The sequence below is a fragment of the Acinonyx jubatus genome, chromosome A2, assembly GCF_027475565.1.
Source record: "Acinonyx jubatus isolate Ajub_Pintada_27869175 chromosome A2, VMU_Ajub_asm_v1.0, whole genome shotgun sequence".
Taxonomy (NCBI): Eukaryota; Metazoa; Chordata; class Mammalia; order Carnivora; family Felidae; genus Acinonyx; species Acinonyx jubatus.
In genome coordinates, this window is record NC_069383.1 from 65061477 (window position 1) to 65349834 (window position 288358).

The window sequence follows — 288358 nt, forward strand, 5'->3', positions numbered from 1 at the left end:
TATACATATGTCTATCTAGGTTAGAATTTATTTTTTTTTAAGTTTATTTATCTATTTTGAGAGAGAAAGAGAGTGTATGGGGGGGAGTGACAGAGAGAGAGAAAGAGAATCTCAAGCAGGCTCCATGCTGTTAGCACAGAGCGCGACCTGGGGCTTGATCTCACGACCCTGGTTCATGACCCAAGCCAAAATCAAGAGTTGGACGTACAACCAACCGAGCCATCTGGGCACCCCAAGCAGATTCTTAAATGGAGTGATCACAAAGAGATGAATTAAAAATGTAAGTTTTTCTAGAAGACAATATTTTTGAGGTGAGAAAATTTATAGGTTTCTATAAAAATAAAAGCACCATAAGAAAGTAAAAAAGGGGTGTGTGTGTAAAGCAGTATGACTCATTAGTGTATTCAGCATGTTTTGTACGCAATTCTTAGGTATCACCCCTAACTCTCTCTCTCTTCCCCTTTCTTCCTTCTCCCTTCTTTTTACTCTTGGTTTTCTTCTATTTCCAGTCCAGTTTAATGGCTGAGACCCTACTGCGGTGAGCTCAATCCATTCAGTCACCTGTTTGGTTAAAATACTTTCCCCTTCAACTCAAAAATGATATGCATTCATTAGTGTACCACCTGTGCCTTTCAGCATTTACATATTACCTTTATATTTCCAAGGAGCTTTACAATCACATTTAATAGATTCACCTCTCAGTTTGCAGCAGTATTGACCTCACTTTGCAGATGGGGGAACAGTCATCAAGCAGGTAGGTAGGTGACTTGCCCGTTCCTGGATTGCAGCGCCTCCAATGCAGTCACCAGTGTGATGCTGAGCTCAGTAAGCCAATGTCTTTTAGTCTAGTGGCATCATCCCTGGGAGGAGGTTAATAGTCTTTTGAACCTTTAAGATGTCAGCTAAGACGCATAAGAAACTGGCCTTTTACTATTTGCCTTCTGAATCTTTATTTTCCAAAAGTTTTCATCTTTTGGCTCTTATGTAAGAAAACTATCAACAGTATTCTAAATGAAAGTGAAGTGAAAGTAAAATGTTAAATCTAAGGGAGATATGCCCAACACTTTTCTGGGATTTTTGGTAAGAATGAAAATTTGAAATACCTACCATACTCTCGAGAAACTTAAGTGGGCCTTATAAGTAGATTATTAAGAACATAGAAGTGCAGCATTGACTCAAAGACTCATTATATCTAAGGCTCAACGCCTGTAATTTCCAGACTAGAGAAATTCGATTTTGTTGTTGAAGTACCAGCCACCATTTCCAAATCAGAGCGAAATCAGAATTAATGGTAGTAATGGTAGTATTTATTTTACTTTGCTTATTTTTTAACTAATTTTACATGCACCTCTTGTCCTGTTACATATTTATGTTTCAGACATTCTAGAAATTTCAGCCCCCAGTCTTGAAAGGAGGAGAAAAAAACATAGTTAAAACAAACTCATTTGATTGCATGAGTCCTCTTTTGTGACTAACTTAATGGCTTCCATTCTTAGAAGTGCCTAATGAATTATGAAGGTGTTTCTCTTGAGCACTGTAAACAACATATTTTACTAAGGGAGACCTTATGTTCCACCCACACCCTAGACATCAATTATACCTCTGTGAGCCTGACTGGAAGTGGCTTCCAGAATCAAGTAAGGTAAGATATCCAGTAGGAATGTGAAGGAAGATTTTAGTCTTTTCTCTGAAGGCAGTATCTATCATAGTTTGTGGGGTTTTTTGGCTATGCAGTACTGATGGTAGTTTGACCCCAGTGTAAGAATGCTTCTCTGCCACCATTTTACAGAAACCCAGAAGCCACATTCTGCTCTCTGAATAATGAGGCCTTTGTTTGCCAAAGCAGCATAGCCCAACATTTCAGAGACTTTAACCTTTTTCTCATTGGTGATTACATTTGCGATCCATGCTAGTGGGATTATGGAGACGTTCTCTAAATCCCCACTAAGAAAAAGAGAACCTCTTAATTTTCTCCTATACTTGGATGACAAGCCAATTTTTCCTTTCTCATTTACAGGTTTTAAAAATAAGCCTCCTGACTAGGTATTATCTTGAAAATCTTTGTGAATTAATAAATCTAATCCAGGCATCTAAGACCTACTCCAGTTCTTCAGGGGAGCATATTCATTCAGAAACTATGGGCAGAATGATAATTCTATTAGAGGAGACAAAGAAGCAAAATCATAAAATGATTTTTACTAGGAATGAATGGCTCAACTTATGCATACATGTATATATACACAGCACACACAGAGACACACAAACACAGTGATGAAAGACTTCCCTGTTTTCAGGGTAGATCCAGGTTTTCTGTGAGCAGAAGCTTATATTGTTTAGGAGACTCTGCAGAAAAAAATTACAAGTCTACAAATAGAGACAAGATATGAATGTAAACACTACTTTGTTTGAGATTATAAATCCCAACAAATTAAAATATAAACTGGCAATATCACAAACATTGCAACATTCAAAATATAATGTATTGTTATTAATATTAATTAGCTGTCTAACACATCTGCACTCCTTGGCTGTATGCCCTCTGTCTCTTCATATGCATCAATTTTTAAATATTTTCTGTAGACACAATTGAAAGTTGACTCAGTCAAGTGTGGTTTATTAAAAAAAAATATTAAGTTTTGTGGATGTGGTTTCTAGTGGTCCTTACAGAGGAGTTTGTTTGTCTTGACCATTCCCTACTGCCCCATTCCCCAACACAACCCCATTCTTGCCACCACTGGGTTGATCCTTCCAGGCCACTTCACATGGAGCCTTAGCACAGTGATTTCTCTTGCTCACATCCCTCTCCTTGGGATCCAAGGTGGATCCCAACTGTGACCCTTCAGGATCCACAAAGACAGATAATTGGTAGGGACAGGTGGAGAAGGAGATACTGGATGGCAGCCTTAAGATCATCACCAGGGTGCAGAAAGTGACACCTAGGGTAGGGTAGCATTCTGTATCTTTGGCACAGAGCTTGGGCTTTTGGTTTCTGCTGTCCCCTGCACCACTCCCACATCTCCACCCCTCCACCCCGCCATATCTCTGGAGTAGTTTACCCTAGCCCTAGAGGAGGCCATTCCCCAGTGAAGGTTCTTGGAACTTAAGCTTCATTAACTTCACAGAAAATTCTCCTCTAGTAAAATTATTGGTAACTGTGTATGCTGTCAAGTATTAAAACCTGTACTTTTTTTTTTTTTTTTGACCATAGCATATTAAACCTTATACCTACTGGGACTCATAGCTCTTGCTTTTTGTGGCTATTCCAATACAACACAAAATACGTTCTTTATCTAAGGCATTTTGACATAATGAACACTTGCTAGATAATTTCTTTTTGAGAATTTTCCCTATTTCTGGAGTTGTTATAATTATCGATGAAATCAGTAATGTGAACTGTGAATCAAAAGTGATTTCCCAAGGAACTAGTAGGTTTTTGATCTGGGATTAAAATTTCTCATAGTAAAGGGGAGAATGAAACAGTTTATCAATAATAGAGTAGGAAATAAATTACAAGGCAAACCAAGAATCAAGTTAGCAAGAAGTAAGATTTCCCTGAGAGAATAGCCTTCATTTCTACAAATGTGTGGGATTTGAGGGGAGGCAACAATCATTAGCTGGGAGTCATGAAGTCATATTTTGTGACCTTCCTTTTGCAGATAGGGCTTATCTGTCTATAAAATCATTCCCTACCCTCCTCTTCATCCTACTGCGAGCAGAAAATAGGTCATTCAAAATGGGGGATTATTATTAGAAAGATGAGGTAGATGGTCCTCAACAAACCCGATATCTGTATTCATACTCTCATATAATCCACTCTCCTTGAGTGTAGGCTGGACGGGTGACCTCTTTCTAACAGAATATAGCAAAGATGATGCAATATTATGTACATAAATGGATTATATAGGATTCTGACTTCCATCTTGCTAACAAATTCTGTATCCTACTGGCTTTTATGAAGCAAGCTGCCATGTTGTGAGCTTCTCTATAGAGAGGCACACTGACAGCCAGCAAAAAGAGGAAACCATTAGTCTGACAACCAGTAAATAACTGAATCCTGCCAACAACCATGTGACCTTCGAAATAGATCTTTCCTCATTTGACATTTCAGATGAGATCTCAGCCCTGACCAGCATCTTGATGGCAGCATTGTGGGACACCTTGAAACAGACCCAGCAAAACTGAGCCTAGATAAAACAACAACAACAACAACAATAACAAAAACACAAAAAACTTTGAGAAAATAAATGTGTGCTTTTCACTTAAGCTGCCAGGTTTGTGGCAGTTACACAACAATAGATAACTAATGCATTACAAGTCTTCATCATACAAACATGTTAAGTAGAATGAAATGTTCACATTGAGTCTGGTTTGCTATTTAATTCTCTGAAACTATTGTTTTAAAACCAAATTTCTTCTCTGAAGGCTTTACTTTCCAATTATTCTATTCTCTTTTACCTGTCTTTACGAATGTTTGTAAATTTCAGCTCTGTTCATATTCTCTGTATCTAGGCATGTAACTCACTATTGTCTTCTTTATAGTATCATTTGCCATCATTCTGGTCACTACTCATGTTCAACATGGATAGTCTCAACCTTGATTCATTCATCTACAAAGATCATTTCTACACTCCACCCTAGTGATCCTCTACGGTGGCTGCCTCTTGTCAAACAAAAACATTTTAATTCAGATTATAGTATTAAAGTGATTAAGAGTTTAAAAATCTAGATGGCCTAGTATTTAATCCATGCTCTGACACTTTTCTTACTATGTGCTATTTTGTAAGTTACTTAAATTCTTCCATCTTCCATTACCCAACCATAAGATGAGAACAATAACTACGTGATTAGACTATTGATGGAGTACAAGGAAAATCCAATCCACTTATGGTCTTTAGTACACTGCCTGGATATGATCCATTAGCAATGTCACTTTCTGAGTTTGGTGTCTGATGGGAATATCCTTTCTGTCAATGGCACCTACTGAACTTGTTTTTCTTTCTTTTTTTTCCCAAAAGTTTTTATAGGTTATTCATTTTGAGAGACAGAGAGAGAGAGAAAGAGAGAGAGGAGGAGGAGGAGGAGAAGGAGGAGGAGGAGGAGGAGGAGAGGAGGAGAGGAGGAGAGGAAGAGAGGAGGAGAGGAGGAGAGGAGAGAGAATTCCAAGCAGGCTCTACTCTGTTAGTATGGAGCCTGACATGGGGCTTGAACCAACAAGCTATGCGATCATGACCTGAACTGAAATCAAGAGCTGCAGGCTCAACCAACTGAGCCACCCAGGTGCCCCTGAACTTGTTTTTCTATTTTTCTCAACATAAATTTCTTTGACTGCTTCTTATTTTTGAAATCCATCAGCCTGCTCTGAATTTTACTTTCTTCTCACTAGTTACTTAGCTATTATAACTGTATTCTCACCAAATTTTAAATCATATCATCTGCTTTGTTAAATCCTAGGCCTAATGTCAGCATTGGCAGAGAAAAGAACACCCCCCTGACTGGTACTTCTAAATAGATATGACTTCCAATCTCAACTGAACCTTCAAAACCCTTCATTATTCTCTTTTTTTTCAAAAGTGCATTAGTCCCAAATGTAGAATAAGCCCAATAACACACAAGAAAAACCCTCAAAAATATATAACCGTGGTTCATTGCACATTTACTTACATGATACAAGTTGTTTCTTGTTGCTGACACATCATGCCACCTATGTACTTACTTTTTACCCTTCCCACAGCCTACTTTATTTTAAAAAGGGGGGGCTGGGCAGCTGGGTGGCTCAGTTAAGCCTCTGACTCTTGCTTTCAGCTCACGTCATGATCTCACGGTTTCATGAGTTCAAGCCTCGCATGCTGACAGTGTGGAGCCTGCTTGGGATTCTCTGTCTCCTTCTCTCTCTCTGCCTCTCCCCTACTTGTGCTGTCTCTATCTCCTTCAAAATAAATGAATAAACTTAAGAAAATGCAGTGATCTTGCAGATTGGAGCTATTATAACCTGGCACGTTTCTTATGCTAAAAAGACAAATTGAGGAAACTTTGGAAATGGACTGATTATATGAATTTGTGTAACAGAGGCATTGGGAAGTAGTGTCCACCCCCTTAATAGTCTTATCCTTGCACTGCTTGTTTGCTGTTTCAGTTGCAAACTTTTAAGTGACCTTAAACAAATCCAAGTAACCATTCCCACCAACGTTTAATCCTGGATCTATCTCTGTGCCTCCCACTGGAGAGTATGGTGTGGAGCAAATAAGAGAGACATGGACCCTGCCTCAGGAAGTTAGCAGTAGAGCAGAAAAGAATATCATGTGTTAAACTTATTACTTTCTCAGGTGTGTTTCCAAAGCTATCTCACTTTCTGTGATCAAGATCTCATTCTCTGTATCTCCCAAGACTATTTCTCCATAAATTAATCCCCCTCTTTTATTGCCAGTCCCTTTCTTTTCTCTGGCTCCTTCCAAATTACTTATAAGCATAGGAAATTTTTCCTCAAGCAAGCATCTACCTTGCTCTTGGGGATATTATTTTAGTCTTTATTTATCACTCAATAAAATATCTACCTTGCATATAATTTCAGGTTGTTTATATCCTGTAGGTTTAAGAAGTTTGGTTTCGCAATGCTGCTGTTGTTTTCATTTCTCTGCCGAATATGTATGGCTATTAGGAACTTTCTAATCTTCAAATCTAGTAATTTGACATTGTGAAATGAATCTATAAGATCTCTTTATTGCTTTTGTGTAGCAACCTGGCCCTGCTTAGAAATATTCCTTCTCCTTACTCTCAAGGTACTACTCTTCTTTGTTATCCTTTTACTTCTCTCATCAGTGATGTTTATTCTCCTAGGTTTCCTCCTCTACTCGCCCTTAATTATATGTACACATCAAACACCCAACAAAGGATTTTTAAAGGTCTTATTTTACATGAAGTCACAAACTGGCCTGTAACCACATTTAAAATTTGTGTTATTTTTGATACAGCTTGGCCTTTCAACCTCTTTTGAAAGTTTTTTTCTTCTCAAAACAATAAACATTTATTATCTCACATTTTCTGTGGCTCAGGAATTTGGGAATTGAGTGCTTCTGGCTCAGGCTTGCTCCTGAGGTTAAAGTCATGTAGATGTATAGACCATGGCTGCAGTCATGCGAAGGCTTGACTGGTGTTGGAGGATCCCCTTCCAAGATGGCTCATTCCAGTGGCTTTGGGCAGGAGGTCTCAGTTCTTGCCACAGGGAGCTCTTCCTATGACATGACAGCAGATTTCCTCCAGAGCAAATGAGAGAAAGAGCAAAGAGGAAATCTCAATGACTTTTATGACATTTTATGACCTATTCTCAGAAGTCATACACTTCTCTTGAAATCTGAAATCTCTGCCAATTCCATGATCCCATTGATGCAATGCAGTGACCACCCAGAGCTGAGCAGCAGCTGGGCCATGAATGCACCTCATCACACTCCCTCACCTCACCCACTTCACCCCCTCGTGCTGCCCAGTGAAAACCTGAGTTGAACAGCCCTTTTCTATGTTCTCCCTGACATGTGACCTCAGCCCTACACTTCTTTTTAGAGGATTCACAAAAATTAAATAATAAATACAAAATTCCTCTGTCCCAAAATAAGTGTTTAATTAAAACTCTTCTCAGATATTCTTGTCAGAAGGAGAAGCCTCATTCTTTTGCCTCACACAAACAAGAATTCAGGCCTCTACCAGTATCCATCATGATCAGTTACCAGTCTTTAAAAAGAACATTTAAACAGTATATACATGTAAATAAGGTTTTATATTACAGTGTGGGTCAAACTCCACATAGATGTTTACTTCAAAATTCATATTTCAGTCACAAATATGAAATTAGAACCCATGAAACCTGGGACCTGTATTCTGTATGGGGAAAGTATTCCTTGGTTTCAGTATTGATCAAACTTTTACTTCCTCTTTCTATAAACTTTATTTTTAATTGTTACCAACATGCTCATTTTAACCCTGAGTTTAGGACAGGACAGATAATATGCTGCTTTTGAAAAATAAAATTTGTCAACTGGACAAATATTTCTGAAAATCCCTAAATTTTACCTTATTCAAGTAAAGTGTATTCTTTAAGAAAAGTTAATTTTAACAAACGAATTGCTGCCTGAGGCCACACTGAGGTAGCAGCTATCATGGTGGTTAAAGGCACACACCCTGGCGGCACATTGCATGGATTCACACCAGCAACTTGACTTTGGACCTAGGGCAGGTTAGTTAGCCACTCAGTGCTGCTGCTCCCTTAAGCAAAAATGGAGATTGCGGTAACATCTATTTTTATAGTTATTTTCAGGATTAAATTATCTAATATTTTCAAAGTGCTTAAAGTTCTATATAAAGTTCTATATAAGTAAATATTTGTTAAACTTTTTAAAAGTTTTCAAATATCCGGGGTACCTGGGTAGCTCAGTCAGTTAAGCATCTCACTTCAGCTCAGGTCATGATCTTGTGGTTCATGGGTTCAAGCCTGCATTGGGCTCTGTGCGGACAGCTCAGAGGCTGGAGCATGCTTCAGAATCTGTGTCTCCCTTTCTCTCTGCCCGTCCCGTGCTCACACTCTGCCCCCCCCCCCCCACAAATAAATAAAAAATTAAAAAAATTAAGTTTCGAGATATCCTATTCATGCATTTAATATTGACAGTGCATTCAAGAACCAAAGTAAGTTATAAAATTTAATTTCCTTGTTTTTCAAGTCTACAGGCATCAAAATAACAGTTTAATTATATCTCCATGTTATTTCTCTATGAAGATATGGTGCCCCTCAAAAGAGAGATCTTATCCCCAAAGATCTATTTTAATTGTTATAGCATGATATCTCCAAATACAAAACTCCACATTTTAAGAAGATAATATTTTTAATTAATGTTAATAATAGCCAAAATAATTTCTACTTAAATTTACATATTTTGGTGAGACATTACTGTAGTACATAGTCATTAATTTTTTATTAAAGTTCTAAAACTTTGATTTAATACCAAGTTTACATCTATTTTTTTTGGTCAAAGAAGAAATTATATTTTCTCTCAGGACTTAACAACTTCCACCTTGATTTGCAGGGAAATTAAAGTAGAAAGCAAATGACTAATAAGTGAATAGAAATCATATTAATAAATTTAACTCATTATCAATTTAAATATACTTTGCTATGTTTGAGGTCAGCCTTAGTTTAATTTTACAATACTTAATTTTAACTATTCAGCTCATTAAATTTTCTATACATATGTACATTGCATTTACACTAGATTTATAAACTTTTGGTGGCTTGTGAGTTTTATAGCTTACTAGTTACAACCTGAAATAGAGTAGGACATCTTCAAATATATATTTTGTTCACAGATCAATACAGATTTTTGGGCCTTGCATATTGCATGAAGTATTTTGTGATGCTAATATCCTTATCTACTTTTTTGTGATTATTTTTGAACAACTTTTCATTTCTCAGATCGTACTACGAAGAGGAAATGGGCTCTTTCTCTTGAAGAGAACTCCCATCTGATATCTGTCTTGCAGAAAAGAAGCTGTTTTAAACCAAATCCATTGAGATCCAGTGATAAGATCCTCTTACGTGTCACTGGGGCCTGTTCTACAGAATGTAATATTAAAGGTTAGGTTTCATTCTGCTTGAGTGGATTTTCTCAACCAGGAAAACATGAGCAAAGACAGCCTGTAGAGATTTGACATGACAACCATTCTCATTTTATTGAAGTACAGCATAGACTGCAGATGTCCATTTATAGCTTATTTGAAAATCTTTAACATTCTTTGAAGCTTTTAGAAGTATATTTTCCAGGGGAAAACGTTTTTAAGCTACAAGAAGCTTCTCGCCATTTTTGTAACTGCAGACATAACTGCACATTATCCTATTTCTTATTTCAGTAGGAAGTCATCAAATGCATGGCATCTATACCTTACTGATGACCAAAACAAACTCCAAGTCTTAATGCTTTGCTAATGAACATGTATTTCATTAGAGACATAATTAGTTGAGAGAATCAAATATTTACAGAATGGGTAACGTACTCTTCATTTTCATAATTATTATTTCATTTAAACTTCCTAAGACTTTCCTTTCCAAAGATTCCATTTCTTTTTTTTTTAATTTTAGTTTTTATTTTTTAAAATTTACATCCAAATTAATTAGCATATAGTGAAACAATGATTTCAGGGTAGATTCCTTGATGCCCCTTACCCATTTAGCCCATCCCCCTTCCCACAACCCCCCTGTGCAACATATGAAACAAAACCTTTTTGGGGGCCCAGTTTTAATATATTCTGAGAATTTCGGGAATGTAACTGCTGAGTACATCAGAAGTTGTGCTTGATTTTTTGGTGCTATCCCATGGACAGGTCAACCATTTTGACAAATCCCATCACCAGTAGCAGTGCTGTTTCTGTTATTTAAATTGTACCAGTACACATTTGTGGGTAGTGTGATAATACGGATATACATACATGTACACACATACATATTCACCCCATATTTTAAAATGTCCTTTACAGAGTATTGAAAATATTCAGATGAATGTCTTTTTTTTTTAATTTTAACTTGCTTTATTTTTTTATTTTTTAAAATTTACATCCGAATTAGTTAGCATATAGTGCAACAATGATTTCAGGAGTAGATTCCTTAGTGCCCCTTACCTGTTTAGACCACCCCCCCCACAACCCCTCCCATAACCCTCAGTTTGTTCTCCATATTTATGAGTCTCTTCTGTTTTGTCCCCCTCCCTTTTTTTATATTATTTTTATTTCCCTTCCCTTATGTTCATCTGTTTTGTCTCTTAAAGTCCTCATATGAGTGAAGTCATATGATTTTAGTAGTTTGCTGAAGTTACTGTTCCTTATTTTTAACCCTCTCCTATGGTATAATAAAAGTGTTAAATACAGCTCAGACTGTCCTATCATTTAATATAGTAAGGAGGTTTTTAAAATCATGATCAATACTGTATGTTCAATCGAAAAGGAGAATTCAGACAAAGGAATAATAAAGAAAGGAAATAATTCTATTTCATTCTTGTAAAATGAATTACTTTTGTTCAGTTTCTATACATGTATTTTCCTAATAAAATTTAGTTTTTTTAGCTCAGTTAGGAAAAAAAGACCAACAAACCATGATGAGGTGTTATTTTTGTGTGCACACAATATAATAGCAGGAATTTTGCTGAATGCTTTATATAAATTTCCCAGTATCTTCACAACCGCCCTATGATGCAGACACCACTATGATTGTCATCCCAAAGGGAATTTCCAACTATGCAAAATATCTGCAAATATAATTTTGGTTCCTTCTTCTTCTTCTTCTTCTTTTTTTTTCTTTTTGGCCAAAGGAAACAAAATTGCCAACTCTCATCAGAGGGTGCTTCCCAAAAGCATTGGGAAAGAATCAAAAAAGATGGCTTAAGGAAAAAAAAATTAAAATATTTAAACAAATATTAATTGAGCAATTATTTATTGTTAGTTCTGAACACTGGAAATAAACCTGAGAGCAGACTAGAGCAGTGCTTTTCAAAATTTAGCATGCATAAAATTAAATAGCAACCATGTTCAAACACAGATTCCTGCGTCTCATACAGAAATTCTGCACCAATGAGTCTGGAGCATGGACCAAGTGATACTGATATTGTTGGCCTCTGGACCACACTCTCAGTAACATTGGGCTACTATCCCTGTTCTCTGGGTGCTTACCCATTCTGGTGGACTTTTAAGTATCAATAATAATACAATTTTAATTGCTACTTCACTATATTACATGTTACCGTTATTTAGTCCTTACAGTGACCATAAGACTGTAAGACAATGATTCATTTATTATCATTATCACTATAAATATGAAGGAAGTCTTAAGTAACTGAAGTGTCACCCCCCCCCAGTTCAAATAGCTGGAGGCAGCAGATCCAGAATTTAAACGTAGTTTTTTCTCTCAAGCAAAGATCATGTTGCATTATCATGATCTTTGTACCATTGTATATTGCTCAAACTTTGTCATGTCAGAAGCCAAAAAAAAAAAACCTTTTATATATATATATATACATACACACATATGTATATATATTGCACATGGTTAATGTTTAGAGAAAGTTTTATTCTGTATTTGTGATTTAAATCCAATTTCGTCTTTAACTTCGAACATAAATCTGATTTGTAACTTTACTCAATAGGAAGTTGTAGATTTTCAGGAATTAAAAAAAAGTCACTATTATTCTCAGCTGGAGAATGATTTGAAATGTTTCCTTTAGAATGAAAGGCAATCGTTTCAGGTGGGAACAGCTGTTTTTAATCTTTTGTAAGCCAGTACCTATTCTATTATGGGTTGAACGTTCCATAAATGTTGACTGGGCAAGCAAATCAAATTAGAGCATATGAGCTTCCCATGGACCACAACCTTCTCTCAAATGTCCTTTAGCAGAAAGTATTTATCTAAATTAACTGTTAAAATAATTGTGACATGATATGGATTTCAAACATATGTTGCTAATATACTGCTTTCTTAACACAAGCTCTTTTTGTTTCTTTAAGAATATACTAGTTAATTCATAGGTAGTATAAGTAACATGAGGCACAGCAGTTGCCAAAGTAACTTTTTTTCATGAATAACATAGTAAACAGGCTCATAAAATCCATATAAATTGTCACTTCTCAAGTTTATGGCTGCCCTGGGGATAAGGCAATTAAAACTCGAGTTTTAAGGAAAAATTATCAAGATCCTTCCAACTTAGTATATACCTAACTAAAAGAAACTTATTTTTTATGGATTTTTTGTTTGTATATTTCTGATGAATTTATCCTATTTTCAATGCATTATTATACAAGGAAATTAAGAATCTGCTGTTTGAATAACAATTTGTCCAGTATCCTAAGCATCTATTACTTAAGAGTTTCTAAGTGTTTCTGGATTGGAAATTAAAGCCTCTTCTATACTAATTTTGTAACAAAAGGATGATGATATCCGTTGGGCATGGATTCATTATTTCCTAATTTTTTTGTACTTCCTAGGAAATCCAAGAAAAAGAGTATGAGTAGGCTTTCACTAAGATATCATATTTATGAATTGCAATCACTTCATTTTATTGGTGAAATAGTAAACAAAAAAAGTCTGTAGGGAGCACCTGGGTGTCTTAGTTAAGTGACTGATTCTTGATTTCCGCTCAGGTCATGATCTAATTGTTCCTTGAGTTTGAAAGTGTGGAGCCTGCTTGGGATTCTCTGTCTCCCTCTCTCTCTGACCCTCCTCTGCTCACACACTCTTCCCCTCTCAAAATATATAAATAAACTTAAAAAAAAAGTCTCTAAAGATACTCTAACAAACTGACCTAAATACTTAAAATATCTAAAATTCGCCTTTCCCAGTTTTCAACTTTTAGTATTCATTGTCTTCTTCTTTTTGTCTTATTCTCTATAAAGAAATGCAAGGGAGCCATCCTTTTTAGATTTTAATAGGTCTACCTGCCACTGAACCACTAGGGACTTCCGCATCATGGAATCAATGCATGAAAAAATAAGCGTTTACCGAACGAAAACGTACTTGAATGTCAAAAATATCCAAGACTTTTCGAAACCAGTTTTCCTGATTAATTTTCTCTCTCTAGTGAGATAGTCTATGCCAACATTTTTCATTGTAGAATCTAGTCAAAACTATAGCCATTTATAGATGTTGTCTTTATAATTCAAACAGAGCCCTTCCAGAATAGTAGTTTCTGCTTTTACTGATCTGTGATAGATCATTTACCTGAAATAATCATAACTATTTTATTTGAAGAAAAATATTTACGACTATTCATTAAAGCTTATGTAAAAATGCCAATGACATGCCATCTCTTTTCATAAATAAGAATTTTAATCATGTTAGATTTTGCATTATGCTGTGTGTCTCATAATCAGTCATCATTAGATGATTTGAGGAAACACAGAACCATGAAAATAATAGTAGCAACTCTTTTCCCAAACTTGTGTTCCATTGTAGCGTTAGTGCCTCTGCTTTTCCTACTTTAAAACAGTAAATTTGAATCTCTGTGTTTGAAAAAACCAAACTCTTTGTGACCTCTTACAAATATGCAAACATGCAATAATATTCTGACCTGTCCTTCAGTGACTGGAGCTTTGGACAAAGGCACTTAGTCCCATTCAAGTGCCTACTTTTTCATTCATTAGATGCTTTGCCATCCAAGAGAGCTCATCTCCAGGACTGATCTAGGACTTAATGAATTCAAAGAAAAAAACAGTACTTCTGGCATGATTTATACACATGTCTTCAGAACATTACCCCTTTAGTTCTGCTTTCATAACTATAAGTTGTTTCTTTGATTAGTTTCTTGAAGTTCCCAGGGTCTCTTTAATAAGAAAATCAAAGAAAAAAATTGGTTGTTCCTAGAGCTTTAACTTTGTTTCCCTCTTTAACCTAATTTCTTTCCAACCTTCCTTCTGCATTAACCTGTCATTATTTACATGTACAGTGATAGATGTACTTTGTCAAAGGATCTCTGTCAAGTAGCTTGCACACTTCAGAAACCCCAGAAACTGTTCATTTATTTGGTGATCTTGTTTTCTGCATATAATGTCCCCTTTAAAAATCATGTGTCAGTACTTTCAGAATCCTACAGTCACAAACTACTATCTATTGGCTATTTTGATATGTTAACATTAGCATATCAAAAAGTGAGCCATTTTAATGTTTTAGGTTGTCAATAGTCAATTTAATTTCAGTTATTGTGAAGTTAATGTTTGCTTGATGTTGGCACCTCTATTTAAATAGTTACTTGATGATCACATATAGGCATTGCCACTTACATACTCAGGAGCTTTCTAGGTTAGAAGTTCATTTCTCTTGGAAGATAGTTAAGCATTTCATTAGAGATTTGGGTATGCCATACATTTATGTGCTTGGAGGGTGTTTATATATGAGGGTGGTTACCAAAGAAAAGTTAAGGAACCATAATTAATGTTTGTAATTACTTTTATTCTCTTTAAATGTTTATTTATTTTGAGAGAGAGAGACAGAGAGAACATAAGTCAGGGAGGGGCAGAGAAAGGGGAGAGACAGAATCTAACGCAGGCTCCCCGCTGTCAGCACAGAGCCCAGTGCAGGGCTGGAACTCACAAACTGTGAGATAAAGACCTGAGCCAAAATCAGGAGTAGAGTGCTTAATGGATTGAACCACCCAGGTGCCTTGTTTTAAATAACTTTTAGCAATTCGTTTCCCATTCCTCCACTTAATAAATAGCATCCCAGTTTTCTTCTGATGAATTAACCCTCCTCCACTGCATGCTGTTAAAATGGGATTATAAATTCTGGCACCTGCCATCTTACCAGGGTATCTGAGGTTTCCTACTACATCTTTCCATTCAACAGCTCAGTAGCCAAACTAAAAGAACTAAGCTTAGCCAATGTGATTCTGTCACCTACAACTTTGGATCTTGAACTGGGTGCTTCAAAGATGGAAGAAATAGATGAAATTAATTCATTCTAATTGGGTTATCCTAGAATGTCACTCAGTTCCTGTTACTGAGATATTATTCCTGATTTTCTATTTTCTAAACCCAACTCTCTAGACTTCTCTTCAAGTCTATCCTGTATCCTTCTTATCAGTTAACCTTTTTTTTTTAAATTTTGCCAGAGATGTCTGTTGCTTACCAACAAAAACACCTAACATGTAACTTGTGCCATTTTCCAACATCATCTTATTAATAGGAGTCATATATAAATGAAGCAAAAGGAAGTGAAGGCTCACATTAATTCATATTTAAATCTGATTTTCTAAAGAAACATATCTCTTACCTCTCAGTATTGGGAAATTTAAAACTTGTGACTGATCAAAATTAACATGGACATGAAGTTATTTTCTATACAGCACAGAATGTGGCACAAAAATAGGGGTCTAGTAAAGCCTTGTTGAGTTCACAAAAACTGCTAGTGTTTTAAACAATGGGAAAATTTATTAATTTATTAATTATTAATTAATAATAATTATTAATATTATTAATTAATAATAATTAATAATTAATTATTATTTATTATTTATTAATTTATTAATTTTAAAAGTATTAATTAATTGCACTGACATTACTCACACCAAGAGTTACATCTCTGTTTTTGAACTATCTCAGAGAAATTGCTTATAGATAGATTACTGTTTTGGGGAAATATGAATAAGTTACTAGCTTTTGTGGAATTTGTGGTGTGCATTTGAATTTTCTGAATTTGATATCACCAACCAATGACAATAATAAAAAGCACTGATTAAATTTCTGCTAATGTTCAGTATAGTCATAGTGGAATATTTTAGGACAAGTTCTTTTCTTTTTTATTTTTTTTAATTTTTTTTTCTTAAGGACAGGTTCTACAGAGAATAGTTTTTGCCAATGTAAAACAATTTAGATATTAATTGAAAAATTTAATTTTAGACTTTTGATGAATTTAAACACCATCACTTCACAACATTTTCATGATTTTATTTCAGTTAATAATAGATAAAAGATGCAATAAAAGAGATTCACCAAAAATTCCAAATTATTTTAAGAAGTATTTGAATTGTTTAAAGGAATAGGAAATAAGATAACAGATGAGAGAATAAGTTCTATTAAAGGTAAAATTAATTCCCAATATCACAAATTTGTTGACACTTGGTTCTATTTAAGGGGAAAAAAATGTTCTTTTTGTAATCTAATTTTTGTTATCAAAAGCTGTTTTGTTTAAACAACTTAAAATAAATACACTGCATAATGGGTTGGTCTTATGTTTTATACTCAATATCCAGTCACTCTGAAATGCAGTTAAATTTATTTTCTAACTACATCAAATGATTTTCAATATAAACTGTATTCTATAATTTATTTTTCTTTCCAAGCAATCTCTGAAATGAGTGTTCTGCAGTTCCCCACATGCATATAGTAATTAGTTGTCTGGTTGGCAGTGGCTAGTGCCACAGCTCACTGGGCAGTATAATGGTACTATCATGTAGCTTTGTCACTTTACATAAATGCCACATCCTTCCTCAGTGCATAGGCAAACAGCAGCTCAGTAATGAAAAGCAGACCTCCAGATTTCCTTTAGGTCAGTGAGGAAGGGGAGAAATTAAACTGTGGTTCTGAAGCACATTCAGCCATAGGCCTAATACATAAAATAAATAGGTGATTCAACAAATATTATTACATTACTGATTTTGACTTTAAAACTGAGACCAGCTTGTATGGGACTAGCACCCTATACGTAGTGGCTGCTCAAAAAGTATTCAACACAAATGGCAATACTCTAGACCAAAATTTCATAAAGTAGCTATTCTAATTAATTTAGTAAACCTGAATGACTTCTATGGACACAGTGTATTATATAATAGCCTGAATAATGCTTGATCCCTCCCATCTACATTCCATATTCATTCAAGGAGTGAAATTACAATCAACTATGAAGTAGCGTTGAATGGTCAGTCAGTGGAAATTTTTACACTGTGAGCACTAAGCCCCGTATGAGAATCATTTTTGTGGACAGCAAAGACAATAAGAGCTTTAGAGATACGACATAATAGGGACATATGTTTTGGGCATTCAATTATCTCAGAGTGTCGTAAAACCAAGTAATGGGAGAAGGAAATAATTTCACTTCTGAACAGCAGAATCATGCTAGATCAATCTCCACTGACCCTGAAAACGGGTTGAGAAGTAACCAATTTGTGGACTATGATATGATAAGGTCATTTGACAGCCATCCAGTAAGGAGGAAATGTAGACAAGTGGAAAATTAATGGGATTGTCCAAAGGCAACATGGAGTTTGGATAAATGTCTTCATTTCACCTTAAGCAAAGGTAAAAATAAGATTAGTAACACCCATCCTGTGGAAATATTTTTAGAAAAGAAAAATACCAAGGGGAAGAGTTCTGCTTGAAAATTATTTATTCCTAGAAGCATAGTAAAATTTATAAGATTATTTGATGTCTTTAATAAACCTTAAGAAGAAATACCTTCTAGAAAATAAATGTGGAATTAAGAAAGTAAGACTCCAGAATTCAAGGATAAGAAAATTGATACTCAAAGTAATTATCTCAAGAAGAGAGGATTGAGCAAATGAATATGAAACTATAAAGTAAATTAAATGCAATCAAAATTTTACAACTTACAATAGAGACAGAAGAGAATAGATTTGGCATCATGGAAAACTGAATGATTGACAGGAAAGATCAACTTAATAATTTCAGGTTACTAGGAAAATATAATCAAATAAAAAATGTGTGACCATATAATATATGTGGAGAAGAGAAACCATGGGTAATTAAGTTCATTTAATGTCATCTTTTGGCTGAATATTATGAAAGTATTAAAATAATTTTAGAACATGAACATCGTAAACTGCATATATAGTACTTGGGCATAAAATACATGTTCATACAAGTGAACAAGTGAAAAGTGAAGTTCAAGTGAAAAAAATAACAAACCACCATGTTTATATGTTTATAATAATTATCTCCCTGTTATAAAGAGAGACTGATTTTAGTGTCTCATTTAAAATCTCTGTCTTTTCTAAAGGTTCTATAAATGTGTAATATTTTTACAATGAGAAAAATTGGTTTGTAAAAGTATATTGAATATATGGGGACAATGACTAAAAGTTCTAACAATAGAAATTATCAAAAGAGACTCCTTCTAGGGAGGAGGACTTAGAGCAGGGGCACATGATGTATGTTTTGTAAAAGCTTTCTTAAAAGCTGCAGTTTTGACATTTTGATGAAACATTTTTAAAAAGTGTATGCAGCCAGGGAATGGACATTTGGATAAGAGTTAGGTAGTATTACTCCTGAGAATAATAGACTAAAAATAAAGATAAATTCCTTTTCATTCTTTAATTAAGGAATCCACTAATTTTCCCAATGTATTCATGCTTTTTCCCTTATTTACTATCGTACTGAAATGGATTTTTGTGTTAATCGTGTTAAATGTTCTTACATGTTTTGTCATGCAGACTGGATGCCAGAGACTATTATTTCCAAGATAAAGGTCCTGTGCCTAAGATGAGTACCTTTTCACTTTTGAGCCCAGGTCTTCTTACCTGGCTATTTTTCTTTCTCACCTCCATTTCCAAGGATTCTCTCACCATCTTTATCCCAAGAATCCCATCTGCTGGCAATCCAACATGAATTTGTACTCATCTTTATCACACTGTGATGCACAATTTTTATCACACTGTGATGCACAATCTTTTGCTAGCATGCCAGCCCACCACTATCCCAACTCCAAACACTTTGAGTGAGATCTTACTAAGCCCGATAGCCATGGTCTTTGTCTGCCATGGTTCTGTCAAGTGCTTTTGAATCCTGCTTCAAGCAGAGAATATTCTTAAATTTCTCTAATGATCTGAGTTTACATTTAGTAAATTATTCAAACGATGGTGGCTAATTGATGCCCCAGAAGGGGAGTCATAATTTACTGACGGATCACACAATATCATCATATACATATACAAATATCGTAACTTCCTGGTTACTAATTATAGTTCATTTGAAAAAAGTGCTTGTCATTTATTCCTGATTACAATATGCAAAATAGCAATTATGCATATTATTAACATGTCAGATCTTTAAAATAAATTGTATTTGATTACAGTAGCATCTCTGGTCTTCTGCATTGTCTTGTGTTGTTTTTTTTTTTCCATTTTACATGATTATTTATTCATGTAGTAGAGTCTGTTCCTGATTTTCATGGTTGTGGCTAGTGGTCATTTGATTTTAGCTCTTTTAAAAATGTTTACACAGAAAAAAAAAAGAATAAATGAGGCTAGTGACAGTTGTTTTGTTTCACTATTTTGTCTAGTGAATACAAACAGTTTCAGTCAAAGCTCCTCTTTTCCATTTCACATGGTTCACAGACATAACATATAGTGTCATTGCAGGAGGTTAGATTTCGGAAGTAGGCAAGGAGCCAGATCACAGAAGAGCCTCTGAGACAGAGTAGGCATTTGGAAAGTGGTAAATGACCATGAGATCTGTAAGACTGAAGACCTAGAGTTTAGTCAGTGCATTAGTTTCCTAGGGCAATGATAATAAAGTATCACAAACTTGGTGCCTTAAAGCAACAAATATTTATTATCTTATAGTTCTGGAAGCTAGAAGTCTGGTATCAAGGTGTCAGCAGGGCCATGCTCTTTCTGAAAGCCCTAGAGATGCTGACATCAATCCTGTGCATTCCTTGGCTAGCCGTTGTATTATTCCAATGTCTACTTCTATCTTCCCATGGCATTCTGCCTGTGCAGCTCTAGATCTCTTCTCTTCTTATGAGGACACCAATAATATTGGGTTAGGTAACACCTTAATCCAACAAGATTTAATCTTCAATTGATTACATCTGTAAATACTCTATTTCCAAATAAGGTCACATTCAAAGGTAGTGGGAGTTAGGACATCCACATATTATTTTGGGATATACTTCAAGTCACAACACTTAAGAAATCATTGCCTTAATCAAAGTAAGGGAAGCTGAGCCAGCTATAGAAGTAATTGAGGATATTGGCAGAGAAGAATGTGAGAGATATTTAAGTGACAAATTACCAGGAATTAGTAACACACTTGATGAGAGGATGAGATCCATTTTCCATCACATTTTTGAGAAGACAGTGCTGTGATGACGATGACATGATTAACTGAGAGTGGCAGTATAGGAGGAGAGAATGATTTCAAATTGAAGAAGAGGTAATGATCAAAGATGTACTCATAACAAGTTGAATTGCAAAATTCTCTCTGCTCAGGGAATCAGTTCATGATGATGTGTTGAGAAGAATCAACCCTGGGAGTGTCAAATCCTCCTCTTTGGCTACTGCTGCATAGCTAGGCTGACCAGCTGCAGGTGAATAGTTTATGGCTTCCTATATCACTCCTAGGCTGGAATAAAGGGCAGGATATCTGTCGTTGCTAAGAGGCAGAATCTGCTATTCAGATCCATAAAGGAATCAAAAACCCATTGGGTGAGTTTTGACCACTAGAAAGAAGAAAAATTAGGAACCAGCACTCTGATTCTTTCCTTCTTCTTTTCTTTTCTAGGACTGCCCTATATCATGATTTCTTCTTAGAGCCTGTTGATAGAAATTCCCACATGTTGCATGGATGCACATGATGAGGAATCCACTGTGTTTTCCATGGTTATTTGTAAACCTAGTAGTCAACATAGTGATGCATCACTTTCCATCATTTTACATGTTTTCCTCTCTCACTTCCTTTAATTCTCATTCTGGCTGCTCTGGGATTGCATTTGCCAAATGAAGCCTCACTGTTTAAATTCTTGCCTTAGGAACCACTTTCTGGGGAACCCAGTCTAAAATAGATTTATTTCAAACATCATCTAAGCCAATAATTGGCAAACTTCCTTTTGGGTTGGTGGAGCTTTGGGATCCCATTCAACTTCAAGCTAATTTATATGTATCTGTTTCATTGATGTATCTTGAAGATTATGCAAAACACTAATAAAATTAATGATTTTTTAATACACTTTTTAAAGTACTTTTTAAATAGCTAATACATATCCAGTAATATAGTGGGAGGTAAACAATCAACGATGACTAAGAGTGAGAAAACCCCAGCTCACAGAGAGTTTATATTTTGATGGGAGAAGCAGACAGTAAACTTGCAAACAAAATAAGAATTAAGATAATATCAGGCAGTAATATGTGCCAAAAGAATACAGTAGGGTACTGTTATAGGTATTATTGTGGTACTTAGATTGTGCAGTCAGGGAAGGCCACACTGAGAAAGTAACATTTGAACTGAGACTAGGGTGAGAAGAAACTTCCAGTCACTAGAACAGTCTAGACAGATTGATAATCAAGTGCAAAAACTCTAAGGCAGCAACAAACTTGATTTTCTTGAGGAACAGATAGGTAGCCAATAGCTGGAGCTTCATCAGGGAGTGGGGGGTAATATTAGATGGAATAACAAGTTAAGTCAGTGTTCAAGATATGTAGGCAATACTGGTTTTAGGGGCACCTGCATGGCTCAGTCGGTTGAGCATCTGATTTCGGCTCAGGTCATGATCTCATAGCTCACTGTTTTGAGACTCACATCAGGCTCTGTGCTGACAGCTCAGAGCCTGGAGCCTGCTTTGGATTCTTTGTCTCCTTCTTTCTCTGCCTCTCCTCTCTGTCTCTCTCTCTCTCTCAAAAATAAATAAACATTTAAAAAAATTTAAAAAAACCACAATACTAGTTTTAAAATTTTATTAGAAATGCACTGAGAGGAAGCCCTTGGAAGATTTATGTTGGAAAGTGACACAATCTAACTCCAGTTTCAAAATACATCATTCTGACTCACTTATGGAAAATAGATTAAAAAGGGGCAAGAGTGCAAGGAGGGAGACCATTTAAAAGATCAGTTAATAGTCCAGGTGAGAGATGCTGGTGGCTTAGGCTAGAATTATGGCATTAGGAATAGAGACAATAAGAAAGGGAGAGATATGGGTAATATATGTTGCAGGCAGAGCTGAAAAATCCTTTCTTGTGGATGAGACATTCAGGGTAGGGAAAAGGATGACTTAAGCAGCTTGACAGCTGGTGGGTGCCAAATACGAACATGCAGAAGGTGAGGAAGTAATAAAGACATCTTTCTGTCTCTATTACCTTCTTAAAAATTGCTATCTTTTTGTCTTCTGTTATTGTGTAAATATTTACCACTAACTTAGCAGCTCAAAAGAACACCTATTTATCACCTCACAGATTCTGTGTGTCAGCAGTCTTGGGCACAGCTTAGCTGGTTTCTCTGGGTTCTCTGCAATCAAGATGTCAGCTGGACTGCATTCTCATCTGGAGACTTGTCTGGGGAAGAACCCAGTTCCCAGTTTACTTAGGTTGTTGACAGGATCCATTTCCTGTATTTGGGAAGTGAAAACTCCAGCTTCTGGCCTTCAGCTGGGAGTTAACTTAGCTCCTAGAAGTCTCTCAGAGAATGCTTATAGTTGCTAGAATCATCTGCAGTCCTTAGCTTTGTTGGATTTCCCAACATGGCTGCTAACTTCAATAAGCCAGCAAGGATAGCATCTAGGGCAACTCAAGAAGAATGGAACAACACATACAATTGCTTTTATTATATTCTTTTTTAAAATTTTATTTATTTTGAGAGAGAGAAAGCAAGTGGGAGAGGGGCAGAGAGAGAGGGAGAGACAGAATCCCAAACAGGCTCCGCACTGTCAGCTCAGAGCCCGATACAGGGTTCAAACTCACAAACCATGAGACCATGACCTGAGCTGAAATCAAGAATTGGATGCTTAATCCACTGAGCTGCCCAAGTTCTCCGCCTTTACCATATTTTTTGGCTGGAAGCAAGTCACAGTCCTGCCAATGCTCAAGGAGAAGAGAGATCAAAATCCTGAATGCCAGGATATGGGCTCCTTATATTCTGTCCACAAGAGTGTCTATTAGATCCTTAAAACTGAACTGTCCAATTGAATAAGTAAGTTTTGAAAGCAATAGAAAGATTGACTCTGGAAACATAAAAAATAATCTAAATTAACCTCTTGATTTTGTCTAGAAATACTTGAGGCATAAATACTAATTTTCATAAATTCTAACCACTAGTTAGTACCAAAACTTGGTCTCAAATGAACTTTAGCAAATTGCCTTTCAAGAGCAAAACAGAACATTAGTGTACTAAAAGTTGACAGACAGCATCACTAACCCTTTCATGCTGAGATTATGTTTTTCGTGGCATAAAATAAGCAGCAAAATGACAACAAATAGCTAATAATACTTCAAAATGTTGCCCAGGTAACAAGAAAGCTAGAGGTCAATCAGTACTGTCAGTTCATTTCCCACATGTTAAATTCTTTAAACGTTAATTTCACTTTGCTCATCCCATGGAGATGGCCAGTATGAAACCAAGCCAACTGTTTCCATAGAGTGTTTGTGCAAGATTGCCCAGAGAAACATGGCCTGTGCTGTAGGCGAATTGATGAGAGTATTTGCCCATGTGGTATACAGATATCATTAAGAAAAGGAATTTTAAGAACTCAGAATTCACTCCACAGAGTGAGTCAAGGAGTGACAGAGTAGGGCAGAGAGACATCCACTCCCTGATGCCATCTTGATTGGTGTTGTAATCTTATATTTAAGAGTATTGGTTACATAACTTTTAAAATAGTTGGCAAATATTTAAAGAATAAAGCACTTGAAAATTGTAAAAAATAAGCAAAATTGGTAAAGATTTTAAAAATTAGAAATAACTTCAGTTTTAAGGAAGATCATTAGTTTTACTTGTCAGTAATGTGCAAAAATCATTAGGCTGGTGAGAGGGAGGTGGTGGATATGGCAATTTCACCTGGATTCTGAGAACTCAGCTCCAGATAGACAGGTATGAGTTGACACGGGTTTGGGCAAGTTTGATAGGGGCAAAAATGGAAAGAAAAGAATAAATACCACTGATACTTCACAGAATAATTGGCAAGACTTATGACAAAGTATAAGAGATAAGGAGTAACTCTGACATATAAAAAGCTGTATTTGTTCATCTAGAGACAGTATAAGTATATTTGGGTAAAAATTGGTTGAAGTTAGTATAGCACTGGGCAACTGAACCAATATATATTTTATGTCCATTTTTGTGTTGCTAAAATAAAATCAAGTTACCATAAGAACTGAAATTCTGTGTCACAGTTCTTAAGTACAGTCTATGAGAAGACACTGTGTAAAAAAGAGAACCAAATCATCCCTCAACTAACATTATTCCAATATTTGGGTGCATTAAAAATGATATTTCTTCTGGGAGAACCTGGGTTTTTCAGTAGGTTAGGCATCAGACTCGATTTCGGCTCTGGTTATGATCTCAGGGTCCTGAGATCAAGCCCCATGTCGGGCTCTGCACTGAGCACAGGAACTGTTTCAGATTTTCTCTCCCTCTCCCTCTGCCCCCTTACCCTTGCTCATGTTCTCTCCATCCCTTCCTACCTCCCTCTCTCTCCAAAAAAAAAAAAAAAAAAGGGTATTTCTTCTGAAGCAAATTAAGTTGTGGGTGACCATTTTTTATTTCCTGTATAATAAAAACCAAATCAATTAAAATTCATTAAATTTGATATTAGACTCTATACATTTTAGTCATAGTTTTCTCATTCTAGTTTATAGTTTTTATACTAATTATTCTATATATTGGGGCACACTGTAGTCTGAGCTGCATGGAAGTAAAAGAATCCATGCATGAGGGTTGATGGTAACTTAATATTGAAGACACACAAAACTTGAGGCATGTTGATTACTGGTGGCAAAAGTAGATGTGACAAGGAACATTAGTAGGTCAGAAATATATGGCAACATTATGGTGTCTTTAATATGCTCTAATATACTTCAGAGAAACAACTGTACATCTTAGTTTATTATATTCTAGATGAATTCAACTCCTTCATCAGGAATTTACACAAGGATGGTCCATTAGCTTCATATCAAAAAGGAACAGGGGGGCCTGGGTGGCTCAGTTAGTTGAGTGTCCAACTCTTGGGTCATTGTCCCAGGATTATGGGATTGAACCTTGCATCGGGCTCCATGCTGAGCATGGAGCCTGCTTGGGATTCATGCCCTCTCTCTCTCTCTCCTCCTCTGCCTCTGTCTCCACGTGTGCATTCTCTCTGCCTCTCTCCAAAATAAATAAAAATTTAAAAAAAGGAAAAAATCCCAAAAATCCTATGAATTAGGTAATTTCTATTGCCTAGTTTTAACAGAAGAATTACCTGAGAGATTAAGCTATGTAAATTTGCAGAGATAGAGGGATGTTGGTGACACTGAACATGAGTAATTTGGCTCCAGAGCTTTTGCTTTTAATCACCGGAGAATATTACTTCTCTAATCTTGATCTACTCTCAAGATTATATAATACATATTTAGTGTAAATCGGAGTGCATATATGTATTATTGTTGTGCTTTGTATAGAGTGGAAAATATCTTCCATTTAGACCCTAATTCAAATCCCGGCACCAACTCTCAAGACTGTCTGACTTGGAACAAGTTGCTAATGTCTCTGATAATTTTCCAAATCTATAATATATGAATAGAACCACAACTTTCAGAGAGCTGATGCAATGTTTAAATGTGATAAAGCATATAAAGTGTTTAGTATATGTTTGAATTAAGACTATTGGCAATTAAGAATTACTATTTACCCATCTGGAAAGATTCATGTGTCCAAAGACTGATATTGCCCTTTAATTACCTAATGCATCTTATATAAGTCCACTTACAAGTGTAAGCACTGACAGTTGGCTTTTCTTTTTGTAATGCAAGTGCCTGACTTAAGCTTTGATTGCTGAGGCATCCACTTCAAAGGCACTATCTCCAATAAACAGATCACCAGCCACAGGACTAGATAAAGAGCCAGGCTGCACATGGCCATACACATGTGTGCTCCCTCCCCTCACCCTCCACCAGGCTCCTTTGCCTTATAGATCTTAGCTGATTCTGAAAACTATTTGAGCCACTTGTTTTTTCTCTTCCCACCTTAAATTCCTGCTCTTCTGTTTTAGATTTACTAAAATAGAGTGAATCCATGAAACCCTAGGCCCTACTTTGGACCCCAATAAAAGCAGAGTGCCAGGCCCGCACTCTTTCCTCTACCTGAGACCTCACTGTGTGACCAGGTGTGCCATGGAATTCCTGGGACCTGTAAATAATAAACTTTCTTTTTTTTAATTTTCCTGATGGTTATTGCTGAAAATATCTCACAATTATAATAAGAACTACAAGGGCCAGTCCAGCTACAACATTGGTTCTTGGCAACCTGAAACTGGTACACATCTTCAGTGTCGGTAATATCCCAGGACCAATGCTCCTGCTATCAAACACTCACATGTACGATGCATTTCATTTTCTACTAGCATGATATATCTCTGGTGAGAAATATGACCAGCAAATACTCACTTAATTGTTGAAGATGAATAATTGTGAAATATACTACTCGGTGATGAAAAAGAATGATATCTTGCCATTTGCAACAATGTGGATGTAACTAGAATATATTATGCTAGGTGAAGTAAGTCAGAGAAAGACTACCTCTTGATTTAATTCATATGTGGAATTGAAGAAACACAACAGATGAACATAGGGGGAGGGAAGGAAAAATAAGGTAAAAACAGGGAGGCAAACCATAAAAAAATTCTTAAATATAGAGAACAAACTGAGGGTTACTGGAAGGGTGTTGCATGGGGGGATGGGTTGAATGGGTGATGGGCATGAAGGAGGGCACTTGTTGGGATGAGCACTGGGAGTTATACGTGAGTGATGAATCACTAGATTCTACTCCTGAAGCCAAGACTACACTATATATTAACTAACTTGAGAATTAAATAAATACATATAAATAAATAAGGCAGGATTAAAGCAAAAAAAAAAAAAAACAAAGAAAAAGCCAACTAATTTACACAATGCAAAATTATTCTTCATATATACCCTTTCTATTCCCAAATACTTCATGAAAATACGTTTTTAAAACAAAATCATAAACTTCCTGGGTTTTAAGATAGACTGAGTTCATTTTTAAATGTACTTACCATTTCAAATTTATTGACATCTATTAATTCAATTAGCCACTGAGAACATATTTATAGAGGACTTTCTAAAATGTCAGCTACTCTGCCCAGTAGGCACTAGGGTTACTGTACTCAGGATACAGTAGTAAACAGCTTATTTGGCCCAGTGCTCTCTTATAAAGGATATTCTATTGGAAAGCTATACATTATATAAATTAATAAATAATAATTTTATTAAATTTGTGATCTGGGGCGCCTGGGTGGCTCAGTCGGTTAAGCGGCCGACTTCGGCTCAGGTCACGATCTCGCGGTCGGTGAGTTCGAGCCCCACGTCGGGCTCTGTGCTGACAGCTCAGAACGTGGAGCCTGTTTCAGATTCTGTGTCTCCCTCTCTCTGACCCTCCCCTGTTCATGCTCTGTCTCTCCCTGTCTCAAAAATAAATAAAACGTTAAAAAAATTAAAATAAAAATTTGTGATGTTATACCAAGGAAATTATGAAATACAATGGAAGTGTGTTTTGGAGGAAAATACCTCAGTTTGTTAGGTTGGGAAAGGCTTTCCTGAGGATTTTATATTTGAGTTGGGCTTGAAGTATTGAGTAAGAGTTGACAACATGAAGAGTGAGGGAAGACTTTTCTATAATGTTTCAAAGGTATTATGTGACCTACATCAAATGGTGTAATTGTAGGAAGAGATCTTTATGACCCCAGATAACTTGAGAAAATTTTAAACTGTGTATCAGGAACTTTGGAAAATTTCTACCAAATATAATGTGGAGTTTGTGGTGTTCTATGGGTGAACTGAAAGCTTTTCTGGTACGAAGTGGTAGGAAACCAAGTATAACACTTGGAGTTGAGGTAAAGGTTAAATTCAGGGCAAATGCATGGCAGTGTATATTTTTATCTATTCAATTGGTGCTGGGCTTCCACAGTTGACTTGTGACTTCCAATTGTCATGGAGAGCATTTTAAGCATGTAATAACAGCCTTGGGAAATTAGCTCTTAAAAAAGGCAATTGAAGAAAAGGTAACTATTCTACCCAACTTCAGGCTGCCACAGCAAGCAGGTAGAATTAATTTTTAGAAATATATGTAAAACTTTCCAAAAGATTGCTTCTGTCTATTGTTCTTTTCTATTCTCTAAATACTCCTGAGTATCTAATTCAGCAAAACTAAAGTAAATTTAATATGTTTTCTTGTCCCCTTATTTGGGCGTGAAAAAAAATTGAACAAGCACCTTTGTGATCTCTGATAAAACATGCCTCAACTCTAATCCTGGTCAGACACACATCTTCTCTAAAGATGAGCAAACAGAGAAAATCAATAAATATAATAAAAGATGATGGGCTTATGGTTGATTCTTCTTTTTCCTTTTCTGTTTTGTTTTTAAATCTACAGTTAACATGTGTTTCTGTTTTAGAAGAGCAAAAATGCTGTATTTGTTAAAACTTCCCTTTATATTTTTAATATATTTATTTTAATGTTAAAAAATTATCAAAACTCACTAACATAGACAGATTTTTTTTCTCTAAAAATTATTATTGAGTGTGTAGCAAGTTCTGATATATACCAGTAACTCTCAGGAGAGGGTAATTTGGGATTCCTGATGGTGTCACATCACACTTCCACATACAATTGGCTGGCCATCCGTAACAATAAGAAAGGCCGGAAATTTAGTTTAAAATATACCTAGTTAAAAATCAGGTTTCCTCCTTCCAGGACAGAAGAGGATATTGAGAAGAAAGTTAGCAGCTTGCCACACACCAACGAATATATCCCTCTCTCTCCTCTATAATATCACAGAGCCTAATAGGAATTTTCATATATATATCTTATTTACTGTAAGATCATACAATTAGAAAAATTAATATTTCCTGAGCACCCTCTACATGTCAGACACTTGTAACTCAGTTAAAATGTGTATTATTTTGTGGGATACATAGTATTCACATTTTGCATAAAACCAAACAGGTGAATGTGTAATTGAAGGCCATTTTTGCCTCTTCCAAAGTCTAACAATTTAATCTTTGTGGTATACTACTACCTAAAGAGATTGATTATTGCTACTGTTCTAGAATAGGTAGGGGCTGGCAGTGGATAAGAGTAAAATAATGTTGATGCATTCCTCTGCTTTTCAGAAGAATATGGGATTTATCAGACCTAAGAAGTCTCATTTCCAGCTTTTTTTTTTTTTTGGTGGGGGGGTTGTTATCCAGTTGAAGAGGTGACTCAGAAGCAAGCAGGATCTATGAGGAGTGAGGATTAGAAAATTACTGAGGACAATTTTTGAAATTTTATCATAACAATTAATATACTAGTAGAGAGGACTGCCTGCCAGAATAGTTTCTCTTAATTTGAGTTGAATAATCTGGTTAAACTTTCACTTAGTTAAAATGATGCAGAAAGACTCAGATTGCACAACTAACCTGGTACTTGGGAGAATAGGCCTTTTTAGGCTGCACCCTCCTATTCATACAGTGAGTAAAATACAATGTTTATTCTTTGTCTTACTGTATGGAATTCAATTTTGGGTTAATGCCTACTCATATCTTAGAAAACAATCAAAATAAAAATGAAAGCTTTATTCTCCCTGGATCAGGTATCAATCAGCCTGTGCTCTATCTAGGGAGGCTTTATGTTCTCCCCACTCTCTCCTTAAGAGGCAGCTCTTAAATTCTTCACAGTTGACTGCAGATCCAGCAGATATCTGCCATTTGGCCCCTAACACTTGAAGTACTAGCTTTTCCATTCTGGCCTTCACTTTTCAATAACATACAAATAAAGTGACCACTATATTTCTATCTGCCTCTTCTCTAAAGGGTAAAAATATGTTCCAACTAGACTGAATCACATGTATTCATCATACCTTTCAGTGCCTGTGGGTATGGGGAAAAACTAAATTCATTGTTCACTTAAAGTAAACTTCCTTTCTTATTTTTCATAACTTCTTGTGAGACTAAATTAAGTAGTCAATTTAAGCAAAAATTTTTAACTTTTTACTCCTATTAGTATGACTTCTACTTTACATGAGGCTTAAGGCAACTGTTTCTCAGTATCACTTTTGCCCCTTAAGTGCACACAACTCTGGGGTTATGCGAAGAGGAAGGCAGAGTCCCCATCCTGGAGGTCAAAACAAGCTAACAGGTTATTTTCCACATGAGCAGCAATACATGGTTAAAAAAAGAGATAGAATCAGGGACAAATAGCTGAACCATTAAAAAAGTACAATAGATGAGAATTAGTAAATAATTGAGGAAGTAAGAAGGATTGAAAAATCGGGTGGCTCTCGTTTATTGGTGGTGTTATAAAACAGAATTCAACTGAGTGTATGTTAAAGATCTTATTAGCTTATTCAGTGATTCATGAATCAGGCGGCATCCCACCTAGCAAATAGAAAGGAACTCTGAAGAGCTTTCCCAGGCAGAATGGGGCAGGACAAAGAAGTTTCTAGCTAAGAATGGAAGTCTTTCAGGCAAGGTCACCTTCCTTTGGGGGATGGCAGAGGTCAGTCTATAAGGCTGATTATTAACTCACTCATGGTGACCAGGTAATTCCTGATTGGCTGGTTTAAGATTCCAGCTGGGAGAAGTTGAAACTGTAGTTTTGTTAGGTGTTAAGTCTTGGTTTGTTGATATGGGCTTAGCACAAGTGAGTCCATTATGGGCCTGTTTTCTCTGTTGTAACAGTGGGAATGACTTACGTCTAAATATTATGTTTGCATGTGGTTAAGTACATGAGATCTATAGTGCTGAGTCATCTGATAAAGATTGTCTGGCCTAACTAAAGACTTATGATTCTTGATCTATTATCATAGTGATTGAATCAAAACCCAAATACACTGACTGAATTGAAATATACAGACTGTATCATGAGTGGTTTATTTTGTTCATAAGCAGACATGTCAGTTTTTAATTTTTTTTGTTTTTAATGTTTGTTTATTTTTGAGACAGAGACAGAGCATGAACAGGGGAGGGTCAAAGAGGGAGGGAGACACAGAATCCAAAGTAGGCTCCAGGCTCTGAGCTGTCAGCACAGAGCCCGACATGGGGCTCGAACTCACGAACCATGAGATTATGACCTGAGCCGAAGACGGACGCTCAACCGACTGAGCCACCCAGGCGCCCCAGTCAGTTTTTCAAATATCATTGGAATTCTCCCTCAGACTCCTTTAGTATATATTACAAAAGACATTTAGTAAGAAATACGTTTTACCTAGAAAAGGGTTTTGAGAGAATCCCACATATCCAGTACAGATGAAAAGTATTTGAGGGAGATAAGCAGGCAGTTGGCCTCAAGTGTGATAATGTATTTAACGGGTTCAGAGACCACATAGGCTATCAAAGCTACTTAGGAATTCACTGATTTTTTTCCCCATCAGAAAATTTACTTGTTCTGGGAGTATTCATGGAGATCACCTCTGGTAATTGCTTCAAACAACCAAAAGTTGCTGTGAGAACTGTTCTTAGAGTCTTTCTAGTTCCCTGTACTTACAAATACACTTAAGGGCACTTAATGAATAACCTTTTACTGATGTACCACCCTTTCATTACCACCTGAGCTTAGAAGCAAAGACATAAAGGTGAGAATTATTTCCTTACTGGTTTAGCCCAACCCTTCAATAGCAGTGGCACTTTGTAGATGGCATCTATCAGTGGGAGGAAAATTATACCTTAGGTCATTTTAGGCAGAACAGACCATAAAATGAAACACTATAAAATCTTTGGGTTTATAATAGTACCATGTCATAAATTCTCCCTGTGGAGAGACAGCACTGGTGCCTGCTTTACATTTATAGTGTACATAGTGAAACAATATGCTAAGAATATTCTAATTGAGGAATTATTTTTTTCTATATGATTAAAGAATTCACTTAAATGTTCATGCACATGGATTTTTGATCTCACCATGGGAGTCTTAATAGAGTAAATACACTACTCACATACACAAACACACACACATTTCAATAATATATATCCTATTTAAATATAAAAACAAAACAATACAACAAAACCTTTCCCAGTTTACAGAATCCAAGTTATCTTTTTCTTTAAAAAGAATGTTTATTTTTGAGATTGAGACAACATGAATGGGGGAGGGGCACAGAGAGAGGGAGAGAGAGAGAGAGAGAGAGAGAGAGAATCCAAAGCAGGCTCCAGGCTCTGAGCTGTCAGCACAGAACCCAATGCAGGGTTTGAACTCATGAACTGCAAGATCATGACCTGAGTCAAAGTCAGACGCTCAAACTGAGCAACCAGGCACCCCCAAGTCATCTTTGTTTTGAGTGAAGAACTAAGAAAACTTATGCTAACTTCACAATAAAAAGTTTTCTTCCTTCCTTTTTTTTTTTTTTTTTTTTTGGTAATTCCACCTGAATAGGAAGGAAGTTGATGTCGCAAAAGGCACTGGGAAGGGGGCTGTTTTACAATCTCATAAATATAGAACATAAGTGATAGACACATATGGAAGCAGAGGCTGAGGTCAGGGACCCTGAAAGGTAAACTTTGGGTAATTCAACTTTACAGAGGACCTTTGACTTTTATAGAATGTGGAATTTGAGCTCATAAATAATTTATCAACATGTAGAAGGCTAGCTGCTATATACATTGTGTATAATACCCTGTGCAACAGTCAGGAAATTTGAAACATATCCTTCAAAATACCCAATTTACACTACTTCAGAGATGTTAAACTACAGAGGTTAATTAAATGTTACTGATAAATATTTCCTATCTTAGGAATCTAAGTGGCAGAGTAAGGGAAATAGAAAGTTAAAGTCATTGTTAATATTTGCAAACATATCCATCAGCCTGTATTAGACTTGTGCTGCCTATGTCCCTGGAAATGCCATATAATCCTATAAGACTGCTCAAAAAGACCTCATATAAAGCTTGGTCCTGTTTCCCCATACAGATTAGTTTCTCTTTTCTGTTTGTTCTCAAAACATATTGTGTATTTGTATACATGACTTTCTCTTCTAGCAGCTCAAAGTAGAGAATAACTCACATATTTTTTTTTTTATTTGTATGCCTGGTACTTTACATGGTCCTTCAATAACATCTGTAGTTAGAATGAACGCATTAAATTCCATCAATATAAACATGTGAACTTAGTCTACAAGAAGCAAAATATTCAAACTGAAGAATTACGGTTAGTTTCATAACCATATCTGATTGAATATTTAAAATAGGAGAGAAAAGCAAAACAAATGTACTGCCATGATTTTCCTCTTCTTTGGTGATCTCTTGTCTCTTATACATCCATTCTCCATGCATCCTTCTCCAGGGAAAGAATGCACTCTCTTTTTTTTTGAGAAAGACAATGATTTTTATCAGTAGTGTAAGTTTCAAGTACTTTTGCCATTTTCAAAGTACGATTGTGTTCTGTATACCTCTAAGTATCTGAATGGATCATTGGTAAAGTGGGGCTTCCCCCTAGTATATCCAGAATCCTGAGAAAAATATTTCTTGCATTGTTTATATAAACATTTTGATTCAAAATGTATTTAAAAAATTCATGGGCCTATATTACATATTTGTTAATTGTTCCATCAGTGCACACAAAAAAGATTCTTTGGAGGGTCCAGGTGCAGGCTCTCTGTGCACAGATCCAGGAGCCATGTCCTCATGTCCTTTCCTTTTAAATGTGTCATAGCTGGCTAATTTCCTATCTCCCACCATGAAGAAAAGGTAGTAACACTGTTGTTACTCACAATGACATACTCTCCAGAACCTGTTTGTATTGAAACAATATAGATCTTCTTGCTACCACAGTTCCCTAATACCATTTATTTAGTGATGGTTACATCATTACTTACAACCCTGCACCATCCATCATGCTGACCATGGAAGTGGCTTCCAATGACTCTCTCAGGGAATGTTACTGTGTTGTTTCGAAGATGACCAAAAATACAAGTGTTACCCAGAGCTTGCAGGAAATTGTAAGCGAAACATTTGTTTTGTGATCAAGTTAAATTCAGTGTATGGAATTTTATTGCATAAGGGTAGAATAACATGTCTTCCCACCATCAAATCTTGATGCTGTAATCATGTCATTCTTAAAATGTGTTTTTTTTTTCCATATACCACTACCAGCTAAGAGTATAGGAAAGGAGTCTGCGTGTCAGAGTGAGAAGAGTGGCCCTATCCACACAAGGAATGTCCTTCCCTTATCTGGCACAGTTTAAGAATGACCCAGGAGAGCACAAAGTCACCATATAAATTGGAGGCAAGAGAGGTTATTGACCAAAAGGTTCCACTGGCATTAGGGAACAATGGTCTGGAAAGTCATTGGAAGAAATAAAGGGGACAGCCCTGGAATACTGACAAAAACCTGGTGCAAAGCCTGGTGAGGGACAGGTGCCAGTCTTGGTCTGGGGTTGGGGAGAGCACAGGTAAAAGGTGCCTATGACCACCTCTACCACACTTGGATACTATAGACCCAAGGTGTCATTATTCTTAAAACAAACACATGGGCAGTTCCAATGCATGACCCATATGACCAAGGTTCTATGGTGGCAGTTCAGAGTCCTGAACTCTTTGTTTGATAAGAGTGATAGTCACCTCAAATAAGCATGTCAGCTCCAGTGTCACAACCTACTCTGAAGTGATCCCATTAGAGGAATATTTACCTAGCCAGAGGGAGCAATTCACATGCCAAGCTGCCTTCCTGGAGTCAGGACCTTGTGACCTGGCCAGAGCACCCTCTGGAATGATTATATATAGTTGCAAATCCTAGATCTCTTCAGGCTATTTGAATGACCCTAGTGTTTTGTGGGTATAGAGGGTCAGAAATACTTCATAAGATAAAAATAGAGACCAAGGACTTTGTAGGTTTCAGTCTGGGTTTGGAGTATTCCACCCAGTCTGGAATAACTGGGTTGCCCCCAGCACTGTGTTTCAGAGACAGTGGAATAGGAAGTAGAAGAATTTTAAGAAGTCAGTCCAAAGAGTGGAGGCCACCTGAAGAATGAGGTTCTTCTTACTGGGGTCTAAGTGCATTGTTGTCTATAAATTTTGTATCACCTCCAATTTCTTCCTTTTTTCAAATTCTATCCCCATGCTTTCACCTTTCCATAATCCCTTTTTCTGTTGTATAACATTTGAAAATCCTTCTCTGAACCCCTATACCCCTCCCTGCCACATACACACATCATATACATCCTTTCTTTCTGTCTAATGTTCTAGTCTATTTCTAGAGACTCTGCCTCCCACTTCTGGCTTTTCATTCTTCAAATTAGTCTAAAAAAAGATGAGGAAAAAAGGAAAGCATATTTCATATCTGCCTGTACCTAATTTGTTAGTCCAAGAGAAAAATGGCCAAGACAATGAGAAACAGGGCATTTGAACTGGTTCTTATTCAGACTATAGGAAAGGGGAAAAAATAAATGTTCTTTAAAGCTAGCTTTTCTTTCTTTTTTGTTCATGCATGTGTGTGTTTGTTAGAAAGAGATAAGGCATGAAAAAAGAATGACATACAGAAAAAAAGAATTATAGAATGTGGATCATTAAAATACCAAGGAAATAACTTGTTAGAATCTCAGGGAATAATTTTCTTGTAAAATGAAATGACAACAACAACAACCAAACAAACACAAGAACATGCCTTTTAAAAAATGCATTTAGATTACAAAATCCCTAGTATTTAATTGAAAACAAATACAATTTCTTGATTCCAAAAATACATGATCAGTATTAAATAAAAATGTAAATCAATATGAAAATGTTAATCATATAATATTATAGGTACATAAATAGGGATATAAGAATACAGGTCCTCTAAAGAAGTTTAAGCAATAGAAGAACAAGACAGCTGATAATCAAGAGAAGGCCAGAGTAGAAAAGCTTACTCTGACTTAAAATATTAGAATCTCACTTTAAAATTGGATTTAGAGGTAGTAAACCATCAGAGATTGCAAGAAACAGTCTTGATTTGATCCAGTTTCCAGCAATGAGATAGCTGACTAATGGCCACTGCAATCTGAATTAATTAACATCAATTTGTTTTTAATAAAAAGCTTCTGAAGCCCATTTTGATAATGAATACTGTCTAGAGGAAAATCAAACAGTGCTGTCTGATATATGTGGAGCCACAGCTGTACATATTTGACCCCTATTTTACACAGTTGCGCCTCATTGATTTCTTCTGTTAAACTCCTGGAGTGAACACTGAACAATGGCGGGAGCACTCATATATCTTCCACAGAGACCCAGTCTATGAACTGTAACCCTGCAACAGGGCCAGAGCATTTCTGCTCTTACAACACTGGCTGCCTGTCCTGATGACATATAACCCATATGCTGTCCTTACAAAAAAAAATTAACTTCAAAAGTGTGACCATGGAAACAGTCTTTATGGGTACAAACAAAAATAAAAGACTTGAGAGTAACTTAACATGTAACTGAGCTTTAAATTAGTTGGCTTCAAATTTAAATCCACAAAGTGGGCTTATAATACAAAGAATTCCTGTACTTAAATAGAAAGCAAAATAGGGCAAGAAACCATTAAACACACTTGGATGTATATTATCATGAATATGAAGTACGAAAGGCTACTTCCATTAAAGAAACAACTTATGTTTCACTATCTCCATTAAAGTTTTCCATCTACTTATGTTATTTATCTTAATGATAATAGTAGTGATATAAATGAGTGATTTAAATAGATTCTATTTCATCTCATACTACTGTTTTCATATTTATTAAAAAGTAATTGCTTCAAGAACTGCTTGCAAACATTTTGCATATGCTTTCTAACTGGGATGATAATTATGAGACATAACATGCTTGTGTTCTTTCTTTCTCTGCTTTCAATAAAAAAGCAGAGTGGAGGGATAAGAGCAAACAAACAAATGAACAAACAGACATGAGTAGGAGGCCAGAGGGCTTGGCTTGGAAATTCTGAGACTAAAAGCATGAATTAGTATAGTCACTGTTGGGAGAATGATGTGTCCTTAGCTGAGAATGAATGCCATGGGAGTAGAACAACCTGGAGTTTCAAAAAGTCACCTCAATACTTCTGCATGTTTATGCAAATAGTGCACCTCACTTGTCTAGGAACCAGGTAGCCAGAGTGTCCAGGCACTGGTCTTATTTGTGACAAGTAGGATGATTACATTATAATCTTTTGCACTGTCTATATTCATTTTGTTTCTGCAATTTCTAGCATCTCATTTGAGAAAAGTCCCACTTATTGTAACATGGGTCCATTTGCATGAAGAATTTTTAAAATGTACTACTATTTTAATCAAAACTGTTGACATATATTAGAGTGATAGAGAAATGCCAAATATCATATAAAGTAAATTCCTGGAGAGTCGGGTGTGTGACTCATTGTCTATCTTTCCATAGCACTTTGGTCCTGGTTAGGTCTCCATAAACATTTGTTAAATAAATAAGTGAATGAGTGCATGCGATTTACACTGAAAAATAGTTAATTAACTACTAAATTTAAAAATGGGCATCACATTTATCTTATTTATTTATCTTTAAAGCTAAATGTAATACAAACAATTTGGAATGGCCTCCTTAATCCTGCTTGCTGTCACTTTCCCCAAAATGAAGCCTTTTTTTAAAAACTTTAGTGGCATGTCAAAATGCTAGTGTATCTTTAGCAAATAAAAAGGCATTAGTATGCATTTTAATTGAGGCATTATTAAATAGCTATTAACTATTTAATAATTTCAAAGGTAATCATCCTTTATAAACAACAAGGAATTATACAAAAGATTGTAAATAAAAGGACTTCTTCAGACCTACATTCTTGTCCTAGTTCTCTTATTAACTGACTCTGTGAACCTGAGAAAATTAATCTGCATTCCAAATTCCTTAACAGTCAAATGAAGGAAGTTATTCATACTCTAGTGTTCACAGGTTCAAGTAACATAGAAGGAAATACTTCAAAGCACATTGAGAAGCACCCAACATAAGTACAGAAATAAGCAGTCATATACAGTTGAAGGAAATGTAAAATATTTTACTTTGTGGACAAGATTAATTGGCAAAACATCAACAGCCTTAGAAATATATTATTCGACAAACAATTCTACTTCTAGGCATTTACTCTTAGGAAGAAAGTTAAGGCATCTTATATATATAATATAGTATATAGTATAAATAACACTAACCATGATGAAATTTAAAAACATTAATTGGAAACATTTCTCTTTTTTTTTAAATTTTATTTATTTATTTTGAGAGAGAGAGTGCATGAGTACATGCATGCGAGGGGCAGAGAGAGAAGGAAGAGAGAGAATCCCAAGCAAGCCTTGTGCTCAGTGCAGAGCCTGACACGGGGCTGGATCTCATGACTATGAGATCATGACCTGAGCTGATACCAAGAGTCGGGTACTGAAATGAGTGAGCCACTCAGGTGCCCCTGGAAACATTCCTAAAAGTCTATCAATGAGGGACTGGCTAAATATAAATACTTGCCCACATATATATGATGAAATTCTATGTACTCGTTGACAAACAGGTGCTCAGAAAACTTCTTACAAAACAAAAAAAAAAAAGTAGAATTGAAAGCATTGTGTATTCATGGGACTACTTACATAAATTTTTTTTTAATGTTTGTTTTTGAAAGGCAGGGAGACAGAGCACAAGTAGGGGAGGGGCAGAAAGAGAGGGAGACACAGAAACCAAAGCAGGCTCCAGGGTCTGAGCTGTCAGCACAGAGCCCAACACGGGGCTGGAACTCACCAGCCAAGCAGTGAGATCATGACCTGAGCTGAAGTCAGATGCTTAACCAACTGAGCCACCCAGGCACCCCTAAAATGATTCTAATATTGACTGACCACTTAGTATATCCCTTGTGGTGTGTTAACACATTTTTGATCTTACTTAAACCTTATGATTCTATGAGGCAAACATTTTACCCTTGAATTACAGAGGAGGGAACTGAGGATTAAAGAGCTGACAGAATATGTTCAAATTCACATAATAAATAACAGAGCTGAGACTTGAACTTGATGGATTTAACTCCAGAGCTTGGGGTTTTAAACCAAGCTTTATTGGCTATACCCTATTCCTGAGCTAAATATAGCAAACAAAAGAGAGGCTATTTTGTTTATAGGTTGTTTTTGGTTTTGGGCCCTTAAAGGTATTTGTCCACACATTTTTTAAATGGTATTTGTTGCCTACATATATAGATATAAAAATTCAATTCTTTGTTTCTCTTAAAATTGGGAAGATCTGTGAACACTTATCCTTCCTTATCATCTGCCTCTGAATATTAGTAGCAGTTTTTCCCCTTAAATAGTGCTGTCATTCGACCACTTGCCATAATTAGTTTTAGACACACTTTAAGGTTCTATGCCTGGAAATTTTAGCCATTTGGTTTTAGATCTCTCTCTGTAAGTATTGACAAAAATCTAGAAAGATGTGCATATCAAAATAAGTGGTAAAACTATGGAAGAATTTATGTTTTCTTTGCTCTTTTGTGTTAGTGTGCATGCTTTTAAATTTTTTATAGTGAATATGAACCAGTTAATAAAATAAAGAACACATTGTTTAAAGTGTAAAGCTTTCAACTAATGGAAGAATTTGTTTTATGTGTAAAGTAGCTTTGGGTCAATCATGATTCCAACTGTTCATGGTGTACAACTGTTCAGTCCCCTGGACTAATCTTCCTAAATTACAGCTTTCAAAAAATAATTTTCCTACTAAAAATATTTCAGTGGTTTTTACGTTACTTTTGAAACCTTCTCTCTCGTTGCCTGCAAATAGAACATGCAGAACATGGCGGGTGCTTTACTGTTTCTACACCTTGTAACTTGACCTTGACAGTATCACTGAGTTCATCTCACAGTATGCATTCCACTTACCATTTAACTATGCATCCTGCTGAATAAGGACCAACTCATTAAGATAAATACCCACTTTGAGATAAAGTTTCTTTGCTATTTTTAAATTTTGTTTCAAATTTTATTTTTAAAGAGAGAGAGAGAGAACGAGAGCATGCATGAACAGGAGAAAGGGTCAGAGGGAAAGAGAGAGAATCTTAAGTGGGCTCTATCCCCCGACCCTGCAATCACAAGCTGAGCCAAAATCATGAGTGTAACGTTCCACCGACTGCGCACCCAAGGTGCCCCAACTTTCTTTGCTATTTTAATCTATCAGTATACATTCCATCTTCCTCACATGAATATGCACATTATTCAATACCTACAGCAACCATTTAATATAATATCTATGTAATGTTTTACTTAATGTATGAAATTTTCTGTACGTATATAGTTATTTAACCGAATAAAATTGTAAGTACCTTGAGAGCAGAACCTGTGATTTTACATCTTATAAAAAACAAAGGACATTGTTTTCAGAAGAAAAAAAAAAGTGGTCACAATTACATGTTATAATTAAGTCAACTTATAAAGAGTGACCAAAAGTATCTAATGCTTTGGACAGTTAAGAGGTGACTTTATCAAGGCAAATGCAGATGAACTCAGGGCAATATGAGGTTTGACCATTAGGTATTCTGGTTGGTAGCCAAAAAAGCCAGATCTTTGATGCACAAATGAGAGCCCTTCTACTCTGAATAGCCACTTTAGACTTGCAAAAGTTGATTCTAAAGATACTACCCTTGTCACTTTTTCTGAATCACTCCTTTAACCACTACTTTTCAAATTGTTCTAAAAGTGAAGGCTTAATTGTAACAATCAAGGAACCAAACAAAAACATGTGTTTTCTGGTGAACTCTAAAATTTACACCTATCAGTCAGGGACCCAGTAGTAGCACACTCCCAGTGGGTGATTGAAGAGTGTAATTAAGAGATTACTTACAATGTTTTGAAAAGGGTTGAGGGAAACTGATAAAGATGATGCAGAACACCAGCCCTTGTCTATGGGAGTTACACTGGGGAGCAATTAGCAACTCTAAGGGGCTAAGACAGGGAGGTTTTTGGCTAATGATAGTCCAGCAGGATGAAGAGGGCTGACTGAAAGATGCTTTGGTTTTCAATAGAAGGACTTAGCAAAGCTTTTTTCTTTACTGTCTGAATCTCCTACCGGTGCCTCCCATTGGCACAGCATAACTGACAGCTAGAAGGCAAAGAAGCAAGTGGATGGCAGCTTCCTGGGACACAGGGCAGGGTGAAGAGGAAAAGGTGGATCTGAGGAGGCAAGTGCAAAATATTCAGTACATTATAAAAATTCAAGAGTCTAATTTCTAGAAGCCTAATTACTTTTAGAGCCAAACCTCATGAATAAAAGAAGTAATAAAGTAGAGAGAATATTTTGTATCAAAGGCAAGGAATTCGAGTAACAGGCACACATTTAGCTCACATGCAAATCTTTCTAGGCCAGAACACATTCAAACCATGAAATTTTCCAAAGTAATTATTCTAAATGACATTACACATTGATATGTTTAACAACAAATAACCCTTAATATTTTTGCTGTTTTATTCACGTATGAAATAAGAGAATTTATTGTGCTTGATGTAATAGCAATTTTATGAGTTATTTCTAAGATAATAGAAAGGGATATTCCCTTCAAAATCATTGAAAAATTCTACCATCCAACATTCTAAACTTTAAAATGTATAGAGGTATTGTGTCTACAAAACATTCAACTCACTAAAAGAAGGCAAACCTATCAACCCCCAACATTCCAGAAAGAATGTTTCAAGTTAGTCTAAATAAGGTTATAGATGACCTTTTATTTAAAGCCAATAATGAACTAGTTAACTACTGGTCTGGCAAACATAAATACCCAATCCCCTGCTATAGACATCAGAAGGGGAGTCCCAGATGTTCTTCTCCTAGGCATACACCAAGAATCCACCTGCTAATAGCACGGGAGTGGAGAGAAACTCAAAGCTCTAGTGTCAGCTTCTCAAGCAACCACAGATAATCAAGGCATCTGCAGTGCTCACTATGGGTAAATGGTGAGAACATATAATGTATTTGTTGTCAGAACCTACACAGTGGAAGGGTAATCCTTGCTAAAGTGAAAGCAAGAAACAAGAGAGGAAATTATATCCAATGTTATTTTACTACTTGTGGGCTAAGAAACCTGCAGGTTTGTCGTCTGATTGTACTCAGTCCAACTGAAAGAGATGCTCCTTTCTTTCAGTACAGATCTCTTTGAATATCCTAATTACCTCTTCTAGAAACAGGAAAACATTATTTGGGAATAGAATGTTCCGCTGTAAATAAGATAGGATAGATTTCAGTTGGAAAGCATTGAAAAATCTGATCTAATCCGTAGATGATAAATGATACATTGGACTGGGCTAGAAAAATTAAAATTGTCTTATCACTTAGGTGAATCTAATTATATTTCTGTTGCCAGTATACTTTTTTAACCTCAAACTCACCCCTTGAATAAAACAGATGATAGTTCTATGTTAAATAGACAACAAGCAATACAATTTACAACTTTTTCATATAAATTTTGTAGAAATGCTTTGGGCTTTAACTAGAGCCTTCTGGTATATAAACCAAAAATGAATTTTAACAATTTATGTTCCCAGTGCTTCCTTCACTCCAGTATTTCCCACTTCTCATCCCCCAGTTTGTCATTCAAGCCTGTCTATTTCAAGGACGTTTGTGTGGAGCTAACAGGGCTCAGCACTCACGTTATTAAAACCCTGCTTGGTTTTACTTTTCACAACGTAGCCTCTCCTGGCTGTTGCTGTCACTCATTAGAGCCCCAATGTGCTGAATGAGGCAACACTTTGTAAACAAGGTACAGAGGGTCAAATGCTATGTTACCAGTCAGGAAAGCAAAGAGACAGCAGAAAACCAAAGAGACATACTGCAGGGAACAATATATATGTCATAAAGTTTGGGTTTGTGTGGGGTTTAAATGGAGTTGTTTAACATTCAAATCCCTAGAGTTTTCACTAGCTGCATTTGCCAGCAAGAGCACAGTTCATTCACACGCACGGGCTGCCTTCTCCAGATTCCCCTTGGTTTTGCAAGCACCTAATAGAGCAGGCCCAGCACCGTGCAGTCAACAAATCACAAAGCATGCCTGCATTCTGCTATGTATCAAAGTCTCTTAATATGCCAACAAAGTTCTCCAAGGTCAGGAATGCAGTTTATCAACCTTTTATATATCTTATAGTAGCAATAAATTTATTCTAGTGTGGGACCTATGAATATTTCAAATGCTCTGTGAGAAAAACTGTTTGGCTTAACATAGTCTGTGTGCCCCAGAGTTGGGGCTCAAGACAGAGTCATTGTTCTCTACACAACACTTTTATTCTTATTCAGCTCCAGTTAATACAAACCTTTTCACCAGGGTTCTTCCAATAATTGACTGCTCTTTAATAAACAAAAGTTTCAATTAAAAAAAAGTTTAATATTTTTGTACACTGAATTTTTCTTTTATTCATTTCTGATTATGTGCTATATTAAGCTTTTAAAGAAACAAGATTCTTTTTTTTTTTTTCGTCAAACACCCATGGAAAAGTACTTTTGTGCTTTGAGTTTCTATTTGTTTTTTCTCCTTCTTCCCTACTAATGAAGGAGGTCATGTTACAATTCAGGATTTCAAAAATTGTAATACAGAAAAGTAGAGTATTTCATCTATTTCTCAGATTAGATGATATTAATGTTTCATCTATTTTTCAGATTAGATGAGGTTAATTTTCAGGTACCCTCAAAAGTTCTTGCACAATGTCTTCATGTTATGAGAGGTCTATTCTCAGATCCATGTTTGGAGTTTTTTTCTTCCTTCCTTCCTTACTTCCTTGATCTTGGGATATTATTTCCTTTTTTTCCCCCAAGTTTACTTATTTTGAAAGAGAGAGAGAGAGAGAGAGAGAGAGAATGAATGAGCAGGGGAGGGACAAAGAGACAGGGAGAGAGAGAATCCCAAGCAGGCACCGTGCTAACACCAGAGAGCCCAATGCAGGGGTCAAACTCATGAACCATGAGATCCTGACCTGAATAGAAATCAAGTCAGTCGCTTAACTGACGGAGCCACCCAGGCGCCCCTTGGGGTATTATTTCTGTATGACTTCTATGAGATTCATTTTTTCCTCTCTTCATACTTGGAACTCTCTGGCAGAATTACATATGAGTAAGGATAATGTAAACTATATCGCTGTATTCAATCGTATCCTCTCAATGTATGGAAGATTCTTAAACTGGTCTCTCATGCACTCGAAAATGTGACATTAAAAATTAGCAAAACATTTTTATTTATTATTTATTTTTCCATAAAATACTATTTTATTATACATTTTTTAAATTTACATCCAAGTTAGTTAAGAGTCTCTTATGTTCATCCCCCTCCCTGTTTTTATATTATTTTTACTTCCCTTCCCTTATGTTCATCTGTTTGTATCTTAAAGTCCTCACATGAGTGAAGTCATATGATAGTTGTCTTTTTCTAATTTTGCTTAGGATAATACTCTCTAGTTCCATCCACGTAGTTGCAAATGGCAAGATTTCATTCTTTTTGATTGCCGAGTAATACTCCATTTTGTGTGTGTGTGTGTGTGTGTGTGTGTGTGTGTGTGTGTGTATAAATGGATATATATTCATATATATATATGTGAATGGATAAAGAAGATGAATATATATATATATTCATGGACTTTTGGGCTCTTTCCATACTTTGGCTATTGTTGATAGTGCTGCTATAAACATGGGGATGCATGTGCCCCTTTGAAGCAGCATACCTGTATCCCTTGGATAAATACCTAGTAGTGCAATTGCTGGGTCGTAGTTCTATTTTTAATTTTTTGAGGAACCTCCATACTGTTTTCCAGAGTGGCTGCACCAGTTTGCATTCCCACCAGTAGCGCAAAAGAGATCCTCTTTCTCCGCATCCTCACCAACATCTGTTGTTGCCTGAGTTGTTCATGTTAGCCATTCTGACAGGTATAAGGTGGTATCTCATGGTGGTTTTGATTTATATTTCCCTGATAATGAGTGATGTTGAGCATTTTTTCACGTGTCAGTTGGCCATCTAGATGTCTTCTTTGGAGAAGTGCCTATTCATGTCTTTTGCCCATTTCTTCCCTGGATTATTTGTTTTTTGGGTGTTGACTTGGATAAGTTCTTTATAGATTTTGGATACTAACCCTTTATCTGTTATATCATTTGCAAATATCTGCTCCCATTCTGTCAGTTGCCTTTTAGTTTTACTGATTGTTTCCTTTGCTGTGCAGAAGCTTTTTATTTTGATGTACTCTCAATACTTCATTTTTGTTTTTGTTTCCCTTGCCTCCAGAGACATGTCGCATAACAAGTTGCTGCAGCCAAGCTCAGAGAGGTTTTTGCTTGCTTTCTCCTTGAGGATCTTCATGGCTTCCTGTCTTACATTTAGATCTTTCATCCATTTTGAGTTTATTTTTGTGTATAGTGTAAGAAAGTGGTCCAGGTTCATTTTTCTGCATGTCACTGTCCAGTTATCCCAACACCACTTGCTGAAGAGACTGTCTTTATTCCATTGGATATTCTTTCCTGCTTTGTCAAAGATTAGTTGGCCATAAATTTGAGGGTCCATTTCTGGGTTTTCTATTCTGTTTCATTGATCTGAGTGTCTGTTTTTGTGCCAGTACCATACTGTCTTGATGATTACAACTTTGTAATACAGCTTGAAGTCTGGCATTGTGATTGCTCATGCTTTGGTTTTCTTTTTCAAGATTGCTTCAGCTATTCAGGGTCTTTTCTGGTTCCATACAATTTTTAGGATTGTTTGTCCTAGCTCTGTGAAGAATGCTAGTGTTATTTTGATAGGCATTGCATTGAATATGTAGATTGCTTTGGGTAGTATTGGCATTTTAACAATATTTGTTCTTCCCATCCATCCAGGAGCATGGAATATTTTTCCATTTTGTGTGTGTGTGTGTGTGTGTGTGTGTGTGTGTCTTCTTCAATTTCTTTCATAAGTTTTGTATAGTTTTCAGTGTATACATTTTTACTTCTTTGCTTAGTTTTATTCCTAGGTATTTTATGGGTTTTGGTGTAATGGTAAATGGGATCAATTCCTTGATTTCTCTTTCTGTTGCTTCATTATTGGTGTATAGGAATGCAACCGGTTTCTGTGCCTTGATTTTGTAACCTGCAACTTTGCTGAATTCATGGACCAGTTCTAGCAGTTTTTGGTGGAATATTTTGGGTTTTCTGTATACAGTATCATGTCATTTTCAAAGAGTGAAAGTTTGACCTCCTCCTGGATGATGTGGATGTCTTTTATTTTTTTGTGTTGTCTGATTGCTGAGGCTAAGACTTCCAATATTATGTTGAATAACAGTGGCGAGAGTGGACATCCCTATCTTGTTTCTGACCTTTGGGGGTAAGCTCTCAGTTTTTCCCCATTGAGGATGATATTAGCATTGGGTCTTTCATATATGGCTTTTATGATCTTGAGGTACGATCCTTCTATCCCTACTTTCTTGAGGGTTTTATCAAGAAAGGATGCTGTATTTTGTCAAATACTTTCTCTGCATTTGTTGAGAGGATCATATGGTTCTTGTCCTTTTATTGATGTGGTAAATCACATTGATTGTTTTGCAGATATTGAACCAGCCCTGCATCCTGGGTATAAATCCCACTTGGTCATGGTGAATAATTGTTTTAATGTATTGTCAGATCCAGTTGGCTTGTTGAGGATTTTTGCATCCATGTTCATCAGGGAAAATGGTCTGTAGTCCTCCTTTTTCATGGGGTCTTTGTCTGGTTTTGGAATCAAGGTAATTCTTGCTTCATAGAGTTTAGAAGTTTCCCTTCCATTTCTATTTTTTGGAACAGCTTCAAGAGAATAGGTGATAATTCTTCCTTAAATGTTTGGTACAATTCTCCTGGAAAGCCATCTGGCTCTGGACTCTTGTGTTTTGAGAGATTTTGATTACTAATTCAATTTCTTTACTGCTTATGGGTCTGTTCAAATTTTCTATTTCTTCCTGTTTCAGTTTGGTAGTTTATATGTTTCTAGGAATTTTTCCATTTCTTCCACATTGCCCATGGTGTATAATTTCTGATAATATGCTCTTCTTATTGTTTTTATTTCTGCTTTGTTGGTTGTGGTCTCTCTCATTCTTGATTTTATTTATTTGGGTCTTTTCCTTTTTGATCAAACTGGCTAGTTAGTGGCTTATCAATTTTGTTAATTCTTTCAAAGAACCAGCTTCTGGTTTCATTGATCTGTTCCACTTTTGGTTTCGATAGTATTGATTTCTGCTCTAATCTTTATTGCTTCCTGTTATTTGCTGTTCTTTTTCCAGTTCTTTAAGGTATAAGGTTAGGTTATGTATCTGAGACCTTTCTTCCTTCTTTAGGAAGACCTGGGCTGCTATATAGTTTCCTCTTATGAACACCTTTGCTACATCCCAGGGGTTTTGGGCTGTGGTGTTATCATTTTCATTGGCTTCCATGGCAAAACATTTTTAAAATTGATCAATAATACAGATTGCAATTGATCTATAATATAGTGAAGTACAAAGAAATATATTCAATAAATTGGTACAACACAAACTTACTTGTTACACTGTACTCTTAAAGTAAAACATCTGGGGACACCTGGGTGGCTGAGCTGTTTAAGCATCCACTTAGGCTCAGGTAATTATCTTAAGGTTCCTGAGTTACAGCCCCACATGGAGCTCTCTGCTGTCAGCAGGGAGTCTGCTTCAGAGTCTTTGTCTTTCTCTCTGCACCTCCCCAGCTTGCTCTCTTTCTCAAAAGTAAATGAACATTTAAAAAAGAAAATAACTTTAATTTTTGCCTATACTTAAACTTCACATAAGTGGAATAGCAGAGTATGTGTTCTGAAATATGGTGATTTATAAAAATATATATTTGGTTTTCTTATGTGGTCCATAGCTCACAGATCCTAAAAGCTGTGGAATTTCCCATGATAAGGGCAATAAAGGTGTATTTTGTTATGTTAATGAGGGAAAATTTTGAATCCACCCAAGGGTGGGGGCTGGTTGCAGGACTAATGTGTTCTTGTGATCAAAGCATGGGAACTTTTCATTCTATCCCCTGACCTCTGGGAAGGGAAAGGAGATGGAGATTGAATCAGCCAATGGACAGTGACTTAGTTGACTTGACTATGCAATGAAGCTTACATAAAAACTCAAAGGACTGGGTTCAGAGAACTTCCAGGTTGTTGAACATGAGGATATTGGAAGAATGGTGCACCTGGATAGGGCATGGTCACGCCTTGACCTTTTCCCATGCTTTGCTTTATATGTCTTCATCTGACTGTTGATTCATATCCTTTAATAAACTGGCACAATAAACATAAGTAAGTGTTTCCCTGAGTTCTGTAAGCAGCTCTAGCAAATTAATTAAACCTAAGGAGGAGATCATTGTAACCTCCAATCTGTAGCCAGTCAGTTAGAAGCAGCACAGGTAACAGTCTGGGTTTGCAACTGTCTTTTGAAGTGAGGGATGGAGAGCAGTCTTGTAGGAATAAACCCTTAACCAGTGAAACCTGATACTGTCTCCAGATATATCCTGTCCAAATTATGTTGAGTTCTTGGACACCCTGCTGCTAAGAATTGTTTGGTGTTGTGTGTGCGGGGACCCTATGCATGTTAGAATTTGGGTCTTGGGACCTTAAAATATGTTCTTCTCCATCTGGGTTCTTCAGTAAATATTCTCTGTGATAATTATCCACGTTGTGTAGCAGTACTTTGTTCATTTTCATTGCTTTACTATATTCCAGTGAGTTAACATTTAGTGATGGCTTGCAATGGTGATAGATATTTGGACTGTTTACAGCTTCTGGGTATTACAGATAATACTGTTAGGAACATTTTTGTATATGTCTCATCCTGCACTTGTGCACAAATTTCTGTTGGGTACATACATACATAATGGCATGGCTAGGTCTTAAGGAATTCCTATGCTCAACTTGAAAGTTTTTCTGGAAAAGACGAGTTTATCTCACACTACCTGTTATGGCCTGCTTGATATCATCTTCCACAACGTCCATCATTTGTGCTCACTTTGTTTTAACACTAGTTATTTTGGTGGATATGTAAGTGGTATCTCAATTGCTTTCAATCTTCATTTCCCTGATGATGCTAAGGTAAACACCTGGTCATATGTGTCTTTGACATTTGGATATACAATACAGTTTAATACCAATACAAATCTGTTCTCAAATTTTCTTTTTCTTGTCTTTAAAAATTAACATGTAGGGTTTGTTTTTTAAAATAGTTTGTGAATTTGGATATGTGTCAAATATCTTCTCTTAATTCTGTGAGTAGCCTTTCCATTCTTTGTGACATCTTGTTGACTAAAATGTAGAGATTTGAATGTAGTCTAATTTGAGAAATTTTTCCTTCATGAACAGTATAGTTTTTCTTCTCTTAAGCAATTAATTTCTATGCTATGGAAATGAAAATAATTTTCTATGTTAGCTCCTGGTTGTCTCTCAAACCTTTGTGATTTCCCAATCTGCCTTTGTTGTTCTGCTGGCTTCCAGTAGTTGAGGATGTGCCAAGATCCAAAGGTGTACCAAAGGAGAGGATTGCAGTTAGTGCCTAGATATAGATGGATTCAAAGACCAACCCTCAGGCACCAGCTAGGAAAACTGCAGGTAAGTCCCTTCTAGGGGCCAACAGAGATGGGCATTTTTAACTGTTCTCTCTGTGCTGAACCCTGGTGTATAGCCATGAGGAGGGGACATGCCCCTGTGCCCATTTAAAAACTGCACCTTTGTTTGCTACAGTCCTGTGGAATTTATGAAGTGCAGAACCTGTTGACTACCAGTGCTAGGTGATTTTGAATGCAAACTCTGTTGGCCATCAGTCTCAAAAGCTGGAATACCAGAAGTGTGTACAGATTGCTTTTGGGGAGATACTGGTAACCTGGTCTTATTATTGTAGTGAGCCAGAAGGAGATGGCTGAGGAAATGTCCACAGGCTTCTCCAGTCTCTGGGGGAGGATCACCACCAGCCTTTAGAAGTGTGCTAAATTAGAAGCTGAACCCTAAAGTGTCAGCTTATAAAGAGGCAGGTAGATCAATCACCTCCAGGGAAAAACTTTGAAATGGGTGTTTTTCCCTGTTTCTTCTCTGTGCTGAGTTCTGGGGGGATCATCAGGGCAAGGGCCACTTCTTTGTTTGCTATAGCCTTGTGAGTCTCATGGACACAAGCCCCATTGGCTTTCAGAGCTAGGTGTTCTAGGGCTCCATTCCTTGGGTGGGAGTCTTAAAACTTGTCACACCAGATGTGCAGTGCAAAATTTTTGCTCCTTGGGGAGAAGCTAGGAGTTGAAGTTTCCCTCCTCACTAGGCACTGTGCCTGCGGTAGGCTTTATGACGAGAGTACTTCAGTTTTTTGGACCCATTTGGATGTGGGTATTTTCTCATTTTACTGATGTGTAGGGGTTTCTTAGCTAGTTTCTGGACTTCTTTCACAGGAAATTACTCCGTGTATAGCTATACAATCATTGCATCTGTGGGAAGAGGGAAATTCAGGAACCTCCTCTGTCGTCATCTTGGCAGACCTCTCAGCACATAATTACTTTTTGTAAATCATTCTTATATACTTGAAAAAAGTGGGCATTTTACATTTGTTGGGTACAGTCTTGTGTTTATATTAGGTCAACTTTGCTAAAGATTTTGCTCACATTCATATATACTGATTTTTTTGTTGTTTTATTGATTTTTCTATTACTTACTAAGAGACGTTTTACCATCACCCACAATAATGGTGTATTGGTCTCTCTTTTACATTCCTTCAATTTTGTTTTATACATTTTGAAACTATATTTTAGGTGCATATACATTTGATATCTAATAAGGAAATAAGTATGTTTTTTTACTTTCCCTATACTTAAAATAGGACTTTTAATAATACCCATATCATAAGGCCATTGTGGACATTAAATGAGTTAATATATTTGAAGTTCTTTGGAGATTTCCTGGTGTATTAAGTATCATATTTGCATTTCCCATATTTTTTCATTTATTAAAAATGTTTTTTTAGCTTAAAAGTAGTCACTTGGAAACAATTGGAATATTTTTTTAATCAGCAAAAAAAAAAAAATAAATAAAAATAAAGCTTAGAAAACAAAGGCATAAAACCAGTTGACACAAATAAGGCTAAGTATGTCAGAAATGAAAATTAATATAATTAAACTTTACTCCCCTGGATAAATGGGAAAAAAGTATAAAGATGAAAAGATACATAAAACCTCTAACATAGTGCCTCAAAGACATGCTTAAAAACATTACTGGTAAAGATGGTTGGCTATTGACCAAACTGATTTTTCCTTCCTGAGAGCACACTTCCTAGCCTTTTTTGTAGTAAGGTTAGACCAAGATCCTGTGTTCTGGGCCACAGAATGAGAGCAGAAATGTCTTGCCCCTTTAAGGTCTGCTGTATAAAACCTTCTTAAGGGCAAAGCTTTATACCTTTTCTTCTTCTGCCAGCCAGACATCAGTGTTCACAGGAAACATGGCTGCCATGTGGTGAAGGACACAAGGCAAAATTTGAAGGAGCTCGAATCTCTTAATCACTGCCTATCAGAAGAGCTGTCCCCCAATTAACAATTAATCTTACAAACAGTAGGAAACATTTACTAGGAGAACACTAGCAAACAAACAAAAAACAAATTTCAATGTCAATAATTATTTGATATAAAAAGCATTGAGTAAAAAAATTCCATGCATTATTTCATATTCATAATGTGTACCATCCACAATGTGCATGTAACAATTATGAACTTTTACTAAGTAACAAAATTAATACTGGGCCAAGAACATCATAAAACACAATTATAGAAATACGAGAGAAAATACAAAACCAAAATTGTTACAGGACAGTTTAATGACTGAGTCAGACTTTGATTGAACAGGTAAAGTAGCATTAATAAAAAACAATTATATACTAAACTGAAAAGAAAATCTCATTAAAGTAGCAAATATACAGATTAAATCTGATAATCATCATCCAGTACAAGATGAAATATTAAGAGCCAAACCAAATGTTTATTGATTTATTATTAATCAACAATGCAATTAAACCTATAGTTACCTATTATTTATAAAACGTAAATATGATTTCATTAAATTTAGCAACTTTTACTGATGAAAATCTAAGAGTTCACAAGTAAAGAAATTTGTCTTTCATATAATCAAAAGCATCTTAATTCAGTAAATGTGCATAGTGTTAAAATATGAAACAGATGCAATTATAAATGTGAGGTAAAGTCATCATTTTTATTTAACATTTCCCTATATTTTCATACCAGCATCTATTATACATGAAACAAGAAAATATGTTTTAGAAATAAAGTGAAAAAAATTATTATGTCTGCTAATATGTTTACATGTATAGACAACATAAAAGAATTTATAAAATCTGCTTAAACTTAATGAGAAAAAGATAATGTTCCTGGAACAAATAAAGAAGCAAGAATAAATAGCTTTCCTATATACTTTAAATTGTCATAAGATGTCTATTCAGTTGCAACAAAACAAATGCATACCAAGAAAAAAAAATAGGGGGATTTATGTAATGACAGGATTTACTGAAAATTCAAAAGAAGATTGTAATGAATCTTTCCTGATAATTTTTCCTGGATGGACAGAGTAAATGTGTTTTTCTCCACTTTTCAACTATTTTCAATTTTAGAGAAATTACTCTCAAATATGTTTTCGGTATTTGGGCAAGGATGTATTGGCCTTAATTAGGAAATGAGGAAAGTAAAAATTAGTTTTAAGAAAGAGAGATATAAAGGAGAATAAATTTCATTAGTTTTTAAAAACAACATGGGCACAAAACAAGTTTCAAAGACTAAATAGATATGAAGCAAAGTGCTACTAGAAACAAAATATAAGGATATAGGAATATATAGGAAATATAAGGATAAAGGAATTTCCAACACATATCACTGAAAATTTTGGTTATTTAAATAAAATATAAAGAAAGTTTAAGTAAAATATATAGACCAATAATCATTAATTTCAATATGAAGAATTACTCTAAACATAAATGGAATGGAATACAGCAGAAATAAAAAGTTAATATACCTAACTATAAAATATTTTTAAAATATCATAAAATAGTAATTTAGGTAAACACATATAACAAGACAGAAAAGACACAAATAGTATTGCAGATATATGCCTGTTATCCTTAAAATACAAAGTCATCTTAAGAATAAATTAAAAAAGAAAAAACTTCTTAGACCATTATTGTAAGTGGCAATGAACTATAAGATAATTTATGAAAGAATAAAAGATCAATAACAAGAAAATATAATGTTTCAAAAATTATAAAAACTGAATTAAAGTAATAAAATCTTCCTTTTCACTACCAAGTTTGTAAAACTATTGAAAGAAATAATGATAACCAAATTTTGTAAATGTGTGGAGAACCAAAATGTGCATATACTCCTTTTGGGAGTTTGTTATGATAAAACATTGCCAGACAGCAATCTATAATATCTATCAAAAGCCTTAAAGATACATATATACTTTCACCTAGTAAGTAAGTTTATATCTATGAATCTTCAGAGTAGTAAAAATATCAAAACAAAGTAAGGTCCAAAATGCCAGGAATTATATCTTTAATTATATGGAAGTTTTATGTTCTTTTTAGCTTTCAAATTCTCAACAAGAAACATGCATTTTTTTAAAATTAGGTATAATCAATATAAGTAAATATCTTGTTAATTTTGTAATTATGTGAAACCATGCAATAAAGAAAATAGAGATCATACATATTTTTGAGCACCTACTAATGAGGATGTTAATAACTTGCTCAAAAAACTGTTGTGAGGGAAAAAAGAAAGAAAGGAAAAGGAAAAAGCAAGTTAGTCTGGGGAAATATTTTTAATAAATAAAATGATAAATGGATAGTATAGAAAATATATTTTTTAATGTTTACTTTTGAGAGAGAGAGAGAGAGAAAGAGCGTGAGCAGGAGAGGGTCAGAGAGAAAGGGAGACATGGGATCTGAAGCAGGCTCCAGGCTCTGAGCTGTCAGCAAAGAGCCTGATGAGGGGTTGAACCCACGGACCACAAGAGTGTGATCTGAGCTGAAGTCGGATGCTTAACCAACTGAACTACCTAGGTGCACCTAGAAAATGTTTAAATAATTTTTAAAATCTGGTGTGAAAAATTTTTAATAAAAATAGACAAATGATATGAGCTATTCATCTAAGGGTGAGCAAATTTAAAAAATATTAAAATAATAAAATGATGCTCACTATCAATCATAATGATGAAAAGATGTGAATTCTACTTTATACTCATAAAATTGGTAAAAATTAAAGTCTAAAACCAATATTAGAAAATGTTTATGGCAATGGGAACTCTCATACACTACCAGCCACGTGTAAAATATGCAGTAATATTGAAATGGTGCAGGGGCACCTGGGTGGCTCGGTCCGTTAAGTTTCTGACTTCAGTTCAGCTCATGATCTCACAGTTCCTGAGTTTGAGCCCTGCATCCGGCTCTCTGATGTCAGCTCAGAGCCCCTTCAGATCCTCAATCTCACTCTCTGCCCCTCCCCCACTTGCTCGCGCGCGCGCGCGCGCGCGCGCGCGCGCGCTCTCTCTCTCTCTCTCTGTCTCAAAAATAAATGTTAAAAAAAAAGGGTGCATTTCATAGAGTCTAAAAATTGTAGCCAAGAAAAATGTAGGCTCATATACATCTATTCAAGTATGTCACTCCAGCTTCTTTAATTTTTTATATAATGTTCTCCAACTGGAAATCCCCAATGTCTTTTAAGAATAAAATGAGAAAATTGTGTTATAGTCTATAGTTGGACTCTATAGAGAATGGTGAATGAAAATCGAGAACTGGAGAAGAATGTATAAATTAAAGAAAAAGACTCACATGATGTTAAAAACATTTGAAGCACTGCTATCTACGTAGACATTTCTATCAGCTATTATCTATCATTTATCATAGAAGTAAAAAGTAAAAGTAATACACACTTCTGGGAAGTATATAAATAAGAAATAAATGCCAAGCAGGATGGTGGTCACATTTGGGCAAGAAGTAGGGGCCCACAGTAGGAATTGAGGAGTAAGCTGGATTCACCAACTCTAATTTTAACATGTTATTTCCTTTAAAAAGTGAATTGAAGAAAATCCTATAAAATGTTGCAGTTTGACAAAGCTGGGTGTAGATTTACAAATCTCAAATTTTAGATTCTCTGTAATTTTCTGTACTCTTTTTATAAGGGAAAGTAAAAAATAAATGTTCATCTGAACTTTGTTTTTTTTTCCCTAGAGAGAGCGAGCGAGCGAGCGAGCCAGGGAGAGGGCAGAGGGAGAGAAAGCAGGCTCCACGCCCAGTGCAGGGCCCAACGTGGGCCCTCACAACCGTGAGATCATGACCTGAGCTAAAATCTAGAGTGGGGTACTTAACTAACGGAGCTACCCAGGCATCCCAGGTGAGCTACCTTGATTAGAATATAATAATATAATACTTAACCACGTCACACAGCATGGCTTCTGGAGACAAGCGTAAAGTAAAATCACAGTGTTCTATGGGATTATGGAGAAATTTTGATCTCATCTAATTTGATGATCTGGGTATTAATAATAGATATTAAAGGAACATTTTGTGAAGGGTTTGACTCTTAAGGAGACCATGAGATCTCTCAAGACAAGCATTCATCCAGCTGGTTAGGCTTCTGTTTATTAACTGTGGACTGACCATGTGTAGAAGACATAAATGTAGGTTGAAAAAGGGATAATATGTTGATTTACTATAGTTCAAACTCTCCCTTCAGATTCTAAGTGTGATAAATATGGTTTTACTTCTTGTGTTTGAGGTACTGTAATAGCAATGTGTATGTTTCATCTCATTTAATACTCACGTCATTCTATGAAGTACATGTTAGTGTTATCTTTATTTTATAAAACTTTTGTTTACAGAAAGTAAGAGCATGTCTTAGGTTATACTGCTACTAAATAATCTAAACAATATTTGAAACCAAAAAGTCTGACTCTGAAGTCTATTGTTCTTAACAGAATTCCATACATGAGATGACAGTGGAAAAATTGCAAGCATTAGGATTAGACTCTGATATATGATCATATGATTTAATCCTTATTTGTTACAACTTCGTCAGGTGTCAAAATCTGGGATTTTTCCTTTTTATTATTATCTGTTCAAATTATTACTATTGTAGGCCAAAAAGAGAGCAGTGGATCTCATTTTTGCTAATGCTATTACATAGTTGACATATGAAAACCATAAACTATTTACAACAGAGCTGAGGGAAATGAGGAATAATGGAATCTGAGTATAAAGTGAAGCTGCAAAATGAAAGTAATTCAGTGCCAAAATCCCAGTAATGGGTCAGCTAAACCATTAACATAAGACAATGTTCACCACTCTAATAGGATAATGCACAGTCTCCTGAAAACTGACGTGGGAAATGCTTTCCAAAATAAGAACACAGAGACAAAAACCCACACTCTATTACTACAGATGTGTGTGGCCGCCTTGGACTTAATAGTTCCATTTTGCCCACTGACCTAACACCACAGTGCAAAGAGTAAGACATTAACAAAGTGAAATGGCTCATTAAGCACTCACACAGTCCCTTGGCAGTGCTAAAATCTTGCCATTTACTGTGTCATTGCCAAGTGTTCTTTTATCAGCAAGGAGGGCCATAGAGAACAGGTCCAGTGGAAAGGAGTGTGTAGACAGTCCTGCGCCATTAACTCCACCAGCTAAATCAGTCCATCATATAAATGTGGCCCTATCTAAACACTCCAATTCATAACAGAATATATTTCTCCTCTATCTAGAAAGGAAGAAAGTTAAAACAAAACAAAAGCCTAAGGAGTAAACACCATAATCCTTGGTACATCAATGCTCTTCTTCTTCTTCTCTTTCTTCTTCTTCTTCTTCTTTTTTTTTTACAAATAAAGTAAAAATCTAACATGGGAGAATTCTAAGAAAGATTCAGCCATGACTTTGTGGGCTAAGGAAAAATCTCATTAGCTGAAAAGCATGAGAAAGTATCTGTAAGAGAAGGACAAGCTTAATCAAACATGATCCAAAAAACATATCTTCCTAGAAAATTAGATATGCTGGATCCATATCTTAAAGGGTTTGTATTAGAAAGGAAAATGGCTTTTTTTTTTCAAAAATTGACATTTCCAGAAAATCTGTAAAAATAGTGATGGTGAACAAAATTGCATTAACAAATGACACTTAAAATTTTGCATTCTTAAAATAGTCTTCGTAAATTGCTCAGACTATTATATATTACATTACCTTCATTTCAAAAATCATAATAAGCTCAAATAGTTATATAGTTTACCATGTACCAGGCACCACCCTATATGCCTTAGAATATTTAAGAAGATAAAACTAAGGCAGAGAGGTAAGCAACTTGTTCAAAGTTAAGTAGTTACAAGAAACGCTGCCAGAATTAAATCAAATCTTATCTACTATTTTAGAGATTAGTAAATATTTTCTATAAAGGGTTATAGTGATTATTTTAGGCTTTCAAGTCATAAAGTTCTCTGTCGCAACTACTTAATTCTGCCCATCCTTATAGCATGAAAGCTGGCAGACATTATATAAACAAATTGTCATGGCTGTGTTCCAATAAAACTTTATTTACAAACACCGGCCATACTGCAGATGAAATGCATTATGCAAAGGACCTTTGTACTTCCTAGTGATATCTCCTCAAACTGAGATTCAGAAGACATTGTTATTATAATTCTCAACAGAAAATATTTCTAAATTGTGTATTATTAAAAACATACTCACCTCAGACTTCTTTCTTATTTCTCATTTACTATTGAGAGGCTGTCTGTATGTTTTTGCTGGGACACAGGCAGCTGTAAGCCCTTGAATGTAGAATTTATCTCACTTGGAATCTTATCATCTTTGATATCCAGCTCCAATTCTTAGGCTCATACCAAGCCAGATTAATCAGTTCAACCCTGGAATAACAATCTAACATTCCATTCTCCTTCATATTCTGTTGCAGTCTTTTTCTCATTATTATCTTCCTCTTAAAAAACAGAACAGGGGCACCTGGGTGGCTCGGTTTGTTAAGCGTCCAACTTCGGCTCAGGTTATGATCTCCCGATTTGTGAGTTCGAGGCCCGCGTTGGGCTCTGTGCTGAGAGCTCGGAGCCTGGAGCCTGCTTCAGATTCTGTGTCTCCTTCTCTCTCTGCCCTTCCCCACTTGTGCTGTGTCTCTCTCTTTCAAAAATGAATAAATGTTAAAGAAAAAAAAACAGAACAGAGCAACAACAGCAATAGCATCCTTATGGTAACTATATATAATCTTTTAAATGCTTTATCTTATTGGAATAATGCAGCAATTTAAATAAATAATGGTAACTGCTATGTTAGGGGCGATTTTCCCAGTCATCACTGTCAAAATAAGAATAATCACTTCAGTGTCACTAGATTTATCTCAATTACTTACAATGTTTTTACATAATCAGCAAATCCCTCAAAAACTTCCCTGACATAACTTGCTTTTTTTATTTGAAGTATTTTCTGTGAGATATATCAAGGGACTCAATGTTCTCCTGATCATGACGGGGGAATATAATGTTTAGTTGCAAATTTTTAATAGGACCTTTCCAGGCTGTAGAAGAGCCTGGGAATTAGTGTTCCTTATATTTATATTGTATCCTGTGGGTAAAGAATGAAATCCCAATTGTTCCTTAGTGGGGTCTCTAGTAGCTTGAGGAATGAACCTTTCCTGGTGTAATCAGAGCCACTCAGAAACAGAATTTCTGAATTCCTAAAATGTTAAATTTCTTTCATTTCAAGAAAAGAGGAGATGCTGTTTATTGCATAAAGTTTTTTTAAAGACCATCATATTAATTATAGATTTATCTCTCTCCAACAAATTATCTTAAAACTCATTTTGTGTTATACTAAAGAGTGTTTGGAGAACTTTGCTGTCTATATCCAAGGCATATGTTAGGTAAATGACATCTAAGTGATTATATGTATATTATCAGTGATGGCTGAGACAAATGCTCTAAAGTAGATTACTGAAAAGACACATTTGTGTTCTTTGAATTTTACCAATTCTTTTTTTAAATCATCACCTCATTCAAAAATAGAATGTACATAAAGTACAATCATGACAATTAAAATAGATTAATAAAACCTAACATATCATTGCCCACCTTTTTGCAGTGGAACATTGCCAAGGTACTTAAATGATTCTGACTGTCCTTTTTTGGATGCATCTCTCTCTCTGTCTCTCCCTCTCTCTCTCTCTCACCCTGCCAGAAGCAACCACTAAACTGAATTCTCTTTATTACTCTCTTGCTTCTTTTTATAGTAGTGGTACTGAATCTTGGTTATACAGTGAAATTACCTGGGGAGCTTTAAAATAATTGTGCTTGGGATCCACCCTGAGAGCCTTTGATTTTATTGGTTTAGAGTACAGCCTTCATATTCTGTGGCTGATAGGATAATATCATTTTTCCAAAAAGTCTTAGTTCATGAGAGCTTTATGTAAGGGATAGACAAACATTGTAAATTCTCTGACTTGACTCTCCTCAACTTCCATTATGAAAAGATAATACCAAGGCCACGATGCATTCAGTCCCCGTCTCCTTCTTCATACAAGACTGCATGGTGAGTCTGGATTCCTATATATCTTTTTAACCTCTCTTTTCTCTTCTAAATCCTTAGTCACTCTTGTTATTTAGGTGTTTGTTTGTTTGTTTTTAAATCAATATTGAACATGGCCATATGGGGAATAGAAAAACTGTTGGGGAGAATAGATTATCTATGGAGGAAAGAAGAAGCAAATGAGCTTGTCAAATAAAATGAGACCCATTCATGAAGGATCCTGTAAAGCCATGCTCAAAGGACTGGATGGATGTAAGCAGAAGACAATCCTTGAAGGAGTGTCAATGAAGTCCAGCTAAAGAACACCAGGAATACACCTGTAGTTGACAAGCTAGATGCGTTGTTGCAATGGGGGAGTGGGAAATAAAAGCCATGGGGACCTGTGGTCATCTCAGTAAGAGGTGATAGGAAAAGCCTATAATAGGGTTGGGCTTTGGTTAGGCAATTTTGAGGGTTTATGGAAGTAAAAGTTCACTCTAGACTGGGTACTGTCAGAAAGAGGGGGCAGCTCTATGATTGAGTATCTCAATAAGACTTATCATAAGGAAAGTAGACTAGAGCCAAGTACAAAGCTGTCATTTGTGATTGACCAGAGTGATCAGATTAATTATTTAACCTGCAGAAACGTGGAAAATGGTTTGGACTCAGGGGCAACTAAAAACAGAGACAAGGGGAGACATTTTTCAAACAGGGATTAAAATCTCTTTGAGGGCCAGAGCTATAGTACTGTTTAACATAATATAGACTCTAATTTCAGGGTTTGCCTCAGAGACAATTGATGTTTTAATGTGATATAGTAACAAGATCATTCATTAATCTATTCACAGTATTCAATAAAGTTTTCATTAAATACTGGCAATGTCAAGAATTTATGTATTCTGAGGAATTAAAATAGAAAGCTGACCTTTTGAAATTGGGTTATTAAATATTTCTCATTTAACCATGTTTCACACTCCAGCTAAGTGTCTTAAATAAAACATGGTTTATGTGTGTATTTATCTGTAGAATGGTAAATGAAATGTTCACTTAATGCCCTAGCAATTCAGTAGCACGGGGATATTTTTAGAAGTTCATGTAAGAACCTAAGACATTTTAAAATAGGAAAAAGGACATTCAGTCTAATAGAGCTGCTTTTCATCAGAGATATTAAATGTATTTTTCACACGGCAAGTTAAGTGAACTGTTATACTGGGCCATTTTGATACTATCTCACCATTGTAAAATAAAAAAACCTAAACTTATTGCCTAGGTTAAAACAGTCAAGCTTTACATTTTATGCTTAATAGAATTTGGAAACTTGATTGTCACAGTTCATTTGTTGCAGAAGATTTTAAGAGCAAAGCATCGACTCCCACACTCTTAATATTTTTGTGTCATTGAACCATTTAAACAAGTCAGATTCGATGCATTGGATAAAACATTAAGTTTAATATATACAGAAAAATTCCTTAAGTGTGGGAGTGTAAGGGTGAGTTAAGATCAGCAGATTCTAAATGACCCTCTTGAGAAACCTCTAAAACTCCACATATTGGCTATAAACAGCATTTTTAGTTTTATATAGCAATTGGGAAACACCTTGCAATCAAATTAAGGATTTATTTTTTTCCTGTCCATTCCGAAGTTTTGGCAGTGTGCTAGTGTAAACTATTTGGTGTAATTTTTTTTTCCTTTTTATGCTCACATTCATCAACAATGTTAAATTGTGAATCTTTGTACAATTTATCAAATAAAGATTTGCAATGTTAAGGTGGTAAAAATTTTTTAAAAAACAACAACATCATTTGGGACTTCTAGAAGCAGCACTGTTTTTTGGGGTGATATTTTTGCCAAATTCAGTTGTTAAAAGAGTCAGTTATTTAGTAAATTCTGATCTAAAAAGAAAATAATATAAAAATAATACATTTCTCCCGTATGGTCTTTTTATTTCCCTTTGATCTTTTGTTCATCTCTCTTAATCACTGTGTCTCACTGCTTCTCTCTTTTGTTTTTCTCAGTTTTTATCTATTACTTTATCTTTCAAATTCTTTCAGATTTTCTGTCTTGTCCCTAATTTACGACTTTCCCTGTGTGACTCCTTCCACCATGTTCCCTACGAAAATTTTCAAATCCATTCACACCGTCAGGAGCTATTCCATGTTCTTCACCTAGGACATCTCATTTAAGATGTTTTAGAGTATTCTTGGTTATTTTACATTGCAAAGAAATTTCTCAGTTCTAGTAGGAAAATGGCAGTTACCTAATTTGGAATTATGTCCACACATTCTCCTTTAGAAAACTGTCAATGCCTCAGACTTACAAGATTACTAGGAAACAAAATTGTGCAAAATTTAGTTTACATGCAGGTGGTGGAATGCAGAGCTCAAATCCCTAGGGCCTGCTCTGGGGCCCATTCCAGGACAAAATATCAAGCAGAAACTGGCAAACAGGAGAAGGCAGACCCCACTGAGCACTAGGGGAATGCAGACAGACATTACCCCTAGAGAGAGAGCAGCAGGGGAAATACTAAGACCACATCTCAAAGGTGGAGAAATGAAAAGGAAGGTGAAAGGGGTTGTGTAAGAGACTCAAGATTTCAGTCTTGGGAAGGCTTTGCTTTAGAGGTTCATGGAAAGGTGAAAACACATAAAAAATTAAAAGATAATTATCTCCATAGTAATTAATTGATTCAGACAATGATGTTAAAGCCACAGGGTTAAAGGGTTAGTTAGACAGTCTCAAAGTATTTCCCCATTGGTTCAATGTTAATTAAAAAGGGAAAAAGTGCCTTTACAGTGTTGCATCTGGGTAGACACCACATTAATCAAGTGACCAACGTTTTCATGACCAATAATGGGACAAAATGAGGCTGATCTGATTCCCTAAGGACACAATGACACTTTTATGGTATTCTTGCCAAAAATGCTTGATCTGAATCTAATCCTGATAAAATAATCAGACAAAACAAACTGAGGAACATTTTCTGAAACATTTGGCTTGTTCTTTTAAAAATAAGTCAAGATAAGGAAACATTTGCAGAGAAAGGAAGACTGAAGAGATACAAAAATAAATGCAATTCATGGTCTTGGATTGGACCCTGGGTCAGAAAGAGAAAGAAAAATCCCTAAGTTACCTATGACAACATTTGTGTAAATGGATTATATTAAATAATACATTATCAGTGTTAAATCTGTTGAATTTAATTATTGTATTGGGTTCAGTAAAGTCTGGTAAGGTAAAAATAACAATAACATATTTCTTCCATATGCTCTTTTAATCTCCCTCCTTGTTCTAAGTTTTAGAGAGGGACTATGATACCTGCCAGTTACTTCAGTTGATTCACAAAATAATAATATTAACAGTTTGCCATCTAGGTGAAGGGTGTATGGCTCTTCAGTGTACTTCTTATAAGTTTTGTGAATTTGCATTTTTGAAAACTGAAAGTTAAAGAAGAGCACCATAGTGCTGCCATATGAATATGTGTGCTCATTATATCTATTGCAATTGGGGAAAAAATTGAACCTCTTCTTGTAAGTAAGACCTAAATATTTTTGTATATGTCTTGTTTGTGCTTATTTGAGTAAGAGCTTTAGCAATGCTTACATCTAGAAGTGAAATATAGGCAAATAAATATATACATGATGGAATGAAAGATGATAGATAATTGTTTGCATAGCATTGTTATATTTGTTTCACTAAGCATGTATCACTTTTAACTTAAAAAGTATTAGCAAAAAATTAGAATAAAAGTCAAAACACAATGATAATTAAAAATCATCCTAGAAGCAACTGAACTAAGTGATGAAATTTGAATGATGGGAATAATGCAGAGAGATTTCTTCAAGAATGCAAAGGAAAATGTGATAAAAAATGAAAATGATGAGAGAAACATTGAAAAAAACAAAGAATTAAAAAAATAAAAATGCTGTCTATGTTACTCAGAAAAGGACACAACTGAATAAAATACAAACTAATCAAAGATAAGACATAAGAGAACTTTCTTGAACGTATAGATTTAAAAGGTTCGTTACATCCTAGAGTGAATCAATAAAAAGAAATACATGTAGACATATCCTGGAACTTTTGTTCTTAACCTCATCTATATAATCTTGCCCTTAGAGAAAGACACAAAAATGTCACATAATGAGCTATCACATGAATGGATTTTTTTTTCCCCATATTTTGTCTGGCTTTCCTGAAATCAAAAGAGGAGGAATTATCTTCTCCAACAAGCCTTGTGAATAGACTGCACTGAAAATAGCTCAGACCAGGAAGATTCTATTCCAACTATCCTTACCTCAGGAATACATTTTTAAGGTAATAATCCTGAGAACCAGGAAGTTGTCCTTGTCTGTGATATTTGTTCTTCATTGTGTAGTGTGACTTAGGCCTATTTTCTATTGTTCTATCTTTGTAAAGACAGATCACAACTGATCATATAGTTGCAGATTTCTTGAGGTACCCCCTAGCCCTATAGTTCCAGGAGTGTTTAATCTTTCATCATGTATCTCTTACTCCAAAACTTTATACAGTGTTGGGACGTTTTGAGACAAAATAAACAAATGGCTCGACCGTATTTACTAATATAAATAATATAAGATTGACAAGGGCACCCGGGTGGCTCAGTCAGTTAAACATCTGACTCTTGATTTCAGATCAGGTCATGATCACCATTCAGGAGTTTGAGTGTGGCATTGCACTGACAGCACGAAGCCTGCTTGGGATTCTCTCTCTCACCTTCTCTCTCTGCGCCTCCCTCACTCGCCTTCTCTCTCTGTCTCACAAAATAAACTTTAAAAATATATATATAAAAGATTGACAAAATCCCTCATTTACCATTGTTAAGGATTTTTTTTTTAATGTCAGCTTTCCATAAGCTCAAAAAGAAAAAAAAAAGGAAAAAAAAAACCTACTAGGTTCAAATTGTGAGTCTAAAAGGATCTCTTATGCTCAAATTGCAGAGCAATGGAGACTGGCCTGAAAATATAGGGGTGAGGGTATCTTACCAACCCTCTCCCTCTTTTACTTTTTAACAAAGAATTTGGTCAGGAAAAAAAATTAAGTCGTGTATGTATATCCTTTTCATTCCTTTATCATTTTCTGCTTGGGATTCTTATCAGAGAATGTGATTTATCTCTGTTCACTGTGCAGCAGTTTCCAATGATTCAGTGAAAATGGACAGTAAGAATCAAGCAGCTGAGAAGAATGGGACACCATTTCATTTATTCCCCTCACTAGATTTATTTTCCCCAAATCTTCTCTGGAGCCATAAGGGCCTTTGGCAGAAACACAAAACTCTTAGGAGACCCATAGTGCTTTTCTAAATCTCCTCCATGGTATTCATAAACAATTTTCATATGTGAGCATAGACTATTTACCGTCTGTTGTTTTCCAGTTCTCAAGTTAAAATTTAATTACTACCACAACGTAAGTTTGCATTTTTCAGTTCTCTCCCTCTATTCTTTCTGGTGTTTTACACAGAGTCCTAGTACCTTAAGAAGATGAACACTCAGATCTAATAAAGAGAAACCACCAATTAACATAAATATTTTTCAGAATAGTTTATAAAAATTGTTTCATTGGGATATAATCAATATACATTAAAATGCAGGTATATAAAGTGCATACATTTTTACCTATGTATAATCTGGGAAAGTCACTGTAATCAAGATAAGGAACAGAGCATTTGCAAAGGTTTATGGTTCATTACAACCACTCCTTCATAATTTACCTCACCTCTCTGTTCCTGGGTGACTGCTGGTCTGTCACTAGAGGTAAAGATGCATTTTACAGTTTTATATAAGTATAATCATAAACTGTGTCTACTTTTTGTGTCCTTTCACTAAGCTTAATTATTTTTGGATTCACACACATTGTTGCATACATCCATATTTTACTTCTTTTTATTGTTGGGTGGTATTGTTGGGTGGGATGAAAGTACACAATTTTTTAATCCATTTGCCTCATTATGCAATTAGGTTTTCTAATTGTTGGCTGTTACAAATTGAACTGCTATGAATATGTGGTCTTTGTATACACATAGTTTCATTTCTCTTAGGCATATATCTAGAAGTGGAATGGTTTGATCATATGGCAAGTTTAACGTGGAACTTTTTCAGAAATGGTCAACCTGTTTTCAAAAAGATAATTCTATTTTATATTCTCACCAGCAGCCTATGAAAGGCCCAGTTGCTCCAACAATCCATATGGTAAGTCTATTACTTTTATCTATTCCAATAGGCTTATAGAGGTGTCTCACTGGGCATGAATTTGCATTTCCTAATAACTAATGATACTGACTTTTTTTTTCATCTACTACTTAGCTATCCATAAATCTTTTTTTTTTTTCTTGGCAAAGTGTCTGTTCAAACCTTGCTCATTTTTATACAAAATATTAGGTCATTTTCTCATTGAATCATGAGAACACTTTAAATTGCAAAGAACTTTTGTATTATAGATATAAATGCTATACCTGATATATAATTTGCAAATACTTAATTTTGGTGTGTGACCTGTCTTGTCATTCTCTTAACTGAGTCTTTTAAGTATTTAATCTTTAGAGAAATAATTTTAATTTTGCTGAAGTCCAATTTATCATTCTTTTTTTTTCCTTTTGTGGATCATGCTCTTCGTAATGTATTCAAAAATATCTTGGCTGTTTTCTTTCATTTCTGAAAATTCTACTTTGTTTCACTGATCAATTCACCTATCTTGATCCTGACGTCACATTGTCTTGATAACTATGTTTTAAAAATTATTCTTAAAATCATGAAATGTTATATGCCCAACTTAGGTGTTTTTTTTTCCAAAGAATTTTGGATATTATAAGTCCATTATATTTCCAAATGAATTTTAGAAGGAGCTTATTATTTTCAACAATAACAGGCTGCTGGCTTTTGATATGTATTGTGTTTATATTTAAATTTGGAGAAAATTAGTATCTTACCAGTGTATCTTACCGTGTGCTTTGACACATGAACATAGTCTGTCTCTCCATTTGGTTAGATATTCTTTCCTCTCAGTAACGGCTTGTAATTTTCAGCGTATGGGTCTTGCACATATTTTTTCAGCTTCATTCCTAAATATTCAAGTGCTTTAAATTCAAATTGTGATTATTTATTGCTAGTATCTAGAGATGTAATTCATCTTTGCCTGTTTATCTTGCATTGGTCAACCTTGATAAGAAGGTCAAGAGTGTTCAAAATTTCAATGTATTCTCTACAGACAATCATGTTATCTGTGAATAAAGGCATTTTGTTCCTTTCCAATCAGCATGCTTTCCATGTCTTTTTCTTGTTTTATTGAACCAGCTCAAATCTTCGGAAGAATGATAAATAGAAATGGTAAGAGTGGATACTTTTAACTTGTTCTGATCATAAGAGGAAATATTTCATCTTTCACCCATTAAGTAGATGTTAACTGTCTTTTTTTTCACATATGGACTTTATCAAATTGAGCATGTTCCCTCTGATTCTTACTTTATTATGATTATTCATTAAAAATGGAAGTTGGATTTTGTCAAATTCTTTTTCTGTGTCTTTGAGAATAATCAAGGGGGCACCTGGGTGGCTCAGTCGGTTAAGCTTCTGACTTCAGCTCAAGCTCAGGTCGTGATCTCATTGTCCGTGAGTCCAAGGCCTGTGTTGGGCTCTGGGCTGGCAGCTCAAAGCCTGGAGCCTGCTTTAGATTCTGTGTCTCCCTCTCTCTCTTCCCCTCCCCCACTCATGTTCTCTCAAAAATGAATAAATGTTAAAAATAATTTTTAAAAGTATAGTTATAATTTTTCTTTTTAAGTTGTTAATATAGTGAATTCAATTTATTTTATCATTTATTACACTGTTTTTTAAATGTCAATACAGCCTTGCATTTACAGGATAAGCCTTATTTGATTCTGATGTGTTAATCTTTATATATATATATTATACTTAATTTGGTTAAATTTTGTTTAGAAATTTTTTGTCTATATTCATGACAGAAGCAGCTCGATAGTATTTATTCTTGTAGTGTCTGGATTTTTTTTCTTTTAAATAAGGACAATGTTTGCCTCAGAAATGGTCTAAAAAGCATTTCTTCCTCTTCAATATTCTGTACATGTTTGATAGAACTTGTACTATCTCTTATGGATAGAATTCAGTAAAGAAGGCATTTGAGCTTGGCATTCTATTTGTGAGAATGTTTTTCACAACCACTTCAATTCCTTTAATAGCTTATCTGTTTCTTGTTGAGTGAGCTTTGGTGGTTTGTGTCTTTCAATAAATCTGTCCATTTCATCTAAGATATCAAAGTTATTTGCTTATAAATGTTAATAATATTTTCCTACTATACTGTTAACATTTGTGGAATCTGTAGGGATGCCACCTCTATCATTCCTCATATTATGATTTTTTTTTTCTGAAAAGTCTGGCTATAATTTAAGTTTATCCATCTTCTCAAAGAACTAGTTCTTAGTTTCATTGACTTTTTCTGTTATTCTTCTGTCGTCTTGTTCTCTGATTTCCTCTTTAGTCTTTCTTATTTCCTTCCATCTGATTATTTTGTGCAGTGACTGAAGGTTTATGTCCTCCTTCCCCAAATTCATACATTGATCAAAATCCTAACCCCAAACTTAATGGTCTTAGAAGGTGAGGCCTTTGAGAGATGATTGGGTGGTGAAGGTGGAGCCCTCATGAATGGGGATAGTCCTCCTGTAAAAGGGAACCCAGAGAGCTCTCTCCCTTCTTTCTGTCATGTGAAGATAAATGAGGAGCTAGCTGTTTGCAACCCAGAAGAGGGTTCTCACCAGAACCCCACCATGCTGTCATTTTGATCTCAGATTTTGGGTCTCCAGAATGGTGAGAAATAAATTTCTGTTTATCAACAACTCAGTTTGTGGCACTTTGTTATGGCAGCCTGAACTAAGATACTTTGTGTTTTACTTTATTTTCTTTTTCTACTTTATTAAGGTGGAGGATGATGTCATTGGCTTGATACCTTTCTTCTTTTCGAATATAGTTCATTTAGTATTACAATTTTCTATTCAGTATTGCTTTAGCAGAATGACACAACTTATGACAAATGATACTTTTATTTTCATTCATTTAACAATATTTTTAAATTTCTCTTTCGATTTAATCTTTGGCCCACAGATTAGTCAGATAATGCATTCTGGTTCTTAAATATTTAAAGATTGTCCAGACATCTTTTTTTAAATTTATTTTTAATTTCATGTATTCAGAGAATACATTTTGTATTTTTAAAATTTATTGAGGATTATATTTTGGCCCAGAATATGGTGTGTTAACAGTTTGAGTAGTTTCAAAAGCATGACTACTCTGCTTTAACTTGTACGAATGTTCTATAAATATTAATTTGGTCAGATTTGTTGTTTGTCTTTTATATTCTGATTTTCTGCCTCCTTGTTTTATCAATTGTTTACTTGTTTATTAATTATTTGTATGCTTGTTTTATCACCTACTCTCATGAAAAATTATACTACCGAGAATAAACTCAGGAATAGAAAATAACAAAGCACACGATGAAAAGAATCTGAAGATACAACATTTGAGAGGACTTATGCCCCAAATACTAGATAATAGAACAGTCTGAAGTGATTTAAGAGTAAGTATGCCTGAAACTTTCAATGAGACAATAAGAGAAGTTGAAATTGTAAGAAAAAAGAGGAAAAAAAAATTAATGGTAACAAGTCATCTATAAACAAGAAATACAGCCCTGGTTGGTGGAAGTATGCTAAGTCACTGTTGAGAATAAAATTAGTGAACTGGAAGAAAGATCTAAAGAAATGGCCCAGAAGGAAAAAATTAGAAAATATAAAAGAAAAGGCAGGAAACACAGAAGATAGAGAAAAGTTACAACATCAACATAATGAGATTTTTAGAAAGAGAAAATAGAAAAAAAAAGGGGGGGGGGGCAAAACAATTTCTCAATCAGAAATACAGAATGGAACCAAAGGAAGGTAATTTGGAATATCATACCTAAACTCACCTAGATACCAGGTAATAAAACCACAGAACATTAAAGCAAAAGGGGAGATACTTAAAAGCTGCAAATTTGACTTTGACATATATATATTTTTTAATTACTGGCAATTAGACTTTCAGTAGACTTTTTATCTGTAGAGACCAGATGAAAAGAAATTAATATCTTCCAAGTGTGAAATTAAAAAATTAAAATATTTTAAGTATATAATTCTATATAGAGCTAAACTATCATTTAAGGGTGAGAGTGTGTAAATATATATACATATGGATATATATATACATATCCATATGTATACATATGGATATGTATATAAGTTCTTTATCACTGAGAACACATATTGTCTATTCACTTGAAAGTATTAAGACATTCTATTTGCTTTCCCATTTTATATCAGACACTCATTTGCTTTTTGCTTCCTGTGTTTTATCTTCTATTCATATGTATGCCTAGGCTCTGAGCCTCTTCCTTCCTTTCTTTTTTTTTTAATGTTTATTTTGAGAGAGAGCATGCAAGCAGGGGAGGGGGAGAGAGAATCCCAAGCAAGCTCTGTACTGTCAGTACAGAGCCCCACGTGGGGCTCGAATTCACAAACCTTGAGATCCTGACCTGAACTAAAATCAAGGGTTGGTTGCCCAACCGAGTCACCCAGGTGCCCCTGAGCCTCTTCCTTTCTAGTTATGTCCTATAGTTGAGAGTGAGCCAGGTCTTTGTGGGAATATTTTTATACCATTGTATCAACACTGCTCCATTGAAGTTTTATATTCCTATACACTCCCTCAGCAAGAAGCCATCATATACTGATAGTAAAACTTTTTAAATCTCGGTATCACCATGCTGTGCTTCCTTACCCCTGTTCCATTCTCCCGTGTCTCTTCAGTTCATATGGTAGTAACTAAAGGTACTGCTAGTGATTACATTCTACCTCCCAATACTCCCCCTTATAGCTCCACCTCATCTGCTGTACTACAGGATTGAGTGGGGAGGCACAGAGGCATTGCCCAGTCAGGGAATGTCCCACCCATCCTTCTCAATCTTATCATTGTCATTAGAGTTCACTTTAAGAGCAGTTCATGGCTGAATGTTTCTTTTAGCTGTATCTCTATCCTTACTAGTTTTGTGGAGCTCTGTGTCAGTTTCCTATTTTATCTCAGTTTCCCTGTTGGGTAGATATTCTTCATGATCAGTGGTTTAGATTTATATATATTTTTTCCTCTTTGAATATTGTTTGATTATTTTCATTGTATTCTCACTTTGTTGACTTTAATGAGGCTCAGGGGCAATGAGAGTAGATTAAATATCTATCATCATTCAAAGCTACAGTCTTAACATTTTGAGGCTGTATTTGATACACTTTTGTACCCGAATTAATTTTCAAAGGGCATTATCATCTCATCCAGTATTCTCAAATATAAAGTAACAGTTAAAAGATACGTTAATAGCTAGGTTTGTTCAGTGCTGTGTGCCAGTCACAGTATTAACTATCTTACGTGCATTATCTCATTTAATCTTTAAAAATTCTAATAGCATCATTATACTCATTTCACATCCACATAGAGGTGAAGTTGATGTAATGATTTAGTGGAAATCTCACACTTAGCAGATTGACTACCTGTATTTAGAACTTTAATGATGTTACTGCTTAGATTGTATTCCAACCTCAATCTGGTATTATCTTTTGCATGATGCAGGAAAGTATATCTATAATTGCCTTAAGTTAGACAGACATTCTCAAATGTCAAATAAAACTAAATTGACTTTAAAAAATTAAAAAAAGACTTTTTGAGGACTAGGATACAAATATTGCAAAATCAACCATCCCCATATTAACTCAGTATCCCCCATAGCTCTATCCCTGCCTCCTTTAAACAATTCACCATTAATGAGAATAACCAAATCATAAATGAGTGAGTCTTCATTTATATTTCATCCCTCTGGAGTTCAGAGAGAAAATCCCTAGCACAAATCTTCTGTTTACAAGGATAGAAACATTATAGCATAAATTTGCTTCTTTAGGTAAGTTGAAAATTGAGAAAGAATTAAGCTAGGTGTCTTCCAACAATGGAAGACAAGTACTTTACATTCTTACTATAGTAAAATCTCATTAATTCAAAATAATAAAGATTTCATAATGATTTGCATATGGGCTTTATTAAAGTTCAGCTTTACAGGACTTCAAGCTGTATTACAAAGCTGTAATCATCAAGACAAAATCATCTGGGACAAAAACAGACACTGAGATCAATGCAACAGAATAGAGAACCCAGAAATGGACCCACAAATGTATGGCCAACTAATCTTTGACAAAGCAGGGAAGAATATCCAATGGAATAAAGACAGTCTCTTAGCAAGTGGTGCTGAGAAAACTAGACAGCAACATGCAGAAAAATGAACCTGGACCACTTTCTTACACCAGACACAAAAATAAACTCAAAATGGATGAAAGGCCTCAATGTAAAACAGGAAACCATCAAAATCCTCGAGGAGAAAGCAAGCAAAAACCTCTCTGACCTTGGCTGCAGCAACTTCTTACTCAACACTGCTTCAGAGGCAAGGGAAACAAAAGCAAAAAATGAACTATTGGGACCTCATCAAAATAAAAAGCTTATGCACAGTGAAGGAAACAATCAGCAAAATTAAAAGGCAACAGACAGAATGGGAGAAGATATTTGTAATCGACATATCACATAAAGGGTTAGTATCCAAACTCTATAAAGAACTTATCCAACTCAACACCCAAAAAACAAATAATCCAGTGAAGAAATGGGCAAAAGACATGAATAGACACTTCTCCAAAGAAGACATCTAAATGGCCACCGGACACATGAAAAAATGCTCAACATCACTCATCATCAGGGAAATACAAATCAAAACCACCATGAGATACCACCTTATACCTGTGAGAATGGCTAACATTAACTCAGGCAACAACAGATGTTGGCGAGGATGCGGAGAAAGAGGTTCTCTTTTGCACGGCTGGTGGGAATGCAAACTGGTTCAGCCTCTCTAGAAAACAGGATAGAGGTTCTTCAAAAAATTAAAAATAGAACTACCCTACGACCCAACAATTGCACTACTAGGTATTTATCCAACGGATACAGGTACGTGGTTTTGAAGGGGCACATGTACCCCAATGTTTATAGCAGCACTATCAACAATAGCCAAAGTATGGAAAGAGCCCAACTATTCATCAATGGATGAATGGATAAAGATGATGTATGTGTGTATGTATGTATGTATATATGAAAATAAGAATATATATATATGTATATACACACATATGTGTGTGTGCATATATATATATATATATATATATGAAAACACACAAAGACATTACAGAGTAATAGAGGTTCTGATACATATATATATATATATATATATATATAGAGAGAGAGAGAGAGAGAGAGAGAGAGAGAGAGAGAGTATTACTGGGCAATCAAAAAGAATGAACTCTTGCCATTTGCCCCTATGTGGATGGAACTGGAGGGTATTATGCTAAGCGAAATTAGAGAAAGACAACTATCATATGACTTCACTCATATGAGGACTTTAAGAGACAAAACAGATGAACATAAGGGAGGGGAACAAAACATAAGAGACTCCTAAATATGGAGAAGAAACAGAGGGTTACTGGGGGGTTGTGGGAGAGGGAAGGGCTAAATGGTAAGGGGCATTAAGGAATCTACTCCTAAAATCATTGTTGCACTATATGCTAACTAACTTGGATGTAAATTTAAAAAAAAATAAAAAAAACTTAAAACATATAAAAAATAAAGTTCACCTTCGTTTTTAAATTATGAGAATTGCTAAATAAATTAACTTTTCAAGTAAGCTTGTAACACTTCACAATGCTCAACTTACTATACTATTTTCAAGCACTTCAATATCATGTGTTTTATCTTATCTTTAATATTTTACTTTTTGAGAGAGAGAGAGAGAGAGAGCAAGAGCGAGCACAGGGGAGGGGCAGAGAGAGATGAAGACACAGAATCTGAAGCAGGCTCCAGGCTCCGAGCTGTCCACACAGAGCCTGACAGGGGGCTTGAACTCGCCAACTGTGAAATCGTGACCTGAGCCAAAGTTATCAGATGCCTAACCCACTGAGAGCCACTCAGGTGCCCCCCCCCCTTTTTAGAGAGAGAGAGAAAGTGAGAGAGAAAGAGAGAGAGAGAGAGAGAGAAAGCAGGGGAGAGGTATGGGGGAAGAGAGAGGGAGATTCCTGAGGTGTCCAACAGACACAGGGCTCCATCCCATGACCCTGGGATCATGAACTGAGCTGAAATCAAGAGTCAGACACTCAACTGCCTCAGCCACCCAGGCTCCCCTCATTATCATGTTTTAAAGTAAAATAGTACTGAATGAATTTTCTGGTCATTATAGCTTCTATGTCAGAACTTCTACTACTCTGTAATGTCTTTGTGTCTCTTCATTTGCTTAAATCCCTCTGTGTATGCAGTAGGGAAACAAAAACCCTGTCTCCTAGGAAATACGTAATCCAAGGTTTTTATTGACTCAGGAAAATTTAATTACGAGCATTTTATATTCTACAATGAGTTTAACATGCAATAATTATTGTCTCTCTGCAAGAAAACAGTGCTCATATTATGAAGATTTTATTTAATGATGAATTCTGTTTCAACGCAGCATAGTATGGTGTGTTTTTGATGCTTACATGGCCTCAACTGATACATATATGAGGAACAGAGTTCTGGATATAGGTATTTCTGCAAGAAGGGAGGAAGCTAGCAAGAAGCAGGAGGATTATGTTGTAAACATCCACTTGGTAGTCTGAAACATACATTCTGGAGCCAATAACCCAGTCAGGGACTTCTATGTAGATATAAATCACTATAAATCAGAACATTTGTTTACTAGGTACATCTGTGTTATTTACAAGCTATAGCCCCTTGGGTAAATCACTTCCATCAGTTGTGTTTTTAGCTTTCTCATTTTATCTAACAAACAAAAGCGTCAAAATAAAAATACAATTTTAATTTTCTAAAATTTTGTTAATTTGTCACTTTTTAAAAGTGAAAATGTTGATGTTTTAATTCAGAAGCCGGGAAAGAAGAATAATGTCACCACAGAATTCAAACTTTTATATTCAGAAAGGTTTGGGGCAATTATTGACTTCTATAATCTGTAGCCTGCCTGGTGGTGCAACTTGTATTCAATCTCAACTTGATAAGCAAAATGCATGTTCGGTCATTCTGCTTAGTTAGATTTTTCTAATCTGTCAAAGGACCACTTCATTACTAATGATTTGTGTCCCTACTAAAGCGCATTCATGCTTAGAATATTGCTATAGTGTATTGACAAAGGATTTTATTGCTGCCAGTGTGCTAATTGAAACTCTTTATATCACAGTTAAGTAAAACAAAATTGAATAAATCCAGGATAGTAATCTGACCAATAAAACATAACACAAAGTTAGGAGATTATCTGCATAATAAAGAAAAAGAAAATGTTCAATGAATAATTTCACAATTATCCACACTATTTTGTATGGAATATACAATTACTAAGATTCATATTCAGATAAAAAATATAAAAATTATGTATTTCAGGATCCTAAATTAAAATATTTCTAACAGACTGAGTTGGAAGTAGTATATATACATTCATTTAAGACATGTTAATTGAGCATATATAATTTTGGAGGATGTAGCTACAAGCAAAATGTACAAAGTTCTTATTCTCATGGAACTGATAGGATAATGAGGAGTACTATTATATAAACAAATAATTAAAATACAGCTTCATGGGGACAGTGAGTGGGGGGTACTTTGGGAGCATAGAAAGGAGCATTTAAGCAGATCTGGTAGGAAAATAAGAGCACAGGGAATCAATTGGTCAACAGGTCAAAAACTGATCTTAAAGGGATATCTGAAGGAAGAATGTTAATTAAATAGAGGACAAGGAAGTGGGGAGAATGTTGAAAGAAAAGAAAGGTCCAGATAAGACAGATGAAGTATAGCTAGTATAGTAAAAAACTCTAAATAATGTTAAAATTAATATAAATGCTAATATTTGTCCCTGACTACATCCCAGAGGACCGCAGGAAGCTTATAATACATAGGATCAATACAAGTGACCCATTGAAATAAGGTTAAACAAATAAGAGTAAGAACTGAGGCTGGTTAAAAATGGTTACACACAAAAACAAAGGGGTAGCTATTGCATGCTTTTGCACACAAAAGCAAAGGGGTAGCAATAAGCTATTGCATGTTGAAATCTGGTTAAAAATGGTTACACATAAAAACAAAGGGGTAGCTAATGCATGCTTTTGCACACAAAAGCAAAGGGGTAGCAATAAGCTATTGCATGTTGAAATCTGAATTAGCTTGAGTTTCCTAGTTCCTAAGCTAAAAGGGAAAAAATGACTTCACTGTTTAATAACAAGGAACTAGGGGCACCTGGCTGGCTCAGTCAGTGGAACATATGACTCTTGATTCTGAGATTGTGAGTTTGAGCCCCACATAAGGTTTATGGATTACTTCAAATAATAATGATAATAATAATAATAATAATAATAATAATAATAATAATAACAATAACGACTACTCTGCCCCAAGCATTGAATGCCAAATTGCATATAAAAATACAAAGCAGAACTGAAATATTGTATTTCTATTAGGGGGTAGGGAAAAATAGAGTGGTCCATTTCCAGACTGAATCAGTGACAAATAAGCAGAGATGATTTTGCTGTCCATTTCTTATATTATTGTGATTATAGTAAAGTGCACAGTAGGTGCTTATGTTTCTGGAAATTTTTCTACTTTGAACTAGAATAATCCACTTGTATAAACTTCTAGTTGGAGAGATGGGATACAGGACTACTGTTAGGTAATACAAAATAACTTATATTTTTCCTAAACTAATATCCATTTTAAATCATACACGAGTAAATTACCTTAATGGATGACGAGTCTACAAGAGAAAATGGCTGTTTGGAGCGGACCATTATGAAAATAAATAGAAGAGCTAAGGAGGCAGCAGCACAGCAGGGGTGAAAATCACCCTCCCCTAGCTTGGTGCAAATTAATGCATAGTAAATGATACTTGTCAGTTACCATTTTTTAAAATGTTTATTTCTAAGTTAAATAAACATTGTGATCTGAACTATGATGTAGACTACAAGTGTTGAGAGATCAGGAGCTGTATCTACATCAGTTTGAATACAGAACCCTAACCCCACAGCAGGATTTCAGAGAGTCCTCAAGTTCCATGTGTACTGGTCCTCTCCCATGTGCTCACCCCTGTATGGAACTCTCTGCCAAGGAGCTCACTCAAAATAGGCAATTCATAATTCAATTTGATAGCCACCTTCCATCAAGTGACGATTAGTACGAATCCTCATATGAGGTACATATTTCTTTCCTTGGTGTTGAGCAGAACTCCAAGGCTTTCTAGTCACCCTTCCCACTCAGACTTTTAATCTCCTGCACCTCTGCACATCTAATCCATCTCGCTCAACCACCTCTGTTGTGCCTGCCACCACCACTCTCACTTCCCAAACTCTTGGTCGAATTCTTTGCTTCACTTCCCTCCAATCCATTGACTCCACCACTCTTTATTAGATAGTGTGGTCCAGAGGTGAATTTCCCTGCCCAATTCACTATCCCACTTTCTGAGGTCACTACCTCAGTTCTTCTCTTTGCAAACCTCCACTGCCCCTTTCTCCTTTTCCACAATTAATGGATAATCTTGCTTCCTATTTCCCCAAGAAAAAATAAGTAATTGGATGAGAACCCAATCATCTTTTCATGTCCAAATCTAATAACTCTCTGCATCTGAACTTAATCTTCCTTCTGCTATGATGGGCATCTATGCCAAGGATAGATCCGCCACTTGTGTACTTGATCCATTCACATCTTCATTCAAGGATTTTGCTCCAATACATATATGCTACCCCTAATCTTCAGCATCTATATATTCTTCTCTACTAAGGAATTCCCATTAAAATATAAATATGCTATAAGAATTTGCAACTTAAAAATAATTCTCATCCATTTTGCCTAACTTTTTGTCACTAGAATTTAATCCATGGGTCTCATATTAATCAACTACCTATAGCATTTGCATCATTTGTTTTACTTTACGCAGACTTCTCTCATTTTAATCTTTAGTCCTCACTCTCTCCTAGCTTTTTTCTTGGTGTTCATTCTTTCTCAGGCAAACAGCTAGTTACTCTTCCTTGCAGACCTCCTTCAGACATTGTAATTTTGAAAAGCCCCAGGAAACAGTCCTTAAGTTTTCTCTTTTCTCCATCCCCATTCTCCCCTGAAGGATTATCATTGAGCCTCATGGCTTTGAATATCATTGTATTTCCCAATTTATATTTCCAGACGTGACCACTCACTTGACCAACTGCCTACTTGAAATATTTGAGACCTGATAAATACCTTAAAGTGAAATAGCAAAATATTAACTCTTAGTTGAACTCCTACCTAAATCGAGGTCTTCCTCAAAATTCCCCCACCAAATGTATTGCCAAGCCAAAAACATAGGAGATGTTTTTCATTTATCCATTCTTATTGGACAACTCTGTTAACCATAACATTAAGAAATATTCTCAAAGGTTTTTTTTTTTTTTTTTTGCATCTCGTGTCCATGAAATATAGCCAGATCAATGCTAAACCATCTTGCATACCTAGAAAACTGATTTGAGGATTAACACAACAATCTGCACAACCAGAACTCAGCAGATACATGGGGCAGAGAAGTGAACTGGGGGTAAGAGAAGCCGTGGAGGTCAGGGAGCTGTTTTTGTTTGCAGAGAGAGGATGGAAATGGAGGGAGAGTATGGGAAAACCCCCTCCAAAGCAGCTGGAGAGAAAGTGGAAAAGTGGAAACAGCTGCAGGGACTGACAAAAAGGGAGAAAGGAAAAAGAAGAGGGTTTAAATTCCATTAAGACTCTATGAACAGGGGGAGCACAGAGTCTGAAACTCCACAGCTCAATATATGGTGGTCTCTGGTGGTAAGGATGAATCCCCAGGAGCAGGGAGTGAAGTCTGGAGGTCTTCAGGCCACATTGGGGAGGCAGTTCCCCTGCTAAGAGAATATTTGGTAGAGGCTGTGCAGCCATCCCACAGACAAAGGTCCTAACAGACCCAGAGAACAACCACATTGGCTGCTGTTGGAACAGGGACCTTAAAGGGGAAGCCTGGTGCCAGATGTGTGTTGTCACTACAATCGCTGAAATACGTGTGAAATTTTTCTGGGGTGGGCTGGCACCCAGTCGCAGTCTCTTGGCATAAACAGTGGCACAGTCCAGCAAACATTCCTGGGTGTGGCCAGCACCTGACTATTACTCCATTACTCAGTGAGAACCTCCCCCAGGAGGTCTGAGTGGGTCAAAACCGCAATCCCTCAGAAGTGATGGGTTGGGAAACAGAGCTGCATCTGAGATATAACTCAGTAGGGAGGTGTAGCCTGGCAACCTGACGGCTTGGTCACGGACAGTGTAAAAGCAGGGAATGGATGGAGGCCAGAGAAGAAGTATGGGTGCTCAGATAACAGAGTACTAAGTAGCTAGGTGACGCCATTTTCACTTCTCCCACGCATACATGTACACACCTACAAGCACCACAACAATCCACCCCAGTAAGATAAGCAGCGCCATCTAGTGGAGAATGGAGCCATTACACTAAACCCCACCCAACTGGGTCAATCTCGCTCTTTAGGAAAACCACAAGTCTCTCCACCTCCTTAATTTATGGACTATAAAATGCATCATAGTTTGACTTCTAGGGGAAAATGATGTAATTTTAATCATATTTCAGTCTGTTTGCTCATCCATATATTCAATTTTTTCTTTTCTTTTTCTTCAATACAGAAAGAAAAAAATTATTTTCAATTTTTATTAAAAATATTTTAAAGTTTTTTCTACTATATTGTTTATGTTTTTGTAAATTTTTCAAATTCTATTTTATTTCCATCATTTCATTTTATTCTGTCACTATATTCATTTTTTCAAATTTTCAAATGTTTTCTTTTTTCTTCCTTTCCCCCCTTTTTCCCCCTCTAATATATCAATCTCCTTTTAACACCCAGACCAAAACACACCTTGGATGTAGTATCATTTATTTGATTTGTGTGTGTGTGTGGGGGGGGGTTGTCTCTAAATTTTTTAATTTTAATTTAACTTATTCATCCCTTTTCTTCCTTCAAAATGACAAAATGAAGTAATTCACCACAAAAGAAAGAGCAGGAAAAAACAAAAGCCAGGAACGTAATCAACACAGATACAGGAAAGATGTCTGAACCAGAATTTAGAAACATGATAATAAGAACACTAGCTGGGGTTGAAAATAGATTAGAATCCCTTTCTGTGGAAATAAAAGAAGTAAAGGTAGTCAGAATGAAATAGGAAATGCTATAACTGAGCTGCAATATCAAATGGATGCTGAGGCAGCAAGAATGGATGAGGTAGAGCAGGGATCAGCAATATAGATGACAAACATGGAGAATAATGAAGCAGAAAAAGAGAGGGAGACTAAGGCAAAAGAGCATGGATGAGGGAAATCAGTGACTAATTAAAAAGGAACAATGTCAGAATCATATGGGGTCCCATAAGATGAAAAGAGAGAAAAAAGTATAGAAGGGTTATGTGAGCAAAACATACCAGAAAAGATTCCTAACCTGGGGAAAGACAAAGACATCAAAATCCAGGAAGCACAGAGGACCCCACTACAGTCAACAAAAAAAGGCCATCAACAAGGCATATCATAGTCAAATTCACAAAATATGCAGGCAAGGAAAGAATCATAAAAACAGCAAGGCAAAAAAAGTCCTTAACCAACAAGGGAAGACAGATCAGGTTTGCAGCAGACCTATCTACAGAAACTTGACAGGCCAGAAAGAAGTGGCAAGATATAGTCAATGTGCTGAAATGGAAAAATATGTAGACAAGAATTTTTACCCAGCAAGGCTGTCATTCAAAATAAAAGGGGAGATAAAAACTTTCCCAGAAAAAAAAATTAAAGGAGTTTGTGACCACTAAACAAGCCATGCAAGACATTTGAAGGGGGACTCTCAGAGGGGAGAAAGATGGGGAAAAAAAAAAGAACCAAAAGCATCAAGGACTAGAAAGGACCAGAGATTATCACCAGAAACTCCAACTCTACAAGCAACATAATAGCAATAAATTCATATCTTTCAGTACTCATCTAAATGTCAATGGACTAAATCCTCTAATCAAAAGACACAGGGTAACAGAATGAATGAGAAAACAAGATCCATCTATATACTGTTTACAAGAGACCCACTTTAGACTTAAAGACACGTTCAGATTGAAGGTAAACTGATGGAGAACCATCTATCATGCTAATGGTCTACCAAAGAAAGCCAGAGTAGCCATACTTACATCAGACAATCTAGACTTTAAAATAAAGACTATAACAAGAAATGAAGAAGGGCATTATATCATAATCAAGGGGTCTATCCACCAAGAAGACTTAACAATTGTAAGCATTTAAGCTCCAGCTGTGATAGCACCCAAACATATAAATCAATTAATCACAAACATAAGGAAACTCATTGATAATAATATCATAATAGTAGGGGACTTCAACACCCCACTTACAGCCATGGGCAGATCATCTAAACAGAAAATCAATAGGGAAACAATGGTTTTGAATGACACACTACACCAGATGGACTTAACAGATATATTCAGAACATTTCATCCTAAAGCAGCAGAATATACATCCTTCTCCAGTGCACATGGAACATTCTCCAGAATAGATCACATACTGGGACACAAATCAGCCCTCAACAAGTACAAAAAAATCGAGATCATACCATGCATATTTTCAGACCACAACGTTATGAAACTCAAAATCAACCACAAGAGGGGCGCCTGGGTGGCGCAGTCGGTTAAGCGTCCGACTTCAGCCAGGTCACGATCTCGCGGTCTGTGAGTTCGAGCCCCGCGTCAGGCTCTGGGCTGATGGCTCGGAGCCTGGAGCCTGTTTCCGATTCTGTGTGTCTCTCTCTCTCTCTGCCCCTCCCCCATTCATGCTCTGTCTCTCTCTGTCCCCCAAAAAAAAATAAATAAACGTTGAAAAAAAACTAAAAAAAAAAATCAACCACAAGAAAAAAATGTGGAGAGATACCAAATACTTAGAGACTAAGGAACGTCCTACTAAAGAATGAATGGGTTAACCAAGAAGTTAAAGAGGGAATAAAAAAGTACTTGGAAGCCAATGAAAATGATAATGTGATAGTCCAAAACCTCTGGGATGCAGCAAGGTGGTCATAAGAGGAAAGTATATAGCATACAGGCCTTCCTAAAGAAGAAAGAAAGGTCTCAGATATACAACCTAACCTTACACCATATATAGCTGGAAAAAGAACAGTAAATAAAACCCAATACCAGCAGAAGGCAGGAAATAATAAAGATTAGAGCAGAAATGAATGCTATCAAAACCAAAAGAACAGTAGAACAGATCAATGAAACCAGAAGCTGGTTCTTTGAAAGAATTAACACAATTGATAAACCCCTAGCCAGTTTTATCAAAAAGAAAAAGGGAAGAAGCCAAATAAATAAAATCAAGAATGAAAGAGGTAAGACCACAACCAACATAGCAGAAATACAAACAATATAAGAGAATATAATGATCACTTATATGCCAATAAAATGGGCATCTGGAAGAAATGGACAAATTACTAGAAACCTATAAACTACCAAACTGAAACAGGAAGAAATAGAAAATTTGAATAGACCCAGAACCAGGGAAGAAATTGAATTAGTAATCAACAACCTCCCCCAAAATAAGAGTACAGGGTCAAATAGCTTTCCAGGGAAATTCTACCAAAGATTTAAAGAAGAGTTATCACCTATTCTCTTGAAGGTGTTCCAAAAAACAGAAATGGAAGGAAAACTTCCAAACTCTTTTTATGAAGCCAGCATTGCCTTGATTCCAAAACCAGACAAAGACCCCACGAAATAGAACTATAGACCAATTTCCTTGATTAACATGGATGCAAAAGTCCCTCACAAGTTATTAGCCAACTAGATCCAACAATACATTAAAAAAATTATTCACCACGACCAAGTGGGATTTATATCTGTGACGCAGGGCTGGTTCAACATCTGCAAAGCAATTAACGCGATTCAACACATCAATAAAAGGACAAGAACCATATGATCCTCTCAATAGATGCAGAGAGAGCATTTGACAGAATACAGCATCCTTTCTTGATAAACACCCTGAAGAAAGTATGGAAAGAAGGAGCATACCTTGAGATCATAAAAGCCTTATATGAATGACCCAATGCTAATATCCTCAATGGGGAAAAACTGAGAGCTTTCCCCCAAAGGTCAGGAACAAGACAGGAATGTCCACTCTAACCACTGTTATTCAACATAGTATTGGTCGTCTTAGCCTCTGCAATCAGACAACATAAAGAAATAAAAGGCATCCAAATCGGCCAGGAGGAGGTCAAACTTTCACTCTTTGTAGATGACATGATACTCTATATGGAACCCTAATGATTTGACCAAAAAACTACTAGAACTGATCCATGAATTCAGCAAAATTGCAAGATATAAAATCAATGCACAGAAATCAGTTGCATTCTTATACACCAATAACAAAGCAACAGAAAGAGAAATCAAGGAATCAGGCCCATTGACAATTACACCGAAAACCATAAAATACCTAGGTATAAATCTAACCATAGAGGTGAAAAATATATACACTGAAAAGTATAGAAAGCTTATGAAAGAAATTGAAGAAGACACAAAAAAATGGAAAAATATTTCATGCTCCTGGATAGGAAGAACGAATATTGTTAAAATATTGATACTACCCAAAACAATCTACATATTCTTCACAGAGCTAGCATAATCCGAAAACTTGTATGGAACCAGAAAAGACTCCAAATAGCCAAAGCAATCTTGAAAAGGAAAACCAAAGCTGGAGGCATCACAATCCCGGACTTCAAGCTGTATTACAAAGCTGTAATCATCATGACAGTATGATACTGGCACAAAAACAGACAGATCAATGTGACAGAGTAGACAACCTAGAAATGGACTCACAAATGTATGGCCAACTAATCTTTGACAAAGCAGGGAAGAATATCCAATGGAATAAAGACAGTCTCTTAGCAAGTGGTGCTGAGAAAACTGAACAGCAAGATGCAGAAAAATGAACCTGGACCACTTTCTTACACCAGACACAAAAATAAACTCAAAATGGATGAAAGGCCTCAGTGTAAGACAGGAAACCATCAAAATCCCCGAGGAGAAAGCAAGCAAAAACCTCTCTGACCTTGGCTGCAGCAACTTCTTACTCAACACTGCTCCAGAGGCAAGGGAAACAAAAGCAAAAAATGAACTATTAGGACCTCATCAAAATAAAAAGCTTATGCATGGCGAAAGAAATAATCAGCAAAATTAAAAGGCAACAGACAGAATGGGAGAAGATATTTGCAGTCGACATATCAGATATAGGGTTAGTATCCAAACTCTATAAAGAACTTATCCAACTCAACACCCAAAAAACAAATAATCCAATGAAGAAATGGGCAAAAGACATGAATAGACACTTCTCCAAAGAAGACATCTAAATGGCCAACGGACACATGAATAAATGTTCAACATCACTCATCATCAAGGAAATTCAAATCAAAACCACAATGAGATACCACCTTATATCTGTGAGAATGGCTAACATTAACAACTCAGGCAACAACAGATGTTGGTGAGGATGTGGAGAAAGAGGATCTCTTTTGCACTGCTGGTGGGCATGGAAACTGGTGCAGCTACTCTGGAAAACAGTATGGAAGTTCCTCAAAAAATTAAAAATAGAACTACCCTACGACCCAGCAATTGCACTACTAGGTATTTAGCCAAGGGATACAGGTATGCGTATACAGGTATGTTTCAAATGGACACATGTACCCCAATGTTATAGCAACACTATCAACAATAGCCAAAGTATGGAAAGAGCCCAAATGTCCATCAATGGATGAATAGATAAAGAGATGTATTATATAAATACAATGGAGTATTACTTGGCAATCAAGACGAATGAAATCTTGCCATTTGCAACTACATGGATGGAACTAGAGGGTATTATCCTAAGAGAAATTAGAGAAAGACAACTATCATATGACTTCACTCTTATGAGGACTTTGAGACAAAACAGATGAACATAAGGGAAGGGAAGTAAAAATAATATAAAAACAGAGAGGGGGGCAAAACATAAGAGACTCCTAAATATGGTGAAGAAACAGAGGGTTACTGGAAGGGGTGTAGGAGGAGGAAGGGCTAAATGGGCAAGAGGCGTTAAGGAATCTAGTCCTGGAATCATTGTTGCTCTATATGCTAACTTGGATGTAAATTTTAAAAAATTAAGAAAAAATAAATATTTTCTACCAAAACACTTTTTACTTGGTGACTACTGCCAACGTCCAAGTCATTACTGTATTGTACCTGGACTACTATGTTATCCATTCGTTTTCTGCTTTTAGAATCTATTCTCAACAGATATTTTTTCCAAATATATTATAAAGAATATAAGAGACAAGAACAGAGGATGAAAAAAGGAAGCCTTGTGCACTCATTGTCACTCACCTTAATTAAAAGGAAAAATCCTATTTCAGCAGATTCTTTATGAAGGGAATAGAACATTGTAATTATGACTATCCAACAATATAATTTTCACTTATATCCATTCCCAAGAGAATAAAAACTGGGTTCATATACTCTTTTAAATTATTAGATATATATTTATGTGTCCATAACATGATGGTATTATGCATACTTTAAAGTTTTATATAAACTATATTATACTATACCCCTTGTAAACATGCATTTTTTTTTTCTTATGGCTTAAAAATATATCTTGGACATTTACCTATGGTGCTATTATAGTTCTCTCTTAATTATATTATCCTCTGTATAATATTCTATTAAATGGATATACTACAACTTGTTTTTTTAATTCTCTTGAAGGAGACATAGGATGTATATTTTTGTTTTTGGTATTTAAGAGTGCTGCTGGGGTGCCTGGGAGATTCAGTTTGTTAAGCGGCCAACTTTGGCTCAGATCATGGTGTCACAGTTTGTGAATTTGAGCCCTGCATCAGGCTCTGTGCTGGCAGCTCAGAGGCTGGAACCTGCTTGAGATTCTGTAGCTCCCTCTCTCTCTGCCCCTCCCCCACTCCTGCTTTTTCTCTCTCTCTCTCTCAAACTTAAATAAGCATTAAAAAAAAATGAGTGCTGCAGCATACATTCTTGGAAACATCTATTTGTCACAAACGTAAAAGTTTTTAGATATTACTAACTGTTCTAAAAAATGCTTTTATCAGTCTCTACTCCCACCAGCAGAGCATGAGACTTTTTCTTGCTTCAAATTTATATATTTATATGCCGGTATGATGTGCATATGTTAGCACCCCAGTGTATTATGATTATGATTGTCGTCAAGATTAAAAACAGATTAAAAGACAATGTTTGTGCATTTAAAGTAGAAGCTATGAGAATGAAAGAGATGTAAATACTGGGTACAAATGCAAAGGCACACCATATAATCAAGTATGAGCCCACCATAAAATCAAGAGAAAAGAGAACTTATGAAAATTTTCATAACCCTAACAACATTGTACATTGTATATGAATCGAGGGAGATTTCAGTGCCAGAGCAAGTAGAGAAAAGTCAGTAACAAGAAAAGAAGTGATAGACAGTTACGTGTTTTTCTGTTGTCTTTGCTGATATTTTAAAATTTACATTCCCTAATTACTAGTGAGGTTAATCCATATTGTAATTAGGTTTTTAAATTTTTCTTCTTCTGTAGAAAACACTTTTCATGTCTCTTGCCCATTTTTTAACTGTGGTGTTCAATTATTTGTTATTAATTGAAAAGATCCTTATAAAATAAAAACACTGACAGTCTTCATTTTGTAAATATTATACATAATTTCCCAAGTTGTTTCTCCATATTTGCTTTTTTTTTTATAAACTTCATACTGGAAATGTTTTTGTAGTCAAATCTACAGTCTTCATACTTTCTTTTAACATTATGTTTAGAAAATCCTCCCATGGGGAAAGATAAGACCAATGTGCACATATATTTTCTTCTACTAGTTATTTGCTTGCATGTTTCCCTGAGTATTATTTATCCACACTGAAACTAGGCAAATTAAAGAGGCAACAATTATTATCTCACAGTGTCTGTGGGTGAGGAATTCAGGCACCATTTAGCTGGGTTCTCTGGTTCAGAGTCTCTCACATCTTTGCAATGAAGGTGACCATGGCTGTGGTCATCGCAAATCCCACCTTTGCTCACTCATTCATTCAGCACATTTTTTTTTAGCACCTATACTCTTAAATATATACATTTGAACCAGATGGATGTTGACTATGCCCCATGAAGTTCATAAAACTTGTCTTCTTATAAATCTGTTAATCTGATATTGTCACTCTACTTTATTCATTGAATACTTAGAGCCAGCATTTTTTTTTCTTTCAAAATGTCTATGGCTATTTTATAAATTTATTTTTCTATAGGAAATTTATAATGTTAATGCATATCCCCTCAACTCACCAAAATTGGATTTTAATTGGAACTGAGGTTTACTAACTGTTTAATAGGGAGATAATTTACATAGTTTGCACTATCAAGTAACACAGAATGTCTCCTGAATGAGTTATCTTTTATGTATCTTAGGCATATGTTGAAATGCTTTTAATTTTTAATTTTATTTTTAATAAAAATTATATATTTAAAGTATACAAAATGTTTTGATACACCTTTACATAGTGAAATGATAACTGCAGTCAAGCTAATTAACATCTCTTTATAATATAACAAATACCTGCTGAATTTCATTTCTAATTACTTCAGTATTTTTTAGTAGAGTGTTGATATTTTTTCTTAATTTTTTTTTAATGTTTTTATCTATTATTGAGAGACAGAGAGACACAGAGCGTGAGCAGGGGAGGGTTAGAGAGAGGGGGAGACACAGAATCTGAAGGAAGCTCCAGGTTCTGAGCTGTCAGCACAGAGCCCGACGCAGGGCTCGAACTCACCAACCGTGAGATCATGACCTGAGCTGAAGTCGGTGGCCTAACCAACTGAGCCACCCAGGTGCCTCTAGAGTGTTGATATTGTACACAGCACTTTATATCATAACTATTCTGGTCAATAATAAGGATTATTTTTTTATAATTTTAATCAGATTATATTTTAATCAGACTTCTACTGACCTTTAATATTTACTAATTAGAAGAGTTATTGAAATAATACTTCTAAAATTAGGTATTTAGAAACTTAGAATATCAATTACAATAAATGATTATTTTGATTCCATTTCTTCTATTGCTATACATTGTCTGATTATTTTCTTTCTTTTTTTATTTATTTTGAGAGAGAGTGAGAGAGAGCAGGGGAGGGGTAAAAAGGGAGGGGGGGAGAGGGAGAGGGAGAGGGAGAGGGAGAGGGAGAGGGAGAGGGAGAGGGAGAGGGAGAGGGAGAGGGAGGGAGGGAGGGAGAGAGAGAGAGAGAGAGAGAGAGAGAGAGAATCCCAAGCAGGCACCATGCTGACCCTGACTTGGGGCTTGAATCCATGATCCATGAGATCATGACCTGAGCCAAATCAAGAGTTGGATACTTAACCACCTGAGCCACCAAGGAGCCCCAGTCTATCTTCTTAATTATTGTGGCCTCCATAACACACAGAACAATATCAAGTGACAACACAGTTTGTATATTTGTGTTTTTTCTAAAATTGACATTATCTCCTATAGTTTTTATTATTACAATTGTTGTTGATAGGGGTCTAATAGATATTTAAAAACTCATTAAAATATTTCTTGAAATGCTTAATTTTCAAATAATTAAAAAAATATCTTTAGAGATAATTATCCTGTTTTTATCTATAGATTTTTTGACATAGCAAATTAATAGATTTCCCAATATCCAATATCCAACCTTCATATCTTAGAAATTAAACCCCACTTGTAATGAAATGTTATGTTTTAGCATAGTTCTAAATTAGTGTTTTCTATTTTATTTTTAGTTTTTTCACGTTTATTTTTAAGTGATATTAGCTATGATTTTCACTGTCTAGTATTATATGCTAACTTTGTTGAGTATTGCTGTCTTAAAACATGAATTTGAAAAAAAATCTTATTTTCTAGAAGCTTTCAAACATTCAAAATATAATAGAAGTTAGCTGCTTCTTTAACTTTTGAAAGAAAACTGACATTGTTTTGGAAGTAGTTCTTTGGTAGAATTTTCAAGGTCTTCTGTATTATGAATCCTCAGGTGTTCTACTTCACAAGCTAATTTTATTCATTTATATTTCAAACAAAATCACGTTTTTCTAGATTTTTAAACATGCTAATATATAGGCCTGATGTTTATTATAGCATGTTTTAAAAATTTTTTCAAAAATCTGTTTATCTTTTTTCCATTGTTTTTCTTTTAAATACCTTCCTTATTTTCAATATTATTTCTTTACAATTTCTTTTTGTCTCAATTACACCTAAAAGATATATGTGGATGCTGTTACTCTTTTCAAAGAAAACATTAAGTATCTTCATTAGTAAATACTTAGGTGTCCCTGGTTCCTAATTACTTAGCTTCTGCTATTCAGACTCTTAATTCCTACTTTTTTGCTATTTTCTTTTCTTTGACATTATATTTCTAATTTCTTGAGTCAACTACACAGTTTATTGTTTTTCCTTTTACTTGCAAAACTGTGGGAAAACTTAAGGCACACCACATTTTCCGCCAAGTACAGTATCAGCTGAACACTATAAAATAAAATGTAATGTTTGTACAGTAATTATTTTCTAAATAGACTGTAATCACACTTTTTGTTTCCTTTTTAACCTAGGATTTAGGGAAATGTTTTTTATTTTTTAAGTTTTAAAATTTAAAATGTTAATTTCTAGTTTTATAGTTTGGTGGTCATAAAGTGGGACCTCTGCATTTTCTACTCCCAAAATTTGTTGAGAATTTCTTTGTGGTCTGAAAAATAATACGATTTTGTAAATGTTCCACAGACACTGGAGAATAAAGAACATCCTCAGTTTATAGATTATAAATTTGAGTATATATATTATATATGTATTGTATATAATATATATATAACATAATATATATATTACATATAATACATATATAATATTATATATATGTTAATATAGTCAATATTACATCAATAATATTAATTGTGTCATTCTGATCTTCTGAATAAGGTTTAAATATTTTGTGTGTTTGTGGCAGTTTTACATGCCAGGAAATTTGGCAGTGCATTTAAAAAGATTAAAAGCAACATAAAATATACCAGCTCTAACAGCTATATCTTTACCATTACACATGAGCAAAAATTACCATTTTGAGGAATATCCCATATTGACAAAATGGGATTATAATAATTGCAAAGATTTATTGAGTGTGTACTATGTGGCAAGCATAGCTTGTTGCAATTCACGTGCACTGAACCATTCATAGCACACCTGTAAGCTAAGTACTACTGTTGGTTCTGTTTTGAAGATGAAAAAAAAAATGAAGCACAGAGGTTAAGCATGGTTGTCTACATATATGAAATAATATAGTGATCATATCACTTATTGTTTTTCGCTAAAATAGTGAGCTGCATAGAAAATAAATGGAGAAATGAGGTATGTTACTCTACTTTTTTTTTTTAAGTTTAAAAAACTTAAAAAGTTTTGAGAGAGACAGAGACAGCTTGAGCAGGGGAGAGGTAGAGAGAAAGAGAGAGAAAATCCCAAGGAGGCTCCGTGCTGTCAGTGCAGAGCCCGATGGGGCCTTAACTCACAAAACAATGAGATCATGACTTGAGCCAAAATCAAGAATAGGTTGCTTAACCGACTGAGCCACCCAGGCACCCTGTTATTTTAATTTTTTGAAAACTGGGGAAATAAGATTCATTCATTCACTATTTAATGTACCAGACATTTACTGAAAACTCATTATGTGCCAAAAATTAGGCCCTAGAAATACAAAATTAACATAAAAGCATTCCCACCATCAGAAACCATATAGAAAGGATGTAAAAGAGAAACTGCTGCTTTGACTCACTAGGGTTGTTGGGAATGGAAATTGCAATGAGAAGGCAGGAATGCAATATGATTTCCTCCTTCATCTCCACTCCTTTGTAAATTTCCAGACAAAGTACACTTCTCTTTTTCCCTCCCCCTCTTCTCTTCTCCCTTTCTTCCCCCAACTCTGTTCCAACACCTTCCAGACTATCTTTCAAATAATTGTCAGGTAGGTGATGGGTCATATGTAAACTGAACCAAGGAAAGTTTTGTTTTGCTGTTGTTTACTAAATATCAGATAGTTAAAGGTAAATGAAGGATTTGCACCTCCCTGCAACAACTTAACTACTGGGGATCCTGCCACAAACATCCAAACACTTCATCAGCAGCATACACACATTTATAAACTAACTTTCTAAATCTACCCAGTCTCTTTCCACAGACACTCAGGGAGGTGTACTTCCAGATTGGCGCTTGATCTGGGGCAGGATCAGGCAACACGGGTCAGGTAACAGTTCTCCACAAAGTGAAGGGCACTGAACCAAGTAGGGACCAAACAAAATTTAAGTGCTGCTCTGATGATCCTGGCCATCAGGTGATTCAAAGTTGATGGCACCTATACAGTGTTGCCCAGTAAACATACCTGTTGGATGCCACTCATTTTGCTAAAGAAAATTAATTCTAACACCTGTACACCAACTTAAACAAACCAAGTCATTCCCCAAAAACTCTGTACAGATTTCAAGAGTAATATTTCAAATGTTTCTATAACCATGTTTGCATTATGGATTCTAAAACTTTTTCAAATGCTGAGTTCCCCTAAGGTATGGATTAAAGTTGTCTTCCACATATAAATTTCATGTTTATAATGGCACATGTTAATGTCAATTATCATATAGATGGTCTACCTGGAAGGAAAACAGTTTAATCAATTTCATACCACACTCAGATTCAGTTGCCTACTATAATTGTTCAAGCAGTGTGACTGGAAAATAGACAAACTTTCTTCAGGGGTTCAAAGGATTCTATCATCACTTTCAGGTAAGAGGAGGAGAGGAAGTATCAGGCTTCTCTGCCTTAATGATTAGCAACTATAGCTTATCAGGAAAACTGATTTGTTTTAAGTGGATTAGGAAAAAAATGTTGGAAACTCTAACTACTCTGTACTGAAACTTACACAATACAAAATTCAGACTACAACATTATGAATGAAAGTGAATGGCAGGAAAATACAAATAACTTATCTGTATGTGGAAGTGTATACAGAAAAATGTTCTACTAAATCCAAAGGAACATGTCCCAATTCAACATCTTTTAGTAATATTCCAAAGATGTGCATGACCACTCACTCCAATGCCAGTCTTCAGGAGGGAAATGGTGATAGCAAAAAATTCAAAGTATAAAGGGAGAATAATCTTGTATAATTTCACATAATTTCAGCTTTTTCCTTTCTCTTTTACTTTTTTCTTTTTTTTTTAACGTTTATTTATTTTTGAGATAGAGAGAGACAGAGCATGAACGGGGGAGGGCCACAGAGAGAGGGAGACACAGAATCTGAAACAGGCTCCAGGCTCTGAGCTGTCAGCTCAGAGACCAACGCGGGGCTCGAACCCACGGACCGTGAGATCATGACCTGAGCCGAAGTCGGACGCCTAACCGACCGAGCTACCCAGGCGCCCCCTTTTACTTTTGAAATCTTATAATTATAAACATATATAATCATGTAACCATATTGACAAGGGTTTTCTTGGACCCTTAGGAAGGGCTCATGTAATTGAGGGGTCCTGACATTTAAGATTTATATTTTCATGGTAAATCTACATATGCCTAAATAAAGCAAGTGTTTGCAACATTTTCTAGGTATTAGCTATGTTGTCTGTAGTCTGTGATAAAAACTTTACTGCTAATTTGTTTAAATATTGTTAGTATACATAGAACATATATTTATAAGGCAAAAGTAATTGTTTAGCTATAATTATTTATTATACGTATACTTGAGAGTACGACTTTGCACATGCACAGAATATGAAGTGTGCATTTTCTTTCCTCTAAGTTTCTTTACTTAGAAGGTGGTATTCTATAGGTATTATGCAGTTAGTATCCAAAGAGTATGCAATAAATATCGACAGAAAACTAAATAGAAAAAGTAACTGGAGGGAGATTTTTCTAAAGAAATTTCTGTAACATGTATAACAAGCTACTGTTCATAGCAGGTTTTTAATAGATTTTCTGCTTTATTGAACTCATTGGTTCCATTTGACCAGTGTACATGCTATTCACTTAGCTGTATTCAGAACTGTGTGTGGAACTTTGTGAATAGTGCTAGCTCCATTTTTTTTTTTTTTTTTAACAAACTGGAAAAGCTCTTTTTTCTTTGGATGATTGACTTTTTTTTATACTTCCTCAAAAGCTAAGTATAGCTGAAGAAAATGGTTTCTATTCTTTGGGGAAGTAATTACCACATTTTAAACATCTCCAAACTAAATAAAAACCTATAAGAAGGTTTTGTTATGATGCTCACCTTTCTCAGGAGTGAAGAATTTCACTAGAGGTTCCTCATTCAGAATACAAAATTATGAATGCAAAAGAATGGCAGGAAAATAGCAATAATGTATCTATATGTGGACATGTACACACAAAAATATGTCCTACTATATCCCAAAGAAACATGATTGTCTCATTAGGCTGGAATCCAGAATTTTGAAAGCAGAGTTGGGAGAGTCAGTTCCTTCTGAGGCAGTGAAGGAGAATTAGTTATATGCCTCTCTCTTAGCTTCTGGTAGCTTCAGGTGTTTCTTGATTTATAAGAATTAAGTGCTTTATGGGGAGCCTGGGTGGCTCAGTCAGGTGTCTAACTTTTGATTTTGGCTCAGGTCATGATCTCATGGTTTGTGAGTTTGGGCCCTGCGTCGGGCTCTGCACTGATAGCACGCAGCCAGCCTGGGATTCTCTCTCTCTCTCTCTCTCTCTGCTCCTCCCCCACTTGTTTTATCTCTCTCAAAAATAAATAAACAAAAAAAAATTAAGTGCTTTATACCGGATCAGGGCCCATCTAATGACTTCATTGTAACTTGAACATGTGTAAACACCCTATTTCTAATTAAGGTCATAATTACAGGTTCTGGGAGTTTTTTGGGAAAGACACAATTCAACCCATAACAGCATGGCTTCTTTAACCAACAGCATGTGGGTGGAAGGACTGGTATGCCGCTTGCAAGCCTAGCTAAGTAAAAGGCCTTATATCTCCGTCATTGCCATGAGAAGCGCATAGGTTTCTGTTCAAAGGAAGAGAATAAGAGAAGGAGAATGAGGTAGAACTGAGACATGTCAGCCACCACAACCTCAAACAGAGCTACACAATCACACCCAGACTAGAGCAACTGAATCACAGCTATTTTGCTGACATAAGAAGAAAATTGAATGTTGTTTTTAAGCTACTTACTGGGTTTAAGCGCTGTTTGTGATGCTGCAATTTGTAGCAATAGCTAACTGATGCAGCTAGGATCTAAATTGTTCCTTTCCTGAGTTTATTAACTGAGTTGATGTCAGAAGAATTAATGCATATTGTTTCAATATAATAAATGCTTATTTTCCCTACTTGCCTATATCTTTGGGGGACTTTTCTTATTAAATGGAATTTGCAAAAAGTAAAACCAAGGACAAGAAAAGTATGGAGAGAGATTTTTTCAGTTGTATTTACAAAGAGAAAGAAGTGAGGCACATGGTTTATTGCATTCACAAGTGTTATGTTCTGCTGTAGTCTCAATATGCATCTTCACCCAAACTCTGAACCTAGTCATACTAAACAAGAAGCATAGGGGCGCCTGGCTGGCGCAGTCGGTTAAGCGTCCGACTTCAGCCAGGTCACGATCTCGCGGTCCATGAGTTCGAGCCCCGCGTCAGGCTCTGGGCTGATGGCTGAGAACCTGGAGCCTGTTTCCGATTCTGTGTCTCCCTCTCTCTCTGCCCCTCCCCCGTTCATGCTCTGTCTCTCTCTGTCCCCCCAAAAATAAATAAACGTTGAAAAATAAATTAAAAAAAAATAAACAAGAAGCATAAATATCTAGCTAGTAGATAGCAAAGCTATCCACTCGTGTTCTACTAGGTAGAATATGTAATTCTGATTTGTATGGTAGTTTTGACTTTTAGGGATATGGGACTTCTATATAGAGCCATCATTCAGATGGAAGAGTTGGTTTGTCATTGCTAGGGCAGCCCTGCCTTGTTGAGTCCTCCTGGTCAGGATATTCTTACATGAATTTCTATAAAACATATACAAATATTTATTATAAGCTAAGAAGCCAAACATAACTGCATGTGTACTCTATCTACTAGCAGGAAATAACCATAAAGGGTAAGTTAATTACCGAAGATTTTCTCTTATCGTTAGAGATTACTGGAGGTATAAGTGCTAATACATGAAATAATAGATTAGTTTAAATATGGAATGCACTGAGTCTAAATGAAAAATTATCTTTATATTACTACCAATAAAAACTTCAATCTATTTATTATTGTCGGTCTCTGCTATTAAAATCAGGAACATGGAAAAACAAACACCCATTATTATTTTTTGTGCTTTAGCATTACTTCACATTATCAAATTTAACTTGGTGCTATATAGTAACTAAAACTCAGTATTTAACTCCTGTCTCCATAGCGAAGAAGGTATAATACTCTTTGAGCCTTTTGCATATGTTTTAAATCTCACATGTCACATGACATATTAAATTCAATGTTTTGAATTGATCTATGTGATATTGTGATTTATGATTAATATAAATAATTGGTCATTTAGATGAGAAAAATATATTTATCATATATATTTGGTCTTCGTCCACAGGTCCTCAGTCCCTTGGAATTTCCTGATCATAAGAGCAGTGGGAGCATCTTTTGTTATACTATTTGATCTCTGGGCTTGTTACTAGCACCTGTATTGGAGAGAAGTCTTATGGGAATTGTGGGAATGAACCCTCTACTGTGGAGCCTGATCCTATCTGTGGGTAGATACTATCAGAATTGAGTTGAATTCTTATTGGTAGGGGGAAAGCCTACACACACACACACACACACACACACACACACACACACACATATTGGAATTTGGTCCAGGTACCCATTTTCTTTCTTGAATTCTCTCTTATACACAGATACACAAATCAATGCCTAGTTGACTTTCTATATACTATTATGAGTTAATAGCATATAATTTTACTGTATAACACTCAAGCCAAAAACCTTGCAGTCTCAAATCTTTCTTCTCTCATGCAATCTCTTGACTATTTATCCAATCTAATCAGTAACTTATTTGTATTATTTCTCAAATACACATATATTATCACTTGTATTAATTATTTCTCAAATACACATATATCATCACTCTATTAATTTTTATATGATTTTATTTTTCCTAATAAAAGAACTGATTCTTTAGAAGAGAACCAATGACGTTTAATTTTTTTTAAATGTTTATTTTTGAAAGAGAGAGAGCAGAGCATGAGAGGGGTAGGGGCAGAGAGAGAGAGAGGGACATAGAATCCAAAGCAGGCTCCAGGCTCTGAGCTGTAAGCACAGAGCCTGACACAGGGCTTGAACTCAAGAATTCTGAAATCATGACCTTATTAAAGCTGGACACTTAACTGACTGAGCCACCCAGGTGCCCCAAGAACTGATGACCTATATAATTAGACACATATCTGCTTTTTATCTCAAGTTTCCATAATTCTTCAGGAATCAGGGAACATTAAAAAGTTTCACTCTTGTCTAGCTTAGCCACAGTGGACCTGGGAAAGGGCAGTCAAATTATCATTGAAATCAAAAGCTTTTAAACCTGAATCACTATATTGTACACATGAAACTAATACTCAACTATATGTTAACTAACTAGAATTTAAATAAAAGCTTAAAAAGAAAAAGACACACGAGGAACAATTAGGATCAAGGAAAAGATGATGGTTGGTAATAGCCATTACATAGAAAATCTATTTTATGAGAAATATCCATATTGGATATGCTATTTTTAAAAAGATTAATCAGTGTATAACTAAAACAGAACAGAAAACAATGCCACTTAGTTTTCTCAAACATATGCCATATATCTTGATTGTTTCTATACTAAACTTATTATAATTGACATTCAAAACTATCAGCAAATTAAAGAACAAACACTTTTCCAAAACATTTTATGAAACAAACTTAGATGCAAATGGCAGTATGTTTAGTTAAGTTTGAGTCCCATAAAAATTGATTTTAAAACATCCCTCAGGCTCTATCCTAGTATATAGGCACTCAGCCTGGCAAAATCTTTACAAAATTCGATACAAATCAGCAAATTAAAAAATTAAGAAGCAAATAACTTGGTTTCATATGGTTCAGTACTTTTTTTTTCATATCTCAAGCAAAAAATAAAAGCTGAGCTTAAAATTTGGCAGGCACTCAGTCTTTAATCTAGAACATTTACTGTATTTAAAACATAAATTAAATGTCTTGCATCTGGATACATTATGAGGAACTGGATGGAATCCTAATATAACTTCTCTGGGAACAAATGAATTCCCCAACCAACTAAATCAGCCAAATGATTTTTTTCATACATTTATCTTTGTTAATAAGGCAAAACATGCATTTTCCAAGTGTGGTAAATGACTTTTGCTACACATTTTTTCTCTTTTCCTTCTTACTCTTGCCTATACAACACAGGAATAAACACTGAGGTACTTACAGGAAAAGCTTGTTTTAAATTTTTAATGTTTATTTATTTTTGAGAGAGAGAGACACGGTGTGAGTGGGGGAGGGGAAGAAAGAGAAGGAGACACAGAATCTGAAGCAGGTTCCAGACTCTGAGGTGTCAGCACAGAGCCTGACACGAGGCTCGAATTCACCAACCTTGAGATCAAGAGCTGAGCCGAAGTCAGACACTTAACCGACTGAGCCACCAAGGCGCCCCCAGGAAAAGCTTTATCTTTATCTTATAAGTGATTTAATGGTGTATTCATAAAGACAATCTCAGCATCTATCCTAGAACCTAGGACACCAACCTACCTCTCTGGCAGATAACACTAATTAGCTTACAAAGATGGACTAGAAAGAGGAAGAAGTAAGGTACAGTAAGCAAGTTCAAGTTCAATATTTTATCAACTAACTATAATGCAACAGTATCTTTTATTCTTTTATATATCTTTGGAATTGGAATGGAATTTGCTTTTCAAAACATTTAACATTATCATTTATTTTGTCCATCTAATTAAACTATGGGGCTATCAGCACCCTCTGAAAAAATAGCCAAGAAAATAAAAATATAAAAAACACCAAGGATACCATTCCTTTCTAATAAGATTCACAATTCAAATTAAATTTAAGAGCACCTGGTGGCTTAGTCAGTTAGGTGTTTGACTCTTTGTTTTGGCTCGGGTCATGATTTCATGGGTTTTTGGGTTCTGCACTCACAGCACAGAGCCTGCTTGGGATTGTCTCTGTCTCTGTCTCTCTCTCTCTGCACCTCCCCTGTTCTCTCACTCTCTCTCTCTCTCAAAATAAATAAATTTTAAAAATGAATAAAATAAAATACTATAGAAAAATATTTAGATAAATGGCTACATTTAAGTAATGATTATAGAAATGTAAATAGTCTTGCTGTCACATAATTTGATAAAACATATTTCAATAATATGCAGTATTTATATACACGATTCCATTCTCTTGTTGCACATATAGAGCTGTAGAGATGTCCATTGAAGGCATATATGTAACAGAGGAAAATTGCAATCTAAAGCACAACCATATAGGACTAATTCAGAAAGTTATAAAATTACATAATAAGCTGTCTTTAAATATGGAAAACATGGAAAACTCTTTTCCCAAACTTCTGTAGTACTTGGCACTTTTTCTTCCAAATGAAATTGTATATAGTGCTCAGTTCTCTAATAAAAAAGTAAGGCAGCTAAGAATACTACTGAGTTTCTCCTTACTACCAGAAGCATCCTATGAGGTATTTCTATGGAATTTAGAGGCACCCTGGAACTCTTGGAGAATCACTGTTCCAGAACATGGCTTAATACATTTTAACGTTTGTTTAAAACATGTGGCTAAGTAACAAATAAACCACCAGTTAAAAGAGATGTAAACATATTACCAGGTGTAGAAAAACAGAATGAATACATACACTAAAAAAATTAATAGTAGTTATGTCTTAGAGCTGACTTTTCTTTTTTTCTCAGCAAATATTTACATTCAATTCTTTTTCAAGTTGTCAATTGCACAGATAGGTCTTCCCAGAGAAGCCTATTTAAAAACATACACATGCCGGGGCGCCTGGTGGCTCAGTCAGTTAAGCGTCCAACTTCAGCTCAGGTCATGATCTCACAGCTGATGGATTAGAGCCCCACATCAGGCTCTGTGCTGATAGCTCAGAGCCTGAAGCCTGCTTTGGATTCTGTATCTCCCTCTCTCTCTCTGTCTGCCCCTTCCCCACTCACACTCTGTCTCTCCATCTCTTAAAACATAAACATTAAAAATTTTTTTAAAAAAAGTACACATGTCAATATACCTGACCTTGTATAACCTTCTCTATTTTCTTATTTTCTCCGTAGTACATTCTATCTTACCATATGATTTACTAATTTTTTAATTTACTTTTTATTCTTTTTATCCATACCAGTACAAGGTAAAAACCCCAAAGAGCAATATATTTTGTTCATGGTATATTATGCTACTTCAGCAGTGCATTGCACATAGTAAGTTCTCAATAAATCAATAATTAAAATTATATTTGAACTTTGTATATTTTCTTCTATAAGAGCTTTATATAAAAAAAAGTTTTTTTTTTCCTTTAAAATATCTTTAGAGAGAAGACAAGATGGTGGAACAGCATGGAAGTTTTTTTTTGTCTTGTGTCCATGAAATACAGCCAGAGCAACGCTAAACCATCCTGCACACCTAGAAAGCTGATCTGAAGATTAACAGAACAATCTGTACAACCTGAACCACAGAACTCAGCAGGTACACAGCACAGAGAGGTGAACTGTGGGAGAGAGAAGCCATGGAGGGCAGGGAGCTGGAGAAAAGCAGCTGGAGAGAAAGTGGTAAAGTGGAAACAGCCACAGGGACTGAACAAAAACAGGAGAAAGGAGAAAGTAGAGAGCTTAAATTCCATTAAGAATCTATAAACAGAGGGAGCACAGAGTCTGAAACTCCACAACTTGATGCCTGGCAGAGCTCTGGTGGGAAGGGGGAATCCCCAGGAGAATAATGAAGTCTGGCTGTCTTTGAGCCACAAGGGGAGAGGCGGTTCCCCTGCTGGGAGGACATTCAGTAGAAGCAGTGTGGCCTCCCCACAAGCAAAGATACCAGCAGACCCTGGACAATGGCCACAGCCACTGGTGTTGGAGCAAGGACATTAAGGGTGAAGCCTGGTGCCAGATGTGTGTTGTGACTTTCCACAATCCCTGAAACGCTGCTGCTACATGATCACGTAAATTTTCTCTGGGGGGGATGGCATGGAGCTGCAGTCTCTAGGCATCAGCAGCCACATGGTCCTGCAAACATCCCTGAGTGCAGCCAGCACCTGGCCATTATTTGCTGAGACCTTCCCTGAGGAGGTCTGAGCAGGTCAAAAACACAATCCCTCAGAAGTGAGGGGTCGGAAACACAGATGCATCTGAGATAAAACTCAGGAGGGAGGTGCCGCCTGACACCCTGATGGCTTAGTCATGGACAGTGTAAAAGTGGGGAGGAACGGAAGCCGGTGATAAAGGACGGTGCTCAACTGCTAATCAGGGATAATAGAGTACCGATACTAGAGACTGGGTAGCTGAGTGATGCCGTTTGCACCCCTCCCACGGATGTGCATACACACCTACAAGCTCCACAACAATCCACCCAGTAAGCTAAACAGCACCATCTACTGAAGAATGGAGCCATTACACTAAGTCCCACCCAACTGAGCCAACCTCTCTCTTCAGGAACACCATGAGTCACTACACCTGCTTAGTTTACAGACTGTAAAGTACTTCAGAGTTTGACTTATAGGGAAAACAATGTAATTTCAATCACATTTCAGTCTCTTCCCTGGTCCATCTATTCATATTTTTTCTTTTCCATTTCTTATCTTTTTCTTGAATACAGAAAGAATACAGAAAGAGAAAAAAATTATTTTTATTTTCAATTTTTATTAAAAATATTGTTTATTTTCTTCTATAATTTTTATTTTTATAAAGTTTTGAAATTCTGTTTAACTTTCATCATTTAATTTTATTATATTTCATTGTATTCATCTTTTCAAATTTTCAAACGTCTTCTTTTTTCCTCCTTTTTTCTTTTTGTTTTTTCCCACTTTTTTTCTCTAACCTGTCAAGCTCTTTTCAACACCCAGACCAAAACACACCTAGCATCTAGCATCATTTATTTTATTCGTGTGTGTGTGTGCGTTTAACTTTTTAATTAATTTTTTTGCCTTATTAATTCCTTTTCTTCCTTCAAATTGATGAAAAGAAGGAATTTATCCCAAAAGAAAGAGCAGGAAGAAACAACAGCCAGGGACTTAATCAACACAGATACAAACAAAATGTCTGAACAAGAATTTAGAATCACTCTAAGAATACTAGCTAGCATTAAAAGTAGATTAGAATCCCTTTCCAAGGAAATGAAAGAAATAAAAGCTAGTCAGGATGAAATAAAAAATACTGTAACTGAGCTGTAATCTTGTATGGTTGCCACAGCGGCAAGGATGGATGAGGCAGACCAGCAAATCACCTATACTGAGGACAAACTTATGGAGAATATGAAGCAGAAAAAAAAAGAAAGACTAAGGCAAAAGAGCATGAATTAAGAAGTAGAGATATCAGTGACTCATAAAAAAGAAATATTAGACTGATAGGGGTCCCATAAGATGAAGAGAGAGAAAAAGGGGTAAAAGGGTCATGTGAGCAAATCATAGTGGAAAAATTTCCTAACCCGGGGAGGGACACAGACATCAAAATCCAGGAAGCACAGAGGACTCCCATTAGATTCAACAAAAACTGACCATCCACAAGGCATATCATAGTCAAATTCACAAAATACTCAGGCAGGGAGAGAATCATGAAAGTAGCAAGGGATAAACATTCCTTAACCTACAAGGGAAGATGGATCAGGTTTGCAGCAGACCTATCCACAGAAACTTGGCAGGCCAGAAGGAAATGGCAAGATATAGTCAATGTGCTGAATTGGAGAAATATGCAGCCAAGAATTATTTATCTAGCAAGTCTGTCATTCAAAATAGAAAGAGAAATAAAATGTTTCCCAAACAAAAATTAAAGGAGTTTGTGACCACTAAACTAGCCCTGCTAGAAATTTTAAGAGGGACTCTCAGAGGGTTTGAGAAAAGGTGGAAAAAAAAAGAACCAAAAGCAACGAGGACTAGAAAGGACCAGAGAACACCACCAGAGAAATTCCAACTCTACAAACAACATAATAGCAATAAATTCATATCTTTCAGTACTCATCTAAATGTCAATGGACTAAATGCTCTAATCAAAAGACACAGGGTAACAGAATGAATGAGAAAACAAGATCCATCTATATACTGTTTACAAGAGACCCACTTTAGACTTAAAGACACGTTCAGATTGAAGGTAAACTGATGGAGAACCATCTATCATGCTAATGGTCTACCAAAGAAAGCCAGAGTAGCCATACTTACATCAGACAATCTAGACTTTAAAATAAAGACTATAACAAGAAATGAAGAAGGGCATTATATCATAATCAATGGGGTCTATCCACCAAGAAGACTTAACAATTGTAAGCATTTAAGCTCCAGCTGTGATAGCACCCAAACATATAAATCAATTAATCACAAACATAAAGAAACTCATTGATAATAATATCATAATGGTAGGGGACTTCAACACCCCACTTACAGCCATGGGCAGATCATCTAAACAGAAAATCAATAGGGAAACAATGGTTTTGAATGACACACTACACCAGATGGACTTAACAGATATATTCAGAACATTTCATCCTAAAGCAGCAGAATATACATCCTTCTCCAGTGCACATGGAACATTCTCCAGAACAGATCACATACTGGGACACAAATCAGCCCTCAACAAGTACAAAAAAATCGAGATCATACCATGCATATTTTCAGACCACAACGTTATGAAACTCAAAATCAACCACAAGAAAAAAATGTGGAGAGATACCAAATACTTAGAGACTAAGGAACGTCCTACTAAAGAATGAATGGGTTAACCAAGAAGTTAAAGAGGGAATAAAAAAGTACTTGGAAGCCAATGAAAATGATAATGTGATAGTCCAAAACCTCTGGGATGCAGCAAGGTGGTCATAAGAGGAAAGTATGTAGCATACAGGCCTTCCTAAAGAAGAAAGAAAGGTCTCAGATATACAACCTAACCTTACACCATATATAGCTGGAAAAAGAACAGTAAATAAAACCCAACACCAGCAGAAGTCAGGAAATAATAAAGATTAGAGCAGAAATGAATGCTATCGAAACCAAAAGAACAGTAGAACAGATCAATGAAACTAGAAGCTGGTTCTTTGAAAGAATTAACACAATTGAGAAACCATGAGCCAGTTTTATCAAAAAGAAAAAGGAAAGGACCCACATAAATTAAATCAAGAATGAAAGAGGAGAGACCACAACCAACATGGCAGAAATACAAACAATAGGAGAATATAATTATCACTTATACACCAATAAAATGGGCAACCTGGAAGAAATGGACAAATTACTAGAAACATATAAACTACCAAAACTGAAACAGGAAGAAATAGAAAATTTGAACAGACCCAGAACCAGGGAAGAAATTGAATTAGTAATCAAAAACCTCCCCCAAAACAATAGTCCAGGGTCAAATGGCTTTCCAGGGGAATTCTACCAGACATTTAAAGAAGAGTTAACACCTCTTCTCTTGAAGCTGTTCCGAAAAATAGAAATGGAAGGAAAACTTCCAAATTCTTTCTATGAAGCCAGCATTACCTTGATTCCAAAACCAGACAGAGACCCCACGAAAAAGGAGAACTATAGACCAATTTCCCTGATGAACATGGATGTAAAAATCCTCAACCAGATGTTAGCCAACAGGATCCAACAGTATATTAAAAAAATTATTCACCACGACCAAGTGGGATTTATATCTGTGATGCAGGGCTGGTTCAATATCTGCAAAATAATCATTGTGACACATCTCATCAATAAAAGAAAGGACAAGAACCACATGATCCTCTCAATAGATGCAGAGAGAGTATTTGACAAAATACAGCATCCTTTCTTGATAAACACCCTTAAGAAAGTATGGATATAAGGAGGATACCTCGAGATCATAAAAGCCATATATGAATGACCCAACACTAGTATCATCCTCAATGGGGAAAAACTGAGAGCTTTCCCCTTAAGGTCAGGAACAAGAAAGGGATATACACTCTCACAACTGTTATTCAACTAGATTTGGAAGTCTTAGCCTCAGCAATCAGACAACACAAAGAAATAATACGCATCCAAATCGGCCAAGAGGAGTTCGGACTTTTACTCTTTGCAAATGACATGATACTCTATATGGAAAACCCAAAAGATTTCACTAAAAACTGCTAGAATTGGTCCATGAATTCAGCAAAGTTGCATGATACAAAAACATTGCACAGAAATCGGCTGCATTCCTATATACCAACAATGAAGCGACAGAAAGAGAAATCAAGGAGTCAATCCCATTTACAGTTGCACAAAAAATCATAAAACACCTAGGAATAAATCTAACCACAATGTGAAAATTCTATACACTGAAAAGTATAGAAAGCTTATGAAAAAAATTGAAGAAGACACACACACACAAATGGAAAAATATTCCATGCTCCTGGATAGAAAGAACAAATATTGCCAAAATGTCAATACTACCCAAAGCAATCTACATATTCAATGAAATGCCTATCAAAATAACACTAGCATTCTTCACAGAGTTAGGACAAACAATCCTAAAATTTTTATGGAACAAGAAAAGACCCTGAATAGCCAAAGCAATCCTTAACAAAAAACCCAAAGCAAGAGCCATCACAATGCCAGATTTCAAGCTGTATTACAAAGTTGTAATCATCAAGACAGTATGGTGCTGGCACAAAAATAGACACTCAGATCAATGAAACAGAATAGAAAATCCAGAAATGGATCCACAAATGTATGGCCAACTAATCCTTGACAAAGCAGGAAAGAATATCCAATGGAATAAAGACAGTCTCTTCAGCAAGTGGTATTGGGATAACTGGACAGCAACATCCGGAAAATCAATGTGGGCCACTTTTTACACCATATACTAAACCAAACTCAGAATGGATGAAAGACCTAAATGTAAAACAGGAAGCCATCAAAATCCTCGAGGAGAAAGCAGGCAAAAACCTATTTGACCTTGGTCCCAGCAACTTCTTACTCAACACATCTCCATAAGCAAGGGAAACAAAAGCAAAAATGAAGTATTGAGAGTACATAAAAATAAATTGCTTCTGCACAGCAAAGGAAACAGTAATAAAAACTAAAAGTCAGCCGATGGAATGGGAGAAAATATTTGTAAATGACATACCTCATAAAGGATTAGTATCCAAAATCTGTAAAGAACATATCAAACTCAGCACCTGTAAAACAAATAATCCAGTGAAGAAATGGGAAAAAGACATGAATAGACACTTCTCCAAAGAAGACACCCAGATAGCCAACTGACTCATGAAAAAATGCTCAACATCACTCATCATCAGGGAAATACAAATCAAAACCACCATGATAAACCACCTTACACCTGTCAGAACAGTTAACATTAACAACTCAGGTAACAAAAGCTGTTGGCAAGGATGTGGAGAAAGAGGATCTCTTTTGCACTGCTGGTTGGCATGGAAACTGGTGCAGCTACTCTGGAAAGCAGTATGGAAGTTCCTCAAAAAATTAAAAATAGAACTATCCTATGATCCAGCAATTGTACTACTAGGTACTTAGCCAAGGGATATAGGTATGCTGTTTTGAAGAGGCACATGCATCCCAATGTTTATAGCAACACTATCAACAATAGCCAACGTATGGAAAGAGGCTAAATGTCCACCAATGGATGAATGGGTAAAGAAGATTTGGCATATATATACAATGGAGTATCACTCAGCAATCAAAAAGAATAAAATCTTGCCATTTGCAACTATGTAGATGGAACTAGAGGGTATTATGCTAAGCAAAACTAGTCAGAGAAAGAGAACTATGATATGACTTCACTCATATGAGGGCTTTAAGGTACAAAACAGATGAACATAAGCCAAGGGAAGCAAAACTAATATAGAAACAGGGAGGGGGACAAAACAGAAGAGACTCATAAATATGGAGAACAAACTGAGGGTTACGCGACGGGTTGTGGGAGGCGGGATGGGCTAAATAGGTAAGGGGCATTAAGGAATCTACTCCTGAAATCATTGTTGCACTATATGCTAACTAACTTGGATGTAAATTTAAAAAAAAATGAAATAAATTGGTTAAAAAGTAAATAAATATATAAACATTAAGACAAAGGAAAAAAATACCTTTGGAATTCATAGGAATTCACACTTGGTAAGTGTGAAGAAACCTGGTTAACTAGGAAGCTAAGATAATAGCAAATAAAACCAAAGATCATAATCATATCACAGAATAGCTTCAGAGTGATTGGAGTAGTTTTTATAAAAGAAATCTAGAACTTATAATTTGATTACAACTATACTCTTGGATAAAAATTATTATAAATATTTTCTTAGATTTTAGGAATTATAGAATAGTATCGTTTAACTATAGAAGTAATAAGATGCTCAGCCATGCATATCAAAGTCATTTTGAAGCAGTATTAAAAATTTTCCTAATGATAAAGAAGAACACGTTTAAAGCCAGCCATAGAGAAAATTATTATTTATAATTGGAGTGGCCATATGCCTGAATTTCTTAAAGTCCCAAAGACATAAATCTGTTAGAAAAACATTAGCATCTCTGTTAATAGTTAATAGTTATTAAAAAGAAGACTGTGTGTAGAAATGTAACCATTTCAGATTAGGACAAAAGAGTTTGCAAAAGATCATCACTTCTCAAACAGGAGAAAATAACCAGTAAATATTTCTAAACCATTCAGAGCTATAGTTCAAAACAATCTAAATGAACTAAACTTCAAAGAAGCACAAACCTAAAGAGAGACAAGACCAGTGATCTCTTTTTTCCCTGGGGAGGCATGGTGGAAACAGAAGTAACCCTGGCAGGAGATATGACAGGAGTGAGGAAAACCAACAAAGAAACATTTATTTTTTGTAACTTCTTTATTTTGATATGTTTTCAAATTCATAGAAACATCACAAGAATAGTACAAAGAGATTCTATATCCTCCTTTCTCAGATTGATTTTCTGTTTATATTTTGCCCCATTTGCTTCATCATCTGCTTTCTATGTATCGATCCATTGGTCTATCAATGCATATACTTTACGGAGCTATTTCAGCACAAGTTGTAGACATTTGTCTTACAGGTTTTAGTGTGTATTTGTGAATAATATGAACACTGTCTTAATCAAAAATTTTGAAACATTAACATTGATAAAATTTTTTATTACCTAATCCATAATACATATTCTAATTTTGTCAAATTATCCCACTAATGTCCCTTACAGCTTTTTTCATCCCTAGTCCATGATATGCATTGCCTTTAGTTGTCATGTTCCTGTATTCCTCTTCAATCCAGAATAATTTCTCTGCCTCTCTTTGTGTTTCTTAGCTTGATATGTTGTTAAGAGTACAGACCAGGTTTTTGTTTATTTTGCATAATGTCTCTCTATTTGGTATTGTCTGATAATTTCTTCATGATTAGGATCAGGTTAAATAATTCTTCAGAATACATCATATCAGAAGGCACATGATGTCACTTTGACTCAATATTGGTGATGTTGGTATTATTCATTAGTTACCCACCAAACTTCAGAAGCTGTAGACCAAAATGACAGACTGAATCCTGGAAGAGTCCAAAGGCAGAGACCAAAGTTATCCCTTCCCACTTTTGTTCTCCACTGTTGTTTTTTGTTTTTTCATGGAGATGTAATGGTACACAGGGCAGGGATGTAAAGCAGAGTGATCTCTCTGGAATCTGGTGGTGATTATGTTTCAAATCCTTTAGAAGGGAAGTAACTGATAATATCTTTAAATTATTTGAAGCCAGTGGCGAGCTGACATTAAGTAAAGGTATGACCTAACAGACATGAAGCTCAATTCTGGATTAAGTTGTAAAAATAAGATCATACAGGAGGCCTTACAGAAGTTCTTTTATGAGAATAAATATTATCTACCACAGTCTCTTCCATTATTTCCAGGATAGAATAACAAATTTTGAGATATCCAAAGAAACAAAGAAATAGCATCAATAACAAAGAAAAATACTGAGCAATAAACCTTTAAAATAACTTTTGTGATTAGTTTACATATATAAGAGGAAAAGTTGAACTTAAAGCGGAAAGGACAAAGAATTTCAGCAGAGAAATTAAAATCCTAATAAAACAAACAAAAGGAAATTTTATGTTTTTGTTTTTATTTTATTTTTTTGGTTTTTCAAAACTTGTTATTTTTCTATTTTTTTAATTTATATTAAAAATTTTTTTAATGCTTATTCATTTTTGAGAGAGAGACAGAGACAGAGAGTAAACGGAAGAAGGGCAGAGGAAGTGAGACACAGAATTGTTCCAGGCTCTGAACAGAGCCCCACACAGCATTCAACACACAAACTGTGAGACCATAACCTGAGCAAAAGTCGGACATTTAACTGACTGAGCCACCCAGATACCCCATAAATGGTTATTTATTTTGAGAGAGAGAGTGAAAGAGCAGAGGAGGTGCAGAGAGAGAGAAGGAGAGAGAAAGAATCCCAAGCAGGTTTCACAGTGTCAGTGCAGAGCCCAAGGTGGGGTTCAAACCCACGAACTAGAGATCATGATCTCAGCTGAAACCAAGAGTCGGACACTTCACCAACTGAATCACTCAGGTGTCCCCAGATGTTTTAATCTGCAGTAACCCCTACACCCAATGTGGGGCTCAAACTCACAACCCCAATATCAAGAGTCACATGCTCTAGTGACTGAGTCAGCCGAGCACCCCACAAATGGAAATTCTAGTACTGAATAATGCAATATCTGAAATAAAGAATGAATTGGACGGATATTATAGCAGACTGGACACAGCAGAAAAAAGAAAAACTTTAGATAATGAAATGTATCCAGTCTGAACACAGAAGGAAAAAAAAAGTTAGAATAAAAGTAGATAAAATACTGAAGACCTATGGGAAAATATCAAATGGTCTAATGTACATGTATTGGAAATCCAGCAATGAAATGAAGATGGTATAATTGTAAATAATTTTATAAAATTGTTAAAATGCACCAACATACACATTTAGGAATCTCAGAAAACCCCAAGAAAGACACAACAACCAGAAATATGACAGACTAGTGGCTGAAAATCAGAGTTAAAGAGAAAACTCTTAAAAACACCCAGAATGACAAAAAAAAGATCCTAGATAAAAGACCATAAGTGTAGAAATAAACGAAGAGGTCAAGTAAGGGTAAATATATGAATAAATACAAAAGACAATTTTTTAACCAAAAGTATTTCAAAGACTAATAATGATGTTAAAAATAACGTATAAAGTATGTGTGTGTGTGTGTGTGTGTGTGTGTATATATATATATATAAATATATTTAGAAATCTCTGTTAGAAAAATATGAATGTATATATCTAGATCCTATATAGATTGATGTTTTATATATGTTCTATATTTACACTTATAATCTAAAATAGCTACCTACATTATACAGAAATAAAATATATGAACTATAACAGCAAAATACCACAGATGTAAATGAGGGGTAAAGTGAATAATACAATTTTCTTCCATAATTCCCAAGTTGTAAACATTAAAAACTCTGTTAACGTTAAAAAATAATACCAGATATATGTGGTGAATAAATAATCTCCTAAATGGTAAATAATAATAACATTGAGGGATTTAGCAAAAAATCCACTGGAGTAGATAAAATGGAATAAGAGGGTTGGAAAGGAGGAGGACAATAACAAAAACCAGAAGAAATGAGAGAGGACCAATAGAAAAGTGTATACCATTTCATTATGGAATTAAAGTTGCTAAAAGTTCACTGTATCAAAGGATAAATATCCAATTTGTTATAAATTCTATTGCAAATTCAGTTAAAGTATTCAAATATATGATAAAATTATTTGATTTTGTGGTGACTATATGAATTCAAACATTGTCGGGGCACAGAAACTTGGCAAAACAATGTTCTAACCAAATTAAGAACCTATGGAGGAGGAATAAACTGGGAATTGCTTGTGGCCCAGGTACCATTCATTTTTATGACTGAATAAGCTGCACTAATGTACCTATTGAAACAGAATCTTTATTTGGCAGCATTTATAATATTTTTAATGTATATTTAAAGTAATCAAACTATGAAATTTGTAATCTAGCTAATATTGACTAACATTAGCCTTTTAATACAGTTTATTTGCTGATTATAGTACTTTAGAAATTTTGGGACTTTACTGTGCTTAGATAAAAAAGTATCTTACAATGATATTAAACTTTTTTGTAAGTGAAATATCTAAATTTTGGTGTCTCTTAATTCAAAATATGTTTGAAATATTTATTAAAATATTTACTCAATGAAGTGCTACAAAACAGCATTTAGAGTAGTATTTATTTAATATATAAACAGGAAGATATTAAAATGTATCCTTAATGTAAGCAAGGAGAACAGAAGAAACTACATGACGAAAAAGTAATTGGTATGAAAGAATGAAAGATTTTCTTTTGAATTCTTTTTTTTTAATTATTTTTAACGTTTATTTATTTTTGAGACAGAGAGAGACAGAGCATGAACAGGGGAGGGTCAGAGAGAGAGGGAGACACAGAATCTGAAACAGGCTCCAGGCTCTGAGCTGTCGGCACAGAGCCTGACGTGGGGCTGAAACTCATGGACCCTGAGATCATGACATGAGTCGAAGTTGGATGCTTAACCAACTGAGCCACCCAGGCACCCCTCTTTTGAATTCTTTAATTGTACTTCATAATATTGTAATTAATGGGAAGACTCTTTCAATGAAGCTTTAATTTTTAATTGGGCAAAGTTGTGTTCTGATACATATTTGAATAAAATAAGGCCTGTGATTTTGTATACATATATTTGTTAAGGATTTAAAATAATTATTATAGAGATAATTTATGTGATTAGTTTTTTCTTATAAAACAATACTTAAAATATAGAATATTTGTGGTAGATATTTACATATTTCAATATTGTAAAAAATACCACTGTGAATTTTATCCATTTAATGGATTTGTTGTTGAATTTGCCATATTCCTTATCACTTGTAGAGTGATTCCTTTCTCAATTAAAGCTATTATGATATACAGAAAAGACAGTTGAAAGAGTAAGTGTTTTTAAATGTATTAACCCAAAGTACAACCTTAAGGAAGATATGTAGGCAATTCCCTAAAAATTCTATATGGAAAAAAATATATATTATATTGGAAAATATGCAATTATAGGGAATTGATAAAAAGGCATAAATATGTATTTTTGTATAAGCTCTTTTAAATGCTCAGATATTCAACATAACATTTTTGAACATTGTTTTAATTTACACAGGTATATGGTATCTTAAAAAAATTGATTTTAGTTTTTAAAAATGAATAGACATGTTTATGTTTACACAATTATGACAAAACCAACATTTAGGTCACTAAGTATTTTAAAATTGTATTAATATTCTTAAATTTGTATCACCATCTCTCACTCTCATTTTAGTCCCAGAATGGATGATAAATATAAGGTTAACCTTAATTAAGATATGTGAATATTTTACAGAAGAGACTCACTTAAGGTAAGAAAAAATACTATCAACCAAACTTGCTTTCAGGTTAGAAAATTGAACTCTAGTCAGATATATGGAGACAATTAATGCACACTTCACATCTTTGAACTCAACGCTTTCACCTATGAAATGATAAGATACATTGATTCTTAAGGAGTGTTAGAGACAATAGGTATAAAATGAACTCACTTGCGCTAAACCCCAGATCAGTAAACCAAGACTTAATGCCTAACCTAATTGCAATTTCAACCTCTCTCAAGAATATGACCTTCAGCTACTCAACCTGGAGTTACCTGGCTAGTACTAGTGAGGTAATCTGGTAATCTGCCTGATAGAGCCCTCATGTTTCCCTTAGAAAGGTGACTTTGACTGAAACAAGGAATTGTTTGATAATAAATTTAATTTTTGCCCTTCCTCTTTACAGACTATTCATTTTACACAGATCAGTGGAGGTCCTTTCTTTTTGCTAGTTGGGGTGCTGCCTGATTCATGAATCACTGAATAAAGCCAATTTGATCTCTAAATTTACTCAGTTGAATTTTTGTTGTTTAAAAGGAGTCATTCAGTTTAACAGTATGTCATTCAGTGATCTACAGAGCAGTTAACAGCCAACAACCACAAATAGTTAACAAGCTATACCACAAAATATATAGTTTCTTTCCTATGGTAATGTCAAGTAGAAACCATTCTTTAGAAATAAAAGGTCATAATTTTTTTTTACCCTAAAATGAAGCACCAAATGAAAATAGAGTATACAAAGGACCTCTGGATCAGTGTTTCCAAAATCACATTAAATTGTAAATCAGAATTTTTTAACTCAAACTTCAAGAATGAGATTGAAATATAATTGGCTACAATATAAGATATAGATAATTTGATAGGAAAATGAACATTTGGAGAAGAAAAAAAATTCTTAATAGTCATAGGTGATAGGAAACATTACTGTAGAAATTACTCATGGATGAAAAATTGGATGAAGGTATACAAGGGCATACTGCAAAACAATTGCTGAAACCATTAAAGGGAGTTAGCTGCAAACGAAAGCCTTATATACATATATACACTTAGGCATATATCTGCAGGATACAAAGCTAAGTAGCATTCAAAATGCTAGAAAATCTCCTAAGAGTCTACTAAGACCAAGTGTTACATCCAATATTGTACTCTTCCGGCTCCTGTGAATAACTTCCCAATACCATCTTTGATTACAAGCAACTAATGTGATCACCATATGTGTCTCATTATCTGATACAATCTATCCCATTGTGGTAGCTAACCAAATTACTTTTCAAAACTTACTGAAGAAATTTAGTGCACAAATCATATTCTGTATCTGATACTTGAGCTCCTTTTCAGCCAAGATTCTATTAAAGTAGAAATGGGAGGCTTTCCTTCTCCTTTAATAATTGAATTAAGCTTAGAATCTAATTGAAGTCATGGATGGCTTTGTAATAGCTATCTTAAAACTAAAAAAAAATTATTATATATTTTAAAGGATAAAAAATATTACATATTTTTAAAGGATAAAAAAAGGATAAAAATAAAAATATAGAAGAGAGGTTTGGCATCAAGTGGAAGAGAACTTCCAATTAGCTACTGTGTTTTTCTCAAATCTTTGCAATAACTGAATCAGAAAATGTTCCCGATACTATGACTTTTTGTGATTCTAAATTAAGAGGATCAGTAAATAATTAGGAACAATGTGATCAATAATAAGGCTAATAGATGACAAATGCAGTACTGGGAAGCTTAATGCAGACTAATGAACTGAGGGAAAAATTTTAAAGTACTCCTTTTTAATGGTTCAGAATTATACTAAACTAATCCAAATTTGTACTTTGGGGAAAAGACAAGGTAACATGAATGTAAGGAGTATAAAATCAAAGTGTGAAAGCATAACAAGACACCTAGAGAAAGGTCAGCCACAGAATCTTGGAAAACTCTTGACTGATTTTTTTCTTTTCTTTAAAGCAAGCCCTTCATGTCATTCAGGAGCCCCTCAATTAAACTGTGGTCTCTGTGACTAATATAAATCTTAGTGTCCAGATTGACCTTATACCATTCATATTTTATCACTAAGAGAAATAAAATGAAGCTTTTGACTATGCTGTCATCCAGTCATTTTTGTGGTTTACAATTAGCCACCAAGTTCCTGAATTTGTTGTTGCAGGAGATTGGTGTTTTTAGTCTGAAAAGCTATGGATCATAACTACAGTATATACATATGCTTTCTTCCAAATTCTAGGTAAAAATGATCTAAGACTCTTTGCCACTTCCTAATTGTTAGTAAGAACTGGAAGAAGTCCAGAGTTTCATCTCACAGTGTTATGGAATAATAAATTAATTGCCACACACACAAAAAAACCCAATCAAATAAACACATACAAAACAAGACTATGGCATTATCAAGTGAGCAAATTATCTCAGTCTGAATACTAAATTATGTTATGTTATATTATAAAGCTGTAGCGATGAATACAGTATGGTACCAGCACAAAAACAGACACATAGATCAATGGAACAGAATATAAAACCCAGAAATGGACCCAGAACTATATAGTGAACTAATCTTCAATAAAGCAGGGAAAAATGTCCAATGGAAAAGAGTCTCTTCAACTAATGGTGTTGGGAAAACTGGATAGCAACATGCAGAAGAATGAAACTGGATACTTTTTTTACATTATACATAAAAATAAATTCAAAATGGATAAAAGACCTAAATGTGAGACAGGAAACTATCCAAATCCTACAGGAGAAAATGGACAGTAACCTCACTGACATCAGCTGTGGTAATTTCTTACTAGGTGTTTTTCTTGAGGCAAGGGGAACAAGAGCAAAAATAAACTACTGGGACTTCATCAAGATAAAAAGCTTCTGCAGAGGAAAGGAAACAATCAACAAAACTAAAAGGGAAGTGGTATAATGGGAGAAGGTGTTTGTAATGACATATCTGATAAAGGGTTAGTATCTATAATCTATAAAGAATTTATAAAACTCAGCACCCAAAAAACAAGTAATTCAGTTAAAAAATGGGCAGACAACATGAATAGACATTTTTCCAAGGAAGACATCCAGATGGCCAACAGGCACATGAAATGATGCTTAATGATGCTCAACATCACTCATCCTCAGAAATATCAAAATTACAATGAAATATCATGTCATACCTGTCAAAATGGCCCAAACTAACAACATAGGGATGAACAGGTGTTGGTGAGGATGTGGAGAAAGGGCAACACTCTTACACTGTTGGTGGTAATGCGAACTGGTGCAGCCACTCTGGAAAACAGTATGAAGATTCACCAAAAAGCTAAAAATAGAACTACCCTACCATCCAGCAATTGCACTACAAGGTATTTCCCCAAAAGATAACAAAAATACTGATTCAAAGAGATATATGCACCTCAATGTTTATAATAGCATTATCAACAGGATCCAAATTATGCAGAGTCCAAATGCTCATCAAATGATGAATGGATAAAGAAGGTGTGGTATATATATATATACAATGGGATATTACTCAGCCATAGAAAGAGTGAAATCTTGCCATTTCCAATGGCATGGATGGACTTGGATAATATTATGCTAAGCTAATTAAGTCAGAGAAAGACAAATACCATTTGATTTCACTCACGTATAGAATTTAAGAAACAAAACAGAGGAACATGGGGTGCAGTTGAAAAGAGAGGCAAATCAGAAAATAGACTTAACTATAGAGAACAAACTGAGCACTGGAGGGGGGCTAAATGAGTGATGGCTATTAAGGAGGGCACTTGTTATGATGAGCACTGAGTGTTGTATGTTAAGTGATGAATCACTAAATTCTACACCTGAGACTAATATTTCACTGTATGTTAACTCACTAGAATTTAAATAAAAACTTGGAAAAAGGGGCACCTGGGTGGCTCAGTCAGTTAAGCGTCCGACTTCAGCTCAGGTCGTGATTTCACAGTCAGTGAGTTTGAGTCTTGCTTCCGGCTCTGTGCTGAGAGTTCAGAGCCTGGGGCCTGCTTCAGATTCTGTGTCTCCCTCTCTCTCTGCTCCTCCCCCACTCATGCTCTGTCTCTCTTTGTCTCTCAAAAATGAATAAATGTTAAAAAAAAATTAAAAATAAACTTGGAAAAAATAAAGATAAGTAAAATAAAGTCATTGAGACTGGAAGGGGTAGGGAGGGAGACCAAGGGAACATAATTGAGGGGCCACTGAGAAGAAGAGACAGGGACCAAAACATGAACAAAAGTTCAACATTTGGGGCAGGATATTAGGGTAGCCTCCATAATAAATAGTGACTTTTGAGCAGAGACCTGGAAGGAGTAGAGATGATCAGGTAAATGACCAAGGGAAGAACAAAAGTCATAATGTGGACTTACTGCTTGTTTTGTTTTAGAAAACAAAGAAACCAGTATGCCTTTAGTAAAGTGAGAAAGGGGTTCAGTGGTAAACATTTTGGAAAAGAGGAAAAGAGGTCATGAATAAAATTTCTTGGATTTTATTCTAATTATGATCTCAAGCCATTTGAACTTTTGTGTTGAGCAGAGGAATGTCATAGTATGATCTACATGCAAAACAGTTTCTTTGCTGCTCAGAGAGTAGACTGAATGAGAAGCAAGAATGTCATCAAGATCAGTTATACGATTGCTGTCATCAGGCATGAGGTAAGGGACACAAAATGAAGTTCTTTAGTAATTATCTATTTAATTCAATAGTCACCACTATTCTCTCTCTAAAGGAGGTAGCCTAGTTATTCCCACTTTTCATAAGAGGAATTATGGTTTATTCAAGGTCACACAACTAGGAAATTACAGATTTGATATAAACAGTTTTTAAGCACTTCGTTAGAATGCTTCCCATAAACACACAAAACAATACAAACATAAGGGGGGGGTGTAGTTGAAGAGAAGGTAATTGCTAAATAACAATGAAATGAAGAATTGAATTAGAATATAGAATAGGATCATTTACTGGGACCATCTGATTTTATATTATCAAATACATTTTTAATATGAGTTGTGAATGTCTGCTGAGGAACGCCAAGTAAGTTGACCAATGATAGTGTGTCTTTAAGATATGTCTTCTCACCTTCAAAAAAAGATGAAAAAACTGACAGTCTTTAACTGTATTGTTGCTTTCTTTAGGAAATACTGTATGTCAGGAAGGCAAGAGAGACAGAGCATATGACTCATAGCATTCAGTATTCATTTCAGAGTGTAGGCTTAGTTTTGCATGTGGGTCCTTGCTGCCTGTTGAGACTATTGGTCCATGTAATAAGAAATGTTACTACAAAAAAAAAGTTATTATGAGTATAATTTTCCTATTTAAAGCACATCAATTAAATCTGATTATATCCTTAGGGTAAGAGATGTATTGTGGTTTCCCTTCTAATTGCCCTTACATTGAACACTGATGTGAGGTTTCTTTTGTGGTTAACCTTTGTCAACAGTATTACTGGATTGACTTTCCTTTCACACAGCACTTGCTGTTATGCCATCTTTTATTTCTATAAATATCTTTGGTTTCCCTGTCAACAATGAAAGTAACACTACATCTTTTCCCATAAAGGAAGATACATTTTTAAAAAGTTCAGCATTCTTTTGTTCCAATTGATGCTCAGAATGTTTATATCTTTTCTTTTCTCTTAGATTCCCAAATGGATAGTACTAATCCATTCTGAATTGAGCAAAAAACGGAATGAATTTAATTTCATGAATTAAAAATTACATGTGCATGTGGGGGATTTTATGGGAGTAATTTACTTTTATTTGATAACTAAGAAAATAGAGTATTAATGTTAAGTGGTTTCTGTGTATTTATGGTTATAAACTTTGGAATTAGACCCAGCTCTATGATCCATATCAGGATTTGGCATATTACAGGCATGTGGCCAAATCCAGCCTGCTGCTTGTCTTTGTAAATAAAATTTCATTGTAACTCAGCAATACTCATTAGTATATACACTTAAGCTGAGTAGTTGTGATAGAGGTCGTATGGCCCACCAAGTAGAATGTACTATCTCACTTTTATAGAAAAAAAGATATGCCCATAATTTGGCTATTGTTGATAGCGCTGGTATAAACTTTAGAGTACATGTTCCCCTTCAAATCAGCACACCTATATCCTTTGGATAAATAGTAGTGCAATTGCTGGGTCGTAGGGTAGTTCTGTTTTTAATTTTTTGAGAAACTTCCACACTGCTTTCCAGAGTGGCTGCACCTTTGCATTCCCACCAGCAGTGCAAAAGTGTTCCTCTTTCTCCGTGTCTTTGCCAACATCTGCTTTTCCTGAGTTGTTAATTTTAGCCATTCTGACAGGTGTGAGATGGTATCTCATTGTGGTTTTGATTTGTGTTTCTCTGATGATGAGTGATGTTGAGCATCTTTTCATCTGTCTGTTTGCCATCTGGATGTCTTTTTTGGAAAAGTGTTTAGTCATGTCTTCTCCCCATTTCTTCACTGAACTATTATTATTTTTGGGTTTTTTTGGTGTTGAATTTGATAAGCTCTTTGTAGATTTTGGATACCAACCCTTTATCTGGTATGTCACTGGCAAATATCTTCTCCCATTCCATCAGTTCCCTTTTAGTTTTGTTGATTATTTCCTTTGCTGTGCAAAAGGTTTTTATCTTGATGAGGTCCCAATAGTTCATTTTTGCTTTTATTGCCCTTGCCCCCATGTCAAGTAAGAAGTTGCTGCAGCTGAGGTCAAAGAGATTGCTGTGTGTGTGTGTGTGTGTGTGTGTGTGTGTGTGTGTGTGTGTGTGTGTGTGTTCCTGTAGGATTTTAATGGTATCCTGTCTTCCATTTAGAGGCCAGATGTCCATCTACTGATGAATGGATAAAGTAGATGTGGTAGATATATACATATATATACGTACATACACACACATACACTACAGCATATTATCTAAGTGAAATAAGTCAGAGAGAGACAAATATGATTCCACTCATATGTGGGATTTGAGAAATAGATGAACAAAGGGAAAGGGAAGGAAAAATAAGATAAAAACACATAGTGAGGCAACCATAAGAGACTCTCAATATACAGAATAAACTGAGGTTTGCTGGAGGGGAGTGGGGTGAGGAGGGTGGGTTAAATGGGTGAAGGACATTAAGGAGGGCACTTTGGGGGATGAGCTCTGGGTATCATATGTAAGAGATAAATCACTGGGTTCTACTCCTGAAGCCATGACAATACTGTATGTTAAGTAACTTGAATTTAACTAATAAAAATAAATAAATAAAATGTAAAAGAATCCTAAAAAGAAAGAAAAAAGAAATGTTATGTTGACCCATAATCTACATAATCTCTTTCAAGAATACTTACATTACAGAGTTGTTCTGATGAACTAATATTGCTATGTAGAAAGGTATGTGAAGAAATGAGTGCTTTCCTGGAACACCATTAGCACTCAATTATTAGTAAGGTTGATATCAAAAGGCATGTGACAGAGGATTCTGCTAAAAAGTCCCAAGCAATCAGACCCAATGATCTTGGGTCTTCTTTGAGGACCCATAACCCTCACCATCTGTTCTAGCTGAATCTCTTGCATCACCCTTCCAAGAGTGGATGGATCATAAACTACTCAAAATAACAACATGATATATGCTCTATTAGTCATGAGCTAGAAATATTATTTTATATTTAAATGGATAACATTTTTCTAATAGTTGGGAACTACTGGGCTACTGTATCCATGTGGTGGTGTTCTAATTAATCTTTGATTTGTATTTTGTTTAAGTGTTACTCTGTCAATCTCACTGATTTAGTGATATCTGCAATTTTGCACCAAAATTATCCTGACATTCTGTTACTAAGGATAACCTACCTGTATATTAAAATACAAACTTGAAAGATGTATCAATAAAATTATTCCAATTAGCAAGAGATTTATCATCAGGCAAACTTTTCAAGCATATTTAAAACATGCATTAATTTATTTAAGGGTAATAAACATGTAATTCATCTGTACCTATGTGGCATGAGGTAAGCCCTGACAAACATAAAGAATGTTCAGCCCAAGTGATCTTTTGAATTATTGAGGATCAGGAAAACATTCTAATCAATGTATTTTATAATCAATTATCAAGAGATAATATGCTTCTGTCAATGCGTTTGTGCATGTTTGTCTTCTTGTTTACAATATTAGATTAGTTCTTGTTGGTTTCTGTAACATTAGAAAGGAAGACTTTTCCTGACTAAATGCTTTCTGTATAGTTAAAGAGCTGACATGGTCTGGCATGATGACTGTTTTCTTTCCATTGCCTTTGGTTTTGCAAACTGTCACATTTTTTAAGGCAAATGTAGGCAAATTTTTTCTGTAAAAGATGGGCAAAAAGTAAATATTTTAGTATTTAGCCTTTCCATGTTGTCTACCAACATTATATTATATATATATATATATATATATTATTTTTTCTTTTTTACTCCCCTTTGCAAGTACAGAAATTATTCTTATCTCAGGGGCTATATAAAAAAGGCCCAAAGGCTACCATTTGGTTTGCTGACCTCTTGCTTTAATGACCCATCCTTGTTCTAGTGAAGAGGGTCAGTAAATGCAGCAAGATCACATGAGCAGTCAATCTAGTGTTTTGGTACAGACTCCCTGGCTCTTTGAATGCTCACTTTTCTGCATTGGTTGTTATATTGCCATGTAATATCAGAGCAACAATATACCAAATCTTGTGAACTGAGCCTCAAAATAAGTAACCGGGTCTATACCGTTATGTCAAGTGATTATGTCATGTGATTTGAGGGACATCAGGTGGACATCCTGTATAAAATAACATTAGAAATATATAATAGTTTATCAATCAACAAATGAATTACTTTTATGCATGGCTTATTCCTTATGCAATATAATAATCCAAATGTGAAATTCAAAATAGTGTAACTCGAATAAGCTTAACAAATGCCTTCCAATGAGGCCAAAAGTGGAGAAAAGAGTCCTACGAAACTGAATTTAAAAAATGGAGACATTTTCCCAAAACATATTTGGAGCACTGAGGGAAGATGTCTTTCTAACCTGAGAAATGCTGATCTAACTAAGTTTGGGGGCTTCTAAGAACCCTAGAGATTTGATGGAATTCCTTCATTTTTCAATAGGGCTGTAGTCACAGGAAGAGGAAGAAACTGAACAGACAGCGAACAGAAGGCAAATATTATAAGAAAATCAACTTTGCTGAAGACAGACATGGAAACAATTTGTTGGACTACAAATAAAATAGCTATATCTTCTTTTGAGGCATAAAAACCAAAGGTACTGAATCAATACCCAAAATGGTGACCGAATTGGAACTCGTGAAATTTCATTATAGAGAAATTGTCTTTTGTAAGTTCTACATTCTACTTTTCATTACTTAATGTGATTCTAGGCCCAAATCAATCCTAATTTGAGTTCTATACAAAGAAGACTTACAGGATGTCTGAGGCTACTATGAAGTGTTATTTCCTAAGCTTTACAACCCTGAAAATAGGGTGGCAATAACAATGACATGAGTAAGAATTATTTCAACCTATTTTATATCCTCACCATCTCTTTTGGTCAGTGTTTTCAAACTGACATGAGTTTTGTTATAAAGAGAAGTGAGAGCCAGGTGTTCAGGCCAAAAAGAAGGCTACGTTGGTCAGGCAAGTAGGGAATTGGTTTGACTTTGCTCCAAGCAGGCAATTAAGGGATGATGAATTAGAATCCCCTCAAAGTGGGAACCCTATTGCTCTCAGACATGTCATGCCCTCTGAAGTGTAAAATGCCTGATCATAAATAATAACGTCACTAATTGTGTAAAAAAAAAAAAAACCTGAAACAAATACTGCTGCTATATGTAAGTGGCATCATTGATTGAAAAACATGAATTCATCTCAAGTTTTTTTTTTTTTTTGCTATGGTCATAAACACATAGTTTTATTCTTTAAAATACAAGTGTAAGGACAAAACATGATACTAGGACAGTATCTGTTACTTTACCTAAGGACTTGTAATAGATTCCAAACATCTTTGTCATCTGAGATACAGATCAAAGTAACTGACAATCAAATTGTCTGCTTTGATGTTTGAGTTAAAAATCTTAAAAAACCTAGTTGAAGTTTGTACAAGTATGATATGAACATAAGTTATTATGAGATTTGATATCCATTATGGTTGTAGTAGCCATACCTATACATGCATCTATCTATCTATCTGTGTGTTTACATATACAATTATACTGCAGTATGCAAGTCATAGATACTGACTAAACCAATGAATGAGTGATTAATATTTGCAATAGACACAAACGTTTAAAAATTACTAACTTTGTTCAAGTTTCTAGAATTAATGAAAATAACTTATATGACATATCAGCCACATTTTTGTTAAATGATAATGTGAACTTAATGAAAACATGTTCATTAAATTTTTATTTTTACTGACATAATATAACCTTTGAAATTAGTTCTTTACTGAATTTATAGAGCAATTATATTCACAAATGATATATTTTTAACTACCTACACTGATAATAATCAATAGAAATTCTGGAAAGCTTGCATCTACCTCATCAAAACTCTAGTAATTATTTTTAAAGACATTTCTCCAGCTTTACTGAGAAGTATTAACATATAATATTGTGTAAGTTTAATGTCATTATGAGGATTAAAGTAGATATATAAAATCTGAACAATCTTCAAAGTATAATTGTATATACTGTTATATAAACAAGGCATAATGATACTCTGATGACAGGTTGAGAATGAAAAATCATGTATGTCAAATACCTACTACAGTACCTGATACAGAGAAAGTGTTCTCTAAATGGTATCTATGATGACTTAAGAGCCATCTCTTATAGTCTGGGATTAATTCATTTAGAAAATATGAGTTACAATAAACAGATGTTGGGTATTTGCACTATTTCAGGAAGTATGCTTACAGTTAGAGGAGAAATAAAACTACTATTGCCTTCAAGGAACACATAATGCAACTACATTATAGCATTTACATATGTGTATATATATAACATACTTAACTATCTATGTATTAAATATATTAAATGTGTTAATTATAATACATATAAATATATGTATTATTCTATTTATATATAATTATATGTGTATACATATGAAATCACTATAATACTGCACCATGACTAAAGTGCAATAATAAAATGTTTTGAGATAGGAAAAAGGTTACTTACTGTCTTTGGAAGTTTAAGTATTATCCCTTTAGCTCATAAAAAAATGTGGAATTCTGTAAATTAGTTTTAGTTAATAGTATTTGATGGCTAGGATTTTATATTTTTGCTATTCCAATTTTCTTCCTAGTATTAGAATGATTCATGTATTTTGGCAATGTTTTCGTGTAATAGTACATACACACACATCTGTATATAAAGAGAAGGTAATCTATTGGCAAAACATATTGAAACTGTCTTTTGTTTGATTTGCATTTCTTTTAGGCTTATAACATAATTCAGTTTTATGTGTTCATTTTTAAAGGCTTATTAAAATGGACAAAAAATAAACACTTCATAACTTCATTTTTACCATAAAATATATGTTCCCTCTTGGTCTATTAAAAATTTTAACACATTAATGGCTAGTTTTCTTCTGCCTCTTTTTATTGAAGTGCAAACATACTTAGGGAATATTGTACATTGGAACTAATACTGATAAAAAATAAAACCCAGATACGTTATTCAAGGAATGTAGAAGATTCAAGTTGATTAACAGAATAACACTGAATCTTTTCTTCTTAAGAAACCAAGTTTATTTATCAAATGTTCACTTTGTAGAATTAGAGGTGTGTTCTCTCTCATTTTATATTCTGAACCATTTTTGTTATAGGATATAAATGGTGGAAATGTGACAGCTGTACTGAGGATGACAATAGGGTAAAGGACAAGGAAAAAGCCTTCTGTAATTTAATTTTAAATGGTATCATCATTTATTTTCAGTTGGCATTCAATTTCCAATACATTCACTTTAAAATGCATTACTGTTTAGTTTTGAATGTTATGGTAATTTTGGAGTTGACTTAGCTTTTCTCAGAGTCACAGATATGAGGCATATTAATGCACATGAGTTCCACATGACAAATGATGCTTGAAGTTTCCATGTCTGCTAATTCATTTTTGATTATAACATGGATGTATTCTGAAATATAAATGGCATTTGCCTAGCCAAACGGTCATCTGATTTGAACATACGATGTGATGCTTCACTGATGTTTGAACTTTGGAGTCATTTCAAATTCATTGATAATAGTGCTTATAAAGGCCATGTTCCCTGACTCAGAATGAAATAAACTAAGACTGTATCAGCTGCTTCTCAGGGACAATGTTCCCTTAATCTATCTCATTTAGAGAAAGCATCTGGAATTAATTTAGCAACCTTTGCAATCAGAGGATGTTTCACATTGCTTACATTTTCAAAACCAAGTTTAAAATGTTCAGATTGCACTATATCAAGGAATTCCAGCTACATGTGTTGTCTTGGATCTTAGTTTTAGACAAATAATGACAGATATATAGTGTCTATTAGGGAAAAAATTGAAGTCATTTAAAGTAAACTCAAATTTCAAAAGTGAGTTCAATTTTTATCATTAGTCATCTAAAGCAACTTGAAATTGAGAAAATAAATGGTAAGAAAAAGTTGTACCACTATGTTCAACTGATTTTTATACCACCAATTATTTTCATATATTGAAACCTTTCCTATAAATTTTGAAAACTGTGTCTAATAAAAAAGGTAAAAATATCTGAGTTTCCTGAATTATATTCCTTGAAGTTCTCACTGAATTCTAATTTATCTTATTGTTCTAAATTCCTTCTTGAGTGTTAGAGTGACATCAAACACCATCACACTATGAATTCACTAAGATCCAGTAATGCATTTGAAATAGGCTGCCCTATGGTAACTAGTCTTTCGACATCTGAAAAACAATAAAACTGTCAATTTACTTTTTATTATTTACATGATTCTAAACAATCAGAGACGCACTATTCCTCATTGAAACCATCTTTTGCTGTATAATCTCTAAATGGCTGCTGAATTACAGATTAATTTTAATAATATCTTTAAGCTTCACATTTTAAGGTTCAGCATTTTATTACAATATATTGAAGAAACTACATCCAATGAGGAAGTTAATTGGAAGAAATCCTAGTGATACAGTCAACTATCACACTCAAGGGAAGTTCAAAATGTTTCAAAAATGCTTGAGCCTTTTTTTTGGGGGGGGTGGTGTAGATTTTCTATTTTTTGGCCTTGTCATACTATCTATCTTACACTGAAACATTAGATTTGAAATAAACACTGAAAGCCTAATGGTTGTGTGGAACAAGAACTTGAATTGCTTCAATTCTATCAACCAGACCATTTGAAATGTTTGTGTTAAATCTCCCGGAATTTGCCGAGAAATTCTTTTTCAAAATTATCCTTATATTTAAGACTTTTATAACTATTTGTATATTATATATTGCATCATGAAAAATTTGAAATTATGAAAATTTATGAAAATAAATCATGAAATTTATGAAAATATCCTCAAGTAATAATACAGGTTGATAAATCTGGTTAAAACGATTATTGAATGGAATATTCAAAAACTTTACATTTTGACAATGTCCTGGACAAACTGGAAGAAATTAAGTCTCTTAAATAGAAATGTTAAATGTTGGAGGGACCAAGAGGGCGGAAATGCACGTAAGTTTTTTTTGCATCTCATGTCCATGAAATACAGCCAGATCAACACTAAACCATCCTGCACACCTAGAAAACTGATTTGAGGATTATCACAACAATCTGCACACCTGAACCACAGAACTCAGCAGGTATGTAGCACAGAGAGGTGAACTGGGGGAGAGAAAAGCCCCAGAGTGCAGGGAGCTGGAGAAAAGCAGCTGGAGAGAAAGTGGAAAGCAGCTGGAGAGAAAATGGAAAAGTGGAAACAGCCGCAGGGACTGAATAAACAAGGAAGAAAGGAAAGGGTTTAAGTTCCATTAAGACTCTATAAGCAGGGAGAGTGCAGAGTCTGAAACTCCACAGCTCGATACCTGGCAGTGCTGTGGTGGGAAGGGCGAATCTCCAAGAGCAAAGTGAAGTCTAGGGATCTTTGGGCCACATGGGGAGAGGCGGTTCCCCTGCTGGGAGGACATTCGGTAGAGGCAGTGTGGGCTCCCCATCAAAGGTCCCAGCAGACCCCAGAGAACAACCACATTCTCTGGTGCTGGAACAAGGACATTAAGGGGGAAGCCTGGTGCCAGATGTGTGTTGTCACTTACCATAATCCCTGAAATGCTGCCTCTGCAGGGTCGCACGAACTTTTTCTGGGGCAGGCTTGCATCCAGCCGCAGTTTCTGGGCATCAGCAGCAGCATGGTCCTGCGAACATTTCTGAGTGTGGCCAGCACCCAGCCATTACTCCATTACTTGGTGAGACACTCCCCAAGGAGGTCTGAGTGGGTTAAAGTCACAGTCTCTCAGAGGTGAGGGGTTGAGAAACACAGTCACATCTGAGATAAAACTCAGGAGGGAGGTGCCGCCTGGCAACCTGACAGCTTGGTCCGGCCAGTGGAAAAGCGGGCAGTGGATGGAAGCCGGAGAAAAAAGACTGTGCTCAATTGCTGATCAGGGAGAACTGAGTTGGTAGTAGAAGCTGAGTAGCTGGGTAATACTATTTGCACCCCTCCCACGCATGCGCATACACACTACAAGCGCCACAACAATCCACCCAGTGGGCTAAGCAGCGCCATCTAGTGGAAAACGGAGCTGTTACACTAAGCCCCACCCAACTGGGCCAACCCCTATTCAGGAACACAAATCTCTACACCTGCTTAGTTTACGGTCTGTAAAGTGCTTCAGAGTTTGACTTCTAGAGGAAAACGATATAATTTCAAGCATATTTTGGTCTGTACCCTGGTCTATCCAATTTTTTTTGTTTCTTTTCTTTTTCTTGAATAAAAAAGAAAAAAATTATTTTTATTTTCAATTTTTATTAAAAATATTATTTTTTAACTTTTTTCTATATTTTTTACTTTTTTGTAATTTTTAAAAGTTCTATTTAACTTCCATCATTTCATTTTATTCTATTTCATTCTAATCATTTTTTCAAATTTTCAAACTTTATCTTTTTTTTTTTTTTCTATCCCATTTTTTCTCTAACCTATCAAGCTCCTTTCAACAACCAGAGCAAAACACACCTAGGATCTGCATTACTTATTTGATTTTTTGTGTGTGTTGTTTTTAATTGTATAATTTTAAATTTTTTTTTACCTTAATTCCTTTTCTTCCTTCAAAATGACAAAATGAAGGAATTCACCACAAAACAAAGAGCAGGAAGAAACGACAGCAAAGGTCTTAATCAACACAGATACCAGCAAGATGTCTGAATCAGAATTTAGAATCACGATAATAAGAATACTAGCTAGGGGGTACCTGGGTGACTCAGTCGGTTAAGCGTCCGACTTCATTTCAGGTCATGATCTCACAGTTCGTGGGTTCGACACCCGTGTCGGGCTCTGTGCTGGCAGCTCAGAGCCTGGAGCCTGTTTCGGATTCTGTGTCTCCCTCTCTCTCTGCCCCTCCCCTGTTCACACTCTGTCTCTGTCTCAAAAATAAACGTTAAAAAAAAGTTTTAAAAAATACTACTAGCTGGGATTGAAAATAGATTAGAATCCCTTTCTGTGGAGATAAAAGAAGTAAAAGAAAGTCAGGATGAAATAAAAAAATGCTATAACTGAGCTACAATCTTGAATGGTTGTCGTAGTCAAGAATGGATGAGGCAGAGTGGGAATCAACAATACAGATGACAAACTAATGGAGAATAATGAAGCAGAAAAAAAGAGAGAGACTAAGGTAACATAGCATGATTTAAAAATTAGAGAAATCAGTGACTCATTAAAAAGAAACAACAGAATGTTAGGGGTCCCAGAGGATGAAGAGAGAGAAAAAAGGATAGAAGGGTCATGTGAGCAAATCATAGTGGAAAACTGTGCTAACCTGGGGAAAGACACAGACATCAAAATCGAGGAAGCACACAGGATTCCCATTAAATTCAATAAAAACTGACCATCCACAAGGTATATCATAGTCAAATTCACAAAATACTCAGTCAGGGAAAGAATCATGAAAGCAGCAAGGGATAAAAAGTCCTTAACCTACAAGGGAAGATGGATCAGGTTTGCAGCATACCTATCCATAGAAACTTGGCAGGCCAGAAAAGAGTGGTAGGATATAGTCAATGTGCTGAATCAGAAAAAAATATGCAGCCAAGAATTCTTTATCCAAAAAGGCTGTCATTCAAAATAGAAGGAGACATAAAATTTTCCAGACAAATAAAAATTAAGGGAGTTTGTGACCACTAAGCCAACCCTGCAAGAAACTTTAAGGAAGACTCTGTGACTCTCTGAGGGAATAAAATATGGAAAAAAACAAAAACAAACAAAAAAGTAACAAAGATTAGGAAGGACCAGAGAATACCACCAGAAACTTCAACTCTACAATCAACATAATGGCAATAAATTCACATCTTTCAGTACTCACTCTAAATGTCAATGGACTAATTGCTGCAATCAAAAGACACAGGGTAACAGAATGGATAAGAAAACAAGACTCATCTGTATGCTATTTACAAGATACCCACTTTACACCTAAAGACACCTTCAGATGGAAAGTAAGGGGACTATTATGCTAATGGTCTACCAAAGAAAGTTGGAGTAGCCATACTTATATCAGACGATCTAGACTTTAAAATAAAGACTGTAACAAGACACGCAGAAGGGCATTTCATCATAATTCAGGGGTCTATCCACCAAGAAGACTTAACAATTGTAAACATTTATGCTCCAAATGTAGAAGAACCCAAATATATAAATCAATTAATCACAAACAAAAGAAACTCATTGACACCATAATAGTAGGGGACTTCAACACCCCACTTACAGCAATGGGAAGACCATCTAAACAGAAAATCAACAAGGAAACAATGGCTTTGAATGACACACTGGACCAAATGGACTTAACAGATATATTCAGAACATTTCATCCTAAAGCAGTGAAACACACACACATTCTTCTCCAGTGCACATGGAACGTTCTCCAGAATAGATCACATAATGGGACACAAATCAGCCCTCAACAAGTACAAAAAGATCAAGATCATTCCATGCATATTTTCAGATGACAATGTTATGAAACTTGAAATCAACTACAAAAAAAAATGTGGAAATATAACAAATACTTGGGGACTAAAGGACATCCTACTAAAGAATGAATGGGCTAACCAAGAAGTTAAAGAGGGAATAAAAAAGTACTTGGAAGCCAATGAAAATGCTAACACCACAGCCCAAAACCTTTGGGATGCAGCAAAGGCAGTCATAAGAGGGAAGTTTATAGAAATGCAAGCCTTCCTAAAGAAAGAAGAAAGATCTCAGATACACAACCTAACCTTACACCTTAAATAGCTGGAAAAAGAACAGCGAATAAAACCCAACACCAGCAGAAGTCAGGAAATAATAAAGATCAGAGCAGAAATCAATGCTATTGAAACCACCAACCAACCAACCAACTAAACAACAACAACAACAAAATACCAGTATAACAGATCAATGACACCAGAAGTTGGTTCTTGGAAATAATTAACAAAATTGATAAACCCCTAGCCAGTTTGATCAAAAAGAAAAAGGAAAGGACCAAAATAAATAAATTGAAGAATGAAAGAGGAGACAACACAACCAACACAGCAGAAATACAAACAATAAGAAGAGAATGTTATGAGCAATTATAGGCCAAAAAAAAAAAAAATAGGCAATCTGGAAGAAAGGGACAAATTCCCAGAAACATATAAACTACCAAAACTGAAATAGGAAGAAATAGAAAATTTGAACAGAACCATAAGCAGTAAAGAAATTGAATTAGTAATCAAAAATCTCCCAAAACACAAGAGTCCAGGGTCAGATGGCTTTCCAGGGGAATTCTACCAAACATTTAAGGAAGAGTTAACCCCTATTCTCTTGAAGGTGTTCCAAAAAATAGAAATGGAAGGAAAACTTCCAAACTCTTTCTATGAAGCAAGAAATACCTTGATTCCAAAACCAGACAGAGACCCCATGAGAAAGGAAAACTATAGACCAATTTCCCTGATGAACATGGATGCAAAAATCCTCAACAAGATATTAGCCAACCGGATCCAACAATATATTAAAACAATTATTCACCACAACCAAGTGGGATTTATACCCAGGATGCAGGGCTGGTTCAATATCCACAAAACAATCAGTGTGATCCACCACATCAATAAAAGAAAGGACAAGAACCACATGATCCTCTTAATAGATGCAGAGAAAGCATTTGACAAAATACAGCATCATTTTTTGATAAAAACCTTCAAGAAAGTAGGGATAGAAGGGTCATACCTCGAGATCATAAAAGCCATATATGAAAGACCCAACACTAATATCATCCTCAATAGGGAAAAACTGAGAGCTTTCCACCTAAGGTCAGGAACAAGACAGGGAAGTCCACTCACAACTGTTATTCAACTAGTATTGGAAGTCTTAGCCTCAGCAATCAGACAACACAAAGAAACAAAAGGCATCCAAATGGCCAGGAGGAATTTAGACTTTCACTCTTTGCAGATGACATGATACTCTATATGGAAAACCCAAAAGATTCCACCAAAAAACTGCTAGAACTGATCCATGAATTCAACAAAGTTGCAGGATTTAAAATCAATGCACTGAAATCAGTGCATACACCAATAATGAAGTAATAGAAAGAGAAATCAAGGAATTGATCCCATTTACAATTACACCAAAACCAATAAAATATCTAGGAATAAATCTAATGAAAATGTGAAAAATCTATATGCTGAAAACTATAGAAAGCTTATGAAAGAAATTGAAGAAGACACACACACACACAAATGGAAAAATATTCCATGCCCCTGGATAGGAAGAACAAATATTGTTAAAATGTCAATGCTACCAGAAGCAATATACAAATTCAATGTAGTAACTATCAAAATAACACCAGCATTCTTCACAGAGCTAGGGCAAACAATCCTAAAATTTGTATGGAACCAGAAAAGACCCTGAATAGCCAAAGCAATCTTGAAAAAGAAAACCAAAGCATGAGCCATCACAATCCGGACTTCAAGACATTACAAAGTTGTAATCACTAAGACAGTATGGTACTGGCACAAAAATAGACACTCAGATCAATGAAACAGAATAGAAAACCCAGAAATGGACCCACAAATGTATGGCCAACTAATCTTTGAGAAAGCAGGAAAGAATATCCAATGGAATAAAGACAGTCTCTTCAGCAAATGGTGCTGAGAAAACTGGACAGTGACATGCAGAAGAATGAACCTGGACCACTTTCTTACACCAGACACAGAAACTCAAAATGGATGAAAGACCTAGGACAGGAAGCCATCAAAATCCTTGAGGAGAAAGCAGGCAAACCTCTTTGACCTTGGCCTCAGCAACTCCTTACTCAACATGTCTCCAGAGGCAAGGGAAAACCAAAGCAAAAATGAACTATTTGGACCTCATCAAAATAAATAGCTTCTCTGCACAGAGAAGGAAACAATCAGCAAAACTAAAAGTCAACCAACAGAATGGGAGAAAATATTTGCAAACAACATATGAGATAAAGGGTTAGTATCCAAAATCTATAAAGAACTTATCCAACTCAACACCCAAAAAACAAATAAGCCAGTGAAGAAATGGGCAAAAGACATAAATAGACACTTCTCCAAAGAAGACACCCAGATGGCCACCAGACACATGAAAACATGCTCAACATCACTCATCATCCGGGAAATTCAAATCAAAACCACCATGAGATACCACCTTATACCTGTGAGAATGGCTAACATTAACAACTCAGGCAACCAATAGATGTTGGCGAGGATGAGGAGGAAGAGGATCTCTTTTGCACTTCTGGTGGGAATGCAAACTGGTGTAGCCACTCTGGAGAAAAGTGTGGAAGTTCCTCAAAAAAAAAAAAGTAGAACTACCCTATGACCCAGCAATTGCACTACTAGGTATTTATCCAAGGGATACAGGTATGCTGTTTCGAAGGGGCACATGCATCCCAATGTTTATAGCAGCACTATCAACAATAGCCAAAGTATGGAAAGAGCCCAAATGTCCACCCACAGATAAATAAAGAAGATGTGGCATACACACACACACACACACACACACACACACACACACACAATGGAATATTACTTGGCAATGAAAAAGAATGAAACCTTGTCATTTGCAACTATGTGGATGGAACTAGAGGGTATTATCCTAAGGGAAAATAGGGAAAATAGTCAGAGAAAGACAAATATCATGAGTTCACTCGTATCAGGACTTTAAGGTACAAAACAGATGAACATAAGGGAAGTGAAGCAAAAATAATATAGAACAGGGAGGGGGACGAGACATAAGAGACTCTTAAATATGGAGAAGAAACAGAGGGTTACCAGAGGGGTTGTGGGGGAGGGGTGGGCTAAATGCATAAGGGGCATTAAGGAATCTACTCCTGAAATCATTGTTACACTATATGTTAACTAACTTGGATTTAAATTAAACAAAAATGAAATATAGAAATGTTAAATGTTGAATGTTACTTTTCATCCTTTGGCAGACCAAATTTAAGTATGATTTTCTTTTTTGGTGGGAAAATATATGTATGGTATTAAAATTATTAATATATTCATTTTTCTTTTTATACTGTAATGTTTATTTTATTTTTATTGACATGGTTATGTATAAAGTAAAACATAAGAAGATTAATTGTGTTTCTTTTCTACCCATTAAGGCTCATTTAATTGGATGATTATAACTAAAAATAACTTTGTTCTATACTGCTAAAAAATTATTCTCTACATGAAAACATGCCTGGTAACTATTGATAGGAAATGTAACAAAGCCAGAGAAAAGAAAAAAAATAATTCAGCAACTTGCTTAAAAGAATTAAATACTATCCTGCCTATTGTTTGTTTGTTTGTTTGTTTGTTTCAAATGTGTTACAAAATCTGTATGAATATTCTCTGCAAATGAAAATAGTAAGGGAAAGAGTTAAGATCTCTTAGCAACTATTCTGTAATTGGTTCAAAGATAATTATCATAACCTTTAAAGCCTATTATTAGTTTTGCATCTTTAAAAAAATTAATGTTTATTTATTTGAGAGAGAGAGAGAGTGAACATGAGTGGAGGAGGGCAGAGATAGAGGCACAGAATCTGAAGAAGGCCCCAGGCTCTGAGCTGTCCATATGGATCCTGACACAGGGTTCAAACTCTTGAACCATGAGATCATGACTGGAGCTAAAGTCAGATACTTAACTGACTGAGCCCATCCAGATGCCCCTAGATTTTCATTTCTAATAAATCAACATTTACTTAATCTTAACACTGTGAATTTTAAGTCCCCTCACCCCCATCCTGGGCTAGGTGATAATGAAGTGGAAAGAGTATTATGTGGTAAAAAATATGTATATTTTGCAATTGGAAAGATGACAATTCAAATCCATATTTCAAATAAGTGGAAGTAAGGTAAGTGTAAGGTACATCTAAACTTAAAGTAGAAGTTGTTATTTTTATGTATAATATGCGATGGGATAATGTATATAAAAGAGAGCACAGGAATAAATCTGAATTCTTCTGTTTTTTCAAGAATTAATATATTTGGATAAATGTATTTTTATTAAAAATTTATATAAAATTTATGTAAAATTTATATAAAATTTATATAAAAATATTTTATTTTATTTTTTTCATGGAGTTCATATTTAATGTGGAATATGGAAATAAAAGAAACAAAAATGAAACAAAACACAAACAGATGTTTGAAAAGAGACATCAGTTGTACTAGAAGGCAAGGCTTTAAATTCATTTTTGGTTTCCAGCATCACATGACTGGCTTCAAGCAAATGAATTTCCAATGTTTTTGGTTCACCGGAAGTTCTCTATTACAGAGATCTTTGTTTCTGATACTATTTATTTTATCATTAAACACTTCTTGGCTCAGCAGCCACAGCCATACTGCCTTTCAGATTGGAATGTGGGGCTTGCTGACCACTGTTATGATAATAGGTCTTCCTCCTTCTACCCAGAGAAGACTGAGAAGCAACCAAAGGACTCTCCTGGCAGTTTGATTTAATTCTACCTCTTGATGCTCATTCTCATTAAGATAAGGGAACTGGGTCCTTTTCCTGCCGGCATTCCTCACCACATGTGTAAGAGCATTCAACCACTGGATCTCAGGGAATCTTCTCATATCCCCCCTCTTCTGCTGCATGAGATTATTATCCGATATTAAAAATTTTAAATATGTACTTATTCAATCATTGTGTGTTTCAAGGTAGAATACTTTATTAAAAGGCGATATATGGGATAGATTTGATCTTCAGTGAAATTTTAATGCCATTTCTCTTGATAAGTTAAAAACAACATCTAAATATTCTCAACAACACCAACAACAGCAGAAAACAAATTTCTGCATTCCAGTACAGGAAAACACCTATTTCTGGAAATGCGTAGTTTTCATATGCTTACACTTTAAGAAATCACTTAAGAAATGAAAAATAATAACCAAAATTCACTTCTAAATGCAGTCTGTTAGGATACAACAAAGTTCTGATGATATCAATCTAGGTATTAATATGGTAGCTCCCTAAATGAAATATTTTTCAAAAATGCTAGTAAGCTCCCTTGATCAAATATCAAACTCCCTCTATATAGCAGGAATTGCAAGATGTAATGATACTCACATTAAGAAGATATCATTGTAACACTCAAGAATCTTCAATTTGATGAAAGGTACATTTTAAAAAGAATGATCATCATCAACAAGAAAAACAAGAAAGGCAAGAACAACTTAAGTCCCCACTGTAGATCATTCAGTAAAAGTCATGGCAATGACTATGAGAGATTAGTATATTATTAAATTTGTATTCCAAATAAATATTTATATTCATTGATTGGATGGATACATATTAATCTTCAAAAAGTAAAATTGATTAAAAGAGCTATAACTGTGTATTCAATCAAAAGGAAGAGGGAAGAGACTAGTTATTTTTATAGAAAGAAACTTTAAGATTAAAGAAGTTGACAGCAGTGGCTTATTGGAATTTCTTTTTCTTTTCTTTTCTTTTTAGAGAGAGACAGTGAGTGACAATGATGGGGGAGAGGGGCAGAGGGAGAAAGAGAGAGAATATCAAGTAGGCTCCATGCTCAATGCAGAGCCCAATGTAGGGCTCGATCCCATGACATTGGCATCATGACCTAGGCCAAAATGAAAGGTCTGACGCTCAATCGACTGAGCTACCCAGGTGTCCCTGGAATTGTATTTCAAAGATAATTCTGATATGGAAAAGTAAGACTAACTAATCTTTTAACTATATAGCATAGTAAAAATAGTCATTCACAGTCTATATTTCTATACGTGGAATAAGATTTGATGTGACAGCCTATGTGTTTTGGTTTTGTTAGATATAATAAGTATGGAATATTTGAAAATTAGCAACATTTGTTAATAAAAAGTAGGAAAGATAAGCTGACTGTACAACAAATTCAATCAAAATATATTGGGTTTTTAAGCTAAGAAAGCTTTGCAAAAGTTGGAAGTAGTTTCAGATTTAATATTAAAAATTTTGTCTTTGAATGTCATTCGGGTTAGAAGATATATTAGTACCAAATACATTCCAAGCACACATTTCCTTGAAAACTAGACTATAAAATAAATTTAATGTAGCTAACACTGCCGTGCTTGATTTATGAGTGGATGCTAAAAAGTTGTTTCCCTGTAGGGAAAATTATTCCAAGCTTTGCAAGTTTCTTATCTATTTTGCAATTAGGTTAATTTCTTTTTGAAATTCTCCAACTTTGCCCCTTTGTCACACACACAAAAATCATGAAATGTGGGCAATAAATAAACAAGCTTGTTTTTGTCAAGAAAAGTTCAGAGTTTGAGATTTTCAATCTATCCACAAATGAGTGCTTCTAAATGTGCTATGATACATAGAATGTGAAAATAAGTAAATATGAGTGTTTTCTATGACACTTTCTGGCATATTCCATTATTTCATGTAATTTGACTGATACGTAAACTTTTTAATATTGTCATTTTTGAATGTTTATATTAAAAGAAATATAAATACAGCAGGTTTCTTATACCATTTTTAGGGGGACAAAACCAGACTGCACAGTATTGTTTGATGCTAGATTTCAAAACAAACATAAATATGTATTTTGAATAGGAGACTTAATCTATTTACCTTAATCTATTTACCTTAATCTATTTACCAGTCTCCCCATATTTTATGAGAATTTTTGTGGTTAAATTGGTACTACAACCCCTTTTAATCATTTCCATCTCTCTTCAGAATCTCAGACATAACTGTTCCTAACTCTGTGCCTTTAAGGGACCCAGGGTCTACTTTCAAAACAATTTGTGGAATGACTTATCTATGAAAAATTATAGGTACAACCACATGTTGATTGCCATTTCCCTTCATTTCTCTACCTTTGACTTATATGTTTTTTGGGAGTATAGGTAATTTTTTTTTTTTTACCCTTGGATAAGTGTGTGAAGGCAAACAATTTTGTAGAGGATACATCTATCTATCTATCTATCTATCTATCTATCTATTTTTTTTTTTTTACTTTTGCTGCTGCTGTTTGTTTTCTTTAGTGTGTGCCCAACTTTATTTTCTATTCTTTTCTGATAAGAAAACCTTCATTCATAGAGGAAAGAACCACTCTCCAATTACATTTGTTTGTGGGGATGCTGATTCTATAGCTACAGATGTGGACACAAAACCTCTCCAAGGGCTTTGGATTTATCTGGAAGTTGGGTGAAAGAGAATCATGTTTTCCTGAGGGATCACTGAGTCCAAGGAGCAAGAAATCTTAGAGTCCTCAGTGCCCTTCTTAACCCAATATGAAGAACTGGTAAAGCTAACAAAAAGAATGAGAAAATCCAGTAATGATGGAGAGAGTGAGAGAATAACATCCTTTCACATTTCTGTTCAGTTTAACATTATCCGAGCTGAATTTGAGTTTCTGGTTTCTGTCACTTCAAAGAACAACAATAAAAATAGTTCAACATAGCTATTTCTTGGTAATATTGAACCTATATACATGTTTTGCAATTGAATGTAATATATGTGTAAATATCATAAATTTACCTCTTCATCTCCTTACCTCCATAAACAATCATTTTTTTTTTCATCTAATCCAATTTATGGTTTACTTCTGAAACTATGACATACAGGACCTAGTAGAGGCTTTTATCTAATCAGTCCCAATTCTCACCTGATAACAACAACCCAACGTGTGACTTCAAGCGTGGTCTGACCACTGTAATTCAGTAGTAAGTTACATATTAGGTACAAAGAGAAAGCTGGAGAGAAAATGCCACTCAAAATATTTATATCGAAAGCATTAGAGCATATCTATTCTCCATTAGCTATTATAAAGAAAGCACTTTGATGGAAGAAGATTTAAGTCTTCTTTGAGGTGATCTCTCTTAACATTTTAGATAATAAAGCACTCTGTTTGCAAGTACCACACACTCTGAAAATCATGTTACTGGCTGCATTACAAAATTCAATTAGTTACTTTATTCTAAAAATAAAATTAGTTTCTACTGAATGAGCCTTCATATGTGCTAGCATCTTCAAGCACGTGCTTTTATGAATGCATACTGAATTACATAATTAAAGCATGCTACTTAATGCACATTTAGTTGAAATTCTGCACATTAAAATGATATAAAATTATTAGGAGAACAGAAAAATACACCTTGCTTTTGATTATAAAGATGATTTCCTCATGCAGGCATATTAAATTTAGTGTTGCTGATAACTATTTCAAATATTTTTTCCTTTTGTGATTTCAGCACACAATGTATGTTTCACTGAAATATATTGAAGCTTTCCCTCTCTGCTGTGTAACCTTGGCCCAACTTCTAACACGATGTTCCTCTAGTGCCTAGTTTTGGATGATGCTTAGAGTTGGCATCCGATAAATTTCTCTTCGATTGGCTGATAAATAATATATCATGCCTTTAAAATGTCAAAATACCAAGAGTAGTAAAATTATTTTTGTAATTTTATATTTAACTTGTAGAATGTATTTAATTTTGTTTATTACTGTATGATGATTCTAATACCAAAGTCCTCACTCTAATCAGTTTGGCTCTGATTTTGGTTTTGGTTATGAACAACAACCCTTTGAATATACAGTCATCAGTGTACTTTAAAACTGTAGAGCCTGTAGTCTCTATCCTAATATCAGTGGATATAAAGCTGATTTTTTAGAGTATATATTAGTACAGATCATTATAAACACCTTGGAAAGGCACAATCATGGCAATGGTTTCTGGTGCTACAGTTGGTGACCTGCACAGAAGTTAGGGTTGAAATCCAGCCTGTAATCATGATAACTAGCATAGCTTTGTCAGTTTGGAGAATTGTTGTCTCTTTCTAATTTGCAAAATATTGTATTAATGGATAGCGGTGCATCTGAGCAAAGTGATTTTAAATTAAGGTGGATCCCCAGTAGTAAGGAGCTGGCAGGGTAGTGATAAAGCATACTTTGACAAGGATTCTTTTGAAATTAGGAACCTGCAGATGGAATATCTTGTTTTATAGTAGAAGGGTAGGGGCAGGGGAGGAGGAAGGAACACCTTGTGAGTGAAAGAGCCAGTAACTGGACATTCTGTCAAGGAGGTTACTAACACTGGTTTGCAGTGGTGTAAGCCATGTAATGTTTGACATTTCACATCTAACCCTCCATTGTCCTTCTACTCAGACTCTGTGCTGAAGGAATGGCAGTAGGTACAGGTGAAGGGTGTGTGTAGCTAGGAAAATGGAACAAACTGACCTCCACCTCCCCTCCCCCACTGCAAGCTTCAGGCCTTAGGTGGAATCTGACTGTGGACATGGTGGGGTTGGGAGTAAAGAGGGATGATGGGCGTGGAGAAGTTTTGAATGACAAGAATAAGTATATCTTAGATTAGATTGGACTTTTTAAAACCTGAAAAAGTGAGAGTACTTTTAATTCCTGTAAATCGTAAAGAAAGCTCTGGGATCCAGCCAAGATTTTTACCCAGGGGTAGGAAAGAACAAGCCCTCAGAATGTGTTCAAAAGGAATAAATGTGAGAACAAATAAATTTAATTTTTGTTCACACTTCACTTTGTGCAATAAATACATTGGATCCACTGGCATAATTTCCATAAGTTGCTGCTTCTTTTTCCTAAAACAGAATCCTCTTGTATTGGTTTGTGCTGAAGAAACAATTTTCCTTTTCCTGAATAAACATGAATTCGTTTTTGCGGTGCACCATTTAACTCTCCAACTATTAAATGTATCAGATAATGGTTAAAAACACTTAAAATGTTTTCACCTTGTTTCCTTGATATTCTATCAATTAGAATTTTCTAGCAACAGGCCAGCCCTGTTGTGCATATATATTATGAGTCAATTTCCTCAGAATGATGCTGTGACCTCAAATTATTTTTAGTACAATTAAAATGATGTTCAAACTATATTCAGAATTATTTTGGTGTCAAGTGAGTTTTACTGTATATTAAAAGAGAAAATGCATGTAACTTACATGGTTATGATGAAAAGACCGTGGTGTGTCGAATGATTTTTGGCCTATATCCAGATATGAGAAAGTACCTACATTGCCTAAACACTATCCCTGGTTTAGTGTTTGTTGTTTAATGCCTTTGGTCTAAAGAGCTGACAGAGGAAATATTAAAAATATGATGTGTACAGGGAATATATCTGAATTATGTAGGGTAAATTAGTTTAAGCAGATGGCACCACACTATCCATTAATACCAAAGCCTTAGCTTGCTTTTCTTGTTTCTGCCTTTTGGAACTGTTTTTGGTCTTAGAAATTTTTATGTAAAACCTCCTCCATTAGATTCCATTAACCAGTTTGTTTCTTTGCCTAATCATGTCATTAAGTCTGCTGCCATATTGCTAGATACAGAATCTTTTCACCATACTGCTCATTCAAATTTCATAACATTAAGGTTGTAGGCATGTCAATGTAATTATAGTTCTGGGTCCGGTTCATACACAATTTTTGATATTGGAATTCAACTTATTTTTGCTAAATAAATATCAGTTATTTTTCTTTGTTTAGGGCTTATTTTCAATGGCTGTTATTCAATATGCATGTGCTCTATTCCTCCATTACTATATTCTAACTCAGAAAATGAAACATTCAGGAATACTTTGGAACACTAGATCAAGCATCATCAAAGTTCTTAATTATGTTTTGAAATGATTCCAAATGGTAGTATTCATCTAAGAATAAACCAAGCATTACAGTAAAAGAGGTGTGAAATAGCCATATAAACACTCCTAATACTAGTTCATTTTTCAGTTTACTAAGAACATCATTAACAAGAAAGTGGCAGGTTATTTTTTTCTTTACAGTTTAAAATAGTTACTGGAATAGTCTAACATCTATATAAAATGGCAAAAATCAAAGAAACTGGGAACCAAATGCATCTGTATATATCTGTGCATTAAAAAGTCATCAAACCTAATTTCAGCCAATGAATGCATGACTAAGTGGTAATAGGTGTTCTTCATTAATTACAAATTTAAAATTTTGGGGGAAAAAAGAAAAAAGGAAAGATCTCAGGAATAATAGGCAACTTACAAGGCAGATATCCACCACCATACTAACAAATAAATCATGCAAAGGTAACATTGTCATGTAATGTTTTCACATTTGGGTGTATTCATTAGTTTCATCAGAGAGTTTCTCAAATGTCTTGTTTTAAGGTCTAGATATTTAGGTTAATTGTCAATAATTTTTATTATGGAACAAGTTAAGTTTATATAATATTTTTATACTTTGATTAAAGAGGGTACTCACTCACTAAACCAAGCATCCTTATGATTTTTTTTTACTAAGGTCCTCAAGCTTGATATTTGAAGATATAAGCTAAAATACAAGATGAAAGTTGGCTTGGGTTTGGATAGGTGTTTTGTTTTGTTTCGTTTTGTTTGCTTTTTTTTAATTCATGCCAAGAAAAAAGTTCAAGTCACAGTTTAGATATTAATCCTGGCTGATTTTTAGTTGTGATTTGTCAATAATAAAAACAGTTAATATTCCTCTAGTCAATAATTTAATAATTTAAAAAGGTACCTGTTAGAAGCAATTCAAATTAGAAGGAACACAATTAAGATGCAAAAACACAAATATTTAAATAGTCTCACAGAATATGTTCCAAATAACATTAACTTAACAATTAAATAAAAAGCCCTAAAGAAATAAAACCACCATGAATAAAAATTATCTATTGGAAAAATAAAAGAAACAACCTGTAGAAAAAGACGCACAAAGATAACATATACTAAGTTAACAAAACATTCATTGGATATATATTTAAAGAAGCAAATAATAGGATGGGGTTTCCCTTTCACCTAGTTTATATAAAGTTGGAAAAGAACATCATTTCCATTGTAAAAGTAGGAAAATAAACTGTAGAAACTACAGAATCATAATTTTTTATTCCATCAAAGAACTGAGACTAAATCCCAGAATGGAGAAGTCCAAGCAGGAGAGAGAATACATAGAGACTATGTAGCTCCAGCAGGTAAGAGGGGATTAGAATTTTATCACATTGTTGAAGGATGGATATGGGCTAGCGCAATATATAAAATTCTTGGATGCCTCAGACACAAGGTGATTTTCACCCATGTGGAGGCTGTTTTCCACAGACCTCCACTGAATTCTCACAAAAAGCATGTACATGCCCAGGAGATGGGAGAAAGCTTCTGTGTGTGGTACAATCATAGAGGAAGTCTACCATTATAGGAAAGCCGGGAAGCTCCATCTCTCTTGCCTGGAAACTTACCTCATAATAAATAAAAACTTTAAGATATTTGGAGAAGAATAGCAAGTTCTATCACTCTCAGGGCACAGGTAGACACCCCTTATTTCTGTGGGAAGGGAAATGCAAAGAAACCTTTTTCTCTAGGGAAATGTCAGCAGAGTTCTCCACAGTCTCCTTCCTATAGCAGTAGCCTTAGAATCCTTAGCACCATAGAAGGCAAATCTCTCCCACACAAGACCCACTACAGATACAATGTAGAGATGTGCTATCATGAGGAAGAGGTGTAGGAATCCTGAGAAAGCCTCATCCATGAAGCCCTGGCGTATGGGGCTCCTCTAAGACTGATACTGGATCAGAGCAAAAGAGAACTGCTTCTGTCGCCTGTCCAGCAGTCTAACAAGCAGTCAGTAGCAAGAGATGACATTCTTCCCTGGGGAAAGAGCAAGAGCTTTTCTCTCCAGGAGGAGACGCTCCATGTTGCAGTTGTACCAAGATGTCTGAAGGCTGAGGGTGGAGCAGAAACATTAAGAAAAACCCTCTGGTAGCTTAGTTCCCACCTTAAGCAGGAGGATTCATTTGAACAATGTGAATACTGTTGTGTTCTGAAGGTGACAAAAGCAACAACAAAACCCAAACTCTTCTCAACTCCTGATCAGATGACTCAATGCTTCAAACTAACATTCTGACAAAAGAAGATTTGGCTCATTTCCAGGCATAAATATAAATTATCTCACTATCTGCTGTTCTCATACGATATCAAATATTCAGTAAGAAATTATGTTATACATAATAAAGAAAAAAAAAACCTCTCCTATTTGATAAGGGTTTTTTTTCCCTTAATCAGAAAAGGATGTTGAACATTGTTGAATGAATTTTTCATTACGTCTAATGAGATGATCATATGGCTTTTCTTTTAGTTTGTTATATAGTTAATTTCCTTGATTCATTTTCAAATGTTCAGAGAACTTTGAATTTCTAAAATAAAGTCCACACAGTAATGAAGTATAACTATATTTACATATTGTGGGATTCAATCTGGTAAACTTTTGTTTATAATTTTTGCCTCTAAATTCATGAGGGATGTTGCTTTTTACATTTCTTTATTTCTGATGTCTTTGAAAACAGGACTTTACTGACCTCATAGAATGGATTCAGGACTGGTGCTTCCCTTGCTATTTTTTGGAAAGATTTATGGATTATTGGTATTATTTCTTCATTACATGTTTGAATTAAATTGTTACCCATAAAACCATTTGATCCTGAACTGCTTTTTTGTTTAGTTTAGTTTTTAGTTTTTGTATTTTGTGAAAGGTTTTAAATACAAATTCAACTTTTAAAATAAATATTGACTATTTTAATATTCTATATTTTCTTGAGCAAAATTTGCCAGTTTTTATCTTTTAAGCAATTTCCTCATTCCTTTGAAATTGCCAAATTGTTGCATAAATTAGATCATAATATAATTATACCTTTAAAATCTGTAATCAGCTAGCTTTCCCATAATTGATACAGATATTTTGGGTCTTCTCTATTATTTTATCCCTCTTGATAAAGCTTAACAATTTGACATATTATTAAAAAACCAGCTCTTCATTTTCTTTTTTTCTGTTTATTTTGTTGACTTCCATATTGATATTTATTGTTTATTCTCTTCTTTCTTTGGATTTAATTTGCCTTTCTATTTATAGCTTTTACAGGTGGAAATGGAAGTCATTGATTTGAAACTTTGCATTTTTAATATAAGCATTTTGTTTTAATTTCATCTCTACTGCTTTCACAGAACTGCACAAGTATTTACATGCTGTGTTTTCAATTTCATTAAAGGCAAATTACATATTAATTCTCATTCAAATTCTTCTTTCACCTGTTAGTTATTTTTTTTTTTACCTGTTAGTTATTTAGAAGTAGTTTATTTGGCTTCCAAATATTTGGATATTTTGCAGAGGTTTTTCTGTTATTTTCCAATTTAATTCCATCATGTTCAATGATAACAGTTTGTGTAATATGAATCCTGTTGAATTGAGACTCTTTTTATGACTCTGATTATCCATGGTTTATTTTTTAAATATTAAATTAAATAATAAATTTAAAGTAAATTTATTTTTAAATAAAAATGTTTTATGCACTGGAATAAAATGTATTTTCTATCATTAACTATCATTAATTAGAGTGATATATACATGTCTAGTAGGTCAATTTGCCTGATGATATTGTACAAGTCTTTTATATTATTGGTTATTTTCTGTACTTGTTTCATTGTCATTAAGAGAGGAATGCTACAATACAGTTGCATTTCTGTTTATTTGTCTTTGCCATTCTATCTGTTTTTATCTTTTATTTTGAGGGTTTGTTCTTTGTGAAGAATCTTTTATGATTGCTAGGACTTCTTAATAACTTGGCTTATTTAGCGTCATGAAGTGATTTTTCTATCCTTGGAAATATTCTGTGCTGTCAACTTCTCTGATGTTAACACAGACACTCCAGCTTTCATTAGACTTATGTTGACATGGTAAAACTTGATGCTGGTATCAATATTTTCATATGAGGAATGTGAGTAGCATAAAACCTCACCAATGTGCTAGACCAGGTGAGCAATGAACTGAGCTTCAAACTCAGCTAAGTCTAGCTCTAAAGCCTGGACTCTTTCCATAAAACCATTGTATTATTAGGAGATGACAAATCAAGTCCCAAGGAAACTTCCTATTTTTTGTAACATGACTTTTTTTTCCTTTTAAAAACAGCTTTTTGTGTCCTCATTGATGACATAAGTTAAATACTAAATACCTGCTTTGACTTACCTCATTAGTAGTTCAGTTAGACTTAGATAAGCCAATGCACATGTTGGCAATTTACTTGGCAAACTGTTTTATGTACATCTTGTTTTTAAAAAGTTTTTTTTTTAATTGCTTTTCTAGCATGGAAATTATGTGACCTGTAGCTGGTACTTTACTTTGATGAATTAATGAATGCATACACCACATAACAAACTTAAATGTTTTTGTTTTTATAGGTAAAAATATGGCAAGGTAGATGCTCTGTATATTATACCCAGCCCTTTCATTTATCTTTCCATATTCTTGGGAACGTAAAAAGGGGCAACTTCTTTGGGATTTCCCGAGGATAAGCCAAGTGACCATATATTCCATGCATTACTTGACCTGACAGGGCAGACGGGGGTCTGTGAGGCTGACGCAGTAGGTTTCTAGCTTGCACACAAACGGCCTATTTAGATTCACTGTTGGTCTGAACAAATCCCAAGTGCTTTTGCTAACGTGAGCTGGAGAGACTTGCCACAGGTGGTGGCCACGACTAATGTGCACCTGCACTACTACCCGAGTATCCCGATCTCTTAATTAGTTTTGTCTCTTTTATGGTTCAGTAATTAAACAAATTGTTATAAGTGACTAAAAAATAGAAGCCAAGAAGCCCATTTCCACAGCTGGCAGCCTGACACATTAGAAGTTTAATTGCTAAAATGCTCTGTCAGGGGCCAAATTCTTTATTATTTGTTGCCTAACAATTACAAGCGAGTGGGTGGGTAGAAGTGGCACTTTGGGTGCTATAGGAATTTTTTTATGACTGCTTTCCCCCCCAAAAAATATATTCTTCATAGTGGCCGAGTTACTTGGGAATGGATTAGAATAACATCTTTCTAAGGAGAAATGAATCTTTAAACCATTGATACTTACTGCTACAAAAGAGGTTTAAATCACAAGAATTAGTCTGCATACTTTCACCAGAGATTTCTCAAATTAAAAAAAAATAAGGATTGCATTTTAGTTTCTGTCAAGTCCCTGGAGAACAGAGAATCTTCCTACGAGCTTCTTCTCTCTACTATGAATGAAAATCTCCCTATGCTGTCTCTTTGACCCTACCTAGTGACTTTAAAATTAACACACAGCCACATCCTTGGGACACACACATGCCCATCTCTGCACAAAGTATTATAGCTTCTTTCCACTTTTAGATGGTGTTTCTAGCGCCATTTAATTTTTATTCTTGGTTCCCCATACCTTAACCTTACATAAAGAGTCATCCTTTTGTTTGCTTTTATTTGCTTAAAAGTAAGATATTGGGTTTTTTTTAAGTTTATTTTGAGAGAGAGAGAGAGAGAGAGGCAGGGAGAGTGGGAGAGAGAGAATCCCAAGCAGGCTCTGCATTGCCAGTGCAGAGCCCGATGTAGGGTTCAAACTCTTGAACTGCAAGATCATTACCAGACTCTTAACCGACATAGCCACCCACCCAGGCAAACCCAAAGTAATATATTGTTAATAGGACTTCAGTTGAGTTTGTTTTAAGTTATATATTTTTCTGAGTATTAAAGTAATACATCTTTAGTTTTAAAAATTGGGGAAAATATAATTGAAAAAATAAACATTATTCAAAATCCCACATTGGCATATTGGATTACTTTCCATCAAATATTCACTCTGCTCCTCCTTAGGGGAGAGTATCGCTCCTGCCTCACTGAATTTGGGCTTGGCCACGGATTTCCTGTGGCCTCTGGAATGTGGTAAGGAGTAACATGTTGAATGCGGGTAGAAATGTCAGTTCAGAGTAAAAGTTTTCAGAAGCCTTCTCTCATTTCCTGATGTCTGCTACAGACAGCCTTTCTCCTTCAGCTAGGGTTCCAGAAGGAGACATGAAAAACAGACTTGCACAGAAGACTGGATCCAACCCGGGCCAGAATTACCCAAGTTCCAGCTGGCCCTTTTTGAATCTGAAATAAATGTTTCTTATAAGTCTTTGAGAGTTTGAGGTTGCCTGTTAAACAGCAAAGTTGACATATATATACACCTCTCAATGGGGATTTTTATCTACGTGTATGTATACAGGTATGTGCACACACACACAATTGACCCTTGAACTACATGGGTTTGAATTGTGCAGTTCCACTTATATGTGGATCATTTTTTGATAAATACAGTAAGGGTCCTTTTGGGGAGTCAAAAGTTACATGCAAATTTTCAACTGCATGGGAGTCAGCACGTCTAACCCCCATAAAAAATCATCTGAACATTCATTCTGGTATATGTTTTTCCAGAGATTCATTGTTGCCTTGTCTTTCTCAGTATGTGTGTGTATATAATATATGCATGTTTAAGGGTATATACGGGTTAAATAAATACACTCTGTGTGTTTGTGGGGTACCTATGTACACAGTAAATCACATACACAAACAGATTTAAAACAGATCTCTTAGAAGGTGATGAACCCATTTTAGTTTGCCTGGGACTAATCTAGTTTTAGCACTGAAATTTCCCTGTCCTGGAATACTTCTTAGTCTCAGGCAAAAGGAGATTATTATCACTCTACTTCTTACTTTACTTTCTTTTTTTAAAATTCATTATTCTACTTTAATGGGTCTTGAACAAAAACTTTCCAACCTCATTGCGTGTTCTTAATCTGTAGTAATTTAATACCCTATCACACGCATACATAAAACACTCAATTTAACCAATCATCTCATGTTTGATGTTTCAATTATTTTTGTCATTTTTCTTGTAAGTTTAAGAACATTTTTTAATAATCTTTGATTCAGTTGTGCGTTATTCTTTTCTTGTTTTATCATAATTACTTATGACATATGGGATGCCTGGGTGGCTTAGTGAGTTAAGTGTCCAACTTTGGCTCAGGCCATGATCTCCTGGTTTGCAAATTCTAGCCCTGTGTCAGGCTTCCTACTGTCAGTGTGGAGCCCACTTCAGATCCTCTATTCTCCTCTCTCTCTGCCACTACCCTGCTTGTGCTCTTTCTCTCTCAAAAATAAATAAACATTAAAAAATAATTACTCATGACATAGAATTTTATCATTTGAGAGACTTATTTTATGAACTCAACAGCTTAATGTTAAAATATTTTAGTAGAAGAAGATAAAATGTTTTGAAGCAATAGAATAGATATAATTTATATCACAACACAATTTTAATCAAAGCATATGTATAGGAAATATAATCCATTTAATAGTTGCTTCAATAGACATTAAGCCACATGTTCCTTTTATTCAATATGTAAGTCTTAGTACCTGTGTTCATTTGACTTTCATAAAAAGTGCATAAACTATGCACACCTGAAAAATAAATGCACACTTTTAACAATATGGGACATATAAAGTATGATACTAATATGAAGTATTACATGGTTTTGAGGAAGTAAACAAATAATATAGTTTAGTGTGGCCAAGCAAAGCTTCACCAAGAAGATAAGATATGAAGTAGGGACACTAGATATGATATGTGGAACTTACTATCTATTTTTATAATTATTTATATAGTACAGAATGATATCAGGACTCTATATATGTGATAAAACTGGAATTGTGCAGTTAAAGGCTGGAGTCTGTAAAGGAGAAATTCATTGGGATGAAGCAAGAGTGGAGGCTTTCTGAGAGAGAAGGCATCTGAGCTGGGTCATGAAGCCTTTTTCAGATCTGATGTATAAGTCATTTATATCTCTCATATCTACAAACACAGCAATACATTAACAAATAAAATTGATGATGTTTCTGAGACAGGTTTAGAATGTGTTTAAGAAGAAAATATTCCACGCAAGTATCCTGATAAATAATATTACTTTAAAAATATACTTATGGGATGCCTGAGTGACTCAGTCAGTTAAGAGTCCAACTCCTGATTTCAGCTCAGGTCATGATCTCGCAGTTCGTGGGATTGAGCCACGCAGCACAGAGCCTGTTTGGAATTCTCTCCCTCCCTTTCTCTGTGCCCCTCCCCTGTTTGCACTCTTTCTCTCTCTCTCAAAAAAAATAAATAAACTTTTACAAAAAGACTTGTAAAAAGCCTTGTCAAAAATAGGGTTAAGAGGTTTATATTCAAATCATATAATTCCATCTTTGAACCTCTTCGTGAAACTTCTAAAAATTCATGTTATGTTTTAGACATGTTATCTTCTTCCTGATGTCAGTAAAAGTATTTACATGTTTTGATGTACAGTAGTAAAATGGCAATTGTAAGTAATATTCCTGGAACAGTGTTATGAAAACATGGTATTCCCTTTCATGGCATGACAAACTACACAAAATCCAGTAGTAAACATTACCTTGCCAATTCTTAGAAAAAGGTGACATTAAAAATAAAATGCTACACTGCATGGAAAACAAAGCAAAATAATACTCCTTTGTATCTTTATCCAAAGCAATTGTCATAGACAGGTGGGTATTGATCATAACAAGAAGGAAATCACTCCCAAACATACAATTTAAGTAAACCAAGGAGCTAGTGGTATTAACACTTAAAGATGTCACATGTGTTTCAAGAAGAAAAAGTAGCTTGTATAGGATATTTTCTGGATCAAGTTGGAGATTTATTAGTCATCCTCCAATACCTTGAGACCAATTCAATTTGTCAGAGCTCAATATCATTGCTATTTCCCTCAGAATCTTGGGTTTTAAATCAAGGCCAACATTGCAAGTAACCTTGGAGGGAAAACAAAATTTATAGTATTGCTGTAAGGCCCATGTCTCAAAGGGATTTATATCATTTGAATAATCCATTCTTATTTTTTTCCCCTAGAGGTGTGAAGAGGACAGTTACAAGTATGTTTAACATTATAAGTAATGATATTACATGAGCAGCAAGAGTATTCAACAGAAGAGTTGAAGGTTTTATGCTTATTAAATTTTGGGCTTAAATAAAGGCAAAAATATGTGCCTATATGTAAGTTACTTATGTAATTACTGAAGGAGCTGTTTAAATTTGTTTATCTACTCAAATAATGAGAAGACCATTATTCAAGGAGTATCTTAAAAACAAACCAAAAATACACATAGGGAAGCCAAAGACATGTGAGGTGGCTTATAAATGTAATTGCAAATCCTCTTCTAGTTATTCTGAAAGATATAATACATTAAAGATATATTAATTTATTTCCGTTAGGGAGTTTATGCACTGGAAGAAGTTCAGTCTCTTTTTTTTAAGTTTATTGATTTGTTTTCAGAGAGGGAGAGAACCAGCAGAGGAGGGGCAGAGAGAGAGGGGAACAGAGTATCCAAAGCGGGCTCTGTGCTCACATCAGAGAGCCCAAGGCGGGGCTCGAACTCACAAACTGAGAGATAATGACCTGAGCTGAAATCAGACACTTAACCAGCTGAGTCACCCAGGTGCTCCTAGGCAGTGCAAGAAGTTTAGTCTTAAGGTCATCCTCACATATTTGGAGAATTAGGTAGATTAGGGGCATTACACACATAACAGAGAAAAAGTATTCAGTCATTTGTCTTAGTTCTCCAGATTAAGTGAATTATGATAAATTCTGAATTTTCTATTTTACTGTGTAACTGTAAGGATTTTTAAAATATTTTCTTTATGTTTTTTCAAAGATACAGTAGGCAATCAGCTATGCTTAAAATATGTAGTGGTCAGCTTAATAATGTCCCTTCCCATTTTCTCTCTTTCCTGAACTCATTTTCCCTTTCCTTCAATCCTGCCTCCTGGAGTTTACATACTATTTTAATCAGTTCAGGCTGCCAAAGCAAAATACCATAGACTAGGTCACATAGACAACAAATTTATTTTCTCACATTACTGGAGGCTGGAAGTTGGAGATCCAGGCCAGCCTGGCCAAGTTCTGGCCTTGCTTGCAAAGTTGTGTCTGCACATGGTGGAGAGACATCTGGTGTCCTTCCTCTTCTGATAAAGGTACCAGTTCTACCTGATCAGGATACCACCCTGATAACCTCATTTAACTGTAATCACCTTCTTAAAGATCCTCTCTCAGTCACATTGGGAGTTAGGGCTCCCACATATGAAATTTGGACTGACAGAAGTCAGTCCACAGCACCTTCCTTGATTATATTATGACAGAAACTTTGGCCACGGACTCTATTTCCTTGGAATCAAAGCTAAGATTGGATTCCTTCAGAATACACTTGAGTACTTTTATATGGCGTGTACTGGTCATAATAATTTTGTAATATTTTGACATGTATATCCACATACATGAAAAAAATGGCTCTTTAATGAATCATTACAGTTAGCACACATATTTTTTTCCTCATCCATTTCTGTGATGCCATTTCTCTTACCATTGCCAAATTATAGTGTTTGCTCTATGCACAAGCTTTTTCAAAGTAATTATCTAAGCTTTTCTTAGATTTGTTTCTCTGTTTTTCCCTTTTGTTTTCTCTGATTCTCCCTTAACCCACTCCCGTCAGAAGTTCAGTCCAACACTATACCAGTGTTGCGCTCCTTCTTCATGATACTTTATTTCTCAGGATGTCTGCCATCAATTCCTTATTTTCTGTACAAGCATGCATTTACAGGTGTAGGCCACCTCAGCTAACCATGAACCTGGGCTCACCTTAGTTAATTATTTGATCAACAGCACAGGATAAGTGGCATTCCAAGACTTCTGACACTGTATTTTGAGAAGCCTTGCAGCTTCTGCCTGGATCTCTTGGGTCACTATTTCTCAAGGTACTGTCTTTTGGAACAAGTCTCAGCAGTCAGTGGCGTTTAAGCCAGATGGGATGGTGACAAGTAAGTGATTCATTTGACAGCCTTTATTAGTTTCCTGTTAGGCAACAAATTGTCACAAACTTAGTATCTTAAAAATGACAACAGAAATTGTTGTCTTTCAGATCTCGAAATCAGAATTCTAAAATGTACCTCAGTGAGCTAAAATCAAATGTTGGCAGGGCTACATTTTTTTCCTGGAGACTTTAGGGGAAAATCAACTTTCTTGTTTCCTCCAGTTTCTAGAAGTCACTTGCATTCCTTGACTGGTGGTTCTCTTCCTCAATGTTCAAAGCCAGTAATGATGGTTGAGTCTTTCTCACATCACTTCCCTTCATAGTGAATCTTCTGCTTTACTCTTCTACGTTTAAGGACCCCTGTGATTGCACTGCTATCAGTAGGATAATTCAGGAAATTTTCCTTTTCTTAAGGCCAGCTGATTAGCAACCATAATTCCATATGCTACCTTGATTTTCCTTTACCAGATAACATAGCTTATTCACAGGTTATAGGAATTAGAATGTGAACATCTTTGGGAGGTCGCTCATCTACCTCCCACACAACCCAAGTTGAGTATCCAGCTGACAGTAAGCATCAACTGCTAGCCAGCCATGTGAATGATCCTTCAGGATGTTTAGACCAGTCAGCTTTCAGATGACTAAAGCTTCTATTTATACCTAATTATAAATTATTTATACCTAATTATAAATCTCAGGCAACTGCCTGAGAGACCCCAAGTGGGAATCATCCAAAAGACAAGTTAACACATACAACCAGCGAGATAATACTAACTTTATGTTTTAAGCACTGAATTTTAAGATAGCTTGCTATATATACCACAGTAAATAATGGAAACCTCCTCTTGCTTACTCAATGGTCAATTTTCTTACTCCTTGTTTTTACTGAATTATCAATCAGCATCATTTGACATAGTGGATAATTTCTTTTTTCTTGGTTTACTTTCTTTGCTTGACTTCTGGTACGTCACATACTTCTTGGATTTCTTTTCATTTTTCAGTTGATTTTCTCAGAGTCTTTGCTAATCTTCTTATTCTACCTACCTCATATTGTTGGAGAGACCCAAAATCGCATCTTATTCATCTTCTCTACCCATTTCTTGGTAATTCCAATCTCATTGATTTAGGCAACCACACACCAACCTTCATGTTTATACCTCTAGTCCAGAATTCTCTGCAAGACTATACTGATAAATTCAATGGACAATATCTCTCTCTCCTTGGATATCTAATTGCTATCTTAAACTTTAAGTCTCTGAAACTACCTTCAAATCTGTCCTTTGCAGAGCCTTTCTCAGCTTAATTGCTAGCAACTCCATTCTTCTACTTGCTCAAGGCATGTACCTTGCAATCATCCTTTTTTTCTCACATCTCATACTCAAAACAACATTTCAGACAGAGCTATAAAAGATAGATAGGTAAATGCTTATATATCATTTCTTCACACTTCTGCCTCTGAATGACACATGCCAATTCTACCCAATGTCAATTGATTAGAGATAATCATTTTTACCTACAAAATGTTGTCAAATGTGGAGAACAAATGAGCTATTTGGGAACTACCACTGTCTGTACCATAGTTCTTTTTAGATCTATATAAAGAACTATGATATACAAATTTTACATATTGTTTTACCTACTTTTACTTCAAACTCTAAGTTTGGAGGGTAGGTGCTATTGTCCCCCAGGAGTATTTAAGAGAATAAAGTTCAAGGTCTTATACTAGTAAGTTTTAGAATGCACACATATATCCCTGCACTCTGATCTATGTTGCAGTCCTTTATTATATGGTATAGAGGAGCATGGTTGTGTAGGAATACTGTATGATAGGTATTATTCTTTAGAATTAGTAGCAGTTCAGTGACTCACTTTTAAGTGTTCCTGGTAAGGAAATCCAAATAGTGAAACCAATCACTTTAAAGGACAAATAAATGAAAACTATTTGCATGGATTGACCTACATCATATGCCCTCTCATGTTCTAGTATTATACTTAAAAAAATCATTCTTGGGGTGCCTGGGTGGCTCAGTCGGTTGAGCGTCCGACTTCGGCTCAGGTCATGATCTCACGGTCCGTGAGTTCGAGCCCCGTGTCAGGCTCTGTGCTGACAGCTCAGAGCCTGGAGCCTGTTTCAGATTCTGTGTCTCCCTCTCTCTGACCCTCCCCCGTTCATGCTCTGTCTCTCTCTGTCTCAAAAATAAATACATGTTAAAAAAAATTAAAAAAAATCATTCTTAGCTACAAAATGGCAAAAATATGAAAGATGCTTATGCAATAAATATTTACAACTAAATATTTTTAATTTAAAAAAAATTCCAAAAAAATAGTTCTGGGTAGGGTGAATCCCTGTAATAATGTGTTTACAGAATATACAACAGATATTATGAGGCCCCAAGTACATAAATTTGCAAGGTAATTTTTTTTAATTAATCAAAAGTACTTAATCAAAATGGTACTTCATTACTTCTGACTCTTGAAGTTAACTCCTCTATGACATTTTCCCTTCCCATATAAAAGCCCTGGTCTTATAAGATTTCTAGTAGGCTTATGGGTATCTTATAGTTTTTGCCCCCTCTTCTATTGTCTGTAACAGACATAAGCCTGGAGTCAGAAACAAAACCAGCAAGTGGCCCTCTGCAATTTACTATTCCCAGAGAGGTCGGTAATGTATATTTGAGCCCACTCCTAAAAATGAAAATGTCCACTGCACTATAGTCTCCCACCACTATGCCCACATGTACATCTGTGATGACACCTGTTATGTAAATCATAGAATTTGCATTTGGCTTATGTCACACATACGTCAGTGTAGGTGTTGCATATTATTATTCTTTCAAAGAGTGACCATTTTGTGAATATCTTACCACTAAATACCAGAACTTAGCATGATGCTTGGTACATAATAGGTACTCAGTAAAAATATGTTGACTGAATATATAAAGGAATGAAGACATGAAGTCTAATTTCAGCATATTGAAAAAGACACATCACTCATAAAACAGAATTATCAGAACAGTGTAATCTTCCAAGATAAACCACCTTTTAACTATATGATTATAAACAATAACTTGACATACTTGCATAATACTTCACACAATAATGATGTGAGTATTAAGTAAATGATGCATCCCAATCACCCAGCTTCTGCCTGACACACTGTAAGAATTCAATACACATTGAAAATAAACAATAGAAGGCACCAACAAATTTTTTCTTAAATAAAGTGTGGGTTTTAGAGATTCCTTTGGAAAGGATCACAGGAACAAAAAAGGAGAATTGTTTTGGAAATCAAGGTTGTTTGACAACAGTGTTCAATACCATAGAGAGGGTAACAAATGAATGAAGTTGACACATAAAGAAAATTAGAAATGACTTGACCTTTTATAATCTCCCTATTGATCTCACTGCCATTAGTGACATCTCTTCCCTTCATCCATATCATTGCCAGAGTTAGATTTCTGAAATGAAAATCTTCATATATCAGTACAATGCTGACATTTTCCAGTAGTTCTTGTAACCTACAGATTGGAGTCCAGTCTCCTTAATACTGTGTATAAGCCCGTTATCAGAACCCTGCCAGCCATTTCAATAACATATCTTACCATATGCCTCTGTTAGTTGGGTGGGTGACAGCAGAATCAAATCTCTAGTTGTTCTCTGCCTGTATCAAGTGATTTCATGCTCTGTGCTTTGGTTTATAAGTGTCTGGAATCCCTTTAAGTGCCTCTTCTAACTAACAGACTCTTTTTTCATTAACAATCTTATTTAGAGATCACTGACTCTTTGCATAATTTCCCGACTCTCCAGAAAATTTATTTACACCCTTCACTTTCCAGTCGTTCAAATTATTTCTTCTGTGGCAGGAGTCCTGTTACAATTATTTGTTTACTTATGTTCCACTGTACTTCAGTGTAAGCCACCTCTAGGCAAGCAGTGCCTATTTCTTGTTTACCTAGGATGCAAAATGACTGACCAAAAAGGTGATGTTCAGTGATACACTGAACTAAAAGCTAATGCATGGCCTTTTACTTATAATGCTTAAATTATTTAACTACTCACTAATGTTTGCTATTGATGGACGCAGGAGGGTTGGAGTCAAAATGGCGAGGTTTGAGTGTCTTGACTGTATAAGATCAAGTTTCTTAAGTGTTTTGGTCTCTATCACCTCATTTACTACATGCAGATATTTTCCCCTCACAGTATTGTTTTATTGATAACTTCCTTAAACAATGTATCACATTGCCTACACAGTAGGTGCTTAATAGATGTTAGTGTTCCGATCCTACCTTGTGCTTTGCCACTGTAGTCACACACTGGTTTTTCTTTGTATTTCCAAAACTCCCTTAATACAAAAGGGATTGGATGATACAGAATAGAAAACCAGCTGGTAATTTTTTCCTTAAAAAAAAAAGTTAAACACTACCAAATCTTCTATATTGAGCCCCAAATCAGAGAACTCAGCATTTCTAAGATCTTTGCAAACCAGAACATCAGCACTGTGGGCCAATCAGCCTATTCTGTGTGTGCAGGCATTTGTTTTGGAAAGACTCACAATGGGATAATTACCTATTCACTTTAAAAGCCTTGGCTGTAGCTACCACTGAATCAATGTAAGTTAATGTAGCAGATCAATTTTTTTTTTTTAGTTTTCTTCTAAAACAGTGAAAGATAATGAGTAATAGAAGATGAAAGCACAAACATACACACACATATCTAAAGGAAAATACTTTAGCTTCTCACACTAAATATGCAGCAAATGATGCAAAACACAAAATACACTTTGCACAGTATTTCTCCCAGACACCAAATTTAGAAATAAATCCAAGCTATGACTAAGACTATGAATTTAGCTAGATTTTAATGCTAGAATAAGAAACTAACAGTCTGGGAAATTTTCCAACCTTAGCAAACAACTATAAGTAGCTTTCTTTTCTCTCTAAGCTTTTATTTCAGACTACCTCAGGAGCATGTTACCTTCTTCAATCATCCAGAGAGTCATGGCATTAAACTCCTTGAATTAAAAACATTAGAGACTCTTGAGAAGTCACAGACAATGGATCACCAGAGATCAAGAGAAGAAGATATTTTCCATTGGAGTCTATCATTAACAGTAACATTAAAACACATAATCATTGTCTTAATGTTTAACATAAAATAAAATGTAATATTACCTTGTAAAATTCATTTTGGCATAATGATAGTATGGATTAAGTTATTATCTGTCAGTCTTGGTGAAAATAAGTGAAAAGAATGATAGGCAGATTCGCACCCCCACTAATGTATTAAAACAAAAATAAAAACCTTAAAATAATCTGCAGTTAGGAAACATTTGCATTTATTTATGCCAATTCATGATTTATTGATTTTATCAATAAATTATTCAGGTCACTTATGGATGAAAGAATTGCCCTGTTACACAGCTATGAAAACAAAGAAGCCTGAATGAAAAAAAAAGTCAGTTCCCACAAGTTTAGTTGCCTTGTGAAATACCAAGCATACATACATGTGATAAAAGTACAATCATAAATATTGGGGCGCCTGGGTGGCTCAGTTGGTTGAGTGTCCTACTTCAGCCCAGGTCATGATCTCACGTCTGTGAGTTCAAGCCCCTCATCCGGCTCTGTGCTGACAGCTCAGAGCCTGGAGCCTGCTTTGGATTCTCTGTCTCTCCCTATCTCTGCTTCTCACCTGCTTATACGCTCTCTCTCTCTCTCAAAAATAAATAAACATAAAAATTTTTTTAAAGTACAATCATAAATATAACATTAATGATGGGCATGAAACTTTTTTTCCTAAAGACAATATATCTGAATTGTAATCAATAACAGCATCTAATAGCAAATTCCTTCAGATTTGTACATCCAAAATATAAATAATAATATGTTGAAAACAATCTAGTAGGCACATACCACCACAAAAAAAAAAAAAAAAAATCAAGGCAAACTCTCTAATAGTTCCAAACCATTAGAAAGGGTATAGGACTACATGATTTACTAGATTTTATAGATATATGATGATGGTTAACTGGCTCTGAGAAATTTCTTTAAATCTCTCAGAAACATACGCTACATAAATATTAGAGTATCCCACAAGAATATAGAGAAATTATATAATGTACACTCACATTAACTTGATTAGATAATTGTTCGCTTTCCCCCATCTTTGTATCTCCAATTTTTGATAAATTCTTATGTAAATTATTGACATTATGAAATTTCACTATGAAATATTCTATCCTTTGTAAATAAATAAGCACATTTTAGTACTTAAAAGTAGTATCCTAATACACACTTTGTATTCAAGTTCCCAAATTTTCACACTAATGTTTCTTCACTCGTTGTCTTAGTTCAGGCTGCTACAACAAACTACTGTAGACTGGGTGGCTTACTAACAACAGAAGTTTCTTTCTCATAGTTCTGGAGGCTTGGAATTCCAAGATCAAGACACTGGCAGAATCATCGTTTGATGACGGTGAGACCTACCTCCTGGTTCATAGATGGCCCTTCAGCTGTCTTCTTGCTGTGTCCTTACATGGCAGAAAGGGGTTGTGAGAGATGTCTGGGGTCCCCTTCTGTAAGGCACTTGTCCCATTCATAAGGGTTCTGCCTTCTGACCTAATCAATTCCCAAAGGCCTTACCTCCTAATACCATAAAATGGGGGTTAGAACTTCAATATACGAATTCAGGGGTGAAACAAACATTTAGTCTCAAACACCTGTGTTCACTATAAAGTGGAAGTTTGATAAAGCCTTTATTTGACTCGGTCTTGCACTGTTGGTGGGAATGCAAACAGGTGAAGACATTGTGGAAAACATTATGGGGGCTCCTCAAAAAGTTAAAAATAGAACTACCATATAATCCAGCAATTGCACCACTGGATATTTATCCAAGGAATACAAAAACACTAATTCAAGGGGATACATACACCCCTATGATTATTGCACTATTATTTACAATAGTCAAGCTATAGAAGCAATCCATCAACAGATAAATGGATACATACGTGGTATGTACAAATATATGCTATAGAATGTTATTCAGTCACAAAAAAGAATGAAATGTTGCCATTTACAATGACATGGATGGAGCTAAAGAGTATTATGCTAAGTGAAATAAGTCAGTCAGAGAAAAACAAATGTCGTATGATTTCACTCATTATGTAGAATTTAAGAATCAAAACAAACAAGCAAAGGGAAAATAGACATTGAGAGAGAGAGAAAAATCAAGAAACAGACTCTTAACTATAGAGAACAAACTGATCGTTACCAGAGGGGAGGTGGGTAGGAGGATAGGGGAAATAGGTGATGGGGATTAAGGAGTGCACTTGCTGTGATGAGTTTAGGGTGATTAAAATACAAACTTAAAGAAAGAGAGGGGGGAGTCACTATTTGATTCATGTGAAGCATTTTTGGCAAGAATACCTTACAGGTGGTGTGTATTTCCTATTACATCACATGGACAAGTGCACAACGTTTTGGTTTCTGATTCCTAGTACTTCTGAAGTAAACCACCAAGTAAGGGTAGAGATCACTTTATCCTTTGTAAACGTACATTCTTTCTCTCTTGAAACCAGAAATACTGGTTAGTGTGGTATTTTTGTATCTTAAGAAAATTTTGTTCCCATCAAATTTTCATCTAGTAACCATAAAATGATGATGTTTTCTAAAAGCTTTTTTCCATTCACATTTATTGCACTGTACTCTTCTGCAAAGAAGAGCTTTCCCACATCAAGTAAAGCTATTTGGTTACCGTGTAATATAGGATCTCCTTTCACTTATTTTTCTCAATTAACAAGATTATTTTCTATAAAATTGTGATGTCACAGCTACTTTAAATGGTGAAAACATGTTTTTGTTGGTTTGATTATAAGCGGCTTTCTCTTTTTTATTATGACCTCACGGAGTTTTATATATTTAATTTTTTCAAATATTCAAGGTGTTGTAGTTGTTCTATTTAAAAACTTATTGAAGTAGATAGTATGCAAATAGGAAAATGTGCATACCAGAAGTACATAGCTTGATAAGTTTTCACAAAGCACAACACACCTAATACCCCAATCAAAAAGAGAACCTGAGGAGCATCTCAGAAACCTCCCTCATATCCCTCTCCAAGTAAGTCCCCAAATATCTACCATCATCTTTCCTTTTATTAATGTTATTTATTTTTGAGAGAGGAGAGATGGAGCATGAGCGGGAGAGGGGGAGAGAGAGGGAGACCCAGAATCTGAAGCAGGGTCCAGGCTCTGAGCTGTCAGTACAGAGCCCGATGTGGGGCTCAAACTCAAGAACTGTGAGATCATGACCTGACCTGAAGTTGGACACTTAACTGACTGAGCCACCCAGGCACTCCTCTACCATCATCTTTAGAACCACAGAATAGCATTGTCTGTTTTAGAACTTTTTGAATATTGAATTTTACATTATGCATTATTTTGTGTTTGGGTCTCTTCACCACGTTATACATATGAGATTTATCCATACTGTTGCATATAGTTGTGATGTGATTCATTCTTACTGCCGTAGCCTCCTATTGCACATTTGTCTGTCCATTCTATTTTTTGGGGGGAATATAGATTTAGATTATTTCAAATAATGTTACTATGAATATTTTTGTACATATCTTTCATTTGATAGATATATACTTTTCTGTTGGATATATATATATATATATATTATTTATATGTTACAGATACATACTTCCATATGTGTGCAAATTTTATACACATACATACCAACACTGCAGTCAACAATATATGAGGGGTCTAATGCTAAATCCCTGCCAACTTGATATTTTTCTCTGCTTTTTTTATTTCAGCCATTCCAGTGAATGATCAATGGGATTACACTGTGGTTTAATTTGTATTTCCCAGATGGCTAATAAAAATAGAACATCTTTTCATATGTCCATTGGTCTCTTGGATATTCTTTTAGTTTTGTGTATAATATTTGTTATTTCTCCCAGACTATTGTTAGATTGCCTGACTTTCTTTTGACTTACAGGATTTTGTAGGAGTTATCCTGAATAAGAGCTCTTACTTAGTAAGATATATGTATTGAGAATACCCTCCCTCCAAAACACACATTCGCATTACCTTTTCACTATTTATGGTGTCATACCTTAAAATAATCCATTCCTTATAGTTAGTCTTGTTTGTAGTGTGTTAAAAATATTTTTCTACTCCAAGGCCATGAAGATGTTTTCCTATACTTTCTTCCAAAGCTCTATCATTTTACCATTCACATTTAGTTGTGAAATATCTGGAGATGATTTGTCCTTTTATACACCACTGGGCTTGCTTTACTAATAATTTGGTTTATAATTTTCTACTTTCATTTTGGCCAATTTTATTTTTTTCATTGCTCTTGGGTAAGCATCTAGAGTGGACTCAGTAGGTCAACATCAACTCTATAAAAATCTGACAAACTATTTTCCAAAGTGATTGTGCAATGTGTGTTCCCAACAGAAACATAGGAAAGCTTCTGTTGCTACAAACGTTCACCAACGTTTTGCATTTTAAGGCTTATTAATTTTAGAGATTCTAGTAGATATGCAATAGGATCTTATTGTTGGCTTTAATTGGCATTTCTTTAATAACTAATAATGTTGAATATCTTTTCATGTACTTGCCACCTGTATACATTATCTGCTGACATGTCTACTTAAGTCATGGATCTATTTAAAAAATTTTTAATGTTTATTTATTTTCGAGAGAGAGAGCAGTGGCAGGGAGGGGCAGAGAGAGAGACACACACAGAATCCCGAAGCAGGTTCCAGGCTCTGAGCTGTCAGCACAGAACCTGACGTGGGGCTTGAACCCATGAACCATGGTATCATGACCTGAGCCAAAGTCAGACACTCAAACAACTGAGCCACCCAAGTACCTCACCATTGATCCATTATTTTATGAAGTTGTTTTTGCTTTTGTGATGGAGCTTTAGCATTAGTTTACATTTTCTGGGTGTAACTCTTTTATTATATATGTTTATCGCTATTATTCTGCAGATTTCCTTTTCAGAAAAACTTAAATTTGATGAAATATAAGTTATCAGTGTTTCTTTTTATAATCAATTGTCTTTTTTATCCTACTTAAAACAATTGCTTGGCACAAAGTCATTAAGATTGTTAGCTTTCTGATGCCTTTGAATTTATAATTTTTGTAATTGTATAGATTTTTAGTTGTTTTTAGATGCAGCATTGACCTGCTGCCAACACTATCTCTTACCCAGAACTAGACTTTTTTGTTTGATGTTCAATTATCCCATTACGTATTAAGTGGGAAGGTTTGTTAAAGGAACAAGTTCTCTATCAATTTCATTATTTACAGTTAAGTAATTTTTATGTGATATCTGAGAATATCTAATCAACAATTAGGAAGACATCTGAATGTGACTTGGACAACTAAAATGGGCCTTGATCTCTCAAACGAAGATGCCCTTATTAACAGTCTAAAATGGGATTTAAGACTTAAGTTATTCTTCACATGTTTCCTATAAAATATATAAAGAAAAATTTTGAAAAATTGAAGAAATGATATATTTTACTACTAAGATAATAAAATGTAGCCATGCCAGAAGATATGCCAATAATTTCTACCCAGATGCCTGATAGTCACCATGTGAACTACAGAACCAAATATCTAATCAAACTCTAGCATTATTTTCTAAAGATTCAAAAAAGTTGTTATTCTCACCTAACAGTGAGGTATTTCAGAATTCTTCATGGTCTCTATGATAAAGAGAAGGGAAAGATTTTTTTATACTTCCTATTATTTTTTTAAAGTTTGTTTGTTTATCTCTACACCCAACATGGGGCTCAAACCCACAACTCTGAAACCAAGAGTTGCATGCAAGCCATTCCAGCTAAGCCATCCAGGTGCTTCTTACTACTTTTGACCCAACCATTTGTGTTCTGTATCTCCACTAGTCTCCTCTAAAACTTGGGAAACCACAGCTAATTGCTGTATGTCAAGATTTACAGCAGTTTAGCAATAAATAAGCAATTTTAAAAATATAGTGAACACTGGTCATGTACATTTTAATTTAAGTTCATTGTAACAAAAAGCTTGAGAGAATAATAGGGCAAATAATTTGATATATATAAAGTATTCAAAATTGATTTTTTTAAACTATCTGGAATGATTTTATTTTAAAATCAGGAAATTTCAAGATTACAGCATCTAAATAAGGTCTACCTGATAATAATTATTAATTTCTTAAATCTTAATTAGGTGTACATCTAAATGGACAGTTCATTTAATTTCTGTATAATTTAGATATTCACAAAAATTTTGAAGAAATTATAGCTTGTTCTTGTGTACACTTCTGTACAATCCTTTCAGAGAAATATTCTCAAGGCTTGTAATTACTCCCTATCATATAGCTAATGGTCCTGTGAAAAATCAGGTTAACATTTTGGTAATGTTCCTAGTTCTACCTGTGCTGTAGACCCATCAAGAAAAGAATTCTTAGCATTTATGAATATATGGACATTTTATATCAGTCAGGATTAGGCTCAGGTACATATAACATAATAGATTGGATCAACACATTAGAATTTATTCTCTCACATTAAAATAAAAACAAAACAAAACAAACACCACGAAAGCAAAAAAAGAACAGAGATTACAACAACAAAAAAATACAGGAAGTCCTGGGATAATACAAAAGCTTTGTGAAGTTAGTTATCTCTTCTCTCTGCTAGGCTGCCTTCCAGGCAAGGTCACAGCATAGTCTACTAATAATGTTAGGGCCATCATGTTCCCTTCCTCCAGGGAAGGCAAAGGAAAAAGGAGGAAGAGCAAAGGGGGTTCACTAAACAGTGGGGTAAACAATTTTAATCAGCCTTCCTGTAAATTCCACATAACATTTCTGCTTACAAATTCTTGGCCTAGTCTCAAGGTCACACCAAGGTGCAAAGGACGTTGGGAAATACAGACTAGGAGGTGTGCCCAAGTGAAAATTGGGGCTGTGTTACAAAGCAAATGGAGAAAGTTGATTTGGGGTATAAAATTATGAGTCAGCCATAACCTGCCCTTTGCCTTCCCTCATTCACGTGTATCCTGTTTTTTATAACAGACCACACTTTACCTAATATAACCCCATGTTCTCTTTTTAAGTTATGACTAGACCCTCTTCTGGACTTGTGCAACCTTCCAGATTGGGTTCATATGTCTCTTCTCATGGTCTTGTAACCCACAAACTGCATGACAACACCTGTGGTTTGAAATCACTCATTTCACATTGATGGACAAGGAACAACATAGCTCATTAAAACTCTGTTCTATATGAGGGGAAAGTAAAAAATATTTAGCTGTCCCTGTTTCCTGGACAAGAATAAATAAATGTAAGTTACCTGGTTAGCTCCTAGCTTTGCACTCTAAAAATCCATTTCTTTGCAAATCATCCTCCACTGCCATATCAGAACTGGAGTGTGGATTATAACTTTAGCAGTTCATCTTCTCTTGGTGCAGAGTTTCTTGGGTTAGGATTGCAGTTTCATTGACAATAAAGTTTGCTAAAAAAAATTAGTAAACTTGGTGTATTATTCTTGTTAATATGTGTTTCAAAAACTATAAATAAACACTTTGTCAGCTATAATTTGTAAACTTAAGGTTTCAGATCTTTAGTTACTGGTTTCAGTGTGCTTCCTATCCATCTTTTATAAGTTCATGAACAATGGCACAAAGTCTTCTGAAATAATAGGCTCTGGTGGGAAGAGTATATATATATGTATATTATATAATTATATATAATAATATATATATAAGTATATATATTATATACTTATATAATATATAAATAATAAAACTTTATAAATATGCATATTTTTAAAATAGTAGGTGTCTTTTAGTGGAAGTGATTGTGATTTCTGGTCTACTATATAGCCAGAAAAGAAAATCCTCAATTTTATTGGCAATATTCTTTGTGTATAAATTGAAAACCCAGATATAGTAATTCAAATATAGTAAATAATATTGAGTTGAGAGTTTGTATTTAGCTAAAGATATATCTCCAATGTCTGTCTTCCACTGTTATTCTTACACTAGCTAATTCGTGCAAATTGATCTACATTGATCAGAAAATATACACACACTTATTTATCTACTCATCAGTCTTTTCTCTTGGACTCTGGATTATGCTAAATCTAACCCCTGACCCAGTACTAAAAGTGTCTAATACATGCTTGTGATTAATGAGGTTTATTTTTTAAGAACTTAACATATGTAAATTAGGTCTTTTTTTTTAATGGGATAAATTGAAACGTCAGATTACTTATGTCAGAGCCAAGTAACTTTTCCAGTATGCTATCATGAGTTTGGTATTTTATGCATTGATATGTATGTATTGGCTTTTGGTTGCTTTGGATGCAATAGAATGGCTTTTTTTTTCTTCCTTTCTTTTCATCTTCTTCTTTTTTGTTTTTAAGGAATAAAACCCACAGGTCTCTAAAGGTTTGAGGACATCCATTAGCCTTTATCTGCCAGTTAATTACTCTTCATATTAAACTGCTGGTCTTTCTGGGATGCTTAATCAAACTGAACCAAATCATGTGGGGTTTGTTCATGTGTAATCATAAGATCACATAAGGTCGAATGACTGGTGGAAGGTAATTTTCAAATAGATTCGACTATCATAAATGGTTTCATGGGAAAATTGTCAATAGCCTATGCCTTCGAAGTTCCAAAAGTTCAATTAAAATTTCCAGGAAATATACAGATTATCTTTTTATGTTTCCCTTTAATATATTTCTAAGGAACTTGTAAGGGGAAGAACCATTTTTTTTTCTTAAGTTTCTAACATGATAAACAAACAAAATATCACACATACAAACAAAAGAGCCCCAAGACAAAATAAAAAAATAAAGCTGGGTAAAACATCTAAAAATGTAACTCAATGAATTTCCACTTAAAAGTTTTATTTTGTATAGAATGCCTTTCTTCTCCTTGTCTGTGTTATATAAATATCATCACCCATTAACAGGCATGGTGGTCAATAGATTAGGATTAAAACACTGAATTTAAATAAATCATATGAAAGGCTACTTAATTTGTGATATACTTCATGCAATTTCTTAACTCAGGTTATATTAAATATTACATGCTTCATCATTGATCTATTTTTCAATGCCTCAATTCCAATGTGTCTAGTTAAGTTCATATTATTGAAAATGCTATTGAAATGAAGAGAATATTTTAATGATGTGCTTCTTTGAGTCTGTAATTATGAAAGTAAAAATAATTTGAAGTTTAAATTTTGTGTGGGAAATCAACAACATAATATAAAAAGTCCTTGGGGCACTTGGGTGGCTCAGTCAGGTAAACGTCTGACTTGATTTCAGCTCAGGTCATGATCTCATGGTTTGTTAGTTTGAGCCCCACATTGGGCTCTGTGCTGACAGCTGGAGTCTACTTGGGATTCTGTCTCCCTCTCTCTCTGCCCCTCCCCAACTTGCTCTGTATCTCTCTCTCTCAAAATAAGTAACAATAAACCAAAAAAAAAAATCCTAATAAATTAAAATTTAAAACAAAAGTACACATTCTCAGTTACATATTACTGATGGCATAGGTTTATTTTCTGGAACTTCTACAATTTAGCATTAGGCTTTTCAACTGTATCTGGTAATCTGACTTAACTTTAAATATTTTTTGCTGTCATTTGAGCAAAACAACATCTTTAAAAAACTAGCTTCATTTCCTTTAATTACACTAAATTAGAAATTTAGACTCTCTGTGTTTTCATTTCTTTTTATTTATACCCAGAGTTGTATTTATTTATTTATTTATTTATTCATTCATTTATTTTTATGTGTACCTATTCAAGCATAGAAAAAACTGGAGCAAGGAGTAACATAAGGGCATCATATTGGTAACATGATCAACTAGAGGAAGCATTGCTACTCAGATACACATATGGCACCTACATGTTCCTTCTTGCTTCCTACTGTTTCTTAGTTGTGATATTTTCAAAATCAGGTTTTCTGAGTTTTAACAGCTGTGTTATATCCATAAAATTCATTCGGTATGTGTGTGTGTCTATGTGATGAGAGCCCATTTTATACATTTCATTTTTATTTTTTAGAGAGAGAGCGTGCAAATGGGTCAGGGGAGGGAAAGAATCTTAAGCAGGGACCATGCTCAGCACAGAGCCCAACACCAGACTCGATGTCACAACCCTGGGATTATGACCTGAGCCAAATTCAAGAGTCAGACTTAATTGACTGAGCCACCAAGGCAGGCACCCTGAGAGGAGAGACCATTTTAAATTAGCACACTAAGTTGACTATATGATTGATTTTTATACTTGCTTGTTGTTCATCAGTACTTTCCACAGAAACAGCAGCAGACTTTTGAAAATTTTTAAATGTTCTATAATGCTTATTAAATAAAACAGAAGATTTTTAAAATAAATAAAATACCCTTACAAAAATTTTTTATGTTATTTTATTTTGGGGAGAGAGAGAGAGGCAGAGAGAGAGAAGGAGACACAGAATCTGAAGCAGGCTCCAGGCTCTGAGCTGTCAGCACAGAGCCTGATGTGGGTCTCAAACCCACCAACTGTGAGATCATGACCTGAGCCAAAGTCGGAGGCTTAACTGACTGAGCCACCCTGGTGCCCCAATAAATAAAATACCTTAAAGTAAAATCAGATGAATACAAACCAAAAAAGGTATTATAGGAATGACTGTAATGTATATCTCAGTTTAGATGATTTTATCATATCTATAACAGATATTAGAATTTGGGAGAAATTAAAGATTAATATTTGAAAGACAAATACATAAAACATTGAAACATTTATTGCTTTTTCATTCATGCATCAATTTAATAAGCATTTGTTTGGAGTATATTATGAATGCTGTTAGGAACTGGGGATTCCTTGTGACCTTACAAGAACTCTGCCTTCAATGGTACCTGCTATCAAGTTGGGAGACAGGTTAAAAAAATAATAAAAATTATACATATATATATATATATTTAAAAATTGTGTCATAATAATATAATGACATAGTGGTACCTGGGTGGCTCAGTTGCTTAAGCTCCCCACTTTGGCTCAGGTCATGATCTTGTGGTTCATGAGTTCCAACCCTGAATTGGGCTTTCTTCTGTTGGCACAGAGCCCACATCAGATCCTCTGTTCCCCTCTCTCTATTCCACCCCTGCTCTCTCTCTCTCTCTCAAAAATAAATAAGCATTAAAATATTTAAATGATAATAATAATATAATGACATAAAAATGATTATGTCTTCTTATTAGTGGTGCAAAGGACAGAAAAATAGTCCTGTAATAGAGACTAATGAATTGGTTATTTGAAGAGATCTGCATTTGGCATGGATGGCTAGACTCTGATACTCTTGCCACACATAGTCAATGTCTGGGGCTGCCCAGGAACAAGTGGTCTCAGCTTGAAAGCTGAAACAGATCTTGAAAGCACTGAAGCTGAAGACTGTCAGCTAATTTCATTTCTTGCAGCCAAATGGCAATTTCTTTCCTGAAGAGAGATCTGAGTGGCGTATTTCCATGACTGCTACAAATTAAAAGTTGGATATGAAAACCTTAGAACTACTTAAATGCTGAGTAGGATGGGAACAGAAAAGTGTCACTGGGATTGGGTAAAATGGAAGTATTTTATGATTTAAGAGTGATATAAAAAGGGTGTTGTGTAAGATTTTTTAAGTCTAGAATGGATTAAAAAACATATGAGAATTGATGAGGAAAAATTGGAAATAACATGGTATAAAATGGAGAAAAGAAATTGTATAGGAGTTAAACTGGTTTATTCGTTTAAGAAAAGGCATTTTCAACTTAATAAACTTTTTTATTTTTATGTTATAAGAGATAATAAATAATTTGTGTCAATGGCACTAACTCAGTAGAGATGAAATTGATAAAGAAGCAAGAAATAAGGTAAGTCATTATAAATACAAAATCCACTCAGATAAGAGATAATTAGGCCAAGGACTGAGTTGAAGACAATGGAATTCAATAAAAGTAGGGATATTTCTTTTACTATAATGGGAGAAAGAGAAGTCGGGTACTTTTGCAAGTGAAAAAGTGGATTTGTTAGCGGAAAGATAAGAGAGTTTCAGATTTATGGCTTCCCTGTCTCCCCATGATGATGGAGAAGACTCAAAATGGAAAGTGGAAAAGCAGCTTAAGAGTAGAGAATAGTTGTTTTTTTCAGGCAGCATAAAGTGAAACACATAAAAACTCTGAACACAACATACAGTTTGGATTTTGCAAGGAGTGTAAATGAGAGGTGAAAGAGGCAAGGAAATTTTCAAGGGTGACTAAAATGACGAATAATAGATTATGATGAATATTTTTGTGAAAGAATTTTAGTTGTATATGCAGTGCAATAAGCTATATGGAAAGATAGGAGATGGTTGATGTAAAGGGTAAAATGTTTAAAATAGAGATTTCAGGGACGATTTACTTTCTGGTATAAAATTAGAAATGGCTAAGTGGTGTGGACAAAAATTCAACTAGAATTAAAAACACCAAGGAAGGAAGAAGTCATGGAACTGATGAGTCACCTTTCAAGATGACAGGCGTAGGCATTAAAATACAGATTGTTGTACAGGAGCTAAAATCTTTAAGAAATGAAGTAGAATGGCTAGAAGATTAGAATGGTAAAGGTCATAGACTGTCAGGAGGAATAGATGGCACCCATATACTTTGAGGAACACGATTGATTTCTTTTATTTCCTTCCCCTCTCCATCCTCTGGAAAGAGGTGAAGAAATGAAATGCAAAGTCTAGTGGAGAACCAAAAGGTCATGAACCTCATCTTACATTTGCTTACCACTCAATGTCAGGTTCATGAGGTCACTGGTATTTGGACAAACTTCAAAAAATGACAGTGATAAAAACAAAGAGAAACAAAAATTGTTTAGATCCAGTCTTTATAAGAAAAAGGATACTAGTATGTTTTGTTGAGCTATCAAATAACCAGTTCGAGGTTATTTAGTCTCCATACTTAATTTCATACAAGAAGAAAAAAACGAAGCTTTTGTACAAATTTAATAATCCTTCAGCTCACACAACTTGCTACGGTGTTCAAAAACAAAATTCAACCCAGTAAATTTAAAGATGTAATTGACTTTATTCAACTCTTAATAAATCAGGCATATCCCATCTAACAAGGAGGAAGGCGCTCTGAGGAGCTATACAAAATGGAAAAAATTCCATAGTTAGAAGGGGGTGAGACAAAGAAGTTCAAAGAGTGGATTAGTTTAGGCAAGATGAACTTTCCTTTAGGGGAAGGCAGGGAGGTCTTATCATAGCTAGTGCTGATCAAGAAATTACAGACTGACTGCTTAAAACTCACTCCTGGGTGAGGCGGAAACTGTAATTAGGTGTTAAGTCTTGGTGGGGTTTAGCAAAAGTGCCTCTAATTTAGGCTTGTTTCTTTCTAATACCAGCAAAGGCTGGATTAACTCTAGGTTATATACTTCCCTCTAGTTGGTTTTATGCTACAATCAGAAGGATTTTCAGGAGACAGAACATGTACTAGATTAATTTTAGGCCATACTGTAAAGTGTATGCTCTCATAAATATATGAAAGGCAGGAAGTAATTCTCTTTTGGTATAAAGAGTACTTAGGATTCTTGTCCACAAGGATTCTTGACAATGAGTAATAGCGATAAGTCTAGCATGAATCCTTTCATTTGAACAAAAGCAATTCTTTCAGTTCTAAAATTCCATGGCATTTACACAATTTGATGCTAGTAAAACAACAGTATCACCAAAATGTCATTAATATAACCTCAAGGAGAGTATCCTTGCAAGTGAGTGTTTAGCAGTTTTGTTTCTGCCCGAAAAGGTTCTTTGCCTTGATGAAAGAAACTGAGAAGAAAACACAATGTTCTTCTTATTTGTGGTTTAGAGACTGATCACAGAAGGGCTACATCTATAAATAATCTCTTATGAGAGTCCCAGAAGTCCTGCCACAAGTCCACTGTCACAGTTTATTGGCTAATCAGCAAAGAATTGAAATCTTGATTGGCTTTATTTGTCGGCTGATTGAAACACTGAGATAGGAAGTAGTGGACAGATTAATTAATTTGTGCTGGGGAATCCAAAGTTAATCTAAAGAACGCTGTCACTTTGATTGATGGCTGTGTGAGAGAAGAAGTCTTTAAAAACCACAATGAATCGTCACTCGGTGGGCACATAAATTCAAGGTTTTGTCTATTTAACTGATTGAATTCTACTGAACTACACAGAATACTAATGTTTCTGTGTGCATAACAATTACCATGTTTGAAAGGTGGCCTACACATGACAGAGAAGAATGAACAAAGGATATTAATAAAAACAAACACTTGAGTTTTAAAAACACTACATCATGTTTAAGAAATATGAATTTCTACTTTCCTAGCAAATTATTTACTAACATACATTATTTGTGAGATGTTTTAACCTGATTGTCAAAATAAATGATCTATAAATCTATAGTATATTCTGACTATAAACCTATAATTGTAGGATAGTATTTTTGTCTTAAAAGAACCAGAGTAGGTTTTCATGTTTACACAACCTTTGAGAAAAGCAATGATATTCTTTGAGGCTTCCATTTGGACACATATTAGGTTACCTATTCAGTTTTCTTCCTGTTTCTGCTGTTGTTTTAGTTTGATATTTTATCTGCTTCATTTTGGATAGTTTGCTTTGCTATGTTGTCAATTTCAATATATTTTTCTCTTGTACTATCTCATCTGCAAGCAATCCCACCCAATGTATTTTTCAGCTCAAGTATTTTAGTTTTCACTTCTGGCAGTTTGATGTGTGTCTTTTTGTTTTCAATCTTTCATGTCTTTACATAATATCTCTTTGAAAATATGGGATACAGTTATAATAACTAATGTCCTTTTTTGCTAATTCTAACATCTATATTAGTTCTAGACAGGCTTAAATTAATTGTTTCTTCTCCTCATTATGTTACATTTTCCTGTATCTTTGGGCTATGCTTCTATGGATACCAGGCACTGTATATACAACAGGTATATAGTTGTTATATAGTTATATAGTTATATATAGTTATAGTCATATAGTTATATAGTTATATATAGTTATATACTTATAGTATATTTTACTTAGTTTAGCTACATGAATATTCCCTTTGTTTTGAGATGCATAAAGTTTACTTGTAAAAAGAGTAGTTCATTTGTTAGGTAAGACTAGAGCATCATTTAATGTAGGTCTAATAACTCCCCACTCCTGAAGTAAGTTCCTTTAGTACTTTAGCCAGTTCTCTGAGTTTTGACATGTTCTAGTTTGGCTGGTAGAAACAAATATTATTCCAGTTCTGATGTAAACGTTGAGTGCTCTTTCTTATTATCCTTTCAGATGATTCTTTCCACAGCTTCAGACAGTTTTCTTCCGTGCATGCTTTGATCACTACTATGCTGAATACTACATTTGGAGTCTGCAGATCTCTAGGATTCTCTTTCCATGTAGCTCTTTTCTACCTGCTATTTGCTTACTTTGTCTTAGAGATTTTAGTCACTTCGGTCCTTCATTTTCTGTCTCTCAGGGATTCCTATTCTTTGTTGTTTGATGTCTAGTGCCTGGGATACCATCATTTTACATCTCACCTGTTTATTGAATTTTGCTTCAGATGAAAAGTTAAATCCAGTCCGTCTTATTTCATCTGGACTGAAAGCAGAAGTCTCTAGTATTTTAATGTATCTGAAAAGTAGGTTTTGATTTAGCTTCCAGCTGATGATAAAAATATCATGTAACAAAAGTTGTGAACTATTGATACAGCAGGAGGTAAGTCAGGAAACAGCAGTAAAAAAATTAAGTGAAACTGGTATCTTTCTCAAAAAGACACATTTGCACAAAATGCCTTGAGCCAGGACAAAGAGACAAATATAAATCCTGATAAAGACATATGACTTTTAAAAATTTTTGATGATATATAGCATGTAAATTGTCAAATACTAGTGTTTTTATTAATTTATCTTTGACACAGAATTCGGTTTACGAGAGACAGGAGGGTACACTGAAGAGAAAGCCACTCTCTTCCCTTATCACAACTAGCAAACAGAATCATTGGCAAACCTATAGATAGTGAAATAGCAAATTTTATCAGAAAATGCAAACAGCTCTGCACTGTTAAATGCAATGTGTAAAGTAAGGAGTGGTAGACCATTAGACTGATGTCGTAGTCAGGTCAGGACTAAAGACATTTTGTGCTAAGAGTTTAGGATTTAGCTTGTACACATGAGGAGAATCCAATAAGGGTGTTCAGTTTGTGTCCTTACTTTTTGGCATTTTACTGAAATATGCATACAAAAGAGTACGCAAAATGTACACCTCAATATAATTTCACAAACTAAACTAGCATATGTAACCTCCACACACATCAAGAAATCAGAACAGTGTCAGCACCCAGCAGCACCCCTTAGGCAACCTCCAGTCATTAACAGAGCAGACAATTCACAAAGTTACCTAATAAACTCCCCAGGGGAAATATGTCTACTTGGAGCCCTGGAGTATTGAAACAAGTAGTTATTTTCTTTCTTGCAGTTTCTTTAACAAAGAGGGAAAAGAGAAATGTCACTGAAGTAGAAATAAATTCATGACACAGCGAGTGAAAACTCAGAGACAACTCAAATTTATACCTTTGTGCACTCTAAATTATTTCATGCAAAAGGTTTCACTCCAGTCCTTAGAGACGTTTAAAAAAACAAACTGCAAAAACAAGGAAGGTAATAAAGACTTCTACATTATTGTGCTATAAATACTGAAAATATGTTTCCAAATGTGACAAGAAATATTAGGAGCGATTGCAGATGCATAAATGGAGCAAGTGTAATACTCTTTCCTCAGAGGCACCGATAAAAAAAGACTATTATAAAGCACTACAAAATAATTTCTTTATCCAAAAGCTCTGAAGCAGTTATTAAACCAGCTGTTTTCAAAAGTACACAAATCTGCTAAGTTGCAGTTGGGTAACTGTTAAATGTTAAAGCAGTGAATGATCAGCATGGAGCAGATGGTCTGGGAATGGGTGAGAAAATGGCAATGTTAATACCACCAGACTGAGATGTTCATTTGTGCTGTGGTATGCGCAGACTGGGTGAATAATGAAGGATCTGTAATAATTGTGCAAATCCCAACATTATTAAATCGATTCAGCTGGGGTTTCTTAATATATGTGAAGCACTTGATGTACTTGGAGAAATACCTCCTCTTTGGCTAAAGCTGTTCTCATTAACTCATACTGCTTTATTTGCGGTGACCTCGGTGTTCCTGTTAAGTAATGAGTGGAATAAGAATTAGATATCCACTTTCAATATAAGTATTAGAAAGGAGGGAAAATGTTAAGAAAAGTGTCAAAGTATGAGCATTGCACGAGATTGGCCAACGGCGTTAATTTACCTATCAAGTTCAGTTAGTGTTTGTTTTAGACTATTTAAGAGTTTATAATTAGACTTGCACTTTGGGGGTTTGAGAAAGTTGCCTTTTCGTAGTCAATGTTTATTTACCTGTAAGGGAAAAATTCATATTAACATATCTTCTGTTTTTTAGTTTCACTTGGGTGTTTCCAGATTTTTACCACAATATCACCTCAGAGGATTGTGGGAAAGAGTTTCTGGGAAGCACAGCCATCTTTAGCAGCTTTTCCCAACTTGGGATCTACTAATAATTGTTTTGGGGACTATCATTTACAGTGTAGAATGTTTAAGAACATCTCTGCCCTTGGCCCACTAGGTACCAGTAGCAGCCTTTCCCTTCAAATTGTGACAACTAAAAATGTATACAGACATTAGCAAATGTCCCGTGGGGGACAAAATTGATCCCATCTCCCATTCCTCAGAGAACCATTGGTTTATAGGAAAGCCAAAGGAGAATGTGACTTAATACCTCTGGTGGAAAAACAAAACAAAACAAAACAAAAACAAAACAAAACAAAAACAAGAAAAGAAAAGAAAAGAAAATGAAAATGCCATGAAAATGCCAACAAAGAATTGAAAATTTTAGTTGAACTGGGATTAAAGTAAAAATTTGGTACATAGACTCCCATGACAAGACTAAAATCTTCAGTTCTAAGATGAGCGTGAGCTGTGTGGTGTTTCTAACTATTGCAAATGAAACAAAATTCAAAAATAAGTGAGAGAAAAGAATGTGCAAGCTAGGGCTTTGAAAATATTTTTTGAATATCAATGTCTACCAAGACATTGTTAAAAATAAAGAAATTTGAAGTCAATTAGATTTGAGATATGCTACATATTATATCTCCACACCGAAAAGTTATTTTGCCCCAAAACATATTAGAGACACTAAAATGCCTTGCAATTAACAAAACAAGACAAAAACTCCAATATTTACCTTTGGAATATATGCATGTGTATTTGAATGTATCATATGTAACTTCTCACAGAAATTGTATTCTCCAGACTCATTTTAAGCAAAGGGAAGTCACAAACTCTATAGGATCTCTATCCTAAAAGTCATACCACTGATCAGATACCCCATCATATGTTTGTCTAGAGACTACCTTCTGCTATTTTTTCTGTCATTGTAAGAAATTGGAAAGTGTAGATAATGTGTTAGGATTGGGAGGTGGGGAGTCAGAGCTAAGGTAGTAAAGAGTAGGGTTGACTAGTCAGATTCATTGACACCAGCAAGAACTAATATACCATACAGAGTTAATTTTAACAGTGGAGACCAAAGAACTACCATAAACATTAAACAAAAATCAAGTTTATGGCAATTAAGAATAGGTAAAAATAAATTTGCATGTAAGTAGGTCAATTATTCCAATGCTAATAGTTAACAGGGCAGCCACTGTGATCTTAACATGAACATGTTAACTGATGAACTGATTATTTATTAAAATATTCCACTTAGTCTAAGTACTGTGCTTTATTTCTGTCATGTTATATCTTTCATGGTTTTCAGATATTATAAAAATCGATTCACACAAATCCTAAGCAAAAAAGGTAAGGAATTCGTTAATCATGCAAAGATTTCTGGATTTCATGAAATCTAGTAAAGTGATTTTGGAGAACTAATACAATCAATGCAAAGTAATCAACATGTGATGATTCTAGCGGAGTTAACATGGTTAAGGACTAAAGAAGAGAAGTATAAATGATAAGAAGAAAAGAGATCTTTTAAAAGAGAATGATATTCATATCAAAAGACATAGAGCTTTTCAGCATTTTGATGAAAGAAGTACTGGAAATTATTGCAAAAATGATCCCCCTCATCTTTAGACTGTTAACTCCAATTATAGTACTATCTATCAGTTAATTAGAAAAATCATCCCCCCAAATTAATATACTAGTTCTTTTTAATCCTAAAAATTAGCTTATATTTATAACTACAACCCAAAATATGATAAATAATAGTTAAATAACATTTTTATAATTTTTAGTTTTATATTTCAAGACAAACAGTTGGACCAATCAAACATTCTCAATATGTATGATGAAGTTTTGATCCCACTTTTGGAAATCTCTCTGAAAGTGACATTTTCTATACCAAGTGTTCTTCAAAAAAGAGAAACATGAACTTCAGTAGCTACAAGGGACTCTATCTGGCAAAATCCATATGATTGTTCTGACATGCAGTTCTACATTTATAAAATCACTATGTTCTGTTTAATTATATTTTTAAAGAAATATAAACTATAAATATAACTATAAAAATAAACATAAATAATGAATACCTTAGATAAGTTTCAGAGAATAAAAAAAGTCTCATTTTAGAAACGCCCATTGTTAATATATATTTTTAATGCTTTAAGTGTTAAAAATCTAAAAAAAACAAAAAGAAACGCACCTCATTCCCTCACTATGTCAGATGTATGATATGATTTTTTTTTTTAACTAGAAAGCCAAAAATACTGTTTTCACACTGGAAAGTTTTGAAAGAGATAAATAGGCAAAATGGAGAAAACAACTACTATTTTTATATCCAAAACATAAAATGTTCAAGATTTTATCAGTATTCCTCTCATCTTCCACATATCTTTATCAATTTAAACTATTTTTGAGACATGTGACCAGGACATGGAAGCCTTTTGTAATCATTTTAATGTCACTGCTGCATATACCATACTTTGGTAAATATTCTCTTTCCATATTTAAGTTGTATAAGTAGACTTATAAAATAAAACTCTTATTTTTATTGTTTTACATAATTCTGAATTTGAATTTTAAATTATTCTTTAAGGACAGATTTGTGGAAATGAAAAAATTGGTATTTTGAATTGCCAGTGTATTTTTTAAAATCTAGGACAATACTTAACAAAACTGTTTAAGACTAAAGACAGAACATGATTAAAGGATACAATAGGAATACTGAATAAATAGAAACATATAACTTATAGTATTGAATTTTTAATCAAAATTACAGGCTTCATTTTGAACCTTGAAGATTACACACATGTTTTTCTCTGAAGTCTCCCAAGATTCTACTAAAATGACAACAGTATGATAAAGCACACATAGATCCTCAAAGACAAAGAGATGACAACTGGTGACAAAAATGATTTTGTGGAACATGGAAAGTGAAAGTCAAAGTTTTGCTGTTTCACAGAGTATGTGTGAGTGAGAGAGGGAGCTGTGTTGGGGTCTTGTGGGGGATAATTTAAAACAACCTGGTTTCTGTAATATAGTCTCAGAAATTCAAGGCATAAAGTCCTTTGGAAGGCAAAGGTTTATGGTAGAGCTAAAACTGAGGGAATGTTTATGGAACAGTTAGATCCCAAGATCTTTTTCATCTGCCCAAGTAGCCATCTCTCTGCTCTTCCCTAAATTTTATAGACAGCCAGAGGTTTTTGTTTTTTGTTTTTTTTGTTTTGTTTTGTTTTGTTTTTGATAAAAATTTATTTGTAAACCTTTGCAGTCCTTGGGTTACCACTCAGTTAAAATTTTTGTTGTTTTTTTTAATATATGAAATTTATTGTCAAATTGGTTTCCATACAACACCCAGTGCTCATCCCAAAAGATGCCCTCTTCAATACCCATCACCTACACTACCCTCCTTCCCACCCCCCATCAACCCTCAGTTTGTTCTCAGTTTTTAAAAGCCAGAGGTTTTCACTCAAGAAGTTTATCCAAGAGCCTTTGTACTCAGTAAAATCAGAAACAGGTTAGAGAGAGAAGAAACTCTTCTGCAAACAAGGGAATAACTTTGAGTCCAAACATGTTGATAGCTAAACTTAAAATCATGAGATTCCTTTTGTGGAAAACGGACTATAAAAGGAGTAACAGAAATACAGTGAACAAGACTTCTACCCAGTAGCTTGGTTCAAAGACCAAGATTTCTCTCTCTCTCTCTCTCTTTTTTTAAAAATTTATTTAATGGTTATTTTTGAGAGAGCGAGACAGAGACAGAGACAGAGCATAAGCAGAGGAAGGGCAGAGAGGGAGACAGAATCCAAAGATGGCTCCAGGCTCCAAGCTGTCAGCACAGAGCCTGATGAGGGGCTCGAACTCATGAACCATGAGATCATACCTGAGCTGAAGTTGGACATTCAACCGACTGAGCCACTTAGGCAGCCCTAAAGACCAAGATTTCTAATAATATTTTCAATATGCTATTAAATATAAATGGACATCCAAGGATCACCAGATATCTGATAAAATCCTTTAACATGAAAGATAAAAACAAAAGTAACAAATAGAATGAAGGAAATCAGAGGAAAAAGAAATCTCAAAAGCCAAAGAAACATAAGGGAAAGTCTTATTTATAATATCATAGATAAGAGAAGATGTTGCATTATATAGCAAAAGAAAATACTACTGAGGAAAAAATAATATTAAAGCAATTTAGGTCAATAATATGTTCCTAGAAACCAAAGGTATGAAATTCTTTTTTTTTTTTACAGATTTAAAGGATTATTTATTTATTATTATTATTTTTTTTTCAATTTAAACTCAAGTTAGTTAACATAAAGTACTGTCATGGCTTCAGGAGTAGAACCCAGTGATTCATCTCTTACATATGACACTCAGTGCTCATCCCAAAAGTGTTCTTATTGCCAATTATCCATTTAATCCGTCCCCCACACACCTCTGCTCCAGCAACCCTCAGTTTGTTCTCTGTATTTAAGAGTCTATTATGGCTTGCTTCCCTCTCTGACTGACTTATTTCGCTTAGCATAATACATTGTAGTTTCATTCACGTTGTTGCAAATGGCAAGCTTTCATTCTTTTTCATCTTTCCATAATTTGACTATTGTTGATAGTGCTGCAATACACATTGAGGTGCATGTGCCCCCTTTGAATCAGCATTTTTGTATCCAAAGTTATGAAATTCTAACTTAAAAGTAAATGGTTTGCAGTTTAAATTTGAAGAAATCCTGCAGGAAAAAAAAAAAGGAAAGAAAGGCGAATAAAAGTAGAGAATCATTTAGGTAAATTTCTCATCAGATGTAGAGCTCCCAAAAAGAAACAAAGAGAAACTGGAGGGAAGGGAATTATCAGAGAAATGACATAAGAAAGTTTACGAGAAAAATAAGAGTTTATGGAACCATGAATTCTCTACTATGATGCATGAAGACCTATACCACTACATTATCATGAAATTGAAATACCACAAAATAAAAAAGAGAATCCTAAAAGTTTATATAAAGAGTAAAACCCCTAGAAAAGTAAAAAAAATTCAGTGTAGATTCCATAGCGAAAACACTATCAAAAAAATTATTTCAGTCTAGAATTCTAAATCCAACCAGATGATGAATCCAATGTAAGGTTAAAATAAAGACATTCCAGGTATGCAAATTAAACCAATTAGTTTTTCATAAATGTCTTTTCAATAATCAACTGTAAGATATTTGCTCTGTAAATAAGAGAGTAGTCTTAAAATTACATAAGAGTCCAAAACAGGAGCTCAAACTTCAGAAAGAGATGAAAGAGATTCCCAGGACAACATTGTTGGGATATCCCAGAATGCTAGTAACAATTAGGACCTAGATATCTAGAAGTTCTAAGAAGATCACAAAGATGGTGAAAAGAGAACACAAACAACACAAATAATAATAATATAACACAAATAATCAAAGGAACTGATAGACTAATTGATTTGTTGGACATATGGGAAGATTTATATTTAGCAAATAATATTATATAAAAAATGTGAAATGGAAAGAAGTAGAGAAAAAAAGTGCTAATAAGAGAAGCAATAAGTAACTCTAGGGAAAGCAAACATTTTTATAAAAAAAGAAATGTGATCTTAATATGTTGGCAGTTGTGTGGAAAAAAGATGTTGTCAAGTATTTTTGGAGGAAAAATAAATTAGTATAGCATACTCAGTAATCATTAAAATATAAAATGTGAATAGCTTTTGTATTAGCAATTACTCTTCTAAGGAGTCTACACACAGAAATATTCTGTAAATGTCTTAAGTATATGCACAAAGATTTTTATATAACAAATTAATAACAGGAGAGAAAGAGAGAGAACAAAAAGGAGAAAGAGAATTTAAATACAGATTAGTGGTATTATGGAATACTGTATACCTATCAGCAAAAGACAAAGTTTTATGTACTAATAAGGGATTAATTCATGCTATATTGAAAGTGAAAAAACTGTATACAACTTGTCTTATTTCATATTTGTAAAATAAATATATATGGCCATGTATTAGTAGGTGCATATGTGTGTACAAGTGAGCGTTCATGAATGGATATGTGATCTAGAAGTATACACAGCAAATTATTTTCAATGATTACCTCTAGGACTTAGAAATAGGAAATGGGACAACTGTCATTTGTACTATGTTTTATATAGGTAGGTGCTATTTTGTAATAAAAAATAAAAATACAGAAAATAAAGAAGGAATCATAGCACAATGTATCTTTGCTTGTCAATCATTTATTCTACATTTCTCCTTATATAAGCTTTCTCCACAAAGTAGAGGAGGGTGCACAGTGAAATACTTGTGTCTAAGACCCATCAATCTGTTACCTAATGACAGGATCATAACCATAAGAGAGAGACTCTTAAGTACAGAGAACAGACTTGTTTGGCACTTGTTGGGATGAACACTGGGTGTTGTATGTAAGCAATGAATCACTGGAATTTACCCCCAAAACCAAAAGCACACTGTATACACTGTATGTTAGCCAACTTGACAATAAATTATATTAAAAATAAGAAATAAGAAATAAGAAATAAGAAATAAGAAAAATAAGAAAAACAAAAACTGGGTATCTGAATATATGAATGTGCCTTTAGTATATACAGAAAGAATATATATTTAAAGTCCTTCGTATTTCTACATATGTTAAAAAAGCACATTAAGACACTTCAAATAGCATGATTGGCTATTTAGAGTTTAGGTGATTATATGTTGGAAAATATGTGCATTATCTACTTCTTAACTAATGGACATTATCATCCAGATCAATCTGGCTATAGATAGAATTGTTCTTCTAAGTGGTAGTCAGTGCCTTTTGATAAAATAAAAAATTACTCCTTGGTTGAAACTGTTACCACAATTCAGCAGCTTCAGGCTCTTCACAAAAAAATCTTTGACAAAAGAATAGAGTAAGAAATTCTTAAGAAAAATATGCTTAGCTTGTGTTTTTTGTTTTTTATTTAAATGAAACTTTTTTGCAGTGTAGAATCTAATGGCAATGCAATTTGCTATATTGATTTGAAAGCCAATTGTCTGGGGCACCTTTGTAAGGCCGCTTTCTATGATTTATAGGATTTTTTTTGTTTTCTATCCAGATTTTAAAATATATTTATTTATGTATATTTAAATATATATATGAATGAATAACAAGGAATACTACCATAGTTAACATATATATGTACATATAACTATAAATGCATATAATATTCTATAATATATTGTTCTACATATTATATTATATATATAAGTAATGAAGTATACCTCATTTACTAATTCCTCATTTACTTTATAGTTATATATACTAGTATAAAATATATATAATATACTATATAATATATAATTAATGAGGTATTCTTTATATACTAATATATACTTGCCAGTGTATGTATGTATATATATATACACACACATATATACATAGGTATATATATGTTATATATATGCACATATGTTTCCCACTTTGAGATATACAAACTCTAATGGAAAACAAAATCCTATGAATCATAGAAAGCAACATTCTAATTTCCCAGTGCACAAACACACACACACATACACATACACACACAGTTTACACACAGACTGTTTCCAAAGCTAACATACAAATCAGTATACAAACATACATAAATGTATATGTATTTATAGTATGTGTGTACTTATATATAACAATAATGCCCCTAAGACTTACAGTTTCTGTTAATATATTTAGGTAGCTTTTTTTTTCTAGTTACTATTCAGACACAATCTGAATCCAGGTTTTGTGGGGTCTAAAGTTTATACAACTTGGGATCATTTTTATATTAAGAAAAACATTATGGAACTTTTGGTACAGAAGGAGCAAATGGTCTCAGAAGATGCCTTGTAAATGGAGCTCAGACTTTATTACCCTTTGGCTAAATCCCTTCTCACAAATACTAAGTGATCTATACCTTCTCTTTTTACCAGCCTTCTCTCCAGCTTGGACTACTACAATCATACGTTAACTGGCCTCTCTGCTTCCACTCCTGCCCTGGCACTATTCAAACATCTTAAAGCAGCAATAATATTGTAAAATATAAAACAGAGCATATCATGGTGGCTCCTCAATGAACTTGTAATGATGGCATCCAAAGCCCATATTCCACCTGCCAATGTGATACCTGCCTACCTCTTCAACTTTAGTCTGTAACATCCCACAAATTGTTTATTATGATCCTTCCGTACTGTCCTTTCTTATTACTCCAACATCCCAAGCTTGTTCCCAAGGTTTGAACCAACTGTTTCTTCTTCCCAGAATGCTTTTCTTTCAGATCTCCTTATAACTAGCTACTTCTGGTCATTCAGATCTCTCAGTTCAAAGGGCTGCTCCTCAGAGAGGGCTTTCCTGACCTTACAGTGTCAAACCTGCCTGCCCTACCCATCATCACCACCATTAGACATTCTCTATTTGCACCTTCTTTTTTTTTCACTTTTTAAATGTTTATTTATTTTTGAGAGACAGAGACAGAGCGCGAGAGGGGGAGGGGTAGAGAGAGAGGGAGACACAGAATCCGAAGCAGGCTCCAGGCTCTGAGCTATCAGCACAGAGCCTGACACGAGTCGAACCCATGAACTGCGAGGTCATGACCTGAGCTGAAGTCAGATGCTTAACTAACTGAGATACCCAGGTGCCCTATTTTCACTTTCTTTTCATTTATTCATAGCATGTATCACTCTTATATATTTGTTTCCTTATATACTTCTCTATCTCCATACTTGTCAGCTAGTAGACACAAGGTAAATATTTTAAATGAATGTCTTTAGTCACAGTGATCATAAGCTGAACTAAATGTAGTCTTTCTCCACAAAGAATTTGCTCTAATTACAGACAGATTCACATACATTTGATGACATATTCTTACAGAAAGTTTTAAAAAAGTTACAGGTACTCTATGAAAGTTTGCAGAGGAGACAATTTCAGTCTAGGTCCTAGAAAGTGAATATAAATGTGCCAGATAAAACTCAAGTAAAAAGTCTTAGAGAAAGGTATAAAAACATAAATATTAAACAGTGTGTATATACACATATGTGAGTATACAAATATTACATGATATTATATTCTACTATATTATGAAGTAAGGTAAAACAGAGTAAGGAAGAGTTAAAAAAGATGGTTCAGGTGTACTATTTTATATAAGCTGGTCTTGGAAAGAATATTAATTTTTTTATAGCTGCAAATGACTACAACTTGGTGGCTTAAAATAACACAAATGTGTTATCCTATAGGTCTGCAGGTAGAAATCTGACATGAGTCTCACTAGGCAAAAATCAAGGAGTCAATAGATTGAGTTCTTTTTTAGATATTCTAGAGGAGGATCTGTCCTGTTGAATTTCCCAGCTACTGCAGGCTGCCCTCATTCTTTGGCCTGTGGCTCTCTTCCTCCATCCTGAAAGTCAGCAACAATGGGTGAGTGCTTGGAGTACATCACTCTGACCTTGTCTTCTGCCTCTTTCTTCACTTTAAAGGACCCTGTGATTACTCTGGGCTCACTCTGATAATCCAGGATAATCTCCCTATTTTAAGGTTAGCTGACTAGCATTCACATTTTCTGAAGATTAAAATATGGACATCTTGGGGGCAATTATTCTGCCCACCATAGAAGACCTTATTTTATAATGTGACATTTGAACAGTGGACAAAAGGACATAAGGGGGTAAGTCATGTAACAGAAGAAAACATTCCAGGCAAGAAGGAGAGGAAATACAAGAGCTCTGAGGTAGGTGTGTGTTTTGTCTATTTAAGAAATAGTAAGGAGGTCAGTGTGGATGGAGTGAGGGATCTAAGGAAGTGTCTTTATAATTATGGGTCTAGACATATGGGTATGTGGGGGCATAGTCAGTGTTAAACAAAGAATTCGGGTTTCACTCTGAGTGGAATGGTTAATAATGAAAAGTTTCTGAGCTGAAGAATATTATGGCATGTCTTTGATTTTAAGAGATATACAAAAATTTATGAGATAAATCAATGCATATATATATATATATATACACACACATACACACACATATACATATATGGAAATATAGGAAAATTTAAAATATTAGAATTTGGTGAAAAATACAAATTATAACCAAAATAAAAGAAAAAAAAGAAGTATATTGATAAAATAAAACCCTGTAAGACAACGTAACAGTCATGAAACTGTATCATATATGTACATATACATATATATGTATATTTCATATTCGCATATTTCAAACAGAAGAAAATATACAATCCACAATAATTGTGGGAGATGGACATATTTTTCATGTTGACAAAAACAATATAAATTACAAATTTAAGATACTCAAGTTTTCAGTAATACATGTAATATAGTTTAAAATGCCTACTATATTGTAATCAATAAATAGTAAAAAGGAAATGCACATTCATTTCAAATGCGTACACACACACATACACAAACACATGTCATAGGAAATAACATGTGATCCAAGATAAAGTATACATGAATAGCAGTTACTTAGGATCTGGGTCTGGAGTCTGCCTACTTCCCAAGAGCATCTTTCATTTTATGCCGATGTGAACTGTTTTTAGAAGCAAGCCTCCTTAACAACCCAAAGCCATTTTGTGATTTGTATAGCCTTAGTTAAGTCTGAAAAAGCTGCCCTATGGATTTTCTTCATTACATGTAATCAGGATTTATTCTTGAATGGCAAACATTATTAAGACGCTTTTAAGATATTTAGAACATAGACATCAGTTATACATTTGTTTCTGCTCCTTATATGATCAAACTTCCAGCTTCTTTATGAAGTATAGAAACAGACAGGAACACTTTACCTTCTTGGAGAATATTATTTAGCTTGGTGTCAAGGCCTAGTCATAAAGAACTAAGCAAGGGGCATCTGGGTGGCTCAGTAGGTTAAGCATCTGACTTCAGCTCAGGTCATGATCTCCTGGTTCATGAGTTTGAGCCCAGCATCTGGCTCTATGCTGACAGCTCAGCACCTGGATCCTACTTCAGATTCTGTGCCTCCCTCTCTCTCTGGCCCTCCCACTCGCACTCTGTCTCTCTATCTTAAAAATAAGAAAACATTAAAAAAATTTTAATGTATACTGTTTTAAAAAAAAAAGAACTAAGCAAACTGTGGGGGACATGTATGTCCTATAGGATTGATCAGGTATCAACACTACCTGGGTTTTCAAGATGTGCCTCAGTAAAAATATTTCAGTAGATAAACTATGTGTTTCTACTTCTCCATCTCCAGGTTTTCATGCAGAATGATTACCATTTATCTTCCCTAACTTCGCTCACTGAAGCATTGAGTAGGTAGTCTTCTCTCAGACATTGACTACCTGTATCTTTGCAGTATCTTTTTGGCCTAATAATCCTGTTCATATTCAATACTCCACCTCAGAGGTAGAAGTACCAATACCCTAAATGTTGACAGTCATAGATACCCTATCTAAGCTTCTTCTCTGAATATTAGAAGTCTCATATTCTCTTTCCTGTCATTATGTTTTGGTGAAAGACTTAAATCATAATAGGGAAATGATTTTAATGAAGAGAATGATTAAAATGATGTGGTAGATTAATCAGAAAGTGCTTGCATATAATAAATCAACGTCTAACTACATAGATTTGCCATTGTTGTAAAAATGCTCAAAGATTCTTCGAAAATAGAGAATGTATAAGACATTTGAGAAGCCCCAAATTGGTATAAGTGCTTGAAATTTCAACAAGGAGAAATATTTACTCAATATACTAATTATACTTTTCCAAATTTGGTAGAAATAGAACAATATTTTCTGTACATTTCTCCTTTTTTTCCCTAACACATGAATCCAAATGGCTGTGAAAGATTGTAGCTTTTAGAAATTTATGGAATGTAATAGGAGAGAATGTCTAACTTAAAGTTGTGAGAATATTTTATGGTAATCTAAAATAGTGATTATTTTCAGATTTGATTTATATAGCTCTAGGGTGAATTAAAATGACAGAGCAAGAATTATAATAAGGATAAAGTTTCCAGATTATAATAAAACAGGCTTATTTAAAAACATTATTGAAGACCAACAGTTAAGAAAAATCATAATTTAAAGCCATGATACTTAGTCATAGTGATGTTTTAACTTAAAAAAACACACTATTCTCTAGAAAAAAGGAATTAAAACAAAAATGAGACACTTTTCTCCTTATAAAAGTGATTGTTGTTAAAAATATAATTTTAAATAGGGTGAATATATGAGTAAAGTTACCCTATTTTGATATCTAATAGCATTATAGACAAGTACAAATTTTCTGTAGTAAAATTTGGCTAAATATACTGAGCATCACAAATTCCAATTCTATAAATTTATTCTAATGAATTAATCAATTATTTTCAATGTGATTTGGTAGAAAGCTGTTAACAAAAAATTAGGAATGGGGCACCTGGGTGGCTCAGTCAGTTAAGCACAGGACTCTTGATTTTAGCTCAGGTCATGATCTCGTGGTTCATGAGATCCAGCCCCACTTTGGGCTCCACGCTGAGAATGAAACCTGCTTGGGATTCCATTCTCCTAGGCTTCTCTCTGCCCCTCATCCTCTTACGCATGCTCTCTCACTCTCTCCCTCTCTGAAAATAAATAAGCATTAAAAAAGATGAGGTGTAATTTAAATGCTCAACATAAGGGATTGTTAAATTAAGGTGTATTCATTAACAAAATTCTATGAAGCCATAAAAATGCTATTTGGATGGATATTTATTTCCAATGTACAGTCTTCATAAAATGTCTGTAAATATATGCCTATTAGCATATATATATATAATACACATAAGATAATGATGTAAATTTAATAACATGCACAGACAATTTCTCTTTAGAAACAATTGATTTTCTTGTTTTGTATTTTTGCTTTTGCATATTTTGTAATAAATATTAGTTTTATAATCAGGAAAATAACTTTAAAATATGCTTTGGTTGTAGAGACCTCTGGGTATTAATATCTTCGGACATGATAACAAATGAAAATGTTCCTAAGTATTTTTTTACAGGGAGACTATATTGGTAGTTTTGTGTTCAGATTTGTATACATTAGGATTGTTGATAAACGATTTTGCTATCATCCCATATGGTGGGGAGATAGCATGCAGATCTTTCTAATCATTTAAATTATATGATTAACAATTTTTTTCTTAAGGTTAAAAAAATACAAAACCATTGGCAAGTTATATATACACACACACACACACACACACACACGCATTTTAGCTACCATATGGATAAACACACCCTTTAAAATAGATAATAAAGTATTGTATAATTTTAACATATTTTAGAAAAAAATACGAGGCAATTTACAATCTAAGTGAACACATCAACAAATATCTGAGTCATCACCTGTCCTCTACTTTCAATAATCTTTCAAAGAAGACTGTGCCACTGGAAAATATGTCTTTACACTACTCTATTTTACACCACTTGATCTCCTCCTGTTTTCTCAGATAGAACCATCATTAGAAGTTTGTTTCTTTCGGTGATAACAAAGCCTTCATAACGCCACCTCAGAGACAATGAACCCAGTAAAAGTATTTCAGTGGACAGGATGGCGGGTAAGCATTAGCAATCTCACTAAGCAACAAGTTTGCCATTAAATTATTTTAAAGCTTTAAAAAAGTTAGTTCCTTATATTTAAACTTACATTTAAAATTTTGGAATATATAGAGCTATTTGAGCCTAAAACTCTCCTTTCAGTATATAATTAAAAGCTGCTTTTTAAAATTAAATATTAACATTAACATATATAAATGTAACAGCTTTTTGTTTGTTTTGTTTCTCTAATATGCCAGTCTGACTTTTCTTCTAATCAAAGGACTTTCTTTTAAAAAAAATGTTAAACATTTTTTCCAGTAATCCTTCTGTGTCTATGTCTTGTTTATTCCTTTTTTGTTGTCTGGCTTAGACTCTTCACCTTTTGTTGATTAGAATTCTGTTTTGTCTTTGAAATTGGAAAGTGACAAGGCCTTTTTCAAATGTTATGGCAATATGCAGCAAACAACAATTTGGGGGGAGAAAAGAATAGAGCACCATTTGGTATTTTAGTGATTATCATAAATGTGTATGTGCAACACAGCATACTCTAAACCTAATTATTAAAATGAGTAACAGGATGAAATTCCATGGTGCTTTGAGCCAAAGTTGAAAGAATCACTATTATCAGTTGAAGTATCATTTTCTTCCCCCCCTGCCATGATATTCTGGTGATAAACAATACACCAGAAATGAAAATGGAGTTATCACTTCTCTCTCGTAATGACTCTGTCTCTTTCATCTCAAGCTGTAAATGGAAGCTAGCATATAAACTTAACATTGATCTGTCACTTAGTGTTCTTAAGAAGATGTATAACATTGATACTAAAGAATGTATAAGGAAAAGACTATAGACAAAGATAATCCTGAACATTAATGAAAAAAATTAAAATTAACTAAAAAACTACAGGAAGCATATAGGTTTTAATTAAAAGAACAATGCCCTTTGAATAACAAAACCCTCACATATTATTTTATATTAAGAAATCACTAATAAAATTTATTACATTCTATGTATGTTTCTGAAAGAAAAATGATATGGTCATCGTCAGAAAGATAAATAAAACAAACGAAAAACATCCATTCTTCATCTAGATGAATAATTACACTATGATTAAAAATAGAAAAGAAATATTATAGAGAACATCATTGTACATAAAAACATCTGAAATAAATATTACAAATAGAAAAGATTCACAATGCAGATGTTATCAAAGGAAAGCTGGTGTTTCATTATCTCCATCAGACAAAATCAAAACTTCATGACTTCAATGAATTCAGATAAGAGAACTCAGTATTAGTGATTGTTAACTTTTAGAAACATGTAGTTCTGACAAAAAAGTTACTGTCAAATTTTGTAGGAATCAGTACTTAATCAGTAATAAATTGCCTTGAATCAAAATGTAGAAATAATACTAAAATTATACACATATTAATATAGATAGATATGCAAACATACATATATATTCAACTAAAAAAAAGAATAAACACCAAAATCTAAGAACAAAAGTTAACAAAATATAAGAGTAAATAAACAATAAATAATTGGTCTGGGTATTTGATCAATAAGAAACAAAAGGAGAAGTTGCTAATGAAGATTAGTAAGAATGAACATTACATAATTAGAAAACTGGAGATATTAAATAGATAGTTATATAACACCTCAAATTTGCTAACAAGTTTTAAAATTTAAATAATACTGATTAAAAATTAATTGTAGATGTTGACTAAATTGCAAGAAAAGATTTAAAAATGTTAAATAAATTTAATCACTCAAAAATTTATCTATCTATAGGTTTACAAGCAGATTTTATTAATACCTCAAGAAATATTAGGTGCTGTGTTAAAAACACTGTTACAGGGAAATAAGTTAAGAGAAAAATTTTCACAACTATGTCCCAATATGAGTATAATTTTAACAGAAATATGCATAAATTATTTAAAAGTAAAATTCATAGAAAAAATATTAACAAAATTGCAAAACTCAGGTCACTAGAGCAACCGTCTCAAACCTTCCTAATTACCATGGTAGAGGAAATAAGATTTATAAAGACTCTTACATTGTGAGTTAGGAGTGTCAAACTGCATTTCACTTGTACACACAACTCAATTTCTCAAAGAAGCCATATGACTCTATCCAAATACACGTGCACTCAGAAATACAATCCTATAACATTGTAAGGAAATACACTTGCATACACACACACACACACACACACACACACAGACTTAAGAATCCTCCATAAAATGAGTATGTTATTTCTTCTTCAATGATATTCAATCCAATCACTTGCAGAGGATACCGAGAATGATTTTAAGATAAAAAGATTTAAAACAGTGAACTAGTCCTACCATATATTTGAATATAGTATTAATCTACAGAAATTTCTAGTAAATACTATAGTATGATATAAATTCAGATAAGCAGAAAAATAAATGGATCAGAGCAGAGATTCCAGAGTAGATAGAAGCAAACAAAGGAAATACATGAGAAAATAAACCTGACATTTCAAAACAGTGAGAAAAGATAGGGGCTTTTTAATAATGATGAAATGGTCAGCTTGCCATTTGAAAACAAAGATTGATGCTTTATCACTCCTTAAAAGAAATAAACTTCAGATGAATCAGAAGTATATATTTAAACAAAACCAGAACATCATAAAAAAGTAGAAAAGAACATTTTTAATAAAAAGCACTATAGTAAGACACAGCGGTTCAAACTCTGTATAGGCACCTGCTAGCCAAGTGATTTGTGTATCTGAGCTTCTCTAGAGCTTGTTCTTGCATCTGTAAAATGGACATATCAAAAATAACCAATTCATATAATTTTTGTGTGGATTAAAATAGAAAATTCAATGTGCTCTACATTTACCATAGTATCTGCCACAAAATGCTCAGTAAATTATACCTTTATTATCAGTATTATAATAATCATTACATGATTAAAAAGGTATTTATCACATGAGACCTAGATTTGACTGGTGGAATTGAATTAGGCACAAGTTCCATGACACTTTTCTTATTAAATAAAATATAATTGATGGAATTAGTAGAAGATTTTTAAAATGTAAAGAGTTTCATTTTGTCAATTAGGTCAAAGTCCTAAATTAAGCAATTACACATCATCAAATTAGTATTTATGAGATCCAGTTAATAATTCATCTCTAGAACATTTACTTAAAGTTCTTTGGAGTCACTGTATTTATTCAGTGAAGAATGAAATAATTTAATTGCTAATCAGTCACAATAAGGGTAATATCACTCTCTTCATTAGAAAGAAGCATTACATACAAGCAAATTGAGGTCATTCTGGAGGAAGGAACCTCTTCTGTGTGGATATTTTTGATATTTGGGGATTATTTTTTCTACTACCTCAATCACATATTGTTTGTTGGACATCAAGGGATTCTAGCAGCCTGTTTTCCTATAGAAAACTAGAGGATGAAGACTGGAATAGAAACCCTCAGATTCCTGGAACATTTTAAACATTGTTCCCTGATAAATGCTTTTTTCTGTGATTAACTATTGAAAGAGATTAGAAGCTTTATTCTATTATAATATTTTTCCATGAAGTTCTAAGTGTCAGATGTCTTTGTAAAGTAAAATAAATAGCTGTTTGCCAACGCATCACATGTTACAGATTTAGGAACAGAGAATTACCAATTTGGAGCATTTCTGATGTATTTAACTTGATTTTTATTCTGTTGTGTGGATAAATCTCAACAAATTGAAGATACACATTTGGAAACATGTACCAAAACAGTGAATGATTTTAGTAATCTCTTCAAGATTGGTCTTTATTAATTAGAAAAAATACTACTATGGTTTCATATTTCTTTCACATCACTTTCAGAAAATGTAGCAACTTATGATAATAATTTCCTCTGAAGAAAAGAAAAGTGCTTAAGAGAATTAAAGGCAATTATATTTGGAGCAAGATGGAACTCCAGGTAGCAAGATTGGGTGAGAAGGGTGTCCTAGAACCTAGAACCAGCTCTATCTAGAGGACTTCATAGGCCCTTAGAGGAAAATACTATATTGGGGGGGCAAAAGGTAAGTAAAATACATATAAAGTAATTATCATGAATGCTTAGCAAAACATACATAAAAGTAGCACGAAGCAACAATGAACAAGTGGCAATTAGGCATAAGGAAAGAAGGGATTCACGAAGTAGACAGGGACATAGAACTTAGTTCTTGGAAAGAGCCCAGTAGGTATCAATTAGGGCCACAGTCACCAAGACCTTAGCTTAAGGTTTCCAGTGTGGGTATTTGAACACAGGAGGTATGTGTGAGGTCCAGGTATTGGAACCACAATTCATCACAGTTATATGATAAACCAGGGGTGCCTCGGTGGCTCAGTGGGCTAAGTATCCGACTCTAGATTTTGGCTCAGGTTATGATCTCACAGTTCTTGAGCCTGAGCCCTGCATTGGGCACCACCCTAACAGTGTGGAGGCTGCTTGGGATTCTATCTCCCTCTCTCTGCCCCTCCTCCCCTCTCTCCTTCTCTCAAAGTAAGTAAATAAACAAATAAAAAAAGAAAAGATGGTAAGCCAGAGACACGGTGTAGAAATCTTTGAATCACTCAGGCCTACATGGTTTTAATTAGTTGTGTTTTTATGCATACATATTACTTAGAATTTGTAGACACTTTGGGAAGTTCATTGAGGTATGATTACTCAATTATGGCACTAAGGCTTTTATGATGTTTTTATACCTTTCTGACACAACTGGGTACAAAGACATTCAAGAACAAATGGCTTCAATTCAAGAGAAAGCAGAGTTAGAAAGGCAAATGAGGCAAAATGGGATGGGACAATGACCAAACAAGAAAGGCTAATCTCAAAATAGAGGTTAATTTTGGTCACATACTCAACATCATGTAAAATAATCATGCTACGATAGTTTACATTATTTTAAGACAGCTCTGATTACATTCATAACTGTAAAGAATGTATTGCTTCTCTTTTTAGTGTGTGTCTAATTTTCCATCACAGAAATGTACACATATATTCAAGAAGAGAACACTTTCTCTGGCATATGTGCTCTTGATTTTCTTTCAAGTCCATTCACAGTTCTTTTATCTGAGAAACAATTTACCTGAAGAATTTGGATTGCTCATATTCTCAATTTGGATTTTCTGTTTGCAGATCAAAGAGGTAATCTTTAGCTTTGCAAAGGTTTCTTGGTTTATCACTTGATGGACTTTACATTTATTAAATGCTAATCCTCATGAGCTTACAAATAGCTGATCACATCATTACCACCATTACACTTCATTCAGCAGCCTACACAGTTGGTGTTTTATGTAGCCAATCTGCTGTGGGTGGAGTGGTCAGCTGCTTTGCGACAGAACTCTCACTACTCCTAATTGAAGCCTGAATGAGAAAGTCTGTACTATGCAGACTTGATTTCACAACTCTGCCATATCCTATGATCCCATATGAAATAAATAACATGAATAGTGATTCAAATTTTAAAACTCTGATTCCTGATAATAGCACCAACAACAAAGTACACGTATGATCTAAGAAAAAAAGGAAACAGGTAGCAGGGGACTTTGGTTGATATTTAAGATTTTTTTTTAATGTTTATCATTTTTGAGAGAGAGACAGAAAGAGAGTGTGAGTAGGGGAGGGGCAGAGGGAGAGGGAGACACAGAACTGGAAGCAGGCTCCAGGCTCTGAGCTGTCAGCAGAGTCCTATGCAGGGCTTGAACCCACAGAACATGAGGGCATGACCTGAGCCAAACTGGATGCTTAACCAAATGAGCCATCAGGCGCCACAACTTTGGTTGATATTTTGAATTCAAGTAGTGGCTAAATAAGTAAACATATGGGGATCTGAAGATGTTTCTTTTTTGATATACCAGATAAATCTCTTTACTAGTTATGTTTTTCTATACAAAACCTATTACTTGTAATTAGTCAACACTTTAGGAAATTCATTGAGGTTTCTTTCCCATTAAATACCATTTATTAAATTACACTTCTAGCACTAGGATTCTTCTGTTACTTTCATGTTTTCCTGACTTAAAATTCTTTAAAAGGCAATATACTTACATAGTCATTGCAGACATATTGAAGTTGAAGCTGCATATGTATATACTAAATTACTGGTTTTCTTTAAAAGAGAACACTTTCTATATATTTGTAAACCATAAGGTTTGGAGTAGAAATGGCCAGTGACACAGTATCAGTTTGGAATCCTGTGTATCCTGGTAAAAAATTTATAAAGGGATAACCTCATCTATGGTAAAATTCTTCTGTGATAGTTGACTAGGTAGTGATACCAAGAATAAGAAAATGAAGAATATTTGTGAGTTAATAGCCTAGAAGGAAAAGTGGAGATGGGTCCAGGAGAAAGAAAATAAAGGAGAAGAGAAGTAATAGAGTACTGTAATCAGAGAGGATTAAGGGAAAAGGGGAAATAATGTATGCAAGCAATATTATTCATTTTACTCCCTTGAGTCTTGAATTACACTTATCATCTTATAGTATCTTTCCAGGTTATGTAAATTATATTGTTTTATATCAGTGCTTTCTCTTTCTGAGCTGGAAGAGATGGAGGAGGAGGAGAAGGAGAAGGAGGAGGAACAGGAGGAGGAGTGAGTGGAAGGAAGAGGAGATGGGAAGAGGGAAGGAGGGAGAAGGGGGAAGAGGTACATACATTGATTTATAGTGCTTTCTCTTGACTGTTAAGTTGGAGGCTTTAAAGAAAAATCAAGTAACTAGGAATTATACCCACCATCTTTCAGTGGCCTTCTTTTTATTCATTACATATTAAATTATTTATGTAAAGAAGGATGTTGTTTTCTTTTTGACCCTCATATTAACTTTACAATCCAATTCCCACATAGTCACTGGAAGTTGATGGAATATTGTTTATGTAAACCGAAGTTCAGAAAGAAACTCATAAATGGGTCTAAGTTGCCAAAATAATCTCTAACTATAAAAGGCTACACACACAACTGAATGAATGTTCTCTTCCGTCTTTTCTCTCATTCCTTTTTGATTCTCACATAATTTAACCTCTAAAGCTAGCTTAGCTATTTTCTCCTTTAACAACCTTTTTGAATTATTAACATTATAATTGAATTTATAAAAGTATGGAAAATACCTACATGTAGAGACAGACAGAGACAGAGAGACAGAAACAGAGACCCACACAGAGAAAGAGACAGGGAGAGAGAAAGAAAGAGAGACAAGTTAGAAAAAGCATATAACCCCACCTTACCTCTCACTTCCTAGCTACTGAGAGCTTTATTTGTATTTTGTATTTTGGTATATTTATGGATATTTTAATGGCTGAAAATATTGTGTCCTGTGTATATGTCATATTTAGTTAATAGTTTACACATTGTTGCATTTAAAGACTTTAAGGTTTTACTGATATAGATAATCAGTATCTTTAGTTTGTGCTATTTCTGTAAGACAGATTTCTTAGAGGATGATCGCTAGGTCAATGAATGTGATTTTTTTTTTTTTTTAGTTGAATTCTAACTTGCATACAATCAGGTAAGCAAATTTACCCAGATAGTTCAATAACTTTCTACAGGTATACACCCCCGTGAGCACCTCTCAGATATATAAATATATTTTCAAACTCCCAGAAAACTTCTTTGTACACCATTTAATTAATAACACACCAAAAGATAGCAACTATTCTAACTTTTAACACCATGTATCAGTTGGTTCTGATTTTGACCTTATAAATGGAAAAATCAGTATGTAATATTTGTATCTGGCTTCTTTCAATCAACATTTTGATTTTGAAACCCATATATTATAAAAAAGAAAAGAAAAAAGAAATTCACACATTGTGTTTAATGCAATTCATCCAGTTTCTCATTCATCTTTTATTGCTGTGTAATATTCCTTTGTGTGAACATACACTAGTTTATCTGCTGTTAAGATGTTTGAATTGTTTCTAGCTTAAGGCTATTAGAAATAAAGTTGCCAAAAACATTCTTTTTTATAAGTCTTTTGGCAGTCAGAAGCATTCTTTCTGTTTTGAAATGCCCAAGAGTGGAATGCTAATTCATAAGGTAGGCATATGTTTTGTTGTAATAGACATTGTCCCATTGTTTTTCCAGGTGCAGTACAAAGAGTTTACAATCCCTCCAGCAGTGTATGAGAAGTCCAATTGTTTGCCCTCCTAACTAGCACTGCTGACCATCTGCCATAATGGTGTGGTACACTGGTGGTATAACCATTTGAATTTGCTTTTCCCTGAAAATAAATCATGTTGAGCACCCTTTCATATATTCAATAGCCATTCGGATATCTTTGTGAACTGCCTGATAAAGCCTTTCACCTATCTTTAAAAGGTGGATATATTGTCTTTTCCATGTGTTTTTTTTTTCTTATTTTTTAGGGATTCCTTAGTCAGCATGGAGATATTTGTCAAACACAGGTATTGCAAATTTCTTCTCCCAGTGTGTGGCTTGCATTGATTGAGAGGCTGCTGGTTCTCTATCTTCTGAATGCTGAAAACTGTGACAGATTCAGTCTTCTCTTTAAGTCTTGAGTTTTGCTCTTTGGCCAAAGACTCTATGCCATTCCCTAAATTGGTAAATGCTTTGGACAGAAAATCAGACCTTGTTCAAGTAAGACTTTCCAAAAATCGGTGTGATTCTAAGATGGATTGCCCTACATTTGCATGTTATTATTTTATTAAATAACTTTTCTTATTTAAACTTTTAAAAAATAATTTAGTTGATTTTAGAGGGCATAAAATTATAACTTGTAAGAAACTCAATTTTTGTCTGTTTTTAAAAACTATACTCGTTATTTCTTTTACATGGTATTATTAAATTTGTTAGAACTTCCATATCAATGTTAAGTAATAGTGGCCAGTAAAATTTTTTTTTTAAATTTAAGGGACATAATTCTATGGTACTTTTCACAGGAAATATTGGCTATTTGTATGAGATCATATTACTTATCATGCCAACTAAAATTTCTTTAAATATCTTTGATACATAGACATTTGTAAAATATGCTTTTACAATATTTTCTTTAATTTTTTAAAAACATATGCTCCATATAGAATGACTGATTTGTTATAAAAATATGAAAATGAAAAGAACAAATTACCTAATATCTCATACTAGGAAACAGCCATCTTTCACAATTGGCAGATATTATTCCATCTATCGCTATATAAATATATACAAATTGAAAGCTAAATAATTGTAGAGAAAAGCGTACTTAGAAATATGAATTCTTGGGGCGCCTGGGTGGCTCAGTCAGTTGAGCCTCTGACTTTGGCTCAGGTCATGATCTCACAGTTCGTGGGTTTGAGCCTCGGCGTCGGGCTCTGTCCTGAAGCATGGAGCCTGCTTCGGATTCTGTGTCTTCCTCTCTCTCTCTCTGCCCTTCCCCTCCTCATGCTCTGTCTTTATCTCCCAAAAATAAATAAGCTTAAAAAAAATTTTAGAAAAATTTAGATTATGATTAATCTAATTTAGATTAATTAGGTTAATTGTGATTAATCCTTATTATCACAGTCTCAAAGTTACAAAAAATTAGGTTAATTTAGTAATTATAATATCTAAAGTTTAAATTTAATTTTAAACTAAAACAATGCTTATCCTCAGTTATTTTACCATTAGTAAACTATTTTTTATGACTTTCTTACTTTTCATTATTTTTCACAAAGTAGGATTTTAAATATTTAAATTTTTTATCTTTTTTTTAAAGGTTTATCTTATTGGTTTGTTTCAATTTATATGTAAAAGAATTGTATCAAATGGATACATGTTTACAGCTACAAAAAAAAAAAAATGAGCAATGGGTGCCTGGGTGGCTCAGTCCAAGACTCAGACTCTTGATTTCGGTTAAGGTCATGATCTCTCAGTTGTGAGACTGAGCCCCATGTCAGTCTCTGCACTGAGCATGGAGCCTCCTTAAGATTCTCTCTCTTCCTTTCTCTCTGCTCCTCTCCCCTTGTGTGCATACACTTATTCTCTCTCTGTCTCAAAAAAAAATGGACAAATATTACAGAAGGACAAGTGAAATGGAACAATATGTTATTCCATCTCCTCCTCGTTTCCCTCTTGAGAACATTTTTAACATTTATATGATCACCTTAAACTCACACAAATTTTTTTTTCTGATATATTCTTCTTGTGAAAAAACAAAACGTTATAGATAAGGTGGCATTCCTCTTTGTTGATATAAATGCAAGAGAAAAATAATATTTTAGGTGCTTTGTGCATACTGTGTATACACAATTGCTATGCATATAACTCTATAATTTTCTAATTTTATTCATCTTAGGCTTCAATCTCTTTTGGTTCATATGGATTTGTCATTCTTTTAAACTGTTGGTGATCTCACAGGGTTATTAAATCTCAAGAAACCAGAGTGTTCTTGTATACATAATAAACTTTGCCATATGTTTTGCAACCCATCCTTCCCACTCACCACCCTCAAGATCCATTTCCAAGCATGTTCACTAATGTGTTGATACATTTTAGACAGATCCAACAGATCTTTTGGTTATTAATACTTCCCTTTCTAAAATAAGGATAGTACTTTTCCAGTTTGGCCAGATTGAAACTCTTATTTGTTTAAAAGCCAATAAAGAGATTAGATGGAAACAAATCTTAAGGAGTGCAAGTATCATTTGGCAGGGAATTTAGCTGCAGTGATCTGTGAATGTTTTTCAGGGAAGGGAGGCTATTATCTTCTGTCAGGGAGATGAAAAGTCAAATTTGAGCATCCAAAGGGTCTCTGGATTTTCAAGATTCTCCAGCATATTCACTCATGTATCTATATCTAGGAGTCAGTCGTCCTGACCCTAGCATAGAAATCTGTTGGGGCAGTGAAATAACCCTTCCTGGAAATTTGGTTACTCTCATAGTCAATTACTGACCTCCAGTTGCAAGAAGATCAGAATCCTTTACACACAGTTAATTGAGGAGCCCTGGATTTCACACCGTGCTCTGAGTTGGTGATCAGCTGATTTATGTATGCCATTTTCTTTCCTGACCACAAGAAGGGCACTTTATAACTGCTCAACTTCATAGACTTATAGCTATCACTGCCATCATACCTCTAAAATGCTAGAGAGACTACATACACCAGTTCATGCCCTTCTACTTGTATCCCTTTCCAATTTACCACATGTGGTCAAGTCTTAGTTATAATGATGCTACAGCATCCAAGGAGTTATCCACCATTCCACTTATCTCAAGCAATTAGATCTTTGTTGCCACCTGCTGGGGAATTATCCAATTCCAGAATTTCCTGAGTATCTGCTTCCTGGGATCTCTGGTAACATCAAGCATCTTAGTTCAGATTCTGCCAAAAGATCATGAGGCAGGGATTCGAGCGCAAGCAGCTTATTCGGGAGATGCAGAGTATATCAGTAGGAGAGTGGAGAAGTAATACAGAAGAGAGAAAGAAGCCAATAATACGCACACTATTAAGCCAGCTTCCATGGTGGGACAAGTGCTTAATCTTGACAGGATATGGTGCAAAACACACCCCCCTGAATTATTCTATCCAAGGAGAGAGGAAGCCTGGGTATTTATGTCCCAACTCCTGAGAGTAATTGGGTACAGGCCGATCCTTGGAGCTGTCAATTTTCTAACACTTCCAGCCTGTCACAAGTGCACAAGAGCTATTGCCTTACATGGTTTTTGGAAAAGGACCTTCCAACCTGCAGTTGGAAGTTGGCAGAAATCTTCCAACATGATAAGGTCTGAAGAAAGTGGTTGGGAGAATGATATTCTCAGCTACAAAAGAAGCTTTATAATTTGCCTTTCACAATTTGGTTTTTAAACCACTGAAGATTGATTTTTGTTTTTCTGTGTGATATTTGGAGTCAACTGTGTTAGGGTTTTATGATTTTCTTCCCTTTCCTTTTCTCTTCCTTCCTTGCTTCTTTCTTTCTTTTTTTTTCATGTTAATTTGTTATTATTTTCAAATAAATAGCTAATCATCTCAGAAACATTTTTGGAAAATTATATATTTTCCCCACTCATCTGCAGTGCCCCTGTGCCACATATCCAATGTCCAACAATTCCATATATAAGATGCCAATATAAATAGTATTCTTTTTAAAACTTCAGGTTCTAATTATTTGTTGCAAGATGACAAAATGCTACTAGTTCTGTCGAATATTAATTTAATTTCTGACAGATAAATTCTCTAATTCATTTGTATAGTCTCTTGATTTTTATCCAAGTAATGATGGTCTCCTTGAACAGTGATATTTTTGTTTCCTCCTTTCTGATGTTTATTATTATTGTTACTATTATTATTATTTACCTGTTTTTCTTGCCTTACAGTGCTGGCTAGAATTTTTTTAGTACTAATGTTGACTAGAAATAGTCATAGTGGTCATTACTTCCTTATTTCTACTCTCAAAGAAAAAGCTTTGTGTTTCACCATTAACTATGATAAATATCTTTTATTTCCCCTTTTTTTAAATTTTTTTTTAACGTTTATTTATTTTTGAGACAGAGAGAGAGACAGAGAGAGAGACAGAGCATGAACGGGGAGGAGCAGAGAGAGAGGGAGACACAGAATCAGAAGCAGGCTCCAGGCTCTGAGCCATCCGCCCAGAGCCCGACGCGGGGCTCAAACTCAGGGACCGAGAGATCGCAACCTGAGCTGAAGTCGGACGCTTAACCGACTGAGCCACCCAGGCGCCCCTATTTCCCCTCTTTTAATCTGGTTTTAACATTTTTCTAAGAGTTGCACTTTGTTTACATCATGAATACATGTTGTATATTATCAAAGACATATTCTGCATCTATTTAGATGTTCAGGTAGTTATTGTCCTTTATTTTGTGATTGTGAAGAAATGGATTTTCTAATATTAATTCAGTCTTACTGGTCATGATGCATTCATTATCTTTGTAATCCTTTTGGTATGTCAGGTGATTCATTTTGTTTTAATTTTGGTGAAGGGAGGCGGGTTGCTCTCCATGTTCCAAGTGAGAATAGCTTTTTATATTGTTCTTTTCAGAGTTTGAAGTCAAGGTAAAGAAAGATAAGAAGCATGGTGTTATTTTTTTCTCTTATCTGAAATTGTTTACATAACATTGGAATTATTTGTTCTTTCAAATTGAGAATTCATTGCAGAAATCATGTTGGTTTGAACGTTTGTGGAAATATATATATTTAACTACTGCTACATTTTTTAAAAGTCTCCAGGACTATACAGCTTCTACTGTTTCTTGAATTCTTAAATTATATTTTTCTCAGAATTTTTTTCATATAAATTTAAATTTTTAATTTATGGCTTCGTTGCTTATAATAGTCTCATAATCCCTTAGAAAGCTTATTTTTTCACTTTAGAATTTTATATCTTACCTTTTGTTCTTGATTTTATAATGACTAGGGTGTAAGGAAGACTTGAAATTATCAATTAGTGAATTAACTTAATAAAACAGGCATTTAAGACTGATCAATCCTACACTCTGTACTGACTGCATAGGAGATAGGAAAATAGAGGGCTTTAAGTAAGCAGGAAATACTTTCATTATGTCAAAACGACCCAGAACTGTAATGTTTAAATTTAAGAAAGTATTGGAATTCTAAAATGTTTGACAATAAACATTGAAAAACAACTAAAGTAGAAAAAAAAATCCTAAAAAAAGTTGCGTACAGACAGATTGTGCTTATGTGGAATATGCAATGAAACCTTGGGGAAGACTGTGAGGATACACATGAGAAGAAATCTGAAGATTATTATTATTTTTTTAATTTATTCATTTTGAGAGAAACAGAGACAGTGAGTAGGGGAGGGGCAGATGGAGAGGAGAGAGAGAATCCTAAGGAGGCTCAGCACAGAGCCCGATGCTGGGCTCGAACCCACCAAATGTGAGATCATGGCCTGAGCCAAAACCAAGAGTCAGATGCTTAAACTACTGAGCCACCCCAGTGCCCCTGAAAAGTATTCTATAGACAATTTGGTGTCAAGTTAAAGCCAAACATCTTCCAGGGTTGTGGAAGATGAATTGAAGTATAATAAGTATTAAACATCAAATATAATTTAATCTCTACCTTGTTTCCTTTTACATACAGACTTAATAATCTTGATTATAGATATTTTCTGAAGTTAACAAACTGATTCTGGTGTCTGATGTCTTATTCATTAAAATGAGGAAATGATTAGTAATTTAGTTAAGCATATTCTTCCTGATTTCAAATTTATGCAACAATATTACCACATATAAAATTCTTTTTGCTTTTGAAGATCACCAGCTCTATGGTTCTGATATTCAGTGTGCTCTAAAATAGCTACTTCAGTGTTTTTACTTGATATAACAATTTTGTTCGGCACAGTGATACCGGTGATAGTATATTTTTTTTCTTTCTAGAATCTAAAACATGCCAACATTTTGTTGGCAATATTAAAATTAGAGCACTTTCTAAAATTTGGTGCAATTGAAACTACTTATAAATCATTTATCACTTGAAAGTTCAGTAGGAATGTTCCATATAATTGGGCCTATTGCTTTATATCAGTTAATATTATACCTGCCTTTTCAATTTTGTCTATAATGATTTTTATATTAAACTTTGTAACCTCATTTCTTATCACTTTCTAATAAGCTTTATTCATAAATATAGTATATGGAATATACACACACACACACATTTCAATTGAATGGTGAAATTCCACAAAGATAAAAGAAAAATGGATTTCAAGAAGTAAGCGAATCCCTGTGGAAAGATGAGGCAGTAGTGATGTACAGTGTGGGAAGGCAGATGGCTGCCCTTGCAAAGGAGAGTAGAAAGTCAGGGGTTAAGTCTGGGGAAAAGCTAGTGAAGCTTTGAGAGGTGGGTTTCACTACCCTAAAAAGATCATTGCAAGGTACCTAGGAGTTACAGGACTCAAAAACAGAAACACCAGTTCTTGCTGAATGGACTAGTAGAATAACCTGAGGAGAATCTTGGAGCCCAGCCCTTGTAGCTAAATTCAGTTTTTAAGGTACCACCTCACACTAAGTATATGAGCCACATCTCTATTACATGCCACAATACACACTAAGTGATATTTTAAGTTTATTTAAAAGTAGCTTAGGGGCACCTGGGTGGCTCAGTCAGTTGAGCGTCTGACTTCAGCTCAGGTCATGATATCACAGCTCGTGAGTTCAAGCCCTGCATCAGGCTCTGTGCTGACCGCTCAGAGCCTGGAGCCTGCTTCGGATTCTGTGCCTCCCTCTCTCTCTGTCCCTCCTCTGCTCATGTTCTATCTCCTTCTCTCCCTCTCTTAAAAATAAATAAACATTTAAAAAAATAAATAAATAAATAAAAGTAGCTTATGTTTGATAAGTTTCTCTGTGCATAACTTAGAACAGACTTTATCAGACTAGCAGGAATTTCAGGATATTAAATCTTCATTGAAATAATATAATGTAGTCTTCAATCTGTCTTTTGGCTAGCTAGCAAGCTGAAGACACACCTTCCAAATGAAGAGTTTTTGTTGCTTGCCAATGATCCTGTAAAACTATTTTTTTATTTAGTTAATGTACATCACTTTCTGCTACTAAAAATCCATCTTAATTAAGGATGCCTTAACAGGTCTAATGATAATTCTAAGAAGTCTTAATGACAACACCACAGTTGAGCCTATGATGAGTATGATATTAAACATTTTTTATTAGTTGGCCACAATCATTCCTTCTTCTATTTAGTTGGTTTAGGCGAGTGGAAGTTCTACTATTTTATTACAATACGCCAAAGAACCAAACAGGAGTCTAAAAGCCCACCAGTAAACTGGCTCTTGTATGTGTGACACTACAATTCAATTGAGCAGCCATTTATTAAGTTTTCCCAGAACTGAACTAGGCTCTGTGGTACAAAGCAATCTGCATAAAGTCACTGTTTTTAGTGTGTTAAGCATAAGTGATCAGATTTCTATTTCCTGTGTCCTGAAAAGAGAAATGGAAGAGATCAAATAAACAGCACATGTGAAGAGAGGAGGAGGAAGAGTATGGGTTGTATTTATCAGACTATATGAAGTCATCGCATAATGTTTCCCTACCTTCTGTTTAATTCTAAAAGGAGACTGGAGTGGGGAAAAAGGGCAAGTTTTAAAAATGGCTGAGTTTTTGCTGTTAGACAAGTATAATTGTCATTATTCATCTCCAACTGCATAGATATCCACTCTTTCAAATCTTAATAGTCTTTAAATGTATGTGCACATATTCTGCCCCACTTTTACATTTGGGTGTTTCCTATACTTCTCTGATATGATATTTATATTGTTCTTTGCATATTCAAACTTTAAAAATAAAAACAAATGAAAAATGCTTATGAGTCCAGTCACCATAAACATGATATTGTATATTTATTGAAAATAAAAATTAAACCAGATATTACTCTTAGGATGATTATACTGAAGTAATCATGTGTTTAAGAAAACAATAAAAAATAAATCTCACAATAATCTATTTAAGTAACATCTAATTTTAGACAAAATAATCTAATACTGCAAATATTTGGCTTGTAGGTTTACGTCTTGTAAAATCATACTATAAATCAGTACCAATAAACTCAGCCTTGGAACAGAGGAAATTTAAATTCATTTAATTTTCACAGTCCAAATATAGATTTTGGGGGCAGACTGCCAGCAGTTTCCTTGGGTCAAAGAAAATAAATATTGCATCTCTCCCATCACAGAGACAAAAAACACAGCCAGTATTTTGAATTCTGTATCAACTGGCTTTTATTCAAATATTCAAATAAGCAGTATCTTCTTATGGAGAATGAATCCCCCTCTAATTAGAGTATAAAAAATGTGATGGATATAATACAAAATGTGACCATCTGCATTTCTCTGTCTTGTCTTTTTCAGTTAGAACTCGCAGGTGTCTTTTAAACAATGATGAATTAGAAGGAAGGCTCTTTTTTACTCATTGGTCTGTTAACTACCTTTATGATAATAATGAATTTGCATTTTTAATTTCCTCAGTTGTAAATGAGCACCTCTGAACCACTTCCTAATTATTTTACAATTTTCTGTATTGTTCATTATTCATGCTTTCTATTTACTAAATAAGAATGACTTTTCCTCTGAAGGACATTTGCAATTCTTATTACACCAAACATAGATCATCTGGCTCCAAATAAGAAAAAAGGAGTAAAAGAAAACATAGGGACATAGTTTTCAACCAAATACAATTGAATGGATATGTCTGTTCATCTATATATATAGAACACAGTGTCAGTCAAGATGTATAATCTGGTATATTAGAAAATATGCTTATTAATTTGTAATTGATGATGTAACGCTTTCTTTCAACTCACTTTATTTGAGAGAGTGGCACTACAGAAGTGTGAACAAGCTGTTGACTAGCAGACAATGAAGATAGAAACCCATCTAAAACATGTTCTTCCAGACTGTGTGCATAATTATTTGAAAGTGTAAAGCAAAGTGTCATAAACAATATTGTAAAAGAGCTTCCAGCTACCTGGTTTATTCAAGGTTAATCCGAAGTTTACCTATAATGTGCTAGAGCCAGTTCCTATTGGCTTATGAGAACCCAAGGCCCACATCTCTTCCAACTTTGTGTTTAGTGACATCATTGATAGCCTGAAATTGGCCACAGTAAAAATAGTTACACCATAGAAAAACTGTTGAATGCTAACAATCGAGACCAGGCAGTTTACTAGTATATGACTGTCTATGAGGTTTTGTAGAATTCCTTCTGCTTAGGAAAAGAAGATAAGCAAAACAATTTCTGATAGTATCACTTTAACAAGACTTTGTGCTGATACAGTGGAAATGAGAGACTGAAGAGGTGGTAGGTAGAATGAGGTTCAAGAAAAGGTGGATGGCATTATATCCCTGGTGATAGCTTTAATTGACTTACTTTTTCTCTATATAGGCATACACAACTGCTAAAAGTCATTACCTTTGTTTCTTTCTTAGGGAAATTATGTGACCAGATAAATTTGTATTGTACAATAGTCCTTACTGTTTCTTTTCTCTGCTACTTCCATTGAATGGATCTGTGGATATGTCCATATTAAGGTGAATTCAGTTTCTACAATGGTTGTATTACAGTGAAAGTTAGTAGGAGTTCCACTAAGCCACATGAATCAGAAGGGAAACACATGTAGGAAAATAGGAGCCAAAGAAAGATCAAAACTTGATTGAATTGTTCTAAGGACAGACACACACACACACACACACACACACACACACTTTTTTTTGCCTCTGGTGGAAAGATGAATTGTATTTGTATTTAGTAGTTGTATATTTTTATTGTATATATTCTTTGTGAAAAGATTTTTCATGAGCTTGTCATTTATCCCTGAAGAGACTAGTCCTGTCAGTATCCATTTAGTATAAAGGAATGGATCCAAATTTTGAAAAGCCTCAAATAATTTGGAGATCCCTCCTTAAAGAAATGATGAAAAATTATGAACAGAAAATGAAGTATAAACATCATTGAATATTTAATTAGGACATAGAAACAAATTACAATAAATTGTACATTTGAAAATATAAATGCCAGCAAAACAGAAAATTATGATAATATTTTTATTAATTAATATTCCGGCATTCCTCTATAACATATTTTCTTATACCTTTGCTTGCATTCTTTTTGTTGTTTTTGCATATTACAACATTTTTTAATTTCTTTTTTTTAAATGTTTTCTTTATTTTCAAGACAGAGAGAGCACGAGCGGAGAAGGGCAGAGAGAGAGACACACACACACCCAGACTCCCTCGCAGGCTCCAGGCTCTGAGCTGTCAGCATAGAGTCCAAGACGGGGCTCAAACCCACGAACCATGAGATCTTGACCTGAGCCGAAGTCAGATGCATAACTAACTGAGCCACCCAGGCACTGGGTAAAAGATAATATTTCAAATTTGTAAAGATGGATTTATCCTATCAGCCCTAAAACTTTTCTCGCGAAATATAATAATATGGTGGGGCACGTAATGAAAGCAATTTAATGTGCTTCTGATCCTGAACTGAAATTTGACTGAATGATCTTTCTACACTAGATCATGTACTGGAAAGAGCTTCACCATTTACAAATCACCATTTGCAAAGATTCTCTTTTCCTGACTGTACAACTCAGATTCCTTCAATGTTCTCTCATATCACAAGTTGCTGACTCTCATCATTATGGTGCTAATTCTTCTCATTATGGCAAGGAATAGTTACCGATCTGCTCTATGGCAAGCACTGATAAAGATCAAAGATGAGTGAATTTCACTTCTTGGTCCACAGGAACTTTGAACAGAGTGAGATAGGTGCTGAGATGCAGGATTCATATCTCTATGGCTGAGTCATATTTTAGAAGGGAACTGATGTAAATGAGGGAGTTTGCTATGTGTGTATCTTGAAGGAAGAACATTCAGACAGAGGAATACAGATGCAAAGGCTCTGACGCAGGAACCATGCTTTTTTCATGGGTCCTGGAATAGAGTAGGCAAATTTGATTGGGAGAAGGAAGGAGATAAGGTCAGGTCTGTTAAAGGAGAGAACCCGAAGTGACCCTACCAAAGTCCTGCCACTCCATCTTTTAGCTATGATTTTCCAACTGTACCTCATCTCACTGGGTGTGTGGTAGGGGCTGAGGAACTGAAGCGGTAGGGGGAAGATTCAAAAATCACAGGCTAAAGATGGGGGATCTTCTTAGAGCATTATCTGATTGGAAGTTTAGTCATTAAAACATTACATGTATTTTAAAAGCGAGTATAATTATAGTGTTTACCAGTACTTTACAGATTTGATGAGCATACAAATTACCTCAAGAGCTTATTAAAATACAGATCAGGAGTCAATACTCTTGAGATTTGTATTTCTAACAAGCTCCCACATGATGCTGCAGATCCAAAATCATACTTAGAGTAGGGAGGGCTTCTAATGCAATATTTACATTATTTTTAAGACAGAAGTTAAAATACTTCTGGTGGGATGCTTTAAAATAACCTCAAAAACCCCAAGCTGTGCATTTATATCCTTCTGGTCTTCAGGGCTACATACAATTGAAAAAAAAGATGTTCAAAAAGCTTTTATTTTTTTCCTGTGACAGATCTTACACCTGTGATTTGGACTGCACGCACCAGATGGTTAACAGTGCATTCAGTTACAGCACACAGATCACCAATTTAACTCTATCATGCATGGCTACAGGATAGACTTTAGCAAGTTACCCTGTCTTTTACGAGCTAGTTTTAATAAACAAAATTTGCAATCTTAATTTAAAAATAATAAGAGTTGCAAAACCTAGTTCTTCACAAGATGCATTTCAGAAATTATATAAATATCTATAATTAAATGAAAAGAAGCAAAATACCTATTGATCAGTCTTCTATATAAGCATTTATTATCAACTCTATTAAAAGTTAAATATTAAAAGTTAACTCTATTCAAAGTTAAATTAAAAGTTTGGGAGAGCGACTTCCACTATTGTCAAAGTGTGAAACTGGCTCTGTAACTTCTGGCATGAGTGTTAGCTTAAAACAGCTCATTTATCCCATCTACCTAAAACAGGGTCAATCATCTTTAATTAATTTATATGCCTCATCAGTAAGAAGCATCCATTTGCTTTATTGATAGGTCTCTAGAGAGCAAATTAGCTTCCTTGGAAGTTCCTAACATGCTTTGAATCACAGTGCAAACAGAAATTTCTCTTGCTAGCTCTCTGTCTAGCTTTGATACATAAAACCAGTGAAAGCCAAGAAAAGATTTACACAATAGCATGGGGATAGTGACAACTGCAGAACTGTAGAGATTTTGGTTTTAAAATAACTCAACATCGTCACGTATTTCTATTAAGGAAATGGCAGCTCAAAGAATTTAGTGACCTATGCAAGTCCCGACTGCTTGGCTTATGGATGGTAAGACTAATTACAACAACTCAGATGTCTGGACTCACTGTTCTATGGGAGTCATACCCACCCCTCTATTCGAGAGTCTCTTAACAAAGTCTATGTGTGACATGTTCCCTAGTGTCTTATAACTGTCTGTGCTTGAAAGTATTAAAAATAACATATGCCTTGTGAATCTCATGAATCCAATAAAAATATAGCATAGGATGTAGATAATTATTACTATTTTGAATATAATGACATCTTTTCACACAACATGTTCTCAATTCTTCTAAAGAAGAGTGTGGTCATGATACTTGATTGACTGTATTTCTCTAAAGGCAAATGCCATATGCATTTACACAGTTTCTTCCTTTTTACATTAATATTCTAATAAGACATGGAGATACTTTAGTAGTAATATTTTTCTAGCTATGTGAGGACTATATGAAGTACCATACCAAAGAGAATGACTCCATCTTGACTTCTGACCCTCTAGGACAAAGTTAATCAGGAGCTGATGGCAAAGAAGCAGATGAGGGTGAGACATTCAAAAACGTATTCTGTGGGGTGAAGTAAATGAGGAAACTAATTATGGAAGTGTAAAGTGGAGGTGTGAGTGAGGTTTCTGAGGTAAATCCAACCTTTGGAAGAACAAGGGACTGCAGTTCAGCCAGCATTAGGTAGGACTGGAGAAGTAGCTCTCCGTCACATAGGGATATCCATCTGTAACTGGCTGGCCCCTCCTCTCTTACCTAGTGCAAACTCACTAGCTAGTTTCTTCATGCCCACTGTACTTATTCCCCCTAGATATAGCAACACAACAACGGAGTTTAATTTTCTCCCATCAAGTTGATAAGGTTGTTTTCAGGAATTTTTAAATTTCATTTTCAAAATAATGAAACAGAGGCAATAGATGCTACGCTTCTTGCCCAAGGCCATACTGTAAATTAGTGGTAGTATACGTACTAGATTTGGGTCTCATGCACAGATTATGCAACTGAAATATACCTGAAATCCATAAGTAGGTTTTGCGGTTTTCTGACTTTAAGTTACTAGATCAGTATTTTCACTGGCACACTTAAGATTTCAGATGTTTTTGTTTATATTTTTATTTTTATTTATTTTTAAATGTTTATTTATTTATTTTGAGAGAGGGAGAGTATGCACCTGAGTGGGAGAGACAGAAAGAGAATCCCAAGCAGGCCCCATGCTGTCAGCGCAGAGCCAAATATGGGGCTCAGTCTCACTACTGCCAGACCACAACCTGAACTGATATCAAGAGTCTGATGCTCAAGCAATTGAGCCACTCATGTGTCCCTGTTTTTATTTTTAAAGAAGAAAATTCAATCGCAATTATATAACCCATTGCAGTTGTACTTAGTAGAAAATGTGCCCTGTACTGCCAATTGCTTAATATTTATTTTAAGTACTTATTCTCTCAATATCCTCAGCTTGTACGTATTGTGAGGAAACATGTCTGTTTTGTTCACTTTATAACTGACAGCTAGCCCTAATATGAGTCAATACACATTAGAAACTCAACAAATATTTAATAAATTCAAAATTAGTATTGCCTCACACCAGTTAGAATGGTCTTATGAGAAAGACAAAGTATAAAAAGTGTTGATGAAGATGTGGTGAAAGGGAACACTTGGTGGGAATTGAAATTGTTACAGCTATTGTGAAAACCACTATAAAGTTACTTAAAAAGCTAAAAATAAAACTGCCATCCTACTAGCCTACTTCTGGCTCTACACCCGAAAGAAATAGCAATCAGCCTCTCTAAGAGATATTTGCACCACCCTGTTCATTGCAGCATTATTCACAATAGTCAAGATATAAACAATCTAAAATGCCCATGAATGGATTAATGGATAAAGAAGATGCAGAATATTATACAGCCATGAGAAAGAACATCCTGCCATTTGCAGCCACATGGATGTACCTTGAAGGCGTTATGTTAAGTGAGATAAGTCAGAGAAAGAAAAACACTGTATGATGTATTTTATATGTGGAATATAAAAAAAGCCAAACTGGTAAAAACAGAGAGTAAATGGTGTTTACCAGGGATGTAGTGGTGGTGGAGCTGGTGGTGGATAGGATACAGGTTTTTTAAGGACAAAAATTTGCAAGTAGTACTAAATAAGTCCTAAGATCTAATGTACAGTAGTGAATATGGACAACAATATTGTGTTATAATCATTAAACTTGCAAAGAGGCTAGATCTTAATTATTCCAACCACTAAAGAGAAATGACAATTACGTGACACAATAGAGTTGCTAATTTTGCTATAGATCATCATATTGTGGTACATAAATGTGTCAAATCAACATGTTGTACACCTCAAATTTACACAATGGCAAATGTAAAAAAATATTTCAATAAAATAAATAAAATAAAATAAAATAAAATAAAATACCCCTCTCATAAGGGAGGAAATAAAGAAGGACATCTAGATGGCATTTGGGAGTTTTAGGTGACCATTCTAATCTTTATCTCAGTGGAACAGAAAACTATCCTTAAAACCAAAATCCAAAGGCTAATGGCATGTCTTACATAGTTTCCATTTTCTTGATTGCTAATTGGTTCATGACCCAGATGACTCATTCAACAAAGCCTTATTTTATGTATACCTGTAAAACCTCATTTATATAGTTCCACATAAATTCCCTGAGATAACATTTCACTGGTTACTACTCAGTTGAAAAATCTTCCTTCTTTAATAGTATTGGTGAAAATACCAGAAATACAATCAATTATCTTTGCACATAGAACTTCTTTAAGAGGTTTGATTTTAAACCATTATATCACATACTAATTATCCTGTGAAGATTTAATCTGAATATTAAGACTTACTGAATTATCTTAGTCCATAAATCCATCTTCTTTGCCTTTAAGTATAAAAAACTTTCCATTCCCCAGGATGGCATTTGAGTCTTCTAAGGGCAATGGTTTCTCTTCAGCCTCCAGGGCCTCTCTACTGCCCTGAGACTGGTGTCTGTGCTAATAGTCCTTTACTAAATAATAAATATTTCCCATCTACTTCTGACCCCAACATATAACCTGCAAGGTTTTTAGAGTTAGCATGAGTACCCTGTCTATTCAATACAGTTGAACTGCCATTTCTAACATCTGCTTTATACTCTCCAGAATGCTTAATCTGTATTATACTTTGCTTCTTGTCTTCTGGGAACATAGAGACCAAAACATACTTTCTGCTTGTTTATCCTAAATGATGCAAAATCCTTACTTTTCTCCCTCTTTGTCTCTCCCCCCCCCTTTTGCCAATTAGAAAGGAAATTTGATTCTCTGATTTTATAAGTGACTTTTGTTTGTTTCTTTCTGTGGTTTTCCTTTTCCACCAGAGAATTTCTGCCCGTTTCCCATTACTTCCTTTCTCTCCAGTTGGTTTTCCAACCCCCATACAACTCCATTCTCTTCCTCCATTGAAAATTCCACACTTACTTCAATTAATCACTACCTATATTTAAATTTTTTTAAACTTTTTAATGTTTATTTATTTTGTGAGAGAGACAGACAGCAAGCAGGGGAAAGGCAGAGAGAGGGAGACAGAATCCGAAGCAGGCGTCAGGCTCTGAGCTGTCAGCACAGAGACTGACCCAGGGCTCTAATCCATGAACTGTGACAACATGACCTGAGCCGAGGTCAGATGCTCAACCAATTGAGCCACCCAGGCACCCCAATCACTAACTACATTTAGATCATTATTGGAAGTGCTTGAACAGTTAGAATAAATTCCACCTTTACACAATGTGAACTCATGTGCATATTTTAAAAGAGTGTTAAAGTAAGGCAGAGAACATTTGCTAAAAAATAGTTCTATATTTCCGAAATTATTTCTGTCAGAACACAGGTACAGTATGTACTGTAAACACTTTCCTATAATACAGCAAACACTCAATTGCCACTGTTATTGCTCACAAATGGGAAAAAAAGAAATAATAGTTGAGGGAATGAAAATTACTGACCGATTGTGTTGATTATATACATTTGCTATAGGGTATTCTACATAGTGGCTGATGTGGAATCCACCCGACCGTTTTATGAAAAGAAAAAAAGTTACAAAACCACCATTTTCAGTATCCTCTAAACTTTTAAAATAAAAATACATAGATTTTAGGAATGTTTTTCTTAACCCTGATAAAGTAAAATGTTCATAGCAGGGTGTCTGGTAACTGTCTTCTGAAATTGCAACAGGACATTCTACATGCCTACTGGCCATTTAATTTAATGGGATTTTTATTAGTGTACACATACTGGTTATTTAAACCACAGGGGTCTTTGCAGGTATAGGCACAAAGAAAAGAGAAAAGAAAAACCAAAAGCTGCAATTTCGTTTTTTTAAATTAAATACTTACATTTTGTATTCATTTATTTAAATTACATTCCTGCTAACTTGTTTTTCCAAGGCATTAGGCGGAATATCACTTTTAAACAGGTGCAAACCAATATAAAATATAAGGGATTTGTTTTTAAATCATTCATTTCTTTCAACTCCCCAAATGGTACTGTTGTGAACAATATACAACGACATTTTCTTTAAGACTGCTAACAGACAACTCCAGGAAAACAGAAATAAAACTTATCTTTCTAAAACACATTTGTTTTTATATGTTACCATATTTTATTTGCTTGTGACTCTTGAAATGACAAGTGCATTACAGTTTAATATCATATATGTAATTATATATTTCATATTCAGAAGTCTCTCAAATAGGAATTCTAGAATTTCTGAATCTATACAATCAAGATTCTATTTACCTTCATTAGAAGTACATATACTCAATGAGGTAATCCAAAGAGCCTATATTACCATTAAGCCAGCATGTTAGTGATCAATACCACCTTTGATTTTTTTTCTTTTTCAAACACTTTCTTAAAGTTCTGCATAGATGTTTTACTTGAACTAAGTGCTAAGATCATTCAAAAGACTAACTCAGGATATAATTGAGAGACCAGTTTGTGGTGTTATAAATTTTAATTTAAGAAGAGTGAATAAATGTTAAGAAAAGTAATTTTATCCTCCTTAGAACTATAATATATTCACACACTGATAAAATTAATTTTAAAGTATGTAAAAGGAAAGGAAGAGGAAAGGCAGGGGAAGGATAGTTAGGAGGACAATGAAGAAGAGGATATTAGATTTTGGAAAAGACAGGATCTTTTTTTGGCTCCAAAATCCAGGGGTTTTTGCTTTTCTGTGTCCCATCCAAATTTTGATAGTTGCAGAATGCTGTATTCCCTGCTTTGTTCTAATCCTCATAGTTTCTGCATTACTTTTGATTCCATATTTGGTGAAACCTGGTTGACATATCATATATCATTAAACTCAAAAAACTTGAGAGTTGAAAGCAGTGCAATTTACATTGGGATAACAGATATTAACTGAGATTATCTTGGGAAAACCAAGAGGTATGATTAACCTCAGCTTCAACCATCAAACCTGTGACTCAGCTCTACCTGAACATAGTATGATATGCAAGTGTTTAAAATCAGAATAGGTGAAAAAAATAAAATAAAATAAAATCAGAATAGGTGAGATAGAAATTTACCCAATAATTATATGTGACAATATACTGTTAATAAGGTTCAAAATATCTTCAAGAGATGTGATATAAAGTAGCTTAGAATGATAAACCTTAGAGAGGTTTTATGAAAAAGAAAAAGAGGAGAAAAAGTGTTAGAAAATGTAAAATAAATGAGACAGATTCAAGCATAGGAAAATTTCACTGTCACTTTTTTTTTAATTATAAAAGACTTCTGACCTGTTTTCTTTTTTTAATAAAATTGATTTTTTCCCTTCTAGAGCTATCACAATAACTTCAAACTGTCATAATATGCACCCATACCTTAATATCTTTAAGGTTCATTATAAGAAAGAAAGAGAAGCAGAAAATCTGGATGAAGTTTGCCTAAGATGCATTAATAAGAGTTGTAAGTAACTATTACATGTTTGGTCTTGAGCTTTTCTTCTGCATTAGTAAGCAAGATTATTTGAGAACTGTGAGCTGTTGCAATTTGGAAGCTACTCCCTTTGGTAAGAGAGTCAACCAAGGTTGTAAGTCCAACAACTTTTTCAAAGCCTTGTTTGCCATAAAGGTAAACAGTTTGGCTTTATTTTCCTTGTGGTCTATCAAATCTATACAAAATAAAGAGGGAAAGTTTCAACAAAATACCCCAGTCATCCAATTAGATTTTTTCAGTGATTATCAAGAGAACAGAGAATATTCCCATGACTTAATTCTAAAAAGGCCTGTAAGGGAGAATTTTAGATAAAACAACATCTGGCTATGCTCTATTTAAGAATAAAATGAATACCAAAAAAAGTCTGTTTTTTTTTCCAGTTTGTTTATAGAAACTATAAACTGTATTTAGTATAACATATGTGTCTTAGTGTAGAATGTCCTGAGTACATGCATTAATCAGAGTGGTTTGTTTTTTTTTTTTAATTTTTTTTGTTTGTTTTTCTATTGAATATCTTAGGAAGTCGATGCAGGATTTTCACTGAAATTCAGATTTTTACCAGTGACTTGGACATATGCATTTTAGATAAGTGTTTGAAAGAGCATTTGGAAAGGGCACAAAACTGTTATCGAGTATTGTAATTACCTAATAGCTACTAAAAGCCCTTTTAAAGGATTGACTCTTCTGTCCAAAATGGGTAACAGATGACTAGATTACCTTCTCAAGTGAAACAAAAACAAACAAATAAACAAAAGATGGACAAAACATATGAGACAATGATTTTCAAGACACAAGATACTAAGCAATAATGAATCATCATCAACGATAGGGGGGGCGGGAATGATGTGAATCCTGCATGTGTCCCAGCTTGTATAGAGAGTAGAATATCAGGGCGCCTGGGTGGCTCAGTCGGTTAAGCTTCCGACTTTGGCTCAGGTCATGATCTTGAGGTTTGTGAGTTCGGGCCCTGTGTGGGGCTCCGTGCTGACAGCTCTGAGCCTGGAGCCTGCTTTGGATTCTGTGTCTCCCTCTCCCTCTAACCCTCCCTCACTTGTGCTCTGTCTCTCTCTACCTATCAAAAATAAATAAATGTAAAAAAAAATTAAGAAAAAAAAAAAGAGAGTAGAACATCTAGGACAAAATGTAGGGAAAGAGAACATAGACAAAGCCCAGTGGAATCCTTGAGTTGAAAAGATAGAATTGAAAGTCCAGAGAGATTAAGATGGCTAGAATTTACAAAACAGAACACTGGGAGGAAATGAGGTGTATGGTATACTCCTGAAGTGTGAAGATGGTCCCTTTTGAGTATTTAGGTGAGTACTGATCAATTCATATATCTGAGGAAACTACCTAATGCTGTGCTAAAGAACCACCTAATGGGTATAGACAGCCATGTGTAGCTCTCACAAGGTGCTGTGATTAGTGTATACCTCCAGCTGTGTACCTCCAGCAACAATGGAAAACCTCATAATTTACAGACATTGGGTATTCAGGGAGCATTCAGAAGAGTAGTGGTATTCAGAAGAATATTTCCAAGTATTCAAAGTACTGCCTCAGTAACAGGGGAAAAAAAGAGCCACAGACTAAGCTCTACTATATTCTTACTTACAGAAAAGGATAATAACTTAGCTACAACCCAAATGAAGCTCAAGAATACTTACAAGAATTCAGGATATCCAACAAATGTAAGGTTAAACACACAATGTCTAGAATCCATCTTTGTATATGTTTTAAGAGCAAAGAAGAGATATGGAGATATTTTTTTAAAAAAACAAACTTTTGGAGATTGAATGTACAATAATTGAAAAGAAAAATATACTGGATGAGATTAACAGAAGATTGCACAAAGAGCGGAAACATTAGTTAACATGAAACTATAGCGACAAAAACTATCCAAATAAAACACAAAGTCAAAAAGAATAAATTATGAAAATAGTATCAGAGGACAGCAGATCAATTAAGACTGCTTAATATGTATGTAATTTGAAAGGATATACAAAAGAAAAAAAAATTCAAGAAATAATTACTAAAATTTTTACCAAACTAGAGCATTCTAAACCCACATATCCAAGAAACACAACAAGTACATTAATGTGAAGAAAATGGTACATCACAATCACATAACTCAAATCAAGTGATAAATATAAAATCTGTGAAGTAGCCAAGGAAAGAAGATATACTATATATAATTGAACAAAAACAAAAACAACAGTACATTTCCCATCAGAAACAATGAAAATTGAAACTAAAAAGACAAAGACATGACATATGTAAAGTACTGGAACTAGGAGTGGGGGGGAAACTGCCAATCTAGACTTCTATACTTAGCAAAAGTATTTTTAAAATACAAGGATTAAATTAATGTATTTTCTTCAGGTACATAAAAGGTGGAGTACTTAATCAGAAGCAGCTATGCACCACTCTAAGAAATGTAAATAAAGCCCTTATCAGAGGAATATGATACCAGCACAAACAAATATGAGCACTGGAAATAGTGACTATATAGGTACATATTAAATATATTCTTATTTAAATCATATTAAAAGATATTTCTTTAAATAAAAAGTAATAATAATGCAATATGGGGAATATAATATATGTGATTAAAATATTAACAACAATAAGAACAACTGGGTGGCTCGGCTGAGTGTCTGACTTCGGCTCAGGTCATGGTCTTAGAGTTTGTGAGTTCATACCCTGTGTTGGGCTCACTGCTGTCAGTGCAGGACCCACTTCAGATCCTCTGTCTCCTGCCTCTCTACCCCTCCCCCACTTGTGCTCTCTCTCAAAACAAAAAATTAATAACAGTAGACAAACATTGGGAAGAGTAGAAGTTTAACTATACTATTTAATATTCCTATATTAAATGTGAAGTGATTTATTATGACTTGAAGGAAGAGTGTGACAATTTAAAGATGTATAATATGAATCCTAAAGTAGCCCCTAAAAAAACAAAACAAAGAGTTTTAACTAAATCAAGAAAGACTCATAACTGATACAAAAGAAGACCAAAAAAAAGAGGAAAAGGGGAACACAGAAAACATAAAATTAATAAGAAACAAATAAGAAGATGATAGACTTACACCAAACTCTATCAACATTCCCATTAAATGTGAATGTTTTAAACACAACAATTAAAAGGCAGAGGCTGCCAGATTGGATAAAAAAAGACCCAACTGCCACTGCTTACCATAAACACATTTTATATATATTAAAAAAATGATTAAAATTAAGAAAATGGAAAAAGATACATTATGTTAACACAAATCAAGAGAAAGTTGGAATGGTTGTATTAGTATCAGACAAAGTAAATTTGAGAATAAAGACTATTAGCAGTCATAAAAAAGGTTATTACTAATATTAAGAAAGTTAACTCATCAAGATGACATAATGATCTTTACCATTAATACATCTAATAACTTTCAAAATAAATGTATCAAAACTTGAGAGAATGGGAAGGTACAAGAGACAAATTCACAATTCAAAAAGTTGTAATCTTCCTCTCTCAAATGTCGATTGAGCAATCAAAACAAAAAAAAGCAGGTAAGACTTCAACAATACTATCCACCAACTTGACCCACTTGACCTTTATAAGTCACTCCACTCCAAAATCAGCAAACTACACTTGCTTTGCATGTGCCATGTAATATTTAACATAATACATGGCATTCTGGTTTCTAAAACTAAATTCAACAAATTTAATGGTATGTCTATAAAAATCTGTTTTCTGATTGCAAATGAGTTAAAATAAAAATAACTGAATATTTTTAGAAAATCACCAAATATTTGGATATTAAATAACATATTCTCAAAAAGATTATAGGTCAAAAAATCAAAATTGAAATTAAAAGTTTTAAATTATACAAAAATAAAATTACATCATATTTGATGCCAACAAAATAAAGCATATGGGCAAATTTATAACATTATTGTACTCTATTAGAAAAGAAGAAAGTTCTCAAAATAATAACCTCAGTTTCCATCTTCAGAAATGAAAATTAAAAGATAACTAGAGCTTAATGTCCATCAACTGATGAATGGATAAAGAAGTTGTGGTTTATATATACAATGGAATACTACTTGGCAATGAGAAAGAATGAAATATGGTCTTTTGTAGCAACATGGATGGAACTGGAGAGTGTTACACCAAGTGAAATAAGTCATACAGAGAAAGACAGATACCATATGTTTTCACTCTTATGTGGATCCTGAGAAACATAACAGAAGACCATGGGGAAGGGGAAGGGGAAGGGGAAAAAAAAGTTAGAGAGGGAGGGAGGCAAACCATAAGAGACTCTAAAAAACTGAGAATAAACTGGGGGGTAGATGGGGGGTGGGAGAGAGGGGAAAGTGGGTGATGGGCATTGAGGAGGGCCTGTTGGGATGAGCACTGGGTGTTGTATGGAAAACAATTTGACAATAAATTTCTTATTAAAAAAAAAGATAACTTGTATAAAGTTGCAGAAAAAAGGAAATAATAAGATGATATTGGAAATCAGTGAAATACAAATCAGAAAAACAATAGAGAAAGAAGATCAGAAAATAAGTAAAATTGTCTTTAATCAAATATAACATTATTTGCATAGACAATCCATGGGAATATATATTTTAAAGCCACTTGAATGAATACATTAGGAGCTTGTCAGGGTCATACAAAAGTTAATTGGAGTTCTCTGTGTGAGCAATAAATTGTCACAAATTAAAATAAAAATAACAGTGTCATACAGTATCGCATAAAATGCTTGAAATATTTAGGGATAAAACTTACAAAAGATGTTCAAAACCTGTACGTAGTCAAATACAACAAAAATTACTTAGATAAACTTTTAAGAACCTATATAATTGGGGACCTAGATCAAGTACCTGGGTAGGGAGACTCAACACTTACAATTCCAGTTTTCACAATTTGATCTGTAGATTCACAGCAAGGTGAATCCTGTGATTATCCTTAGCATGTTTTTCATTCAAATTATAGGGGCGCCTGGGTGGCTCAGTCAGTTGAGCGCCCCACTTCAGCTCAGGTCATGATCTCACCGTTTGTGAGTTCGAGCCCCGCATCGGGCTCTGCGCTGACAGCTCAGAGCCTGGAGCCTGCTTCTGATTCTGTGTCTCATTCTCTCTCTGCTCTTCCCCCACTTGTGCTCTGTCTCTCAAAAATAAATAAAAATGTAAAAAAAAAAAATAAAAAAAATTGTAAAGATGACTTTAAATTTCATATAGAAATTGAAAGGTCTTAGAATAGCCAATATATCTCAGATGAAGGATATAATTGAAAAAATAATACTACTTACTTTCAAGGGTTATTTTTAATGCCACGGTTTACAGATAGTGTGCTATTGATGTAAAGATGAATAAATAGATCACAAGAATGCAAAAATGAGTCCAGAAGTACACCCAGGCAGGCGTGTTCAAATGATTTTCAACAGACATTCAAAGATAATTCAGTGGGAAAAAGAAGGCTTTCTCAAGAAATGGTGCTACAATAGATATTCGTAAGTTTTTAAAAAATGTTTATTTATTTTGAGAGAGAGTTTGAGAGAGAGTGGTGAAGGGGCAGAGAAATAGGAAGAGAGAGAATCCCATCGTGGGGCTCGATCTCACAAATTGTGAGATCCTGACCTGAGCTAAAATCCAGAGACACTTAACTGATTGAGCCACCAGGAACCACTGGATATTCACAAGTTTTAAAAAAAAGATCTTTGACCCATAACTTGAGCCACACACAGAAATGGTCCTAAATGGATCATATACATAAATAAAAATGCTAAAACTATAACACTACCTTTAAAATTTCTAGTAACAATTCTGGGTTAAGTGAGGAGTTCTTACAGAAAGCACCAAAGAATGACCCATAATTGAAACAAAAATTATAAATTGGTTTTCAAATTGTAAAACTCTTTTCTCCTAAAGGCACTAGTGGTTAAGAAAATGAATAATAGCAAACTGAAAAAAAACATTTTCAAAGCACAAATCTGATAAAGGACTTGTCTTCAGAATATATAAAAAAGGTTTCAAAACTTAATAAAGTAACAATCCAGTAATAACATTGGTAAAGTATTTGCAAAAATGTTTCAGCAAAGAAGATAGATGACAAGTATATGAAAGATGCACAACATTATTAGTTGCAAGGGAAATAGGAATTAAAGCAAAAATGGGATAACATTAGAATCCTATCAAAATTTAAAAACAAAAACAAAAACAAAAACCAGTGGCCATACCAAGTTGGCAAGTATGTGGAGAAAGTGGCAGTCTTATATGCTGCTGGTGTGAGTGGAAAATGATGAAACATTGTGCCATAGTATGGCAGCTTCTTAAAAAGTTAAAGATATATCTAATCAAATAATCCAGCCAATTCACTCCTAGGTTTTTAACCCAAGAGAAATTAAAGCAAATGTCTATACAAAGTCTTATACAAACACAAATGAGTCTAGCAGCCTTATTTATAGTAGCCAAACCCTAGAAACAAGCTAAATATCTGTTAGCAGATGAATGGAAAAAGGAATTATTGGTGTGCTCTTACAGTAGAATGCTAGTCAGCAATAAAATGTGAAGATCTGTTGATATCTGCATCAACATGGATGTGTCTCAGAGTTTGCTCAGGGAAAGAAACTAGACAAATAAGAGGACATACTTTTAAATTCCATTTATTTTTTTAAAGTTTTATTTATTTATTTTGATAGAGACAGAGACAGCAACGAATGGGGAAGAGCAGAGAGAGAGGGAAAGAGAGAGAATCCCAAGCAGGCTCCACGCTGCCTGTATAAAGCCAGATGTGGGACTTGAACTCACAAAACTGTGAGATCATGACCTGAGCCAAAACCAAGTGTCCGACTTTTAACTGACTGAGCCACAAAGGCACCTCTTTTAAATTCCATTTATATAAAATTCTCAAAAAATTCAACCTTCTCTTTAGTGAAAGAAAGCAGATCAGTGATTTTCTGGGGATCAATAGGGGAGCAGGGACATATAGAATTGAGGGACTGCAGAAGAGGACAAGAAAATTTCTGGAGGGATATTTATAATTACTATCTTGATGGTGACAGTGGTTTCATGTGTGTATACACATGTCCAAAGTTCTAAATTATCAAATTGTATATTTTAGGTAAGTACAGCTTATTACATATTATAATAATAAGGTACTTATTATTATATATAATATTAATAAGGCACTTATTATTATAATATAATATTAATATAGTATAATAATAAGGTACTTATTTTAGGTAAGTACAACTTATTATATGTTATTTCTAAATTAGTTTTAAAAAACAAAATACGTACATATATATAACATATTTATGTATGTATGCAAAATATATATTTACATATATATAATATATTTACATCCTTATAATATTAAAACATATAAAACAACATATTAAAAAACTCTCTAGTCCCATCTGGAAAGTCTCACACTTAGGATGGGCTCTACTGGCAGAAAACAGGATATAAAGGAGAAAAATGTCTTATAACTGGTATCATCTGTAACATTTTATCTTTTAACTAAACTCCTTTTAACACAGCTCTTTCAATTGTGTTAACATTTATTATTAATCCCTATAAATTTTTTTTTCATTTCATACCCTGTAAATTGACAGATGTTTTGATAAAACTTATTATATCAGCCTTAGTAATTTTTAAAGTTTGTTATGGAGACATTTTTCAAACTTTATTATTCTCTTTAGAAGAATATAGTGTCTTTCTAGGCCCTACTATGTCCAGAAGAATTTAGATTCCTTTTAGTATATTCCCTATATTTATCTACTATAAAAACAATGACTGAAAAAATCTAAATCTAAATCTATATATCAATTTCATTAAAAGATAAGACTTCTGAAACTTAAAAATTAATTTCAAAAAGAGAAGATACATGGACTAAAAATAAAAGCATGCATAGAAAGGAAAAAAGAATAAAATTTATCGTTTCTTTCTTAAAATTGGAAGTAGGAATAATTTCTTAAGATTTATTTTGTAACTTCATACTTAGCTACTATTTTCTTTATAAAACAGATATTAAAAAAATGGCCAAGGTCAGCTGACTTGATTAATTAGTAGAAAGAGAAAGGTCATTTTTATAAAGAACAATTGTAGTAAATATCCTTATTTCAAGGGAACTTCATCATAATGTTAAATTGAAAAAATAGTATTATTTCCTTCTAGGTCAACTGCTGTTGAGTTTTTACTTTAAAAGTCATTATGTTCTGTAAGGTATATTTTTTACTATATGAATACAGGTAATGAAGAATTATCCTATAATGATGGTTTTCAGCTTATGGAACACTGACATTATACTATAATTTCAAACTACATGTTTACTGAAAATTAATAACAGCCTTTTAATATCATGTGGCCTTTTGAAAAAGTTTCCTAGTTTTTCTCTCTTCTCTGATTTTCTCTCCCCTTAAGATAGCTTTTTTTTTATTTCTGTCAACATGATCCTTTAAAAAAAAATTAGTGTTTTTTTTTCATTTTTAAAACCTTTTTAATTTGAAATATTTATTACAGAAAAGTTACAAAAATAGCAGAGAATTCCTATATACACCCTTTACCCAGCTTCCCCTGATAGCAACATTTTACATGACCGGGGTACAATGATCAGAACAAGGCAGACAACATTGGTGCAGGACTAACAGCTAAATTATCCCTAGGCTTTGTTTTGTTTTATTTTTGGATTTCTTCTACTTGGTTGGTATTCTCTGTACTTCTTAGATCTGTGGTTTGGTGTATGTCATTCATTTTGAGAACTTCTGAGCCAGTGTTTCTTCAAACATTGCTTTGCTCCATTCCTTTTCTCTTCTGGAATTAAATTATGTCTATGTCACACTGCTTGACATTGTCTCTCATCTCTTGGATGTTCTGTTTCTTTGTTTTCATTTTTTTCTCTTTGCATTACAGTTTGGGTAACTTGTATTGACCCGCCTCAAGTTAACTGATTCTTTCCTCAGCAGAGAGAGGGTCACTCATGAGCCCATCCAGGGCATTCTTGATCTCTATTATTGTATTTTTAAAAATTTCTATATTTCCATTTGATTCTTACAATTTCCATCTCCCTGCTTGAAATTACCTGATTTCACATGTTGTCCACTGTTTCCGCTTGAGCGTTTAACATATTAATCATAGTTATTTTCAATTCCTTGTCAGATGGTTCCAGCATCTATGTCATATTTGAGTCTGGTTCTGATGATTGCTTTGTGTCTTCGGTTTTTTCCTGCCTCATAATTTTTGTTACAAGCCAGACATCTTGTGTAGCTAGTAGAAACTGAGGTACTGTTTAATCCCTGGAAATGGCATACTTTTCCTTCTCTTAGTCCTATAGTGTGTGTGTGGAGGGCAGGGGGAGTTAATCAAGTTAGGAATCGGGCTGGGCTTGAGGTTTGTTGTTGCTATGGTTACCCCAGAACACCACAGCCTTCAAATTTTTTTTTAAATTTTAATTTATTATTATTTTTTAATTTACATCTAAATTAGTATATAGTGCAACAATAATTTCAGGAGTAGAGTCCTTAGTGCCTCTTACCCATTTAGCCCATCCCCCCTCCCACAACCCCTCCTGTAACCCTCAGTTTGTTCTCCATATTTATGAGTCTCTTCTGTTTTGTCCCCCTCCCTGTTTTTATATTATTTTTGTTTCCCTTCCCTTATGTTCATCTGTTTTGTCTCATAAAGTTCTCATGCATGAAGTCATGATTTTTGTCTTTCTCTGACTAATTTCACTTAGCATAATACCCTCCAGTTCCATCCACATAGTTGCAAATGGCAAGATTTCATTCTTTTTGATTGCCAAGTAATACTCCATTATTATATACCACATCTTCTTTATCCATTCATCCATCGATGGACATTTGGGTTCTTTCCATACTTTGGCTATTGTTGATAGTGCTGCTATAAACATGGGGGTGCATGTATCCCTTTGAAACAGCACACCTGTATCCCTTGGATAAATACCTAGTAATGCAATTGCTGGTTGGAGAGTAGTTCTATTTTTAGTGTTTTGAGGAAACTCCATACTGTTTTCCTGAGTGTCTGCACCAGCTCGTATCCCCAATTGTTTATTTATTTTTGAGAGAGGTAGCTTGAATAGGGGAGAGGCAGAGAGAAAGGGAGACACAGAATCTGAAGCAGCCTGCAGGCTCTGAGCTGTCAGCACAGAGCCCTGTGTGGGGCTCGAATCATGAACCGCAAGATCATGACTTGAGCTGAAGTCAGATGCTTAACCGACTGAGCCACCCAGGCGCTCCAACATGATCCTTTTAAAAACAAAATTTGTTCATGTTTATGTCCTTAAAAATATTCAGTCTGACAGAATGAAATACACTTTCCTTAGCACAGGCAAAAAGCCCTTTGAAATATAAGTCATATCTACCTTTAAACCTCATTGTTTACCCTAAAAACATATAAGAAAATTAATATGACAGATATAAATCAGAATAACTCAAGGAGAATGGGAAGGCAAGGAGAAAGATGAGCAGCTAAAGAGGCTGTTCAGTAGTGTAGGTGAGAAATGGTGACCTGAGCCATCCCAATAAGTATAGCCATGCAACTTAGAAGTTATACTTGGCCAGAGTTGTGGAGAGAGGGAGAGAAACAAAAGTTTACTATGACTGTGAAAGTTTATCTGAGGGATTGCACATCTGAGTGCACAAAGGCAGGAGAATGTTTGGGATGGGAGAAGATAATTTCAGTGTTAAATATGTTGAATTTGTGAGCTGTGAGTGGTATTTTCAGGTTTTGACGCTGGTAAGCCATGGGAATATGTCAACACCTTAGAAAAATGGCAGAAGTCAGGGACAAATAACTGGGATTCAACACAGTAAGATACTAGGCCTGATGAAGGAATTGAATCATTCAACAGATATTTTCTATCTGAAAGAAGACAACTGAAAATGGATTCCTGGTGTGAAGGCAGGACCAGGAGATCTAGGTGAGTGTGCCTGGTTGAAAACCAAGTGTGGCAGAGGGACCATTGGTGCCCTCCAAATATGTCACCGCACAACTCCTTACTGTGGCATTGGGACATATGAATAATTCTGGCCAAAACACGCTGAGCAATAGTGACATGAGGAAGTCAAGAGGCACTATGTTTTCCCCTTTGCTTTCTTCCCTTGTCACCACAACCTGGGAGAACAACTGCTACATCCAGATGGTGTGGAGTCAGGATGAGAAAGCTCCAAACGACACACATTAAAACTGGCACAAACAAAAATATATCTGCTTATGTTAACCCACTGAAATTCCAGGGTTCATTTGTCATTGAAACAGGACTTCTCCTGTTCTGGCTAAAATGATAGGAACTAGTAATGCCATACAGCCTAGGAAGAAGTGGAGTTACCACACATAATTAGAAAAAAAGAGAAGGAATTATCACGCATAAACTAAGCAAAATCAAAACCAATATGAGGCTACTGTGGTTAGCAGCCATGTGGAAAATCTTATGTTAATGTTAATTTTTCCTGTGACTATCAGAGGCTGAAGCCAGGTGATACCTGTTGTGGGTAGAGGGGAACAAGTAATCACAAATTGTTCTTTCAAGTGTTTGATGATAAATTGAAGAAAAAAAACAATGGTTGGAGGTGAGGCAAAATAAATGAGTTGGACTAAATTTTTGTTAAATTGGGGTTGAGGGGATTAAAAAAATACTCTGCAATGGTGATGATATTGAAAATGTCATTATGATAGTCACTACATTATTCATATTCATTAATATTCTGTGATGACAAGGTAGAAAATGTACTCCAAAATTTTCATATGGAAAACTAACAGGTATTTCATTAACAAAAGGAAAGTAATAACCAATTATTTTGATATGGATATAGAATTTATGGCAGCTGGAAGTTATTATTACTGATTTAATTTTAGTTCAAAATCTCATGAATCACTATTTAATAAAAATGAGTTTTCCAAAGTACTTTACTTTTAACAATCACTAGAATTTAGGAAGGCAGAATATAATTAACTAAGTTGGCATTTTTCCAATATACTTTACTTAAACACTTTTATTTATATGAAAGCAGCTTCGGAATTTTTATATTACCATGAAGTCTAAATCCTCAATTTTATATTCTGCTTTGATCAAGAAATATGAGAACCCTAAACTTTACATTCTATCTATTAGGCTAATATTTCATACAAATTTTCCAAAGAAGAAATTTGTTATTTTTAGAATCTGTTAAATATCCATTACTTTTATTAAAAACTACCTAAATTTACTGAGCAAACTACAATGTACTTATTTTCACCTTGTTAGAAGAAACAATCTACCAGAAGTTAATTTGGTCGGGAGAAAATTCTATAATAGTTAGAACTTCACACAGGGGTTCTAATTGAATTTAGCTGGAGCAAGACTAATGCATTCCTTTAGCAGAGACAAGTAAGTTTCTTGACTCTAAGGAACATTCCTTCACTATTCTGCTCTTGCTTTGGATTATAAAAGAATGAGAATGGGCATAGATTATGAAACCAGCTTCTGCCTTTCTCCTGGTGGTATCAGTTCCCAGTAGGGAGAAAGGATGATTACTGAAGCAGTAATAGAAGGGACTGTACATGTTACATGAACTCATGATGCTACAAAGAGGTAACGATTATTGTCTATACAGTTATTCTCCCCTGTTGAAAGAAACTTTCACAAAAAAGAACTATAGAACTGCTTGAGCTCTGCGAGCATAAATAACATCACTGAGGTCAACCTTTTTTTAACCAAACTAGGACAGATACCATTAATAATCTGTGTTTTGTATTTGCACAATGGGGCATTCTATTATATCCCAGTGATCTAATATACATCACACATACATTTATTCATTTGTTCATGCATTAGCCTGGAATCTGTTGCCTACCAATATCTGTTAGGAATAGTGCTACAAATACAAAATGTAATAAGACAGAGTTCCAACCCTCATTTGTTCCCAGTAAAATTGATAGAGACAGATGCAGGAAAAAAGATGAGTTCAATGTATAATACCCTACACGTGGGGCACAAGAGAGAAAGGCATCAACTCGATCTTAAAGGTCCATAAATACTTCATAGAAGTGTTTATGAACAAAAATTAAAAAGCCATGCTTTCCAGGAAGGCCATAGCAGAGGCTGAAGGTAAGGATAAATGTTAGATTTGACTGAAGGAGAGATGCAAACAGAAGAAAGTTGAGGGGTGAAATTAAAGAGGCAAAGAGCCAAGACTGAGACTCTGGTCACCTATGTAAAAGAAATGGAAATTATCTTGTAGTCATTTGAGATTTAATGACTATACACAAATGCATCAAATCAAGCTCACAATATTATAATGCATTGTTAATTATGCCAGTTTATTGAAAATTTCTTTCTATATTTAAAACATTATCATCAAAACAACACAGGCATTATAGCACGTTTAAAAAGAATATGGACTCTGGGTCCAGATTTCATGGGTTCAAATCTAACTCTGACACCAACGAGCTATAGTATCTGTGCCTCTATTTCCTTATTAGTGAAATGGAGATTAAAAATACCACCTAACTCATGGGGTCATTGTGAATATTACATGATTTAATATAGTGAAAGAACTTTGAAGTGTAAATAGAACTTAAGTACTGTGTATGTGCTTTTATATAACTAATAAAAAGTGTAAGGTTGATCCTTTATGAAAGGCAGATGGACAATTAACAAAAATTCTGACTCAGTCCCTAAAAAATATCCACATATTACACAATAAAGTGCATATTCCTCAACAGAGGGGGGAAAAAAAACCCTCCAGAACCTAAACCACTGTACTTTCATAACCTCTTCTTCTCTTGCTCCAGTGCAACTTATGAAAAGCTAATATCGGTAGGAAATATATATCTTGGTTGTAACTGGATATTTTCCATCCAAAGATTAATATAATAAATCCTCAAGAGTCACCTCAGCAAGTTATAGAGTTGATCATCATTAAGACATGTATACAGTTACTGCATTCCTTCCTAGGATTGCAGATTGGAATAGGACTGTCATATTGATGAATAAATTATATAAAATATACAATATATAATTGCAGTAAGTAATTAGTATCCTATCAAGAGAGCCCAAAATGAACTTGTCTCTAGGAGGATTGGTAATATAACTGATTTTCATGCATGGTTTCCCAAATACATTCCATTTATTTAAGGTTATACCCATAAAATATTTGGTATTGTAGTTCATATTATATTCTCGTTAACATGAGTGGATATCACTTCAGAGTGCAGGCTGCATATATGCTGGTAGAAAATTATTCTGAGGAAGCTATAGTGTGATTTTTTTTTTAATCTGGTATACAACGTTTTTAAATTACATTATGAAAAGATGATTCATTCAATAGATATTTATTGGGTAGTTCATTCTTACTAGACATTTTCCTATGTTTTAGGTATCCAATGATTAACGAGATAAATGAGGAGTGTTTGTCAGGGAGAGTTTCAGGATCAAAGATCTAAAGAGTTGAAAAAGCATGGCTGAGGGACTGAATGAGGCAGTCTGAGAGTTCAGCGCAAGGTTAAATGAGATAAGTCAGGCGATGAAGCACTTTGTAAGCCCTACATATGATTTGAGTCCTAAAAGCAACGAGGGAATTTGGGCTCACATATTTACTCTATTCTCCCCAAATCCCATTGAAATGAGTAAAGAAATGTGAAAATAAGATGGAAAGAAACGTCTAGTTCTGAAAAAAAAAAAAAAAAAGGAAATGGCCAAGTGCCTGTTTGTTGAAGAAACTTCTGCACGTGAAGTAGAAGGAATTATATTACAAGGAGGAGCAAGACGGACTAGCCCAGGTTTCAATTCTGAGCTACATGGATGAGAGAACCTCATGAGATTTGCGTGCAGGTAATTTTCCAAAGTAACTCCAGGCTCAAAAAAATAAGAAGACATAAGCATGAGCAGGTCATGGAGTATTTGGTGATATGTGGTTGGAGGCAAACTAACACCTTCAACCAAACCAGGATGCTTGACACAGAGCAGGGGCCACCTCCAGACACTATACCTTCACATATGCCAATGACCCCTGGCAGAGACTGAGTAATGGATAAAATGGAGGGGGATGGAGGAAGAAGGAAGGGAGCAGGAGCAAAGTGAAGAATGCATTATTGAAATAGGTTCCTAATGATCAATACCACTGGATAGAGAACTGTGCAGTGTGTGAATCAACTTTGTGTCAAGTGCTATGTTTTGTGTCATATGCTATGATAATAGAAAAAACAGAAAGAAAAACAGGAGAAGAAGGCTCAGCATAGGAAATAATTCCTATTATTTCTTTGTTCTCTCCAGTTACAAACATGTCCTCTTGAAATTGTAGCTCATAACTGACACCCATAAAATTCCTAACCACTTACACCACAAAGAAAAAAAAGTTCCTGCCTACCTGCCCCCCCCCACCCCTGCACCTAGATAAAGTGTTGTCTTATATCCCTCAATGGCTGATCTCACTGTAATGATGATTTGCTCTGACTACTGGCTATTAACCCACAACACTTTAACCAATGAGTATATTTCTGGCCTTGGAGGATCCTTCATTTCACCTTTCTTATTCAGGAGTCAGATTAAAGAAACCTTTACTCCCTTCTGACACAGTATCCACTAGTATGTTTTCTCTGTTTTAATTTTATGCCTAAAAGCCCTATGTATTACAATTTATCAACTCCTTAATGAATGACAAGTTGACAGAATGTGTCACCATTTCAATAATTATGACTTCTTTTCCTAGAGGAACTGGGAGCACAGAAGTTAAGTCAGGAAAGCCTGAAACTTCAAACAATTACCCCCTAGGTATTCCTGTTTTCACCAGCATGGGAATCATTTTACACTTAATGAATGATTAATAGAAATACAGATGTGTTCTGCTTTGAGAAACTCAGAGTATATAAAATTCAAATGTTCAGAAGAGATGGCGAATTTCATTATATTTATGGTATGCTTGCTTTAGTGAGCACCTTTAATGCATTTAAATTATAATTCAATTTACCAGTAAAATGAGTTTTTCCTAACTTTGAGAATACTTCTATTGTGAAAAGAAAGTAGAGGATATATAATTTGCCTTTGTCTTTCACATAGAATATGTTCAGAATGAAAATAAGAAGCAAATGCTACAAAAATGTGTTATTTTGTCCCCCCCCCCCCGGATCTATTGAGGCATAACTGGCATTGTGTAAGTTTAAGATGTACAAAGTGTTGATCTGATACACATATTTTGCAATATGATTACTATCATAGCATTAGCTAACACTTCCATCAAATCACATAATTCCATTCCTTTTTTTTTTTTTTGTGGTGAGAACATTTGAAATCTATTCTCTTAGCAACTTTCAACAGTACGTAGAGGAGTATTATTAACTATACTCCCAACGTAGTATAATATATCTCCAGAACTTACTCATCTTCTAAAGGGAAGTTTGTACCCTTTGAACAATATCTCCACATTTGCCCTACCTCCTAGCCCCTGGTAACCACCATTCTACTCTGTTTCTACAAGTTCGGATTTTTAGTTTCCATAATATAAATGACATCATACACTGTTTGTCTTTCTCTGTCTGACTTATTTTTCTTATTATAATGCCATCAAGCATGACATCAATATTGTCAGAAATGGCAGGATTTCCTTCTTTCTCATAGTTTAATACTGCAATAATAAAATAATATTATACACACACACACATACACACACACCTTTGTTCATTCCTATATTGACAGACACTTAGGTTGTTTTCATATTTAGGCTATTGTGAATAATATTAAAACATTACAGACATTTTTGAGATCCCATTGTCATTTCAACTGGATAAATATCCAGAAGTGGGATTGCTGTAAAATATGGTAGTTTAATTTTTAATTATTTGATGTATCTGCACACTGCCTTTCATTGTGGCTACACCAATTTACATTCCCACCAACGGTGCATAAGGGTTTCCTTTTTTCCACATCTTCACCAACAATTATATCTTGCTTTTTGTTGATAGCCATTCTGACAGGTATGAGATGATATATCATTTGTGGTTTTGATTTGCATCTCCATGAGGATTAATGCATCTCCATGATGATTAGTGCATCTCCATGATGTGAGCATCTTTTCATATACCTGCTGATTATTTTCATGTCTTTTCAAAAATATATATTCAGTTCCTGTGCCAATTTTTAAATCAGATTGTTAATTTTTGTTATGGAGTTCTAAGAGTTCTTCATACACTTTGGATATTAACCCCTTATCAGGTATGTGGCTTGCAAATACTTCCTCCCATTCTGTAGTCTGCCTTTTTTTTAATTTGGTTGATTGTTTCTTTTGCTATGCAGAAGTTTTAAGTTTGATTTAGTCCCTCTTACTTGCTTTTGCTTTTTGTTCCTTATGTTTTTGCTGTCTTACTAACAAATTATTGCCAAAAAGTTAAAAAATAAAAATTATTGCCAAGATCAATACCAAAGAGCTTTTTCTCTATGTGTTCAAATTTTTGTGAGTGGTATAAGATAGAAGTCAAATGTTATTTTTCTGCATGTGGTTGTTCAGTCTTCCCAATATTATTTATTAAAGAAATGATTCTTTCCCCAATTATGTATCTTTGGCTTGTTAAATTTCAGTTCATCATATATGGGCTCTCAGTTTTGTTCCATTGGTCTATGTTTCTATATTTACGCTAGTACTACACTTTTTTTTTTTTTTTGGTTATTACAGCTTATACTATAGTTTGAAATCAGGAAGTGTAATGCCTTTGGCTTTGTTCTTCTTTCTTAGTATCGTTGTAGCTCTTAGGGTCTTTTTTGGTTCTATGCAAATTTTGGAATTACATGAAACCTGTAGATCACTTTGGGTAACCACATTAATTCTTCCAACCCATGGACATGGGATATCTTTCCATCTGTTTCTTCTTATTTTCCTTTATCAAAGTCTTATAGTACTTTACAGATAGTTCACTTCTTTGGTTAAATTTATTTCTAAATGTTTTATTGTTTTTTGGTACTATTGTAAATAGGATTGCATTCATTTTTCCCCCCATTAATTTTCATTGGTGTATAGAACCATAACTGATTTCTGTATGCTGATTTTGTATCCTGTAACCTTACCAAATTCATTTATTACTTCTAATAATTTTTTTGGCAATCTTTAGCATTCTGCATATAAGATCACCCCATATGCAAATAGAAACAATCTACTTCTTCCTTTCTTATTTGGATGTCTTTTATTTCTTCATTTGGCCTGGTAAATCTGGCCCAGTCATCCAGCACTATGTTGAATAGAAGTGGTAAGATTGAATACTTTTGTCTTATTCCTGATCTTAGAGGACAAGCTTTCAACTTCTCACTCTTGAGTATAATGTTAGCTGTGGGCTTATGTATGGCTTTTATTATGTTGAGGTATGTTCCTTCTATACTGAATTTGTTAAGGGTTTTCATCATGAATAGCTGTTATATTTTGTCAAAAGCTTTTCTACATCTGCTGAGATGATCTTATGATTTTTATCTTTCATTCTATTAATGTGAAGTATCACATTTATTCAATTGCATATACTGAACCAGAAATGAATCCTATTTGATGATGGTCTATGGTCCTTTTAATAAGCTGTTGGATTCATTTCATTAACATTTTGTAGGGAATGTATGCATTTATATTCATCAGGGATATTCAACCACTTTTCTTTTCTTAATTTCATACTGTGGTTGAAAAATATACATGGTATGATTTCGCTCTTAAATTTATTGAGACTTGTTTTGTGGCCTATGAGATGATCTCTCCCAGAGAATGTGCCATGCATACTTGAAAAATGTGTATTTTACTGCTGTTAGATGAAATGTCCTATATGTCTTTTAGGTCCATTTGATCTATAGTATGGTACAAGTTTAAAGATTCTTTGTTAATTTTCTGTCTGGACAATTACTCAATTGTTGAAAGTAGGGTTCTGAGGTTGTCTACTATTATCATTGTTGTCTATTCTTTCAGATCTCTTAGTATTTGCTTAATATATTTATGCACTATGATATTTGGTGCATATATATTTACAATTGTTGTATCTTCCTGATGAATTATCCTCTTTCTAAACATAAATACCTTCTTTGTCTCTTTTACCATTTGGGGCATAAAGTTTATTTTCTCTGATTTAAATATAGCCACGTTTGCTTTTCCCTGGGTTCCACTTGAGAACGTTGAATATCTTTTTCCACTTCCCTTCACTTTGAGTTAAAGCTGAGATAGTATTATCCTTAATCTACACATTTCATCAAATTTTGCACCTCAACTAATAAATATTAGTTACAGCATATTTATTTTAGTAATTTTATTCACCCCTATTTCTAAACTACTATGACTGTTTGGGAATAAAAGTACAGAGCAAGGGTGATAACTTTGTTTTAAAGTATATGCATTCATAGAAAATATTGTGATTAAAAATTATTCTAAAAAAATAAGACATTTATAAAAAGTTAAATAGAATATTAATATGAATGTAATTCTATTCACAGCCAGATCTGAGTTAGGTCAGCTAGATTAGTTAGGGCCAACATTGCTACCTGAAATCTTCCTCTAATGAAAACAGTCCCACTTCAGTCAAATTTTTAAATGCATTCCTTGCAAAATAACCTATGTGACATTATATTGTTCATAGAGCCACATTACCACCACTCAGTCTATAATAACAGGCAGATAGGCAAGTCTTGGAAGTTTATAAGGTAACTCAAAAAAATAAAATTAAATAATTTCTGGACAAATGAATTTTAACAAACTGGCCTTCCATCATAGCTTCTCCCCTTATAGATTTCAGAGTAATATAACTACATATTATATAATATATAATATATATATAATATAACTACATATTAAGTATATTTTGTTTTATTAAATGTTCTAAAGCATGAGCTATTTACTTGGAAATTTCTTGGAAATTTTCAGTCTTAGACAGATAGATGTAGTTTCTGAGCTTCCAAAAGCAAGATCATAGTAATGGATTATTACATCATTACCTGTGCAATACTGGTGATGTTTTCAGGAAACATGCCAAAAAACCCCAAGGCTGCATCTGTGAACTGGAACTCATTACTCCAGGTTTATCCATGTAGAATGTTCAGTGAGCTCAAAATAGACCATGTGTCGAGTTTATCATAAAAAAAAAAGTGAAGGCAATCTTTCTAAGTCTTTCTAGAGTAGAAGATCATAGGGACTACAAGGCATAATTTCTTTGGATACTTTACCTAAGTCTACTTTCTAACAATGACTGGATAAAATTTAATGCCAATATTTTCCTAGAATGCCCTGCAGAAAGAATTAATACTTAAAATTTTATCTTATTTTAACTGAGACATTTCATTAAAAAATAACCTATGTATGAATTATTTTGAGAATTTTGAAATATTTTCTTTTATTGAGAAAGTTTAAAATGGCATACAATGGGCAATATGTTGTGTTTAAATATTATCTTTTAAACTTTGTTCTTGGGTCTTTTATTTTTCAATGGTTAACTTTTCCCTGTTTAAAATCAAGGACTATTTTCTTCAACCCTAGTTGTTTACATCCTTCATGTTATCAGAAAAGTTTAGTTTCACACGATTTTGGTCCATTTTTAAAGGATGTAATTCTAAGGGAATAATTTCATAGAGACACTTGATATTTTAAATAATTAAAGTAAGCATACTGTTTGCTTTTTGGCAAATAGACATTAAAATACCATATGTGTATTAATTTATTCTCTTGGATTTGGAAACCAATAATAGGCTCAGAGGAAAAAATATTTCAAATTTAATTATTTGGTTAAAAAATTAGAAACAATTTAAGTCTCTTTACAATGTAAATCACAAAAAGATGCTAGAAAAATACAAATAGTGGCCATCAGTCTACATCAGGGAAAAATTATATAGAAAATGAGATATTTATCTGATGTTTGCGTATGGTAGAAACACTTCAAATTAGTGGTGAGATATTACTTTAAGATTAATGCTAACCTTAAAAATGTGTCATTTGAGTTCATCCTTACTCCCTACCTTATTTTTCCTTTTCCTTACATTCTAGTGAAGAATGCCTACAACACGGATTTCCAATATAAATATAACGTAAACAGTGTAAGTGATTTTAAATTTTTCAGTTGCCACATTCAAAAGGTAAAAAAAAAAGTCACATTAAAAAGGAAAAAAAAGCGTGACCTTATTTATAATAGCATATTTAATCTAACATAATATATAACATACAGAAATATTGTGATTTGCATATGTAATCAGCACAAAAATTATATGTATTTTAAATTCTTTTGTGCCAAGGAAGTTTTTGAAATCCAGTGTGTATTTTAAACATAAAGGACATCCCAATTTGGATGTTAAAATTTTAATTGTTAAAGTAAAATGCAGTGTTATAAAATGATAAATTTAAGTTTAACAGAAATACATTCAACACTGTGTATTAGTGTGCTAAAGCTGCCATAAAAAAAAAGTATGAGCCTGGCGAGCCTGGGGTGCCTGGGTGGCTCAGTCAGCTAAGCATTCGACTTCAGCTCAGGTCGTGATCTCATGGTTAGTGGGCTCAAGCCCGTGTCAGGCTCTGTGCTGACAGCTCAGACCCTTGAGCCTGTTCCGATTCTGTGTCTCCTTCTCTCTGTCCCTCCCCAGCTCACACTCTGTCTCTCTCTCTCCCTCTCTCAAAAATAAATAAACATTAAAAAAAAAAGTATGAGCCTGGGTGAACTAAGCACCACAGTGATTTGTTTTCTCACAAATCTGGAGGCTAGATGTCCAAGATCACGGTGTCCACAGGGTTGGTTTTAGTCTGAGCTTTCTCCTTGACTTTTTTTTTTAATTTTTATTTATTTATTTAGAGAGAGAAAGAGAGACAGCATGCATGAGCAGGGGAGGGACAGAGAGAGAGGGAGAGAAAGAATCCTATTTGGGTAGGATCCACTCTCAGTGCAGAGCCTGACATGGGGGTCAAACGCATGAAACATGGAATCATGACCTGAGCCGAAATTAAGAGCCAGATGTTCAACTGGCTGAGCCACCCAGAGGCCCCTATCCTTGGCTTTTAGATGGTTGTCTTCTCCCTATGTCTTCACAAGATCTTCCCTCTGTGTGTGTCTGTGCTCTGATCTCCTCTTCTTAAAAGGACACCAGTCATATTGTATGGGGCCCATCCATATGATCTCATTTTTAAAAAAACGTTTATTTATTTATTTTGAGAAAGAGAGAGAGAGAGAGAGAGAGGGGCAGGGAAGGAGCAAAGAGAGAGGGGGAAAGAGAATCCCAAGCAGGCTCCATGCTCAGTGCAGAGCCCAATGTGGGGTCAGTCTCACCAACCATGAGGTCATGACCTGAGCCAAAATCAAGAGTCAGACACTTAACCAACTGAACCACCCAGGCACCCCTATATGATCTAATTTTAACTTCAATTCCTCTTGAAAAATCCTTAAATCTTATCTCCATTTAAGTTGAATTCTGAGGTACTAGGGATTAGGATTTTACCATGTGACTTTGGGGGGGGGCGGGGGAGGGTGTGCAATTCTGCCTATAACACACTACTTCAATTTATATACTGTAATGACAATTAAATACAATTTTTAAAATTTAGAGGTGCATGAGTGGCTCAGTCCGTTAAGCAGCTGACTTCAGCTCAGGTCATGATCTCACTGCTTGTGGGTTCCAGCCCTGTGTCGGGCTCTGTGCTGACAGCTTGGAGTCTGGAGCCTGCTTCAGATTCTGTGCTTCCCTCTCTCTGCACCTTGCCCTCTCACACTCTATCTCTCTTTCTCTGTCAAAAAATAAATAAACACTAAAACTTTTTTATTTTTAAAATTTAGCTCATTACACTAGACATGTTTCAAGTGAATATATTCTTTGCTAAACAAAAACATTCTTTTTTATTTAAAAAAATATTTATTTTCAGAGAGAGAGAGAGAGCATGAGCAGGGTAGGGGAGAGAGAGAGGAGCGAGAGAGAATCCCATGCAGGCTCAGCACCGTCAGTGCAGAGACCAATGCGGAGACTGGAACTCATGAACAGTGAGATCATGGCCTGAGTCGAGATCAAGACTCAGAAGTTTAACTGACTGAGCCACCCAGGTGCCCCTAAACCAATGCATTCTACACATAAATACAGTTTTTTTAAACCATTGTCAAGTTGTGAACACATACACGCAGGCACACACACATTCATATGTTTTCTTCCCATCAGAGGTTATTTATGCACATATCATCTCTTTATAAAAAATCCTTCTTGACTAGCTCAAACTGGTGTCCAAATCACAGTCATTCTTTTTGAAGAGTCAATAACTGCTGTTTGTCAGTTGAATGCTTTCTTTTATAATTCTGCTAGTAGGAAACCAATTCACTATTTCCATTTTCAACGCTTTGTGTGTTTTCCAATGTCCTTGTATCATATAAATTGAAATTTAAAAAATCATATTTTGTTCCAGTAGCTTAATGTATTTCCATGTTATATTTATACTTGATAGCAGCTTTAATACATGTTTATTAATTTATGTATATTTTATATTTTCTCCTGCTATTTCTATTCAATGTTAAAAATACTTTACAATTTAACAGATGTAAAATTATTCTTGTTTGTAAGCTATATTGAAAACATATTATACCTTTGTGACTGGGAGCGGTCGTGTAAAATACACAAGGAAATGTAGAAGAATGTGCTACCCTGAAAAATGACCGTTAAGAGTTTAGGACATGCCACCCCAAAATGTGCCGCTTTGATATATATTATTTTGAGCTGTTAAGTTCTTCAAGAACAACAAAAGCAGGCAGAAGCTTTCTCTGAACAGCCCTTATCTGCCTAAAGATAAATCCTCTGAAAGGACTCAATTGTCCATAATCCCCTCCCCAGAAATGTCATCAACCAAAGAAGATTGACTCTCCTCACAGGAGAGAAACTAGAAATTGACACCACACCTAGACAAACTTTGCCACAAACTATCCTACCCCCTCATCTATTCCTCTAAGGGCCCATTCATCTTTCCTAAAAGTCATTTATTCTTCCCAAATTGTCAACATTCCCTTCCCAGGTAGGAAGGTATTTAACCCTGAATTCTAAGTCATATCAGGGGATTCGTCATTTTCCTGAGGGTATCTCCCACATATATATGGGGTATACAAGCTAGTAAACTTCTTCTGTTTTTCTCTTACACATCTATCTTTTATTATAGGGATATCAGCAAAGAATTCAGAAAGATAGGAGGAAATATTTTTTTTATCCTCTATGCTACCTTCTTTGGACAGTTTTCCTCTGGTTTAAATTATGTATAGTGAATAATCATGAGAAGCTGTATTATTTACCTCTGGTCTAATCTAGAAATGTTTCCAGTGCAATGACTACAAGAGGTAAAGCATTTTCAACTCAATTACCTCCACTTCTTATTTCGCCTGTTCCTTTGCATTTGGCTACAGGATAATCAAAATACTGAATGGGCCTAAATGTTTAAGGTCTAATAATATGAATTGACATTAGGAGTCTATTCAGAGTCACCCCTCTATCTTTCACGTAAATGTAAAAGTAGGGCTGCCCACATCGGTGAGCAAAATAGGTGACCTACTTCATCCTCGAGTGAGCTAGCTGTGGTGGAGCCATCCAGCTGCTCCACAACATCTTCGAGTATTTATTATGATATAATTATCTACACCATTAGCAAATCAGCCTTGTAAGCTTTAAAGCATCTCAGAAAACACAAAAAGCAATGGATAAAGGGACACATAACACCTTACTTATTATGTGCTAATAACTGGATCTGAGAGAGAATGCGAAGACCAGAAATTCATACAGGAATATCTGGAAATAGGTGAATGCTTGCTCTCCTCCTGTATAAAAGCTCATTGATTGTTACTGCAGAACTTTGGGAATGAAATCCTATTTTTAGCAAGTCATAAAATGTCCTCCAGATGCTTGTGCAAGTTCATTATCTGTGTTTCAAATAATAATTTACACATAGCTGCCTAAACTCCTATGCGTTTGCAGACAGAACTCTTCTCTAGCCATGTTTCATAGCTCATTCATTCCTTCTTCATCTTTCTAACACCAAATAATTATGATTTAAGATTCAGCTATTGTCATCTTCCTTGACATACCAACTTGGGGATCTGGAGTCCCAGTAGAAATTTGGGTTTTCCTCTGTCATGGTGATTATGGATGTATGTTTCCTCCTTTGCCTCTGCTTTCCAGGCCACCTGGCCATGTAATCTTTGAGAGAAAGAACTGTATATTCTTGTGCGTTCTCAGAAAAATGTCTGTAAAAATTGGATATGGTATGAACACGAAATGTGAGATAGGCAATATATTTTATTTAATGAAATTTATTGTCAAACTGGTTTCCATACAACACCCAGTGCTCATCCTAACAGGTGCCTGCCTCAATGCCCATCACCCGCTTTCCCCTCTCCCCCACCCCCCATCAACCCTCAGTTTATTCTCAGTTTTTAAGATAGGAAATATTTATTGCAGGGTGGCAAAGGTAATGTGGAAAGACATCAGAGTCTGTCAAGGACAGGGTTTTCTTACTTCTTAACTCTTCAATTTTATAGCTTTTCCCTGACTTTTCACTGGCCATATAGGATTACCAGCAATCCTCTATTTCCATCTATAATGCAACAAAGGACATTCTTAGCATCACTGACGTAAAGGCTGGAGTACAGATTTGCACTTAAATTTTAGAGATCTGATAGGTAGACTTTTCCAATAAAAATCATACAAGACCATAAAAAACATTTCTGGGACGCCTGGGTTGCTCAGTCGGTTAAGCATACAACTTTGGCTCAGGTCACGTTCTCAAGGTTTTTGAGTTCAATCCTCAGATGGGGCTCTGTGCTAACAGTTTGGAGCCTGGAGCCTGCTTCAGATTCTGTGTCTCCCTCTCTCTTTGCCCCTCTCCTGCTCATGCTCTCTCACTCTCAAAAATAAAATAAACACTAAAATTTTTTTTAACAAAATATTTCTTAGACTGTAATAAAAATATTGTCATTTGGGGGAATAATTATCCTAATTCCAGGATCCTTCTGAGAACTAAGTTTTTCAAGAAGCTTATATATATCTTTTTAAATGTAACCTTCAAGTAGACTATTATGCTAAGCAAAATAAGTCAGAGAAAGACAAATACCATATGATTTCACAAATATGTGGAATTTAAGAAACAAAATGAATGAGCAAGAGGAAAAAAAAGAGAGAGAGAGTAAAACCAAGAAATAGACTTTTAAATATAAAGAACAAACCGATGGTTACCAGAGGGAAGATGAGTGCGGGGGATGGGTTAAATAGGTGATGGTGATTAAGGTGTACACTTTTGATGAGCACTGGGTGTTGTATCAAAGTGCTGAATCACTATGTTGTACACTTGAAGCTAATACTGCACTGTATGCTAACTGACTGGATTTTAAATTAAAACTTTAAAAAAAGATGCATACAAGTCCAATCAGACTGGATTGACTGATAAAATTTTGGCTCAAAGATTTTGTTTAGTAAGACCGATTGCAATGACCTGAATTAAATATCTCAGTGAGGGGCACCTGAGTGGCTCAGTGGGTTAAGCATCCGACTTCAGCTCAGGCCATGATCTCACAGTTTGTGGGTTTGAGCCCTGCATGGCACTCTGACCTGACAGCCCAGAGCCTGGAACTTGCTTCAAATTCTGTGTCTTCCTCTCTCCTTGCCCCTCCCTCACTTGCACTCTGTCTCTCACAAATGAATAAATGATAAATAAAAACAATAACAACAACAAACCTTGGTGAAATGCTTTGTAGTGGAGACCACATTTGGGTGGTAAGACAGTTTATTTTACAACTAAAAAAAAATTGTTTTCAGAATTTGCAGTGGATAGCCAAAAGTAGAAATAAACCATTCCTTATTCAAAATAAAATTAGGAGACAGATACTTTGTCAAACTCATTCTATTTAACTTACAGAAAATACAGAATATTTAATTTCAGTAGGAATTGGGGAGAAGCTATCACTACTTTGAACATCCATTAGTCATAATCTTTTGAATATAAATCCAATATGTTTGTTTCATTCATGGCACCAGGCCCAAATTATTTTCCCCTGAGTTATTTGAAAATTCCAACATTCTCAACATTTTGAATGGACGTTGACATAACCCCTCACTATATTCTCATTTTAGAAGTACAAAAAATGCCATGATTGGAAAAAGTCTTTGTTGTGGAGCATAAATTTGGTGGAGTCAAAATGATTATTTTAATTACACTTGAATGTATAGTTGTCTGAGGTCATGTATAAGTCTTATAGCTATCCAACGTGAAATCCTATCAGAACTACTGATTAATAATGATGAGGAAAGCAAACCTTTCTAATAGGTTCCTGGTAACCCCTACAAATTGTATGGCTAATAATTAGTAGGTACTCAATAAGTAATTGTTGAAAAAAATGTTAAGGTACAACTTTAAAGAAACTTAGCTTGTAAACACCACACCATTCACATAACAATTAGTTTCCTAAGTCGATAGTGCAATTTGGAAAGAATTATGAGAAAGTTCAAATTTAGTGCAAGGCTTCTTAACTGCCAATAATACAAATATTAAGGCAGGAAAACAATCTTTGTAGACAGTATATTTGATAACTAATAATACTGGTGATTATTAATCATGAGAAGATATGAAGTCCCCACAAATCTGGTTGATTTCAAAAGAGCCGTGGTATGTTTTCAGTTGAACTGCACAGTGCCACAGAAATGCACTTTCACTCCAAAGGTGGAGGCCGGGACGACATATGCCTTTGGAAGAGCAGATGACTGTGTCCTAATACCCACTGTCTCATTTATCATAGTGGAAAAAACATAGATTTTTATAGTTACACAGACATTGGTTCAAATTCTTGCTCCACCTTCATTTGTTTTAGAACTTGGCAAACATCTTCTAAACCAATTTGCTAGAAATTGATATATATATATATATATATATATATATATATATATATAGAGAGAGAGAGAGAGAGAGAGAGAGATATGTAGAGATATCTATCTATCTATATCTATCTCTATATCATCTATATCTCTATCTATCTATCTATCTATCTATCTATCTATGTAGAGAGAAAGAGAGTCACATCTTTCTATAAAAGTATTTTTAGGATTAGTACAGTGCCTAGTATATGTCAAAATCATGTAAATCATGTCATTAGATTTTTTAAATTAACATATTGGCATAAGCATCAACATAAGAAGCATCCTTTTTGGTTTTTAACTAGACACTGAAAATTTGAAAGAGGCTCAAGTCTTTCCCTGTAATTTAATCTCTCGGAGCATGAATCTTGGAATGCAGCGTTAGGCTCATAGAGATGCTATGAAAACTCTAGAAGAGTATTTTATTTTTATTTTTATCTACCGATCTATCTATCACCTCTCTCTCTCTCATCTATTTATTTATTATGAAGAGTATTTTAATTATTTTGTAATGATTTTTTTTAAATTAATATTTAGGCATTACATCCACTTGGATCTTTTCATCCTTGGATTACCTCCTTCCATGGAGCTGATGTGTTGCTAAGCTTGGCAGCCTGGCCTAGGGAGTATCTCTTTCCTGGCATGCAGTAATAGGCCTGAGGTAGACTGCCTTCACTACTTGTATTCTCAGATTTAAGTCATCGGTGACAAAGTATGGACAAAAGTATAAGTAACAAAGAAAGCATTTTAGACTTGTTATGCTAGACCTCTGGCCAATGGAATAAAAATTTCTTGTTACTAGCATGTGGTTAACCATGCGTCTCTAGGATATCGGATGGGTTCTATAAGGGTTTCTGACGCCAGATCTCCAAAATTTGCATTTTTTAACTGAGCCTTCTTAGTAATATTCTAGGATCTAGGTTTTGGGGACATATGCAAAATGTTGCTTAGGTTAATAGCAACCTGGAAGTTGTTAATACAAAATGGAAGTCCCAAAAGCAATGGGAAAATGTGTGACTAGAAGAGGTCATGGGTCAGATCGTGAAGCTCTCACAGGAGAGATATGATTAGCTAAATGTAATGTGGGCACCTGGTACCTGACCTAGGGTGGGGCTGAAGGAAGGGACAGGAGACTGAGGTGCTCAGTCCTACACTCTTCATGTGGCCCCTACATAAGTTCACTCTTTGACATAGTCACATTAAAATCCCAGTTCTAGAGTTTTCTACACATCAAATTATATCAAAAGTAAAATAAAACACAAACATTTCATTAAATAATAAATTTCCTTTCTTTCTGACTTTAATAAAATATTGAAGTAATGGAAGTAAAAATAATATATAATCTTTTGAAATATGTTACTATTTTTAAATTATCTGGAAAGTGATATGGTTTATCATTTTATTAATATAATCTTTTTTGCCATTTCTCTGTATGTAGTATGTATGCCTTTTTAAAAGCCATTTAAGAATATTAGGAAAGAACAAAATATTTTACCTAACCTTTACAAAAACCTACTCCTTTCCTCTAAAGAAAAAACTAGAAACAGGCAAACATATACTGTGTTTTAAGGCTTCAACTTTAAATGTACACTCAGCTGGGAGAATTATTTGGGGGATGAAAAATAGAGCTTCTAGCCCAGAGATAGTGTAAATTTCTCATTATAAAAGAAATAAAAAGTATTTTATAAAGTATATATGACTGTCGTGCATTAAATACAAGGTCTTTTTGAAAACTTGCTCTGTTCTTAAAATTCACTGTAATGCTACAATGGTTTTAACATAAGTTCCTTTTCTTTTCATTTATACTTTTGTTGTAATTCACGATCTTTGAAATAAACTATAAGTAGCTTTCTCTGAACACTGATTTTGTCCCCATATGTAATAGATGCATTTGCTTCTGGGTATAATTCACATTTAAAAATGAAAGTCATTGATATGTCAGTAGAACATTTACTTCTTTATAACTCAGAACCATCCTGTTTATGTCTTTAAGCTGATGAATATTTCTTACCAGAATATGGGAAAACACAAAGCCTTCCAGCTAATTAGGGCATATGCCATTTCTTTTCCTTTTTTTTTTCAAAAAATTTTTTAATGTTTTATTTATTTGAGAGAGAGAGAGAGAGAGAGAGAGAACAAATGAGAGTGGGAGAAGCAGAGAGAAGGAGACACAGAATCTGAACCAAGCTCCAGGCTCTGAGCTATCAGCACAGAGCTCAATGCAGAGCTCCAACTGGTGAACTGTGAGATCATGACCCGAGCAAAAGTCAGATGCTTAACGGACTGAGCCACCCAGGCACTCGTGACCATTTTTAAGAACAGATAACATGTGGAATAAGTGGTTGACAATACACAGCAATTTGAGAAGTGTCAGTGCTGGCCAAATACTGACCACTTTGATTTTGAAATTCAACTAAAAGCAATCTGCTAGGTTTTCCAATTCTATTAGTTGAGTTTTTAAATTCAAATAACATGCACTTCAAATAACTTTAAAATGAAAAAAAATCACATTTAGTTGTGCATGTGTAAAAAAGAAGGACAGACGGATAAACGTGAGGGCTAAAAGTAGTTCCTTATAGAAAGTTGTGAGCTTGAAACTTCTCTAAATAAATCAGGTTTTTAAAAATACTGCATAGAAAAAAAAAGATCATAGATAGGTAAAAGACACTATAATCCTCAATATTTTTACAGTTGTGTCAGAGAGGAAACTTAATTTCTTTTTAGAACTTTTGGGAAAATAGCTCCAAAACAAGGTCAATGTTTTGAAGAATTTAAGCCAAATACATCTGTACTTTGTATTTTGTTTCTATAAGGAAATAATTGCTAATAATTGTTTTCTTTTAACATTCATTCATTTGGAAATAATGATTCAAATTCTGTTGTGCAATTATCTTCCCCCATCATTTTGGTGTTGAATATTCTTTTTTAAAATTTATTGTAGAAAGAGAGCATTAGCTGGGGAGAAGGGAAGAGGAAAATGAGGAAGAATCTTAAGCAGGCTCCACATCCAGGGTGGAGCCTGATGCAGAGCTCAATCTTTTGACCCTGAGATCATGACCTAAGTCAAAACACTCAGTCGACTGAGCCATCCAGGTGCCGTGAATATTCTTTTACATACTACAGTTCACATTAGAATCTCAAATATCTTCATAAAATATTGTGTACCTCTCCACATGGGTTACAGATGACCTGGATAAAGTTTAGAACACAATGAAGACAGTCATTTGTCAAGGAATGACATTAAGGGAATTATATGGAATAATAACCTTTGGCAAGTCATAACAAGAACACATACATATTTTGATTCTGGTTTTCTCAATGTGTGAATGAGAAAAAATAATATAAAAAGTTCAGGACAATTCTCAGAAAACTGATTTTCAATATTCATTTCATACTGAAATGTCATATTTGGACACTCAAGGCAAGTCAATTAAGTACTGCCTATTGGAAATAGCACCAGCCAGAAACAATTTTAGTTATATAATTCTATGGAGTGATGAAGTACATGGGTGATTTTACTAATTAAAATATAATGAAGTTAAAAACTTTTTAAAATACTCATTAAAACTCATGAGATTAATTAAAATACTCTGTAGACATTTCTAGATTAATAAAAATAATAGAGAAGTGATTATTAGGTAGGTCTAAGTTGACCCATTCAGAAGGCAGACTACTGAGGGAAATATTAGAAAAACAAGACCAGTTTATCATTGTATGTAACATGCTTTGAATGTATATAGTTAGTATTGCTCTCTTATAATAGTTAACACATTTGGTAACATTACATATTTAGAAATGTATTTTATTTTTTTCTCTTGTGTTATTAGAAAACAAAATATAACTTCTTTTCAAAATTTCCTTGGACCTTTTTAAGATTCCCTGATGGAGAATTAAATTTATTTATATATCAGTGGTAAATATTAAACTACCATAGTGATATCATGAAATGTCTAGTATGACATTTCTGGATTTTGACAATGCTGCATGAAGCCTCAACTTTCCCAAGCACTAGTTCAATATATTGAACAAATCACTTAACATGTTCAAACTGCAGTATTTTATAGGTCGCTATGGAGACTGGATAATGAAAGTTAATCATTTAGCATGGCACATGGCACATAATAAACATTCTATAACTTTAAGCTTTCAAATTATAATTATCATCTTCTTCATAAGTATTACAATATCCAGTTATTGCCCTTAATGTAGTTGCATTTGGTGAAATACTTTCAAAGTGTTATCTTTGTCTACAATGATGCTTATATTATAGTGTTAAAATGGGGCAGATATTTTGGGAGTGGTTTTCTAGGACACAGGGGAAGATTAGTGAAGAGTGAATTATAAAAATGAAAAAGAAATTCACATTTTTAAATGTTTATTTATCTTGAGAGAGAGAGAGACAGAGAGCAGAAGAAGGGCAGAGAGAAAGAGAGAGAGAGAGAGAGAGAGACAAAATCCCAAGCAGACTCCGCACTGTCAGCACAGAGCCCCATGTGGGGCTCGAACTCACAAACTGTGAGATCATGACCTGAGCCGATATCAAGAGCTGGGCTCTTAACCAACTGAGCTACCCAGGTACCTTCACAACAAATCTGCAATAAACTCCCCTCTAGAAATATTTATTAGTATGAAATTCTTGATTTGACTAACTATGATGGATGACTATTCAGTATATTAAACAAAAGATATCTAAAGTGGTCTAGTTTAAAATTATATTGGAGGAAATTTTCTAAAGGGAAATAATTTTAGACAGTCTATTGTTACTAGGTTTTATGAGTTTTTAGAAATTTAATATAAATTTAATATTTCATTCCTTGGTGACAATTTTTATTATTTTATGCAGAAATTATATTTGTTATGTTTTCTCCTATATTTCATTTATTGTTGCTGAGTTTTCCTTTTAGATACTAAAATTTCACACTAAATTTATATAACCTACAATAATTTGATTGAACCACTCTTCATGTTTTGATATCTATGTTTGACTTATTTATAGAATGTTCAGATGCTTTGCATTAATAATAATATCATCAATCTTAATTTTAAATGTTTAGAATTTATCCACAAAATTTTTAAGGTAATTTGACACCTATAGAGAAGTTTTGTTGTGATGGTTTTCCCTTACCATTTTTCCCTCCCTAATCTATACTTTATTGTAAGATAACTGTTTTATTTTTATCCATGTATATTTCTTCAGCCTCTTTTAAAACAAAATTATTTCCTTTTAAAAACTATGACAAATTAGTAGACACTGAGTATATTGACTTTCATGTAAAGGAGATGCTTTTTTGTTTTGTTATACATAGCTAAATATATATACATAATTTGTTATACATAACATACATAATAAAATGCTGCAAATAATTTGTATTTGCTTGGATGTTTTCCTTTTGTGTTAGGATTATTACTGCTCATGCTCTTTGTCTTTAACCTAAGCAATCTATACCTATGTTCAATCCTGCTTTCTTTATAACACAAGCAACTTGTGGCTCAAATTGGCATGAGGATGAGTGGAATGAATGTTTTCACACAATGATGTTCATAAGAGTAACAATTAAGGAACAAAGTTTTCTTAAGCTGATTATGAGTCCTCTGGTGGCTATTTACCTGGATTTTATTATACAGAATTATTACACTTTCCCTTGAGAAAGTTAATAATAAGAAGTACAAGTCAGTAAACTGAGAGTAGGTATTGAATGTTCTCACCAAACATATATACACATACACACACACACACACACACACACACACACACAACTATGTGTGTGAGGTGTTGGATGTGTTAACTACTGAGGTAATAATCATTTTGCAATAGGTGTATAAAATCATTAACTTGTACGCTGTAAACTTACATATGTTTTACATCAATTACATCTCAAAAACGCTGGAAAAAATAAAACTCTTATTAATATGTAAAATAAAAGTGCTGACAAGATTAAACAAAAGCTTATGACCCATAAAATAATCAAATGAACATAGAAAATAATATCACAAAAATGAATCCAAAAGATGGTCTTTTTAAAAATGTTTTAAATGTTTACTTATTTTTGAGAGAGATAGATGGAGAGCATGAGTGGGGGAAGCAGAGAGAGAGGGAGACATAGAATTGCAAACAGGCTCCAGGCTCTGAGCTGTTACCACAGAACCCGACACAGGGCTCAAACCCACCAACTATGAGATTATGACCTGAGCCGAAGTTAGCTGCTTAACCAACTGAGCCACTCAGGTGCCCCAAGAGATGGTCTTAAAAGCCCATAAGATACAGCAGAAAAGAAGATATTCAAATAAGAAGAAATAATTTTTTTAAATATGCAATTAGAAAATATGCAGGGGGTGCCTGGGTGGCTCAGTCAGTTAAGCTTCAGACTTCGGCTCAGGCCATGATCTCAGGGTTCATGGGTTCGAGCCCCACGCCAGGCTCTGTGCTGACAACTCAGAGCCTGGAACCTACTTAGGTTTCTGTGTCTCCTTCTTTCTCTGCTCCTCCCCTGCTCACACTGTCTCTCTCTCTTTCAAAAATAAATAAACATTAAAAAAAATTTTTTAAAGTATGCAGAATGAACCATATATAGGAAAAAGAATAGAAAGAATAGAAGAGATATATGAGATCCAGATGAAAAGCCTTTAGTCCTAGGAAAAGGGGAGAAAAAATAGTACAAGGACAATAACAGAAGACATGCAGGCTAAAGACATTTAAAAATTAATAAAAGGGAAGAAAAAACCTATCAGAATTATCAAAAAGAAAATCACATATAGAAGTATTATTTAAAAATACCTGAAAACCAAATATAAAAGCTTAAAAAATCATATTTAAACATTATCTTCTAATATACATTAGCATATATATGCTATCTTCTAATATACAGTAAGAAGAGGACAGTTTCGTTTTTAACAGGGATAAGGAAACATTAAATTCAATGATTAAATATTTCAAGGCATGGAAAGAAAATTATAGAAATATAGAAAAAATACAAAAGATTCTTCAAAAGTCAAAGTGAAACATCTTCAGACAAAGCAAAGCATAAGAGAGGTTATCATCATCAGACCAAAATTTTAAAAATATGCTAAAGGAAATTCTCAAAGTAGAAGGAAAATTATTCCAGAGGGAAATATGATATCTCAAAGAAGAGAGATCATTTAGTATTAAAGTACACAACAACAGTAGCATAATCATCAGGTATATGAGTTAAATACTGTCAGGTGTAAATACATTTCAGAAGAGATAAATATATAAATATGATAAGAAAAAGGGATTTTCACAAAATGAATAAATCCAATCATAAAATAAAATCGTATTCATCAATTACATAGCCTCAAGTCGTATAAAGCTAAAACTGATATAACTAAAGGGTCAATATAAAATCATAATTGAAGGGGCACCTGGATGGATCAATCGGTTAAGCGTCCAACTTCAGCTCAGGTCATGATCTAATGGTCTATGAGTTTGAGCCCCGCATTGGGCTCTGTGCTGACAGCTCAGAGCCTGGATCCTGTTTCAGATTCTGTGTCTCCCTCTTTCTCTCTCCTCCCCCACTCATGCTCATAATAAACGTTAATTTTTTTTTTAATAAAATCGTAATTGAAGATTTTAGCCTCGCTTTCTCAATAAATGATACAAAAACAGACAGAAATTCAGCAAATACAATACTTGAAAAGCACAGCTAACACATCTAATTTAGGACCCTATACCCAAAATTGTATGTGGTAAACAGAAAGATGGCTCCCAAGATGCCCATGCCTATATCCCCAGGAGCTGTGAAAACGCTACCTTATATGGGGAAAGGGGACTTTGCATATGTGATTAAATTTAGAATTTGGGGACAGGAGTTTATCCCAGATTATCAGAGTGAACCCAATGTAATCACAAAGGTCCTTAGAAGAGAGAGAGAGAGATAGGAGGGTCAGGCAAGAAAAGGCAACATGATGACAAAAGGAGAAAGAAGAGTTTGGAAGAATCTATATGGATGTTTTGAAGCTAAAGGATGGAGCCAGGAGTTAAAGAAGGTAGGCAATCAATAGAGTCTAAAAAAGACAAGGAAACAGATTCTCCTGATAGCATCTAGGAAAAAAAAAAAGCATTCCCATAGACTCATTTTATATTCTTGATATTCAGAATTATAAGATAATAAATTTGTGTTGCCTAAGCCGCTAAATTTCTGGTAATGGGAAATTAATATCATATGGGATACATAATGTTTTTCCATCTCCTCATGGAATGTTTTTCAGAACAAAATATGACACTGTAAAGTAAATCTCAACAAATTTAAATACTTTAAAATATTTTAAGTTACTCAGTATGTTCTCTGATCAGGGTGAAAGAAACTAAGTTAAGCTCAAACAATAGAATAAATAATAGCCACAATATACTAAAATCTTAGGAAATATACTCTATATAATTAATGTGTCAAAGAAGGTATAAACATGGAGATTAGAAATATTAGAAAATATTTTAAAGTAATAATAAAAGAATATATGATATGGGAAACCTGTTGAAAAACAGGTAGACCATGTAAATTGATAGACACATTTTAATTCAAAAAGATAAAAGTAAAAGTCACCTAGTGTCCATCATAAGAAAATAGGAAAAATAACCTCAGAAAATTAAACCAAAGAGTGTAAATAACCAAATTATGAAGATAATAAATAAATAAAATAAAAATTAAATCTTTATAGAATAAATTAACAAAGACTACATTTAGTTCTTTAAAAAGATTAATAAAATTAATAAACACCTAACAAGATATGAGACAATCAGCAATGAACAAGAGGTCATCATTCCTAATCCTAGACATTACAAATTATAATAATTTTAAATTAAAGCAATAAATAAAACTATGATTATGTTAATAGATTATGAAAAAGTGTTTGATAAAATTCAACACACGTTCATGATAAAAGTTTATAACATACTTTTAAGATAATGGCTTTTTCTTGATGATAAGGGATGTCCATAAAAATACTACATGAATATTATTTTTGAACTAATGAAAATATTTTCCCTGTTATCAGGCATGATATTAAAATGCCCTATATTGCCAATTTTGTTCATCATGGCTACTGGATATCAGTTTGTTTAATAAAATATTGAAAAGTGTAAGTATTTTAAAGAAGATATAAAACTGCCATTATATGTACACAATATTATTGTGTAAAAAGAAATTCCAATAGAATGTATAAATAACTTTCTCAATAAAGTGACTAATGAGGTAACTGGATACACAATATGTAAAAATCAAATATGTTAACTAACTGGATATTAAATAACAACTTGAAACTACAAAAGAATAAAATATATTCCTATGCATTACCACAAAATTTTAGATGTGTTTTGTAAAAACACAATCTGACAATAAATCTCATGAACATATGTAAAGCTTCCCAATGGGAATCCTCAGAAATATTATTGAGAAAATTTAATAAGACCTAAATAAACAACTGAATACACCATTCATGAACTGGAACACTGATATAAAGATGCCAATATTTTCAAAATCGATTAGAGAATTAATTGGGTTATTATCACATTTTAGCACTATTTTGTAAAGGTTGGTAAGTTTACTTAAAAATGTATAGGAAAGAAAAATAACACAAGCAGCATGAATAATTTTGCATAAAAACAAACCTCAATATAATACTTGCTCAGACACCACAATCTACTGTCAAAGTGATCAGACGTGTTTTTGGTGAGGAGAGGCAAATGGAAAAGGAACAGAATAGGAAGTCTACAGACTCCCACATATATGATCACCTGATTCTTAACAAAGTTGCTAGTGCAAGTTAGGGTGAAAACCTTTCAATAAATGGTAATGCACAAATTGAGTATTCAAATAGAAAAAAAAAAAGGATCCATATTTAATACCTCACACCATACATAAAACAGATTGCAAATTAGAGCGTGAATGATAAAGCAATGAAGATCATAGAAAATAACAGTAGGCAAAATATGTTTTAATAGATCTCAAAAAGCATTAGCCATAAAAGTAAAATATTGATAAAAAGGATTGCAATAAAATTAAAATTTTATGTTCATAAAATTGAGAATGAAATGAAAAACAGCTATGTGTATTTCTCTTATTATACATATCACCCCAAGAAAGCACTTAATAATAATATATAAGGAATTCCTATAACTTATAAAAAGTGCATGGGGAGATAAGACCTAAGTGGGCCTTTTACCAAAGGAGTTATGGTAACAATATATAAAAAGGTGTCAACCCAATTAATTATCATCCATCATAAACAAATGAAACACCTGATATGATGAAGTACATACCACCAGATAGGCAGAATGGTCAAATTAAAAAGACACTATCAAGGACTTGATATCCCAGTTCATTAATATCTTCTCTTTTTATCATATTGTTTTTTCCTAAGTCTCAAAGTTTATCCTATTGCCCTTTCAAATACTCAAGTTGCCCTTGCAGCTTAATAATTATTATCCTTTCTTCCCAAGTGATAGTATTTAGGTAAAGTTATATTTCTCAAAGTTCTAATTTAAACTTCTGATTTCATGTTATTCTCACTTGCTTTCAGTTCCATTTTAAAATTTCTACTATGATTTCTTTTTACTCTTTTACTTATGAGTATTTAAATGTTTACTGTAATAAAGTTTAAAACTTATGTGGATTTTTCTTCATATTGTTATTTTTAAATTTACATTCAGAAAATATGTATAATATTTTCTGTATATAATAATATATACAGAATAATTATATAATATATTCTGTATATAATATCTGTATCTATATAATACAGATCCTATGATATAAATTTTAAATGTGTGCTTGAGGAGAAACTGAATTCTATATTTGTTGATGCAATAGTCTTTATAAGATCCCTTAGATCAAGCTTGGTAATTTTCCTGATCAAATCTTCTATATCCTTACTGATGTTCTCTTTACTTTAAAAGGTATTGTAGCAGAAGTTTTGTCTTACTCCTTTGTAGGTGTTTATTTCTCTGCTTCTTTTTGTAAATATGATAATTTTGATTTATAGATGTAGAGATATTTTCAATGTATCCATTTTAGACTCAATTTCTTGAAGAAATTGAACTTCTAACATTATGTTTTTATTCCTTGTATTTCTTTTTTAAAAATTATTTATTATTCTCAAATTTCATTTATATTCCAATTAACTAATATACAGCATAATATTAGTTTCAGGTGTATAATATGGCAGTCCAATACTTCCATACATCACGCAGTGCTTATCACAACAAGTGCACTCCTTAATCCCCATTACCTAGTAAACCCATCTCCCCACCCACCTCCCTTCTGGTGACCATCAGTCTGTTCTCTAAAGTTAGGAATTTGTTTCTTGGTTTGCCTCTCTCTCTCTTTCTCTGTCTGTCTCTTTCCCCTTTGCTCATTTATTTTTTTTTTCTTAAATTCCACATATGAGTGAAATCATATGGTATTAGTCTTTCTCTTATTTTGCTTTTCGTTTAGCATAATACTCTCTAGCTCCAACAACACTTTTGTAAATGGCAAAATTTCATTCTTTTTATGGCTGAGAAATATTCCAGTGTGTGTGTGTGTGTGTGTGTGTGTGTGTGTGTGTGTGTGTACACATGTGTATATATCTTATTTATCTATTCATTGGTTGATGGACATTTGGGCTGCTTCCATAATTTGGCTGTTGTAGATAATGCTCCTATGAACACCAGGGTGCATGTATCCCTTTGAATTAGTATTTTTATATTATTTGGGCAAATGCCTAGTAGTGAAATTGCTGGAACTTAAGGTAGTTTTACTTTAAACTTTTTGAATAACCTCCATACTGTTTTCCAGAGTGGCTGCACCCGTTTGGATTCCCACAAACAGTGCAGTAGGGTTCCTCTTTCTCCACATCCTTGATTTTAGCCATTCTGACAGGTGCAAGGTGGTATCTCATTGCAGTTTTGATTTGTATTTCCCTGAGAATAAGTGATGTTGAGCATCTTTTCATGTGTCTATTAGGCTTTTCCCTTATATTTCTTTTAAACTTTATAATTTTTTAAAGTTTATTTATTTATTTTGAGAGACAGAGATAGCACAAGTGTGGGAGGGGCAGAGAGAGAGGGAGATAGAGAATTCCAAGGAAGCTCCCCACTGCCAGCACGGAGACTGATGTGGGGCTTGAACTCATGAAACTGTGAAATCATGACCTGAGCTGAAACCAAGAGTTAGTCGCTTAACCAACTGAAACACCACTCTCCCCTGTTTTACACGTTAAACTCTATCTTAAATTATATTCCATATATGTATATAAATGATCATATATATATGCCTCTCTATATATTCATCAATTAGCTAAGTTATCTTATACTATGCAGTATGTTTACTTTGTTTTCTCTATGCTTCCTCATCCTTACTGCCACTAACCATTAGTGACTATAAGATGACATCAGTTATAAGACACATCACTTTCAAGACTACTAACCATACTCATGTTAGTAGTCTTAAAATATGAACTCATGTAACGTAGGGATTTTGCTGTTGGAATTCAGGTAATCTGGTTTAACAGTATGGCCCTCAAGAAAAGTTTTGATCCTGGGGTTCCTGGATGGTTCAGTCAGTTGAGCATCCAACTTCAGCTCAGGTCATGATCACCACTCATGAGCCCTGCATCAGGCTTTGTGCTGACAGCTCAGAGCCTGGAGCCTGCTTCAGATTTTGTGTCTCTCTCTCTCTCTCTCTCTCTCTCTCTCTCTCTCTCTGCCCCTCTCCCACTTGCTCTGTGTCTCTCTCAAAACTAAATAAAATAATTAAAATGAAGAGAAAAGTTTCGATCCTGATACATACTTTTTGCTTAAAAAATCAGAATACGGTGAAGAAAAATATTGACATTAGGAGGATTGTTCCTTTCTAAATTTATATTTTGAATTAAGGTAATTTTGTCTAAAGTTTAGGAACATAATGTGCCCTTTAATAATTAATGTTGACTAAATTTGCAGTGTTATGTATCGGATATATACACCAAAGATATTTCTGTGTCAAAATGTCTTAAGTGGAAGGATATGTATGACCTTATGATTATAGAATTAAGTGGAGAAAGTAAAGACTGTTAACTGATCAAGTAAGCTTTCTGATAACACTATTTTATGTAATTCTGTGGGTTTTCTCCTCTGATTTAAATAATAATTTCTATATTAATTCTAACTAAAGAAAATATTCTACCATAGATTTTAAGTAATTCTTCATGTGTACCTTGTAAATATGTCAATATTCTTAGAATGTTGAAGTGGTGAGGAATACACAGTTTATGGTTATAGCTTCCTCATATTTTTTCCTGTGTGGAGACACTAATATGTGACTGTATTTAGTGTGACCTACCAATCACAAAATCATTAGTTTCACTGATTACACTACATGAAAATAGCCAATCTTCTCTTTCAGAAAACAAAATTTCATAGGAGCACATGTACCCCAATGTTTATAGCAGTACTTTCAACAATAGCCAAATTATGGAAAGAGCCTAAATGTTCATCAACTGACGAATGGATAAAGATGTGGTTTATATATACAATGGAATACTACTTGGAAATGAGAAAGAATGAAACCTGGCCATTTGTAGCAACGTGGATGGAACTGGAGGGTATCATTCTAAGTGAAATAAGTCAGGCAGAGAAAGACAGATACCATATGTTTTCACTCATATTTGGATCTTGAGAAACTTAACAGAAGACCATGTGGGAAGGGAAGGGGAAAGAAAAAGTTACAGAGAGGGAGGAAGGCAAACCATAAGAGACTCTTAAGGACTGAGAACTGAGGGTTGATGGGGGGTGGGGAAGAGGAGAAAGTGGGTGATGGGCATGGAGGATGGCACTTGTTGGGATAAGCACTGCATGTTGTATGGAAACGAATTTGACAATAAATTATATTAAAAAAAAGAAAAGAAAATTTCATTAAAACAAGTCAATTTTCAAAACTAACTCTGATGAGGTATGTTTTACATATAATAAACATGCTTATTTTAAGTGCAGAGCTTTTCCCTGGATTTCAGCAAATGTATACACATGCACAGCCTGACCAAAGGCAGATATACAGCATAGTCATCAAGCTCAAAATGTTCTCTGCTACCTTTTGTAGTAAATCTTTGCAAGATCACTGGCCCCAGACAGCCATGGATCTGCTTTTTCTGTCACTATTGATTAGTTTTTCCTATTTTAGGATTTTAAATTAATATAATCATAGAATCTATATTCTTTTGCTCCTGACAACTTGTGCTCAGCATGATGGTTTTGAGAATCATCACGGCGCGTATGCATCCATTTTCTTGCTTATTACAGTACTCCATTCTTTCTTTATTGTCCAGCCATATTCCATTGTGTTTTTTCACCTCTTGATGGCTATTTGAGTTCTTTCAAGCACTGGGATATTACAAATAAAACTACTATGAAAATTCATGTTCAGGTATTTCTATAGCTATAGGTTTTCCTTTCTCTAGGCAAAACCAAAAGTTGAATTGCTAGGCCAGGTCATACCTTTTAAGAAACTGCCAAACTCTTTTTTCAGAGTGGCCTATACCATTTTATATTTCCTCCAGCATTGAACTAAAGCCCCAGGTGTTCTGGTTATTATACATCCTCTCCAACAATGAATGAAAATTTCACAACCCTAGGTATTCAACTAAGCATTCAGTAACCATAGGTTACCACTATTATTATCATTAGTGTCTTCCAAGCTAGTCAGATAAATATTGCAGCAACCGTCTGCAGACAATTATAGTTGGAGAGTCACCGTATTACAAACAGTGAAGTTTTCTCATTGCATTGGGGATAAATCAATTTAATCAATGCTGATGGAGGTGCTTAATTTAATAGTAAATACAAACTAAGCCATGATGTTAGCTAACAAAATTATTTCTCATAACTCAGAGGTTTTGTATAGTCAAATTCAGAGTAACAACCCTTGCAAAAACTTTTCTTTTTTCAATTATTTATTTAAGTTAGGCAGTCTTTGTTGACTCCTAAGGCTATTGAGAACTGAAGAATTCTTTTAGGGCTCTTTTCTTTGTTGTTCTTCTTAGTTATAAACATAAACTTCAAATTATGGTTTCAAAAAGCATCATTTAATTCATGAACCTAAGACAAAAGTAACCATCTCCTTTTGCTCCATTTTCCAGTGCTGCCTAGAAACTGAGAAAAAGGTAAGTCTTATCACTTCTTTCTTCTTGTTTCCCTTCTTTGCTTGAGGTTATATTGTCTGCCTCCATGCAACCAATGTATACCTTCATCAACGAACACATAAACAACTTAGCAGATTCTATATAATCTTTCAATTATATGTGATTTTGAAATATCTTTTATTGCTGAAGCTTAGAGTGAGACCTATGTACAGGGAACCCTTATATATAAAAGGAACTATTACATAATGAAATCATTTTTAAGATGTAAAGTTCTTAGTATCTCTTTCTAATTTTGGATTTCATTTCACTTTATTTTAATAAATTTCATGTTTATTTTTGAGAGAGAAAGGGTGAAGAGGGGCAGAAAGAGACGGAAACACAGAATCTGAAGCAGGCTCAAGGCTCTGAGCTGTCAGCACAGAGCCAGATGCGGGGCTCAATCTCATGAAGAGTGAGATCATGACCTGAACCGAGGTCAGACACTTAACCAACTGAGCCACCCAGGCAACCCTTTAATTTTGGATTTTAAGTGGAGATTAAACTCAGTTTAAGAGTTTTTTACTAATTCATGTTTTATTTTGTTTTAGTCTTGACATATATGCAAAAACTGCACCCTTTTATCTTTTAGTTTATAACATCTCCATCCTTTACACTCACACACATAACAGTTTGCACAAATTCTTAAAGCCATACTAGGGACACCTAGGCGCCACCCAGGCGCCACCCCTTTTTCTTCTTAATCTGTGAAAAAGTATTGTCATTTCTTTAGATACACTTAGACAAAATTTAGTTGGACTCACTGAGTTTTTGAAAATGAAAATCACAAGATATCATAATTGTTTATGTGGAGGATTATAAAATGCTAAGCATTTGTAAATTTTGTTTGGATTATTTTTGAATCAAAATTGTTAAGAGACTTAAAAGTTTAATATCCAGGGTGTTACTAAATCAAATTTCATTTATTTCAGTGTTTACACAGTTGAAGTAAAGAAATTGGGAATTTTACAATGACTTGACAAACTTGTTAATGCATTAACAGTCAAGTTAAATAAAACAAAGTAGTTTTTGTTGTTATTTAAACTCTTGAAATATCATTAACTTTATACCTGGTATAGTCTAGATTTTTTTTTAACAAACACTGAAGTAGATCTACTAGGGATAGTGTTAATAAGCAGTTGACTGGAAGGAACAGATCTCAGAATAATAGCTACAAATTGTCATATATGATTGAAAGTGATCCCTTTTGGCCACAAGCTTGTCAGGATGAAGGCTTTTTCTAAGTTTTTTCTTTTTTCTTTTAGAATTTGAAACAGTGAGCAGTAACATGGTAAAATCCCAAGAGACAATGTCTTTGTGAATATCTACTTTCCCTGTGATAAATCTCATATGTAAGATTTAAAGAGCCAGGACTTGACAGGCCCACAAAAGGAGCTTTCTTTTACTGATTGTAGCCTCTCCACAAATCTAGACACACCGGTAGTCTCTTCTCAAAGCTAAATTAACAGGAGTATATTCATGAATTTGCTACAGCAAATGAATAACAATATAGAAGAACTACAGAATCTTTGTGTTTAAAGGAACCTTAGAGACCATCTAATTCCAAATCTATTTTTAGGATACGGAAGTGAAATAGGGAAACTAGGTATTAACAGGACTCAGGCAATTAACCAACTTCCTACTTTGTTAATCCATTGTCCTCTATATAACACTTTATTATACTATTACTGATTTTAAATACATGTGCATTAATGACTCTGTACATACACTCTTCCTTTTGTTTCTATAGCAGTATATTAACTTCAACCTTCCTTGTTATACAATTGATATTACCTGTATTTCTTGTCCCGACTTCCATCAGAAGAATGAACTTTTCTTAGGGAATCAATAACCTAAGTTTTAGGCAGAGCTAATCATTGATTCAGTGAACAGTAGATGAAGGTAAGAAAGAAAAATTCAAAGACAGTAAAAAGTTAATACATTAATTTAATGATATTGAACTAATGTAATTTTTTCCTTACTTTTTTTTTAATGTTTATTTTTGAGAAAGAGAGACAGAGAATGAGCAGGGTGGGGGCAGAGAGAGAGAGGGAGACACAGAATACAAAGCAGCTCCAGGCTCTGAGCTGTCAGCACAGAGCCTGCTGTGAGGCTCGAACTCAAGGGCTAGCTTGTGAGATCATGACCTGAGTCAAAGTCAGATACTTAACCCACTGAGCCACCCAGGCTCCCCTCCTTACTTCCTAAACTTACATTAACTTTTTTCTTACTTGTTTAGAGATGATACACATTACATTTGATCTTTGAAAGAATTGGCAGTTTCTTATATTTTTTTTATTTCAATGTAATAATGCAAAAGTTAAGTAGTTGGTTCCAAGAATTAATGTCATTTACTTATAGTTTTATCTTCTTAATATTTATATTTCTACCATTGTTGACGTTATTCAAGTGCATAAAATGGTTGCTTGGCAGTCATTTGGATTTGACTGAAATGTGAAATATGCATATTGGGAAAAGGTTGAATTAAGAAATACATTTATCATGTTTTCACTTCAGCATGACAATAAATCTCTCCATTAGGTGAAACCAGCCATGTAACTATCTGCTTCCTTTAAGTGGAAAGATATCATAAAATCTAATCTATTTTGTGAAACAGTCTTGCATGAGACTAAAATAAGCAACAAACCAAAACTGACAAAATACCTGAGCATCACCCATTCAAGCTCAGTCACAAAGAAAACGCTGTAGACAATTAAAATTTCTACTTACATAGGATATTTCTGCAGCAATCTCCATTTCTTAGGGTTCTAATTTTTCCATTTCTCTTTACTGTGGTCATGCACGATTGGTAGTCATATATTCTTAGCCACTTTCTTTGACAATAGAGAAGTTAATGAATAAAAAGGTTGACTAGTTTACTGAAGGTCACTTTAGCAGCAGCTCAGCTAAGAAGAGAGCTGGACTCTCTGGCCCTACCTTCAGTGATTGCTTGAGATGTAACTACTGGCACTTATATCTCTTACAAGATCACGATCACATTTCAGCTTAAAGTACTACAAGTAGAGGTTCAGTTTACTAGTTCCCTGTCCAGGGAAATCAGACGGAGAGGAGGAGGAACAGTCTTAGGAACCAGATTAAAGACACAGTACTTGACATATTGGCCCAATCATGAGCCAGATCTTATAAACCAAGGTTTACACCTGCATTGTGTCCCAGCAACATCCCTGTAATACAATAACTCTTTCTTTCTTTTATTGTTTATTTGTTTTTGAGAGAGAGAGAGAGAGAGAGAGAGAGTGAGAAAGCACGAGTGGGAGAGGAGAAGAAAGAGAGGGAGGCACAGAAATTGAAGCAGGCTCCAGGCTTTGAGATGTCAGCACATAGCCTGACATGGAGTTCAAATCCAAGAACTATGAGATCGTGACCTCAGTCAAAGTCAGACGCTTAAACAACTGAGCCACCCAGGTGCCCCATGATAACTATTTCTATTAATATAAATGACAATCAGAATTCACCTCACACAAGTATTACAACCAAAACTGAAACTCTGGTTTATCTAATTCCCAAAGCTGTTTTTGAGAAATTTGACTCAATTCCCCTGGGGACTTTGGGAAACTGCCTAAAACATGCCTTAGCGTATGCCCCTGTGAAGAATCATCTCACGTCCTTTGCCTACTTACTTGACAGTTTCCTATCCCAAGGACCTGCAGTTCTTTGCCAGAGGGCTCTGCCTTACTAGAGAAGTAAGCTCAGACTGAGGAAGGTGTGAAGTGTCAGGGTGTTAATATACCTGGGCTCAGTCCAACACCAGTTGGTGGACAAATACCACAGTCATCTTATTCCTGTTCCAGAGGGGGTGGGCCATCAGTTACTGTGTCATGAACCTGAATACTGCATTTGGAGCTTCTGAAAGCAAATGCTACCACAGTCAGCATGAAGAAGTTCCAATGCCCGGCCAGAAGTCAGACATAATTCAATGGTTTCATAGTAGTGACACTACTTTTGTGACACTTTAAGGACTTAGGCTGTGGGAAGCTTCATTGAAAGGGTGACTCTAAAAGGATGGGTGAAATTTGCTACGTTGGAGGTTAAGATTGAAAGCCACTTTAAATAAGAGGAAAAGAATAAGGATAAAATTCATTAAGACTAAAATAATTTCTTTCTAGAAGAATCACCTGATTGGAGAAATGGACCTATCTTGGAAATAAGTGAGAGATAAGGTTGAATAGATGAGAGAAAGGCAGGTATAAAATGATAGAATAAAATTTTGGATTTGAACTAATAAACCTTACATAATGGATATAGGTTCTTCATTCAGAAAGCTCTACTCAGAAACACGCATTTGAGACAGAAAGGAACCCGTCCATAATCAAATCACATCTAAAGTATATTTTCAAGTATTTGCTATGGTATTTTTAATGAATAAAAACATAATATAAGAAATATGGCGAAATTTGTAAGTCTGCCTACATAGTGACTTATTCTTTGTAAATAATACCATTCTAAGGAATAAGAACATTTATCTTAGTGTTACATGATGAAAATAGAAGACAGCCATGGAAACTGCACTTGTTCATAAACAATGATGTACCACCTGTTGAATAAATTAATGTCTCACAAGAAAGATCATGCTATAAAAGAAGATTACCCTCAAAAGAACCAAAAAAGTAAAGTACCTGTTCTTTTGTAGATAGTGTCATCAGTGACCAAATTTATCAGATTCTGGAAATCATTACAAATAAAGATCCTTTTGAGGAAAAGACAAAACCATGGAGTTGTGAAGCTTTATTTAAAACAAATGTAATAGATACATTGATGTTTATATGAAAGTTTAAAAAAATGACTGCAATATGATGAATTTTCGGTATATCTGTAATTTGTTACAATTTTATTTTATCAGCCTTTTCCTCTTATTGACTAAATGATTCCTGAAAATATACATGAACAGTTCATTTAGAAACTCTTCATTTTCATATGAGATGTTAAAGTGATACAATGAACAGTCTTTCTATTAAAACTAAAATGTATCTGCCCTAGACTGCTATATGACATCTAATATTTACCATTTTAAGTCAAATTTGTAAATATAGGAAAAAGAATTACAGTGGGGTTGTAAAGATGTTTTTAATGAACAAATGAGTGTACACCTAGATATAATTCAGAACACACAATCTACTTCATGATGTTTTTTATTTGGGGCACAAATCTTTGCAGGAGGCTGTTCAGTGGGGTGGTGCTAGTAATTAATCTGATACTATAGTTTTATTCTGTTTTTGATGAAGCTCACTACCTGAAGAAATGTGTAACTACCATAAAATTATAGTGAATTGTATATACCCAGCTGAATATAATGGGCTACATATTGAAAACATCACAGACAAAGCATTATGCTTAACAGTATTTCAGACAATTGCACAAGACAAACAATTTCTATGACTTTAAAGGTATCAAAACAGAAAGAATAAAGAAAATTTGAAAAGAAACTTAATCACAATGAAGCAGACTGTTGCACTTTAGACATTACAGATTTATAAATATGTTTTACTTTAATTTTATCTATAAATAATTATTAAAATTTAAGATCACTGATGCAGGGGCACCTGGGTGGCTCAGTCGGTTGAGCACCCGACTCCGGCTCAGGTCATGATCCTGCGGTGCGTGGGTTTGAGCTCATGTCAGGCTCTGGGCTGACAACTCAGAGCCTAGAGCCTGCTTCAGATTCTGTGTCTCCCTCTCTCTCTACACCTCCCCTGCTCTCATTCTGTCTCTCTATTTCTCAAAAATAAGTAAACATTAAAGTTTAAAAAAAATCACTAATGCAATTATCTTATATAATTATGTTATTATACAATTATGTTATATAACCATACCATTATGATAAAAACAGTTGATAGGACAGTGACAGTGATCAGACATGACTAATTATGGTTTATGTCATTATTAAATGAGTCAGAAATCTGAACTCACTATTTTAAAAGTTCTGGACCCAATTGATTCCTCTTGGTTGAAAGCACTAGCATATTCTTTACCAGGATGGCTATCAGACTATTTCCTAAAATATCTCATCATAAAACATCTATAACCTTTATTCTGCACTGTTATAAAAGGGAGTAATATCACTTCACCTTGAGATGTTCATAATTAAACAATTGCACATACCATGACTTTCAGAGTCCAAAAGAATAAAACTGTAAGATAGACAATAATTCAGAGATATGGGTCTGGCTTGATTGGTGTTCTCATCATTACTGCTTGATGCATTCTCAATTTAGATCCAATTTATCTCTTCCATACTCCTATCATACATAAATGAAGAATCTGCATGCATTTGTTTTCACTTACCTCTAAATCTCATGGTATAGCAATTGTTTTGATACAATTAATCAATGTAACATAAAATGCATGGGCAACTATGTAAGTCAAATAGTATAAATGTTTTTTCAGAGAGTGGCACAGATTAATTGACAGGAGACCTACATGCTAGTCTTGGTCCTACAACATGCCAGGAGTGTTATATTGGGCAACTCAATTTAAATTTTAACTAGTAAAAGGACCTTCATACATATATTCCTCACATATTGAAAGAGATAAATTAATAGAAGGTATTTACAACATCCTGATCATTCTCTGTCTCCTGTTTCTCAGACCATCAAATTTCACAACAATTCTGGTTTCGCTTTGTCTATCATTAGTAGAAGTCACTTAGGGATCTGTGGTTGTTCATGTACCAGTTATCTGATTTTCCCTTATGGTTAGGGGGATATTCCTATGAGAAGTTGAATAATATTTTAGAGCAGCATATCCCTGTATGCATGTTCCTGGTATTATAGAAAGATGAAGTCTCCCAGTTATATTAGACAATCTTAATAAATTAATTCACTCGTTCACTCACTCATTCATTTAACATTAATGTAGTTTTTTTTTTTGCAGAAGTTTGGGTATTATGCTAATGGGAATTAAAAGAAAATAGTTATGGGTCCCTGTGTTTAAAAAAAAAATTGAAAATACATCTGGATCAGAGCCAGTGAGGATAGAAAACAGAATTCACCCCAAGTAGTTAATGAAGAAACTTTTAAAATGGGGCCTCTTTTAAATGTGTGGCCAAGGTTAAGTAAATAAGTGAGGGATGGTAAAACTCTTGTAATCCATAATGGACAAATGAGTGGGGGGAATAAAAGCAGTATAATGTAGTGAGAACTGGAACAACCTAGAGTAGGGTCAAATAGCAGGAGTAAGTGGTTGGAGGACCTAACTCACATAGCTGAGGTTGATGAGGGATGCCAGCAGCAGAAAAGAAATAGTTCAATCTTCTTTTCTCATTCAACTTTTACTGTCTTTCTGAGGCCTCCCACTTAGCCAAATCTAGCCAGCAGCCATCAGAAGAACCTAAGTGATGCACTCTAAAGAGGGAAGCCTCTAGGGACTCGAAACAAAGCAGAGAAAGCATGGGAGAAATGATTGATGTTGACATTAAAATAATGCCCAGCAGAGTTTGCTCTTTTTACCACTCAGTCTCCATTCATATCCTTTGCTCAGAAGAAGCTCTCAAATTCTAGTACAGAAGACCTAGAGGCCACACACATAGAGGTCAGCCACCTTTCAAGAAGGGATATACAAATTCAGCAATACTCCCAACTGCAATTCTGATTGTAATCTAGCATTCCTTATACAAGCTGGCAAGAAGGCAAAATTGTGTAATATTAAATATTCACAGCAGCTCCACTTCTGTAGCTAAGCAAGAGATTTTCTTCATCTTCATTTAATGTATCTTTACCCTTTACCAATATTTCATTTGAAGTTCTGTATCCAGTGAATTGACCCAAAATTTCATTCTGTAAGAATCCGAGTCCTTAGTGATTCTGGCATTATCATATTGCAATTTTTTTCCATTGGTGTTTATTATTGAACATATATATATATGTATTTATATATATATATATATATGTATATATATATATGAGAGAGAGAGAGAGCAAGAGCACAAGTGGGGAAGGGGCAGAGAAAGAGGAAGAGAGAGAGAGAAACCTAAGCAGGCCCCACACTCTCAGGGCAGAGCCTGATGTGGGGCTTGAACTCACAAACTGCGAGGTCATGTATGACCTGAGCTGAAATCCAGAGTCAGATTCTTAACGGAATGAGCCACCCAGGTGCCCCCAAACTTGTGAATTCTAACAAGTACCCTGGACATGGTCCCTCTGGATCATTGTCACATCAATCCAATTTACTCAATAATCAGGATCCATCACCACAGACAGTAGATTAATCCTTTTCTATGCCTGTTGGTTCATAGTTATAAGAACACCTAGTAGGCAAGAAGGACATTCTCATTTTTTGATTTAGCAGAATTATGGCTTTGTCCTTGAATGAAGCTTTTCTCCCTTGGGAAGAAGGACCATGAACTCAATGACAGAGAAATGGGAGGAAAACATTTTCTAAGTTAGCCATTATGTGTATTAGTGAGAGGACATTTGCCACTTCTATCCCTTTGGTTCTTAGATGTAAATTCTACCTCTTGGGGAAATTGTACCACATGTTGGTAACTGTTTTAAAGTATATATTATCTTTTGTAGACCAGTACCTCACCTTCACAGTGTTGGTTCCCAGGAGTCACATGAGCTTTCAGTACATGATTCTGTAAAGCCAATTGATTCTGACATCTGGAATACTTAATATGACCAAACAATTCTATGGGAATGAGTCTATTGTCATGGTTATTTTGCCATAAAATCGGTTTCTTGGTCAGAAGTAATATTTTGTTTAATATCATAGCATTGTCTCGCACATTCTATAAGTCTGCCGATGGTGTTTTTGACATAGGGTTGTAGATAAGAAAGGCATATCCATATTTGTATTATGTCTCTACTCCTATGAAAGAAACAAAAACAATACATGACCTCTCCATGATAAAAAGCATCCAGAGTATTGATTTATCATCAGATTGATTAATCTTCCTAGAGAATGGTGTCATGTGAGGGATCAATGTTGGCCTCTACTAAAGTAGGTTAAGCACTTAACAATACATATATAAAGGCAAGCCTTGATGAGGGGAATTCCAAACTATTCAGCCCATGTATAGCCGCTGTACTTGCAGCCATAGCACTTGGATCATGAGTCCATTGATCAAATATTGGGGTGGCTGTAGTAAATAACACACAATGGGTCATCTAATCCATCTGATTAATGAGAATGCTTGAGGTACACTTATATTTACCATTAATTGTTCCCATTTGTCTTACATAGATCTCTCTGTCAATAATCTGCCAATCTTGTTTTTTCCAAGCTTCCTATCCAACTCATTAGCCATTCTCCATAAGTTAGCGTTGATACACTGTTCACATATCTATCCACTGAAATTTCTTTTATTACTGTCTTTTAGACACTTCTTAGTAAAGATGTACTGCTACAGCTTTTCCCTATCCATTTAGGGCATCATGAAGAACCATAGACAAAGGAGGCCTGAATTTTTTTCTCATCATTGTTTGTTGAAATGAGGGAAAGGTAGTGAAGCAAATGTAGTGTGTATGATGGTAGCCTAATCCACTCAGAAATGTGATGTACTTCTGCTTTCTGACGTTTCGTGTGTGTGTGTGTGTGTGTGTGTGTGTGTGTGTGTGTAGTTTTATAGATACCATTTCCACTTAGTGCTAGAATTCTCCAGACCCAGGTTAGATTTGGTGATCTTATTTAAATATCATCATATACTTATTCTGTGTTTCACAGACCTTTATTTTCTATCAAGTAGTAAGCTTAGAGCTGCTTCTCAACTGAAGAATAATTGTTAGCAGAAGAGGTCATCACTTTACTCCAAACCCCTAGTGATTTCCAAGTGTTTCTCTAATTAAGACTTTCCAGAGATGTCATAAAGCATGCTGACTGCTATAGACACTGTAAGTAACACTGGGGATACTGTGTCATTACAGTCAACTGGTAGGGTTGTTTACACCACAGTATAAGGACATCACAGTATAAAGAACTTCAGGAGAGCCCTTTCTTCCTTGGTACCCCTCTCAACAAGCCTTTAATATTACTCAATAAATTGATCAGTAATTCACATCCCAATAAGACAAATGTCTCCTTCAAAATCCAAAGAATCTACCAAAAAACTTTTTTTCATGGTGAGAGAAGTACAGAAGTACAGAAACTGTATTTCATTTCAGAGAGAATATTGTAACATGGTCTGGACTGCTGAACTTCTAGAAATTTCCCCAATGTAAGAGACCTTGGCAGGTGCTTATTTATCACCATGTGGCACTTCTGCTTCCTACAAAAGTTTATAGAGACTTTTGCTCATCGGATGTAAGTAGCATAATTTCATCCATATAAGGAAGTAGCATAATGTTCTGAGGGTATCAAGATATTTGTGTTAGCTCTGGGCTAGGAGGGAAAGATGGGAGGAGGTGTAATGCTTTTGAAACAAGACAATCAGGACCTATTGTTCTTATGGTCAGTAGAAACAATACTGCTCTAGCTTATCTATGTTAGTCAGAATTGAGAAAAATGGTCTCGCAATTTATTATAAGCTAAACAACAGCACTTATTGAAAGGGAATATGACTGATAATAACAGCATAACACCAGACATAAAATGCAACTGTCCAAGACAGACTGGGTTACATGGTTATACTTTACCCTGACTCACAGGATTTTGTAGAGAACTTCAATTTTGATTGTTCTCTAGATCTTAGAATTATTTTGTTAAAATATTGTCTTTTTGACTTCATTAATATATACTTTGATATTAGAAGGTATTTTTTTTAATTTTCAAGTTGTTTCACATCATAAACAATAGTTGAATTCACCTTAAAAATCATTTACTCGCTTTTTAATGATAGTTGTCTCACTAATTCTTTGATTTTGTGGTTGCACCAGAAATTGGATAAATAAAAACTGTAGTAAGTGTAAGTGGTTGTCTATCTTTCCTTGAGCATTGTCATGCTCATGATAGGCAGATGTTTGTATATGCATAATACCTGACTTCCTTCATTAAACTCCCACTTCTACACTTCATCATTTCTTCCAGCTCTCCTGCTGCATGAACACACTGCAGCATTTGGGTGGTGTTACAAGTGACCTTTGCATATTTCCCAAGTATTTTAGGAATCATTTCATTGGAATTCAGACCAAAAAATGAATGCAATTTACTTGTGCTTAATAATAAGAGATCATCTGGCTTCAGCTGGGTTCCTGTGACAGAGCTTAATAAAACATTTGATGAAATCTTGATTAGGCCACACAAAGCATGATATTTGGGAAACATCAAGTATGATTTGAGTTTTTATATAACTCTAACCCTAAAGTCCCTTGTACTGAATGAAATAATCAGTTCAAATGTATGTACACTAACGATGTGTTTGTCATGAAAACAGAGCATACAATTCCTTCATCAGTGTGACAGGACCAGTGATTTAATTCACTGCTGATTTCTAAATATTTTTGTGATGGAATGTTTTTGACAGCGCTGATATTTTTTAAATTATCTTTTGTGTCTAATTTGTATGGTCCATGGATGATAAGCAAGGTTCTACCCTTGGTGGCTTTGTTTTTCTTTATTTTCCGTTTGAGAAGTTTGAAAGACAAATAGATAATTGGATTCACAGCGATGAAGCCAATGTGTTTTATAAAAGGTAGTAACCTCATTGCTTATGTGTCCTTTAAAGTACTTGATTTCTTCTGTTAGTAAGTCATTTATAGCTTGGCTTTTAGTTACAAAGAATACTCTTACCTCAGAGTTTTTGCATATCTTTGTTCCAACTACATTTAAAATGGGTGACAGTCTTTGTGTATGTGTGTGTAAATGCACTTGTGTGTATGTAAATATCCATGTATGCATGTAATATTCTGTTAGGGGTGTGTGAGAGAGTGAGATGGTGTCAATGCACATGATGTGAGAAAGAACAGTGTGTGCTCGTATTAGATTGGCTGGAATATATGTAAATATCCATGTATGCATGTAATATTCTGTTAGGGGTGTGTGAGAGAGTGAGATGGTGTCAATGCACGTGATGTGAGAAAGAACAGTGTGTGCTCGTATTAGATTGGCTGGAATATAATGATCAGTGGCACTAATAAGTGCTTAAGGAACTACAAAAACTAATGGGAGCTTTTGTATTTATGGGTTTTTTTTTTTTGAAGACAGTGAGATTTTCTCAATCTTATGCAGGAAGCATTTTCCACTGAATAACAAAGTCCATCATGTTCAAACAAAGAATAGCTATTCTATCATGCTTTATATTTGGACAAATTATGGTTTAGTTATAGTTTAATAACTATTTGACAATAAAATGCACTCAAAAAGAATCTGCAATAAGAGCAGAGAATAAAAGTTCCAGAGATTATCAATTGACTGACCAATCTCTTCTAGGACCTCTAGAATGTATCTAACTAACTCTACAATGTATCAAAAGTATTCCATAAAACATTTTTCTAGTACTCTGTATTCAAACAACTTTCTTGAACACTTAAAACATTAGAGAAAAATCCTCCTTAATTCATGTAATTCAAGGTCATAAAAGTAACTAGATTTAGGTAAGATATGATACAAGAAGGATAGAAATAAAGTGGTTCAAGAATAAATGTCCAGATTAAAAACTTCTTTATAAAATAATAAAATTAAATATATTCTTATGTGCATTCTGGATAAAATCCTCTAATGGAGTAGATGTGAACCCTCAGACTGAAAAACCAAGAAGGAAAATGAACCATAGATTCACATATAAATATTTCTACAAGTGATAGCTGGTCATGATAAGCTGCTACTCCACATTTAACTCCAAAAATTTATTTTCAAATTAATCTTTCTTTTAACTTGAATCAGCATTATTCATTTTATTATTAACAGTAACATATTTCTTTTTACTTGTAAGATAAGCCTTAACGTACTGTTTTCCCCATTGAGGTATCTTATTATCCCAACATTAGTTAATATTTATTTTTGTCAGTATTATCCTATATCAAGTTCCATATATACAAATAAATGTCAATCTGCTTATGGATGCTCAATTCTATTCCACTGCCCCCCTTTAGTTTCCTGCTTCCACTGCTATTCCATAGTAAATTAAATAATCAAATCCTATGGAATATTTTGATGTAAATAGGACAAAGTGCCCCTCAGTGGTTTTTTTTTTTTCAAAAATGTATTGCTATTTGTTTACATTTATTCTCTGTGGCATACATATCTTAAATTTATCCTTGATGACTTGTGACTTCATATAACTCTCTCCATTTAAGTGAATGAGAAAGCTGTGATTTGCTTTTACCCTAAAGAATATGGCAAAGGTCATGGGATATTGCTATGATTACATCATTGTATATAAGACTCCATCTCAGCTCACTGGGTTAAAACACTCTCCCTTACTGGCTTTGAAGAAATAATCTACTATGTTGCAAAAAGGCCTAGTGGTAAGGAATTATATCATCCTGCAGAAACTGAGTGGAACCTCATTGACATCAAGGAAACAACCATAAGAGATGAATTCTGCCAACAACTTAAATGGTCTTGGAAGCTAATTCTTCCCAACACAAGCCGCCAGATAATATTACATTTCAGCATTTTAATTTCAGCCTTGTGAGACCCTGAGGAGACCCAGCTAAGCTATAACTCAGCAATGCTCAAATTTCTGACCTGAAAAAAAAAAACCTGTAAGATATAAATTTGCCTTGTTTTAAGTCATTGTTGTAATTCATTACACTGCTATGGTAAACTAATATATTCTCCAAAATAAAATTTAGAATAATAAAGTGCTATGTAGTCATGAGGGAAGGCAAACATAACAATCACATGAATATAAGATAATGCGTTGGGCATCTTAGAGAGGTGTACCTGATGCTTCATACAGCAGTGGAAACACTGCTCTTCTGTGCTCCAGCAAAGAAACCTACCTTCTGCTCTACATTTTCACTGCCTTCTCTTGTGACAGTGGTTATGCACATGTTGAATTTTAGCTGCTTAGGAAGCCATGAACACACATGGCATACATGTGAGCAACAGCTGAGCATACAGCTCAGCAACAGTAGGCATAACATTTGGAGACATTAGGAGAATACTGAGATCTTACAGGTCCTCTCACTGCGGGGTACCAGGGAAAGAATTACTGATGCTAAAGTCAGCAAAAAACCACAAGGGTTTCAGAAATCAATCCCACTTATCTTCCCACAATAGGACATGAATTAACTGGCCTGAACATCTCTAGAAGAGAGAAGATAAATTACTCACCCTTCTATTGTTTACCTACTTCCAAAGATTGGACTTACTTGTGTTCTAGAAATAAGGTCTGTCATGCCCCTCAGGAAAGAATCAAACTCTCTTTACTGCTCAAAACAATAGATTTTGTAAGTACTCAGGGTTTTGCCATTCTAGAAGTGATATCATAAAAAAGTGAGGCATTATTGGGGAAAAAAATTAGCAAGTAATTTCTGTGCTGTGGGTCCGTGTTCCAGGAATGAGACCCTACTCTCTCCGTATTCTCCCAAGTGGTCTGGTAAACTCTTAGGTTACAAATTGTCTGAAATTGTACGTCAGATAAATAGGAGAATAATTGTATACAAATAGCATTTAATATGCAAGAGCTGATCAAGAAAAAGAGACTATGGGAAGCCCTTTCTATTGAGAAGAGAAAGTTGCAACCCCAGTTAGTTCATTGCCTGGCAACCTAAAATGAAACATTGTCATTCAGCACTGTCCTGTTGATTTTTCTGAAATTTATTATAAGGTTATCATTAGAATTGTATTGAATGTATAAAGTAACTGCTGGTCAATATTGGCATTCTTCCAAAAATTATTAACCTGGATTATAAAACATGTAATTCTTAGCAACTATTCATACTGGAGTTGATCACATGAAGTTGCTAATGTAAGAAACAGTCTAAATATGAGATCTAAAACTCACAATTTTCTGACTTGACAAAGTTTTCTTCAGGGTACACATTTGAAACCACTATGTATTTTCTCCACTCATTTACCAAAACAATTTGCTTTAGAAGAATACCTTTAACTCCCCAATAGTTCCTTCCTTCATGCACACATATGCACATGCCTGTATTTTCTACAAGATAATTCTAAATTAACCTCCCTACTCGATTAAAGTCTGATTGAATAATTTCTTATGATGCAATAAAAGACAGAGACAGAAACTTCATTTTATACAGTTTTACAAAGTATTGGCATCTTTACCACATCCAAGAACCCAATATTCCTCTCCATATATATATTTTTTTCCTATGTCCTTCACTAAAGTTTTATAGTTACCCTCATATAAGTCATGCACATTTCTTGTGAGCTTTCCCTAGATATTGGATTGTTTTTGCTGCTATTGTGAATAGATCTCTTCCATCCATTTGTTTTTAGGCTTATTTTTGTTGTATTGTAAAACTTCTACATTTGCATTTCATTTATTTGCTTAATTGGCTGATTGACTTCTTATTCAGCTATCTTATATTTTTTTCTTATTTGTTTTATTAGGCCTGGAGTTTTTATGATGTATTTCCTTTCACTTCAATAGTATTACAAATAATAATCATTACATCTGTAGATCAACACCTCGTCAAAAAACAAGTGATAGAACTTAAGAATAGTTTTCCTGTTTCAAACACAAAGTTCTTTTCATAGTAAAATTTTGTCTTTTTAGCAAGAGAAGTTGGTTTAAATCATTTGTTCCTATTAAGATAGGTTCCAATCCAAGGAAAAGTCATTTCTGTCCAAGGAAAAGCTGCTTTTGCTAGAGGTATAAAAATAGTGTTCAGTAATGCAGCATCACTGGAGAATTTAGCTGGTACTATGAGAGCAAATATGTAGTGGATGCTACAGTTCAATAGACAATTCCTATCAAGTGTAGTTACTCATTCTCCATCTGCTGCAAGCGTTGGCTGCTGAAAACTCAGCTGGATCACTCTCCAGGACCCGGCCTCCAGTGAAAAGGAACGGTTTCCTTACAATTACATTGCCTGCTTCAGGGAAGCCTGCATCCCATAGCTGGTCAATGTGGAAGCCCTGTAGTCCCCTAGACAGGAATTCCTTACCCATTTTGGGAAAATTCTGAAAGGACATTCCAGATACAAATCTCCTCTAGGAACTGGCTGAGATCACTGTTACATCTGCCATGTAGTTCAGCTTCTCCCTCTGTGCCACCTTGGTTTTTTAACTTGCTGATAGATGTAACCTGAGACGCTCAGGGTAACTCTGCTAATTTACTGTGGTGAAGTATGATGACATGAAAACCCTAATTTTGGTATATTTAAATTGGTAGACATCAAGAAGTAGAGAAATTTTGTGGATGCTATGAAGAAGCCATTTAAGAATTGTGTAAACTCTTATGTATACCCACTAATGCAGAGATAGAATATCCACTAAGATACTAAATGATTAATTTGACTTTTTTCTATTTTTCCCAGTTTTATCATGAAATAATTGACATACATCATTGTGTAAGCTTAAGAGGTACAGCATAATGATTTGATTTACATATATTGTGAAATGATTAGTACAGTAGGTTCAGCTAACATCCATCTCGTCATAGATACAATAAAAAAAAGAAAGAAAAAAGAAAAAAAATCTCCTTGTGATGAGAACTTATAGGATTCCTTACATAACAGCTTTCCTATGTTGATTTTTGCCACAATTGAAAAGGTTGTTCTTGCACTGCTGTATTATAGTATTATTTATTGGCTATGCAGAGGTATCTCTAGGTAATTTCAGGAAATCTAACATTTTCAACATATACTACTGATGATTCAATTCTAAAGTAAATACGTGCTCATGAAATAGAACCATAGTGTTATGTGCTGAATTGTTTTCCTCAAAATTCATAAGTGGAACCCCTAAACCATAATGGGATGATGGTATTTGGACATGGGCTTTGGGGAGATAAGCGGGTTTAGATGAAGTCATGAAGGTGCAGTCCTCATAGTGAGATTAGTCCCCTTTTAAGAAAAGACACAAGAAAACTTGCTCTCTCTTTGTACACATGCATTGAGGAAAGGCTGTGTGTTTCTGGAGCTAGAGATTGTTGTGAACTTGAGGGAAAATCAGAAAGGGAATGTGTATGTTTCCTTATTTAAGATTTACAATGTCGCAGAGGCGCCTGGGTGACCCACTCGGTTGAGCATCCGACTTTAGCTCAGGTCATGATCTCACAGTCCATAAGTTCGAGCCCCGCATCGGGCTCTGTGCTGACAGCTCGGAACCTGGAGCCTGCTTCACATTCTGTGTCTCCCTGTCTCTCTGCCCCTCCCCTGCTCATGCTCTCTGTCTCAAAAATAAATTAAAAAACATTAAAAATAAAGATTTACCGTGTAGCACAGGAATCAGATACTAGGAGAATCACTAAAATCCTTTAAAGAGCATCTTATCCACCAGACACTAAGACTACATACATTAAATAAGTAGCCTTTATAAAAAATTTCCACAGTAATATTCTACGCTATTTTTATGGTTAATTTGAGTAAAATATCTCATTATTACTGAAAAAATCAAGTGGAAACTTTCTGACTTTTTAATTTCTACCACTTGTTTCCAAATCTGCTTCAAGCAGAGTGCTTTATCAAAAGGTCTAAATATTATATTACATTGATAAATATTATATCAAAATAGATATGAACTTATAAGGGACAGAGGAAGATAAGATATCTTGAAAAGTTTTCTGAAATCTCTGAGGATCACTATGGGTTCCCTATTGTACTTGAACCTTCTCCAATTAGAGTTGTTTTTTTGTGGGTTATTTGTTTTTGTGTTTTGGAGAGAATTTATCAGAAGCAGAATATATCTACAACCTAATTAAAATCATTTTACCTCATTTGTGTTTTACTTCCTCTCCTGTTTAGGCCCAGGATCCCTGGCTTTTTGCCTGGCAACAAAACCCAGTTCAGACAATACTCTTTCCTCATTCTGTCAATCATGTTGTGGTAATTAATTAATTTAAGTTGTGAAAATTGTGTAACTGTTATCAGTGCCATTGCCTTCAGAATTATGAAATTAGGCAGCAGCAGACAACTAATTATTAGAGTTTCAAAAGCTCTGAGGGTGATGATCCAAGTGTTAGTTTGGATTTCATTTATTTAAAGAACTCTTCCTGTGCCCATATTTAAGGCTAAAAATTAATTATTCACATCTGATAGAAGAAGGTGAAATAAACACTCTGCACATTATTCAATAGTACTTTAATTTGAAAGCCTTTTATTGCTTTTGAATGATTACTATTTTATATCTTGAAGCAAAAATAGGTTTCAAAAATGAATGCAGCAGATTTTCATTTCATTTTTTAAAAATGTGAGCATGATTCTATTAAAACAAAGGGGCATGATCCACATATAAACCACATGATCCATCTGTTATAAAAGTTATAGAAAATATTTATGGTATGCTTGTATAAACTGTCTAAAATTTCTTATAGCCTATCAAAATTCCCTTTTCTATTTCTCTCACAAAAAAAATATTAGGCTGTTAAATTATATATTTAATAAATATTAGAAATAAATATTACAATTATTAAATTATTATAAAATTATTACCAGAAACCTGTTTCAGTTTTAGTTTTTACACTGACAAACTGAATCTAGAAAGTAGGAATATATTCTACTTTCTCTGTGCATAATTACACACACACACACACGTATTCTATTATCATAATTGCTAAAAAATGCCATAAGTCTATTTTACAAATCAGGAAAAATATACTAATAGAATATTTTTGTTGAGGTTCCTGTATTAAAGATTAATAGTGCATTTTAAAATATATTGAAAAACTTAAAACTTCTAGAAGATTGCATGGGAGAAAAAAAATTTAACCTCGGGTCAATTAAAAGTTTCTTAGGATAAAAAGCCCTCAGAAATCATGAAATTGAAAAAAAAAATGATTAGACTTTATCAAATTAAAAACTTCTGTTCTTTTAAACTTCTAAAAACTTCTAAAGACAATGTTCAGAGAATGAAAGGTAAGAAAGATCTTAACTACACAGAACAAATTGAGGCTTCCTGGAGGGGAGGTATGTGGGAGAGACGGGTTAAATAGGTGATGGGTACTAAGGAGGGCGCTTGTGATGAGTACTGGGTGTTGTGTATAAGTGATGAATTGCTAAATTCTACACCTGAAACTAAATAAAAATAAAATAAATTCAAACCAATTAATTTCAAAACACTTAAAAACTATATTGAAACTGTATTTTGAAAGTTGCTAAGAGAATAGATATTGGAAGTTCTTATTATAAGGAAAAAACTAGACTTACTGTCGTGATCACTTTGCAATAGGTACAAATATTTAAAAAATATGTTGTACAACTGAAATTAATATGTTCTATGTCATTGACACATGAAATAAATAAATAAATAAATAAATAAATAAATAAATAAATAAATATTTTTTAAAAGATGTAAATAAACATACCAAGTACACAGACTCAAAATCTTTAAGATTTCATTTCTGATTAGATAAAATCCAAACAGAATACCAGCAGGCTTTTGTGTGTGTGTCTGGAAATTAATCAACTTCAAGATGATTAAAATTTATATGGAGATGCAGAAGATCTAGAATAATCAAACACTCTTTAAAAACAACAAATTAGGATTTACCTAATTTTAAAACTTATTATGAAACTCTAGTGATCAAAAGAGATTGACACTATTAAGAATAGACATCAATGCAATTAAATATCATTCTGAAACAGACCAGCCCATATATGATTTAATAATGTTTGACCTATGTACCAAGATAATTTTATAAGTAAACACTTTCTTAACAAAATGTGCTTAAAAACAGAAAATCCAAATAGAAGAAGAAGACCCTTATCATAATTAGCTCATAATAAATCAGAGTACTAAAATGTAAAAGCTAAATTTATTAAAACCTTTAGTATAAAACATAGAAAAGAATGTTGTGATTGTATCGTAGCCAAATATTTTTTAAACAAAAGACAAAATCACTCACTAACAGGGGTGCCTGGGTGGTTCAGTTGATTAACTGCCAATCAATGGTTTTGGGTCTGGTCATGATCTCATGGTTCATGAGTTTGAGCCCCACATGGGGTTCTGCACTGTCCTGCTTTGGATTCTCTCTCTCCGTCCCTCTGCCCCTCCCTACTGCATGTGCTCTCTCTCTCTCTATCAAAATAAACTTAGAAAAAAATCACTCACCAACAATAAAGATAAAACATAACAATAATTTTGTACTCTGTCAAAATTAAACTTTTTAAAAAAAGTTTATTTATTTATTTTGAAAGAGAGAGAGAGAGTGCAATCAGGGGAAGGGCAGAGAGAGAGGGAGAGAGAGAATCCAAAGCAGACTTTGGGCTGCCAGTGCACAGCCTGATTCAGAGGAGCTTGATCCCTTGAACAGTGAGATCACGACCTGAGCTGAAATCAAGAGTCTGACGCTTAACCGAGTGAACCACACAGGTGCCCCCAAATTAAATATTTTTATTCATCAAAAGATCTCATTAAGAAAATTGTGTGTGTGTGTGTGTGTGTGTGTGTGTGTGTGTGTGTATAATGGCATATACATGATATATTATGGTACATTATATAGTTTAAAATTATCTCTAGACATATATCTGACAAAGGACTCACATCCAGAACGTCTAAGTAACTCCTATAAATCAATAATAAAATACAATGTAAGCATTTAATACTGGCATGACATTTGTAGAGAGAGACACTTCAAAACAAAGGGGGAATAAGCAAGTGATCACAACAATTTATCAACATCTTTCATCCTAAGAGAAATGCACATTAAAACAAGATTGAGAGAACATTTTACTCACCAGAATTAACAAAATAATGGAAAAACTGATAATGCCAAATTCTGGTGAAGATGTAGAACAATTGAACCTGTTAACAATTTGTGAATAGAAATGCAAGATGATGTTGTCATTTTGGAAAGATGTTTGATAGTTTAGTATAAAGATAAACAGACCTACAATGTGGCCTAGCAATTCCACATGTACGTGTTTACCTACCCGCTGGAAACAAATGCCCATCAATAGGAGAATGTCATATTTATCATACAATGAGTTACAGTTCGGCAAGGAAAGGCAGAAACTACTAATACACAAAATAACATTAATCAAGTTTGCGAAGGTTATGTTGAGCAAAAGAAGTGACACAGAAAAGAACACATCCTGTTTCTTTATATATAAGTAAGTAAAAGAACATACAGAATTTTGCAAAAGTGGTTGTTTCCTGAAGGTGGGGCATTTAGTCGAAAAGAGCACCAGGGAGTTTCTGTTTAGAAACAGTATATACCTTTTTTAAGGGTGGTGGTTACTCAGATATGTCAAAGATCATAATTCATCAAACAAAACACATTACATTTGTGCTCTTAATATATAAATTATACTTTAATGAGTAAGTATGCACAAAATTAAGTACAAAGTTAGGTAGCAAGTGAGACAGTGTGGTGAAATGAATTAAGGAGACTGCCCACATCTTGTTTCAAATCCAAGGACTGTTTGGTAAAGTTACAATATCTTTCTGGGCCTTAGTTTTATTTTCATAAAATGGGAATAATAATGCTAAAATTACTGTGTTGCTGTGAGGGCTAAGTGACTAAAACTAAATTCCAGGCATAGAGCAGATTCAGCCACTCACGGTCTGCCATTAACCTCATGTGTCTCAGTGAGTATAAAGTTCATCTTAGAAGAACTTACCTTGATTTATAATCGTTTATACCAGCTGTACATTATGAAAACAATAATTCTCTCTTCCGTAGCTCACTCAGGATTACGGAGATATTTTATTAACTACGTGCTACTGAGTCCAGGTGTTTCTTTCCCTACGTCTTCTCTCCCCTATTTTCTGCCTCTGTTCCTCTTCCCACTTCTCCTTCCCTATGTCCTTCCTTTCTGTCTCACTCCACCAAAAGTCACTTATTATTTTGGATTAACACCTGTATAAATGTGTATACATAAATAAATTCAGTTGTGATCATGTGTCCAAAGAGAATGCTGCCAATAATAGGAGAGGTAGGATCCAAATTAAGAAGAGGAGGGAAGGGATTCTTGGCTAAAGAAAACACATTCATTTAAATCAGATGAGCAAATCCTAAGGATTTGTTAAAGTCCTAGATAAATGTAAGTATACTACTTGAAAAAGCAGAGAAGACGTTATTTCTGCTCATATTTTTTTCAATATAAGAAATTTATTGTCAAATTGGTTTCCATACAACACCCAATGCTCATCCCAACAGGTGCCCTCCTCAATACCCATCACCCACTTTCCCCTCCCTCCCACCCCCCATCAACCCTCAGTTTGTTCTCAGTTTTTAACAGTCTCTTATGCTTTGGCTCTCTCCCACTCTAACCTCTTTTTTTTTTTCTCCTTCCCCTCCCCCATGGGTTTCTGTTAAGTTTCTCAGGATCCACTTAAGAGTAAAACCATATGGTATCTGTCTTTCTCTGTATGGCATATTTCACTTAGCCTAACACTCTCCAGTTCCATCCACGTTGCTACAAAGGGCCATATTTCATTCTTTCTCATTGCCACGTAGTACTCCATTGTGTATATAAACCACAATTTCTTTATCCATTCATCAGTTGATGGACATTTAGGCTCTTGCCATAATTTGCTCATATTTTCAAAGGGGAAGTAAAGCTGACTTGGTAGTAATAAAAGATAAAATAAAAATATTAAAAATCATAAAAGTTTATTTGAGCAAACATTGATTTGAATCGGGAAGCATCCCATCTAGTGGATAGAAAGGAGTTCTGAGGAGCTATACAAAAATAAAGACTTCTATATACAGAACAGAGAGGGAACAAGAAAGTTAGACTAGGCAAAAAAAAAATCAGGTTATTACAAGATTATTTTCCTTTAGGGGATGGCAGACATCTATCCAGCAGATTACCTAACTAGTGCTTGATCAGGAAATTCCTGCTTTGAATGGCTTAAGTCTCCATTTTTGAGAGAGACAAAACTATAATTAAATTAAGTTTCAGTTTGGGGACACAGACCTTAGTGTAAATGACTTCATTCTGGGACTATTGTTTTGGTTCTTTTGAACAGTATTTAAAAACTAGTAGTCTTCATTTTGATACCTAACAAAGTAATTAGAACACAAACTGAAACAATCAATTTGCAATAATCTAGAGAACACAAGGTACAAGGTGGAAAACCAACATGGCTTTGTGAAAAGCAAACCATGTCAGAAAAGTTTGGCCTTTCTATAATTAACTGACCAGTGATAAGTAACCAGCCACAGAACACAACATGCTTATGTAAGTGTGTACTTGGGTAAAGTACACTCACAGGGTTGTTATTAGAAAATTGGTAGAAGGTGTGTCCTAATGGTGATAGGCATACTGAGCTGATGTCTTAATATGTTTTCTTTTCAGTCTATTATTATTACCAATCAATGACATACAGAAACTTTTTTTAAAAACATGTTTAAAATATTAGGGACTGGGGTGCCTGGGTGGCTCAGTCGGTTAAGCGTCCGACTTCGGCTCAGGTCATGATCTCGCGGTCCGTGGGTTCGAGCCCCGCGTCGGGCTCTGTGCTGACTGCTCAGAGCCTGGAGCCTGTTTCAGATTCTGTGTCTCCCTCTTTCTCTGACCCTCCCCTGTTCATGCTCTCTCTCTGTGTCTCAAAAATAAATAAATGTTAACATTTTTTAAAATAAATAAATAAAATATTAGGGACTATGAATAACAGTAGATGAACAATGGCCTGAGATTAGCAGTGGAAACAGACAAAAATGCTGACCTTTTTCTAATCGTGTAAACTCATGAATCAGACATTTGAAAAAAAAAATAGTCTCTACTTGAGATAAATGAAAGAGGAGTGATGCTGTTGAGGAGAGATGGATTTCTGTTAGAGAAGCAGAAGTGTAACATGCAGGTGATCTAACACACTGCATAAATGAGATCTGTTCCAGACACTATTGGATACCGTTGAGGGGTGATACAGTGATGATTGTTCTAAAATAGGGTAAAAACTACTAGATGTGAATAGAAATAAACAACAAGAGTATTCTACTGCTTTGATAATCAGTTGCTTCATTAATTTAGACTTAATCACTATAAGAAATTCTAAATAAGAAGTTCTTTGATAATGTGTTGTCTCCAAAACTTTAATATGTATTAATGTCAGAATTAACTTTTATGTTTCTAAAACTGGTAGGTTTCTTGATCCTACCTGATCCTACCTTGATCCTACCTTGATCTTACCTGAATTTTACTGTTTTCAAACCATCTGAAAATGTGGAGTTTAAAATTAAATTCCATAGGCAATTCCTAATAAGCTAATGCATAGGGAAACTAATGTTAGTCTGGCATAGGGAGTCATAGATTTCTGACAATAAAGACACAAAGAAGGTAAGCATGCTGACTAAAGCCAGGTTTGGGGAGGCAGCAGTATTGTGAATGCCATTATCGGTTAGCTTTCTAGTACACACTCTGATACTGTAAGCAGTGGCTTCAAGAACAGTGGAGAAGGGGAGAATGGATAACTAATTTGTGGCTTCCTCAATTACTGGACTACCAAAGATCTGTGAAAATGAAGGAAATGTACCTACATACAACAGCATTGGTAAGTCTTACAAATGTAATGATGAGTGAATAGAAGGTACATCAAAGAGCACATGATGTACAATTTTGTCACATAAAATTATTTAAAAAAGACAAAGTTAACTTTTACTATTTAAAGATGTATGTTTATATGGTAAATCTAATAATGGAGATCAAGAAAGTGATTATCCTAGGTCAAGACAGTGATTACATTTTGGGTAAGGTGTAAGTGTACAATGTTCAGATTGTTACATGAAGGACCTTTTGGTGTTCTGTCAATGTTCCATATTTTCACTTATTTGGTAATATTTTGATACTCACTATGCGATAAAAATATTTACAATTTAAAAAAATAGTGGGGATATTTGTACAAGTCAACCACACGAGTGAGAATGTTCAATATTCTCACTAGTTTCATCTAACTTACGAAAATTGGAGCCTGCTTATTGGATAAAAAAGAATTTCCTTAAGTGATACCACACTGACTACATGCATTTTATTCCCCTTTTCCCCTATCAGATGTAGTGGTATACTAATGATTATGTTTAAGATATAGTACGGAAAAGAATGTTGGTGGTATTCTTAGCCTGTTCCAATTATATCTGTTTATGCATAATGGTGTATAGATCTGACAAACCAAAAAGGAAACAGAAACAAAAATTAAAAGACCCTCTCCACAATAACCATCCATCTGGGAATATACTCATACAGGCATCTGTTTAAACATACCATGATTTTTCATATAGATTTATAGGATCCCAGGTGTTTCTGAAATTATGTGCTGAATTACAGGTGAAGGAACAGCTGCCACCAAAAGGAGAAAAAAATAGGCTTGCACATTTATAGAACAGAAGCTGACATGAACCTTTTTGAAGGTTTGAAAATGTCCAGTAGACTTTTTAATTAAAAAATTGTGCTTGCCTTTGCACTTCTATGTTCCAAAAAGAACTAATACAGTTAAGAACTGAAATAGTGTAATCCACTCTTGGCAAGATTTACAACCAGTTTTTGAGACCCTAGAGGCTCAAATATTTTAGTCAAGCAGCATAGTGAAACTTTGAACACTGATCTCAGCTTTCATATTTAGTTACTAGTAAGTGGAACATTTCTGGGTCTAAGTAATTATCATACATGGGTATCTTTTATCTGATATAACCTAAATGTAAGGAAACTATCAATAGGAGGAAAGAATAATAATAATTTGGAGCTCTGATCAGACACAAACATCACTTCAGAGACTTGAATACAAGCACAGGCATCAGTTGCAGGTCACAGCTTGGGTATGGGAACATAAATCTAAGGACTAAGAGGAAACAAAGCTATTAGCTTATTATCAAGAAACACATGATATGTAGATTATGTTCTAGAACACCATATGTGCATTTACTGGATTATGTAAAATGACCCCAGAACTGTGCGTAATTGCAATCCCAGAAATCCAAAAGAGCATTGTAAATGGTATTTGTGCCCTAGTTTTAGAATAATACTTTATTGTATTGCCTTTTTATTTGATAAGGCAGAGATGCAAACTGTTTCACGTTGTCTCCAGATCCTATTAACCAGTTTCCATGTTACCTCTAAGGTGGACACTGATAGGTATCGGTTTAACGAATCTAAAGAATAAGTAATACACACATGAATATACTACTTGTAAAGAAGCTCAAAGTATCTGTTTCTGGCAGGTGGTAATGAACTGGAAATTTACTATTTCTCCATTAGCCCCAGTTTCTTCATAAAGATTAATTACTGATATTTGAAAGAAGAAGATATATGATATATATGACAACACTGTTGTAATAGTCTATTTTATACCATAGTGGTAGATTATTTAGATCAATTGCCTGTATGTCAAGATAATTCCACTTCTGAGATCTATATATGGAGAAAGAAATTAAGATATACACTGGGAAATGTATTTATTTGCATGTTCATTTTGCTTTCATTTATAATAGCAAACAAGAAAAATAAAACTGGAAACAACCCAAATGTCCATATAATGGATTATTTACATAAATAAACACCAAGAGAATATTATATTGCCATTAGAATTATATTTTTGAAAAATTTCACCATGGGAAATTTATCTGTAATAACATGTGTCATATATTTGCATCTTCTAGACAGAAGAATATGCAATATTAACTGCAACCCCAATTTGTAGATCAAAGCATACACCCTTAATTACTTCTTAAATTCAAAAGTTTGTCCATAGATAAGCTATAAAGTTTTCCCTAAGTCAATACTTTGCATAACTTAAAGAAGGACAATCTTTCAGCTCCCTTCATGGATTAAGAGCTTGATGGGGAATCAGTAATCTCTTATTTGTTAAAATATTGCAAATGTCCACCTAGCAATGCCTTCAAGAATGTAATAAGATGAGTCTTCAGAATCTATTGATTTAAGCAGACAAAAACCAAGTTGACAATATTAGATACAATTTATTTAAAGATAAAAAGGTATATCTTTAGCCTTTCGGCTTTCTCAAATGTTTGTAGGTCTGGCTATTGTGAAATTTTGTATAAAGAACTCTCAACACTCAATAGTAAGAATACAAATTATACAGACATAAGATACATGACAAAAGACTCCTTACAAAAGAGGATAGACACATGGAGAGTAAGAACAATGAAAGAAATATCAGGCCTTCAGGAAATGCAAATTAAAATCACAATTAGCTACTATTACACATCTATTAAAATGGTTGGAAAAACCCAACCCTGACAATACCAGTACATGTGTAGGCAAGGTTCCAGAGCAAGCAGAACTCCTGTACAATGCTAGTAAGAATGAAAATGGTAGAGTTACCCTGGAGAATATTTTGGCATTTTCTCATAAAGTGAAAGGTTGAAGTTCATACCAGATCACACTGAGGTGAATGGATGAAAGAGCTACAAGCATAGCCAATCTCATGGGCTTGGAGCCTCTGCGATTGTACAAAGCTCCATGGTCGAAAAGTCCCCATATTTTTGTTTGCTTGTTTGTCTGTTTGTTTTAATGCTTTGCTGTGACCATCTCAAAATTCTTAATAGTTTTATCACTGAGCTTGAATTTTAAAAGTAAAGTCCAATGGGTCAGTGGAGCAAGAGCAGAGGAGAAATGCACAGTATGTGTTCCTCCCACCACTCCTTGCTGACCCATTTACAAGCAGCCTTTATGATGTCCCATGAGCACAGAATTCCAATGGAGTGCAATGCATGGAAGTTCAGTGAGACTTAAAGCAAACACGAGGTATGTCATGTCTAGGACCACATAAGCTGCAGGACTAAAAGCTTGATAGGCCATGCCTTCCATTAGAACCAGAACTTGTTTTGAAGGCAGACACAGGACAATGGCATTCTAAGATATGTTAGAAAGACTTGGACGTTAGAAAGAATGTCCAAGAAACTGTCCTTTCTTACTCATGCTATTTACCCATATTATCTAACCACTTAAGCTCGAAATGATATAGGAGGAAAGAGAAAAAGAGACTAACCTATAGGTCCATTTCTTTTCTCAGTAAGCTAAAAGTAAAGAGTGTTGTAAAATGTGTGAATATCAAAAAGTGGAATGAAAGCAGTTAAGTTAGCTTTGCAGAGTGTTTCCACTGTTCAATTAAGACAAAATACTTATGCATATTTGAGCTATGGAATACAAATTTTGTAATTTCAGTGATTCTACATGCAAGTTAAATGCTCTTATATTTGCATTTAAAGCTAGCATGGCATAATATAAAGATGAACAATAAAATTTATGTTAATAATTTAAAATTATATGTTTCCTTTACTTAGAATATTAGTTAGCAAATAAAAAACACCATAACAAGTAAAAAGGAACCTCAGAAAAAAAAGCATTGTATTTCAGTATTTTTAACAGCACTTTTCCCCTGCTTTTTGAGCAAGAGGCCCTGAACTTTCATTTTACATTGAATCTCTGAAATTACATAGACAATCCCAACCACAAGTTGTAGCTTTGATCTCCATTTCCATGTGACCGAAGATATCTTACCAAACTACAGTGAAAGGGAATTTAGCCCCAGTGGAAAGTAACATGGCCCTGTTAGGCATCCTGTTCTTTTAGTATGCAGAGGTAATATTCTGTGTACAAGTAATCTCTGCTTTATCTGAAACACAGCTGCTACAAATTCCTTCTACTGATTTCTAGGATCAAACACTAAAAAGCTGCTTCTCATTCTTCTGAGGCTCCAGCTCTAATTCTATGGTCCCATTTCCAGCCTGGAAACAAGTGGTTCTGTTGCTGGATCTCCCATTATCGATCTCCTCACGAGTAAGGTGAAGCAGGAAGAGACATCAACCCCTTTTTTCTATGTTCAAGTTTCACTCTTTACTTATTTTTGGTAAAGAGTTTCTTTACGCTTTAATGTGCCACTCCTTTGCTCCTAATCTCTCTCAATCATCTTACTTTAAGAGAAAAAGTATAATTACAGATTCGTATGAAGCACACCACTATTGTCGGTCATTCATTTTTTTTACCTTCTGCCATGAAGTAATTCCATTCTCCTAAATACTAGTCCATTTTCCTGGGGACATTATTCACTACCAGGGAACTTTTGGAAATACTTAGCAATTTTAGTGTCATTTGCAATCTCATCCTGAAACTTATAGTGGGAAGTGGCAATGACAACACTCAATTAATTTCCCCAAGAAAAAGTATTGCAAGGTACAAAAACATGGCTAGAAAATAATTGGTTGAACCCAAAGGTAACGTATAAAAAAATCGTCATTACCATGCACTAAAATAACTTGCTCAGGGAATTTAATATAGAACTTTCATTGAATATGTTAAGTTTATGTGGTTAATGTAGGAAACTTAAGAATCACTTATTGAAGGCATTTTTAAACTTTTTTTAATGTTTATTTATTTTGAGAGAGAAAGAGGGTGAGTGTGACAGTCAGAGAGAGAAAGAGAGGGAGAAAGAGAGAATCCCAACCAGGCTCCACACTGTTAGGGCAGAAATGGACATAGGGCTCAAACTCATGAACTGTGAGATCATGATCTGAGCTGAAATCAAGAGCTGGTACTTAACCAACTGAGCCACCCAGGCACCCATATTGAAGGCATTTTTAATCAAAACAGAAAGGTATATAGGATGTTAGTATTTATTTTAGGATAATTCTTTGTGTTGTCTAAAACTCTCATCAAAGTAAAAACTTTGTGATTATGCAGCATTTCATTTTGCTCTTATCTTGGTGGTGGTGGTGTGTGCATGTGTGTGTTGTGGGAGGCTACAGGGGGAAAGGGTGATCTTCCAAAGACTAACCACAATATTCCACCCTCAAAATTAATTAAGTAATATCCAAACAGAAATTAGAGAAATCTTATGAGTATTTATCACCTAAAGGACCTATGACAATAATTAGAGAGTTAGTATAATGAGGAGTATGGAAGTATACAAGTAAGAGGGCTTCAATTAATTGAGAATCCCCAAAAATTGATATTATAAAATAAAGTTAGGGTATGGCAATTCTTAAATATCAGAAACTTGGAAAGAAAAAATGCATTTAAACATCACATTATAAATTTTATGGTTTCATTAAATAATCATGTATCTAGTCACAAGCCATGATATTCCTGAGAAATATATCTGATATTTAAGTCTTTGCAAGTACTCCAATCTGTTTATTCTGCCTAAATTGCTTTCTTGCTTAGAACTGGAGGGTCAGTAAAAAACTTGAAGGTCATTGGACCAAGTGTGAATTGAATTTCTACAATGTCTTTTTTTTTTTTTTTTTTTTTTTAGCTATAGTTCATCAACATTTGCTTATCTTGGGGAGGAAATGAGTCCAAAAAGATTCCAAAATGGAAAACAATGAGAGGGTTCTCCTATAAAACAATTTGCCAAGAATATTATTGCCTAGTGATGATACAGTAGCATAAGAATGACTAATAACTGACAATTGACAGGTTATTCAACTTCTCTGACTTCAATATGGAAATAGTTATACCTACTTTGCAGGTGACTGTGAAGATCAAATTTTTTAAATAAATACGACATATGAATACAGCAACTTTTATATAACAGTATGAATGTTTGATCCCTATTTTCATACACCATCCCACTCTTTTCCCGTAAACATTATGTTCTCTATTTTTTTTTATCTTGTTGGTAACCTAACCATGATTTCTCTAATTTATATATTTTAGAGTCTTTTGTTCAGGACTATAATCATTACAATGTTACTACATTTGTAACTAACCTTGAAATGCTTCCTTTGAAATCTATTTGTGTGAGTGAAGTCAGATCATGTGTGTCTTAGTCTCTAGTAAAAGCATATATCTTAGCATCATTCATGAAAAAAGTAATTAATGCAATAATCATGAGGAATGCATGAAATATTACTGATGATTTTCCTTGTCTGCACAATACCAGTGAAGAAAATAAACACATTTTTATTACATGCTGAAAGTAAAAATAAAAAAGAAGAAACACTTGACAATTGATCTTCAACTGAAAGAACCCTTCAGGGAGTCACATAGTAGATTCTTTAACTCCCAATACAATGAAACTATATAACTTGGATACAAATAAATAAACATTTGGTAGGTAAGCAGTATAACAGAAATATGAAAAAAAAGGAAAAAATAAAAAGAGAAGTACAAAGATGATAGGAAGTGACAAAATAAAAGAGGGTATTTAGAAATTAAATATATGTTTTCCAGGCTATCATATAGTACTTTTATAGCATCTAAAGTCACATCTTCCTATCTGCCTATATAAAACACACACATATTTATGTATGTAAACACACACACACACTAGATAATAACAAAAATATTGCTGGTTTCAGCCATTTGGAATGTG